General features: G+C 34.4%; 9 protein-coding genes across 23 annotated transcripts; 3 read left to right on the top strand and 6 right to left on the bottom strand.

Moving 5' to 3' along the window:
- Positions 1–19360: 19360 nt before the first annotated feature.
- Positions 19361–21573, bottom strand: LOC128244016 (putative nuclease HARBI1). Its single transcript, XM_052962034.1, has 5 exons — positions 21150–21573; positions 20480–20499; positions 20110–20221; positions 19738–19907; positions 19361–19579 (listed from the first exon to the last, which is right to left on the bottom strand). The coding sequence occupies exons 1-5, from the start codon at positions 21571–21573 to the stop codon at positions 19361–19363; spliced, it is 945 nt and encodes a 314-aa protein (XP_052817994.1).
- A 31080-nt stretch (positions 21574–52653) lies between these two features.
- On the bottom strand, positions 52654–98125 carry LOC128243078 (heat shock 70 kDa protein 12A-like). Of its 4 annotated transcripts, XM_052960589.1 has the most exons (12): positions 98070–98125; positions 97848–97925; positions 91669–91847; positions 70891–70927; positions 67744–69000; positions 66285–66347; positions 62805–62867; positions 61730–61792; positions 55966–56274; positions 55514–55732; positions 55161–55296; positions 52654–54883 (listed from the first exon to the last, which is right to left on the bottom strand). In XM_052960589.1, exons 5-12 carry the CDS (start codon positions 68629–68631, stop codon positions 54255–54257), a joined length of 2370 nt encoding a protein of 789 aa, XP_052816549.1. In that variant the 5' UTR covers positions 68632–69000; positions 70891–70927; positions 91669–91847; positions 97848–97925; positions 98070–98125; the 3' UTR covers positions 52654–54254. The 4 variants fall into 4 exon arrangements, with proteins under 4 accessions (XP_052816549.1, XP_052816548.1, XP_052816550.1 ...); XM_052960588.1 differs by lacking the exon at positions 70891–70927; XM_052960590.1 differs by lacking the exons at positions 61730–61792; positions 62805–62867; positions 70891–70927.
- A 7895-nt stretch (positions 98126–106020) lies between these two features.
- Positions 106021–114017, bottom strand: LOC128243082 (heat shock 70 kDa protein 12B-like). Of its 11 annotated transcripts, none has more exons than XM_052960595.1 (6): positions 113929–114017; positions 113671–113771; positions 109119–109445; positions 108000–108218; positions 107534–107669; positions 106021–107326 (listed from the first exon to the last, which is right to left on the bottom strand). In XM_052960595.1, the coding sequence occupies exons 2-6, from the start codon at positions 113689–113691 to the stop codon at positions 106263–106265; spliced, it is 1767 nt and encodes a 588-aa protein (XP_052816555.1). In that variant the 5' UTR covers positions 113692–113771; positions 113929–114017; the 3' UTR covers positions 106021–106262. The 11 variants fall into 11 exon arrangements, with proteins under 11 accessions (XP_052816555.1, XP_052816556.1, XP_052816558.1 ...); XM_052960596.1 differs by having other exon boundaries at positions 109119–109433; XM_052960598.1 differs by lacking the exon at positions 113929–114017 and adding an exon at positions 109921–110049 and having other exon boundaries at positions 109119–109433; positions 113671–113739.
- An 8120-nt stretch (positions 114018–122137) lies between these two features.
- On the top strand, positions 122138–123619 carry LOC128244015 (uncharacterized). The gene is made up of 2 exons (XM_052962033.1): positions 122138–122230; positions 122411–123619. The coding sequence occupies exon 2, from the start codon at positions 122420–122422 to the stop codon at positions 123617–123619; it is 1200 nt and encodes a 399-aa protein (XP_052817993.1). The 5' UTR covers positions 122138–122230; positions 122411–122419.
- Positions 123620–127350: 3731 nt separating this feature from the next.
- Positions 127351–134463, top strand: LOC128243094 (heat shock factor-binding protein 1-like). Its single transcript, XM_052960619.1, has 3 exons — positions 127351–127486; positions 130462–130528; positions 132231–134463. Exons 1-3 carry the CDS (start codon positions 127415–127417, stop codon positions 132314–132316), a joined length of 225 nt encoding a protein of 74 aa, XP_052816579.1. The 5' UTR covers positions 127351–127414; the 3' UTR covers positions 132317–134463.
- Positions 134464–136830: 2367 nt separating this feature from the next.
- Positions 136831–160915, bottom strand: LOC128243077 (G patch domain-containing protein 1-like). The gene is made up of 19 exons (XM_052960587.1): positions 160840–160915; positions 158967–159098; positions 157097–157188; positions 155742–155902; positions 155344–155432; positions 152861–152989; positions 150250–150386; positions 149695–149824; positions 149259–149379; positions 148508–148758; positions 147527–147838; positions 146545–146720; positions 144797–144924; positions 143643–144153; positions 142266–142422; positions 140641–140850; positions 139895–140121; positions 138535–138680; positions 136831–137871 (listed from the first exon to the last, which is right to left on the bottom strand). The coding sequence occupies exons 1-19, from the start codon at positions 160913–160915 to the stop codon at positions 137820–137822; spliced, it is 3237 nt and encodes a 1078-aa protein (XP_052816547.1). The 3' UTR covers positions 136831–137819.
- A 5598-nt stretch (positions 160916–166513) lies between these two features.
- LOC128244014 (uncharacterized) lies at positions 166514–168432 on the bottom strand. Its single transcript, XM_052962032.1, has 2 exons — positions 168200–168432; positions 166514–167972 (listed from the first exon to the last, which is right to left on the bottom strand). The coding sequence occupies exons 1-2, from the start codon at positions 168430–168432 to the stop codon at positions 166514–166516; spliced, it is 1692 nt and encodes a 563-aa protein (XP_052817992.1).
- Positions 168433–169409: 977 nt separating this feature from the next.
- LOC128243854 (transmembrane protein with metallophosphoesterase domain-like) lies at positions 169410–174993 on the top strand. Its single transcript, XM_052961836.1, has 5 exons — positions 169410–170167; positions 170652–170762; positions 171571–171733; positions 172768–172907; positions 173466–174993. Exons 1-5 carry the CDS (start codon positions 169489–169491, stop codon positions 173654–173656), a joined length of 1284 nt encoding a protein of 427 aa, XP_052817796.1. The 5' UTR covers positions 169410–169488; the 3' UTR covers positions 173657–174993.
- Positions 174994–196068: 21075 nt separating this feature from the next.
- LOC128243295 (tyrosine aminotransferase-like) lies at positions 196069–214804 on the bottom strand. Of its 2 annotated transcripts, none has more exons than XM_052960977.1 (10): positions 214694–214804; positions 211471–211656; positions 210717–210821; positions 208220–208287; positions 205508–205666; positions 204333–204524; positions 201207–201359; positions 200828–201040; positions 199825–199923; positions 196069–199158 (listed from the first exon to the last, which is right to left on the bottom strand). In XM_052960977.1, exons 2-10 carry the CDS (start codon positions 211625–211627, stop codon positions 198988–198990), a joined length of 1317 nt encoding a protein of 438 aa, XP_052816937.1. In that variant the 5' UTR covers positions 211628–211656; positions 214694–214804; the 3' UTR covers positions 196069–198987. The 2 variants fall into 2 exon arrangements, with proteins under 2 accessions (XP_052816937.1, XP_052816936.1); XM_052960976.1 differs by lacking the exon at positions 214694–214804 and adding an exon at positions 212406–212595.
- Between the last annotated feature and the right edge of the window lie 7262 nt (positions 214805–222066).

Below are 222066 nucleotides of genomic sequence, written 5' to 3'. Positions count from 1 at the left end.
AGATGGTTAAAAACAAACAATACAATAAATTGAAGTTATAATATAAAATACCTTTCAGTGGATCGCGCCCTGGGCCCGTATTCACGTACATTTTTTATTGACTCAAACTCAGACTCAGTCTCAGTCTCAGACTCAGGCTATGCTGAGACTGTTTTGATTTTGGTATTCACTAACGATTTTAGACTCAGACTCAGCTGAGAATACTTTATGTTGATGATGCAAGCGGTATTTTTCCATGATTACGTCAGCAGGTGCTCGCACGCGCCGTTACATCAAGTGAGCACAAACTAGCGACCGAGAGTAACGACCACCAACTTCATCGACCGATATGAAAAGAGTTGTCCCGCTTGATATGTTTTGAACGGTGCGTATATAGAAAAAATCCTGTCGAAACAGCTTTATGTCAACAATATTTTTCTGCTCATAATATTTTAAATTAGTATGATGGTTAGTCACACAATTGGCTTGAAGTCTCTTATAGGGGTAAATATATCTTAAAATAGAGCAGTTCAAAATAGTGAGATGATCTGAATCCTGTTTAATGAGACTTGAAAACTTCGGTTCGAGTCTTAGCCAAACGTGAACAGATGATGAATCATGAATGTGGTGCATTTTCAGAAGGCTGTTTAGTGCTCATATGAGGATGACTTCAACACGTTGATGTAAACGTTAGCTCAACAACATGATTACATCAGTTGATTGTAAGTATTAGAAGTCAGTACTATCTACATGTATATATAAATCATTCTTGTTTTTTTTTGAAAAAAAAGTAGATCTACTGTACATAGCTTGAAAAAAGTCTTAAATAAATTCTTTAATTTACAAATCATATTCCCTTGTGCTTCAAAAGTTCACAATATTCATACAAGAGGTGTATGAAAGTATGTATTCTCCCTTCCAGTCCCGTCGTTCATCGCCTTCATGAAAGAGGTAGAGTCTCCATACCAGGTGCACTACTACATCTGCCTGTACCTTGGTGAAAACAAGGCCTCCGGTGTATTTGGCAATGGGATTCCCCCAGAAGCATAGCCAGTACCAGAACAAGACCACACATGAACAGCAAGTGGTAAGGAATTGCGATAGTTTTTCTGCATAAATATGTCAAAGTCAAACAATAGTAATGGCAAAGTAAGTGTTCTTGTTGTTTTTTTATTAAAGCCTGTGCCTTTTTAGTTTGGACATGAATGTAATAAGCAGCAAAAAAAACAAATTAAGAACACTGTCATTTAACATTCAAATGACTTGGTTATTCTACATGTAGAATGCTCTTTTTATTACACCTGGTAAATTGGTAAAGGAGCGAATGTGACCCCATAAGACTAGGTATAGGTAAGTACTGTATAATAATACGAGCATAATGAGACCAATTTTGAGGCTCTACCTCGGCCGTGATGGAAAAAACACATAGTTGAAATATGGATATACAATGAAAATTTGAAAAAAAATGGCCCTGGAAGTAAAAAAGTTTAAATAAGTTGGTAAAGGAGCGAATGTGACCCCATAACACTAGGTATAGGTAAGTACCGTACTGTATAATAATATGAGCATAATGAGACCAATTTTGAGGCTCTACCTCGGCCGTGATGGAAAAAACACACAGTTGAAATTAGGATGTGCATTGAAAATTTGAAAAAATGACCATGTAAGTAAAAAAGTTATAAAAAAGTTGGTAAAGGAGCGAATGTGACCCCATAAAACTGGTATAGGTAAGTACGGTATAATAATACGAGCATAATGAGACCAATTTTGAGGCTCTACCTCGGCCGTAAAAGAAAAAAACACATAGTTGAAATATGGATATGCATTGAAATTTGAAAAAAAATGACCCTATAAGTAAAAAGGTTAGAAAAGGTTGGTAAAGGAGCGAATGTGACCCAACAAAACTAGGTATAGGTAAATACTATATAATAATACGAGCATAATGAGACCAATTTTGAGGCTCTACCTCGGCGAGATGGAAATTACACACAGTTGAAATTAGGAAGTGGCCCCATAAAACTTGAAATACAGGCACCATTGATGGTTTTTTTTCTGTTTATCCCTAGAAGAACATGCATTTAGAGAAAGTAACTTTTAAGTGATATGTATTTCTTATCGTGACTTACTTGTTGGTATGTATGCATTAAATAAAACAAGCCACATGGGACTACAAGTCAAATGGATGTATTGATGACATATATTCCTTTTGAGTGTGGTAGTATTCACTAATTATGAGTGCTTATTGTAACAATGTAATTTAATTTAGAGAACAAAAAACTAACTCATCTGTACAGTTGTACAGATATTAAAAAGACCCACAGGGTAAATTTGTTTTTTTTATTTCAAGTGTTCTTTGTACACACATATTGTTACCATATTTCTGAAAACACACAACACTGTCTTCATTTACTTAACATGATGCAGACACTTCACTAGCAATTATGGATAATGACTGGCAAAATAATGTTCAAAGAAATAACAACAGGAAAACATAATAAATGGTATCAACTGCTTTTTCAAGATTTTAAGAATGTCCATTCCTTGATAAAGTGTCTTGTCGTTTTACCCTTTTCTAAACATTCATTCATTTTTGAGACAAGATAACTTTAAAAATATGGTAACACAGTTATTTACATTTTTTCAACTGTTTCAAATGATTATTTTAGTTTATACAAATGTATTTTAGTTTGATTATGACATCATCATTAAAATCATCTATTTAAAAATTCAGCGAGTTGCTTTTCCGCTGTCATCTTTCATCTGATTATTTTTGCTTAATTAATTTTCTACTTTGAGTTAACTCAACATTTGAGGTGTTAAGCTTTTATTGTTAACAATATGGCCGAAAACAACAACAATACTAAATAACTTCAAACATACACATAACATATGCATAATTAAGAATAACCAGGTTTTTTTACATGAATAAAATGACAATTAAGTTATTGTAAAAAGAGATTGAAGTATGAGTTGTCGGTTTTTTGATTGGAACCAATTATTGATAGTCAAATATGTTAATTTATAACTCATTTCATTATGGCATTTCAAAATGGAAGAAAATCGATTTGCAATGTATCTTTTTGAGTTCTGAATAATATTGGTTTTAACTTTTGCTTTCAGAGATTTTTCCAAGTGCCTGTCTGAGACTGATCCTTTAGCATCTGCTGAACTGACGCAATCTTTGTGATGGAATTCATCTGGATAGCAAAAAATAATTGTATTTGAGAAAAAACACTTATTGTTGTGATGGTTTTTACAAAGAGATTTACAGTATCAATATATCCAAAATGAAAGAGTTGAAGAGCAGAACAAAAAACTGTATAGTTACTGTAAAATGTCAACCTGTTTAGAGACAAATAGCCTATTATATGTGTGTTCACATATACTTATTGATGTTACGTGCATTTGCAATGTCAATTTTTTAGTACTTAAGTTAAAAAGGAACTTCAAGAAACTGATCATTTAAATATAATGTTATTAAGTGCTGATAGTAAAACATTTTTTTCACATAATTGAACATGGTATTTTTGAAACATTGAACTTACAAATTCCATTGTTAATTCAGCTTACATTACCAAGATAGAGCTATCAAATTAATTTCAATGTGCTTATCATTTATATTTTTTAAGTTTATACCTTGATTGAGTGCCTTTTATGTTTTAACAATTTTCAATGTGTACCAGTATCCTAATTTTAACAGTGTAACTTCCATCATGGTCAGGTTTTATCTTTTAATTGTATCCCAAGACTTTTATGCAGGAGCCTATTCCTCAAGATTCCAAGGTCTCATAGGATTGAACTTATTTTACTTTTTGTACTGCTAAACTTATTATTGTTATTTTACTTCTGTAAGAATTTTAAGTCTTCATAAAAATGGCTTTTATTATAATGGAAAAAATACATACTTATATTCGTAAAGATAAGATGCTTAATAGTCATTCATGAAAAAAGGAGATGGGCCTGATTTATTGAAAAAGACTTGAGCTAAACAGTCTTAAAATTAAAAGGCTTGTAACATATAGCAAAATAAAATTTAAAAAAAAATAAGGATTACTATGGACATATCCATTCCAAACCTAAAATTTGCAAAAAAGATAGCATTTCATAAATGCTATTATACGTGATTGAAACTTGTTTAATTCTGAAAGAAATCGACCACAACAAATTCCAATGATTTGTTTCTCCTGTGGGATGTGCCCATGATTGATTTCAGGGATCAGCTGTAATGTAGTAATTCATGGTTTGATATTCTTTAACATATGTGGTCATTTATGACTATTCGAAGAGTAAGGAGGCTAAACTACTGGCATTAGTGCCAGCCTCCTTTTAAGTTTAAAGCCAAGTTGGCATTTTCATCTATACCTTAACTAATATGTTATAGAAGAAGACAATACTATTTAAATAAACCAAATATGACCAATTGTGTTGAACATTTACAAATACCAATTAGACTATTCAAAGGAAATTGGCAATGTTTATCCACAAATCTTTTTAATTGAGAGTCCCTGTTGTATTTATAATGATTGCTTAATAACTCATTTAAATGATATTTGTAACCACTGTCACCTCACTAGGGTAATATTATATTTTATGTGTACTGTCTATGTTTAATTTGTGTTTCGAATGTACCTTGTTAGTTAAGATAAGTATACGTGTATTAATAAATATCATGACCTATGATCGATTGATAGAAGTGCATTTAATTATATATATCTTATGAATTAATTATACATATCTTAGGAATTCCATTGATATATGTAATGTTCATGGGCATATCGCCTTTATGCATTTGAATAAACTATGAAAATTTATTATCACATCTTGAGGCTTGTGATTCCACTTAAAGTGTCTTGTTGGTGATATGTTCTTCTATAGCGTTAAAGCTATCAATTTCAATTCCCCGCCCCTCAACAGATAAGTAGATTCAAAAATTGTTGAAGACCGTTGTCTGCAGCACAATGGAAACATTGTCATATGGTAATATTTGCAAAGTGAAAACTGTGTAACCTTGTGTCCGCATAACACGCTAGGCTCGGGTAGGGATGAACCTTTTTATATGAAATGCCATGCAAGATACAAATAATCACCTTACGAGGGAAGGTCATTTTCATGGTAGTCAATTTCGTTGTCAGTGCTTATTATTTCCTGATTTCTTTCGGATTAAGATATTTTGACCATTTTCGAAGCATGTGATTTAACTGGAGCATGGGCAGTTTTATGATTAACATTTAGGAATGGCGATTTTGTTATTGAATTATTATTATTATTTGTCGTTACTTGGCTGTTGAATTTTTTTCACTTTGGGACGTACATGAGACGGGTTTAGCTGAAGTGAATTTTGCCGTCCATTTTACTGTATCTTTTATGAGGAGAGTTCTCTGTCAGAAGAGGTTGTTCCCTCAAAGGTCTCTGTGGGAGTCTTTGACACTAATAATAATTCAAGGAAGTCCTTGTTCACCGTTTTTCAAGTTTTATTCACTAGCTGGATTTATTTACGACACAAAATGGAAAGCCCACAAATATTACGTAAAAATGGTTCTCTTAGGAGGTCCTTACCATACGGCTGTCAATTCAAGACTGATAAAAACAAGTAACAAGTAAAAGATGAAAACTATAAACAAACAAGGGATTACCAAAGTGCATATTTCTGTAACAACATATTTAAAGACATTTTCAAGACGTATGCATAGGAGTAATTGGTGTCAATTAAAAAGAAATTCAACATTGAATTTCGTAAAGGATTAAAGAAAGATTAAGCAGGAAGGCTTCAATAATATATGTAACAAAGGGGGTTGGGATCAAATGAAGCCATATATGAAGCAACAAGATTATCACAAACCGTTATAAATTATTCAAGAAACATCTTAATGAAAACATTCTAGAAACAGATTATTATATAATCAATAATAAAATTTACATTTTGCATTTTATTCATATGTCAAAGATAAAACAATATTTTGTTAATCAATTCTTTATAGAGTTTTGTATAAGTTACATCATTATATATCTATTAATTCATCCATTTAATTTATCCATCTTTGTAAACATTTGGTGAAACTGCAGAGGGATACTGAGTATTTGGAAGTTTCCTTGTGATGGCCTTAAGGCAACATAAATTGAACATTTTCAAATCGATTAAATTGGTGTGAATTTATACCATGAACAGGAGTTTCAGGACTAAGGTTTTTACATTCTCATCACAAATGAGAAGACAAAACCATAAAATAAAATAAACTGAGCATGTTATGATAAGTTGGTTAAGCATACCGACTTAACATAGTCAGCTGTATTTAGTAGAGAATAAGTTTACGATAACGACAGCACATATCACATTCACGTTTACAACAGCACTTCAGGAAAATTCGATATTTATTGCAAACACTAAAACAACATTTAACAAACAATTCGTGTTATGAAAGTAATGAGCAAAACTATCTTTTTAACGCATTTCTGACTTCTTAACTATTACAAATGACTAAGAAATATGTTCAAAACAAAGAATCACGGCGCACACAGCGTAGCATCGTTCCACAAAACTCCACCTAGTTTAATTTTTGGCCAAGGATTGCATCGTTATAATACAAGCAAATCTAAAATGTTTTATACGTGTAGAAGCAGAAAACATCATAATCTTTTATAGGCTTAGACATACTTTCCTATCTTTTCTCTCAAAAAAAGGAATTACTGTCACTTTCTTGCTTGTTTACATCGGTTTTCAAGCCTGGTGACACATGTGAGAACCCCGTTGAAGTCAAGTGATTCTTCGCCTTGTTTGCTATACATAATTGTTCTTTGACATTATATTTCTAAGTAACATTACTCTATTTCATCCTAAATAAATTGGACCCTGATTTACTTTGGGACTTATGTTTAAGTTTAAGGGCATATTGTGTCAGGTCAAAGTGTTTACATGCAAGTTGGATGTTTTAGTTGTATGTCCATCAATTATTATTTAATAAACTTACATATCATAGACAAAGTGCTAAAAAGTTAAGTGTACTTATGTGTGATAGCTCTTATAAAACACCCAGCAGCATTAAGAAATACTGAAAGCTGTTATATCAGATGTATGAGTTTCATTATTGACTATGCGAAGAATAAGGAGGGCTATACTAATCGACCCAGCGTCGGCATCGACGTCCGATTTAAGTTTAAGGGCAAGTTGGGATTTTCACGTTTAATAGTATTATGAACCGAATTGAATGAAGGGTATTGGTATGAGATTAATACCAATACACTTCATTCAATTCGCTTCACACTTCACACAGTTGTTCATGACCATCACATAATGAGGTTAGATAACTACATATTATCTTTTATACAAATTATCGCCCCTGATTGACGTTGGAACTTAGGTTAAAGTTTTAGGACAGATTGGGGTATTTCTTGATAACTTTTATACCCTTTATTTAATTAACTTAATTCATCACATAATTGTTCAGGACCATCACACAATAAGGTTACATAACCCCATATTATCCTTAATACAAGTTATGACCCCTGATTGACTTTTGAACTTAGGTGCAAGATTTAGGACATGTTGGAGTATTTATTAATAACTTCTATACGCTTTATTCAATTGGCTAAATACTTAACAGTGTTGTTCAGGATAATCACACAATGAAGTTACATAACTCCATATTATCCTTAATACAAGTAATGGCCCCTGATTAACTTAGGTTAAAGTTTCAGGGCAGGTTGAAGATGAAGGGCAAGTTTGGATTTTAATAAAAACAACTTTTTATACCCTTCATTCAATTGCCTCAATACTTCGCAAAATCAATGACGCAATCTTACAATAAGGTTACATTTACATGACTCCATTTAACCCTAAATACATATTATGGCCGTTCGTTTACTTTTATATTAGTTATATAGACAGTTTCTTTATGTGTATAATTTTATTTTATTGTTGCTGTTTTGCTTATTTGTTGCTAATTAATTACAAATTATTAATCTCATATTGTCAATGTGAATCCTTAGTTCAACTTTGTGTAGCTTCCAATGCGGCCGTGGTAGAGCCTTATAATGTTTCTCATTAAACTGATGTTACCATACAGTACTGAATGGGGTCACATTGGTTCCTTTTTCAACTAAATAACTTAAATGTGTATTTTCCACAATTTATCCTAATATAAACCAAAATAACTTCAATCATGGCCGAGGCAGAGCCTCAAAATTGATGTTGGTCTCGTTATGATCATCTTATTATACAGTAAGCACTTACCTATACCTAGTTTTATGGGTTCACATTCGTTCCTTTTACCAACTTTTTCTAATTTTTTTTTACTTTCAGGGTCATTTTTATTCAAATTTTCAATGCACTACCCCATATCATCTATGTGTTGTTTTTCCATTGAGGCCGAGGTAGAGCCCCAAAATTGGTCTCATTATGCTTGCATCATAATATAGTACTTACCTATACCCAGGTTTATGGGGTCACATTCGCTCCTTTACCAACTTTTTCTAAGCTTTTTACTTACAGCCTACAGGGTCATTTCTTTCAAATTTTCAAAGCACATCTATATTTCAACTATGTGTTACTTTCAATACTGCCGAGGTAGAGCCTCAAAATTGGTCTCATTAGGATCGAATTAATATACAACACTTACCTACACCTAGTTTTATGGGGTCTCATTCGCTCCTTTACCAACCTTTTCAAACTGTTTGTACTTACAGGGTCATTTTTATTCAATTTTTCAATGCACATCATCACATCAACTAAGTGTTTTTTCCATCACGGCCGCGGTTGAGCCTCAAAATTGGTCTCATTATGTTCGTATTATTATAAAGTACTTACCTGTACTTAGTTTTATGGGGTCACATTCGCACCTTTACCAACTTCTTCAAACTTTTTATACTTACAGGGTCATTTTTTTCAAGTTTTCAATGCACATCATCACATCAACTATGTGTAACTTCCAACATGGTCGAGGTAGAGCCTCATAATTGGTCTCACTATACTCGTATTATTATACAGTACTTACCTATACCTAGTTTTATGGGGTCACATTTGCTCCTTTACCAACTTTTTCTAGCTTTTTTACTTACAGGATCATTTTTACAAATTTGTTATTTCCATCACGGCCGAGGTAGAGCCTCAAAATTGGTCTCATTATGCTCGTATTATTATACAGTATTTACCTATACCTAGTTTTATGGGGTCACATTCGCTCCTTTATTAACCTTTTCTAACCTTTTTACTTAGATGGTCATTCTTTTCAAATTTTCAATGCACATCCATATTTCAACTATGTGTTATTTCCATCACGGCCGAGGAAGAGCCTCATAATTGGTCTCATTATGCTTGTATTATCATATATTATTTACCTATACCTAGTTTTATGGGGTCACCTTTACTCCTGTACCAACCTTTTCTAACCTTTTTACTTATAGGGTCATTTTTTCAAATTTTCAATGCTCATCCATATTTCAACTAAGTGTTATTTCCATCACCGCCGAGGTAGAGCCTCACAATTGGTCTCATTATGCACAAATTATTATACAGTACTTACCTATACCTAGTTTTATGGGGTCACATTCGCTCCTTTACCAACTTTTTCTAACCTTTTTACTTAGATGGTCATTCTGTTCAAATTTTCAATGCACATCCATATTTCAACTATGTGTTATTTCAATCACGGCCGAGGAAGAGCCTCATAATTGGTCTCATTATGCTCGTATTATCATATATTATTTACCTATACCTAGTTTTATGGGGTCACATTTACTCCTTTACCAACTTTTTCTAACCTTTTTACTTATAGGGTCATTTTTTCAAATTTTCAATGCTCATCCATATTTCAACTAAGTGTTATTTCCATCACGGCCGAGGTAGAGCCTCAAAATTGGTCTCATTATGCTCGTATTATTATATAGTATATACCTATACCTAGTTTTATGGGGTCACATTCGCTCCTTTACTAACCTTTTCTAACCTTTTTACTTAGATGGTCATTCTTTTCAAATTTCAATGCACATCCATATTTCAACTATGTGTTATTTCCATCACGGCCGAGGTAGAGCCTCAAAATTGGTCTCATTATGCTCGTATTATCATATATTATTTACCTATACCTAGTTTTATGGGGGTCACATTCGCTCCTTTACCAACTTTTTCTAACCTTTTTACTTATAGGGTCATTTTTTTCAAATTTTAATGCTCATCCATATTTCAACTAAGTGTTATTTCCATCACGGCCGAGGTAGAGCCTCAAAATTGGTCTCATTGTGCTCGTATTATTTAATAGTATTTACCTATACCTAGTTTTATGGGGTCACATTCGCTCCTTTACCAACTTTTTCTAACCTTTTTACTTACAGGGTCATTTTTTTCAAATTTTCAATGCACATCCATATTTCAACTATGTGTTATTTCCATCAGGGCCGAGGTAGAGCCTCAAAATTGGTCTCATTATGCTCGTATTATTATACAGTACTTAGCTATACCTAGTTTTATGGGGTCACATTCGCTGCTTTACCAAGTTTCTCTAACCTTTTTACTTACTGGGTCATTTTTTTCTTCAAATTTTCAGAGCACACCCTCATATCAACTATGTGTTGCTTACAACACAGCCGAGGTAGAGCCTCAAAATTGGTCTCATTATGCTCGTATTATTATACAGTACTTACCTATACCTAGTTTCATGGGGTCACATTCGCTCCTTTACCAACTTTTTCTAACCTTTTTACTTACTGGGTCATTTGTTTTTCAAATTTTCAGAGCACACCCTCATATCAACTATGTGTTACTTACAACACGGCCAAGGTAGGGCCTCAAAATTGGTTTCATTATGCTCGTATTATTATTTAGTATTTACCTATACCTAGTTTTATGGGGTCACATTCGCTCCTTTACCAACCTTTTCTAAAAAATTTACTTATATGGTCAATTTTTTTCAAATTTTCAATGCACATCCATATTTTAACTATGTTTAATTTTCATCTGGGCCGAGGTAGAGCCTCATAATTGGTCTCATTATGCTCGTATTATTATACAGTACTTACCTATACCTAGTTTTATGGGGTCACATTCGCTCCTTTACCAACCTTTTCTAACCTTTTTTACTAAATGGTCATTTTTTTCAAATTTTCAATGCACATCCATATTTCAACTAAGTATTATTTCCATCACGGCCAAGGTAGAGCCTCAAAATTAGTCTCATTATGCTCGTATTATGATATAGTATTTACTTGTACATAGTTTTATGGGGTCACATTCGCTCCTTTACTAACCTTTTCTAACCTTTTTACTTACATGGTCAATTTTTTTCAAATTTTCAATGCACATCCATATTTCAAATATGTGTTATTTCCATCAGGGCCGAGGTAGAGCCTCAAAATTGGTCTCATAATGCTAGTATTATCATATATTATTTACCTATACCTAGTTTTATGGGGACACATTTGCTCCTTTACCAATTTTTTTTAACTTTTTTAATAAAATGGTCATTTTTTTGCAAATTTCCAATGCACATCCATGTTTCAACTATGTGTAACTTCCAACACGACCAAGGTAGAGCCTCATAATATGTCTCATTATGCACGTATTATTATACAGTACTTACCTATACCTAGTGTTATGGGGTCACATTCGCTCCTTTACCAACTTCTTTTAAACTTTTTTACTTACAGGGTCAGTTTTTTTTTTTAAATTTTAAAAGTACATCCATATTTCAACTATGTGTTTTTCCTATCACGGCCGAGGTAGAGCCTCAAATTTGGTCTCATTATGCTCGTATCATTACACCGTACTTACCTATACTTAGTTTTATGGTGTCACATTCGCTCCTTTACCAACATTTTCTAGCCTTTTTACTTTCTGGGTTATTTTTTTCTCAAATTTTCAATGCACACCCTCATAATTATCAACTATGTGTTTCTTACAACACGGCCGAGGTAGAGCCTCAAAATTGGTCTCATTATGATCGTATTATCATACAGTACTTACCTATACCTAGTTTAATGGGGTCACATATGCTCCTTTACCATTTTTTAAACTTTTTTACTTACAGGGTCATTTTTTATCAAATTTTCAAAGCATATCCATATTTCAACTATGTGTATTTTCTATCATGGCCGAGGTAGAGCCTCAAAATTGGTCTCATCATGCTCGTATTATTATACAGTATTTACCTATACCTAGTTTTATGGGGTCACATTCGCTCCTTTACCAACCTTTTCTAACCTTTTTACCTTCATGGTCATTTTTGTTCAAATTTTCAATGCACATCCATAGTTCAACTATGTATAACTTCCAACACGGTCGAGGTATAGCCTCATAATTGGTCTCATTATGCTCGTATTGCTATACAGTACTGACCTTTACCTAGTCTTATGGGGTCACATTCGCTTTTTTCAACTTTTTCTAACTCTATTAATTACAGGGTCAGTTATTGCATAGTCTCATGTATTAACTATGTGTTACTTTCATCACGGCCGAGGACTCGTTATATTCAACTTTTATTTAGTTCTCACTTATACCTAGTTTGATGGGGTCACATCCGCTCCTATTCCTAAAGTTATAACTAAAGATTTAGTCGTTATTTTTTTTGATATTTTTGCATGCATCCTCTTATTGGCTTTGTTTTAACACTTTTTGCATTTTGATACATCTAGGTTTGTATGTTTAAATGTATATTTATGTCAAATGTATGTGCACTGTTAAGTGTCCAGAAATAAATTTTAAAACATTTATATCTAAAAAGAGTTAATACCATACTTAAAGTCAATCTCTGTCTTGACAATCAAACCATAAATATAAAGAAATAGGGGTGGGCAGTATTTTGACAGAAATAGCAGTTACTCACAGAAGATGTCTACGAATAATGAGACCGAATTGTGACCAAAAATGTGTGGTAATGGTTATTATTCATGGTTTAATCAGCAAAAATGGTGTTCAAGAAAAGCATTAAAGAACGGGGGATATTGCAGAGTATGTTAACGTGAATTAGTGGTCTGTAGCCTTTTCTTATTGGTCGCTGGCATTGTAAATCAAACGTATTTGAAAATAAAGCAAGGAAAGATAATTATCGGTCGATACTATTGGTCGTTACACTATTGGTCGCCAGCTTGTGCTTATTGTTACATCACTGACAGACGGATAATGGACTCGACAGGTATATTGTTTACATGTTTTTCATCAAATTATTGATACTGATATCGTGCATTTCGTTAAAAAATAATTTACATGCTGATCATATACTGAATAATTTCTCATTGAGAACTCTTTTTTACGTAGATACCTTAGCAATGGCCTAGAAAGTTTAGATATTATAACGTTGTTATTCTTTTAGGGTTTCTTAACAAAAAAAAAGTCCCCCATGGACAGAGGCTGCCTCGTACGTGAAAATTGGGATCTTCTTTTCGGAGAGATAAGAGGGTGTGGTGTTGACAAAATTTCAACTAAACGCCGGGCAAAGTGGCAAGAGATTGCCACTGTTGTAAGCCAGTACGTTTGATAGTTGAAACAGACTTTATACCTTATTTGTACATGTGTTTTTGTTGTTATTTCTTGTTGAGACAACATGGCACGAAGGATAAGTGTTCATAAGGTTTATATTTTGCATGCGGTATTAAACACAGCTTTCAACAATTTTATTATAAATAACAGTTACGCAACATGGCCATGCATAGCTGTATTACTGCCTCATTATTGTTCCACTGAAACATACTGTACTAATTTATAATATACATGTATCAACATTGTATTGATGTGATACACCTGTTATTGAATGGGCAAATGAATGAAAATTATTCATACAAAAAATATTTAAATTTTTATAAGAATGCAATATACATTGAAACAATTACCAGTGGACATTCAACTTATAGGTAAGAATTACTGAAGTTAAAATAATTAAAAGTAAAACACCTCATGTTGTTATATTTCAGTGAATTTACAGCTCCACGTTCTTCGGAACAATGCCAGAAAAAATTTCAAAATGTAAAAGGACGCTGTAAGTAAAATATGTTTACCATGCTACTAGTTCATAGAGGCAGAAACAATCTAAAAGATTTGCAATGAAAAATTGCAGAAGTTACTGAAAGTATACATGTATATGATTATATGCATCTCATTGTGTCAAGTCTCATTGTGTCAGTACATCATTAACTAAAACAAAATATTTCTAGATGTTTGGTTGCTTTAATTGTTAATTCAGTCAGGTGTGATAATATGACAGAAAAGTACATTTTCTTGCATATTATCTTTGTTTCGTTTAGCCATCAACAAAGTCAGTGGGCTGCGGCATCCACCAACAGGAGGGGGCCCATCAGCTGTATTGTCCGTGGCAGAGTCGTGTGTGGCAGACCATCTTGCCACACACGAAGTTGTCACGGGCATTGGCGGAGGATTTGATTCAGATGGTATTTATCCTTCATTCACATATGTTTTATCCTTCATTCACATATGTTTTGTAAAAGCTTCATCATTCTAGTGTTTGATATGCACTGTATAGTCATGTCAAATTGATCGACAGTAAACAGCAGTGGTCGAAATTAGCACAAGCCCGCAAGCCCTGCTCTGGTAAAATGTCTTACGGGCTTGCTCAAATTCTGAATTTTAATTAGCAGGGCTTGTTCATAAAGATGATTCCATTCAATAAAACAAGAGTTAGGGCTTGTTCATCCAAAAGTCTAATTTTGATGACTGAAACAAGTTCTTATTTTAAAGGTGTTCATATTTTGGTTGAAATTGTTATGACTTTGAATAATAAATAAAAAATAAAATCACATTATGTATACTGGTAGAAGTTGTACGAGTTTTCCATTGATAAAATAACAATCCAGCGTGCCATGCCAAACTTTTGAGATGATTTTTATTATTGCAGACCTTGAACAAATTTTTCGGGCATCGAAACCGGCCTCAATGATCATGGCAGATGAGCCAACGTCTGGGGCCACTATCCCAGAATCATCAGGAGGTGAAATGTTTCATTCTTTTTCTTATCCCCACATGAAATCAATAGAAGCAATTCAATTCCGTAAACCCTTTCACTTTCATTAATGTGTTATGTCTTGCAGGAAGTCTGAATGTATGCGTGCAATGTTGTCTGGTACTGAAAAAAAATGTCGTCATACATTATCACATGAGCTACTTTGATAGAATCACACAATTTTGTCTGATGGCATTCATTTTTAGCTCGGCTATTTGAGTGATATGGAGAGCTATACTACTCACCCAATCGCCGGTTTTCCAACACACCTTGTTTAATTTCCCAGCAATTTCTTGAAGTATTGCATTGAGACTTCTTACAATTGTACTCAACAATTCAACCTATTTAATTAACCAATTAAGATAACTCTTGTTTGCATTTAATTTAAATAGTTTATTGTACGACTTAGAAATTCTGGTTTAGGTTTTGTGTGCAAGCACACATAATATGGGTGCTTTTCAAAATAATGAGGCAAAAGTGTGACATAGTGGTTGAAAATTCAAACCCAGTTTTCATGATTGTCAATTATTTTACATGAAAGTAAATACTTCAAATTACACGGAAATAACTTCGGGAAATTATCAGGAAATACAAATAAAAAAATATTTTGACCTTAAATCCAAATATTGCAAACATTTCTAACAATATGGGTGATCTATAAAAGTTTATTATGACAAGAACCTAGCATAAATCAGATGCTTTTTCTAAATTTTATAATCAGTAATTGGTACCTGTATGTAGTCATGTGCATAATAATTCAATTGTTTAAGAAAAATAAAAAAAAATCAACACATTTTTGTCTAAATTTGAAACCGAAAATAAATTGTTATCTCACAAAGTTTTTGCAACTACGTGATGTATTGCATTGAGACTTAATACAATTGTATACAGCCATCCAACATAATTGTTAACTTTTTCAATGTAACCAAATGAAATCCAATATTACAGTGATCCATTTCTAAAACTTTTCAAACCTTTCACTGAAAAGCGGCATAATAGACGAGCATGCTGTCCCTGTAACAGCTCTTGTTTTTACTATTATACTTGAGGATTCAGACTGGTTGTATTTTTCCTAAACTGTTAGTAACAGTTTTAGCAATTATTTTTCGAACAGAAATATGAAAATCTGCAAGATAATATTTTGTATGCAATCTTTTTTTACTTGTTTGCAGATATTTCACGCCAAATTTTTCTCTTTCTGAGACAAGAAATATAAAAGTTTTTAAAACAGTCAGTATATGAGTGAGAGTGCAGCTTTAATATAGCCGACGTAACAAATTAACTTTTTCATATCTTTCAGGTCCAATGAAGTCGTGCAGGCAAAAGACCGGGAAAGGTAATTTCATTTAAGTAAAGATTAAATGAGATTTTTTTTGTGTCGTAGTTAAGGACAGATCTTTTTATGCATACACTTCCTTTGCTTGTACCATCTGCTGTGGTAGCTCTTAAATTAACTCACATTAGAAAAGGTCTTATCTGATATTATTTTTAGCTGTAACATATAAGGTTTTTCATGCAAAGGCTGTATTGATATGCAGTGTTCTTATTTTACCAATATATTCCCTTGTGAAGAATCTCGTGTTCATGAATACTGTTAAGTTCAACTTATTGTTACTCTTTGATATCATAATTGTAAAAAAAGCAGATATAACATCTTTTCTATAATTTATGAAGCAGCATATATAGTGATTTTGTTTTAAAATATTGTATGATGGAAGTAAATGATAAATGTGATAGCTATACTAACATTATATATATTAAGTTGAGTATAAAATAAAAATATGTTTTTGTTGTTTTTCAGCCAAAAGAAAAAGTGTCACCACGGAGCAGTCCACAATAAATGAATTGAACTGCAGAAAACCTTTCGCTTGACAATGTCAGGATTAGGGAGGAGACCAAAAAAATCAAGCTCCAGATGGAGCTATTATTAGAACAAAAAAAATGCTCTTATTTCAGTTAAGGAAATGGCTGATGCTGCCAAAAGCTATTATTTACAAAGGTCTTCCATAGAGTTTCATTCAGGAAATCCTTTTATAGATTCCTTAACTTTTAATAAATAATTCTGCTCAACCAATTCATTGGATATTTGAAAGTAACAAGCACACTGTTAGATTGCCTTTGAAACATTTTAGGCTTGTCCCTGAATTTTTCATTGTATATTTGAAGGTGATGTACTTGTTTAACCTAATTGTTCTTCAAAATTACTTTCGAGATCCTACATCAATCATCTCATATATGAGAAGCGTTGTACAGTGTTGAATTGCAGGTATGATTGGCTTAGGTGACTTTATTTTTGATCAAGTCAAACTGTACTTGTTGTAGTAAGTAATGCCCTGAAATTCATGTGCTATTAAAGTTTTTAAACCATATATGTTATTCTGCTACTGCATAAATTTTCATGTTGTAAATACAGGAAAAAAGGGTTACCATAGTTGCATTAAACACAAACCTACTATACATTGTTGATTAAACTTAAGGTTTGATGATGACATTTCATATATATGTTACACATCATTGTTTATCCATGTCCGATGAAATATTCTTTGTAAAGTTTGCTTAAGTAATTATTTATTAAGGACATAAGGTATGTAGTTTGCTATATAGTATATACATATCAAATTTACAAACTGTATGGTGCCATAAAGTGATCAGACAATTAAGTTAAGGGTATTGCTTGTTACTTTTCAAATATCCAATTATTACACAGTTCACATTTATTTATACTTCACAAGGTTCATCTGGAGTTTGAGAAAGTCTTCTCTTTATGATTGACACTGTTAATTTATACTAATGATTATTTTCACAATTATCACTTTATTGCTGCAAATGTGTATACTTTTTACTGATAGCTTTCCCGGTGTTTTGTATGCATGACTTAATATATATATATATATATATATATATATATATATATATATATATATATATATATATATATATATATATATATATGTACAACACTGACTTTATGTAGTTTTTTTTTTTAATTTATATATATCAAATTCAACTCATAGCATTAATATGTTATAATCATTATATCTCAGTTATATGAAAAATACAGCTGTCTCTGTTTAATTGGAACTGATTTTGATAGTTTGTCATTTTATGCAAAGTATAAAATGTTAACGGAATTTACAAACACATTTCATCTGAATTTATGGTGATTTTATCCAATATTTGGACAGTCAATAAGTGATTTTGTTCTTTTTGTCAACAATGGCATGGTGAATTAATAAGCAGTAAGGTACTGACTTACGTTCTTGTCGAAATTTACTTAACATTGAACAATAGATAGTATCATTTATAAAGTCTGAAAGTCTGTCCATGGAAGTTTGGCTGTACAATTTTCATGAGCGTCACTTATCTGTGTTGTTTATATTATCATTACAAATGATATAGTCAAAATAAAACACTAATGTTAGGTTTCAGAGAATACAGATCGTTGTCAACTATTATAGAAGTGTACATTAGATATGATATCGGTCCTAACTAAAACTGTATGTCATGTTTGCATATGTATTGTACTTTCATTGCTTAATTGTAACTAGTTGTCACACTAAGCCCTATGGTTGATTTGAATTACAATACTTTGTTAAAACTGTGGTGTATATATGAGTGTTATTCCTCATCGTTTTTAACTCGACTATTCGAAGAATAAGGAGAGCTATCCTATTCACCTGAGCGTCGGCGTAACCACTTATGTTAAAAAAAATTTGTAAGAGTTTGTGTACCACCTCAAATATGTGTACACAAGAGAAGGTAACTCTATCAAGCATTTTGACAAAATTATGGCCCTTTTTCTACTTAGAATTTACATTAAAGTTTTCGTACTATCTCAAATATTTTCAAAGTACATTGACATCTAGCTTTGAAACTTTGCATGCTTGTTCACCATCATGCCCGTAACATGTACACTGGAGGAGATAACTGTATCAATCATTTTGACAGAATTAAGCCCCTGTTTCGACTTAGAATTTATGTTAAAATTTGCGTACTACCTCAGATAGTTTCAATCCTTATACCGAAAAGTGGCCGAATAGTCGAGCGCGCTGTCTCTGTGACAGCTCTTGTTTATACTATAATGGTGTATTAAACTTAACACTTTACATGCATGTGCCACTAACTAGTGCTTGATCGTCCTGTATGAAAACCATGCGTTCCTAACCCGAACCCCAAGGTCCTTTTGTGCTAAAGTTGCCTTGCTAATAACTTAAACGGTGTACAACACATTCACCGTCCATCTTGATGCTATGTTACAAGCAGGTTAGCATGCATCAGAGGATGATTAAAAGCTAATGGGTACATAGACGCCAGGATCTCAGCACCTGAAATGAAAAAAGAGGTTATGATTGCCATCTATGATGTTCTGCCTGAAAAGCTCATCACATTTAACAATACATGTGTATGTATTGATAAAAAGAATGTTGTATTACAAGTTATTTTACCTATCGCTCAAAGTACATTCTGGTCACGTACTCCCTTTCGGCCCTCCCATCCATGTTGTCCCCAACATCAACTCCATGATAATGGGAGTTATCAATAGGGTCGATTGGGTCCACAGCAACGATATCCCTGCGATCGATCCCCAGATTGTGCAATGTGATGCAGTTTCTAATATGCATACATGCCCTTTCTGGAGAACAATTCAACTTCCTCCGAAGTACCTGACAACAAGAAAATGCATTGTTTTGGGGAAAAACACACATTGCAAGAACAAATTTCTTTATATAACTATATTTTATATAATTAATACATTGCCATACATCTGTATAATGTTCCTTAAGCAGAGGGAAATTTTAAAATAGTGTTAATGTTATTCTACCTGAAATCGTTGCTTCAAAATTCCAAAGGTTTGCTCAACAGTGACCCTTGTGCGACACAGTGCTCCATTGTAACGTGCCTGTGCCTCTCCCACAGGATTCATGTAGGGGGTTAACATATACCTTGTACAGGCATAACCACTGTCAGCAAGTAAAAACCCTTGCACATCACCTGTGGGTAAAATGTGTCATTATATTACAACTACACAACAGATCAATTAAAAAATAGCCAGATTGTCACAGTATTTTTAACTGCTTTATCTAGGAAGCCTATATTTATCCGTATGAATGCATGCTATAACTAGATAGGAAGCATATGGTTTCATTTAACAGTACTAATGTATCCATTCATTAAGTCATATAAATGTTCATACCATCTTCAAACCTCCTTCGGAGTGCACATTGGCGCCAGATACGTGCCTCGTGTGTCCTCCCTGGCCACATCACTACTGCTGATGTGATCCTATATGAGGCATCACATACAGCCTGAAATATACACAGTTTAATATTTGTGATTTCAATAATGCTAAATTACATATAATTCAAATCAGTTCAATAAATGTTATGTTAAGTATAACTTTATAATTGAGTAGAAACTCAAGGATTAAGATGGTTATGGTAAATGAATTCAACATCTTGGAAAATGGATAACATTCAATTCAATACAATTTACCTGAACATTTATTGTAGGAACTCATTTCCTCCCAATGGCTTCTTTATCAGAACATGGGTGCAATCCATTACCCCGACAACGTTGGGAAAGCCTGAAACATGATCATGTATAATTTTAGACTTATTAAGATTTTCTTGTTATTGGTCCCAGTCTTAGGTGTTCAGAAAACAGGTACTGTATATCATCGGTTACTCTCAATGGTTCCTGTGAAAACATCGAAATGTATTGAAATTCATACTCATACTTTTAAATGGAATATTTAATCACATCAAATGAGGAATTGGATCATTCATCAAGATTTCATATATTAGTTACTTCTTTCAATACTGTTAAAATACATGTACAACTCCTTGTACATGCAATTCTAACTTATTTCACTAAAACATTTATATCAACAGTAATATTTGCATTGAAATGAAGGAATATGTCAAACAGGCACAACTTCATTTACCTCCAGTTATTGTCATGCTTAAAAATCACTTGTCAAGCCTTTTTTATTATTACTTACTTCATACATGTATACATAAATCCAGGTAAACATAAATATACATGTATTCATGACAGAAATAGTGAAAAAGACTATAGGTGAGCTATTTTTAGGTTAACCTACATAACAGGGTGCAAGGTTTGCGTCCCACTAAGAATACTCTCCTTCAATGGAGGTGAAATAAACAATATTTTGCTGAGTAATTCCTTTAAAGTTTAAGCTTAAGAAGTGAATTTATAGTGGATATTACATACCAGCCATGGCACCGAACTGCTGCTTCACTTGGCGGACACGATCACCGGAGGGGAAGCAGATATACCGGTCTGCAAGAGCAGAAAGCACCTGTCCAACCTGGCGGCAAACTCTGCTTACTGTGGGCTGGCTCAGGTTGACAGTGTCACCGACAGTCAACTGGAAAGATCCTGTTGCCAAAAACCGCAAGTAGCTTAAAACGCATAACACTAAAGGTATTGCGAAACATCTGCCTGTGTCCCGGGCAGCTGCCTGGCATAAATCAACAATGAAGTAGATCGTATCCGGCCGGAAACGATAGCGAGCAAATATCTCCTCTTCCCTTAGGTCCTCCAGAGGGTTACTCCTATCGCGAAAAACACGAGGACGTGGCACTTGCCTCAGATACATATGATCTCTAACGATAGCTCTATGTCCAGCCGCCATCTTTGAAGGTTGCAAAGTTTCTAAATTATAGACTCAACGTTTGAGACTCAGGCTCAGACTTTGGACTCAAACTTTGATCTCAGAAACATTAGTGAATACCGTTTTACAGCCCAAAGTCTGAGTTTTGAGTCCTTAGTCTACATTTGAGGCTAAGACACGTACGTGATTACGTGCCCTGCTCTAACAATGACTATTTATGCAGAGTACCTGCACCTCAAGATATAATCGTAATTTGGAAGATACTCGTCTTAGTTAGGCAATGGAAAAGCTATTATTAAATTCCGGGGCGTATACCGTACTGTACTCATTATTCACTTAAATGCGAGTCTTATTGAAACTTTTTTCTTTGGTCAATAACGTATTTCGTGAAAGATCAAAACCTAAATACAATTACTTTTAACAAATGAACTTAGCATTGCAGGGTTTTGAGGCATTAAATGATAGTGGCTTTCGCTCCGCCCAAAACTACCTAGCGAATTTGGAATAAAGGACAACATGGCACGTCAATCGACTTTACTGGTCTGGTGTCTTCCGGTTTGTTGAAAAGTAATGGCGCGCATTTTTGGCGGAGCAAAATTTATGTGATTTTTAACAATCAGCGGATTATTTATGGGTAACATTAGCCTGACATTCAGTCTTCTGACATACTAGTCATACGGCGGCGTTAATTTAACTGCCTTTGTGGGTAAATATAGTAACTATAGTGTTTGAGAAGTCCGTTCCATTATCCCGATACCCCACCCTCTGCTAATGCAGTATCCCAAGCCGAATGCCACCAAAGGTTAAAGCTAGAAGAAAACGTCATCGGTCATCTCCAAACCAGAAACTCCTGCATAGTAAATTCTACAAACGCTACAGGTCAAACAACGCCTCAGACTCGGAGCCTACGAGCGACACTAGCTTTTTTAGTGGTGGTTCGGACACTGATTCGGATCCGGACATGTGTTCAAAACAAGATCTCGAAGCCATTGCGGCCAAGATGACACAGTCATTGAAGGTAGAACTAGTACGTGAGTTAAAGGGGCAGTTTGAGTCTATAATCGAAGATAAATTCAAAAAGATTCACGACGAAGTCTTAGCTCTCCGAAAGGAAAATAGCGAGCTGAAAGCCAGTATAAAGGCGGCCAACGATGCCAATGACGAACTTGAGCAGTATGGTCGGCGAATGATGCTGGATATATCAGGAATCTCAGGTGATACAGGCGATAACACTGAGAATGTCGAACAGAAAATTATCAACCATGCTCAAAAGTTGAAATTAGACATCAGCCCATCGGACATAGACAAAGCGCATAGACGTGGCAAGTTTCCCGCAGGATCTACGAAATGTAGAAGAGTGATAATTAAATTTACCAACTGCCCGTGATAGCGATAACAACAGAATTTTCCAATAAAGAACGCCCATCTGTCATAATGCAAAAAAGATCGTGTAAAAATGAAATACAAGTAGAATAATATGATTTGTTACTAAAAAAAAGATACCTATACACTAAATAAACTTTTTCTGCTTAGATATTCGTTAAAATTTTAAACTTCAGCAACATTTCATGACGCGGGCGGCCATCTTAAGGTAATGTCTAAGCATCCAACAAATGAAAAGTGTCGTCGTTGTCGTCTCGATTACGCCAATACGGGAGTTATAAAACCGCTTATTAAAAGCATTTTCTTTTATCAATATTCGAAAAAATTATATCACATACACAAATTTATACAATATTCTAGTGTACAAATCCAAATTTTCTTAGAAACAATGCCAAAAACACAACAAAATTCGTGTTAGAATATATGCATTTTTTAATGCTAATTTTCGATATTAATCCAGGCTAAATAAGCCAAAAAGCATCCTCAGATGGCAGTATGATTGCGTGCAGAATAGAGAAAAAGAAAAATGTTGATAAAAATGGCAAGCGCTAAACAGCGACGAGGCTTTAAAGGGGTCAGGGTACTTCGGGAATATCCGCCAGTTTCCGTAAATCGCGAAGTCATTACGGAAACATCCGAAGTGTGATCGGAGTTTGTGAGGAATTAGCTCCCCCTGATTGAATCTTCAAAAAGGAGAAACGAGACCATCCGAGATTTCAACACATATTGGATGATTTTACCAAATATTTTGGACGAAATAGAATGTAAGTCATCTTTGAAATGAGTGACAACTGATATAACAAGTGTCCATGCGTTTATTTTAACTATTTCTTGAATATATATACGTTTTGAAGCGGTGACATTTATTATTTTTCTAAAAATAACGTATGAAGTACTTGGCAAAATGCCACGCCCACTATAATTTGAGTTACTCGAGACACAAATTGTACATCAGACGTAAGTGGGAATGAATTGGCAATGGAGGATACAAGACATTCTTTGAAAAGACTCTTAACTAATCATTTTCTAGGACAGTTTACTTGTCAATAATTGGAATCACATTCATAAAATTTGCCTTTACATTATTTTGTATGGCCGGGTTACTGACATTATGACCCGAGTTGGTGTTTTAAAGATTTAAAGATATTTGTAAGGGTTATACTTTAAATTGAAACTATTTGTAAAAAGAAAATACATGTCATTCTAACCATTTGCTTTTAGAAATGATGTAATCAGAATAATTGTTTTCTTTAACATTATATTTATATTGTAATGAATATTTCAGGAGCATTGAAGAGGACATTATAGTTATTAGCAGTGACACTGATGTTGATGAAGCAGAAGTAGTTGTTATTGGAAGTGACTCTAACAGTGAGGACAACAAAGAATTAGCAATGCCAGTTCTACATGTATGTAATACACATAGGTTTAATCAAGATTCTGTTTCAGTTGTGCATCGAAATAACCCTAAAACTTTGACCACTATGATAACTATAATTTAAAAGACTTTGATTATCACTGATGTAAAACATTTCCCAATTTAATCGTTTCGATATAAACTATTGGTATAAAGCACCGAAATAGTAACAAAACAAGAATAAAAATAGAATTATTATTTTTAACAGGCTGACATTGGTATGTACTATCACAGTGGTAATGGGTTAAATATTTTCTTCTGATATATTGGTTGCTATAAATAATTTCAGTTAAAACTACCATCACCAGACTCAGAGACGGAGACTGAAAGTGAAACGATAAGTGAGCCTCTTTTCAACAGACCTGTGGTTGACAAAGATGATGAGGAATGGGTTGCCACAGTCTGCCCAAATTGTAACTGTCAACGCTTTTTGCCAAGACAACTAGCAGAGAGAATCCATCCACAGCTATTTTCATCTGTGAGTGCCTTAATTTATTTGCATTGTGCTATAGATAATAAGTTTAGATTGCCATAGAAATAATCTCATTTGTGAAATAACTTATAACTTACATTTATTGCTCTAAAGACTCATTCAAAATTGAACCTACTTATAAGAAGAGAGAGAGGCAGTGCTGATATGAAGTGCCTTATATGACACTGCCGCCTTCACCCTAATGTCTACCTCTGGGTCATGATGTGTTGGGTTCATTAATGTGTCAAGCTTTTAGCTTATCTATTCCGTAAAGAATATGTGGCTTTAGTAGGTTGTTAAAGCTTTGTACTAGTTAGCAATAAATATTTTTGCCTTGGTCTATGATTTTTGAACTTGATATGCACATACCTTATAGCAGTTTATGTGACACACACATGGCCCGGTCTGTACTGTTAACATCAAGGTCACAATTATTTGTCCCATTTAAAGAATGCCAGATCTGTTATTGTGTCAGATATTTTCAATGGGGGTCCCATGATGCTATGGGCATATGTTGCCCTGCCTGGCGAACATTTTATTTTTTATTCAGGACTACTCAACTTCTTCACAGCAAAGTAATTCACAGGAACCAGGGAACTTGGCTGGATAAGAGAATTTAAGGTTAGAACTTTATAAGACAATTAAAAATGGCTACAACATTTGGTGAAATTATTGAACAGTTTGAAAAAAATGGAAAAAAATATACATTGGAATGGCTTATTAAAAAAGCACCGTCTGAAACTAACAAAATTTCATTAAAAAAGAAATATGAAAAAGTGCTAAATCAGTATAAAGATTTGAAAAAGTCTAAAAGTCACAGCCTATTTGAAACCAAATTTGAAAGTTTCACTAAGGAAGTTTTTTCTTTTCCACATCCAAAAGTATTTCAAAGAAGGAAATCAGGAACTGAATTAGAAGTCCAGAATGTCCAAGATATGAACATGGCTAAGAATGTGATAGGTGGTCTTGCTGCTGACTTTAGTCGGGTTTCTAAAGTGAATGAAGAACTAAAAACAGAAAATAAAACTATGGGTGCAAAATTAAAATTAAGGCAGGCCACAAAATATCGTCTTGTCAAACAAATTGAACTGAAAAAGTATTTTAAAAGGCAAGTTAAACATTTGCAGACAGTTCTAAATAAAAAAAACCAACAAATGAAACAAATTCGAGTTGATTCAATGGTAATTTTTACATTTACAACTTTTAAAAACATGGAAGTTGAGTATTACACATTTTTTATGGTCATCTTGTCATTACATCATAACATTTGTTCACCATCAAGTCAACACCAATGATCAAGAGTACCAGTAGGTAACTGTATAAAGCAAATTGACAGATATTCAACAAGTAATTTGTCACTTCATCTTGTGCCTGTACATACATTGTGTGTCAGTTTTTTGTCCATTATTTCCATGGTTTGGAAACACTGTACACATACTTGTTATCATCTCCACATTATGTTGAAAGGAAATGTGACTATACAATATTATGACAGTATCATGCCAATTTTGGACAACTTAAATAATAGTTGTGCATATTTTGTAATTACACCTTGTTTTCTTGCAGGATAAAATGGATGCAGGTTGACAAGACAAGGACAGGACAATTTCAGAAGCTTGGATAACTCATTCAATCCTGTGTATGTACATATTGTCCTGGTTGTTTTAATGTAAATTCATGAAAACTAAGAACTGATTTACAATCCAGCATGCTACTGCTGCGGCATGATGGCTTGCTAAGTGTGCTTAAGAACTATAGTATAGTCATGTTAGAATAAATACCTAATTATATTTAACAGTCAATAGGGAACAGTGGCAAATCTGTGTAGACTGCTTAAAAAGTTGAGTTTTTGCAGTTTAAAAACTTGCTCATCTTACAAATATCTTATAAAATATTAACAATTTTGGAAAGTTATTAAGTACATCTTTATTCCTCCTGATTTTAATAATTACATCTATGCCAACATCACATGTCATATTTGTTAAAATTCCGGTTGCTTTAAAAGTAAAATTCACGCAAAAATGATCGCACAAATGTGTTGACAGAATTTTTTTTTAGAAATTCAGACTTTAAAATGCAACTAAAATTTTACTATGACATCAACTGTGTTTTGGTTTGTTGAAATATCATTCTATATATGTATTGGTAACTGCTGTATGAAAATTATATATTTTTTTTGATTTTTCAAAAATTCTTTGTTATCGCTACTTGTGACCGTGTCTTTAATGCAAGAAAGTCCTTTGGTGCTGGAATATTCATCCAGGAATCACTTACAAAACTCAGCGAGCATCTATCATACGAGGCCCGCATACTTAAACGGGAGAATAAACTCATTAACACTTGGGTTATTGGTGGTAAAGTTTGGGGTCTCATGTCCATCCGCAACGACCAGCTTAAAGTACATATTCGTGACATGGAGGCAATCCAGTCCGTGAGAGATGGAAAAGTCCCTTCAAACTAATCCCAACATCATGATCAAAATAACTGTCTGATGTTTATATAACTGTCTGATGTTTATATTTAGTGCATTATTTTTTGCAACTATAAGTTTGGACTCACATTTTCTCGTTAACCTAATATAAAGCGTTCAATTAAGTTAAACTCTTACCTGAACATGAGATAATCCAGAGCCTGTGTGCAATTTTATTAACCTTTCGGTATATAATCCGATCTAAATATCATTTGAATTTCTAAATGGATATGCAGATCTAAATAACTCACATCACTTTGTTCACACTCGTTTTAGTTTGTTTATTTACAAAATGAAATAAATAACATTTTTTTCTGTCACAAAGTAATTCCTTTTAATATCCACTGCAATATATCCAACTTCTTTAACAGTTAAACAGTTTTGTGCTTTTTAATACATGTTTTTTTCTGAAATGTGTGTATACCTTATAACAGGTCGAATCTGTCAAATTATTTTTAACTTTCACGCAAAGCTCGTGAGTCATATTATCTAGCTACAATACTGTCGGGGTGCGATTACAATAGGGATAAACGGGCACTGTTTTGCCAACATTCTTATGTCGATATTTTCAAATTACTGAATTTGAGTTATTCTGGGCGTCACACGCTTTACTTTGTAGTAATTTGGTTTGATGCTTTTACATGCAAATACATTAGTAGAAAACAATTATTGTTAATCATAAATCTAATCGATATGTTAAGCCTCAACTCTACCCCGACAGTATTTTTCACTCGGCATACAGCACGCACGTTTTTGCCATAAGATCTCATTTCTCTGTCGTAAAACCAAATTTCTATAATATGTTTAAACATAACACTTTTTCATATTTGTTTATGCCACTGAATGATTGTATAACACAGTTTGAACCCACAACCTTTTATCTGTTTATCGGGTTTATCATGTTATTTCTTGCTTTGTGTTTCATTTTTGTGTTTTTGCTATTCTTGATAGCTCTTGTTGAAGTGTACAATTTATGTTTACACTCTTTTTTCATTGTCATATTTTTCTTCGTTCTCTCTATGTTTTTAATCTGTTTGTCGCTTGGTCCACTTTGCATTTATACCCCATTACCGTTCGTCACACTTTTGTTGATTATTGTGTTGCCTAATAGGTAATGAGCTAATGGCGTGGCGGGCAGCAGTGGGGTTATATAATAGCTGTAGGCAGCAAAAGTCTTTCAAATCTACTATTTCATTTAATCCAATTCGACAATTCATTGACCTTGCATTTTCTATGATACTGTTACTTAAAATGTCCTTACACTACATAGTCAAGTACGAATTGGCCCACGGAAGAAATGAACTTTTGAAACTCGCAACAATACTGATCATTGATCAGTATCACAGTTCATTGAATTCACACCCTCATAATAGATCAGTATTACTAACGGATTTATTCACGCCTCTCGATCTGATGTATTTATTAACGAGTCGTATATTACTTATTCGTTTGGGTGATATTGAAACTAATCCTGGTCCACAAAAAGATAAAGATGGGTGTCTTTCCATTTTTCACCAAAATATTAGAGGCGTTAGAAATAAATTAGAATATATTAAGCACAATTTCTTAGATCACGATATTTTATGCTTTACAGAGACAAAGTTAGATAATAATATCACAGACGATTTTTTAAAAATAGAAGGTTATACATATATGTTAAGAAAAGACTTTACCAACCATTCTAGTGGCTTCCTAGTTTATGTTGCACCGCACATGCGCCCTAAGAGAGTACTTGATTTAGAGAGATTATTACCGGAATCTCTATGGATTGAGATTAATGACCTGAACACTTGCTACTTACTTTGCACTATTTATAGACCACCTCATTATGCAATAGATTTCTGGGACAAACTCAATGTCTGTTTAGAAAAGGCATTAGAATATAAAGATAACATGATCATAGTTGGAGACATTAATGAAGATCAATTAAACATAAATAATCACAAATTTCGAGATGTTTTATCGTTAAATAACATGACAAACTGCATTTACGAACCGACCAGAGTCAACGAACGTACTCAAACATTAATCGATCCAATCGGCATTACAAACAATATATCAGTTCTTCATTCAGGTGTCTTTAAAACAAATCCAGACGTAAGTGACCATTATGGCACTTACATATTTAGTAAAATCACAGTTCCAAACTCATTGCCTTACAAGCGGAAAATATGGAGGTATAATAGAGCGGATTTCGATCAATTGAATGAATTAATCAGAACAACGGATTGGTCATTTATTAACAACGAGAATATTGACAACTCGTGTTTAATATTTTCACATAAACTTATTGAACTTTGTACAAAATGTATACCATTCGAATTTGTAACTATACGACCAAACGATAAACCATGGTACAACACAGATATTCGACGTACAAGTCGCCAACGTGATAGACATAAACAAAAGGCAATACATTCGGGTAAACAATCTGATTGGCTAACGTATAAGCACTTAAGGAACAAAGTTAATAATATGAAAAAATATGCTAAACAAGCGTTTTATTGTAGCCTTGAAACATCTTTAAATGACTTAAGCACAATAGATCCTAAGAAGTATTGGAAAACTGTAAAACTTTTAGTTAAAAATAACTCGCAACAAACTGATGTCATTCCTCCTTTGAAAACAGCGAATTGTAATGTTGCTACTACTGACGAGGAAAAGGCAAATTCGCTTAATGATTTCTTCGTGTCAATATCTAAAGTCGACGACTCAAATGTAACTCTCCCCTTGTTTACTTATAAATCACACTCGCGATTATCTAGCTTCGTAATCACAGAACGGGATGTAACTGATGTTTTAGAAAACCTTAATGTTAACAAAGCTATAGGCCCAGACGGAATAAGTCCCAAAATTATGAAAGCTACATCAAAAACGCTATGCCTTCCCTTGTGTTTATTATTTAACAAGTCTTTGGTAGAAAGAAAATATCCCGAGTATTGGAAAACTGCTAATGTAATGCCTCTTTTTAAAAAGGGTGCACCGGACGAACCTTCTAACTATAGACCGATCTCCTTAATAAGCTGTGTTGGTAAAGTCATGGAAAGAATTATGTTTAGAAATATTTATAACCATCTTAATGGTAATGACTTAATATTTAAAAAGCAATCTGGCTTTTTACCAGGTCATTCGACTCAATATCAGCTAGTTGACATTTATAACCAAATTTGTAAAGCGTTTGACGACAAAGATTCCACTTGTATTGTATTTTGTGACATATCTAAGGCCTTTGACAGAGTGTGGCACACAGGTCTCATTTTCAAACTAAAGCAATACGGTATAAATGGAAATTTATTGGATTGGCTAACTGATTACTTAAAAGACCGAAACCAAAAGGTCTTCGTAAAATCATCCTTTTCAGAATCAAGAGTATTAGGAGGTGGTGTCCCTCAAGGATCCGTGTTAGGGCCTCTACTTTTTATTATCTATGTAAATGACATAGCAGATTCTCTACTAAGCATAACTCGTCTTTTCGCAGACGACAGTTCTTTAGCTGTTTCCTCCCGTGACGTAAATATGATAGAAGACACAATAAACCACGATTTAAATTCAATCTTAGCATGGTCTAAACAATGGTTGGTTAACTTTAATTCCGCTAAAACAGAAGCTATGTTTCTGACATACTGTCAAAGAAATAGTCCAAAACTTCTTTTCGATAACACCGTTGTTCAGTTTGTTGATCACCACAAGCATCTCGGCTTAACACTCAGTAACGATGGGTCTTGGCACCAACATATCACTAATATCATCGCAACAGCATCAAAAATTCTTGGAACAATGAAAATGATGAAATTCAAACTACACAGAAAAACACTTAACCACATATACCTATCATATCTCCGTCCGCATCTAGAATACGGATCACTTCTATGGGATAATTGTGCCCAATTCGAAAAAGATACACTAGACAAAATTCAATATGACGCTGCTCGCGTAGTTACCGGTCTTACACGATCCGTATCAATAATCAATCTACTAAAAGAAATTGGCTGGGTGTCCCTTACGGATAGAAGTACAATTCAAAAGCTGACATTAGTATATAAATACAAACACAACATGTTACCACCATATCTCGAACAATTATTTCCTCCAAGTGTGCAAGCTTTTAGTAACAACACGTACTATTTACGAAACTCTGATAACTTTCAAACATTACCTAGAAGAACTCAAATTTATGTACAGTCTATACTTCCATCCGCATTGAGGATGTGGAACGATCTTGACAACTCAATTAAAAATGCAGTATCTTTGCCCGCGTTTAAAGGTAAAATGAAATCTATGTATACTGTTCCCAAAGTCCCTACATTTTATATCGAAGGCGAAAGATCCGCTTCAGTCCATCATGCTCGAATGCGTAACAATTGCAGCAACTTAAATTCTGATCTTTACAATAATCACATCGCAACGTCTCCTAACTGTGTTTGTGGTACTGAACTCGAAGATGCTGAACACTTTCTTTTCAAATGTAGTCGTTTTACTACACAAAGGCGTCAGTTATTCCTTCAGACTAGGCAATATCACCCACTGAGTGCCTATAAATTACTACACGGCTACAGTAATTTAAGTGACGAACAGAATTCATATATTTTTCAAAGAGTGCATACATATATTGTTGCATCTAAAAGATTTAAGACAACTGAAGTTCAATAGGATGCCTGTCTACTAGACACTTGTAGGTTTAGCCAAAGTGGACTTGGCGACAACGGATTCGTTTCAGATACCATTTCTCTTCCTATCTTTCTCCCTCTTTCTCTCTCTCTCTCTCTCTTCCGCCTACCTATTTCTTAAACCAATCTCGTACTTATTCGAACTTTAAATATAGAACCATTATAAGTTACTTATGTATTCACATGCATATAGACATTGTCATAACTTTTCAATTCTAACAATAGTCTGACACATTTCGGGGAGGGCCAATTTCTTGTCATAACTTGTGGCCCAACTCAATTGTACAATAATATTGTTTGTCGAATATATGTATACCACGTGTGTTTATTATTTACAATAAAATACGATTAAACTAAACTGGTCAAAGCAAAACCGACTGCAGCCGTCAATCATTTGGCAAATTATTTTACATAACACGTGGACCTTACTACTGAAGAAAGAAAGGGGCCGATTTCTTTGAAATATATTAGGGATGCAAACGAATGGCAAACTTGATTTTCGAATATTCGGTAATTCTTTCGATCGAATATTCGATTACCGAAATACATATTTTTAAAGATGAAGTAAACTACTGTTATTATTCGCTAAAGTAATAGTCGGGATATTTTTATCCCGTAATTTGTTGTAGCCAGTACACGCGGCGGACCCTGTTTTTCCCCAAATGAGTTTTTGAAATTTTCCATTTTCAGGAAGAAATAAACAATACATAATTAACAAACAAAAAACAATGTCAAATAATTACAATTCCGCTGCCTTTATATTTGTAAACAATGTGAAATTAGATGGATTTCTAGTCAAATAGCGTTATGCGCCAATGGAGGTTCTTTCCGTTGGACGTGCAGCCTCGTTCTAAGATTGGCCTCTAAATTGACTAAATATTACTATGGAAAACCCTAACCAACTCGATTTAAGTGGCATCAAACTAAACTACACATGTTTATATTGAATTTATACATGTGCAGTTTATTTTGATGCCACTTCAATCGGCCAATTTAATCGTATCGATTACAAACGAAATTCGATAAAGAGTCCCTAAGCCATTGAGGCGGTATAAATTTACTTTTCTTCGGTGCAAAAATGCATTGCGATTATTTAACTGAAGAACGATCAGCATCATGCCAACAAACTTAGCATAAGTTAATTTAACTTCCTTCATAAGCGTTGTAACATAAATGAAAATTTAAGCAAATGTAAACTAATGCTTTATACAATACGTAATGTATATTTGTAACATGTATATGTCTTATGACACAGAAGTGTCACAAATATTACAAGTATCATGATATTGTTAAGGTTGGAAAGACTCCTCTCTTTGGTAGCGATTTAGGCGCTATTGAAAGAACAGCAATGTATGCACCTACGAAAAAAACACAATATGATGATACTTGATGTACAGGCAAACTTGTACGTAGGACTATAATTTACATTTGAAATAGTATTTGGTACTAAATATTAGAGACAAAAAAAGTCATTTAATAAAATTGGAATAAAACATTCCTACACACTGTGTCATTTTTAGGTATGAATTTCCTACATAAGATAATTAATGTTTTCAATAATTATGTATTGATTGAAATTGTGTGTTCTGTTAGATTTTGACTCTTCTACTTCCTTCATTGAAAATGTATTGCACATTTCTGTAATCACATTCAATTCAATGAACTCTTAATACATGTACTGCTAGTAATGGTTTTGTTGGTATGTTGTGAACTATTCAAAATGCTTCTTTCTCATATTCCACTTGTATTAAGTACGAGACATATTTTGGAGACTGAGATACACACTAGATTTGACTAGATTTAAAATTCCTATCTGCTTTAATATCATGAAAGATGGGTGTAAAAACGAAAACGATGAGTGTGGATTTATTTGCATTCTACTTTTTCTTGTATTTCACTCAGTGTTTATTCCGTTTTATGGATGTACTAATAAATTGCTCGTTAAAGCTTTATAAGTATAGATTCCTAGACAAATCACGTTACTTACCCAATACCCTCGTGATATTAAAGTGACACTCTTATTCCAATTGATACATAAACATGTATAACAAACATAAATTTGGAGTTATAAACCTTTAACTCCTGAGTAAATAAATAGTATCTTGTATCTATGACAGACTTTATAACTGTTGACGTTAAAGCCTATGTTTAAATACAGAAAAGAATGGCTGCACGAAAAATTAAAATCCCACCTACATTGGTCAGGAATGTGAAAGATGGCACCGCGTCTTTTAACTGTTTGCCACAGCAAACAAATGTTAAGCAGAAGGGTACATTACTGTAACAAAGCGCTCAAATAGAGTCACAACACTTTTCGTAACGGGAAGTTGATGCTTACAAGAAATACGTCAAAACTACGCTCAAAGTAAACATTACATATAAACGTTACGAGTTTCGTAATTATTAGACAGGAACCGTCAGAAACTGTTGATTAAGTGATCAAGTTACAAGTGAAGGAGTTGGTAATATAGCAGATGATATTAATGTTTATTGACTGGACCGAGAAGATCATAATTCTAAGCTCAGAAAATGTATGGACAATCAAGAGGGCATATATCTTGAAAAGTCTCAGTTTAACATGAACATAGTAACACTTTCGTGGCATATGTTGTGCCAGGAAAATGCGTATGCCCAACTGAAGAGCGTGTGACAGATCTGATTAATGCTTCAGAACCGAAGATTGCATCAGAAGTTGTTTAGGTCTGGTTAACTTCAGTGCTAGACGCCTGAAGGATGGATCAACCGAAACGAACCGCTGAGACAATTAACCGAAAAGGACTTACCATTGGTTTGGGAAAAAGATCACAAGAAAATCTTATAATAAACTCAAAAGAAGAATGGCAATTATAGAGACATTAGAATTTTACAAACTTGGTGAGAAAACAAAGTTAGTGAAGGATGTTAGTAATATGGGACTTGAGCAGTTTTGATTCAAAAGTATGACGGCAAAGACAGAGTTATTAGCTATGCAAGTCGTTCATTGACAGACACAGAGAAACGGTATTCTACTACTGAGAAAGAGGTATAAGCTATTGTTTGGGTTTTGGAAAGGTACCATGTGTGTATGTATGGAACAAGCTATAAACTAGTAATAGATCACAGACGTCAACAAAAGTCAAACATCAGCTAGAATACAAAGATAGGCATTGCGTGAATTGTCATATTCTAGAAGTAAAGTACAGGCCAGGAAATAAAAATATGGCATTCTTTTTTGTCAAGACATACTGTAGTACGTACACAGATTGTACAAAAATGTGAAAGTGAAGAAAATGGTGACGAACATTCAACGCCAAGTATTATATCTTCACAGGAAGTGGAAAAAGCTTCCGCGATTTACAAAACATGAAAGAACGCGATACATATGGATAGGTTTTGCACAATTGGACGTCATGCTTTAAGAGGAACTCGAATTATTTACCAAAAGGTTACAGGAATAAATGCATTGAAGTAGCTCGTGAGGGTCATTTGGGTATTGTGAGGATTACCACATTATACGGAAATGCATATTGACGAATTTAGTACAAAACCCTGTTAATTGTACTTGTATTTCATATTATTTGGCCAGCGCGCAGGGGCAAAATCGATGTTCATCCACATGGAGAACGCTCCGTTTGCCGTCCCCTACTGCACATAGGACGCGACCCGCCTCCTTGCCACCAGGGTTCGCGAAATATTAAAGTGTCCAGAAGGCACAGATTTTCATCAATAAAACGGTTGAGGTGGAAGAATAAATGGGTATTTCGAACTAATTGCTCCGGTCGCTGACGGAGCAGATGTTCAAATGCAGTCGATGTAAGCGGCACGACTCAGTAAATAACGTAAATTCCGCTCGGAACCGTTACAAAAAATGGAGGCTGATCGAGTACGGAGATTTGAAACTTAGAACGGACAAAACAGAGATCGAGACAGCATTGGCAGCATTACATACGGGACACTTTGAGGAAGAAGAGGCCGAGTATCCTCCATTGGTCGTAACTGATCTTAGAGATGAGCTAAGTAAAATCGTCACGGACTATTTGTTACCATGTGCCATTCGAAACGATTCGCAGAACCCACTTGAGGGAGGAAACAACAACACTTGTCTGTACGTATTTGATCACGCTTCGAACGGAAAAGGTGGGTGGGGCAAAAACACGTTCAGGGAGGTCTAGTTTGCTATGCGGCGGAATTGGCGTAGATAATTTTTCAGAACGGCAGCGTTAAAGCAACTATGAACGAAGTAACAAAATTATACCTGATGGTATTATACTCGAGCAACTGCCCACTCTATGAGTCCGAATTTTGGCCCCATGTCGACCCTACTAAGATTGTTTCCCTACAGCCCGAGGAAAGAATATCCGATGAATTTCAAGACACCAAGCTCTGGAGTCATTTACTGGTTTGGATAGTGTCAACCTTACAATTAACATGTAGATTAACAAAAAAGGAGATGTTGTAAAATACCTCTTGTGCGTGCACGTGTAGTTACCCGTTTTCACATGTATCGGTTGGCTCACTAATTTCTTCGTGATTTTGTAGAAGCATGTTGCTCGTCAAATGGGTTATAACTATACATTTTGTAAGTTCAACACTTAACCCAACAATCAACACTTTAAAAATGTCATTATCGTTTATTTGTGTACGAGTCCATACCAGTATTTTCTTTATGTCGTGCAGCTCTATTGCAGCTGGAAAGTTATTCCGGCTACAAGTGTTCTAACCCATCTTGCGGCCCGTATCTTCTAGCCCACCTTCCGCCCGGTATTTACTCGGCAATATTGGAATATTTCTGAAGCGTTCATGCCATTGTGAACTAACCGCTATCTATCGGTCAACGGAAAATTAACTTTCGAATAGTTATCATTAACTCGCTCATCACGGCCTATGTCGTTTTTCATTATCGGTCTTATACTGTTGTGCTCGGCTAAAAGTGTCAGAGCGTCCAAGATACTGACAATGTTAACGTCAGATGTACATTTTTTTAGCAATAGTTTATGGGTTAAACCTAACATAAATAAAGTTGTTGCGGACCTGTCGTATGCATATGTAAAACTTGTATGAATGTTTCACGTATTGTTTAACTTATTCCAATACCGAAAGAACGGCATATTACGCATATGAACAAACATGATGTCTTCCTTTCTTTAGCTTTCATGTTTGTACGTGTGACTTTGATATGGGTAACATGTTACACATACTTTGATGACGTAACACTTAAATAGTATTAATACACATGTTACTATATATAGTAACATTTTAACGTTGTCAGAATAGTCATTATCGGCGCGGCGGGACCATAATCATCAAAATTGATAATAGCCCTGGGGCTATTATTAGTCACGTGACCGATAATGGCCCTGCGATCGACCGCACGTGCAACGTGACGCAATGTCACGTTGTTGAAGATGGCTGGCAGAGTAGACATGGGTGAACGTACGCTTGAAAATTTAGCCAACAGGCTACTTCAACCAGATTCTGCCATCGAAAGAAATGAACATTTCACTGAGGCAATTCATCGAAGCAAAGATAAACAAGTCTACGGTAACAAAAACAAGGAGTGACATGAAAAAGCTGAACGACTGGCTGAAGGAAGACGGTGAGACCCGCCAGATCAAAGACATTCCACCAAAGGAGCTAGATATTCTTCTGTCCAGATTCCTGCTCAGTGTCAAGAAGACCAAGCTTTCGGCAGAGGCGAATGGCACTGCTGCAACCAACTTCGAACCATCTATCTACCCTGCGTGGCATCTTGTCAAGTGTAAAGAGACACTTGTCCGAGAATGGTAGGCGTTTTCCTGTTTGTTATTCTTATTTAAAACAACTGAAGATAATATATAAACACCTTAATAGTTATATCTTTTATAGTTGCTTATAATTTTATGCACAGACTTTGATTATTTTAATCATGATCAACTCATTTTGCAGAGTACGAAGGCGATGCCATGGGCCGAAAAGAGTTCAAACTCACACGGGACACGCTGAAAGCAAAATGCGTGGACTTGAAAGAAATGGGACTTGGCAACAAAAAACAGAGAGCCGATCCCTTCACTTCCTCAGAGCGTCAACAACTCTACGAAAAAGCAACTTCTTGGAGCCGGTAAGTTTGACAGTTTATTGATTGTTTACATATCACTAAGCAACAAAGACAAGGGAGACAACTAAAATATAACGAGAACGATATAAGCCGGTCCCCGGTATTCAAAAAAGCCTACCTTTATAATATGTATTGCGTGGTAATAATGAATAATGGGTAATGTATGACGCAATTCATGGATTTCATGTCTGTTATTTTTATATTTCTTTAACCTAATATATGTTTTATAAACATTTATTACTATAATTAAGGTAGAAAAACACCTATATGCATTGAGAGTGAGTTTACAGTACATTGCATTGTTAAACAGTAGAGTACATTATACAAGATAATAATCAAGCACATTTTAACTGTGTAATTGTTTCAAATGGTATAAATTTCGAATTAATTACAGCCTCTCCGATTCCCCTCACAAACACCATTTGGCTTAACAACACCATGCACCTTGGATTGCGAAGAAGACAGGAGCACTTGACCATGTTGTGGGGGGACTTGGAATTAAGCCAGACCTCCGATGGTGTGAGTTACTTGGCCTTCACGGAGAGAGCGACAAAAACAAGAAACGGAGTTGCTGGTGACCACAGGCAATATGTGCCTAAGCTCTTTGAACAGCCAGGTAACCAAGTAAAAATAGCATTGTTATAAAAAGGTTATTTTTGTCTATTGTTAACAGATGATGTACATTGCTGTAAATTTGTTAAACTTTTTAAACTAATATCCATTTAAAATAAAAATTCAAATGTTGATTTTGTATAATATGTTTTAATATGTGATTGAGTACTCTAAATGTGTTTTTAAATTATTTGCAGGAGACCCATACTGTCCTGTCAGGTTGTATCAGCTTTACAAGGAAAAGAGACCACCTCAGGTATCAGCCCCAGATTCAAGGTTTTATGTGGCCCTGAATCCAAATTTTGGAAAGAGAACATAATCAAATGATCTCTGGTTCATCAACCAGAACCTGGGAAAAATAAATTGTGACAACTGGCCAAAACCATGAGTGAGCAGGCTAGATTTCAGGCTAGGCATGTTAATCACTCTGCAAGAAAAACATGCATTACAAATTTGCTGGATGCCGGTTGTTTCCCCACTGAGGTGGCACAGCTGACTGGTCACACAAATCTGATGTCTCTAAATCATTACCATACAAACAATATAGAAAAGCAGCACAACATGTCTAATATTCTTCACATGTGTAAGAGAAAAGAATCAGTGACAAATCCAGAACCAGAACCAGGTACTAGCATGGAGGAATTTGATGATGATGACAATCAGGAACTTGTAGCAGCATCCCAGGAAATTGAGCAAGTGCTATCCTCCATCCAAACATATGAAGATATTCCTGTAAGAAAACCAACACATGATGAAGCTGAACAAGGTTTAGACCTTCCCATTAAACAAAGCCCAGGTGGAACACTGACCCTGCAAAAAATTATGAAGGACACTCAGTCACTGTTTAATGGCTGCACTTTTAATGGGCCTATCAACATTAATTTGAGAAATTGAGGAACCATACAGTATGCATGCATAACTGGTACTGTCTCCTTAAGTTGTAGGCACTGGAATAAGTGAACTAAGTGATTCTGACTGTACATTCATGTACATGTGTGCTTTTATTCCATTCATCTGCTGTTATTATTATATTGTTTTTATTTCACATGTTTCTGTGTTGAAAAATGCGCTATTATCTTCACTTCCTGTGAAATAAATGTGTGCTTCATGTATTTTATTGCAATTTGCTTTTCCAGTCCCATTGTCTAATAAGTCTTACCAAAAAACCTATAAAGTAGTTTCGAACAGCATTGACATCAACGATTTATTCCATTTCTTAAAAGCTGTGGACACAGTTTCTCGAAATATCTAAATTAATTCTGTAATATTTATTTTTTAAGTTCCTTTGTATATTTCCTGTTTTAATTTCAAGCAATGAAGTGTGTAACAAGTTTCGAAAAATATTGCCCTTGCTCTCGAGATGAAGCAATGTTCTTGAGCAAAAAGACTAAACAGTACTGAACAATGACAAATGTACCTAGTTCTGTTTACCAAATATTGTATTTTATTTTAACAGGTAAATGTACATCAGTGTACTGTACATGCATTCAAACATGAAACTAAAAAAACCTTCCTCTGTCTCCCGGTAACAGTAGTACGATTATGTGAATAAAGCTCACATAAGTTGTATAAAAAGGTATAAAAATGTCACAACTAAAGTGGCTAGAACTTGTAGTCTAGAGTTCCTGGTTTCAACAGTTCAAGTGCAAGAATCTCAAAAGATTCAAAGTTCGACATCTGGATAAAATGTCCATTCAACTGTACACTTCATTAACCATTTAAATCTGAAATTTATTCATAACAAACGCGGGCCATTATCAACATGCAGGGGCTATTATCACCCATTGGCCCCGCGCGGCCATATATTTAATCTCTAATTGCATAACCTGTCTATTACTTAGTTTTGCACCTTTACGTGTATATATGGAGTGCTATATACGTGTTATTCCATAAAGGTTTGTACATAAACTTCAAAATTTTAAAGTTGCCTCGTAAGAATGCAAATAGCATGCACATAAGGATATCTTAGTATTAACCTGCTATAATCACCTAACAAACTTATTTTGTTAGAGCGTCATAGTTTACGCTCAGAGATATTTAAGAAAATGTTGGTTTTTTTTTAATGAACTGCAGCCTATATGCAGAGGTGTAGCTAAACTTTTAAGTACAGGTTGTCGCAACGTTTTAATACGAATTTCAGTTTGCTAGTTTTCAGCCTAATTTTTAAACACGAAGAGAATTTAGCAAACGACTTTCGAAAATTAACTGAAATCTTTACGAAGAGTTGAAGCAGAAGTACTCGTACAAGTAGGTTTTCGCGATATTTCTAATGCGAATATCAATTCATGACACAAATGTTTAATGTAAGAAATGTAACTCATTTTTACAAACGTTCCTCATTATACGTATATGGCATTAAATCTGTACACCACATATGTGCTGGCACTCTTCCAAGGTGTGGAAGTTGTTTGCGTTTCCTTGGCAACCACAGGGCGGTGAAAATGTTGTAAAAGTATCGCTCGAAGTACGCCAAGCACATTCCAGGTGTCACGGCGAGAGTACAGTCTACAACAAAACGTATGTAAGGAAAGTGAATTATAATGTACACATTGTGTCTGTTGTGAAAATTCATAGTGTCTGAATGCCTGTATGAAATTAATTTTAATTCATGGATGTTAAATTAACGCAGTGCGAACGTACTAACGGTATTGAACCCACATATATCGTTATTGTTGAAAATAATATGGCTAACTCATGAGTTAAAACAAATTAATTTCAAAACACATCGAGCCAGTATGGTCTGATATTTGAATTTTGTGAATGAATGTAGAGTATATGTAGATCATACTTGGATGTACCGCATCTGTCCGCAAAACCTGAATGAAACATACGAACAAAAATATCCCCAATATGTTCATAATGCTCTTCTCTTTTGTGACACTGATGGCACCGTTTGTATGTCCAAATGTAATTGACCTAGAATGCCGTATCTTCAACCACAAATTTTGACGTTTTTAAAAATAATTTGATTTGATTTTATAAATTTAGAGTAGGTTAACAAACTGATTAAACAAACTCTTGCTTTAAGGGGCACTCTTATAGCTACACCATAACTTCTTTTCTTGTGTATGCAATTTTCGTAATTTAAACACCGTTGACTCGAGTATATAAAAGCATTTTATTACGAAAAATATTCCATGACATTTACATTATCAATGGATCATGATAACTATTAAAATACAATAACTGTACAAAAACAATAAAATTATATAATATAATCACTAAGTGTAAATTAAAAAATAACAGGCAAGACCCTTAAATGAAGCGTAATGAGGCAGTAGTCTATTCGCAGTTTGTCCAAGTTTCTCGGTAAACCACGACATGGACAGGGCTAATATAATAATCACCTTTAGTCGGTTTACTTTCGAAATATTACTATTCTCGATGTAAAATGCCCGGGGATGAGACCAGATCTGACTGCTTACGATTCTTCCTTCTTGTGGTATTATCATATTCATTTTTTTTTATGTTATTTTGTTTATTTAATTGTGTACAAGCCTGCATTCACCACAGCCTCATACCGAAACAATGCTAGTGCATTCATCATTTGACTGTCGGAAAGAAGTTCAGTCTCATCTCGAATTCTTTGTAGTGCTATTGGTAGCTGAAATGCTACAAGTCCATCTGTATCTGGGGTAAGCGTTCGCAGGATGTTTGTCTCAAGCTCGCGAACATGACAAAACTGTATTTATTTGTCTTTTTTGTGTCAATTAATCAAACCTAATTCAGTGTTCAACAAGACGCCAATGCAACAACGCCGCATTAAAGCCGGAGACGATGCAAGTTTGCAAACCTAAGATTTGAGCTTGTGGCCTAGTTTTTTAGCCAAGAATAGTCATATTTTTACTTAAGTGATATCGCTTTTCAGCTTTTCTTAAAATATAAGTCCCAGATACCTAGGTTTGTCCCCGATGACATACCTAAGAAGCAAAATATATAGTAAAAATAGATCATGATATATAATCATTGATTGTGGTGCTGACTGGTCAATGGTATGCGGCCAGTGTGAAAGCATGTGTGTGTTTATCTATGTATATAAACTAATCAAATGTCATGAAAATTTGAGATTTTTTTAGATATCCCACAGAAAAATTTCCTTTTAGCAAATATAGATCCTGAAATATAATTATTGACTGTGGTGCTGACTGGTCAATGATGTGCGAGATTTTATTTAAATATATCGCAAAAAAAGATGTATTGCATGCTAAAATTCCATTTTACTTTAATGTGACTAAGATATACCGCAGAAGAAACTGTAAAAGTTTCATGAACACAAAAAAAAATTCATGACATGGGGAACATATTTCCTAAGACTTAATCTAGTGACCTAGTTTTTGACCTGAGGTGACCAATATCCACAAAATATGTTCAAGACAACATGTAACCAAGAATTCTAAACAGGTTTCATAACAATTGGATAAGAACTATTGACTTTATGACATTGGAAAATATTTCCATAGATTTTACCTAGTGACTAAGTTTTTGATCTGTCATATATACAAAAGTTCAAGACAACATGTGGACAATATGTAGACAAGTAATCTGACAAAGTAAATAACAATTGGAAAAAAATGAATTTATGACATGGGTATAAAAGTTTCTAAGATTTCGCCATTCTTTAAGTCGTAATTTTTCAATTAAAATCTGGCTAATAAAATGGAAAAATAAAACCCAAGTAAACATATATAGCTTAAACACATTCCCGCAATTATAAGGAAGTTTGTTCACGAGCCATTACGCAATCCCCTGGTGATGATGCAGAGCTACCTCCATGATAAACGGATTTGTTTTATTTTATGGGTAGACATGACATTCTTATTTGTCTGGCAAGTATTTGGTACACATTTTATACAATTGTTTCACCTGCTTTAAAAAATAACAACTTCCTCCATTTGAAATTCATAAAATTAAGGGAAAATTAAGCCAAGCAAGAAGTTAATGCTAGTCAATATGGTAATATATGAGTGGTTATGTGTTGCGATCTACAAAATTTCACCTCAGTTTCAAACGAAATCCCCTATTAAGCTCCCTCACGAAACAGATAGAGCATTACTTCCAGTATATAAATATAGAAAATATTTCACATTTCAGGGCAAACATTTCATGAGGTGAATATTAATCCTATTTGGTAATAAATGGGGTAATAACTATATAAATTGGTTTATCATTAAGTTTAATATAGAAACGGGACGTAATTAAGCCTCGGGCTTATAACGATGCGGGCCATTATGAGACACTTGAGCAAGGATTCACGCAACGACCCAAGTGTGGCATTTATTAACTACTAAATACACATACAATTATAAACACAACATTGAGCTTTATAACGCATTTTGACGACATGTTAAAAGATATATTGGTTTTGTAAAACATGCAGCCAAATGATTTAAGTAAGTTTGAATATATAAATAGCATGTCCTTAGACAGACAGAAAGGCAGGCAAGGCAGGCAGGCAGGCAGACAGTGCATATATGTATGTTCAAGTATTTATGACGCAACAATACAAGGGTAAGGGAAAGTAATTGCGCGTGTTAACTCGTGCTGATATGAGAATGCAATTAGTGTTTAATATAGAAAAACAAAAGTACATAATGCAATCAGTACATAGGACTATAATTAATTTCAACGCCAATCTAATGCCTAATTAAGCCGAAAGCGAAAGCAATTTGACGAGGATGTTGACATAATAATATGATTTTAATAAACTATTAAGTTATCCTTTTCTGATTTGATCAGCATAAAAGTGTTTGGTGTCTATTACATGTTGTCCTATTTAGACGAAAGGAAAAGCAATAAGACAAAGGTTTGGCTATCACATTGTTCAAAGTTAATGAGATTGTATCGATGGATGATAATATTCTAAATACTGGGCTTAAAATTGTCACAGTTGAATGCAACGTGATTTTGTAAGGTCATAAATCTGTTTTAGGAACACAATTGGTTTAACAAGTAAATGGGAATATCTTCGGGTTGTACTCTCTGAGCGTTGAAAGACGTATTGAACCGGGTCCACCGGATGTTCGTCCTGCGTTGGTATCGCGAAGTATTACTAATTGGTTGACTCTTGATTGAACTCCCGCAATTGGAGACAATTAATGGTCTCATTAATGGTTTACTTTAACAATTCTGTTTTGAATCTTGTTCTTTCACCATTTATGGAGCTGTTGAATTCATTAGCACATTGATCTAGCGAGGTCCGCTAAGTCCCCCCCCCCGGCCGAAAAACTGTGTCAAGTTCCTGCCAAAGGCCAGCTGCCATAAAACTGTATGACTGTATGTCCTTGTGAATTAATATCCACTTTTAAATACAATTTTTACGATAGAATAAACAAAATAAGTTTTAGGTTTGAAAAGAAATAGTTTTTCGCTATAAGACCTACAGTAAATGGAAATTAAGGATCATCAGAACTGTTGTTTTTTACATGACATGTTAAAAGAAAATATGCGTAGAGGTTAAAAAATGGGACGTATTGTATTATGCGGTTTTAAATAGTGCGACCCTGTCGCACCTAACTATTTCAAATAGTCAGGGCGTACATTTCATATCGGGCATTATTTCATTACATTAGCACTACACTTGGGAGATGACTGCAATGTTCATATTTCCAAGTATTATGAAACTAGCTTATTGTATTAAAATCATCAATTTACATTACCTTTTCGAGATCTTAGGTAATGATAGGCACTTTTCGGCAACAGTATATATAACGTTTCATCTGAGCGTATAGCCAAGCGAATTTTGTTAAGCATTCTAAACATGTACACACTGAAGTCATCTCTTGTAATCATATATGATCTCAGTATTCCGTCTCCTACATACGTCGGAAGATTGTCTCTACCTGTACGTATGAATGGCGCTGGATGATTATGTCAATTCAACGACGGCGACAACCTTACAAAGGACAGTCACGTGATTGTTATAGACATCGAGTACAGGATCAGCGAGGCCCGTTTAGATCACATATTTGAAAGAGTGATCCCGAAATAATGTCGTTTAGGCTGTAATCATGGCAAGGTTGAATCCTTCGTTAGGCGACTTAAATTTTTATTAATAGATTTTCATTCACATCAAGCCTCTCTTTTTTCTTTGAATCAAATAAAAATGTTGAGCTGGGCTCTGTTTTTGCGTATCGGTTCAGTACTGTCCGGGAACGGCGTATATTAATACCAGTCGATGTAAACATTCACATTTAAAAAAGGAGACTTGTTGCGATGGATCTAAAACACATGTTTATGGTTCCTCATCCCCGCCCCCATTTAAAAAAAGAATTGTACTAAAATCTCGCATTTTTACCTTAGTGTTAATATCTTTTGCAAAAGAAAATTAAATAATCTTTCTTCTCTATCATGAAAACATCGAACACATCCGAAGTATCGATTCAAACCTCGAATATCATCATTACCACTGATAATGTTTTTTTCATATCAATGCTCATGATGAATTCGAGGGTTGTTATTTTTAATCGCAAGGTATTTTACTATCACTGTTTTGCCATGAAAGATAATGAAAGTTGATGATATCTGCCATTTCGCATTTTGGCCCCGCACATTTTTTAACAAACGACTTGACGCATTTTAACATTTTCTGTCTGCCAATTAGGGCATTTTCGTCACGCAACTTGTAACAAGTTTTCATTTTGGCTTTTTTCTCTTTCGCCGCAAAAATATGAAAACATAAAATTAAAAATTAAATCAGTATATAAATGCATCTTTAGGTATGTAATACTAATCTTATCCGCCAAATATTGTATAATTATATTGTACTTAAAGGTCACATTTGTTGGCCAATACAAAGGAGCATAGTCAGTGTTAGTGCTTTGTAGATGTCATTATCGTTCGCCTTGCAGGAACCTATGAATCCATAACCGTAGGCCGGAATCTTCTGCCAAAGAGTATCCTGCTACCCCGTTGTTTACTCGGCATTGAGGGAATATTTCTTAAGCTTTCGTGCCATTTAAACCGCTATTTACAAATCAACGAAAAATTTACTTTTTAATAATTTACCATACAGCCGCTCATCATGCCCAATGTCGTTTTCGAATATCGATACTGTAATGCTGTTCAAGGCTAAAGAGAAATTAGCGTTACAGAAACTGACCTTGTTTTTAAGAATAGAGTTATAGGTAAAACTTGAATTAACTTGTTGTGGCCCTGATATGTGCATATATATAACTTTCACATGAATGAATAAAAGAAGGGCAAATTGCGAAAAAAAAAAACATAAATCAGTGACGGAGAGCGACTCGATTGATCCCGAGTAATACAATTATTTACCGAAATTTATTTTTATTCGACCATTTTGTATTCTTTTGCAACCTTTCTAATGCAAATTTCAGTCCACAACTTTTCATATAAGAAATGTATGTTGTTTAATAAAAACGGTCATATTTACAAGATTATCAATTTAAGTTTGTACACCACATGTGTGGTGGCACTCTTTCAAGTTGTTAAAGTTGTTGGCGTTTCCATGGTAACCAACATACAAAGGGCGGTGAATATGTTGTAGTAATACCATACTTGCACGGCCTCGAAAGAATTGTAAATTACTTTTAATTCGACTTTACTTTTATAAATCTTAAATGGTTGAACATTTTTGGCCTGAGCTAAACCCGATTTCAGTGTTATAGATACATCTTTCGTAATAAACACTCATACGCAATCTGATATAAAATACAATACAAAAGCATATCATAATGTCCAAATAAAACAAAGTATGTACATTATGGATATATGGAAAATACATGACAATTAAAATTAATTATGATATTGTAACGACATACGAAATTAAGGGCAAACTAGCCAGGGACATGTTGAAACGCAATGCACAAGAGTTGAACGATTAACGGTTTGAGTATGCTTCTTTTATTATAAAATGACTCAATGCTCAGTTACAGTATATGCTCACTATACCTACTCATGAAGATAATAATTTCTTCGCAATACTACATTTCATATCATTGATCGTGTTGAAAACAACTTTGAACGCCTTAACTTATGTTTTTAAAACAGTGTTAAAATTAGGTATTTTTCTGCATTTTAGAAGAATGTCACCCATTGACGAATCTCGTAACTTGCAGAAAGGATCACTCGATGTCACTAGGATAATTGACAGCAAGTTGTGATAAATTGGAAAGTATACAGGGTCCGCATTGCTGTTAACATTTTCTTCAAGAAAAAGTATAGTTCCATTAGGGTTGTTCGAGTACTGACTTGCTCACCACGAGCCTTGGCCATTCGCATTGTTGTGTATTCGCCTTAAGTGCACGGGTATCTTCCTCGATTATTCTCAAATCATTGTTGGCCAATAAAATTCTGCACAACCTACACGAAGCAGAACAGATCAAACCAACCAGTCCCTCTTTGCACATGGAAAAAAGAAAAGTCTCCCTTCTCTACAAGGCAGGCGGCTTGATGAGCTTGAAAGAAAAAGACCGGTTGTGATAGCATGTCTGACAGAGGAAACTGACAAAAGGATGAAATTGCCATTGGCTTGGCCTTGTAAAGAGTTCGTGAGATTATCATATAGGAAACTTTATTGGAAGGGTATTATTCTCAGGTGATTGGTGTCGAAGTGTACATAGAAGCTAAAGCTATAGGTTCAGGAAGATATAATATTCAGTTGGGGTTAGAAATGATACTCCAGTAGGGAAGGAAGGTATCTCGAAAGCGACAGGAGGTTTTCGTTCTGGCATTGATTGGCCACAAGAGCAGCTACTTTAAACCCAGGGATGAATTCAACTACAATGGATCGAACACCTAATGGAATTAGCGTTATTGGCCACGCAGTGTTTCTTAAGTGTTGGTCTAGCAAAATCGTTCTGTCGACACAATCATCGGCGATTTCTCGGACCCAGGGATGCCTATAACAACCCGAACCCGGAAGTTTAACCTCAGGTCAAAACACCATTTGGTTTGGTGTTATGCAAATTGAACTTCTGGCAGACGAAAGATAAGCTAGTTGAAGTTGTGGCACATACTCATCCCAATGATTCTGTTCGTCATCAGAGAAAATTGCATTTTACCATGTCATTGGTTTGCGAAAGAAATGATGATTTTGTTCCATTTGTAATGAAACACATACATTGTTTAGCAATTCCAAAATATGTTCCCTAGGTCAGTTTAAATTAATGAAGGAACGCCAAATCTACAAACAAACTCATTTACAAATACGTCCACTATGTTTTGAACTGCATGATTTGGTAATTGATAGGCCATTGTTGTAAAGTTATCTACAACGACCAATATAAGTTCCCTTTATTTTTGTACCTTTGTCACAGACTTTTATGTATTTTAAAGCGGCTGGCTACTCGAATGACTGTTTGAGTTTGTTTACCTTAAGCATTTACTGTACTTAGATGGTCTTCAGTAAGCAGATTATGAAAATATTCAATGATTATATTTTGCAAACTCTTAAGAACAACAAAGCAAACAATTTAGCAATTATCAAACGTATCGATAAATGAACAATTTAATAGTCCGCTTATTACAGACAAACGATCCCATTGCCTTCATTATGTTGTAACGAAGAAGCTGAGACCGGAAATGAAACCAGAATCTTTCATCGGATTGTCACTAGACTTTGCATTCAACAAATAAATAATCTCGCAATATTTTGTTTTGTCCTTTAACTCGTCCGGTGAAATAACATCGAGGTAGGGCCTGACGATGACCGTCAAGCAAAAGGTCAAACATCGTCGACATAGGCGTCTTTGTCATACATAGGGTGATTTGGCGACTTTTGTCTAATACAAACTCAGATAGCTCTTTCCGGGTAGTGCAGAAGGACTGTTCATGGCAGCTAAGTGCCATTTCTCATACAGACCACCGCGCGCTCGTGGTCTCACTGTTTCTGGAAAAGTATGGTCCCAAAAGCATGGTCGCTTTCGTCGCTGTCAATGATTTAAGGTTTGTCAAGGACAAGGTATGCTAGAACTGGAGTAGAGATAAGGCTTGCTTTAGTTGCTAAGCCTCATCATTTTTTTTTTAAATTGCACACCGACTTATTTGAAGCGGACGAGTTATCAATGTAAAGTCTTGAACAAAACGTCTGTTATATAAAACTGAACCGACAAAACTCCACACATGCTTAACAGACCTGCTCACTTGCCAAAACGAACAGCTGAAATCTTATCATTATCAATGGAAACACCATTCTCTGATTCTACGTGACTCAAAAACTGGACACTCTTTTGAAAGGTTTAAGGTTTAAATTTAAGTAAGCAGTTAAAAGACGAATAAACATAATGTTCTCTAGACGTTGAAGACCTTCATCAAAGTACGTGCCTGAGATATAGTGTCATCAATGTAGAGAACGTGCTCTTCCCACGCAAAGTATTTTCCATGCAGTGTTTAAATGTGCTCGGACACTTTGCAACGCCGAAAGGAATGACAGTCCATTGATTAAGTCTAATGCTCGTGACGAAAGCCGTCTTCTCTCGATTCTCCGTTGCCATGCCGACTAGAATGGAGCCGGAAGAAAGGTCCATTTGACTTAACCATTGAGCTCCAGCGAGAGTGACCAGACATGCGTCTGTTCTCAGCAAGGGTTATACGTCTTTTGTTACAGTGTTGAGGGCGCGATAGTTTACACAAAACCAAATGGAACCATTGTTTTAGTAACAATGGCAATTGGTAAGCTCGAGTGACTGTTTGGAGGTTCAATAACCCCATGTTCGACCATATAATGAACCTCTTGTCATCCCTTCTCTCTGTTTTTCTTTCGGAAGGTGGCGCAAACAAGTACTTGTAGGAGAAAATTTTTCACATATGGAAATTTGTAATATTGTTGAACCTTGAGTATTAATTTCATTGGAACTCGCGTCATTTACAGGAATTTGAAATGGTTTAAGCATATTTTAATGTTAATAGCTTTTAATGAGCAGGTTACACCGGAGTCAATCCACACCTCAACGTCTATCTTTCCAATTTAACCTTCAGCATAAAACTGTTGTTCCATTTCTTGTCAATTTGGATCTCGGAACGAACATTCATGTACGGTATTATGACTTGACCGTCGGTCGTTTATCTGTGGGGCGGCGCTTACACGTTCACGTAGGTCCATGATGTGGCCTCCGGGCCGGGCATTTGGTTAACCTGTTTCGGCGAATTACAGTGGTAACAGCGGATATTGTGCGGCTTATTGTCAGAAGCAACTGCATTAACCAGGGCTAAGCTCTACAATATCTCTAACGAGAGTCATTCGGTTTGAACAGGCGTTCCATTTAAGTATAAAGGTATTTAGAGCTCAAAACCCGGACTACCTTTCGAAACGGCTTCGGAAGGAATTTCCCTACTATCGCCTCATACTTTTTGATAATTCGGGCTGCATCCGATACTATCGCGCAGTTATAGAATGTAACAGTGACACCGAACCTCTACCGGAAGTAGCTTGTTAATTTCGTTTCACGCTATTACATCTTGAGCTCGTGAAACAAACTCTTTATAAGTTTACTAGCTAAGTGCCTCAGGTCATCGCACAAAGCGACGATACTCTAGATGATCTTTGAATTCGAGAATATGTTAATATTTCTATACATGGACGCTTTCTCAAAAGTTTTTGCACATGCGCTTTACCAAGCGGCTTTACTCCCAGCGGTAGATCGTATTCAAGCTCATGTAATACGTGCGATGCTGAGAGCGTAGACTCGAAGTCATTTACAATATGTATGCGAAAAGCTACAGAAACAAGCTCAGTAGCAAAACGTTTAAACATAAACCCGGTTTAATGGCACTGGGTAAACGCCAAAGACATAGAACATAAAATTACAAACAAGAAACATGGAAGAACAGCACAAAACTCCACAAACAGCACAGTGCATACATACTATAAAAAAAACTAGGCCTGTATGTCTATCAAGAATTGTTAGGTACCGCCTTGGAACGGTCAGTAAAATGTAAATTTGCTGGGGGTTTAAACCAGTTTATGTGCACAAACCTCATTTTTATCTCAACAATCCTTAATAAAAATAAAACCCAAGATTTCTGCGATTTCGTAATGGAAAAAAAAAGTTCTATAGATTTTTCTTTAATAAAACGCATTCCATACCGTAGCCGGTGTGAATCAGAGCGGATATTGTTTACATTATTATTTAGATGATTGTTGCCTTAACGGAAAGGGAACGGGAAGTAGGAACACGGGGCTGCGGTTCATCATATCAGATGAGGAAACAGAAGTGTGCTCGTCGTTTTTGTGATGAAAGAGAAGAAGACGAACATATTTCATTAATGGTGTCCATATCAGACTCTTATTCGGACTTATGTTAGTTAAAGAAAACTTCATCATCTGATGAATAAGCCATTTTGTACTAAGCTGTGTTCCATCGGTAAGTATAGCATCTAGTTTTTGAACATTGCCCCATTACATCACCTTGCATATCAGTTACTGCTCAACTAAAGTGCATATTGTATATAAATCTGTAATTAAACGTCTATCCGCAATACATTCATAATCGATGATTTTTTCTGAAATGATGCTAAAGTTTTGTTTTACAAACACGTATCAATTATTTGTTTAAGGCAATGTTTAAGTTTATTAAACAGTGATGACTATACTACCGATATTGACTGATCTGTATATAAAATATTGCGTCATACGTAAAATATCTCGCGAAATATTTGAAACATTCGAATATACCATAGCGGTTTACATCGAATTTGATTTAAATGTGTATGTATTTAATGCGAGTTGTTTATTCGAATCGAATTTGATTCAAATGTGTATGTATTTAATGCGAGTTGTTTATTCAAAGCTTGGATTAAGGCACTATATATCCGGCAATTCTGACACCATTGTAACGAACTGCTTAGCCAAGGGCTTACTTGGTAGGGATATGTAGAAACACTATGCACACAGAATTGAACTATTGACGGTATATGTATAATTGTATTGTCGAATCATATACATCAAACACATGTATTATAATGTTATGACAGGTAAGGTTAGATGGGCTCTCATGTTTTCCAAAGTATATATATATATATATATATATATATATATATATATATATATTGAACAATTACTTTCCTTCATTTGTACAACTTATACAACGAGAAATAAATCGAAATTAATGTGTAAGGTCAAACTACTAGACCAGTCGTATTTAAGTTAGGTCAAAATACTAGATCCCTATAAGATTCACGGGTGCTTTCTGACCAAAACGAGCTTTCCGCCATCAAAAGCACAAAAGCTACTTATCCAGAAAGGAACGCTATTCATAAGCTAAACGGGAGATGCTAACGTGATCCAAACTGACCGATGTCGGCAGGACCTGCAACTCGCTCGACAAGTCTAAGGAGAGCCCGTGAAACGCTAACAAATCAGTGAAGGACCGGAGGGCAAACCTGACAGAACAGAAGGACCAGTAGAATGGTACTACCGGGCGGTCCGGCAGCCATAACAGTTTATAGACAGCAATAAAACATACATCAAGACATAAAATAAAGCAATAACGAAATCACTCAAAACATGAATGATTATAATTGGTAAATTAAAAAAAAATAATGTTTATCTTATAATAAAGATAATGAATCAATTATACTTATCTTTTCAAATATATGACACGTATATGTAAGGTTGGTGAAGGACCCCGTTCCAGAACAGAAATACATGAATTTGAATCGCCATGACCGAAGGTCGATAGATGAATTATATTGAATTTAAAATTTAATGATTTCTTTTTAGGGTATCTTACTAATGTAGGGTAGTTCCACAGATGGATGTCAAGTAAATGTTTCATTTGACTTACCTGTATAATGACGATGTCATTACAATATGACATAAATCAGGCATAATCATATCAAATCAAACTATCGGATACTTTCTATCTTTTGATGTTTTGAAACTAAAAGGTCTGAACATTCTGGATTTACTTAATTTCCTCGTTTGATTACGTGTTCACTGCATTGCTTGTACTCATACACCGGGTTAGCGTCACATTATCGAACACACAGTGCTTATGTTTAGCCTTTTTTATACCTATGACAAATATTCTTCTTATATATGTGTTTGGGGACGTAAACATCTCGAATTATTTGTGTAATTATGCGCGAACATAATAAATAGTAAATTTGCTATAACATCAATAGAAAATGTATTAATTGGTATTAAACCTCAACTGCAAGGGAATTGTTAAATTGTTTTAAACACGATACACATTAAGATCATTACCATACTGCACTCAGTTGTTTGCATCCTTAGCGGTTAAAGAATCAACGACCTTTATTTCACAGCAATCTTTAAGTATTTGCACCCTTTTCAACTTCCATTTTTGGTTCACTGAAGAGGAAGCTAATTTCTGTTTCAATTTTATATCTGGATTTTCCTTATGCATATCCAAATGAAACTTCTAATATTATGCATTTGGCATCGGGCTTTTGCTCTGACGATGTGTAAATTGTCGACATTATCTAAGGTAAGAACTTGCTTTCCTGGCGACTTGTATAATTTCCAAATGTTCGCCTCAGTGTCTACACCGACAACCGTGATAAACCCATCATTCACTTTTCAATCTCCATAACATTCAAAACTCTTTTTCTTAATGGGGTGTATATTTGCATCAAAGTTTATTCCGGAAGCAAAAATACATATGCTTATTTCACTATTTTAGATGTTAGGAAAGCCAATAAAAATGTCCAAACAAGACTGCGCCTTTTAGCACCGCTAGCCCAGCGTCTTGTGGTATGATGATTTTCTTGTTTCTTATTTTCTTGTTAACTGCATCTTGTACAAGCATGCATTCACCATAGCCTCCAACCAACAGTATGGTAGAAACATTCATCATGTTACTATCGGAAAGCAGTTTAATCATATGCTGTGTCGTTTTCTCAATAGACTCCGAAAACCACGACCTTACAAAATCAGCTGAAACTCTCAGTTTTTCGTGTTCCAAAGCAACATCATCTGCAATCTTCATCTTTTCAAGCTTTTCTTTAATAGTCAGCTGTTCAGTCTCATCGTAAATGCTTATGAGGGCGTTAGGCAGACTAAATCTCACTAATCCATCCATTTCTGGGTTGATAATGCGCTTTTTCGTCTCGAAAACACGAAGAAGATCATAATAATCGTCCATGTGTTTCTCTTTAAATTTGGACATCGTTGTTTCTCCAAATATGTTGGTCAAGCAGCTGATAAAATTCTGGTCAACGCATGTACCACCCCACGGACCACCACTGGCTTTGTGAATTTCTTTCAGTGTGCCGTCAAAGTTCTTTTCATGAACAGATATGTCCGCTGTTTCACCTGAAATTGCAAATCATAAACATGTAATACTCGTAAAATAATGTTATATGTCAGGGTTTTATACACAGTTATAACGCTTCCGTTGCTGACAGATTGAGCTATAAATCGATGTAAATACCAATTTGGGTTAAGTCTGTTCATCGAAAGAAAAAAGGACTGGTGTCCGCAATTGGACGCCACTACGTATTGTCCCTGCTGGGTTGTGTGTTCATTACAAGTACAGGAGCCAACAACTATATCAATTATAAAATAGTCAGATTTTTACAGACATGCTTACCTCCAAGGTCTACGACCATGTACTGACTGCCAGTCTTGCTAAGGTCTGTCTTGAGACTTATGTCGATATGTTGGCACCAGATTGAGGCTGCCTCTGGCTCAAGTGCAAGTTTGATCCGATCATTGTCCAGACCAGCCTTACAATGATATCAAAAACAACAACAGTAACACTCTAATCAAAGTTAGGGGACTTAAAACCATCTGATTTTAATGCTATGATTTCAATAGACTGTTACCAGGAAACATACTTATTTAACTTCTACCTCTTGGTATAACGACATAAAACAATCCGATTTCAAAACACCAGCAAAACATTCAAATAAATTCAATAATAAAAATTGTATAGAAACTTACCCTCAAAGCAGCTTTTCGCATGAACTCTTTTGCAGCATCGTTCCAGATGGCAGGAACGGTAATCACGTATAAGATATCTGACTCCTTGATTTCGCCCACATGCCTCGTAAGGGCATTTATGAGATGATCACGTAGGTAGCGAATGGACATTTCAAATATTGTCATCGCCGACATCTTCTTGCCCGTTATATCTTTTACTCTCGCATATCGGCTTATCCCCTTTTAATATAAAAAAGAGAAGTGATTTGAAATGGATGAAACAAAATCGATATCGATTCAAATGCTTTTGTTTCATAAATGGGTTTTATAAACAAGAGCATCGCATGTGGATGACAAAGTCCGTCTTGAACGGATTTATTGGTTACTGCATTTAACGAGGCCAATGACGACGAAACAAAGCTCTCACAATACTTCGCCTTTGTCTTAAACACAGATGAGCTTATAACACTTACATCATTGTTATGAAACAGCATCCTGAATCTTCTGAACAACATCCAAGGTTTGTGCTTCCCTTCTTCAACAAGATTCATGTATTTATATTCAGCATCAGACCCAAATGCATCAAATTCTTTTTGCGGGTTAAGTAAAACGCATGTTGGTACTTTTGCTGATATTACTGGTTCAGTACAGAACGCTCCGTTAGTACGTATCTGTGTTGTTTCATAGCGGAAAGAGAAAGCGTAGCCACTAAAAGTCGTGCCAAATTCAAATGCTGCCACAAGCAAAGGTTTTTCAAGTGTGTCCTTAGGTGCCTTTCGATTCTGGAATGTAAAACAGAATACACCTTCAACAGACATTTAAGAAATGATATGTAAGACATTTACCTGAATATTTTAAATAATAAAAGTTAGCACCTTACCTTTCAAACAATGCTTTATATAATATTATGCCTTATATTATTTAAATTGTTCCTTACTTATATAAATGACATCGGGCCTTTAGACTATTTCTTTTAGATATATAGTTTAAAGAGCATTGTAGAACAATCGTGACCGATCACTTTTGTTTTAATGGGCCCGCTGAAAACGAGTTGTGAGTAACAGTTCAGTAGACAAATACTTTAAGTGTATCGGTCTAAACAAGACTGTAGTCTGAATTAATATTTGCTGGTTTTACAGCATACGATGTCTTTTGAATGCTAACAGAACTTCCTTTTTTAAGTGCCAAGCTATAAAGTGTGGTATAAAATAAAAAGTACAGACAACGTCGGACCTTCTGAAATAATAGTAACCCTTAAGTCAGCCCACGAACATTGAATGATCATCAGCCTTTAGTGTTGGTACGTACAATGATCGAGGGCTGACTGTGCAAGGGGGACCCCTCAGTCGCCTGTTCTCTTTTTAACTAGGTGGAAGGAAAGAATATCAAAGGGCTGAAGGTCCCGAGAAGTGCAGCGCATTGTGCATACTATGCATAATATCGGGGTGAACTATATACTTTGTATGAAAGATATGAGCGCGTATGACTGTGTTTATGTTTATTTGTCTCGTCAGCCTGAAGATAGGACAATATATGATATAGATGGAAATTTCGTAGGAAATTTTAATTTTTTGCATTAAAAACCGCATGTTATGGTGTTGTTTCATAAAAGAAGAACTCAGTAAAAGTATGCTTTTAACTGTTTTATTGTTAGGTAAAGAATGAAAAGGTTGTTTACTTATCATATGTTCGAGCCACATCACAGCTAGGTGACAATGCACCATAATTGCTAGGTAAACAATCCTAATAATATTTCACATATTTCTATAATGTTTTAGGCTTATGCAAAAGAACATTTTTGGTATAGTTTGATAAAAGGTAGGGGTGAAAATGTGGTGTAGAAAGTATGGCATGTTATTTGGTTTATAAATGAATAGGAAATGTGCTGAAATATTGTCGGCCTAGTTACCATTTCGGCACAGTGAAAAAGACGGGCTGGCTCTTTAATCCTACTTTTTAGGCAAAAGTTGTATATATGGTAGGTTATTTGCTTCAAAAAGCAAACAAACGTAATGCCAAAATATGACAAACATTGACTAAATTTGCATTAATATGATAAAAAAGTGACTATTTACATCAAAAGTTTGTTAGTACGTTGTACACGCTGTCAGGTCAATTCATGTGACTACAAATTGTTATAACAATTAGGGTTGATTTTTGAGATTTGTAAATTTAAATGATTTGGACTAATAAAATTGACGTCGGAAGAAAAATATGACATTCATTTGGCATGTCCAAGCTATAGAGGCTCTTTCTGATAGGTGCGTTAAGGCAACACTGACATAGGTTAAGACCAGTCAATTGATTTTTATTTCGTTGACTAGTAGTGTGTGATTATAGGAGGGTTATGAAGAGCACAAAACAATTACTTAAAACAGTGCGGCTAACAATTTTCATATAAAGTCAAGAGGATATCATGTCCCGGATTAACTTAACCTGGACGCCGAAATGATATATGAAGTTGTTTTCTTCTGTATCTTAAAGTCGAAGAAGGTTTGCTGGCGCTTAATGTCTGCATTATGGCCTGACCCTGCCGTGATGCCATCGCAACTTAAAAAGTGTTTTATAGAACATTTGTTTTCAAAAATCGAATTTAATTCGTGTCATTAATTTCTTGATTGTGCTGTTTAAGTAGTTTATAAACTTTATAAGCTTCGGGATATTATTCTGATTTTTACAGCTTTCAAAGACTACATGCGATACAAAATTTAACATGAAATTGCATTCATGAATGACAAGTTAACAGTCCACGAGCAAAGATGGCATGTATGAAAAAAAAAAAACATTTAAGCAACACACTCTAGTAGAGTCTTTTTTCTTTCTACATTTTCGTAGTTTATAAATGCTTTATTTACTTGTTTATATTTGTTTTAGTTAAAAAAAATGTTCTCTCCTTTTTGTTTCGTCTTTTGTCTTCTTTTTTATGAGTTTGTGTTTATAGAAACTGTCTTAAAAGGTATACAGAAACTGTCTAAAACGGTAATATTGTATATGACAACGTTGTTAACAGGTTGAATTGTGATTTTAGTGAAAGTGAAGTTATAAAAGCTTAAAACGTCAAAAGAGTCCTGGGAAAGATATGCTAATTCCTGAATTATTTATAGATAGTAAAGATTCTTAAGCTGCATTGTTGTGTGAACTGTTTAATTATATTAACACTAAAGGGGTATACCCTATATCCTGGACTAAAGGAATTATTATACATGTGCCCAAAAAGGGGGGCTGAAATAATGATGATAACTATAGAGGAATTATGTTGACAAGTATGTTGACTTTGTAAATTTGGAAGAAATACAAATGATAACCGAGTGTCTAGATGTTTTAGACATTGTAGTTCACTAAATATAAACAGCTCGAAGTTTCCTGATGTTAAAAAAATGTTAAATAATTTAGGATTTAACTACCCATGGGATAATATGTCAATCACTAACTTACAGTTGTCAAAAGTTATTGAAAGATTACATGATCAGCACATGCAGAAATGGTATGCGACTTTAAATGATTCGTCCAAACTTTGTACTTATAAAGATATAAAAACAAGATTTTGTTATGAAAAATATCTCGAAAGTGTCACTAAAGATACTCTTTTAGTAGAGTGCGATGTTCAGCACACAAGTTAGCTATAGAAGAAGGCAGATTTAGAAATATACCTAGACAAGATAGAAAATGTATATATTGCAATATGAATATGATTGCAGATGAATATCATTTTATTCTTGTATGTCCATTTTATAAAGATATTAGGCAAATGTGCTTATCACGATATTATTTTCATTGGCCCACCAAGAAAAAACTATGTGTCATGGTGATAACATGTTAAATGGGACAAAATTTACAATAATATAAATTACCGTTTAATATTCAACATACATGTATGTCTATTTCGAACCTTTATACAATTTGCTAAAAGTGAGAGAAGAATTTGATAAGAAATTATTGAGCAAACTTAAGTTAACAATGAGTTTGATCCATGCTCTCCTAAATGAACGTATATATGCAAGCTGCTTAAATATACGAGTTTGTCACATTACATACTTTCTCAATGAATTGAACGAGCAGAGATCATTATTCTGTTTGCAAAAACGTACCTACTTGATTTACAAAGCAATACTTTATATATGAATAGCAAACACCACATAAATTCTACAGCCATATGTTTTGTGTTCCTCAATAAATCTGATACCGGCGTATTTCAAATATTTAGATATTTGCGACTCGAACGTTGATGCTTGTGAAAATCATATCATGGTTAAATAATATATATGAATGAAACAGTTTTAAGAACATACAAAAAATCAACAACGGTTTTTTGCTCTCATCCCTCGATATGAACAACATCGAACAATTTCCTTCGAGCTCGCGTAAAGGTAAATGACCGTAATCATTATCACAGTCTCGTTATTCTAAATACATCGTAACTATCTTCAGTCCACGTGATAGCTATCCCCTGTGCAGTTATTTATTTTGTTCACCTATCCCTAGTACACCGCCAGGGCATCAAAAGGTATGTATATCTCCGTAACAACAAAACATATCGTATTGATATCTTACACATTACTAGACAATGTTATTACAATGAAATCGCTCGATTCAGTTTTTATTCTTATTTTAAATTTGTTGATTTATGTTTGAAATCGTACCACGTAAATAAACATTTGTGAGCGATCATGCAACTTTCGGACAGAATTGGGATATAATACAAAAGAGGAGACACATTTCCATCATAGTCCTATTTTGCACAGGATCAAGTTTTTCGAAACTCTTCGATATTGAGAAATATATAACCATAAAATACAAAAAAATGATAGAAAAACTTTCCATGTGTCAAAATCAAACGCTTATCGATTTATCACTTTTTGGGCTATTCCCATACAGTGATTTATAGATGTTGTTAATATCCAACGGGCGCAATTATAACTTTAAATAAGTCTTGAAAAATGGTAAACTTGTAAGAGCATCTACTACTTGTGATACGCATGTGCTGAAAATAAATTCATGTGCTATACATTATACTTTCGATTTGACTAACACACGTCTTAAAATCATCCCAAGTTAAATTTCATAAACTATGTCAATATATATTACTATGTTGCAGGACGGTGCCCGGTGAATCAGTTTCCAAATGTTGTTTCGTTAGTTCTAATACAGATTCAACATATTCACGTTTACACAAAGTGGTGGGTTCTCCACTTACATTGTCAAAAGTTCACAAACAAATTGTTTGTTTCCATATTCATCAGTTTCTGTCATAGGAGGTGTTTATGTTGTTGTTGTTTTCGAAAAATATCTAATACTACTTCTTTCATAAATAATAGGACTTTTAATTGTTCGGCAACCGAAAACAATTGTATAAACTTATTGTACTTATCAATATTATTTATGTAAATGATATTATGTTATGTAGTTTTGACGCGTTAATAATTGTGGTATACGATATGTAGGACAAATAGGACGGTCAGTTAATTTTGGTAAGGGAAGCATATTTTACAAGATCAAAAATAACATTACGTCCCTTATATCTGGGATATGCTGTATGGGACGTCATGGGATCCACATGTCTTTCAATTCTTTGCTCTCTTAACGCAAAACACTAAAAGTGCATCATTTATGGCCCAGTCAGAATTTGATCAAAACTCGTTTTATACCTTATATGTAGATGATACCTGACCAAACGGGATCGTTATGAAAGTATGTTTATAAACTTTCTTTTAGCACCTGATATGTGGTTGCATTCCTATAATATAATTGAAAATGTCGAAACAATATAATATAATTAAGAGTTTAAGTGATATTGAACAAATAATTCAAATTTTAGAATAGCGTTCATAAAGCGACAACCTAAAACATCGGGATCAGGCCTTAAATAACGTGTTTGTAAAAGGTCTTACCCTTTTCCGATTGCAGCTTTTGGCAAGGACACTTTTTTCAAATTAAATGCTACTTAACATAACTATTCATGCATTAAAATCTTCTATTACACATTAAAGTACATCTGATTTTGCCAGAACTGTAAGCATTTTACTACAAGTACTATCCCTGTTTATCTGTAAGATATATGTATGTAAAAGTCTAATATTTTCCAAAATATTAAGGTCCTATGTCATTAAATAGTTCGTTCCACTTTCATGAATACATTTAAGAAATTGTAATAGTCGTTCTTGTATGAACCATATCACAGCTCTCCTCTATTTGTCAAATTACGTATATATAAATAAAGTATAGCATTGTTTCGCTCACCCTTTTTAAATACTCTTTGCTCTGTTTCACGTTCAATAACTCTTCTTCCAACCTGTTTCTTGACTAAAAGTATAAAGGCAACACACAAGGTTAAATGATTATGTTATCAGCACATTTATACTTATAGCAATGCTTTATCGAAAAAAGTAGACTATATGCAATGTGCCCCAATACAGAATTATCAAATTGGAGGAGAGTTCGGTTATATAACGATGCAAATAACGATCTAACTTAATAATGAAACTAATGATTATAAATAATCATTAATTGATCAAAATTATGAATTATAATCTCCGAAGCAAAAGCAATTTCTTAACTACTCCCACGAAGAGAAGTGTTATTTTCAATGTATTTTATTTTATCTACAATATATTGACAGCAACATAAAACATATCACAAAACAACATTTTCTCCTACATGTTTCAATATCTAAAGAAAATGTAGGTAAAACCAACAGGTAAAGTTGTTCAGAAGTACTTTCTATTAGGAGAAAGTGTATACTCCGTAAGATGCTTGGCATTATTTTTTATACGTACTTTTTATTCTCAGGAACGTAAAGTATGGTTCGTGCAACACGTGCTTTTCACAAACCTAGCATTACGTCGTTATTACTTGGTATACCCTACCTCTCCAACGATGAAAATAATTTATTATTCCATTATGTACAATTATTTATAAATTATTTAACACGGTAAACGGTTAACAGATTAGCCCCACCTTTTATGATTGAACCAGGTTGTTTTAATAAACAATGAATCGGAATTTTCTTTTAGTCTTTTTACTTCTTGTAATTAACTAAATTTCCTAAAGTTATCAAATTCCTAACTCATCTTATTGATGATTATCGCCAAGTTCTTATCAAATGTATGTGTTCATATGAAAGACTATTCAACTGTTGTACGAACTTGTGTCTAACCCATTTGCTTTTTGTATAATCTATAGCGTTGTAAACTGATCATGTTGAAACAAAAAGTCAGACCATTATAGCAGGTAATAATGTAAAGGTTTTCCTACACGTGTTTGCCATGTGAATCTGTACTATTATATTCAAACACAAGTTTGTATAACATCCCACCTTTTCTGAATCATCTAGGTCTTCTTTCACTTCTTTTAGCTCATCAGACAGATCCTGCATCGTCTGTAAGCGTGTTAATATTTTGACAAAGTGTTTATGTGTATGAAAGTCGATTTATGTAATATTCTAAACAATTTCATAAAGACACCAAAATAACTAATGAAAATATTAAATTAAATCTATTAAAGATGATGATAAATATTAGTTAGGCCACACCAAATTGATATTTCGTTCCGCGGATTAACCGCTCCTATTTTTTTGAAAATGTAAAAAGATTTTTTGTGCGCCCGCACTTCCATTTTGATCGCCAAGCAGATTTTTTTCAGGTAATAATTTACTAAAAGGCTAAAAATAATCAAGTATAATTTTTCTACGCTAGTTTTCGTGTTTTTGTAAAGTGAAGTAACCGATGCGTAGTGTTTTTATACTGTATATTGATCGGTTTAGCATGGGTTTCAATAAATTCAATCAAAATGGCGGCTTCCGGTATAAACAATGTGGCTCGAAGTTTGGAAGTTAAATCTTATTTTTGACAATAAATATGTTTTGAGCATGCTTGAAGTCATTGTTGATCGTCTCATGCACTAAAGGATCATTAGCAATCATTATGCAATTAGCATGTGTATCTAAGACTGGTAGCAATTATATTGCGTAATTAGTGACTCGTTTTGAATGGAAATCGGACAGGTCAACTTAAATGGATCAAATTCTGACAAAACAACAGTTTTGAACAAATATCTTTTCACAAATAGCAATATAAACACTGGTCTGGATATACCTCAACATAAGTAAGCCTAAGTTTATCACCTTATATTTTGTTTTTATTTGCAGCATAATCCGGGATTGTAATGCACTTGTCAATTGTAACCACTGCCCAGCCCACCCCTCGCCCTTGTTACAGGGTTATACCGGGGACAGAGGCAATGGGCTGTGTTTTTACCTTTCAGGTGGCCCCGCAGTGCCTAGTGAATGTGGTTTTGTCTTCATATTGAAAATAGTCAGGAATGGGCCTCACATAGGTATTCGGGGTTGCGGGGCCATTTGGCAGGGATTTTACCCGCAGTGTGTCCCTGCAGGTCGGGTATTTTACCCGGGTTTTGAGATACCGGAAGTCAAGGTCCCCGCTATTCCGGACTTGGGGGGGGGGGGGGGGGCGGGCATATACAATTGGCTGATGCATAAAAACATCTAAATAACCAAAAAAAGTACTCTGAAAAATACCCTTGTTCGTTTTGTTTTAATAAACACATGTCATTGCATTTCCTGTGATAATAAAAACAAAATTTAGTCGTATGTTATATGGAGTCTGATGTTTGATGATGCCTGTGTAAGTGATCATTTTTTACAAATCCCAAATCAATCCTAAGTTATGTCAAAATACAGTTGCATATGATGTTAAACTGATTCAGGTAGGTTTATATAAGTCATTTCAAACTTTTAACTTAAAGCAGGATTATTTATTATTATGAATGATCGACATATTAAAGTACAATTTATTTATATAAGAAATTAGATTTATTCATATAATGTTTGTACTAAACACGGATGAATAAACAGTATGTATTCCGACATTTTCCCAATGTCCATTAGAGGTTCAGTTCAAGATGGCATTAAAATGGGTTAAAGGGCAAATATTTTGAACAATCTTTCTTATTTATATTGAATATAAGGAAAAATATATTTTTCGCTTCGTTTTTTATGAAAACTGACAAAATTCGCTCCAATTTTTTGTTGGCAAAAATCCGAGGAACTAAACATTAATTTGGTGTGGCCTTAAGTGTAAGATATTATTAATTATCTCTTAAATGGTTTTAAAGCTATTTGATGTTGATGTCACTCTAGCCAAATAGACTTAAGTGCACTTAAATTAAAAAAGAGCCGTCGTAAGACAGCGCGCTCGACTACGCCGCTTTGACTGGGAAGTGAATACAATAACTATGTAATATGTGCCTGCCAAAAGCAATAAAACAATCAAATTGAACAGTGAACAAGAATCGCAATGTGACAAAAGATTTTTAATGATTGGCAGAAGAGGTTCAGTTTCAACTGTTTCTTCTATCTTTTTGTAACAGTGCCCTTGATCCTAATGGCCACAAACACAATCCCATGGAAGACCTCCATAAACTCTTCCTACATATCATGTTTGGTCACAGTATGTCAACCATAGTGACTTTGACGCTGCCCTTACACCAGCCTGCCCAACCAAAGACGCACGTCATTCAAATAACTTGTTTACCCTTTATGAAAATGTGGTTAGGAATCTTGAAATGTGCCTTTCAAAAGAAATGAAAACATAAAAAATATAACATTCAAGGGCAATAATTTGTATTTATGTCTAAAAAGGAGTTATGTTCCTTGTTGTAAAATGGTCGTCAATAATTCTGCAAAGTATTAAGTGTATTGAATGAAGGGTATAGAAGTTTTTTTTTAAAAATCCCAACTTGCCCTAAAACTTTAACCTGCCCTTAAACTTTACCCTAAATCAATCATGGGCCATAACTTGTATTAAGGTTAATATGGAGTTATGTAACCTCATTTGGTGATGGTCCTGAACAATTGTGTGAAGTATTAAGTCAATTGAATGAAGGGTATATATGTTATTAAAAAACACACCAAACTGTCCAAACACTTTAACCTAAGTTCCATAGTCAATCAGGGGCCATAATTTGTATAAAATATAACCTGGGGTTATCTAACCTCATTATGTGATAGCTCTGAACATCTGTGTGAAGTATTACGTCAATTGAATGAATGGTGTTTGAGTTTTAAGTAATAATCCCAACTTGCCCTCAAACTTTAACCTGCCCTAAAACTTTAACCTAAGTCACTCAGGGGCCAAAACTTGTATAAAGGATACTATGGAGTTATTCACCTCATTGTGTGATGGTCCTGAACAATTGTGTGAAATATTGCATCAATTGAACAAAAGGTATAGAAGTTATTAATAAATATCTCAAACTGCCCTAAAACTTTAACTTTAAGTTCCATAGTCAATCAGGGGCCATAATCTGTGTAAGAATAATATGGAGTTATCTAACTTCATCATATGATGACCCTGAACAACTGTGTGAAGTATTAAGTCAATTGAATGAAGGGTATTGGACTTATAAGTGAAAATCACAACTTGCCCTTAAACTTTAACCAGACACCGACGCTAACGCCGGGGCGTGTACTATAGCCCACCTATTCTTCGAATAGTCGAGCTAAAAAATAAATTATTTCAAAAGTTCATTTTTAATTTAGTTTTGGGTAACGATATTTTTGTGGAGTAAAACATTCATTTTTGGTGACATGTTTAGGGGTAGTAAGGAGTTTTTTTTAAAAGAAGGAATTTTGAGATTTTGTATCAAAATATGGTGTAATGTGAAGCACATATAAAACGAACTGATTATTAACCTCGTGTGTTAAATATGTTTCTTTGAACAAATATGACCGTACGCCTTCGTTTGCTATTCAAAAAGAAAACAAATTTAAACTTACCGTTTTTGCTTTATCTGCGTCAAATTTGGCTTTCCTTAGTGCTTCAATGAGTTCCTCACGGCCCTGGAAATATATAATGAGGCATTTCCAATGCCTAAATCTAAATGATAGGTATCATAAATCAAGTAAAAACTATAAATTGGCTTTTGTGTTTAAAACCTTCTACTGCTCTTGCAGACAAAAATGCGAAATGTCATAAGGAAGCATGCATTAACTCGAGGATAACTCCTTTCATTGCTCACACACAAATATTTAAAGCGTCGTGTATAGAACCACGACCTGTTTAACTTTATTTCTCGTATCAATCTACATGTGTATATGCGTTCAACCAATCGGCAATTTAAACAAAATCCATGTTAGTTCTTACATGAAGTGTAATTTGTATATATGTAAACAAGTATATGAGCCCTGTTTGATCATCAAATGTACAATTCATATGCTTTACACTTTGTGAAGTTTCAGAAGAGATTTCAAGGCTTTTAATATAGAATAGTGCGTTCTGATGTATAAATTATTTCATGACGTTGAAGTATACTTGGACAATCGGCATGAAGTGAGGTCGAAATGGGTGCATCAACCCCTCGATCCGTGTGTGCAAGTGTTGTGACGCACTCAATACCGATGCATATCCTTTCAATCACACACATAAATGTTTCGACTAACCGTCTATGTATATTTTATTTTGACTAAAATCATCAGCAACAAAGGCAAAAAGAAGTCGATAGGAATGTTTATATTAAATTTGTGAAATTGTGCCTATTGACAGAAACAGACGAGAATATTTCAGAAAAATGTGCACGTTGACAAATAAGATATAACACATATATTGTGAAAAGGCATTGTTCGATACATGTGGAAATAGTTCATTCGACCACAAAATTCGATCGAAATTGTAATAAATGTGATTTGTAAATCTTATGGTTTTACAGAGCCAAATCTATGAAAAGTCTAGGGCTGAAACAGCTATGATACACATGCATATATGTTTTAAAGAATTGGAAGACGACCCCTCTTTGGGTACATGTACATAAATGTCCATGTAGTGGAAGAGAAGAATTTCATTGATGTGAATCATGCATCAAATACTCAGGCTGTGTAATCAGGCTATGGAGTCGAGGAGAGTATGCAATGGATGACGGATTATGATAATAAGACGATGGCAATAATTCAAATTTAGCACATCGATCCTTAACAACGTGTACGACATATTACTATTTGATTTTTAGGGCTAGAAAATAAATTTAACAAAGTCGTCCTCGGGTATTGTGTTTATTCTATTATTGTTACATTATCTAAGTAAGTATATATGGTGGACATTTTTTATTATGATAAAATAGTAAACGGGCCTTTGAAACAATATTTTTTTGCTTTAACATTACATGTGTCAGTTACAAACCAATCGCCGTTATAAGTTGAGGCCTGTATATGGTAAGAACGAGTAATCAGTAAAACGGCATACCATTTGTGTTTCTTGACGCGGACTCCCAAGTGAGTTTGTGATTCCTTCGTCGCTGCCATCAACTTCCTCCTGAACTTCACAAATATCCCTCAGGTCTTCTATCAAGCATTTTAAAGCAACATTGTTTTCCTTAAGACAAACATTTTTAAATGTATGCTTATATTCGACTTCCTTCATCTGCCTTTTGACCTCCGAAATGTTCTTATTAAATTTCCGGCCCAAAACGTATAAGTATCCAGGCAACGAATTGCTAACAAAGTCATCAATTTGACTCTCCTCTTTTTCAACCCAACGCAATTTCTCTTCACAAATGGAAGAAATGTATGAAAATGCGTCATTGTTTTCGTCGTTAATTTTACAAGTTTCCTTTCTGAAAGCTTTTATCGAATCATCTACGTTCCCTTTTAGTTTGTTTTCCAAATCATTCAGTTCCTTATTGCATTTACTCGTATGGGTATTACTTGATGCGATTTTTTGATCTACTTCATCCTTTATGCGCTTAAGTTCATCCTTAATCTCACTTAAAGCTTGGTTCATATCATTAGCTTGATCGTAATCAATATGTTTTGCCTCCTTACACAAATCAACGTTCTCACATGAGAGATGATCCGAATGAAGACATCGCCCACAGATCATAGTATCATGGGTTTTGCAAAACAAAGGCGTTCTTTCAGCAGGATGGTCTTTACATATGTCCTCAGTGATATCAGACATAATGCGCCTTGGATTGTATCCACCTTTTCCATACATCTTCAGGATGTGCGTTTTAAATGCCCTTCCTGTCTTATGAATTTCGACACACGAGTCACCAATGTTTCCACATGTATTGCAGAATCCAACTGCATGTTCCTTACAACACATTTCACACTGCACTTGTTTGGATGCCATTTTAAACGTTAATATGAATTTTAATCTAAAATCCGAAATCGAAATATTTCACACAATTCATATTTATAAAACGGCTAGATGAGGATTTCAAAATCGTATATATAATGTTACCATTGGTTGAACGGCGGGTACATCCCAGCCGACATAAATTGTTTTCAGAAACAAAGGATTTCCTGGTTTAAATTAAATCGTGTTCAATAACTAAACATTTTTGTTTCATCGTCCAGAAACAGATTAATTAAAAATTTTAACAACTCAACGTATTTTCTTTTTCTGCAATTATCATATCAAACACTCGACAGTAGTGTAACACACGCAAACGCTAATGGAGTAGTCAGCATTTGGTAAGATATGTTATTCAGTGTCGACCTGGAAAAAATAATGTTTTAAGAATATAATTTCGAATACAATATGCCTTAATAAAATTATTTAACTATAGCACTGTTACGTATTTATTCAAGTACAATGAAAACTACAGGGAAAAGACCATTCGTCAAAACAATAACCAGGATCCTGTTTAGAGGCACAAGGCTAAGAACTAACGGACACGGAACAAGAGGCACAAACCGTCAACATTACAACAAAGAGCATGCACCAAATACATTTTATATTACATTTTGGTTTAACGCCTTTAAAAGGTCTGCGAACCACATAGATCACTGGAGACTTAACATTACAAAATTCAGGAGACCCACTTTTGTTTCAGTATTTATCAAATGCATGTAACCGTCTCACGCTAATTACATTTCAATAAGTAGTGTCAACTGTTTTAATTGTTTATTGATTGTGTGTATATATATATATATCTACTTAGGGCATTAAGGAGACCGTATGTATTTTACGGCATTAAGGAGACAATTTATTTGTATATTTTTTGTTTTATACTTTATTTTACTTTTTTGTTGATAATTTAGTATTGAAATGATCATTTATTATGTGTACAAGATTTAGGCTTCTTAAGTTAATTAACAAAAAATATACGTAATTTGCGGTCTCCTTAATAATTTGTAAGTATGTTGCAGGTTTTAAGGGGACCGGTATATATGTCGAAGGGTTTATGGAGACCAGTGTATATATAAAAAAAAATTTGAGGCATTAAGGGGACCATCCATATTTTATGGCATTAGGGGGACAAATTATATATATCTTACTTTTGACAGTGAAGGCTCCCGTAACCTTAAGAGACAACTTTGTAATAGTATTTTTTATATAATTGTGTGTAATAAATCCACAAACATTGACCGGTCGAAACGGGAGGACTGCAAATTTCATAGGATATTCATCAGAAATCTTTTACAGACCATCTCATTCATTAAATGAAATTCAGCTTCAGTCACTTGGTATGTGTACCGTTTGATCAACAAAAAATATAATGGCCAGGGGCGGATCCAGGAATTGACGTTAGAAGGGGGCGTTACTAAGGGGCGTTTGCAGGAGGATTGAGGGTTACTCAATCAAGAAATTTTTAACAATTTGTAGTCGGAAATGATGCATTATGTGCGTATTTATTTTCTTCTCATATATTGACACAAAAAGTAAACTTGGACGATTTTAAAGGCAGAGCACGCCGATTCCGCCCCATTCTCAATCCGCTAGTGAATGGTGACTTAATATTTGATATATTATGGTTAAATAGAACTTTCAGTTGAATTATATAGAAACTGTAAATTCTAAATACAAGTTCTGTGCTTGTAAAAACAATAAAAGTTTTGTCTGCACAGGAATGTGTCTGTTAACGCTTGAACAGTTAGCTCATGATTAAAGAACATTGTTCATTGGGTTCATTGTGACCCATGGAAGTTTTTTTTATTAAATTCCAACTTCCCCTTAAATTTTACTTGCCTAAAACTTTAACCTAAGTCAATCAGGGGCCATAACTTGTATTATGGAGTTATGTAACCTCATTGGCTGATGGTCCTGAACAATTGTGTGAAGTATTAAGTCAATTGAATAAAGGGTATAGAACGCCTTAACCAATAGGCTACGGAGACGGTTTTAATGCATGTACTCAATTGCAGATTCAGGGGGGGGGGGGTCGGTCCCAGCGCGCGCGCCGTCCCCCACCCCTTTGAATCGTCCGTTTATAATACGTTCTCAGTCAATATCGGGAAAAATACAATATTAAGATAAAAATGCACTATTTCGGATTATAAATTAGGGGAGTCTAACCCCCACCCCGGTCCAACATTTTAAGCCATTCAATTTCTGTTCTGAGGGAGGGGCGGATGTGGAAAGATTAAGCCCATGAGTTTCACGTACCCCTTCTTAAGTCAATTCCTGGATCTGCCACTGATATCTGTAATCAGATTTGTTGTTTCATAATGTTGTAGTTCCTTTAAACAGTTTAAACCTTTTATGGCATCAAAATAAACAGACGCATGTTCAGTAAAAACATACTCTGTATACAACGTTCTCGTACTCTAGAGCGATGATGCTATGCATTATATTTATCATCATCTGACTGACTGAGTAACTGCCAAAACTTTTCCGTTTAAAGAGACTCTCTCATGTTTTAGCACCAAACATATTTTTCCTCGTAATGCATCTGAAAACACTTACATGTATATTTATTTTACTCCTTGGTACTGAAATTGCAGAAATAATAGTAACCAGGTTGATTTTCTTTTATACTTCAATTGCATTTTCAAAAAACCGATTAAAGTATTAAAAATTAATCTTGTTCAAGTTGGGAGCAAGCACATGGGGGTGCCGATAACACATAGAATAAAAAACGGATCGCTTATCCATTCGCCCACAGGGACTCATACTAAGGTGTTGAATATTTTAACCTTAATGGAAGTTATTGATTTATCACGTGATTATGTCAATCAACTGATTGTGCAACAGCCTTTTGTTGAATCGGGTTAGTAACGCATGTCAAAATTTTGGACTTCAAAGACTATATTTTAGCACATATCAACATTTATTGAAGGGTTTCAGCCATCAATAGCTTGGCTTTAACACTTCGTTTGATTCGCCATACTTTATTTCGTAATAACAATCTATAAAATCCAAGTAAAAGATGTATTTTCAAAACACTTAACGCTTCGCTTATATTCACTCAAAAACTCATGTTCGAAAGATTTAAAAAAAGTATGTCATAATCATATGCTCTTTAGCGGCTGAGCTTCTTATTTAAATCTCTTATAAATTTGCCAAATAAAATTCAACATGGGTAAACAATTATAACAAATAACGTATTTTATGTATTGAAACATATTTATAAAAAGATAAAGTCAATTAAATCAAATGACCATTTTCAATGTACTTTCTTTCTCGCGGAAAGTGGACATTTCATCTTACTCCAACAAGTGTCGGGTATGGTTGATTCTCTTCGTGACTGAAATCAACTTTTTTAAACACTTGGTGCATTTCAAATCTAGTCCATATAAACAGCATATAAACAGCCCCTTCAGATTCTTTGACGATTGCATTTCCATGGGAGATCACTGCGTATGATAAACGTACAAGTGTTGTTTAGCCACACTGTGGTTTCAATTATGTCAGGGGCGTAGCTACCCCTCTATTCATGTGAATTCATGTGCTGGGGGGTTCAGGGGCGTGCCCCCTCAGAAAAAATTGAAAACCATGGTGCAATCTAGTGCATTATTTAGTACTGGAAAATAACCAGTTTTAGATTCATGTAGTCAAGTTCGCATACTGCAACTTTGGTTGATTTTTTTTGTCAGAATCATGTGGATTCAGCCGCGTATTCACGTATAGGCGGCTACACGCCTGTATGATGTGCATATGAATGTATAATTTGGTTTAAATGATGCATAATTAATGTAACACCTCCTTGCTGCTACACCAATAGAAACTTTATGGGATGTTAATAGTAAAAGAACTAGCACTGACGTTCCCATTTTTGTCTGAGTCATTTAAATAACAGATAACAAATTACAAGGTAAACAAATTTGTTTTGACTTCTTTAATGAATTATATAAACACATTGTACAAAGATATCATGACATATTTTAAACAATAAGTATGGTTGTCAATTAAACAGTATGCTAGCTTTAAAGATTTAGGCAAACCATTGGAATTTTACGGCGGTCTTAAAAGGTGTATTTAAAGCTGCAATCTCACCGATTGATCGTTTTGACTACCGGTACTCTTTTATTGTTTGTCAATAAATGGAGTATTTTTTGCAGAAATGTCTAGACCCAATTTTAAGTGATATAAGACTGCTGAAAAAAGATCAGATTGCAGTTCATCATATTTATGTTAAAAAAATGATGTTTTATGACTAAAAGCATTACGAACAATGACTAAAAGCATTACAAACAATTTAATGTAAATTACTTTTTCGGCAGTTTTACCAAACATTTTTGATTGGTTCTATTGTGAATTATCTAATATGACTGAATTAAAGGAATGATAACCAAATCAGCCGATTTTGAGACAATTTTGTGTCTAAACTGACAATCTGTAAGAGTGCAGCTTTAAGTTTTGATCTAAAGCTTCATATACACATTGTTATATTGTCAATAACTGTTTAAAAGGTCTCATGTACTAAATAAGATAATAATTTTCATAATATCTAAAATTGATTAAAATAAATAAAGTACCATTATACCTATTTCTTAATAGTGCCGTTTCTCATCTGACAATATCATTCAAAGCCATCATTTCAACTACGAATTTATTTTTAACTTTCAACTTTTCTATAGCATATGCAACAAAATATACCAAAAATACAAGCCATGAACAATATGATTGTCCAACTTGCATTATCTTTGACCTTTTGATATGACCATTTTCCAGTTTTGTTTATTTGTAAGTTGTGCCCTGAAGAATAAAGTATGACTGTATGAATCAAAAACAAGCAATAAAAACACTTAAAATATGCCCCAATCCCTGTAATTTCTAATACAGTAGTAAAATCAAGCAATTAAACATTTAGAGCTGCACTCTCACAGATATACCGTTTCCACAACTTTTTTTGTCTTCGAATGAGCAAGTTTTTGCATAATTATCTGCAAACCAATGATAAAAGATTGCTGACAAAAGATCAGATCGCAGATTTCATATTTTCGTTCGAAAATTAATGTTACTAACGGTTTAAGAAAAGTGCATAAAAAATATCAATGTTTTAACTTAAATAGAAAAATCTTGGGTTTAATTTTTCGCAAAAATTGGATGGTTCCAATCCAAGACATAAAATGAAAAAAGTTGTCAAAACATCCAAAGTGTGAGAGTGCAGCTTTAACGTTTGAAAGTAACACTGTTTGCCTCGTGCCCCTAAACAGGGTTTAATTATATTATATGCCCAGTGGGCTTGTCCCTGTATATTTGATTGTATGATTGCAGTAATGGATACTGGTCTAATTATCTTCTGACAATTTTTCACCAATTTTAAAGAATGAGAAAACATATTAACCTCATATAACGCTGTACAATTTAATCTCATTCATTAGGTTGAGAAAAATTCCCTAAAAATATTAATTGTGGAAACATATCTTATTTAAATACATACAGGAAATGGCGACATCATTTACCCTTTAGTATGAAAAAGGCAGTTTCCTGATATTTGAATAGCGTTTTTTTATTTAAGCATCTCAATTCATAGTATGTATGAAGTTTCAAAGGAAACCAAATCATTGTAACGATTGTTTTCAAAATAGATTCACACTCTTGATAAACTTCTTTTCCTAGTTTCAACTTTTGAGACTTTTTGATGAGCCTGCACCTTCCCCCTCTTATGCAGTGGCTTCAAGCAATAAAGCTACCAGCTCAAGTTGCACAGCTGGTGAACAAGACTGCTGATAGTCGGCAAACTGCACACTTGATGCCATAATAAATCATGTCCATCGACTTCCAGAATGAAGAAATGACAGCAGCACAGAATTGATTTCAATTGGACCTCTGTACTTTCATCACCTTGTTGTAGTCAAAGACTATGTCTTAGTGTGCAGTGCGGGATCTTGAGAAGCTTTCTGCTCATCTGATGAAGTAAGTTTGGCAGAGTGTGACACTCCTATCTACTCATATGGCTAGACACCTGTGATCTATGTCTTCTTGTGTGTGCCCAACCATCACCTGAAGAGAATTTAGAGGAAGTTAGTGCTTGATTACAAGTCAATGTGACAAAACAAGGTCTTTCATTTATGCCACCAAGAACTAGTATTCCAAGTTTCATAACTTGTATGTTAACTCAAAGCAATTGAGCAGAAACTGTTTGGTAATTAATTTTAAGTCACTGCTTCCACTTATACTGCAAGTAATATTGAACGTGAACCGACTGACCCAAATGCAATTCTAAATAATTTTTATGTGCAGAAACCTTAATCCTATTGACACAAAAGTAATCCAATTGTATGTCTTCACAAAACATTCTACAACAATATTTGTCAATTTAACTCAAAGATTGATTATTGTTTTTTAGTCAGACAAACACAGATATGGCCCTATATCGCTCACTTGATTTGAGAAAGGATTCTAACTTACTGGTAGTTATTGTTTGGACACTTACTGAACACTTTTGGTCTGACTTTATTATGCAGCTGGTGAAAATATTAAAAGTCCCTTAATAATGGGCTTACAAAAACATAAAAAAAATGTATTTGTTTAAAAAATTACAAAGGGCCATAACTCTTACAATATTTAAGTTTGTATTGAGCAGAATAAAAGGCTTTGCCTAAAATACAACCTTAAAACTATATTTACAAGTAAAACAAAAAAATCTACAAATATGTTTTTAGTATCTGGTTTTTGAGAGTGAATGATCACAAGAAAACATCACACATTCACAATCATATTAAATAATAATTTAGTTTTTTTAAAATTATATTATATTTCAAAAACACTGCAAAAGACAAGACACTTACGTTTCAATTTCTTGATTTAATACAGTGATGATTATCAATTCTTATGAAGGGAGATGGGTCTTACACTCTAACCAGTGCAACTTGCATGTTCTTAGTCGCTCAGTTATTACCTTTCTTAAAATTCTCCTCTTGATCTGAGCCACGCCAAAATGATGGGAGATGCTTTTGTTTTTCCATCAGAATGTATAGCACCTCTGTGTTTCTGTTTGTCTCCTGAAATAGTAAAAGTTTATTAATAATAATAACAATAATAATAATCAGTGACTTTTATTGAAATTATTTCCACCGTTTGTGCCTTGCACATTGGGGAACAAAGTTGACTTCTGAGGAGAAGATTTTTCCATATAGACATATAGCAAAAAATAGCTCCACACCCTGGAGCAATGTTTTTTATAAATCAATATCCAGTGAAGAAAATTCATACAGGGTATTGAAACATATTTTGCTTCAAATGAAGACTTTTAACAAAGATAACTTAACTAGCTCTTCATCATATTAAATAAAAATTAACACAGTCTATGCCGCACACGGAGCCCCGCATTTGATCTTTTACCAAAGTTTGATTGAGAGTTTAGTTTCACATCGACAAGTCTTTACAGGTCTATTAAAGCTGCACTCTCACAGATTAAACATTTTGAAAAAGGTTATATTTTTTATCTTAGAATGAACCAATGTATGCGAAAATGATGACAAAAAAATGTCTTTGAATTCCCGTCAAACATGTCCGAACCAAATTCAAACTATGGATAATCACTGTCATTCACGATGAAATTCAGCACTTCTTGCCCAGTATATATACCCTTACTTTAAGCAGAAGGCTAATTAAAACAAACACATTTGTCCGAAATTTAATCAAACTTTAAATGGTAGTAGGATTGTCATTTGTTCATGTAATTGTCAAGAATCAGGAAGTGGGGAACATTATAAAGCCATTTAACAATACAAACAAGACGATTTTCTATTGAATGTACAATAGTAGTACCGGGGTAAAATGCAAATAGTTATTATCTCAAGAAAAGGACATCAAGACCAGTTCATTTACCAGTAGCATCTGACAGTCAATAATGGTTCTGAGTTTAAAGAGCATAATTTCCATTTTATTGTTTGTTTAATCATTATATATTTAACACCAGTTGTGAAGAAGGAGTTATCATTATATAAGATTATATTATCTGGCAGTGGTTGAAAATGTAAAGTGAGACCAGTTTTTTACCTGTTATTGAACAAACTGTTATGTTGGCAGGACTGTCCTCCTCAGCAATGCAAGAACAGCAATGACTGGCTGGCACTCTGTAAAATGGCGATTAAAACATTTTGTCCAATTAAAACTGTCCCTTTCTAAACAATCCATCAGCAATATATATAAATGAGCTGCGCCATGTGGAAATGTATCTTGGGAAGTTTCCATTCCATGTAATGATGTCATAAAGATGAGCAGAAGACATTACTTACTATGCAGTAAAAGTTCTTACTTTAACAGTAAAGATATCTTTTTTTGAGAAAATTTATCAAAGTGAGCTCTTTTATGTCAAGTTTCTAAGTCTTGTACACATCTATGTTACATATATAAATAATAAACAGGAATAAAATGAGGAGTTGTGTACACACTTATTCCTCCTTATGTACTGTGTAACTCAAGAAAAACAATCCATAATTCTAGTAAATCTCTAGAATTCCCTTACTTTTCTCGCTGTACAAAAATGAATGAGGAGTTGCAAACAAGCAGGGCCATAAAACTTTTGCTATTTAAACTGTACCGCAACAGCAATTTAAAGACAGTGATACTCATTGATGGAATAGGCACTTAGACAGCTACATTTTCTGAGAAATGGAGATCAGACTAAATTCTCCAGAGATAATTTATAGATTTATTTGAAATAAAGAACATGTTACAGTGTTTGTGTTAAACTTGTTACTTAACCCTGATTTAACAAAATTATTACCTTCAAACTGGTGATAAAATAAAAACAAATATACCTTATTAAACACTGTTTACTATCACATCTGTACCCCCCCCCCCCTTCTTACATACTTAAGCGGCTGTTACCAAAGTAAAGAATGAAAGGTCCACAAGACCAATTATAAACCATGAACCATGAGAATCCTGTTTACTAATTTGATTTTAAATCACCCAAAAGGCTTTCTACACATAATGGTTCCTTAATTTAAATCTAGTCTCCAAAGGTGTCACTGTTGTGATTTCATTGAAAGACTTGAGATACGTTATTTAAAAAAATGACGACAGGAAAGCTTAAACGCAGAAGTCTGGCCGGGTATATGAGCCTGGAAATAAATACGCAAAAGCTCACCATGCTGCTAAGGAGTCTTATATAATATCCGGCCCCAGTTCAGCTGGAGATTCCACACGGCTGGAAAACCGGCCCGGTGCACCCAAGCTTCACCATGGGCAGTATCTGCAAGAGGAGGGTGTAAATCTGGGAAAACGCATTTATAATCAATTTGCGAAAGTTCTTATCCGTCATAAGTAGTGAACATGTATGTGGCTTATAGAACATCTGAAATTAAGTTTAATGAAGGAGACAAAGTTCGGTCTGGGATCTAAACCTGGATTTTGATGCTGAAATTGTAAGGGCCGAATTCAGAACATCCACTCTCACTCACACTCCAACCACATTCCTGTAAGGGACACTCAAATGATCACTTGAGTGGAATATGGGGAGTGACACTCAAGTGATCTGTTCGTATTCACACGCCTCGCTAACACTCCACTTCATCAAGTGAGCAATACAGTATATAATTATACACGTATGTTTACATGATCATATCGGATTATCTGTTTGACTATGGTGATGTTTACATTATACATTGTAAACATATGTTTATTTGAGATTTTAGTACCTTATTGTTAGTTATGGCAACAAACAAATGATAATAAGTGTTATTCTAAAACTGATATTTTCATTTTAAAACAATTGGTTAATAAAAATAAACGTTTTGGGTTGCAAATAACTGTTGCAAAATATGTTTAAATGCATGTTTTTTGTTGTCATTGTTGTTGCTGTTTTAAATATGTAGCCGTTTTCCATTGTATCACGTAATTTAAATATGTATTCATATATAATCTTGCTTTTGTATTCTACATAAAGCGGTCTTGGGCGTTTGAAAATAATATATGGAAGTTGAAAAAATAGCAGATGGATAGAATTAGCGAATGAATCTACTTCTTATGGGGAAATAACACCTCGGAGTGAAAAACAACTCAAGAAATGTAGGGGAAAATGGATGAAGATGACGATAATAATAATAATAATGATGATGTTGATGATGATATGGTGGTGTTGGTGTTGGTGGTGCTGCTGCCGGTGTTGGTGGTGCTGCTGCTGATGATGATGAAAATTATAATAATAATAATAATAATAATAATAATAATAATAATAATAATAGCAATAATAGTAATAATAATCAACTGAATGTAGGCTGGAAAATACATATCAATTCCCTTACCACGCTATGAAATGGCCTAGCGGCGTCAAGTTAGCGGCCTGGCGGCCTAGCCGCCTCATGTGACTAGCGGCCTAAAATTGTTTCCTGTTCCAAAGCATTTTATATGCGTTCTTTTCTAAAACAATGATAAATTAAATGTCCTTTTCATAAATCAACATCCTTTAGCGAATATCAGCATTTCCCCCTTTTCATGGGCTGCTGGATGAGTTTTGGGGATTTTTAGGTCGCTAGGCCACCAGGCCGCCAAGTTCATGCCGCAAGACCGCTCAAACGTGATGTATTTTGCATAGGAAAACAATTATTTTAGCATTGTTTTAGAAGAAAACTCATATAAAAATGCGCTGAAATAGAAAACAATTTAAGGCCGCTAATGTACGACTAAAAACATTGATTTATCTTATTTTCCATTTAAACCATTGAACCTTGAAATAGATAACAAATTTAGGCCGCTAGTCCGTCAACCTCATGCCGCTAGGATGCTAACTTCACGTACCTTTAGCTGCCTGTCTTTGCAGCCATTGATGAATTGCAAACATCAACATTGCTGGGGGTTCAAGATCATTGCGAGACAAAACAAATATATGATAGGCGCATCCTTTTGAATTTGTTTTGTTTATAGATGGCCACATTATTGAATGAACATGTACTTCAATGGATTATACCGGTCTCTTAAATATTGTCTGGGAACGAGCATGTCCCTTATTTGTTCCAAATATTTGATATATTTCATCTTTTCTACTTGCCATGTACTTTTTTCACATACACTCATTCAATTCCTATTCACAACCAATCCTCGAGGGCGGTTCATGTGGCCTAGCCGAGCACTCACAAATGTCCCACTCACGCAAAACACTTGAGTCTCACTCACACCTGTGAATACGGATATACCTTTCACTCGAAAATATCTCGACCGTTATGTGATTACAGAGGATTAACTCATTGAGTGTGAGTGAGAGTGATTGTTCTGAATTCGGCCCTATGTTTTGTTCAAATGAAGTATAAATTTACAGTGAGTACAGAGATATCTTGAAGTCCAGATTTATCGCTTACCTTAAGTTCGTAGGGCTACAATTGAGAGCTTTTCTGTAAATTGCAGGAACTGTCCCCATGAGCTTATTGTCTGTTAGGGGAATGGTGGCTTAGGTGATTGGTGGTACCACTCTGCATTTCTTATCCACACAAAACACAGTGTATCTGAAAATGACAGAGAATGGCCATGCACTTATGAAAGCTATGCTAGAAATACGCCGTTATGAGTGTATCAGTTGACATTTCCACACAGAAATTGTGAGGCCTCCAATACAGCAGTACTGACATCAATGACGAAAACATATATATCTGTCATGGAGCTATGCTGGTTCTGTGGCGTCAAAACCACTGCAACTGGGCAATTCACTAGAAACATCTTTTCAGAAAAAAGAAACAACCAATACTGTGTAGCCTTTGTCACCCAGTGAACACCCAGAGCATCTATTTACTTAGAAGTAGCCACATTAAGATCTCAAATTAACAAAAAAGTGTATCCGTAAGCTTTCAAATACTGAACGAAGTGCAACTTTAAGGGGGGCTGCGAGCAAATATTGTCAAGGGCAGAAATCTCGCAGAAGTTTGAAAAAGATTATGCAAAGCTCTAGCTTGATGATTTTGGCCCAATTCAAATTGTTACTCAGTAACACGGCGGCGTAAATTTAATCTAACATCAATATAGTTACACAGGAAAATAAGAAATAGCTTTAAACTCTCTAACATTCATGGCAGAGTGTCTGATGACGGTCCAGTATGCCAAAAGGATGGAGAATATGTGAAGCATGCACATACACACCTTTACAGCCCAACATTTGGTTATGGTTTCACAGTTATTCATTTACACAAACTCACAATCAATCAATCAATGCACACCCACCTGGAAAGGTACGACATCCTTTGGAAGAGATGAATCTTGCAGTCTGGTAGACGGTTGCTGACTTAACTTTATTGTCCCACGCAGCAACTGCAATTAGATAAACATGTTGATGTTCGCACTAAAACAAAGCTTAGTATTGAGTTAAATTAAACATGCAGCCTGTTGGCTGGGGTAACATATCTAAATCCCCAAATGGATGATCTGATCCCAGCCAACAGATCAGCGAAACACGAATTGTATTGCGTGTCGGGGGGGGGGGGGGGCAACTTACCATAGCCGCCTTGCGTATTTGTTCACAAAGCCGGCACACACAGTTCATTCTCAGTTTGCATGTTGTGTACTGAAAAGTTCCAGCTTTCCATGACACTCGCAATAAACCTATCCATGAATTAAAACAAATTAACAAATAACTACCAGGTAATTATGGAAAAATAAATGTCATTTTTTACTTGATTGATAAATACAACTTATATTGCAGTCAAACTGGATAAAATATCAGAAAAATGTGTCCTGTTCCAAAAAGTGTGTTTTGAAGTTGCAGACAATAGTCCAAAGACCAAGAATTGAAGTGTTTAGACAGGGGCAGGCAAATCTTAAAAAAAATGTCAAAATTTTAAAATTTAAATAAAACTAAAATTGTACAAACCTTATATAAATCATGTGTACACTTGAAAATACATACAAGGATACAATGTACACATAATCAAACGCTACCTGAGAGAATCATTTTTTTTCAAGAACTACTTGAAGGGGTACTGTGACCCGCAAGCATTTCGTTGTGGGCGGACACCTTTAAACCTCTTTCCCGCACATTAATTAAACACATCTTATGTTTTGTCAGTGCCGGTTTTGATGACCAGTATAAATCTAAAAGCAGTTTTTCTGCCAATATTTACCCAAATGATTTGGATGAATGCTTAACAAGAAAGTGCAGTGTACACAATCAAATAAAGTATTTAGTGTTCCAGAAATAATGAGCAATCTGAAATCTGACCCCTTACATTCCTTAAATATTCACAAAGAGTTAAGTTCAAATTTAAGCAACATAAATCACATTCAAGCAGAATAATTTTAAGCAAAAATGAGCATGAAAATAGAAACCAACTGAATTGTATTTTCAAATGTTCCATCCGTGTTTGTTTGTTATCTTTTTATGATTCAAATGGTAAAAAAATGGTGCAAATGTGAGAAGCTCTGAAGAAGAAAACTGATATTTTAATAGAAATAGTGATGAAATCACTGACATTATGTTTACTTAGCATCTAAAGCAACAGACCAACCAGACCTACCAGTATGCTAATCTATATTTAACTGCTAAATTTTAAAAACCCAAAACATACAGATAAGATCTGTGGCGCAGTTGTTTACATTGTGTGATTAAAATTAAATTTTTGGTGGTGATTAATATAAATCCAAGATTTGTTTTCAGAAGATCAGCAATAATGTTTTTTCTTTGTCTCAATGAAAAATGTAATGTTCAAGTTCATAAGCGCTGTTTAATCTGAGAATTTCCCTTGGTGTGAACCGCTTACTGTGTCCAAGTTATCCAAGCTGGATCTAAGACATTACTACAATATGGGCAATTCGCTCTGCCATTTTTATAGATAATTGTGTATTCCAAAAGTATTCTTTTGGTACATTGAACTCACAACAATATTTGAACTCCTGACGTCCAGCACCGCTGTCAGATTATCTAATCCAACCACTATGCCATTGCATGCTCTTTACTGAATGAAAGATAAATGAATACTCACAATTTTGAACAGTATTTTTTTGGTCACAGATAGCAACCTTTTAACCCCACTTTAACCTGTCTTCCCTATTTGGCAAACAGAGAATTTTTAGAAAATTTGTTATCTGATGATCCTGTAAATTTTGTGTGGATAGACTAAATACTGTTCGAATTTAGCAAATCAAAACTAACATTTTGGGTTTATTCAGTGTAGACCCTAAAATATCAATTTTGATTTATAAGTATGTAGGTTTGTTCAAAAGCTCAGTACAGTTTACTTTACTTGTTAAGTTATCCAATTTCTGTAAATAAATGTTACTAAACTTGACTATAAAATACTGTAGGGGGGCGTGTCGTAAGGTTAAGAAAAAATCCAAATAATGCAACAGTCAATTGCAGCATGGGCCCCCAAGGTCCTGCTAATAGCGGGGACTTTGACTTTCCGTCCAGCCAATCCCAGGTAAAATTCCCGCTCTGCACAGACAAACAGCTGGTAAAAGCCCTGTCAAATGAATTATGGTCATTTCGTAACCGCTCATTGTTGGTCATTTCGTAACCATTGTGTTAGTCAATACGAACCGTTAAGAAATCGAATGGTCATATCTTAACCGTTGACTCCTATAATTATGAGGAATTAGTTTAATACCATTTGAATTTACAAAATAAGTTTACTGTAAGTATAAAACATAAAAATAACAACATAAACAAAGTTAAATCTAGTAGTTGTATTCCTTCTTTATTCCTAATAGTGTAGTGCGATTTGCCAATAAACTCTGAAACTATGACAAATAGAAACATTCACACTAGCTATTTTTTATAATATGAATATTAAATGTAATAATTTTTTAATTCATAGATGTTCTACCATTGAGAGGAATTATGACCTTAAGCCAATATTTTTTAAATATATAGACCATATAACTTTAGAATTTCATTTTTTTTAAATTGCATAGAAGTATTGTAAAATGTAGTAAGTTTGCCGAATGTGAGTATGCGCTTTTTATATGCTTATTGCATTAAAAATGTGCCCATATGTTTAATTTTGTATCTTGTTATTGGAAATTAATACATTGGAAACTCACTAAACCGGACAAGGTCCGGACTGGGCAAAATTTCCGGTTTAGTGGGGATTCGATGTACGGAGTAAGTTTACTCAATATATTAACTGAGTTAACCTTTAAAGGCTTTTGTCCTCTAGGGACAGTTCAATTGTCCGATGTTTAGACGGAGGTTGAGACATGATTAAAGCACTTGCAAAAGTGATAAGCATAATTAAACATTTCTGCGTTTTTATAACCATCTTTTTTCCATGTCTTGAAATAAAACAACTCTCGTAATTAAATGCTTGTTTAGTATGTTTGATAGTTTAATTAAAGCACCGCTCTAATTTGATTCAATCATAGAAGTCTTTAGATAAAACAACACTTCAAAATGATCACTAAAACACCGTTTCTAGTTCTTTATTTTCTGCAACAAACAAATAAATGTTTTAATCAATTTTCTTTTCACAAGTTTGATTATCGTTTGATTATCGCGCGACAGTCAATCCACAGCGCAATCATCATTATCGATTATCGTGTTAACACAACATCACAGGTGTAATATTTAACGACGTACCGGCTGTCAAAACAAAATGACACGTGATTCGCGAATTCCTAATTCACAGAATTATTTTGACATGTTTGAACAAAACGTCTGGTTTTGTAAGGTAAAATTACGTTGACAACTAACAATTTTTCTCGATTTTTTGTCCGGTATCCGGAATTCCGGGGTTCAGGTTTTGTAGGGATTTTTTTACATTGAAAATAGAAGGGGAAAACCGGGACTCTGATAAAATTCCAGTATCCCGAGGATTCCGGTTTTGTGGAGATCCGGTTTAGTGAGTTTCCACTGTACCATAACTAATAATTTTAGGCTGTTTTTTGTCGGTTTCGGATATAAAGTATGCAGAATATGGATCAATTGAGAAAAGAACAGAACAAAATTTTGTTCGTTTTAAACAATTCAAACAAATATAGTCAATGAAATAGGTCAAGAATGATCATTTATGTAAACGTAATTTTACTCAAAAATACGTCGCGATCAGTCTTAAATTATTGTTTATAAGTAAGCAAAATGTAAGAAAATAATTAACATATATTGGTAGTATAACAAATCATTTCTAATTTACCATGATATATATCTAATAACTATTGAGTAACATAAATTATTGGCTTGTTACTAGTGAGAATTTGAGTAATGTCTCCCAATTGGTGTCTTGGTTGCTGTGCCATATACATCCAGGTTCGAACAATACACTTAACGAGGTGCTAAGTGTACTATTTATCACCTTGTTAATTGATTTATTGATGGTTACGAATTGACTAACAAAATGGTTACAAAATAACCAAGATTCAGCAGTTACGAAATGGTAAGGTTACGAAATGACCAGATCCCCGTCAAATGCCCCTGGGGGCATCGTAGGTTAGGCCCATTCCCTGTTTTCAGCGCAAAAACAATAACACTGCATTCACTCAGCACTGTCGGTCCACCTGGAACGTAAAAACATGGCCCATTTCCCCTGCTATCCCTGGTACAGTATAAACAAGACCTGCCTGGGGGCCTAGTCTAAAATATTAGACGTGTTATACGGGATTCTTCCAATCCCTAACGTCTAAACGGGAATGTGCAAAAAACGGGGGGGGGGGGGTTAAAAATATTGAAATTGTTTTAAGTGAAGTATTTTATGGTTGAAATTGATCATAAAGAGTTATATTCATATGTTACCATGTAAATGAAATGCTATTTTGCACTAAAAAGCATTTAATGCATTAAAACAAGTTGTTTACCTTTCCAATAAAACGAAAGTTGACTGACACAGAAAACAATTATGCAAAGGGGAACAACTCGATACAATCGTAATAACTCGGCCTCCTCCGACAAAGCTTCGAGATAGACCTCGTTATACAATCGTAACAACTCGGCCATGGCCGAAATGTTCCGAGCGATTTAAAACTGTGCCCTGAAGCATTGCAGGTGCCCTTCATGTATATATCGTTATGTTTTGACAGAATGAAATGAAGAAAAGCCGTCAAACTCATAATTATAAGTTGGATATTTATTTTTTGTGTACGGAACTAATATAAAATAACATTATCTGGTAATATTTCTTGTTTTTATGGTATTTTATAGACGCTATATGCTTTAACCCGGAATCCTGATCGGAACAACTATCCTCTTTTGATACTAAACAATTTGTACGTGAAGGATTTGCCATATCAAAAATCTAAAAAAAATCCGTCAACGTACAATTATTTGGACTACCTGGGGGCCATGGTTACAATTGACTGGTGCATAACTGTGGCAGAATAAGGGAAATATTTTATTGTTTCTTTTATTATAAAATATGGAAATTTAAGACACATGCAAAAAGCCACAATACGAATTGGTGATAGTGTTCGTTCTGTTCTGCTATTCAAAGGTGATGAGAATGACTAATGACATGACATTGACAAACAAAATGTAAGGCATTTGTATCATTTCGTCTTTTATTTATTAAAATCTGAGATGTTAAGGGAGCAAATCCCTTTTTAGATTGGAACATACCAAATAATAATAAGCGACGATGTAGTGGTAAACCAAGTTTGCAAGAAATCAATCGAGTTTCTCCAAAATACAAGCAAAAATTACACCGGATGTTGATACTAGTGATTTAGTTTCAAAATCCGGATAAATCATTTGCTTTTCATCCAGAGGGAGGACGATTTATACTACTGTACAAAAGTCATAAAAATAAACGAAAAAAACGTTAAATATGTATTTTACACACTTACCAAGTTACCATTCTCTTTCCGTAAGAGATGAACGCCATACTGCATAATTGCACGGAGATGGTACCACGGAGATACCCGAAAATTTCCGTTATATTCCGGAAAGTTAAATTTCTGTATACTTGAAAATTTGGATGCTGATGGTACACGAAATATCGAATTTCCTTATTTCTGTTTTTTATGGAATGAAACTTCGGGATAATATACAATAGGCTTTAAATAAAGTAAAACAAATAAAAAATGCTTAGTATATAGCTATTTTGACCAAAATTATGATTTTTTCCCCTGGTCGCCTTAATAGCTATTTTTATGGATACACAAATATACACACACAAAAGTTTAAGAATATTTTTTTTGATATTAAAAGATAATAAGATTTAAAACAATGAAATGATCTCGTAAATAAACATTCAAGCTTATCAACTTACTATCAATGGACATATTTATTGACATTTGATACATCAAATCTGGACTGAAAATATTAAGGAGACCAATTTTTGTCGCCTTAATCCAGCGGTCCCCATAATGCCTAGATTAATATATATATGGTCACCTTAATATCTGTAGTATATATATATATATATATATATATATATATATATATATATTGCAACAAGGAACTGGTTTCGTTCGAGTTATAGATTTGGTACAATGATGCTTTTTGTTATGAAACTCTATGATCACACAGTCTTAAACCTTTTATTTTCTAAGGCAGACTGTGCGTGATGCTCATAGTGTCAAACAATAACTGCATCGTATCTTTGAAAAGTTTTGCATTAGTACGTACTCTGAATGGGTTTCCTCCGTCTGCAGATAGGGTTGGGATATCTAATAATTGTAATTTGGGTTAACCTATTAGTTTATAATTATCTGTTATATTATTAAGTTTCCTCAAGTTATTGCATACTTTGAAAAGATTTACCTTTACGTTTATTTTTTATTCAGTTTTGTGCACTTAAACTGGTTTAAACTCCAGTAAATTTACATTTTACTTAACGTTCCAAAACGGTACCTTACAATCCTTGATAAACATATCCAGTTTTTATATAGAATATATGCACTGTGTTGTTTGTGGAGTTTTGTGCTGTTGTTCGATTTTTCTTGTTGTGATTTTATGTGTTTGTGTTCTATGTCTTTGGCGTTTACCATGTGTCGTTGAACGGGGTTTATGTTTAAACTTTTGACTACTGAGCTTGTTTCTGTAGGTTTTCACATTAGTATCATCATGCATTCAGTGTTTACTTTAAATAAAACGAATAATTAAAGGAATATTATTTACTGCTTTCAATGATAAAGAAATAAAAAAAGTTAATACGAGAGATTAAGAAAAAACAAAAGTTACACAGAAGCTGAAATAGTGTTTCTATAACAGCTAACCAGAAACGAAAGAACTGTTTAAAACAATGTAATGAAAGCTGAGTTTTGGTTTTAAATGCATTTTAGGGCAGAAATTTTGAATAAATCTTGCTGCAGTAAACCACTGGAAAAAAAACGTGTCATGGCAGAACAAATTTCTACTTCTATAGACAATGATTGTCAATGATTGCCTAATGTCTGAGGCATTTCGTAAAAACGAATATGATATAATGACTTACAAACTGCATATTTAATCAATACATTTAACGGATGGGCAAAAACATATGATCAGAAAAGTTCAATAACCATTAGATTAAAGCATGAACAGTTAATCTGACTATTTCACTTATGCTAACAGCAACATAAATGAATAACAAACAAGAAACGCCGCAATGCGACGAAACCAGGTTTTTAAAGATTGACAGAAGAACTTCAGTCTGTGTCTGTTTTTCTATTTTTAGTAACAGTGACCTTGAACCTAGTGACCCCAAATGCAATCCATTGAAAGGTATCCATAAACTCTTCCTTTATACCAAGTTGTGTCAGAATATGTCAACCCTAACTCAAATTATTCAGTTTCAACCATTTTTCTATTTTTAGTAACAGTGACCTTGACCTTGAATCTAGGGACCCCAAACGCAATCCCATGAAAAGTATCCATAAACTCTTCCTTTATTCCTGGTTTGGTCAAGATATGTAGACCCTGACTAAAATTATTCAGTTTCAACTGTTTTTCTTCAACTGTTTTTCTATTTTTAGTAACAGTGACCTTGACCTTGAATCTAGGGACCCCAAAACGCAATCCCATGAAAGTATCCATAAACTCTTTTTATAGACCCAAGTTTGGTCAAGAAATGTGAACCCTAACTAAAGATATTCAGTTTAAATCATTTTTATATTTTTAGTGTCAGTGACCTTGACCTTGACCCGAGGGACCCCAAATGCAATCCTATGAATGGTCTCCGCAAACTCTTCCTGTACACCAAGTTTAGTCAAGATATGTCATCCCTAACTAAAGATATTTAATTCCAACCGTTTTTCTATTTTTAGTAACAGTGACCTTGACCATGACTCTAGGGATCCTAAACATAATACCATGAAAAGTATTCATGAACTCTTCCTAATGGCCAAGTTTTGTCAAGATATGTCATCCCTAACTAAAGTTATTCAGTTTCAACCGTTTTTCTATTTTTAGTAACAGTGACCTTGACCTTGAACCTAGGGACCCAAATCACAATCCCATGAAAGGTCTCCATAAACTCTTCCTAAAGACCAAGTTTATTCAAGATATGTCATCCCTAACTAAAGTTATTCAGTTTCAACCGTTTTTCTATTTTTAGTAACAGTGACCTTGACCTTGACCCTAGGAACCCCAAACGCAATCCCATGAAAGGTATCCATAAACTCTTCCTATTGACCAAGTTTAGTCAAGATATGTCATCCCTAACTAAAGTTATTCAGTTTCAACCGTTTTTCTACTTTAGTAACAGTAACCTTAACCTTGATCCTAGGGACCCCAAACGCAATCCCATGAAAGGTCTCCATAAACTCTTCCTATAGACCAAGTTTAGTCAAGATATGTCATCCCTAACTAAAGCTATTCAGTTTCAACCGTTTTTCTATTTTAGTAACAGTAAACTTAACCTTGACCCTAGGGACCCCAAACGCAATCCCATGAAAGGTCTCCATAAACTCTTCCTATAGACCAAGTTTAGTCAAGATATGTCATCCCTAACTAAAGTTATTCAGTTTCAACCGTTTTTCTACTTTTAGTAACAGTAACCTTGACCTTGACTCTAGGGACTCCAAACGCAATTCCATGAAAGGTACCCATAAAATCTTCCTATAGACCAAGTTTGGTCAAGATATGTCAACCCTTACTAAAGTTATTCAGTTTCATAGGTGAGTTTGACGCCGCCCGGCCGCCCGCCCGCCCGAACAACGATGTTCACCATTCTAATAACCAGGTTTCACTATGTGAAAACCTGGTTAAAAATACATGCAAGAGGAATCGGACTGGGGTAGACTTAAAAATATAATGTAATGGGGCTATTGCAGGTCTTTTAGCAAAAACAGTACTTCCAATGGCAGCAAAATTTTCATAAAAAATATTGGCTCCATTAGTTATAGGTACATAACATGGATTGGCAAGTACTGGGATATGTAAAATACTTGGTAATTGAATGGTAACTATTGGTAAAAACAAACATTTTATAAGAAATGCTGCTCCAAAAGGACAACTTAGTGTGCTTATTAAATGAAAAGGTAACATTCCACTTAGATTAAGACAATCTCAACAGCAAAATGAAGGGGTTTTAACATTAATTTTGGGGGGCACTAGCAGCACCAATACTTGGAAGTATATTTAGTCAAGGTCTACAAGTCGATCGTGTTCGAGGATTACAACTCGATTTACAAATAAGACCATGAAATTAAAAATAAACTAATTTTATTTTAAAAGTTCCCATCATTTACTTTGACACTGTTTTACGGGTAAAACAGTTAGAAATGTTGTTTTCAGTAAAGATAAATCTTGATAACAATACTCGAAATGGAACACACTGAGTATGTAAAAGGATTGATTAAGACAAATGAATTTATAAAGAAATGTTAAATGCTTAAGGAATTCCATTATTGTCAAACTTATAGAATGAAGCTAAAGAAGAATGGGTAAAATCTGAACAGGAATTTACTAATAGTTTGAAGAGTTTACTCAGATAGAACCTTAACTATTCCAAGTGTCATCCAACGAAAGACGTTGATATCAAAAAATGGAAAATTAGAAAATCTCAAACGTACAACGATCGTCTAAACGATTTAATAGATAATTCATCATTACTTGTTCACTAGAAGCATGCACAAATTTCGAATTTGGACAATATGAAGGTTTATTATTTACATTCCCTGATTAGTTAAAGATGCATTTTACTGCCAAATACAATTTAATACAATTAATACAAATCTTTTAAGATAACAAAATGGTTGATCAAATATGGAAAATAATTTTTGGAAGAAAGGCGAAGAAAACACGGTAATTCTACCTTATGAGACGATTGTAAATCACAGTAAATCTTTTAGCACTCACCAATCATTTAAAAAAATGCATTTTCAGATATTTAATACAGAATTACAAATGTGTTGATAAATATTTTCCATGAATGCATTATTTAGTAAGTAGGTAAAGGTTTATCACTCAAAAATCATGTTAACCATACATGTGTATGTATTGATTTTGAGTAAGAGTGTCACTTTAACCGTTATAAATTAATTGCTAAAACATGACACTGATGTACTTCATGAAGAAGTTGATTTTGATTTGATTTATATATTAACAGAAATATTTGATAAAAGAAGATAAACTCTAATATATCCAAAGATATGTTTAAAAGGTTAACACAGCTCTCAGGGATCGAACATCAAAAAAGAAGTAAAGAGTATTCTTATATTATCGAAGGTGGATGTGGAAAGAAATTTAACAATAATTAACTTCTTGACTCTCTATAATTAATTTTAGGATTACTGCAGGAAATAATTGTTAACATATAATAAACAAGGGAAATTCAATTATTGGAGATTACTAAAGTTAGGGGCAATCACGGGGTATGAACATTTCAATGATATATAATGGCATCATATTGCATAAAAAGGAGAGTTACATAACAATTAAAGCCTCAGTATGCATTTTCTAAAAATAACAAATAAATGCCAATGTCAACATGTGCTTCCTGTGGAATAACTAAAATTTGTTAAAGAGGATCAAAAATATATGGACCCATTAATATGCTTATTATCATATAATTTATTTTCTGTTAATGACTACTAAAATTTAATAGTTTTAAGTTGGTTAATAATATGCACATGGAATGAACCGATATTCGCAGCGGAAGGTTTTTTTTATAGGAATGAAGGTATATGCATTTACTAGGTAATTATTTCATTTACCTGAACCTTGACTTCAATAGTCCAAATGCTCGTTCCGCAACGACCATCCCCCTTGCATGAGCATTGTAGGTTGTCTGCTGTCTCCCTTGTGGCCGCAGAACTGGGGTCATGAGGTAGTGGCGTAATGGGTAGCCACAATCACTCAACAACAACCCGACATTGTTAAGCTCTAGGTGTCTCTTTAAAATAAAATTATTTATCAAATCAAAGTGCTTGTACTTTGCTTCTATCATATTAATATTATCAAATATAAACATTGGAGTATTGCCTTCGGTTAAGACAGAAATGTTATACATTTCTTTGCTTTTTAACATTAAAATTTGTCTACAAATATATTTCATTGAGCAAAAATATGCAGGTAACATGTTCAGTAATTTGTTCTGTTGTATAATATAGAAGATATTTCACAACTTTACGTATGGCAAAATAAATATAAAGTGTTTACATCACACTTTTATGTATAACTCAGAAAATAAAATACTTTTAACAACACACAGTCAAACTCATTTGCTACATTTCCAAATCTGACTCCATGTTCATCATTTATAAAGTAAGAACTATCAGTTGAAATTTATTCGTTTTTTCAAAGGATGTTTCATGATACAAATTTTGGCATTTAGAAGACAGTGGGTAACTTTAAATGATAAAAGGTTTAACTATTCATAGTGAAAAGTTAAAATGTACGCTTTTCATATAATTCAAAACTGGCATATGAAGAGAATACCTGGTGGATAATTGTTTGTTTCGGTGTATGATCGTAATGTATTTCACCGAACGCCCACCAAAATTTATATTGAAGTATTTACATTTGGTGTTCACAAGGTGAAATTTATTGCTTAATAATAGTACACTGAGACAAACATTTTTCATAATATATGCCATGAATTGGAATTATAATTCACTTAATAACACTTTCTTAGAAATGGCGACAATTCGTATGCAATGACAGTTGATTTGGAACAGACAGCGGTCAAAAATTTCAAATCGGTGAAAAACAGCAAATTGATATTTTCACTGTTTGAAACAATTATTTTCACTGATGAATGGAGGATATTTGTTTATTCAGTGTACTATCGTATTTTATTCCATGAGTGTCATAGAAAATATAGTTCTTCTATGATCAATGATAAATATCATTGTTTTCACTGTTGTTATTTCACTGATAAACTCTATGTTTCATCGAAAAGCATGAACAAAATCTCTTCAAACCACAAGAAAATATGTAATAAAATACCATTAAACAAGAGCTGTCACAGAGACAGCGCGCTCGACTATTCTGCCGTTTTTCAGTGTAAGGATAGAAAAGTTTTGGCGAAACATGCAAGGATCAGTGTTAGATTAGATTTCAATGCAATACATGATGTGCTGAGATATTAACATAAATGTGGTTACATGGACTATTTTAACCAGATTTTTTAAGTCTAATAATAATGGGCCATTATTTACAAAATACAGTATCTAACTTGGTTATTCAATGACGTTGGGTGGTTGAATACTATTGTATAAAGTCTCAATGCAAAACATCAAGTAGTTGCTGAGATATTATCCTATGTGTGCTAACATGCAAGACCTTAAACAGAATTTCTAAGTCACATAATAAAGGGGCAAAAATTATATAATATGAAAGAAAGAGTTATCTTACTTGATTAAAGAAGAAGGTTAAATGGTTGGGAGTATGTGTGTACAGTTTCACTGCAATACATGATGTATTCGCTGATGTATCAAACAAAACCTTAACCAGAATTTCTATGTTTATAAAAGGGGCTATTATTTGAATTTAAATGCAAACTAGAGTTCTCTAACTTGGTTAATTAAGTAGGCTGGATGATTGAGTACCACTGTATTAAGTCTCAATGCAATACCTCAAGTAGTTGCTGAGATTCAGCCTATGTTTGCTTGCACGCAAAACCTTAACCAGATTTTTAAGTCAAATATAAAAGAGCAATTATTTGCATTAAATGCAAACAAGAGTTATCTAACTTGATTAATTAAGTAGGTTGGATGGTTGAGTACCATTGTATGAAGTCTCAATGCAATTCCTCAGGAAGTTGCTGAGATATCAACCTATGTGTGCTTGCACGCAAAACCTTAACCAGAATTTCTAAGTCGAATAATAAAGGCATATTATTCGCATTAAATGCAAACTAGAGTTATCTTACTTGATTAATTAAGTAGGCTGGATGATTGAGTACCATTGTATTAAGTCTCAATGCAATACCTCGAGTAGTTGCTGAGATTCAACCTATGTTTGCTTGCACGCAAAACCTTAACCTGATTTTTTAAGTCAAATAATAAAGAGCAATTATTTGCATTAAATGCTAACAAGAGTTATCTAACTTGGTTAATTAAGTAGGTTGGATGGTTGAGTAGAACTGTATAAAGTCTCAATGCAATATAGCACGCAAAACCTTAACCAAGGTGTAACGCCGACGCCGACGCTTGGGTGAGTAGTATAGCTCTCCATATTCTTCGAATAGTCGAGCTAATAAATATGTAAATAAAAGGATGCATTTAGATAACACTTATTGAAATAAATAAGGCAAGTTGTAGCACCGAATCATTACAAACAGCTACAATGTCAACTATTTTGTATGTACGAACTCAGATTGTAAATATAATCACACAACAAGTAAACATTACAATCTAATATTAAAGATGTGTATTGGAATAGATGGTTGCATGACAAGCATCTTAAGACATTTCCTCAGTTAAGGCTACATGTACTTCTTAATAGTCAACTGAAAAAAGTTGTGACTGTTTTTAACATAAATGGGGGTTTTCAATAAGGTCAATGAAAATAATTCATTTGATATGATATGATTAATGATTTTTGAAGCCATATTATGAGAAACATACAATTGCTTTTAACACATAAGTTTGTATATTAAATAAAATGAATGAAAATTAAGTATAACAGATATTTTTAGGTTATTTTATAATATGACCAGTGAAATGCTTAACTTAAGTTATTGACTTGAGTAAGGAAATGATATCAGATGTTTTATGGATACGTAAAGGCCCTGATTAATCTTCATATCAATGTTTGTGTATCTTTGTAAGGTCTTTGTGATTCAATTCAGTCATTGTGCCTTTGAGATATTGCACAAGTTGCCATTTACTGCAGAATGTTATGAAACGGGTTACTGATAAGTAACTTCCTTCTTCCAAACACAATAAAACTACAAGACCCTATAGTGGTTTCTGTCAACACTATACTCCCGGATACATATGTATCATGCTTACACTTTAAAAAAAGATTGCACCTCGAAGATTTATTTTTCAAAAGTCGAGGTGTTTGGCATTCCACACCTTCGTCAGGTGCTGTGGGAGATCGAGCCTTAATAGTAAATGTTTTATGATTATTTCGAATTGATAAAAAATAATAACTACTGTGAAATCATAAATATTCGTTGGACATAAAGTTTCGTGGATATCGGTGGTTGGCTTATCCACGAAATCATGATCCCAACGAAAATTTGACCTTTAATTCTGAAATCATAGTGTCTATGTAAAAGAGTATACATGTATTCACAGAATATACATGGTTATGGTATACAACTTGCAAGTATCTAAATCACTGTTTATTGTATTGTTAATATGGTTTATCTTATTTAACCTCAACGATAATAAATTAAAGTCAATAATTAGTAATTGCATTCAGTTATTTTGTATGACATTGCAGGAACATTAAAACAAGCTGATTAACAACCTCCTGTGTTGACCTGACTTGAAACGTGCTCATGTTTAACCTCGTGTGCTTTTGTTTCTCTTTATATATTTAAGATATTATTCAATTAAACACCCTTACTATGTTTTCACAGTTTGCAGAAACACTGACATTCCCTAATGGCTTCTCTATTCTATTTCCTTGATATCATTTATGACCTTCAAGCCTCTCAAAAAGGACACAGTGCTGGTTTCTTCTGCGTAGGAAACGGACTCGAGAGTGATCTTATAAGCTATTAGCTTTCTTCACAATCGAGCTTAAATAAACAAGAGATGTTTGTCAAACATTATGCCCCCCTGAGTGCCATGTTGTCAGGATTATATGAACAATTGAAGGAAATATGCATGGACCGAAATGACAGCTGATTTGTCACTGATACTGGATGTCATTGAGGCAGCTTTAAGATTATCACCATTCAAAGTGTGAGAATAGACTGTGTTATGACCATAACCTTTGACCTCAAAATCGATAGGAGTCATCAGCTGGTCACAAACAATCTAAATGTCAAGTTTGAGAGCCATGGATGCAGGCATTGACAAGTTATCACACAGACAAGCTTTTTTTGTTCAAGGTCACTGTGACCTTGACCTTTGACCCGATGACCCCTAAAATCATAAGGGGTCATCTACAGATCAGACGCAACATCAAGTCAAGTTTGAGAGCCATGGGTGCAGGCATTGTCGAGTTATCACTCGAAACATTTTTGCATTCAATGTCACTGTAAACTTGACCTTTGACTCAATGACTCCTAAAATCAATAAGGGTCATCTTATCGTCAGGCCCAACTTCCATGTCAAGGTTAAGAATCATAGGTTCTGGCATTGTTTAGATATCACTGGGAGAAGACTTAACTTTTTTGCGTAAAATGTTACTGTGACCTTGACCTTGGCCCGATGACCCGTAAAGTCAAGAGGGGTCATCTACTGGTCAGGCCCAACCTTCGTGTCAAGTTTGATGACCATAAGTCCAGTAATTGTCGAGTTTGCTTTCAAGTTCACTGTGACCTTGACCTCTGACCCCTAAAATCAATAGGGGTCATCTACTGGTCAGGCTCAACTTCTAAGTCAAGTTTAAGGGCCATGGGTGCAGGCATTGTTGAGTTTTCACTCAGACAACCTTTTATAATTCAAGGTCACTGTGACCTTGATCTTTTGCTCAATGACCCCTTAAATCAAAAGGGGTCATCTACTGGTTAGGCCCAACCCCCAAGTCAATTTTGAGGGCCATGGGTGCAGGTATTGTTGAGTTATCACACTGACAACCTTTAACCATTCACGGTCACTGTGGCCTTGACCTTTGGCCCGATGACCCCCAAAAACAATAGGGGTCATCTACTGGTCAGGCCCAACCTCCATGTCAAGTATGGGGGCATAGGTGCAGGCATTGTTGAGTTATCACTCGGACAACCTTTTACCATTCAAGGTCACTGTGACCATGACCTTTGGCCCAATGACCCCCAAAAACAAAATGGGTCATCTATTGGTCAGGCCCAACCTCCATGTCGAGTATGAGGGCCATGGGTGCAGGCATTGTCGAGTTATCACGCGGACAAACTTTTACCATTCAAGATCACTGTGACCATGACATTTTGCCTGATGACTCACAGAAACAATAGAGTTCATCTACTGGTCTGGCCCAACCTCCATGTCAAGTATAAGGGCCTTGGGTGCAGGCATTGTCGAGTTATCACACGGACAACCATTTACCATTCAAGGTCACTGTGACCTTGACCTTCGGTCCGATGACCCTCAAAAATAATAGGGGTCATCTACTTGTCAGGCCCAACCTCCATGTTAAGTATGAGTGCCATTGGTGCAGGCATTGTCGAGTTATCTCTCTGACAACCTTTTATAATTCAAAGTCACTGTGACCTTTACCTTTGGCCCGATGGCCCCCAAAAACAATAGGGGTCATCTACTGGTCAGGCCCAACTTCCATATTAAGTTTGATGACCATAGGTCTAGGCATTGTTGAGTTATCACCCGGACAAGCTTTAAAATTGTTTTACCATTAAAGGTCACTGTGACCTTGACTTTTGACCCGATGAGCCCTAAAATCAATAGGGATCATCCACTGATTAGGCCCTACCTTCAGGTCAAGTTTGATGACCATACATCCAGGAATTGTTGAGTTATCACTCCGACAAGCCTTGGTCTACCGACGGACCGACCGACCGACCGACCGACATGTGCAAAGCAATATACCCCTCTTCTTCGAAGGGGGGCATAATTAGTATTGACCAAACCAAATTGTCCTTAACGAACAACCACGAAATTTCAAGCCCACGAATATAAATGTTTACACAGTATTATACTTATGGGTCAGACCATATGAATCAATGCATATTGTTGATATATAATACAAATAACATACTAAGGCCTTGTAGAATTGTTACTGTTAAATAAAAATGCATGTACTATTCAAACAAATAAACTAAAAGGCACCTGCTTACCTTTTAATTGAACATAAACATTCAACCCAGATCTCACATATCGTCTCTCTGCTTGGACAAGGAAGTTATATCTGTGCACTGAAAAGGTCAAATTAACCGTATACATGTATTCAATAAGTATAGTACAACAAGCATTACAGTTGATTTCGATTGCAAATAAATACAAAAGTTAAATAAAACAAATAAAAACAATGAATATAAGTGATTAAGTAAACTAAATACCTCTTAGTGGATCGCGCATTGCACTCACAATGAATATTAATCCAACGTAGCCGCACTTCAATATACAACCACGTGATTTGGACGATAACCGTCTTAGTAAGGCAATGGTAAAGTTATGATTAAATTCCGGGACGTTTACAGTACCATACACATTATTCATTTTAATGTTTATTTTATTGTTGTTTTCATTGTTTTGTTCTTTTGTTTATAATGTATAATGGCATGATGTTATTTGTTTAATGAAACTTATACAAAATATTTTCATAGTATGTATTGTCTGCTGTACATCAGCTGTACAATAAATCGTGAAAGATTAAACTTTAATAAATTGGCAACTGTTGTTTATGAATGAATTAAATACTATTTTGCCTACATTGTATATCAACTTGTTGGCATTTTTGCAAATAAAGTTAGCATTTTAGGGTTTCGAGGCATTGTATGATCGTGGCTTTCTCTTTGCATAAAAAACTACCAAACAAATTTAGTATCAAGGTCAAGACTTTATACAATACGTTATGTATATTTGCAACATGTATATATATCTCCTAATTATGAGATAGTTTCTCGTAATTAGGACTTAGTAAGTCATAATTATGAGTTAATAAGTCGTAATTAGGAGATAGTGTCTTCTAATTATGAGATAGTATCTCGTAATTAGGACTTAGTAAGTCATAATTATGAGATAGTATCTCATAATTAGGACCTAGTAAGTCATAATTATGAGTTAGTATCTCCTAATTAGGACTTAATAAGTCGTAATTATGAGATAGTATCTCCTAATTATGAAATAGTATCTCCTTATTAGGACTTAGTTAGTCATAATTATGAGTTAGTATCTCCTAATTATGAGATAGTATCTCGTAATTAGGACTTAGTAAGTCATAATTATGAGATAGTATCTCATAATTAGGACTTAGTAAGTCATAATTATGAGTTAGTATCTCCTAATTAGAAGATAGTATACTGGAAAATATTTTTCACTTTGGCACCTGGACGCTTCCATAGGAAGAAGAGACAGAGCATCCACCATTGGTCGTAACTGATCTTAGAGATGAGCTTAGTAAAATCGTCACGGATTATTTGGTAACATGTGCCATTCGAAACGATTTACAAAATCCAATAGAGAGAGGAAACTACAACACTTTTCTGTACGTATTTGATCACGCTTCGAACGAAACAGGGTGGGCTAAAGACACGTTCTTTGAGGTCGATGTTGCCATGCGGCGGAATTAACGTAGATATTTTTTCAGAACGGCGGTGTTAAAGCTACTATGAACGAAGTTACCACAACATACCTGATTCAATTATACTTTGTCCCACTCTATGAACTCGAATGTTGGAATAGTTGGATAGTTGGATGAAGTTAATTGACAATACCTCTTGTGCGTGTACGTGTAGTTACCCGTTTTCACATGTAACGGTTGGCTTACTAGCTTCTCCGTGGTTTTGTAGACGCATGTTGCTCGTTTAATAGGTTATAACTATACATTGTGTAAGCTCAACACTTAACCCAACACACAACACTTTAAATATGTCATTATCTTTTACTCGTACTCGAGTCTAAAGGTCCATATCAGTATTTGTTACCGTGCAGCTATATTGCAGCACGGAGGCTATTCTGGACACAAGTGTTCTAATCTATAGTGGGGCCGTATCTTCTAACCGACCTTCCGGTCGGTATTTACTCGGCAACATTTATTGGAACATTTTTGAAGCGTTCATTCCATGCCATTGTGAACTAACCGCTATATATTGGTCAACAGAGAATTAAATTTCGAATAGTTATTCTCAACTCTCTCATCGCGTCCTATGCCGTTTTCCATTTTCGATCGAATACTCTTATACTGATGTTCTCGGCTTAACTTGTCAGAGCGTCCCAGATACTGACCTTGTTCACGTCGGAAGTACATTTTTTAATAATAAGTTATGGATAAAACCTAACGTTAATTAAGTTGTTGCGGACCTGACGTATGCACATGTTAAACGTGTATGAATGTTTCACGTATTGTTAAACTTATGACTAAACGAATATAACGCATACCAACAAACATGATGTATTCCTTGACTTTCATGTTTTTATGTGTAAACTTGATATTGGTAACATGTTACACATACTGTGATAACACCTGTCTAATTTTTGAACCTGTACGTGTAGATAGTGAGTGCTATATATGTGTTTTCCATAAATGATTGTACATAAACTTCAAAATGTTTAAGTAACCTCGGAAAAATGCAAATGGCTCATATAAGGACATCTTAATATTAACCTGCTATAATCCCTAACAAAATATATTTTGTAAGAGAGTCATAGTTTACGCGCAAAGATATATAAGAAAAAGTTGATGTTGTGTTTCTTGTTAAACGAACTGCAGCCTTTATGCAGAGGTATAGCTACACTTTTACGTACAGGTTGTCGCAACTTTTTAATACGATTTTCAGTTTGCGAGTTTTCATCCTAACACAAAGAGATTTTAGCAAACGACTTTCGAAAATTATCTGAAATCTTTACGAATAGTTAAAGAAGAAGTACACGTTCAAGTAGGTTTTCGCGATAGTTCTATTGCGAATATCAGTTTAGGACACAAATGTTTAATGTAAGAAATGTAACTTATTGTTTACAAACGTCCATCATAATACGCTTATTGCATTAAATCTGTACACTGCATATGTGCTGATATTCTTCCAATATGTGGAAGTTGTTTGCATTCCCTTGGCAACCACCGTAGATGAACTGTTCACACAGGTCGGTGAATATGTTGTAGAAGTACCGCTCGAAGTACGTCAAGCACATTCCAGGTGTCACGGTGAGAGTACAGTCTACAACAGGAACGGTACTAAGAATAATGATTTATAATGTGCACATTGTGTTTGTTGTGGAAATTCATAGTGTCTGTAGGCTTGTATAAAATCAATTTTAATTCATGGATGTAAAATTAACGCAGTGCGAACGTTCTAGCGGTATTGAACCCACATTTATCGTTCTTGCTAAAAATAATATGGCTAACTCAGTAATGATTTAAAACAAATATATTTCATAACACCTTGAGCCAGGATGGTCTGATATTTGAATTTTGTGAATGAATGTAGATTATTTTTAATTTAACGGAAAAGAAAGGTTGTTTTAATTAATACTTAAACGTTTGTAAACAAGATCATACTTGGATGTACTGCATCTGTCTGCCAAACCTAAACGAAAATACGAACAAAAATATCGCCAATATTTTCATAATGCTCTTCTCTTTCGTGACACTGATGCAACAGTTTGTAAGTCCAAATGAAATTGACCTAAAACGCCATGTCCAAATTTCTAGAAAATTCTTAAGCGTTACTCACTTAAGTATCTTGATTAATTTAGCAATATTACATACATTAATATGATTTTAGGAAACAAAAGTAATTTATCTTATCTTAAATATTTGTTTCCTTTAAAAGCCTCAAAACTCTTTAAAAACAGAATATAACACAATTTATACCATATCAAAAATAGCGTGCTTAGCTTGATTCTGTTAAAAGGGACTTAAGATGTTTCGAGAAATTTGGGCCTTTATCTTTAACCACGCATGCATTGACATTATGATTAATAATTTACTTTTATGTTATAAATCTAGAGTAGACTAACAAACTGATTAAACCATATTTTGTTTAAAGGGGCACTCTTATAGCTACACCATAACTCCTTTTCTTGTGTATGCAATTATCGTAATTTAAACACCGTTGACTCGAGTATATATGTATGTGTTAGTCGTAGAAGTGAAAAATACGAATTTCTATCTCATGTAAGGATGAGACAAGAAGACAAGTGCAAGAATAAACTATTTGACTTGTAAAATTTCCGATGAAATCGAGTGTTAATCAGCGTAATAATAGACACACAAAATACACTTACGTTTCAAATAAGACAGGTTACTGATTGTTTACAAACTTTTATTATAAGAGTTTGATTGCATTAATACTGTAAACCACTTATATGTCGGCACATTTGCAAGCTGTGGAAGTTGTTGGCGTTCAATTGGCAACCACAGCAGTTGAACACTCATAAACCTCGTACTGTCCGGGTGTCACAGTGAGCGTTTAGTCTGCAACATTTACAGTATGCAGAATAAATAATTTGTTTGAATTATGTGTTGCAACGATAATTTTTCTTGGTAACAAATTTAATTAATGCCTGTAAAAAGTACGCGGTACGAACATCGTAACTGAACACAGTTAGCTAATGAAGTTGTGACAAAAAGTATTGCGAAATACACTGATCCAAAAAGTCCTTTAACTAAATGTTATTATGTATACGGAAATGTTCCATTCTTGATTATACTTTTTGGGGGTATTCTAAAATGCTTGTAAACGAGAAAATAGTTGAAACTAATTCCTTTATCCAGAAAATCTGGACCAAAAATATGAATAAAAATACCAATTATCATGATTTTCTTACAGTGGGAACAGTGTATAATGACGTTTAATTGAACGTCAGCGGAAGGACAATTCATTGGCCGTCATGTGCTAGATATAAAAGGGGCATAGCACCATCCAATCCAACTGTTTTCCTTCTATTGAATACTTTTATATCGTTATCAATGAACAGAAATGCATTAAAATTCGGTAATATAGAAGCACAGAAGCGAAATAAGGTCCAAAAAAATTACACAAGTGGTATCAGATACATTTTAAACAATAAAACAAAACTATAACGTTCATTATAGTTTGAATAATTTTGAATCATGAAAAAAACGTATGAAATATATAATATAATATTTTAAAAATGTTTCACCAGAGCATTTTATTTCGATATTGATGGAAAATGGATTGTTCGAGTGTTCCGAATACGATCAACGTCGCAATAATTTCCATGTTGGCTTTAAATTTTTATCTCTGTTATTTGCACCTTAAGCAGCTAAACAATCAATGACCATTTTTCAACATATTTACTCTTTATTTCTATTTCATTTTTGTCTTTTGATTTTTCTTTTCCTAGTGACATTTGCCCGAAAAAAAGCATTTAGCATCAATAACAAATATTGGCTGTTGTTTCTTCAAACTAATATGTTGATATAAACTCATAACATGTGGTATCCCGTGGCCTTGATCAGATTTCCGATATTGACCTAGGTGTCTACACAGACAAAAAGGAACCTTGAGCTTTTTTAAACTCGTAGCAGTTTAATACATTTTTTATCAATAGGGTGTATTTTGTCACTAAAGTGGACATTGACTTTTAAGCCATATGTACATTTTACTATTCTTGATGTAACGAGCTCAAGCATGTGTCCAAACCTCATTGGTCCCTTTAGCACAGCCCAGCCTCTTGTGGAATAGATATACTTTTGTCCAATCTTTCCCAACATGAATCTGACAGCCCCTTTAAAGGCCGATGGACCAGCTTCTTGGCGTATGATATACTTGTGTCTCATCTTCTTGGTCACTAAGTCGTGTACAAGCTTGCAATCACCATAGCCTCCTATCAGCTGTATGGTAGAAACTTTTATATTCTCTGAGACAGAAGTGCAATCATTTGCAGTGTTATTTTCACGATGGTTACCGAATTTTCCGAATAATTGTTATGAAGAAGCGTCTTAAGTCTGCTTAACAGCATCCAAGGTTTCTGCTACCCTTGTTCAACAAGACTGAAATTTATTTTCAGCTCGAAATCCAAATGCAACAAACACTTTTTGTGGTATTAGTTAAAATATGTTGGGTGTTTTCAGAGATAATAATGATTCGGAACCAGCATTCCACGCTTGATTTGTTTGAATCTTCGTCAGATCATTGCGGACAGAGAAAGCGTAGCTACTCAAGGTCGTGCCAAAGTCAAATGCTGCAACAAGAAAATGATTTCCAAAAGTTTCTGCAAACGAAATCAACCTTTTGATTTCAAACAATGCTAAAGAAGGCAACTTACTTGTTAAGATATTCTAAAATATCATCGATCAAATAGGCTGGTAAGCCAGAACAAGAAAAAATAATGAAAAACAGCGCCATTTATTTGATTTTGCAAGAATAATTTAACAATTAAGGTGACTTGTTACCTGATACTATATTTGAAATATTGAACCAAACCTTCTACCCAAAGCTCACAGAATCTATCTATCTATCTACAATAGCTTTTACTAATAGTATTTGCTCATGTGCCGAACTAATATGCGTATCATAAAATTTCGTATGAGCTAAATAAATATTGTTCCATGTTGAAGAGATATTACTTTGTTTAAGTCTATATATTAACAGCAATATCGTGACTGGAACAAAATGGTGGAGCGTAGAGTATCTGACCCACAAATATGTGCATTCTAGATGTCAAATGAACCCCTATTATTTTGGTATCATTTGAAAGGGTTTTGTGTTTAAAAACAATTACCGCAAATAATTAACAAACAAGTTAATTTTGCCTTCAAAGATTGCCAAATGTTTTATTTACGTCAACTGTGCTATAAATATTGTGCGGATTAATAACAACACTGCTCAATTATATGCATGTTATAGATATTGATCTTTGTCCTTTGCAGCATAGTACAACACTGTTGCCGTTACGTTGAAATTGTTGACTCTCGCTAAATTTCAGTAATCCGGGGTTTGGATGCAGTATTTATTAACTAATCCGCGTTCAAAAGAATGCTGTATTCGACATAAATGTTTTTTTTTTACTTATCGCTTCAATTAAGCAAATCTAATGTATCGTTCAGTTAACTAAAGAAAAAAAAAAGATCAATATTGATACTTTCAACAAGCGGCCTGCACCAAGGAAGCCTTAAATATTCTCGTGAGAGTCATAATAAATGTGCTGGAAATGAAAAGATAAGACCTTTTCACGTTAACGAGAGAGAAGTAGTTGTCGAACAAATAAAAATATAACTCATAAATAAATTCCTTATATCCGCTATTAATCGGTTGCTCAATGTTATCAGATAAAAACACAGAAACGGGTTTCTAGTACTATATACAAAACGAGCCAATTAAGACTAAATATCCGCATTTATTATGACTTTTCGGACACATTAGCATTCAAGCGTGCGGATCGAATGGACTCCAAAACTTGAACCCCAACATAGGAAATCAGTAGGGCTTGGTATATATTTTGAAATACTTGTAATTGTTCAGAAGACATGCGTCCAGAATATCAAGTTTTTCAATTTGTTACAGAGTAGCGAATCAATCGTATCTAGAGCAAATCTATGAACGACCGGTAACGTGTTGCAAGTCGCTTGTCAATCCCCCGCTTATTATAATAAGCTCAAACCGAGGTCACATTGGTATTATATGTACGGGAACCAGTGGTGTCTATAAAAAAGGGATGCATTTTGTAAATCCGTGGTCGGGGGTTTATATTCATTCAAAACTGGACTAGAAAGTTGAAGGTTCGATCTCGGGCTTGGTATTACGTGTAAAAAAGCTTGCCAGTAAAAGTGCAAAAGTCTCTGGTTCTTTCCACAGACACATAGGTGTTTTTCTTTCTACAAACAGTCAATCTCCTACGTTAATTTGAAGTTTTATTAACTGTTAAAAATTATCAAAAAATAATAAGTATATTTAAATATATTAATGTATACGGAACAAATATATTTGAGTTGAAAAGCAAGGCCATTTCTAAAACAATACTAAAACGTTTGTAAACGAGAACATACTTGGATACTCTGCCCTGGACGACATATACGAACAAAAATACCGCGAAATTTTCCACCATGCTCTTGTTACCGTTAAAGTGACAAACTCAATACATACACATGAATAACAAACATCAGTTTTGACTGATAAACCTTTACTACTTACTAAATAAGGCATTTATGGAAAATATTTATTACTGATAAAGAGTGTGGCCGTGTATGTGATAGCAGACAGCGCAAAAATATTAAATGATTGGTGAATGGTAAAGGATTTACTGTTGTGTACAATAGTATCATAAGGTAGAAACACCGTGTTGTATGCTCATTTCTTTCAAATTAAACTCGGTATCCTTCATAAGAACCACTTCGACATTTATTCATCATTTTTGGTATTTTAAAACAATATTATTAATTGCGGTAAATCGTTTTTGGGAGTAAGAGTGCATCTTTAAGATGGCACAGTTTGTAAATCCGACTGTAATTGTCCCTTAATAGAATTATCCTTTAAACTGCACAGAAATTTAAAGATCGTTCTGAATTCGACACACGTCCCGATCATAACCATGTTGGCTTTTACTTTGTCTCTCGGTTGTTTTGCGTCCTAGGCAGCTAAACAATCAATAACTTTCTTTATTTCGGAGCCATCGTTCAGCATTTTCACCCTTACTTCCAATTCCGTCTCGCCGAATAGGAAATTGATTTCAATTTCATTTTCTTCTTTTGAATTACCTTTAGCATTTCCTAATGCAACTTCTCCTAACTTTTTGCATTTGGCATCAGTAACGAATACGGGTTTGGGCATTGGTGATGTATAAATTCTCAAAACACTCCCAGCGCGTGCGCTAAGGTAAAATTTCATAGGGACTTTGATCGGTATTCCAATATGCACCTCTGTGTTTACACAGACAACTTTGCAAAACGCATCAGCAACCTTTTCTTCTCCATAACTGCCTGTTATCTTTTTTTGAATGGGGTGTATGTTCTTATCAAAATTGACCTTGGCTGCGAAGCCATATGTGAATTTAACTATTCTAGATGTAACGAGACCTGGCATGTGTCCAAAGCGGACAGCTCCTTTTAAGACCGCTAGTCCAGCCTCTTGGGGTATGATGATATTCTTGTTTCTTATCTTCTTGGTAACTGAATCATGTACAAGCTTGCATTCACCGTAGCCTCCTACCAACAAAATAGTAGAAACCCCCTTCATTTTTGCATCAGACAGAAGTGAAATCATATGATGTGTTGTTTGATCGATGGAATCCGAAAACCAAGACCGAACTGTATCTGCTGAAACTCTCAATTTGTCTCCTTGAAAAGCAATACCATCAGTAATTTTCATCCGCTCAAGCTTTTGATCGATAGATTGGTGTTCAGCCGTGTCGTGAATGGTTCTAATTGCTATTGGCAGGCGAAATGTCACACGTCCTTTAGATTCTGGGGTAATCATGCGCTTTTTCGTCTCAAACTCACGCAACAAACCAAAGTAGTCTTCCATTTCTTTCTCTCTTAACCTTGACATCGTGGTCTCTCCAAATACTTTGGTCAACCAGCTGATGAAATTGTGGTCAACACAGGTACCACCCCATGGTCCACCGCTTGCTTTGTGTATTTCTTTTAAAGTGCCATCAACGTTCTTTTCATGAACAGAAATATCTGCTGTTCCGCCTAAATTTAGAAAGCGTATTTATTTTAGGTCGATTATTTTATGAGCGCTATCATTGTTGACAAATCAATACACAGATTTAGATTACAATGTAATCTGTGTCCCAATTCTGTTTTTCGAGACAGACAATAATACTAGAACAGCATAAAACAAAATCAGAAAATGTAAAAAGAACAGTACTAAGCCCTAGATATCATGGGCATGCTTACCTCCAAGGTCTACGACCATGTACTGACTGCCAGTCTTGCTCAGATCTGTCTCGAGGCTCGTGTTGATCTGCTGACACCAGACTGAAGCCGCCTCTGGCTCAAGTGCAAGCTTGATTCGATCACTATCCAGACCAGCCTGAAGTTCATTAAAAAGAATCAGCAATGCTCTCATGAATGTTATACAAACCAAGGATCATGTTTCTAGGGTGGTTCCGACAGACTCGCTGTGACCACCACATGCAATGGCATATTTTGCTGTTTTGTTTTCTTCACAAAATCGTTGCTGCCTGAAGCAGGGATTTCGACAAACGCCCCATACCTCAGGGGCGCGAATGTCAGTTTGTTTTACTCCCTTCGGTCTACTGCCTTCTCGGGGACTGAATACTGCATAACGTCAATTGACAACAAATTTAACTTTCACACATATAACTAAAATAAATACGCGAAACAAAAGAAGCAAGCTTACCTTTACAGCCGCTTCTCGCATGAACTGTTTTGCACCGTCGTTCCAAATTGCAGGAACGGTGATCACGTACAAAATGTCGGATTCCTTGATTCCATTCACTTGCTTCTTAAGTGCATTAACTAGATGGTCACGTAGGAAACGAATGGACATTTCAAATAATTTCATCGCTGGCATCTTCTTGCCTGTAATGTCCTTCACTGTCGCATTACGGTTCAATCCCTTTTTCAAGTAACAGAGCGAGTGGTTTAAAATGGACGACAAAATGCTAGGACATACATTCAGAATCTTATAAATGCACTTTATAAAAAATGTTCTATGTTGAAGAAATTATTGCATGTTTCTGCCACAGAAACACACTTTAATATGCACAACTCATAGCAGAATCCTTCCGTCTCAGTTTAAATGTGTTAAATTTTTGAATGCATGGTAGGTGTATGGAAATCATTTTTTCTTAAAGTTATGCACGTCTTAGAAAAAGTGCATGTCATGAGTAACAAATTTCTATTGTTTCTACAACCTGCCGTTAATTTGTTCCAAAACCATAGCATAAACTCGCTGACATCATAAGAGTAATACTATATGTTTAAATCAAGATTATGGTGGCGAAAATCAGCATCTGAGCGTATGAACGTTAAGATGTCCGTCCATTGAAATGTCACATTTGTGTTTACCTCGCAAAACATAGAATTTTATATATAGAGTTCAGAAAGATAATGGGTAAAGTGTAATCTGAATAGTTAAGCTAGATGTCCTGCTACTTCAGATGATGTTAAAGAAAATCAACTTTACATATCCGGAGTGTCTCACGCTTAGAACTTTTTTCCTCAGACAAGAGCCTTAAATGTTAGCATCCAAAAACAATATACAAATACTTATTCAGAAAAGTATATTTAGTAAATAAACAATTAACGCATCTTTCTTTCTTTTTAAGTAGAAAAGGGGCAGAAGTGTGCGCATTGTCTCTTGCAAAAAGTGCACTAAGTTTCACGTGTATATTTTGAACGGTCAAAATAGTTACGGTCTGTGTAAGTCTTCTTTTGCCCAACGGCGCTGACGTCGACGATAACAAGGCTATCAAAAATCTGACTTGTTCGAAAATCATACGAGCTAAACACTTACATCATTGTTGTGAAGAAGCATCTTGAATCTTCTAAACAGCATCCAAGGCTTATGCTCCCCTTGTTCAATGAGAGATAGGTATTCATTTTCAGCCTCAAATCCAAATGCAACAAACTCTTTTTGTGGGTTAAGCAAAATACACGTTGGTGTTTTCAGAGATAATAGTGCATCGGAACCCGCATTCCAAGCTTGGTTGGTTTGAATCTTTGTCGGATCATTCCGGAAAGAGAAAGCGTAGCCACTGAAAGTCGTGCCAAAGTCAAATGCTGCCACAAGCAAATGATTTCCGAAAGTGTTCGCAGACGCCATTTGATTCTGCAAGATAACCTATTCAACCTTAAACAGAGTTTTAAACAATAATAAAGAAGGTAGCGCCTTAATATTTTTGATATTCAAAGGAAGCAAAATCAAAGGACTGAGGACGATTAAGAGGCGCTGCGTTTTGTGTATAATACCATGTCTAACTTACTATGTACCGTGTAAAAATATGATTGTGTTTATTTTTTGTTTACTCATCAACACAAAAAAATGACAAAGAAAGAAATTTTGGATGGAATTATTATTTTTTGCGTAATCAACTACTTGCTATAAAGTGCTTTCATTAAAAAAGAACTCAGTAAATGTGTGCTTTAAACTGTTTTATTGTCACTTTAGATGGGAAATACAAAATGTAGTCATGCAGCATAATGATTTACTAGATATATAGTGATAATACTACTTCCGACCACATTTCACACATTTCCAATTCGAAGCTAATAAGTGGGTTAAAATTTACGTAACTAAATCGTGGTTATCAGCATACCTAACCAATGATAAGGCGGCAAGAAGTCAATCATTCCGCTGTATCCATTCTCATAATCAAAGCACTTGAGGTGCTGAGAGACTGTAATAATGGTAAAATTGTTGACGAGGCTGTCTTTAATGACGCAAACTGTAAGTGAAATGCACTAAAATCTGATCTATGCAGATGAAGGAGTGTCTAACCATGATTCAGGTTATGCCAAATAATTGTAAAAGGACGGATTTGGTTACCATTTTAAATCACCTACAAATTGCTTCGGGGTCAATTTTGGCCATTTGTTCCGATTATGATTCCGGATTAAGCATATTATGTCTATAAAATATCAGTAAAACAAGCTATATAACCATTATCAGTGCACGAACAGTCAATATCAAACGAAAAACAAATGAGTTAAAGGCTGGTTATTTCATTCCTTACTGTCAAAACATAACGGTATATGCATGAAGAGCACCTGCAGTTCACATTTGCAAAAGTGATGCCTGTGTCATTAAAAGCTTTTTTAACCAGACTTTGATAAAATAGATAAAGCCTGTTATTTAAATGCATTTAATGCTTTTTCGTGCTAAATGCTTTTGGAGTTTCCTTTTATAATCTATTTCAAGCACCAAATGCTTCTCTACAAACGTTTTCATAATATTTTTTTTAAAACACCCCCTATTTTGTCACCAATCCGTTAAGAAGATTAGGGATCCAAAGAACCCCTTTGTGAACGACTATTTTTTGAAACTAGGTTGGATGTGTGTACGAGTGGGTGATGTACATATTATTTAAGTCAATTAATGTTTCAACAGCCTCTTCCATATTGTTATATTGCTTTCATGTCGTGCATCATTCATGGTTTACTACTTGAACATTTATTGACTTAAAATATCAATACATCATCCAGCCGCCTATCTACAGTTTCTACACAGATTTATAGTCATTGTTTCAATTGTTTATGTTATTTCCGAATTATAAAAAATCCATTCGGTAAATGGACTGTTTGAATTCAACAATCCAAGAAAGCCGTCTACATCTGGATCTCAGTTATTTTTAGATGATTTTATCCAGACAAATCAGGCACTATACACATGTTCCCAAGAATAACATCAGAAAACTGTATGCATGTACTATTTTTGAGTACACTGAATACACCTTCCGTCTGAAAACGAAACTAAACAGACGCTAAAGCGCCTCAAAAATATTTAATAAAGATATAAAAAAGCGCCTATACCTATACCCATTTGTCAGTTGAAACACTGAAAAAGATCCTCCACAAATCTCACAGAGAAATAAGGTTAATTCTTATCGATATTTAAGGAATCGTGCTCCATTGCCTCCTGTATTGAATTTTGTATGCACAATGGCAAATTTTATAGCCTCAATAACAATCATGTGTCTTCATAAGGTTTAACTACCTAAGACACATGTACTTCAATAAACAAATATATGTCAAGTTTTCTTTTAATTAAGTAAACTTAATATCACGTTAAAATAAAGAATAAGACATACATTTCAAATATAAGTCATTATAGATTTACCACCTTTCGACGTTTAAGTCCAGCACTAACAAGGAAGTTTTATTTTTCCCTATTTTCTAAGTGTCTGCACAATACACCCACGTTATGTCCCACAATTTTGATAAGCGGAATCTCATGTCTATCTATTCTGTCGATTCCCTCACAGTTCCGACTGCTCCAACGGAGAAGGTGGACAGTGTTGCATTACATGGTGAGATGCAGAAGTATAACATTCATGGTCTAATGAACGTATACGTTTTTAAATTTATTTCTAAAACTTATGGCAACTTTTCAAAATTCAGATAATACATGTAGATCTAGTACAAGTTCAATGAGGTGACATTGTTGTTACCTATGCTTTTCAATAATTTCTTCAGGGCCAAATTTCAAACGATTCCCATGTCACTTGATCGTCAGAGATCCAAACATCGCCCAGATAAGGCATGTATTATGGAGGATGAACACACTAACCAAGTTTGTTTGAAATGATCACTAAATTAGGCTACGTTAAAAATTATAATAATGTAAAAAGGTACCATCGATGGTAATTTAAATGGGGGGTAATTCTTATAAAGCAAAATAGAAATGAATAAAATCATGTCAATATATAAAGGCATGAAGATAAATTATATTCAGAAGTAATACTAATACCGGTTATTGCTAATGGCGATCCGCACTAACAAGGAAGTAGTAATACCTAGAAACCCACATGCTGAGTGAAGCAAGATAAGCAAATATTTTTTTAAATCAAAGTACTGGAAGTACAGATAGCCGGCCCTACTGAACATCGCTTCTTAATATAAGCGTTTACGGCCATAACTAAGGTTTATTCCTAGTTTAATATATGCCATGATTTCAGAAGAAAACCGCTCACTGGCAATACATGATCAAAAGAACTTAAAATCTTAAAAATGCTAAGGGAAGGAGCCATACAGACAACAAAGGCACTTATGATATAAACCATTCATGATCCATCAGTATTTATTCACGTCTAGAATTTGCACTTCGACAGTGCAATGAACCTATATTTTAATATTTGACATTTAAGATGACACTGATTTAAAGCATTCTGACCAAGACAACGTCATATCCTATGAAACATACCATAGTACATTGATCAGTTTAGGAAAAATGCATGAGGATTGAAGTTCATTTATGGCTAGTTTTAATTTTGCATTAACGCGAGTATATGATTGTTTGGATTACTTGACTAATGTGTCTTTTAGGGTCCCGATTTGGGCATTGTATCCAGGAACTATTCGGTACCTTTACCAAGACCTCTTGTGCAATTAGTGGACTACCTGTATTGTTAGATGACTAGCATGTCCCTATCACAGAAAATGTTAAAGGAAATTTCAGTAATGAGATCATGATTTTCGTCAAAAGGTAGTGACAGGTTTACTTGCAATAGCTTGTTCTTACTGGTCTCGAGTTCGAGCGAATCAATTGTTGAAAACGGATTTATTCGATTATTCAGAACCGGTGAATTAAACGGAGCAGTGTGTTGGGTAAAACAAACTATGTGTGCATGTTACATAAATTGTTGTGCAAAGTAGTTAAGAATGTGATTTCTCAAAGAGATTGAATCTGGCTGTTCAAGGTAACAATGAATAGGAATCTCGATATCGTTCAAAGGATGATGTACTAGACGGGACAAAGTCTAGCCAAAATACATATCAGTCTTAATACATGTGCTCAGAATAAAGTGGTGTTCTGAAGAGTTGAATCAGTGTAAGGTATTATATTATGTGAGTGATTTGAACGTAGCATTGCCTACCAAATACATGATTCGTTTATTTGTTTTACGTTTTCTTATCAGCATTTTTATGTTATTTACAATATTGTAATCGTGTTATAAGATTATTCTTTTTTATGGTCATGCAATTTAAATGCTATTTTATGTACTCAGTGTGATTATGGTTTTACAATCGGTGCTAATATACTAGCTATGTATTATGTTTACCCTTTAAGATGATTGCACCTGGAAAGTAAACGAAAAAAAAAAAAAAAAAAAGATTGTTTCGCATCCCACACCTACTTTTGGTGCCGTTGAAGATTGAGTCGTAATAGTTTTTGTCTTAAAATTATTTTGACAAAGAAAAACACTATATGGTATTATGCTAATAGGTCAGATCATATGAATCAATATTTTATATATATATAATATTGATTCATATGATAGTATTGTTACTGTTAACTAACAATGCATGTACTAAACACATGCAAATAATATAAAGGACACCTTGCTTACCTTTTTATTGAACATAAACATTCAACCCAGATCTCACATATCGTCTCTCCGCTTGGATAAGGAAGTTAATTCTGTTCGCTTTTCAAGGAACTCAGTGTGCACTGAAAAGGATAGGGTCAACCGTATACGTTGGATTGAACACGTATTTGATCTGTATTTTTAAACAATTGTTACTGTCGATTTCGATTAAACAAAATTAGAGACAATTAACAATAAACAAACAAAAACAATAAATTTAAGTGATAGTAAATTTAATACCTCTCAGTGGATCGCGCCCTGCTCTAACAATGAACATTGATGCAAAGTTCCTGCATGTCAAGATATAACCGTGGTTTGGAAGATAATCGTTTTGGTTAGGCAATGGTAAAGCTATTATTAAATTCAGGGGCGTATACCGTACTGTACACATTATTCACTTTAATGTGAGTCTTATTGAAGCTTTTTTCTTTAGTCAGTAATGTTTTATGGCATGAAGTTATTTGTTTAATGAGACATATGCATTTGCATAGTGTGTATTGTCTGCTTACAAGAATTTCGTGAAAGATCAAAACCTGAATATAATTACTTTTTAGAAATGAACTTAGCATTTCAGGGTTTCGAGGCATTGAACGATCGTGGCTTTCGTTCTGCCTAAAACTACCGAGCGAATTTGGAATGAGGGACAACACGGCCCGTCAATTGACTTCACTTGTCAAAGAAAAACCGACTGCCGCCGTCAGCGATTTGGCAAATTATTTACATAACACGGACCTTACTACTGAAGAGAGGGGCTTATTTCTGTGCAAGGTATCTATACATGTGCAGTTTAGTTTGGTATCACTTCAATCGGCAAATTTAATCGTAGCGGTTACAAACGGTTAAAGAGTCTCTAAGCCGTTGAGGCGGTATAAATTGATGGCAATGGCATTGTGATCTTACTTTATTTACTGATTGACGACCAGCATCGTGCCAACTAACCTAGTATAAGTTAATTTAACTTTTTTAATAATCGTTGTAAAATAAATGAAGTTTTAACTAAATGTATACTAATACTTTATACAATACGTTATGTATATTTGTAACATGTATATATCTTATGTCACTGACGTGTTACAAATATTTCACGTTCCGTGATATTGTTAAGGTTGGAACGACACCTCTCTTTGGTAGCGATTTAGGCGCTATTGAAAGTACAGTATGCAACTAAAGAACAAAACACAGTAATTATTACAATAGTATTTGATGCGCAGGTAAGCTCGTACGTAGGACTTTGATTAACATTTGAAAATAGTATTTAGTACTAAATATTAGAGGCATTGGTTTGGTTTATACTAATTTATTTTAGCTCGATTGAGACGAAAGCTGATAGCTTATAAGATCACTCTCGAGTCCGTTTCCTGGGCAGAAACCAGTACTGTGTCCTTTTTGAGAGGCCATGAGAAAGTACCCCTAGTGGGGATCGAACCCACAACCTCCATTAGAACCATTGATACCTCCTGTAATTAAATTTGAATAAAACGTTTGTACGTAGTTATTTTTACCATTCATATCAAGTTTTCAACTGTACAATAGTTTGCTAATGTTAACCATTTTAGGTATGAATGTCCTACATAAGATAAGAAGGTATTAAATATGTATCTGTTTTTTTATTTGGACTATTCTACTTCCTTCATTGAAAGTTTACTTCCTTCATTGAAAATATATTGCACATTTCTGTGATCACATTCAATACAATAAACTCTTAATACATGTAGTACTAGTAAAGGTTTTGTTGACATGTTGTAAAAGTCTTTTTCGAGTGCTTCTTTTTTATATTTCGATGTGTATTAAGTACGAGTTATATTTTGTAGACTGAGATGCATACAGATTTTAAATTTCTAGCTGCTCTAATATCATGAAGGATGGGTTAATAAAACGAAAATGGTGTGTGTGAAGTAATTTGTATTCTACTTTTTCTCGTGGTTTACTCAGGGTTTATTGCGTTTATGGATGTACTAACAAATTGCTCGTTAAAGCTTTATATGTATAGATTCTTAGACAGTTATTTTACCCAATACCCTCGTGATATTAATAAATCGGGTAAAAGGTGTAGTAATTGAAATTGCGTTACAACTATTATACGGTATTTTAAGGAATACCACGTCTCCTATAGGTTATACCTTAATAGTTTACACATTATTTCACAACACTAAAAAGCACATCATGCACGATAGAAAAATTATAGCTGATGAAATATTTTAAAGATTTTTCAGTTATTTTTATCATTTTTAATTGTATCAAGAAACCAAAAACCAGCTAGAGAAACTAAATACGCATGTAGTTTGGAAAGAAGCATATACAACGGGGTCATATTTAAATGTTGGATATTATGGTGCAAACATACTTCATATGTAAAACACTTTTCATTGAAATAGGTTGATATTATATGCCACATTATGTTAAAAATGCGCAGGTAGTGATGGATCATATTATTTCAGTGAAACAGTTAAATAAATACAGGGTTTTCATGCAGACGACGGACGCAGAATAAATATTAAAGTGAATGAAAATAGACTCTCTGTTCAATATGTCAGAAGTATGGGGATTTTTGAGATAAATTACATAAAAAGAATACTGGAAAAGTGGTTATGTTCGCTGGTCAAAAACTTCGCGAATTGAAGATTTCCGACATTTCGCTGGCAGAAATGTTCCCGAATCCCAAAATATGACTGTGCGTAATATTTAGTCCGTTAGAGAAATTCTAACAATTGAAAGTTATGTTGTAATTTTTAGGTATGGTTACTCAGGTATCATGAATGATAATAAATCATCTAAATATAAAGTTATAGCATTCTCAGTTTGATAACAATTATTTTTGTGCAGTTCAAAACAATACATTACAATACACATTTCATTTGAAGCCGATACGTGGTAACAAAGAAACAGTCGCTATACCATACCTTATCACAATAGAGGTGTGAAAACTAATCTGTAGCTTTTGTTTGTTTGTACATTGTCAATTCGCTAAATTCGTAAAAATTTCCACGTCGCGAACTTAACCACTTATACAGTATATATGCGATTCATCAAATATATCATGTACAGTCTTGTTTATATATAACAAGACAAGTTATTCATGACGAGAGTTTAAATTGTGTATTAGAGTTATCTGTCTCTGCATATGCCTATACAGCATGTTCTGATTTCGAGACTGTAAGAATCATGCTACGATTAAAATGTAAATCGTCTTGTATCTATGACCAGACTTTATAACTGTCGCCGTTAAAGCCTATGTTTAAATACAGAAAAGAATGGCTGCGGGAAATTCAAAACCCACCTACATTGGTCAGGAATGTGAAAGATGGCACCGCGTCTTTTAACTGTTTGCCACAGAAAACAAATGTTGAGCAGAAGCGTACATTACTGTAACAAAGCGCTCGAATAGAAGCACAATGCTTTTCGTTACGGGAAGTTGGTGCTTACAAGAAATACGTCAAAACTACGCCCAAAGTAAACATTACATAAACCTTACGAGTTTCGTAATTATTAGACAGGAACCGTCAGAAACTGTTGATCAATTTAAAACACGATTGAGTAGAAAGGTTGTCTATTGTAGTTTTTAAAAATGCAAATGAGGCTTTACGCGATCAAGTTTCAAGTGAATGAGTTGGTAATATAGCATATGATATTAATGTTCATTGACTGGACCGAGAAGATCATGATTATAAGCTCAGAAAATGTATGGACACTCAAGAGGACATATATCTTGAAAAGTCTCAGTTTAACATGATTATAGTAACATTTACATGGCATATGTTGTGCCAGGAAAACGCGTATGCCCAACTGAAGAGCGTGTAACAGATCTGATTAATGCTTCAGATCCGGAGATTGCATCAGAAGTTAGGAGTTGTTTAGGTATGATTAACTTCAGTGCTAGACGCCTGAAGGATGGATCAACCGTAACAAACCGCTGAGACAATTAACCGAAAAGGATTTAACATTTGTTTGGGGAAAAGATCACAAGAAAATCTTATAATGAACTCAACAGAAGAATGGCAATTATCGAGACATTAAAATTTTACAAACTTGGTGAGAAAACAAAGTTAGTGAAGAATGTTAGCAATATGGGACTTGAGCAGATTTGATTCAAACGTATGACGGCAAAGACAGAGTTATCAGCTATGCAAGTCGTTCATTGACAGACACAGAGAAACGGCATTCTACTACGAAGACAGGGGCATTAGCTATTATTTGGGCTTGTGAAAGGTACCAAATGTGTTTTGTATGGAAGAAACTATAAACTAGAAGCAGATCACTCACAGCTGGAGGTCATTATATTCGACGAAATCCAGCCAGCAGCTAGAATACAGGCATTGCTTCCATTGTAATATCCCTTTAGAGTTTAGAGTAAAGTACAGGCCAGGAAATGGAAATATGGCTTTTTTGTCAAGAGATACTGTTGTACGTACACAAATTGTACACAAATGTTATAGTGGAGAAAATGATGACGAACATTCAACACCAAATGTTATATCTACACAGGAAGTGGAAAGAACTACCGCGATTGACGAAATATGAAAAAACGCGATACATAATTTATGGACAGGTTTTGCACAATTGGACGTCATGCTTCAAGAGGACCTCGACTTATTGTACCAAAAGGTTACAGGAACAAATGCATCGACAAGGCTCCTGATGTTCATTTGGGTAATGTTAGAATTGTGGCCCAAAATGGTAGGGTAGTTGAAAACTATATTAAGTCGTGCTGTAGATACCAACTTGTTTAGTCAACCACTGAGGCCACCGACTCTACATATCGACCAGCAGGACCTAACTAAGCCCACTACCTTCTTGAGACTATACAATTGCTTGTGTGTACTATTATAGACGGTTCTTTGAAATTGACACTCTGTAAATAGAGAAATCAAAAAAGATCGTTGAAAGTCCTTAACGCTTATTCATAACCCATGTATTACCATTGAGTATTACAAGTGACAATGGACGTCAGTTTGTCTCTCAGAAACTTTCGAAGATTACTTGAAACAAAACGCGATTGATTACAGATGTACATCAACACTCTAGTACTAAATTGGGAGGCGAAAGACGGAATAGAACGAGAAATCCGAAAATACTTGTTGACTTATCGAACGACCTTACATAGTACAACAGGAATTCTTTTTAGAGTTTGAGTAATATTTTAAGTTCCTTAACCGGACACAAACTGGGTTTATCATATGCTTTAAACACATGTATGTCCCGGTTAAGACATATCGCCACAATTAAAAAGCAAAACGTTATTGATAATACACAAACTGATCAACACTTGCTGTTGTATATAAAGATATACCAACGACACGTTTAAGTGTTTATAACTTTAATGAAAGAGATTCAACAGGCATCCGTCTTGATATATAACCTTCAAATTTTTCCTACATTCAATGTTGTCGTATACCTAGGTTTTGGAGGCAATTCGCTATTCAAGCCTTTCACTACTCCATTTAGAATCAGGATTCAAAACTTTAACAGTTTCTAGAATTACTGACTTATGTGAACTAATAACACAATGCGATTTAATTCGAGTATTTTTAAAACACTTAACATGAAATTATTTCACTTTCAGGTTGTCTAATTGAATCTCAAATCATGAGACTACACCACATGTGCCATCGAGTCCATGCGGCAGAATACTGTTTTCGGGTCCCTTGACGCTTACTTTCGACAATTAGGTTGATAGCGTTGTATGGAATTCCACGGTTCTGCATTACGTCCAGATAAGATTCCTTCAATATGTTGCTGATATTTTCCCATTGGGTGTATTTTGTTGTTGTGAGGTAAACTCAACAATTTTTATTTTCATGGCAATCTGGCAGGAATAGATATAAGAGATTCTAAAAATAGTGGAAATCAGCAGGTCTGATTTGTCCAAACTTGACACATTAATAAAGCTTGATCTACCTCATCTACCCTTATCTTGTTGGAGTACATACCAAGTAGTCGCAAAGATGGGGAAAATATATGCTTTCCATTCTAACCAATCCAGAGGAAAATCATTTGTACACACAGCATCAGGATCAGGATTCCATGCAACATATTTATTCAATTGCTTATTCAAACGAGAAGCACATAAATCAATATTCGGCATCATCAATTGTGAGAAAAAACTTTCAACAACTGAAAGTTTCAGTTTCATTTCAGTAGAATCAGATAAAAAAAACATCTTGACAAAAAAATCGGCCTGCACATAAATCAGGCTCGTTATCTGAGATATTTGACATAAAATCGTGAATGAAAGTCCTGTTTCTGCAGACCCAAATCATATTTCAATTTCTGAATACACGCTGGTGTAAGATGATTTAAATCAACTAAATATCTTGGTTGTAAAACTTCACACTGATCGCCATTATTGTTATGAACACGTGGTTTATCACGTGACTTAGATTTGAGACTCCTCGGACTTTATCATTAACTTTTAACATTATCTATCAGAGCAAGACATGACATCGTCTTGTTCAACACTTCTCTTTTTATCACGCCTTGTAATCGTCAAAGCTGGTGGGGAAGCAAAAAGCTCCAATATACAAGTCTAAAAATGACGTACAATAGAGCTAAAGGTAAAGTATGTTCAGAGAAATTCAGCGAAGAATCGTTCAAAAACGCAAATTATATTGCGGAAATAAATTCAGAAAGTTCAAAGTAAAACCACGCGGTCACTTACCAACAATCTTTTTACACGACGTATCATATATGCAAGCGACTGGGTCTCTTAAAAAGCTATGAGAATGCGCACATGAATCTCGTGCTTAAATGAGTTACGGTCTCGTGATATCAGGTTATTATTTTACCTGTAAAGAGCGACAATTCATGGGTCAATGAAATGATATGCTTACTAGTATATATGAGAGCCGCAGGCCATCCAAATACGGGCATATGTTATAAGCTACATATGTAGGAGTCAACATGAAAAATTTACAATATAGTCTTGAAAAGGCTCATTAAAATAATGTTACATTCAGAAGTAATTGTTCATTTAGAAAATTGGAGAAGTTGCAGTGTCTTTTTTTAATAGATCAGGAGAAGTAATTCATGAAAAAAGTTTACATTATGTAACGGAGTTATCTTTCCCACAAAATGAATAAAGATCTAATTCCAAAATCGAGGCAGTATGAATCGCCGTTATCAAAATGTAAATAAATGTGATATTGTCTTGTACCTATGACCAGACGTTAAATATCTGTAAAACCTCGTACCCAAAATAAATTGCTCTATGAGGGACTGAAAGACTAGATGTTAAGACGTTAAATACATTAAATATGATTAAGTACTGGTTTAAAGTAGTTTGTTCTCCCGAACACAAGTACATTAATCTTAGTTAAATGATATTGAATTTCGTCCTTCGAAAAAAACTAAGCTAGACAATAAAATATGTTCGAAGTACCTTGGGATTTTATCACAAAGTGTTGGAAAGCTCAATTCACAAATGTACCCTTGTTTGTTACTTTTTAGACAATGATCAACAGGAAACTGTTGTTGTTGTTTTTCAAAATATTCATCGTAGACACTACGAATCGTCTATGGCATTGTTTTATAGAAATGTTTTTTTTTTTAAATTTATTTGGTCTAAAATGTATTAATATTGAGAAGTAAATTTGAGATTTTCATCGCATAGACCAAATATTGAAACTAGCAGATTGAATAAAAGCCCTTGTACATCATGTTACATTTAAGAAGATGAGCTTTTCTAGAATAGAGATGATATTTTTATTTTGTTGAATCTTCTGAAAACGTAATAACAATTGACATGTCAATGTCTATTTTACATTTGTTTTCTTTAGAATCTAATTGTTGTTTCCATTACAATATATGCTCTTGTTAGCTCAAATACTAAATTTTCTTTCATTTTGCCATATATTGACTTGCCGATCGCCATGTATATATGAGCACGAATTATTTCTTGTCAACTATCAAGGTTCGTTTTGTCCAATTTCATTGTATGTAGTTATGTTGAATGTTTGAACTGAAATATATGTGTGCTCTGTTCTGTAATTAACGGTTAGTAGTTGAATTTTGATCCACTGTGCGTTATCTTTACACATAGCATCATGGCATACACGATAGTTCAAAATGACAAACTATTAGTAGACAAGGATATTGAACAGAACAGGGATTTTCCATTAACTGTTCCTCACAATCAGAATAAAACAAATTTGTAGATATTTTTCTCTCTCCAAGCATAAATCACTTCGGCTAAAAAGCAATAAACAAGAATTAAGATTTAAAATTCAAAACATGTAACTAAGTTATTTAAATGTGTTCCTCATTGCATGATATAAACTGTTAAACATTTGTATAAATAGCATAAATACAACGATAAACAATGACGCTATAAATAGCAATGCGTTTTTATTTTATTCTAAACATGTAACATAAATATATATCGATTTCCTAGGGCTTGATATTGTTCTCCCAATGAGTGGGCTTGATAAAGGAAGTTAAATTGAAAACAGATATTGAACTTGATCAAATGATAAACGATTTATAGGCAAGTAAACATTTGCCAATCGACTGCCTTTGTCACAATCTCGCATTCATTTGGATACATAAGGTAGGTGTGTTTTTTATTGACCTACCTTTTCTGTGATCCACTTATGTAGTTTTTTCCACATGTTTCTTAACAGTAATATTGAAATTTTGTTACGTATTTATGTAAATTAGTTTATAAAAATGGTGGAAACATTGTTTACTTCTCAAATATGCCAATTCCATGTGTCTGATAATTTTACAGACAGCAGAAATGGCGACAGGGCTAGAAATAGACCATGAACCAAGAAAAACATCTGGAGGTGTCGGAAAACTGCTGTGTCTTCATTGTATGCAAGTGGTACCTCGATACTTTTGCTTAGAATGTGAAGTGTACTTATGTGATACATGCAAGACACAACATGACAAAGACCGACTTAAATGCAAACACACGTATGTGACAACATATTCTCAGAATAGGATCATTGGTAGTGACATGAGAGCTCCAAAGCAAGGGGATATTGACAATCCAAAATCAGTTAAAATGGACGAATCTATAGCAGATGGTCCCGTCAGCTCAAAGAAAAGAAACTTATCTTCGACAGAAGAGGAAATACTGGCCAGTTCCTGCGATGCGCCAGAGACAAGTAGGACTTCTGTAGTCATGTCCAGTGTAAGAATATTAACTACAAAGACTGAAAACGACGTCAAAAACACCACGGAAATAGGCTGCCTCAAGCTGCTAAGAGACGACTTAGTAGTAGTTACTGATATTGAAAACAAACGACTCAAGTGTTTCGTATACTCGTTGGATGACCTATTTCTGGTAGAGTCCTTAGTGTTCAAAACTGCTCCTTGGTGTGTATCAAGTGTGGATGATAGTAAGCTCATTGTGACTCTGCCTGATGCGAAATGTTACCAAGAACTACATAGAGACAGGTCCTGTTTGAGACGTGGTAATATAATAAAACTTGGTGGTCACTATCCCGTGTGTGCAGTGACTAAATCTGGAATTGTGTTTGCGGACACAGACAATGCTCATTTTATTATGACTGATTTATCTGGACAACATGTTACAGATTTGTTTGATAATGATATTGAAAAACGGTTCGAAACTCCCAATTTTCTTCTCTATAATGACCGCAACGATATGTTGCTTATAAACGACCCGGTTAAAGGAGTGTTTGGGTTTGATATGACCTATAAAAGTTGGATATTTCGTTTCTCTAATCCATCACTAGTTTGCCCTCTTGAATTTATTGTAGCTGAAAATGAGGACATATTCATACTTGGGAACGAAAGTAAAAATATTCATGTTATTTCCTTGAACGGTGAATTTAAGTATGAAATAAGTTTGCGTGATGTGAACACTCAACAAGGGCCGTGTTGTATATGCTACCATCCAAAGTTGCATGCGTATTTAATTTCTTTATCTGGTTCCTATGATTTGTTACAGTTCAAATTAAATATCTGAAACTTCAGGACATCTGTTTTTTATTCTTAAACTTCAAACTTATCTTAAATAGGCCGATAAACACAAAACTGTTGAAACTAACATCTTCGGGTGCATCGCTATATCAGGATAGTCACTGAATAGTAAAATTGTGTAAAATTGATGAATTTATAAAGCAACCAGTTGGCATTTTAAATATGCCTGTATACATTCAATGGAATAAGTGTTCCTTAAATAACAGACACACACGCACGCACGCATGCACGCACGCACGCACGCACCCACACACACACACACACACAGAGAGACACACACACACACAGACACACACACACACACACACAGACACGCACGCACGCACGCACGCACGCACGCACCGAGGTTGTTTTCGATAAAAATGGCCGAGGAGCTCCGAATGAGATATAAGCTTACCGTACTACTATTGGTTGCAAGGGCACATACTTCCATGACCAATTGAATTCAATTTAATGTCTTTAATTGGTTCCTCCTATTTCAGAAGATAAAATGAGATCATATATGTTTTTATGTTAAGGGAATTATTATTCGCATAATATACTAGTTCGTGTTGCTGTGATTAATGTATACACGTTGGAAAATAGGTTTGAATGTAAACGGATTTAAAAGCATTTCGAGTGACTGCCTTTGAATATATTTTTTTTATTTTATTTTTTCATTTATGGTGCTTTCTTTATGCCGTAACAATTTACTTTTCACTACAATAGTAAGTAATTTATTAAACTTTTCTCATTGAATACGTTTGGGATAAATCGGGTAACCTAGGGAACGGGGACTAAGAAAGCAAGTCCACTAGATTCAAATGTCAGCTCATCAATTGCCGTCATTTGTATTTAGTTTACTTATTTACACTCAATCCCTTCTCTGTACTGATAACCCGTTAAACCCCGCTGCTTAAGGAAGCACTTGTCTTTAATAACTTCAACAAAATATTATACCGTTCACCACTGCAAATCTTTGAGACGTATAAAGACATAGATATTAGAACGTAGCCACAGAATGAGGGAGACAAAACGTTAAAATGTGTTGATTATCTGCTGAATATGTTCTACCTGAATGCACCTTATTTATCAAAAAACAAAAAAAAAAAAAAAAAAAACGCGGATTAAACAAAAACGAAATTGACATTTAACAAAATGCCGTGTCTAAGTTATGCTTAAAATCATTCGTGTATTTTGCCTGACGTTTCGCTTCTCCGCAGACGTATGAAGCATTCACGATGAGGCTTAAGGCCACTTTTTTATTGAAAGCTCGAACAAATGAAAATTACAGGTCATGTTGCTTTAAAAAGAGCCAAATTTAAAAAATTCTGCCGAAATGGTGAAGTCTTTCTTTTCGGAACCCATCAAAAAAACTCATTATAGAATCTTTGCGATAGAAAAAAAAGACGGTTTTCAGTATTGTATTGGTATGAGGCTACGTCGAATGAATGCATGTACACACGAATATAATAAATAAGAAAATAATTATATCCAAAGATGCTGACAGAGGCGGATCCAGGAATTGACGATAAAGGGGCTGTAACGTAAGGGCGCAACCTTTCGACATGCTACCCTCTCTCCTAATCGATTTTTGTTTTGTTTTGTTCGGGGGTACTTTACAAGAATATCATCATTCCCCAAGAAACTGAACTAGCGGTCTTAAAAGGAGACTAGGACATCCAGAATAGTGAACTCCACATATGGTTTTGCTGGCAAGTTCTACTTTGATGGTAAGGTACACCCCGCTGTGAAAAGGATTGTGGACAGTTATGAATTATTGGCTGGTGGGCTGTTACAATTGTATGTGTAGACACCATGGTATATTATGAAAAAACAAGACAGTTTTCTCAGACACCGCTTTAAGCGTCAACCCATCCCCAGAGTAGGCACCAATTGAGTAACTGATGCTAAATGCAAAATGTTCGGAGACATTTCATTTGGATATGCGAAAAAAATGAAATGGAAATCAAATCAATTTCCTATTTTCTAAGAAAGAATTTGAAGAAAGAGTGAAAATGGTGAATGCTTGCTCTAAAATAAAGGGCATTGGTTGTCAAGATGTCCTGGTGCAAATTGTATAAACCTGGTTTACTCTTCGGTTTGGTCAAAGTTGGCAAAATTATTTATTGATTGGCCAATGTTTATCCAATAATTAGTCTCTTACATGTGCAAACTGGCCAATTAGTTAACCTTAGATAATGGACAACTTATCCAAGTTTTATACAATCGGCTGCTGCAGGACGCTAAAATAAATAAATAAGAAAGTTAAGTGAATGTTGCAATGGACTAATTGTTTCGATGTCTAACCCAATAAAACACGAACAAGTCCCTTTAAGATGTAGGGTCATATCATGATATATTCACACCGACTCCCAAGTGCATGTTAATTGTATATTGTTTTCTGGTTCCCCATAAACGTACGCAGTTACTTAATTCATACATTTACTCAAAAGCTTCATTTATATGATAATACATGGAGGTTTATAGGTCCGTGATATGAATACATAAAATATAATTCTGTCCAGGTAAAAGTTAAGTGTGGGTGTGGTCTTTTCATGGCGACAAGACGGAACAGAATTAAATGGTTATTTAATTGATAACTTGTCTCCTAGATGTTCTTTAATCTTTAAGGGGTATTATAAAACTGTCTTACATTTTACTTAACGGAGAATCTGGCGCAGATTGACCCTGAGTGATAAACCTCTTCTGAATAGTATTAGCATTTACAACTACAAATAAACGAAACGAAAAATACAACTTAAGTTAATATTTGACACGTACACACACCCCTCCCAAGCAAAAACAAAACAGCAACAATTAAAACATCGTCGGGTAATAGTGACTCACGCACTCCATTCCTCTACAGCCATCTGCTGAATGCAGAATGCAGAGAAACGGGATGCGGTGGCCATGGGTATATGAGGATGCAATAAAAACTATGAAACAACAAAAATATTAATCTGTTTGTGTCAAATATGCAGTAAAATTCGTATATATAATGCACCAAATTGCACCACTTTGGCTATTGAAACATTGCTATATCTTTTTTATATTTCACTTAGTTATATCGTTTCATTTTAAAGAAAATTATCTTATTTTTTCACCGCCGAAACATGCAGTCGTTAAACCCGTACAGCGTTAAGGACTTTCATCTGTTTCGATTTGACATTGGCAAGATACATGTCCTCCAATCCATGATCACCAATTCCTTGGTCAGCTGCCGATATTTAAAAATAATAATCCTGGACTCATATTCACTGGCGTCATTACATTATAGGCTGAATTTGCGACTTTGCTCAGAAAAGAGAATTCTTAAAGGTTTTAAAATATCTTCAATATTACTAAATTTGACAAAATATGTGTGTCTGAAGATAAGTTATTTGTAACGGATACAGCAGATGTTGCCATTGTTGGTCTTGAAAAAGCGAGTATACATTCAAAATAAAAATATGCAGTTTCGAGTTTTGCATCGTGAACTCGGAATGAAGATGTCAGCGAATATATCACCTTGCCCGTTTTGAAACGAGTATGAGCTCGTTTTAAAAAAAACTTCTTTACTGTTTCATCGTATGATGACCAATACAAATAAATCATGGAGTAACATTCCTAACAACATCATTACGAACAGGGGAAAGTACCGCTACGTGGATTTTCACTATTTGTGTTATTTACTGCAAGTTGACCGTTTCTTTCCATCAATTTATTTTTCTTTGGGTCATTTAGTATATTCGGCTTACCTCGGATTTTTAGCTTATCCGTCGCAGTTGCCATTGAAAAGTGAAACAAGACAGTTGTCAGGATGGCAGATACAGGAAAAGATTACATTTCAAACAGTGCTGATCCTAAAAATATCCAGGATCTCACAGGCTTTGTAAGTACCTTTGTTTTGGCGTTGATGCCATTGTATTTGACTCTTCAATTTCTCTAAAAATTCATGAAGTTTAAAGCCTGTCACAACTTGACTTTTATTTTTTGTAAGGAATTAATACAGTATAAGGCACAGGCGCAAGTCACATAATAAAAAAATCGGCCTATATATGTTTATTAAGATATCTTATTATAGTATATAGCCCATATAGAACATTAAAAAAAGTTTGTGTCAAGTACCTGTGGTATAAGGAGTATATATTTTTTCAGAATTTCGTGAACATCTATTGAATTTTTTTACCAAAGATAAACATAACATTTTTATGCTTCAGAACGTTTAATTCCCAAAACATGAGAATGCTGAATGTTTTTATATGAAATAATTTTATAAAAACATCTCTGCAACGAGTCTTTCAGATGAACATACCCAAATCATTTCCATTTACCATATTGTAGTGTGTGTGCGGATAAGAACCAACCGCCAGGTGAGCTCAGTTGGTTAGAGCTCCGTGCTAGTGTTTCGGCTGTAGTGGGTTTAAGCCCCACACTTTTCTTCCCAAGTAAACTTTAATTGTGGCATCGGTAATCGGTAGTGCCTCCGTCGGCCTATTTAATAGGTTTATGGGGGAAGGAGTGTAGTATATATATGTGTTAAAACCAGTTGTCCGTTGACCTCAGTTGGTCAGAGCTCCATGCTAGTGTATTGCCGGTCAAGGGTTCAAGCCCACACCAGGCGCACTTATCTTCCCAAGTTTACTTTACTTTTTTACATACATATTCGTATGTATCCAAAGCATTCTAATGATGTTGTGCTTTACTATAGATATCATCACTAATACGGAATGTAACAAGCGCCATTATATGCAGTTCAGAATTTTGAATATTGTATATAGACTTATTAAAGCTGCATTCCATCAGACTGGCAACTGCCTTTGTGCTACATTTATCGAAAGAATTAATTCTTAATTTGTATGGCATTACAATGTGTCAAGATTTTTTGACAAATGTTGTTTCTTCAAATTAAAATTCATTTCACCATTTTTTACAGGATTTGTAGACTCAAATTCCTTACTTTAAAAAATATATGTTTTAAGTATTGTTCTATGCATGAATTTATCCTGTTAAAATGTATAGATAAGAAGTCCTGGCCTTCATTTGACAGCAACTCATTCAACCTTTTTAGATCAAATATTGGAGGATGAGAGTAGTCTTGTCAGTAGTGGTACATGTAATTTAAACAAGTTCATAAGCAATGGCCCGGTAAAAGGACTCCCAGTCTTGCTCCAAAATCAGGATTTTAATAAAGGAATGCAAATCATGTAAAGCATTTATGTGGTTAATTTAATTGAGATTTGATTTAGGCGTTTTCTTGATATATGAGTATGGGGTTTGTTCTCACAATATCTTCAAAAAAGTAAATCATTAAAAGTGAATAACGTTTTACAGTATATTGTAACATCGTCTAAACGTATGTGTATAATTATATACTATTAAAGTATTTTTTGTCAATATATAAAATACTTTGTATGAATTAAAAGACCAAAAGTTACAGAATTTGCTTTAACAAGATCTATATACACAAGGGTTTTAGCTGAAGAGTTATGGAACGGCCTTACACCCTGTCCTTTTTTGATAGCACCCTTTCCCTCTTAGAGACCAGCATGTGCAACTTCCTGCTTTCATACTGATAGAATTAAATGCTTTCTTTTGTTTTGATTAAAACTTCAAAAGTGATTATAAATTCATACAAACTCGATATAATTGCCAGTTAAAACCTAATATCACTTAATAACTGTACCCTTTTCTCCCCTAACACCCTGTCTTTATTCTACAGCAGTTCTGTCATATTAAAATCTGGCTAAATCCCAAAAACATATACATGACTGTTATAGTATAGTAGTTTGCACTAATTGTCATTGAACCATTGTCATTGAGTTCTTTACAATTTTTCATTGCGGAAACCTAATTTTTTTGCATTTTAATTTAAAATGGAATCATTTCAATTAATGGAATTACCTTCCATTGAAAGTATATTGTATCAGTGATTTCAGGCAGACTAATTGTTTCATGGTTTACGACAGGAATTTCAATGTACGGTAATATAAAGGATATGTTAAACCTTTAATGTTAGTTTGTTTCACAAAGGCATTATTGAAATCAATAAAATCAATATTGACCCGACCGTGAGAGAGTTAAACTTAACAACCCACAATGGGCTGGTTTTACCTGCTTATCTGTGCAAGTTTAGATCAACAATGAATTCGCTGAGTGGCCACAAGAGCATTTAATACAATGAACGACTGCCATATTTGTTTAATGTACTCATTCTGTCTTAACTGACTACAAAGCTGTAACCTTATGTTTATCTTTGGCTGAAAATGGTACATTTTAAGTAACGATTCACTTTAAGAAATGGTACATTTTAAGAAATAGTGCATTTTAAGTAATGGTGCATTTAACAAACAGTGATGAAGACACATTGTTGAGCCTAAGCATACATATACATGCATGTATCTTTTAAGTTCCAAAGTTAAGGTTCAATGTAAATGAAGTAATGTTTCGACCAAACTAATTGATTTCTTGACTTAACTTAATTAAATTAAGCCCATAGCTCTTAATTGAGATAAATGATAATTACTGATACACTATAAAAGTTTTAAAATAATTGATGCGGTTAGTACATTGCACTTAGTGCCCTGTAATGTTTTTTTGCATGCTCGTACACAGTGCCAGACAGGTTGTTTACCTGTTGTTTTTTCTCATCAGTGGCCCTCTACTGTGGAATGAGAACCTTAGTTTAAAAAAATGATATTTTTATGTGTTTTTACTGTTTTGATTTGTTTTTATCATCAGCCGGCGTCTTGTTGATTGTAGCAAATAAGTTGTGGTGATGTCCTCAAAAAACCCTCAACTATAGTCCTCTTATGAAATTCATACATTATTTACATTATGTGTACGGTAATGTTTGTGTGATTTCAGGTTCAGAACCTGCTTCAACAGATGCAGGACAAGTTCCAGAACATGTCTGACCAGATCATCACAAGGAATATCCTTTATATAAGTTTTCTGGGGAAACAAATAAGAAAAGATTTAAGAAGGCTAAATGGTCCCATTAGCCTGCAACTTATAGAAATCCAAATTGTAGGTACATGTACTGGTAACAGGGCTTGCGCCAATTGGGTTTGCTAAGCACCGCTTTTGTTTTTACAAAGCAGAAATGTAAGAATTTCAGCTTATTGATCTATTTTCAATGATAATTTTGAACAGTATTTTTGAACACGTAAATTACAGTAACTCACAGTAAAATATAAGCACAATCTAGAATATGCAAAAACTTTCGTATGCAACAAACCAAGATTTTTATATGTTCATATAATTATCCTTACAAAGGCTTCAGTTTAAAGAAAAAGAGATCTTTTAAAAAAATAATTCATTGAGGTCAGCTTACTATTTGCTTGTGTTATACAGTTTTTATAATGTATTTACTTGCACATCATTGTGTATAAAGGTAAATCTGCCACTCTTTACATTACAATGATGAAGAGTTCTGAACAAAATGAGGATTTGCTTGAGCTAAATTGGTCAAATATGGCTTAATCTATATGTTTTTCTATGTAATTTATTGAAGGCAATGTCTTCCTTATAATCAACATTTCAATTTTTCTGTTATAAAATATGGAGATACAAAACAATCATGGGCTCTTTCTTATGATCAAGTTGTTTTATTTATTACAAGGTAATGCTTTCCAGCGATTTTATCAATATTTCCAATTTTCCCAGCCCTGTTTCATTAAGTATTCACAATAAAACTGTTGCAAGCGTTGAAAGGTCACTCTGATTTAATAACCAGTGGTTTACTCTATATTGGCACTTCACAGAGTGTATTGAAGTTTATTGCAAACAGTATTTCAGTATTGATCATTTGCTTTATTGAAACCTGATAATTCAATGAGTGTATTGGCTCAACTTGATTACAATGTACTACCAAGAGGATTATGCAATGTGCAACATTACTGCTATCAGTTATAAACAAAGATTATGGCATTTGTAATGTTTGCTACTGACTTCACATGTCAATATTTTATTCAGGCAAATACAGTTAGGTGTGCAATTTAGAAAATGATGCAATAAACAATACAAACCCCTTTACATTTTTACATGTGCCTTTAAGTTTGATTTTCTGATTTGTATGGTAGTTATTGATATTTTTGCATACCTAACATGTGTTTCTGGTCATGTGACCAGTGCTGGAAAACCCGTCTCACACCATCATGTAAGATGAGTCAAGCACAACAACGCGCCACTTCTTATCTCTTTTATTGTATGGTTTATAAAAGTATATTATGCCATTTCAATAAAGCGCAATCAAATAAGTATGCAATACTTTTAATTAAAATTGAAAATAAATGATTTTAAGAGGAACTATTTGACGTCAAAAGTGATTTAAAATTACTGCGCTCTATGACGTTGTTCACTTTTTGGTGAAATGTTCAAAAATGTGATTTCTAAGTCAATTTTTCCACAAATTGGTAATTTTAGTTATGCAAGAAAAATATCGATCATGTCTTTCCGGTTTGAATAGAAAAATCCAACCCTTGAGCATGTTGCATGGCCGGTAACACAGCAAGCCTCATTACTGGCTTACACACATGTCCTCTTGTCAGATTTTTCTATCCATACCGGAAACACATGTAGATACTTGTATTCTTAAAGCATTCTCCTAGAACTTTTTCCTTAACCTTGGTCACTAGATGAAATGGGAAACAGAATCGACGACCTTGAGAAGAATATCGCTGACCTTATGACTCAGGCTGGCGTTGACGACCGGGCGTAAAAGTCGTAATCATGGAAACCAGGTCATGTCATTGTCATGGCAACCAAATATCTACAGTGTGATATCATCTTTAGTGGTCCAACCGTTTCTCACATACTTTGTGTGTGGTTTTCTCAGTAATGCGTGTAGCTGCTACATTTTATACTGTGTGGCTGGAAAAATTTCAACAAGTTCTTGAGCACCTTCGATGAAAGACCCAATTTGTAATTGAGAAAACAGCTAAAATGGAAAATGCGGGAAAATTATTGTAATAAAACTTTAGATTTAGTGCAAATAAGATTGTTATGGAAGTCATGTATATATATATGTTAATGAAATAGTGTGTGTGTATACATGTTCATTCCTCAAGTTTGTTATTCAACCAGGGAATATTTAATTAACACCGTCACAAAATGAATTAAGAGTTTATTTATACTAATATTTATTTTTTGTTAAAAGAGTGGGTTGGTCATTCATTCATGTATCATGTTTTATGTGTATTGATCAAAATGTTGTCACAATATTTGCATGGTGTAAGATTTCATTATTTATTCATATTAACTGTAACACAAAACAAATGAATTTGTCATGTGCAAATGATTCTGTGTTGGATATCTCACAATTGTTGTTAATTCATTTATCAGGTGAAGTTATGATGCTGTATGTATCTGAAACTTAATTACTTTCCAACCATTCAAAGATTTTCCCATGGTTTTTGTGTGCACTTAAAGTATTTGTATTACAATCAAAGAAATTCAAATGATCATATTATATATGTAATAATAACATTAATGTCTATCAGAAAGTGATATATTATGATATTATTAATTTTGACAACATTTTAAAATCTCCATTTCATGTCATCTCAACTTCATCTGATTGTTAAATGAATGTTTTGTTACAAACCCAACCAGCCAGTGACTTTATGCGTCACAGGTGCCTTGATGTAGATTTTAGTTTGTGAACACTGTGTCTATGTTTCCAGTCTTGTTTTAGTCCAGTTTCCCACAATAACCAGTATTGAATAATTAAACCATCCAATCAAATTAAAGAACACTGTTAACATTTTAACTTTATGACTAAGTAAGATCTTGAAAAATAAATACAACTTGAAATACTGGTGTTTACTTAATCAAGAACTTAATTTCATGCAGATGCCAAATGCAGTACTGCTCAAGATATCTTGTTTTTCTCTCAGTTACAAAACTATGCAATAAGAACTACATCGGATGTTGTGTGAGGATAGTGAACAGAATGATCTTCTGCGATTGGTTAAGACACGATTATTACGAGACTTGTTCATTGGTACAGAACTGTTAAGAGCAAATCGAAGTTGTCATAGAGATATTTGGCAATCATCACATCACATTCCTCAATGCTCTAAATATGCTGAGCTTGTCCAAGTTCTGAAAATACACATGGCCCCAATTTCTCGAAACTTCTGAAGCTTAACAGGCTTAAGTAGCTTATTTCAATTCAGCAAAGAATATTCTTAAATTGGAATTTAATTAATAAAAAAGGTTTATTGTGATTATCATAATGATAATCTCCATCTAAAGCATAAAAACACTTAAAGAAGTAAATATTACGCAAATTGTTGAAAGACAAAAATAGTGATCTTAGCTTAATCATGTTATATGGGAACTTTCGAGAAATTGGTGCCATTCTTATAACAACCGATTGAGACAAGAAGTCTGTAAAAGGATCCGCCATATATCGAGGACTGTTAAATCATTACATCCCAATACATGTACATGCATGTAGTTCTGTTCCTATGCCTTACAACACGTTGTTTCAGGTTTACAACAGCCAATATTAAATGTCGTTAAGTATCACACTGTTACATTACTTCTTGTTAACTTTCTGTGAATGTTTGTGACAGTCTTAGTAGAATAGTTAATAGTTTTGATTTCGTGTGTCAAGCAGCAATTATTTTTATAAAATTTCTCTTTTCTTAACAGTTACAAACAGAACAGTTTAACCGGTAAACCGTTATTAACAGTTACATAATGTTGTTTATAGGTGGTCAGTTGACTGTTTGTTTGTCTCTAGAAAACTGCAATATTTACTACTATTTGTTTTTAGACATGGTTTTTAGTCCCTTTAGTGATGTCAAAGTGATATAAATTATATACCCCTTTTGTTGTGAATAAAAAGTAGAATTTGAATGAAGGTATTGCTTATAGATTTTCTTTTCACCCAAATCAGCAGAGTGAGTGATGTTTACTAATAGTTTAGCAGTCTGTTTTTTCAAAGGGACCCGGTATTGTATAAGCCTTGTTGTTGATGGCTTCGTAATCGTGCCAAAACTTTTACCTAGGCTATTACTAAATACATTATAAAATATTGCAATAAAACTTGGTGCACATGTTTCAGAGACGTAATAAACACATGTTGATCTGTATAATTAATGCCCCTTGAATGAGAAGAGTTTGACATCAGCTTCAGTACTATTCTTTCATATAGACTTACCATTTCAAGATTTCGAAGCATGTTATAGTGTTTGATATTTTTGCCAAAATTAACTTAATAAAGGTAAAATCACATACCTTGGATCTTTGTAAAATCAAGTGCAATACTGCATGATGCCATTTTTGGTGAACATCAAACAAATGGCCTGCCACCCTCATTAATTGACATACATGTGTGATTCACGACAACAATTTTAAAAGCAAACAATATCTAAAAATTGAAGTCATGAAACTAAAACCAGGCTTTGGTTATAATTTTCTTGATTTGTAAGGGCAAAAAACAGTAAGCAATGATCTTGTTTGATGCTTGACAAAAATGGCTTTGCAATCTGAATACATCTGACTTGGCCTAATCTTATTAATTTTGGCTCATTTGTAAAGACAGCTAAAGAACTATATGAAACACTTGTCTGTGGCCTTGGCAGAAACCAGTACTGTGACCTTTTTGAGAAAGTTCTAGTGGCAGGGATCAAACCCATGTCCTCTGAGATAAGATGCGCACACCTATTCTACTATAACTTATTGATAAACTGTTTAGCCAAATATCTTAGAGACTGTTCTGCTACAAGTTAATCAGGAATTTGAAAAAGCTTGGAACAAAATGATATTATCACCCTAGTGACACATACTGTTATGCCTTAATCCATGGAAAGTTGTTCAAAGGTCAAGGTTACACTCCATCAGGTTGATCTTGTACAATGCTGCTTGCATGCACGTATTTCCTTTTTCAACCTTAAATATATTTTTCTATAATCAATGGTTCTCCATAATGTGGTCAGAAGGTTTTGCTGGTCCCTAACTGAAAGGTCAAGGTCACACCGATCCTAAATAGATCCCTACATAACCAAGTGTTTCAAAGAACATCTATCTTTGTTTTCAAATACAAATCTATGGTGGTCCAATATGCCTCTAAAAAGAATAGTGTAATTCTGATTACAGATTGGTTTGTCTAGATGTATCAACTTTTCTGATCATAAAGTCTCTAGTCTGTCAGATTTAAAGGGACTACACACCAGATGGTCAAAAAAACGGCAAATACAGTATTTCCTCAAAACCAGCCTAGAATTGTCAATGCGAGCTAATGGGAGGCAAACAATATATCATTTTACATAATTGAAATGATAAACGCAACTATCATGTTGGTGAGTTTTTCCGTTTAAAAATAAAGCACATAATGGTTTCACAGTTTAAATCATATCTGTTGATGAGTACAGATAAATATATTGATGCTATTTTTAACCTAACTGGGATTTACATGGTAGACAACCCCAGTAAATTTTGAATTGGAAAAATTGGCAAAACCTGTGAAAGATGCATGTGTTGTAAGAGATGTGATATATCAGATAGTAAAATTCAATGCAGTGTACACAATAATATCAATTTTAAGTTAGTTTTTGACAATTTTCTTCTTTTTTTCTTGCTAATGTATCATCTGGAGTCTAGTCTTTTTGAATGTACATGCAACCATCCTTTTCCGTAAGTGATTTTCACACATTCTTCCAAGATGTATAACCTCTCTGATCACATAAGTGTTGCATTATTGAACAATTTTCAGCCTCTGATAGACATGCTATGTTATTAACTTTTTAAAGTTGGTAACTGTACTACAAAGTTTAAAGTTATTAACAGGTACCGTATTTCCTTTTGATGCTAACGTCTGGAGATATATAGTGATAGTTTAATTGAATAATAAAAGTACACAAAGCAACCAGCCAATTATACAATGAATAATAAATAAGTATTTCATTTGTGATCATTTAAGCTTATAATTGTACTGATAGATTTACTGGTTTATAGTTGTCCCTTCACACACACATGTAAATATTAAATGAAAGGTACGATTTTTTTAATCATCAATATTTCAGTCAAGTTTTCTGCTCCTAAAACATTTTTATTCACACTGCTTTTGCACTGTCAGAAGGGGTAAGTAATGTGAAGGCTCATTTTTGGCCTGGCAAATTTTCCATAAAATTAAAAAGCCATAAATGTGACATTTTAAACACATATGTTTGTTTTCTCTTTCTCAGTTGAGAAATATTTGAAAAAAATAAGTAACAGATAAGATGGCTTTTTATTTTTATTTGAGCATTTAATATTTTCCTTTTTTCCAGAGTGGCTGCATCCTTCAACATTCATATTTTGCCTAGTATACACATACACAAAGTGTTTGGTTTTAATATTTTTTATGTTACAATATCGAGCAACTCATTGTATTTGATCAAATACATGAAAAAGGGGAAAAATTCACATTTTTAACTCTGTGAAGTTCTAAAACAATTTTTAATAAAGTATTAGAAATATAGTTTGATGAAATTTAAATTAAAAAATAATAATTGCGGGGCTAAAAATGTGACTTGTAAACCTAACCCTTTTATGAATGATTAGGCTTAAATATTACAAGAGCGCCAGAAAAAAGGAATATCAAGGAAATAAATTTTAAACATTTATGAAGAAAATAGAACAACTGAATCAACAATCAAGTTAAAATTTCCTTTATCTGATTAAGCCAGGACCTGGTTACAGTCTACTTTAAATCACAGATTATTCCTGAAGATACATTCACATTGACAGTTTATCGTCTGTGAAAGGGCAACCAAGTTCCCTGGAAGTTAATGGGAGATTGGATTTTTATTTTTTTCATAATTAAATATCATATATATATCTTAATAAACTAATGGAATAAAGAAACTGAGCATGCATAACCATAGCGGTTCTCGAAGAAAAAGCAATTTTTAATGATGATCTAAGTGTGACAATTGTCACTAACTTTGAGAAGTACCATGTAGTTTGTATCGCTGTATCACAGTAACATTTATGTGTAAAATAACTGTGATAAAAAACATGTAATCATTAAACAACTGGACATCATTTAAGACAATTTTTGTTATTAATAACAATTTCTTTATTCCGCTTAAAAAGTATAGTTGTCTGTTGTAATGAAAATTGTTTTAAATCTGTAATGCATCAAGGAGAAAACACAAATTATCACAGTTAACAGCACTAGATAAGGAAAAGTCCATCAAATGTGTAAGACCAACAGCTTGAGAATCTGTTTACATGAAGTCTACCGCCCTCTGTCTCTGTGCTGATTTCAATGACTTCAGCCTATAAGACAAAACCAGAAACATATTAAATAACTGTATTTTAATATTTCAAAAATACTTAATAATAACTGTATTTTAATATTTCAAAAATACTTAATAATAACTGTATTTTAATATTTCAAAAATAGCAAATAACTGTATTTCAATATTTCAAAAATACCAAATAACTGTATTTTAATAATTCAAAAATACCAAATAACTGTATTTTAATAATTAAAAACTACCAAATAACTGTATTTTAATAATTAAAAACTACCAAATAACTGTATTTTAATATTTCAAAAATACCAAATAACTATATTTTAATATTTCAAAGTGACAGCTCTATTTTGTTTATCATAACATACATTAGACAGTCATCAAATTAGACTTCTGAATGATCAAGCCTGAATTATTACCGTATATAAGTGCAAAAACCAATACTTTATGCAATCCAGAATTTGACCCAAGCCGGAAAGCAATTTACCTGTGCAGGGCTTGTACTGTAATAGTATTAAATTTCAACCACTGCATTTGCAACATTAAATCTCTCTCTCTATATATACTGGTATATATCTATCCCAAGAGATTGAAATCAGATGTACAATCTTTGTGAAACTAATGTCACTGGTCTGCGGAATGTCTTAAACCATTCACTATCAAGTATTAAAACTTATAATTGTACCTATTGATTATTTCCTTGTCTGTTTCCCTATCATCCTCGTCACTGCTCTCCTCCCGTTCAGAAGAGTCAGAACTTTCATTGATATGTCTGGAACGTTTCTCCTTTTTGCGGCCTTTCTTCTTGTGCTTACTTTTCTTTCGCTTCTCCTGGAAAATACATTGTAGGTTTTAGAAATCCTTTGTAATTAAAACTTGTCTTCAAAAATAAAGGCCAAATTTTAAGGACAGTCATGAAATATTCTCACACTTGAGTGGTTATTTTAGCTTAACAGGCTTAAGTAGCTTAATTCAATAAGGCAAAGTACATTTTTAAATTGGAATTTGATTTATAAAAAAGGTTTAGTGTGATCATCATAATGATAATTTCTATCTAAAGCATAAAAACACTTAAAGAAGTTAATATTACGTAAATGATTGAAAGACAAAAATAGTGAGCTTAGCTTAATGCTGTTACAAGGGAAGTTTCGAGAAATTGGGGCCATTCTTGTAACAACCGATAGAGACAAGAAGTCCAAAAAAGGATCCGGCATATATCAAGGACTGTTAAATCATTACATCCCAATACATGTACATACATGTAGTTCTGTTCCTATGCCTTACAACACGTTGTTTCAGGTTTACAACAGCCAATATTAGATGTCGTTAAGTATCACACTGTTACATTACTTCTTGTTAACTTTCTGTGAATGTTTGTGACAGTCTTAGTAGAATAGTAAATAGTTTTGATTTCGTGTGTCAAGCAGCAATTATTTTTGTAAAATTTCTCTTTACCTAACAGTTACAAACAGAACAGTTTAAACTGTAAACCGTTATTAACAGTTACATAATGTTGTTTATAGGTGGTCAGTTGACTGTTTGTTTGTCTCTAGAAAACTGCAATATATACTACTATATGTTTTTAGACATGGTTTTTAGTCCCTTTAGTGATGACGAACAGTGATATAAAGTATATACCCCTTTTGTTGTGAATAAAAAGTAGAATTGGAATGAAGGAATTGCTTATAGATTTTCTTTTTACCCAATACCAACAGGATGAGTGATGTTTCAAAAATTAAGCCTTAATTTTAAGGACAGTCATGAAATATTCTCACACTTGAGTGGTTATTTTAAAAATTCTTAACCTTTCAAGAAAGATTTCAATTCTTCAAACAATCTTTTTCATAACGATAGCAGAAAACAGAATTATTACATTTTTATGTACATGCTCACACATGCCCGTTACTCCACATAACAATCATCAATTAATAACCACTTTCAGCAGTTACAGAACACTTAAAATTATCACTTCATTTAATGACTTTTCACCAGTTTTCTAGAAACGCATTTAATACCATCTTCACCATAGACTATTACCAATCTACCTTTTTCTCTTTCTTGTGTTTATGTTTGTCTCTGTGTCTGTGTTTGTGTTTTTTGGTTGACTCTTTTGTAAGGTCTACGTAGTCATCAGGTGGTCGGTCTCTCGATTTATCATTAGTGAGATCAATGATATCACCAGCTGGCCGGTTTCTCGATTTATCATTAGTGAGATCAATGAAGTCACCAGCTGGCGGGTCTCTCCATTTATCATTTGATGCTGATGCAGCACCTTTAATGTTAAAATAATCAATATTAGAAAAGACATTGAACATGAATTTTACACTTATTTGGTCAAGTGATTGTTTGTTAAAAAAGAAGAACATAATTTGCAGCAAATTGTATGAAAGTGATTAACTTCTTGGTTTTATCAAAGATGGCCAAAATGTTCATGAACCAGTCAATAGTTATCCACTAATTACTTTTAACCAATGAAATCAACTAGCCTTAAAAGATAACCTGCAATGATTTTAATAACATAATCATAACATTAACTTTATATCCAGTTACTAACTTTGCAAACATCATGTAAACATATGGAGTCTGAAACTTGTATTGGAGCAATGGGAAAATGGCGCATCTGTATACCTTCACTGTTAACATGTGAATATCTTGTATCATCAGAATGGTTTAAGAGTTATAGCCAAGGCTTAAAGTTGTTGCATGACACTACCAAACATACCACAAGCGCTGTAACAATACCATAAAACTGACAAGCTAAAAACTGTAAACACTACATATTCAGTCAAACCTTGTGGTAGGGAAGGAGGTAAAGCAGGTCCATATGCATCTGATTCATCCCCACTGGAATCCTGGGGCTGACCAGCTGACCCCTTTCCAGTCTCCATGGGTCTGACCTCTGGGGGCAGGGCTACGGAGGATCCAGAGGCTGCTAATGTGGACTGTTGGTGTGGGGCAGTAAAGCCTGGTAGTGATGTGGCAGGAGTGGCCTCAACTGAGTCTGTGAAAAATAATATTTTTATAGCTTAAAAAGTTTAAACTGAAAAAGTGGTCTTCGCATAAAATCTTTTGTGATTTGAATGCAATTATTAAAGTCACAAAATACTGTTTAGTTTGGGCAATGCAATATTAAGATGAATTTACAAAATGATCACACATTTAATAAGACAAGAGCTCATCAATTTTACTAATTTGGTCAATGGGCATATCTCAACAGTATTTAATGACAAAGTTATTTACTTTGCTATACATTTCGTTGCATAATATCACTAGTAACATGTGTTCTAAGTTTCATGTGAATATCTAGAAAATATTTTTAATATTGGTTTAAGATTTTGCCTGCTGCTACGGCCACTGCCTAAGACACAATGACAATACCTTGCTCAACTTCAGATAAAAACAGCAGTCTGTATACAGGTGTTAGTCACATTTAAAATATTTATACTAATCCTGTGTCATTATCAATGAGCTATTGTGCAGCTGGCTGTGACCTTGACCTACTAACCACAAAAACAAAGAAGCCAACTTAATGTCAAGAGCAACCTACCAGTGAATTGTCATGATCCTAGGTCAAACCATTCTTAAGTAATTGGTAGGAAAAAGGGTTTTTAATATAGGCCCTTGTGGCTTACACTCTTATAGCATGACTATTTGGGTATTTTTATCCAAAGCATGAACATACCACATTCAAAGGGAAAAAAATCAGTGAACTACATATTTTACAGAGGTTGAAGGGAGATAACCCCCAGAATAATACACAACTCTGTACAAGTTGTCCCCCTTAAAAAATATTTTTGCTTGTGCTGAAACAATTTAAATCTGGCTGGTCTTAAAAAGGAACCAGGCTCTCACCCACAGCTAACTACTGTATAAGTCTTATTGAGATACAATCAAAACTGAAGACTGTATCACATTTAAAAGTAATTGTTTACGTATGCTTGGGCAATGAGCACCACGCAATGGCATAAACTTTTCTGGCCTCTGGCCAATAGAGCTGAAAACCATTGCCGTGCCTTTTGACCAAAGATAACACGGGTCAAGAACTGGTCAAGAGCAAATGGACCAATGGAGTTACATGGTCCTACATCTATCTGCTCTTAAAATCTTGGATAACAAACTTTTCAGAAGACTAGAAAGTGACCTTTATTTCTGATCTACTCACCCCCTGAACAACAGGAGTGAACAACTAGTCATGGGTAACCTACCACTAAAGTTTCATGGTTCCCAGTCAAACTGATCTTAATTCATTTGCAGCAGAGACATGGTTTACCAACAGACTTACTGACTTGCAACCTGACCCACTTACCATCCAACATTTGCAAAACTGTTTGCCCCCTCTAACTTATATGCCCTCATTTTAGAGGGCATACAAAGGGATCTATAAATTACTTTCAGACAAAGCTTGTTTCTACTTACCGGAGATTGAAAAAGCTGGTTGAAAGGAACTATCCTGTGCATCTGGTAGTTTTGAGGAACTATCCTCTCCATCCTCCTCCTCAGAACTGGAGCTATCCTCGGAGTCAGTGTTTCTAAATATAGCTCTGAACAGGTCCATAGCTGGAGCACCATCAGTCTGTGTGAAAATAAACATTGAAAGATTTGCTGAGCACAAATAATCATATAACAATGAATTATTAGTAAATCTTAAAAGAAGCCCTGAATAAAAAATCTATCACCCATTAAACAAAATATCAATGAGTAACAATGAAACACCACCAATCAAATACAAATGGTCACTGCATTTGCCCTGCTACTTTCAAAAAGTGACAAACTTGAAACCTTGTGAAAATACCTTATATACGAGTTTTCAAATGTATGATAATACTTCCACATAACTTTTTTTAATCATGTTTTCAATATAACTTTTGGCATATACATTGTTACATGTACATGTATCATAATTCCTGGTATACTGGCAATATCAGACTAATAATAACTAGAAATGTGTCCATAGGACACGGATGCCCCCACTTCGATTTTTTGTCACAGAAAATAAGCCATAATGATTATTCAGGATAATCTGCACATATAGGATAAGTTGAGTTGAGTTGGGTTTTACGGCATCGCAAGACTGTATAGGTTATATGGCGCCATTCAGGCAGGAAAAAACTTGTTGGATCCACATTGGACACATACTTTTCAAGAATTAGATTGGAAACATATATTTTTGAAGTATTTTTGGCAAAAAAGGGCCGTAACTCCTAAATGACTAAAGCGATTTCCATGACTATCAAACTTGATCAAGATATTATGGTCACAAACATGTGTTTAAAGTTTGGTGAGGATTGGACAAACAGTTTTCAAGAATTAGATTGGAAACATATATTTTTGAAGTATTTTTGGCAAAAAAGGGCCGTAACTCCTAAATGACTAAAGCGATTTCCATGACTATCGAACTTGATCAAGATATTATGGTCACAAACATGTGTTTAAAGTTTGGTGAGGATTGGACAAACGGTTTTCAAGAATTAGATCGGAAACAATCTTCGGGACGTACGTACGTACAGACAGACAGACGTACGTACGGACAAGGGCAACCCTATATGCCGCCACTTTGTGGGGGCATAAAAATCGTGAAAATTGGGCTCCAGTAGGAGGGATTAAGTCTCAAAGCAGAGTTAAGAGACTAATGATTCCTGCTGAAAAAGACACTTTATATCATCTATACTGGTACAAAAATATGAAAGTGAAAGCCCTCAATCTGGAGTTCAGGATTAATGCTCAATTTTATCTTCCCTGTATTTTGTTTATAAAAAAACTTAAATTCACGTTCTTGCCTAACCGGGGACATACCTCTGATTTTTCAACAAGTTCAGCAAACTTGTCTGTTTTACTGACAGACTTCCCAGCTGCTGTTTTACCAGCATCCGCAGCATTTTCATCGTTATCTGTTTCCATGGCAACAGGTGCAGGTTTCACAGTATTCTCCCCTTTCTCAAGATGGCTAAATATAGACTTAAACTCTTTAGGTTTGTTTGATTGTACAGATTTAACACTAAATGAAACCGGTTTATCACTTTTCAGGTTAGATGCCTTTTGTGCCCCTTTTTCAGCATCAATAAGATGGCTGAATATTGATTTCATGGCTTTTCCCTTGTTCAATTCTTTATCAACCTTACTAGTAGTATCAGTCTTATCTGTATCAGTTTTAGCATTGTCTTTTTTCGTTTCTTCTGGAGGTGGTATTTCCTGGGGTTGGGACCCCCTCCTATCATAGGCCATCTCTGTTGGGTTAGCGAAGTTAAGGAAATTGAACACAGAGTACTTGTCCCTCTTTGCTGAAATTAGGCCAACTATTGTAGACCTGAAAATAATCAAAATATACAGAATTTTAAAAAGGTTTGTTTGTATTCTTTAATACAGCTGTATAAATGAGAAACAATTGTTTTATTTAATCTTAGTCTAAATCACCCTCTTTTTATGTAAATAAAAGAGAGAAAAAAAGAAAAAAGGGAAAAACAATGTGTGCATAATTAGTCTTTGATCCAACCAAACATCAGAATTATAATTTTGCACACAAGATTCAAATAATTACTTCATTTCTACATTGCTTGACCGCATAATTGCTTTATATGTATATGCAATGCATGAGCATAATTACTTCATATCTACAACACATGACGTGGCATAATTACCCTATATTTACCATGCATGATGCCAATATAAATTCATTTCTACATTTCATAAAAACATAATTTCTTCAAATCCAAAATGCATTACAACATAATTTCTTCAAATCCAAAATGCATAACAATGCATTACCACATAATTAATTCAATTATAAAAATGCATGACAGCATCATAACTTCATTTGTATCATACATGACAGCATGTTAACTTCATTTGTACCATGTATGACAGTCTCTTAACTTCACATATCCTAATTCATAATGAATAATGAATATGAATAATATTGTCTACATATTTTCAATAAAAAGTTCACATACCCTGGGTATGGGTTTGGCACATTAAATCGTTTACAGACTAGATTGTCAGGGTGCCACTCTTCGTCCTCCCTAGTCAGCTTCCCGTACATCTTCATGGAAGCTGCTTTCTCTGCGTCTGTCTGGTCAATCTGTCAACACATTATAAATCACAAAATATTGCAGAATACTTGTTTCACAACGCAGAAGCGCTTTCAACTTAATGACTTCGTTAAACCAAAATATTTGTAATACCCGGTACCTATGCTTTGACAAATCCTGAATTGGACTCAAATCAACAAATCCTATGGCAGACACATCTAGCAAGGAAATGATGTCTATCTTACAGACAGAGCTGGCTTAAACGGAATGTACACCAGATTGGCACCAATTTTTTTTTCTGTAACGAATCTCAGGACAATTATTTAATTAAATGTTCTACTCTTTGTTATCATAAATGTAAAAAAAATACCAAAATGTAAACAAAAAATTGACTCGGAGACTGGGTTAGCGTGTGTCGCCAAAATTGCAGTCTAGCGTTGTATCCACTGTGCTACGAAGACTTAGCCTAAACAGTTGGGAGTATATAAGCTATATACCTAACTTGGTTATATCACGTGATAACATCGACTAGCCAATCATTAATGAGGAATGAATTCTACTAGGTAGACATACCTAGTAATCTTTTTTAATGGTAAAATACGAAAAAAATGCGAAAAATTAATTAAATGTGACTTATGTGGTACTTCAGTAAGTAAGTTTTAACGCATTGTACACATCGATACCAAGTTTATGTCAGTTTTCGACAATTTTCTTCTTTTTTTTTCGCTTTTTCATCATATGGAGTACAGTCCCTTTAATTGTGGTTGGTATCATCAAAGAGGGTAGGGGTAACTTTGTAAACTCTTAACATTTAATTAATGCCATTCGCTGTATGTTCTCTTTTAACATTCTCAATCATCCTCAGTAGTTTTTGTACGGTAAAAGCCACCATCATGGATGCTAATGGATGTTACAGGTGGATGGTCTAGATAGCTTAAATCTGTATATTTCATTAATGCCCCTTACTTTATGTTCAATTTTAACATCTCATCTGCAATAGTTTCTGCACATGTAAATCATGCAGCCATCATGGATGCAAGGGTCAGTTCAGGAGGACAGTCTTGCAAGACCCCTTACCTCACACCAAAGCCACTTACTATTTGTTCCACCTAGACATCAAATCCAACCATCCTCAATAGGTCCTGCATGAGTAAATTGTGTGGGCGTCATTGAAGCCAGTAGTCGGTACAGGTGAGCGGCCTTGCAGGACACATTTAATTATACCAAAGCCACTTACTGTTTGTTCCGCCTTTACATCCTCCCCACCATCCTCAATAGTTCCTGCACGTGTAAATCGTGCAACCTTCCTGGACGCAAGCGTCAGTACAGGAGGATGACCTTGCTATACCCCCTTACATAACATCAATGCCACTTACTGTTTGTTCTGCCTTTACATCAACCCCATTATCCTCAATAGGTCCTGCACTGTGCCTGCACATGTACATTGTGCAGCTATCATGGATGCTAGTGGTTGGTACAGGTGGACAACCCTGCTTAACCCCTTTCATGACACTGATGCCACTTACTGTTTGTTCAGCCTTGACATCCTCCCCACCATCCTCAATTGTTCCTGCTCATGTAAATTTTGCAGCTATTATGGACGCTAGTGGTCCGTACAGGCGGGAGGGGAGGGGGGGGGGCTTGCAGGACAATACAGCAATGCCACTTACTTTTTGTTCAGCCTTTACATCTTCCTCACCATCCTCAATTGTTCCTGCACGTGTAAATCGTGCGGCCATCATTGATGCTAGAGGTCGGTACAGGTGGGCGGCCTTGCTAAATTCCTCCCGCTCTCTCTCTTTCTCCCAATCTGTTTTTCCGGGCATACCAACTAACAGGTATGGGTCTGTAGAGATAATATTTCAGGATATTGGTTACTTGTTGACATAAAAGAGTAAGGGCTATTACATTTAAACATATAACCCCCGGGCGAAAGCCTCTTTTAAATTATGCCACCCCCCTACAGAAGCAAATTTACCCTTCTCGGGTCCAAATTAGCGAAAAAAGACACCCACTTATATACTATTTAAATTATTGCCTTTCCCCCGGGCGTTATATGTTTTACTGGAATAGCCCTAAATGTTGATCGAATAGCTGAAAGAGGTTTATTTACAGAAGAAAGTACTGATTTTTTGATCAATCAAAATCAAATCAATACGCTTGCGATCGCAGTTGATTCATGTAAACAAGTAAAACCAAATTGAAAGGTAAAACATAACATAGTATATCATAAAGTGCTGGAAATCAGTTCCAGTTGGACTGTCGATAATCGGTTCAAACACTCAAGAAACCAGAACAATTGGTTTTTGACAATACCTTATTTGTAATTTATACTTGTACAAATACTCGTAAACCTTAACTATGCTTAATTAGCCTTATGTTATGTCTATTTTTGCGGATATTCAGTGTTGTTGTTGCTTTTGGCCATATAGTTAACAATAACAACTGAACATTGACAAATGTATAAATAAACTCAAAGGAGAACATAGGCAGAAATAAACTGAACGCAAATAACAAGAGGAAAGAAGCTAGTTGAATTGATGTTCACTATAACCAAATACAATCGATTGTCAAAGATTTCAGGCCAAACCAATCATAATCATTTTTCGATTATAATCAATCATCGCAGCATCACTAATATTATATATGTACCTTTGTGCCCATGTTTGACTGCTTCTAGATATTTATCATATCGCAACTGTTTAGCTGGATCTTTGCTGAATGGTTTGAAAATGGCTGCTCCCTGGAATAAAGGGACACCACTCTTTCTATGCTCTTCAACATTGGAGGTAGATTCAGTAGTAGTGGAATTATCTCCCTTAGGTTGATCTTCACTACCTTCAAGTGTCTCAGAACTGACAAATGTTCTTAAAGGGAAGTTCACGATTGCTGTGGTATCAGTATTTTGCTTGGCTTGATTTATTCTCTCCTTTTCTTCCTTGGGTATAAGATCAAACACAGATCCTGCAATAAAACTTTTCTTTAAGTACACAATACAAGAATCTTTATTTAAAGTCAGGTATGTGTTAACAAGAAACATTAGCTCAATGAGCTATTTTCAGACATGAGCAATTAATAAAAAGCATTGACAGGACAATTTCAATACTTATAATTACATTTACATTAATTCAGGGGATAACAAGTTGGTTGCAAGGAGCAACACATTACAAAGTATCTTAATGTATTTGGTTTACGCATTTTATAAAAGAAATAATAAATTGATTATAGCCAATTATGAAATCATTATCTATAACAATATAATATTGTACATTTGTTATAAACTGATGCAAATTCAATGCTATATACTTATATTGTGTATATTTGTGTATTGCTTAAGAGATCAGAAGCCTTTTAGCATATCTATATTTGTCAAATGTCAATACGAATTGAGGCGTAGCTAAGTCATTTGTCCAAAGGAATAACTGTCAATTCTAACAAGGAAAATATCTGAGTGAACTGTTTCATAGATTCTAAAGCAAGAGATATTTTTACACTCGAGTTCCAAGAAAAATAACTAGTCAATCAAGTCATCACTTATAACATTCTATTTCTGAAAAAACACACACTACTTTACCACTTCTTAAGCTGAAATGATCTTATATAACAATCTTTTATAACAAAAGAACAACCTACCAACAAATGCCTGCTCCCCGAGAGCGACACCTCTACTTGTAGCATCATGGCGCTTCTCCCTAGCTGATGAACCTTGACCCACACTGACAGGTGCTGAGCCTGGAACCAAACCAGAGCTGCTGGTTCCAGGCACAGGGCTGGGCCCAGCATCAGAAGGTTTTAGGAACTGCCTGTAGTCCACACCTGTACTGGACTGGTTTCTAGTCATTACTATTGACTGGTCATCTGACTTTTTGAATCTGTGCACTGGTCTACAATGAAAACAGAGTGTGAATTTTCATTGTTCAGAGATAATATTTCGTAGAGATTATTTTTATATATATTTCATTGCACTTGTAAACAGAAATAAACTAGACTTAACAGGAACTTCAAAAACTTTACAGGTATCTAATACAATACATTAACGCAAAAAAATGTGACATTTATTCCATCAAAAAAAAGTCTCTTCACAAACAATCCAATATCGGTACTTGCTATCTAAAGAGTGAAATAAATAGGCCATGAGAGATATCAACCCTTGTAAGTTTTTCTGAGTTGGTCAAGGGCCATCCCTTACGATCTGCATTATGGGAACTTGTTAATCTTATACAAACTGTCCATGCAAACATTTGAATACGTTTCATTGTTTATATCTTAAACAGTTACTATAAGTTACAGAATACATTAAATTTTGCACAATAACAACAAGGCTATAACAACACATCAACTGTTTTTAATGAATAAAAATACACACAAAAACGATCATAATTACCTAAAGTCCCTGGGGAGGGAAGGGGGTGGGAAGTCTTTCTTCTGGACCAGTTTCTTGGAGGAGAGAGAAAACCCATCTAGCAGTTGCCCCACATAGCCCACTGGTGTCTGCTGCTTCTGACCTGCCATAACATATAACTTCTCATTATCTAGCCCACCTTAAGTCCTTAAGGAGGGTTGGTGAGGGAAGTCTTTCATACAAACCAGTTCCTTTAGTGTGACAGAAAACTAATAGTGGCCGATACAATACTTTAAGCAGAATAAGTTCAAGAATCAGACACTATACCAACAACAACAAAAGTTGTCATGTCTATCAGAGAAGTATATCTTCAAGAATCTTATACCTTTAGGAATCCTTGGCAGTGATTATCATTTTTTACTTGATTTGCAGAAAAACAAGCTGATTGCCAGATAAAGTTGATGCTATGAAACCCTACCCCTATGAGTTGGTGCAGTCCATCCAAACTTGTCATCTCCCTCATCGCCCATCGTCATGTCATATTTGGACATGTCATCCATACCGTAGACATCATCATCCTCATCCTCCAGAGCACCGACACCAAACCCCTGTATCAAATGGAAGTTATTGAGGGTGATATGTTTAAGTTTGAATGTCCCCTTCTTTTGCTAAACTGAGAGGTCCACAGAGCATGTCGTCATTTCTCATCCTCCAACGCAAAAAGCCACAACTAGATTGAATTACCTATCAACTTATTTTATAAGAATAGTTGGTAAAATGTGAGTTTAACTCATAATAAATATGTGGTATTCAAAATGTTTGTTGGGCCTGTTCAAATTCGGAATGTCATAAAGCAGGCCTTTTTAATTTCTTTTACACCAAGTAAGATTTTCAAGAATTTGGGCTAATTCATCCCAAAGTCTGTTTTTAAAACTGCTGAAAATGGCAATATAATACTGGCCAATGACAAAAACAGGACAGAAAGAGACAAAACACACAATAAGTCTTAAACTGTCATGCTGCTCTAGAATACCTGTCCTCGTATTCCTCTTCTACTGGCGCCAGATTTCCGTACAGTTGGGGCCTCAAACAGGTTGATGTGTGTAGAGGGCAGGGCTTTCCTGGGGTCCAACCCGCTGTAGCCTAGACCATGGGTGTTGTCCTTGGCACCTGTCATTACACAAAGGTAATCAGATTTGAGTACAGGCGGGAAGGCGGGAACTCGAAAAATTAAATATTTGTAGAGAGTAGGGCCTTCCTTGACTCCAACCCACTGTTGCACAGTGATGTTGACAAAGATGATGGTGACAATAATGATGACAACGATGATGATGATGATGATTGCCTCACAGGCCAAATTTGTAACAAGGCTTCTTCCCCTTTTTTTCAGAATAAACTGAATGTTTATATACATATCAAGCAGAATGTGGATTGTGTCGGTCAGAGCAAATGTGACATCAGACATGACTTTTCGTAGTGTTGGGAATCAGACAGAAAAATAACTATCGATAATCGGTTTATGAAACCGATCAATGATCTATTATTAATTGATGTAAACATTATTTAATAATATTTCGTCATCATATTTAAGGCATACAGATACAGCATCAGTTTTAAGCACCAATGTTCCCTCACAATATTGTTTGTACATTTCTTCGATAATTTACATTATTTATTCAGAACGCAACTGTCTTTTCGTGTTTACAAGTTACTTACCGTAAATGACTGGGTATTAGACGCACTTTTTTCCCTCAGATTTTGATGCAAAAAAATGCCTGCGTATAATACCCAGTAACAATTTTTTGAACTTTTTTTCTGAGGTCAATTTCAAGCCGAGAGTTTGTTTAGATTTATGTAGAAAGGGATGTTACTCGCGTCATATTGATCGAGTATATACGGGTTAAAACGGCAGTTGAAGATCGGGATACGGTATATCGTAAGACGTTTATAATTTCAACAAAAATATTTTTCGATTAAAGTTACCGTAATTCACCTAAGAGTTCGGACACTCTAAATATTTGGACACCCATAATTATTTCCCAAAATAATTTATTTTGCGTACCTAATTTTCGGACACCCAAAGGACATCAATCATAACTTTCATAGTTACCAAGTTTCACAGACGAAGATTATTGATTTTTATCTTTTCAATGCCTCCCTAACCGTATACACCACTGTGACAATTTAATTAGTTACTACACATCCTAAACATTTATTGCCTGTTAAAAAGGAAGTGTGATATATTTATTTGAGGATTAAACAAACAACAAGGGCAATCAAGGGATTAAGAAAACATCGACATGACATGTTTGTAAAACAATCTGCCAATAAACTTTCAAACTTGTACCCTACTTATAGACTATATGAAGCAATAATCGTACAATTATACATTAATCCTGCATAGCAATGTCCATGCTCTCCACGAGATCCTCGTGGGTATAACTGTAAGTTATGTGATGTCACACAGTGTGACTCTTTGATCTGAAGCCGATAGAATGTGTTTATTCAGTTCAGTGCATGTATAAAATGGTGTTTTAATTAACTTGATGAAGGATTTACACTTATAGGCGTAATAAATAAGTTTATGACCATTGATTACTACGGATAAATTAATAAGTGGTAAAAAGCAAACATGAAGAAAAAAGGCAGGTTAAACAAACATGTAAATAAAATGTAAAAATGATACTTTTCTATGTATTCGGAGAGCGAAAAAAATAATTAATTTATGGTGTCCGAACTCTTGTAAATTACGGTATTCAATATTATTTTGAATAATAAATTGAATTAAACAATAATCAAACTTACATATAAAAAAGCAAAGTTGGGCACTGTCAAAATATTTTTTGCATAACATAACTTTTCATTCTCGACAGTATGGTTGTATGGTTTTAAAGATAACCATCGCCATTTTCACAAAAAATTATTTTTTTGTCACTGTCAACAAACATGGTGGCTGAAAATGCCGGACGATTTTGACATTTTTTCTATGCGTCTTTTAACCAAAAACATAGATTTAAAGTTTTTTTCTTGGACTTTTCACAGATTTTTTTCCCTGCGTCTAATACCCCCTATCGTCTTATACCCAGTCATTTACGGTATACATAACATGAGACCACAGGCTCTAATTTTTGTCTTACATTTAGTATTATATTCATGTGTTAAATAAACACAGAAAGATATCGTTATCTTTTTAATAATCAGTCAGTAACAAGACAGTACAACAAGCAGTTGAATATATTTTTATTTTACAAGAACATATCCTTTCAGAAAACTGAGAAAACTTTATTCTTACATGGTAAGAAGTAAACGGTAATATGTTTTAAAATTCACTTTAAGACCATAACATGATAAGTTGAAACTAATCCTTTAGCAGTTAAATTGCGAAGAAAATTTGTAATATGGTACTGTAGTGACATTCTGACTTGATAAGAATATGACTTGATAACTTAAGATAGTAACACCTTAACACTTAAGCATTAAACAGAAAAAAAAATTAGTCGGTAGCATTTACATCCCTTGTATGTATAATCAATTGTTCAAATTTCACTATCGATTGTCGCCAACATAGGCCTTTCAGATAAATTGTCGATTATAATAGATCATCGGCACAACACTAACTTTTCATCATCAAGATAAGTACATACCAAGCAGTATATGCGCTGTGTCAGTCGGAGCAAATGTGACGTCAGACAAGACTGTTTCATCATCAAGACCGTCGTCTCCACTGTCGGGGCTTGGTGGCCCAGTGCAGCCATAGATCCTTCTGCCTTCAGCTACAGATATAGTAACACTTATATAAATTACAATACTTAGTCAGACAAAAAAAACATCAAACCTGTTTTCATGTAATCAATCAACCAATCATAGTAAACCACCCAATTTGGTATAATGTCTTGGGTTTACTAGTTAACTTAATACTAACTTCTTAAGCTTCATTGTGGCAAAAGCTGATAGCTTATAGAATCACTCTTCAAGTCGGTTTCCTGGATTTATTTATGTCCATTCAGTGCTCCAGCCAGGATTTGAAAAGGGCAGGGTGCTTGGTCCAAAAAGGCACTTTTAATGCGCTTTTAATGAGCCTAAATGGGGCACTTGCAAAGTTCAATATTTTGATATTTTGGTACTAGAGCTCTACTTTTAATACTAATTGTTATGATATCCAAAGATGTAGTTATTAAGTCATACTTCTGTATATTTATTATTTTCATACTAATTTCTGAAACATAACCTGACTATATGTGCAGTAATATCAAAATTGGTAACAAACTGTGATTTAAATAGAAGTAACAAATCATGCTTTATTCGCAGTTTAATCTATGGCATATCAATGCGCAACTCTTTCAACAACAGTGTTATGAATGGGAGAAGTCACTTCTCCCAGTTTTCAGCCTACTCTCACTAGGCTGAAAACTTTGGGAGAAGTGACTTCTCCCTTCAGTCAATTTAGGGAGAAGTGGGGAGACTTTAAGGAGAAGTGATACTTTCGTAACACCTGATACAAAAACTATGCCATAACACACACCTCAGTTTATATAGTTTATATTCACATTCAAACTGATTGCTATAACTATATAAAATGTTCATAAAAAATGTATCATTTTTGGCTCAGCAAAAGTGTATTTGTCAATGTCACATAGTTTATCTCCAAATAGCATCTAAAAATGAAACAAAAACCAAGACAGCTAAGGATTTGAAACAATCAAAATGACTAATAAATGACCTGTCAATATAGTAGGGGGACGAATCTTATTTTGGTACGTTCGGGATAGGGTACGAATGTCACATTCAGCTATGCTGTTATTTACTTGTCTCTGGCTAAATAATTTTAAATATGCTGACATTTAAGAACCAAATGACATTTAAATCACTGTCCTTGATGAAAACTTTACCAATACATAATGGGAGGTTGAGAAATTAACTCGGAAAATTGTTCTGACAAAATGGCGATCTCGCCGATATTTTTGACATCGTAAACAGGAGAAAAATACTGTAAGTATTAAAACTCTACATAAAGCAAAAAAAATAATATGTTTTTGTGTTTACAAATCAATTTTTTATCATGAACATTTCACGAAAACCAATTAAATATTTGGTGATACGTCATGTTATTGATTTTCTTAGCGCCACCTTGCCGATGGCCCGAGATGGCTATGACCGTCTGCTTCAAAAACATCAATGTTTAAAATGTCTGGCATTGTTTGTTCAATACATATAACAATTACTTTTTAACTTCATCAATGCTTGACACGATTTTTCATAATTATGTCGCCTTTTCTATCTCATTTTAATGAACGTATATCATATTATCAGGTTCTTCTCAATGTACATTCTGATTGGTTAACTTTCAATAGCTCCGCCTAGCGGCGATGTTTTGGTAATTGGATGACACGGCCCAATTATCGGATTAGGGGACTACCCTATGGCTAATTGCGATGTTTTGACTAATGGGACAGTGGCCAAATACTCGCTGATTGACAGATTTACAATGTGTTAAAATTTCGGCGAGGTCAATGTCGCTTTGATGACACAAATGGGCGATTTATTTGTTTTATTTATCATCAAAGGCGGCTCTGTCAATGAAAAGGGCACAGCAGGGCGTTTGAAAAGGCAGCAGGGCGCCATAAAAGGGCAGCGGGGCGCCCCGCCACGCTAATTATGCTTAGCTGGAGCACTGTCCATTGTATTTCATAATTTGTAAGAGGCAAAAAGAGAAAGTAACCCTGTTGGGGATTGAACCCACATCCTCTTGGTCGAGAGTCGAACACCTATACCACTTTCACTTTCATAAATATGAAAATCATATTGTCTCATTGGCATTGTTCTTTGTAATTGGTGTAAACTTGATTGCTTTGCATGACAGTGATTTCAAACAAGCACAACTATGCAACCTATGAACTACTGACGTTGGTCTTGTGCCTGATCATGTCTTGTCATACGGTACATTATTGCAGGGAGGGTATTTTAAAATCCCCAAATACATGGTCCAGTTACAGCCCGGAAAAGACAAAATACAAGCAAATTTTGACCTAACCTTGCTTGACATAAGACAATTCATCACTAAGTTGTATTTGTTATCATGTGAAATTTAAGGAAACAATAATTTTTAGAATAACAATTATGATCAAACCTTGTTTCTGTTTCCTTGACAACCTGGGTCCCACTCCCTGCCCTTCCTTCCAGCCCATCTTTCTCAATAGTCGCACTCCTACAGTAATTCTGTAAAAAAGGAAATCAAATGGCTCCATTTTGCCTTTAACATAAAATTCATGAAGACTTTTATCTTGCAAATGCATAATTTCTTTTAACCAGAGAATCTGTATCAGTAATCACAGTAACAGGACAGTATTAGGACAAGCAAGGCACAAATAAAAGTGGTGAAGGGCTTTTATTATATAAAATTTATAACTTACATCTCCCTTATGTTTGGTACAGTTCTCACAACCGGTATTATAAATAATGAGGCAAGTGCTAATTTTGATGGCTATTGATGTAAAACATGTAATTAAAAAAAAAGTAACAAAATACCTTTCAGGGACAATTAGGTTTAACAGTGTTGTGTCCCCTCCCAAAATGGAATCTGCTGTTGCAAGTTTGGCCTCATCAAATGTCCGCTTCTTCCTCTCTTCCGAGGTAAACTGGGCACTCGTTACAAACTTCCTGGGGGCTATTCCATGCTCACTAATATCCTTAAAAAAAAGAAATAATTGATTGTTGGTAATCAATAAATTTTATAAAACTTGTTCTTGCTATCTACAAACTTGGCATATCCACGCACATATTACTGCCAAGTTAGTATCATGCACCCTTCATTCACACGTCTCAGAAAATTTTGACACTGCCAAATCTATCCAATATGGTATATAAGTAGATCACTGCCTTTATAGAATTGTTCGTATATGTTCATCTTGTGTGCATATTCGTTTGTTTCAGTTCATTTTGACATTTATTTTGTCTGTCAGAAATGACACATTTTCTCCCCAGGGAGCCCTGGTGAGTTAGCACCAAGCAGGAAAGTATCCAGCCAATGCAAATGATCGTTTTATTGTGATTGTCTTATTGACTGTGATGTTCGTGTGTTTTTATTTTTTCATACGAGTGTTAGATTGGTTACTTATTAGTCTGTCTGTCCCCGTTTTTATGCGAGAGTGGAAGCGTCATTTTCATTGTCTGTTAAATTCCTAAAGGAGCAGTTTATGAAAAATGTGTTGCTTTTTAATGAAAATTTTGTTGCTTTTTAAACTGGATATCAAATACTTTCTACAGTAATTCTATTTCCTGTATTCAGTGGTAAATTGTATTTTAATATTACTAAGTTATTACATTTATCTTCATTTACATGCAAGATATTACAGATACAGAAATAGCAAAATCTACAGTGACTTATTTACCAGTACTGTTTTATGATACTCATCATGTAATTAAGTAATACATGTTTATGTTAATTATTATTTAAAGTTCATGTAATTTTGGTTCAGACCTTTTTTTGCAGAACCTTTGTACAAACATTAAATTTTGTTTGTACGCCTTAGTTTGAAACCATTCTGAACAACCACATTGTGTGAATTTAAATAAAAGTTGGAACCCACCCAAGAGACTTTATAATTGTGTTTGAATATACTCAATACTGAATTATATATTTAAGGTAAGCTGGTCTTGCATGTTTTAGAAAAATAGTCTGTGTTTACACATAAAATATACACTAATATCAACAGAAAGTAAAAATTTGTTAATTGGTAAGTAATAAAACTGTGTTCTTAATGTTCCCAAATAAGGTCTTATCGCTAAAAGGCGCAGAAAGCATTAAAAATAATACTCAAAAATCACTGGAATATATTCAATATGGGATATGAATACTGCACCCTGTGACAAACTCATCAAACCTCTTCATCCATAAAATCCTCTGGTCTTTGTCCCGAGCCTGAGCCATCTGTCCGCTTCTCTCTTGATGAAACAAATGTGGAAGGGGTGAATCCTGGGCATAAAAAAACATATGGGACATTAAAACAAAACATTATTGTTAATAGTATCTTTATCAATTTCAGATAACAAATAACTTGTATTCTAAGCTAATATCGGAACATTCTGATGCATGTATCACAATTTTAATACTTAAAAAGTATAATAAGTATATTACTCAAGATAATCCAATAATGATAAAACTGTATTGTAATTAATGATGTATATATAATAGTGTGTATTTTGGGCTGGAGGCCTTTATGTTCTGAATAAAGTTGAGTTGAGTTAAATATGCTTAAGATGTCTAATGCTGATAAAAAAAATGTGTTCTGTTGAGACCCATATTGTCATTGAGCTTTCTCATAATAAACAACTTGAAACAAATTTAAACTGCTTCATCTTAACATCTTACATTTAATTTTTAATTTTTACTAAACTTCAATAACAGGCTTTCATTAATTACAAAAATTTATAATTTCATCTTGCTTTCTAGGGCTGTGTATCACCGGACAAAAGGCGATCCGATTCGAATCGCGGTCTTTGATTAGCGATCCACGAATCGATTCACAATTTACTTGGTTATAAAGCAATACATATTTTGAAAATAAATGAATAATTAAAGTATAACAAAAGCTTCATTTTTGTTTAGTTTTCATTTTTTTGTCATTCTTTACATCAAACCCGAAATATTTCCAGAATTTAGAAGAAAAGGATGCTGGGTCATTTCTATATAGCGCTGAATTTGATGTTTAAGTTAATGGGGATGCCATGTTGGCATTGAATTGCAGACGAAAATAAACGACAGCTGCACTTAAGTTTCGCATTTTATTTTATTATTGTAGATCTTCTCTTTATAATTTCTTTAATGCCTTTTGACTTTTCATTTCTTATTTCTAAATTTGCATTCATTTTAAAACATTATATTCCCTTAAAACCTTGACAAGAAGCATTCTCCATTCCAACACCGCACACTGCATTGAATGCTAGCGCTGTATGAATTAACTTGCGGTTGCGTCAGTGCAACGTATTTCGGACATTTCGGATAAACAATTCATTATATTTTTTAAAACAACCACAATATTTGCTGGAATTGAATTATCTCATTTTGTTTTATTCTTTTATTAACTTTTGCACTTGAATCACGATCCAGCGATCACTGGCAAATATTTGTGTTGAATATTTTGCTTTGACTAACGATTACTCGGGTACTCGTTACAGCCCTATTGCTTTCCTTCTCACCCAAATGTTCACTATTGCCTTTTCTGACCAATTTAGAGCCAGCATCAAGCCCTATTTCAAATGCTTAAACATGTACTTTTCTTAAATGTGAAAATAAAATTCACCAATTTAGGTTTTTAAGTTTTTATTTGATTTATTAATAAAAAAAAAAATGGACTCCTCAACCATTTCTGTATGGAAGAGTTGGAGTATTTTGAAAAAAAACAACCTAAATCACCTTCTTTGTATTTTTAAAAGCATTCTTGTTCATTCGCAAGCAAAATTTGAGTTCCCAAATTCAGTCAAAATAGTGATTTTTTTTGCAATTAGAAAGGCTCTGACCCCATTTCCAAAATGGTGAGTTTAAAATTTGCTGTATTTAAATAACTTCCTTAAATACTCTTAACTTCAATTTAATTAAGTGTTCCAGAAGAAATTTGGATGCTTTCTCACCTTGATGGAAACCCTAACATGTAAAAACAAAAAAGAGTATAGACAATTAGAAATATATCTATTTTTGATCATTGAATATTCTATATATTGATGAGTTTTATATTTTTTTTCCTGTCTGCCCACCTTCTCTGGATCCCACTGTGTTGAAGTACCCAGCAGAGAAGCCACCTGTGAAGGCTCCATGGAACCGAACTCGTCCTTTACTGTCCTTGACAGACATGTCTTGAACAGTGATAGGCTTTTTAACTGGCTCATCTGTAAAAATTATTATTTTTTTTAATTACATGTTTAATCGTGTTGCATAAAAAAATCCTGAAATAATTACAGAGATTTCAGAATAATTCTTCAGACAGTGGATGCCCATGATGGCTTATCATCTAAGAAAACAGCAGCTACATGGGCAACTTATTTATATATCTGATTTTCCCAAATAATCATTTAGGTTCATTTATGCTCATTTGCCTTTTACTCTTGACAACATTTAAATACACCTTAGGAAAAAGAGGCTAGGTGCAAGGTTTGAATCTGCAACTACTGGAACATTAGCACCGGTCTCTAATTGAGTTAACCAGATGGCTTGATCATAAGCAGTTATGTAGTGTGTGTGCGTGTGTGTGTGTGTGCGTGCATGCGTGTGTGTGTGTATAAAAACCGAGCAGTAATGTAGGGTTTGTGTGCGTATATTAGAGAACCAGCCGCCAGGTTAGATCAGTTAGTTAGAGCACTGTGTTAGTATTCCGGTAGTTGTGCGTTTGAGCCCCACACCAGACTCACTTTTCCACTAAGGCTTACTATATTGGTGTCAGAAGTAGAAGGCAACAGTGCCTGGATCAGCCTTAAAGGTAAATGGGGGAGGAGTGGTTTGTGTGGGTAAGAACGAGCGGCCTGGTAAGCTAATTTAGTCTGACCTCCATGCTGGTGTTCTGGCAGTTGTATGTTTGAGACCCACATCAGGCGCACTTTTCCTCCAAGGAATACATTAGTAACACACACACATTATAGTCCAAATAATTGTACGTTGACAGATTTTTTATAGATTTTTGATATGGCAAATCCTTCACGTACAAATTGTTTAGTATCAAAAGTGGGTAGTTGTTCTGATAAGGATTCTGGGTTAAAGCATATAGAGTCTATAAAATATCATAAAAACAAGAAATATTACCAGATAATGTTATTTTATATTAGTTTCGTACACAAAAAATAAATATCCAACTTATAATTATGAGTTTGACGGCTTTTTTTCATTTCATTCTGTCAAAACATAACGATATATACATGAAGGGCACCTGCAAGGCTTCAGGGCACAGTTTTAAAGCGCTCGGAACATTTCGGCCATGGCCGAGTTGTTACGATTGTATAACGAGGTCTATCTCGAAGCTTTGTCTGAGGAGGCGGAGTTATTACGATTGTATCGAGTTGTTCCCCTTCGCATAATTGTTTTCTGTGTCAGTCAACTTTTGTTTTATTGGAAAGGTAAACAACTTGTTTTAATGCATTGAATGCTTGTTTAGTGCAAAATAACATTTCAGTTACATGTTAAAATATGAATATAACTCTTTATGATCAATATCAACCATAAAATACTTCACTTAAACAATTTCAATAATTTTAAACACCCCCGTTTTTTGCACATTCCCGTTTAGACGTTAGGAATTGGAAGAATCCCGTATAACACGTCTAATATTTTAGACTAACACACATTACAGAAAAAAATTCACTTTTGAAAAGTTTTCTATAAATTCACTTTTCTATTTATAAACACTGATGGTAGCAGATCGAATGTTAAACGATCAATTGAAACCGTCGTTGAAATGGTTTTGAAATGAGATGCAAGTCTGCTTTGGAACCTTCCCAGATTCAGTGATAGCTGAATGAAAAACAATAGCCTCGAAAATACATGAAAAATCTAAATTTAAAATTTTATCAAATGTGTCATAGTATGAAAGAAAGAAAAAGAAAATAACGAAAAAGTGCTTGACTTCAACAGTAATAAGACCTTTATCAGGAACATCCAAAGCCGTTCCAATTGAAACAAACGTTTCATCTTCGTCAGAATCACTGTGCGCCGCCATGTTTGCTTTATTTTGAATACAGTCATAACGGTATCCGGTGGTTCGGTCCTCTTGGTAAATTTAAAGACTGCCTCCGAAGTTAATCGCCGCCGAGTTCAGATCACTATTAAATTTTATAGATGTTATGTACATGACATCTCATGATATTTTCGCTTAATAGAGGGATGCAGTTATTTGAAGACACTGTAGGGCAAGACGCCTAAAACTAACTAATGAAAAAAGGTTTTAGCCAGAGCTGTGTATACTTCCCGATCTACTGCATGCGCCCTTAATAAATTCATTTAAGGCTACATTGAATTGGGTCTCGTGGGTAAATCCCAACAAACTCGATGCAAGTACCAAAATTCCTAGTCAATATGTAACAACCTGATCATTTCATAAATTCATTATATTTATTAATAAAGCGCGATCATGTTCTGCCCGTAGTGAATGTTCTGTCAGTATCTTGTTATGTATGTTACATGTATGTAAATGTTTAAGTTTGTGACGTATGAAAGTAGTTGGTTCAGTATGAGTGATTTACCTATTTATAGAGGGCGCTTTTACTAATCAATTTACCCGTGCTAACTTTCCCGGTCACTCATTTCTGTACTGAACACCGCAACCAACGGACCACTATTCATTGTTTACGTAAAGTGTTTAATATTCTTGAAAAAGTTTATTTTGCTGCCGGTAGGTTAGATTGTTATTTCATATTAGATCGAGTGTATTGTTTTACTTTTATTCATTATATATATGTATATATTGTGTAATTATTATTAATTATTGTGTTATTATTAAATACTACTGCAAAAAGGTGATGAATCATCTTTTATATTGCAGGCTTCATCTTCAACATCTACAATAAATATATATTCAAGACCTACAAAGGCGTTATATTATACCCCCAGTTACATATATGTAATTATTGTTTTTAATTCTAATAAATTAAAAACAATATACTGTGAAGGGAATATTCAAAATTGACGACATACAGAGTTTATTAAACCTGTGGTTTTAAATACATGTTTTGTGATACTTGTGAAACATATCATAGAAATATTTGAATGCGGCATCTCAAATAAAGAAATATACATATAAAGATAATAAATGCAAGTGATCTCTACCTTGCACAAAAACAAAGGAAAATAAAGAAATACGAAGCAACTACACCAAAAATGCCAAAATCTTTATGCTTTAATCACACAACGATGATTTATGTCTCATCAACTTCTTCAGGTTTTTGACAAAGTATAATAATATTGATTGTTTATAGAGACAAAACGCGGGTAAGCACTCTAGTTAGTGTGTCGAAGACATCATAAGGACTGTGATTGGATATGTTGTCTATCGCATCTTACATTAAGGCGGAATCCTCTCAACTACAATACCATCTCAATGGATGTTAAGTTGTTAACACACCCACACGCGCGCACGCGCGAACACACACACACACACACACACACACACACACACACACTTCCATTGAAAAGTCAATATATGTGAACTATTCTAGGAAATGGGGGTCCATCGCAGCAGTGTGAGAGCAATAGATCTTTACTGTTGGAGCGAAACGACTCTGTCGTGGCACGCCTTCGATATTTGAAGGAAAAAGAAATCTATGCGAACCTAGAATGTTGGAACATCTAGTCTTCACTGACGAAACATACCTACATTGCATGACACCCTGTTTGCAGAGCGCTGACGCCAGACTTGTACTTACCTTTTTCTTACGGCCTTATTGTTGTGCATGCGGGTTGTAATGGTGTTTTATTCTAGGTGCCGGCTTATTGTTCAAGCAAAATTGGTACTTTGATATGAATGCTCCTATCCAAATTATCGCCAATGATCTTCTTTATCCGTAACGTCCAAAAAACAGCGCATACGATGGTAAAAGGCAAGAATCAATACTGGATGGATAGACGAAGTATTGTCTATAAGATGAGCTTTTGCCTGAATGCCACAATTGCCTTAATACAATAAATCTCACTTGGGTTCATGTAGAAAGAGAGAGCAATTGCTTTCAGAATTCTCTAACTTTAACCGAAGACAGCGTACGTTGTTGTTGAGGATGTCTATTGCTAAATGTCAAGCCAAGATCATTTAAAAATAGCTAAGTGAAAAGAAATGCTTTTCAAAATACATGCATATATACATATTTCTCGTATAAGTAACAGCGTTAAACCTCAGATGGTTAGAAGCTGACATAGGTTACATCAAGTGTGTTATTCGATGTATTTTTTACCTGCAGCGAGTAAGTTAACATAACTGTATTAAATGTGAAAGGGAATTGCTCATGTTTTTTTGTAAAATGCCCCATTTTTGTATGACGAGTGTGGCAACTCATTAGGAGTGTACAAACTAAGATACTGACAGCTGTAACCCTTTAACAATTGTTGCTATATGCTAAACTATTGTCTTTGAAGTCCACAACTTTAAGCTTGAGGCTTAAAGGTTAATTAAGTAACCTCATGTTTTTGCATGAGTCTTTGTGGGAATGAGGTTTTGTTGTTAGTTATCAAATTTTTGCCGTGACTGTATCGGCATGGGTTCACACCCCACTAAAAGCAGATTGTTTTTAAACTTTAAGTGTATTTTTTTCTGAAATGTGTGTATCTAAGAGTAAATAAAGCTATGTAGAGGTGTTTTCAGATGCATTAAAGGTAAAAACAAATTTGGTGCCACTTGAGCGAGTCCCTTAAAAGGCGACCCTAAGGCCTAAAAAAAAATACATTTGGTTCGGGTTACCCGACCCTACCTACGGAATAGGCGCCGACCCTAACGTTTTTATAGTCAGTTTGAAAAAAAAATGAAAAACTAAAAAAAAAAAAAAAAAAAAAATTCTTTTTGTTTTTTTTTTGCTTTTCAATATGTAGTTTAAAACCTTAATTGCTTATATAGAAGATAACTTTAACACCATTCTCCAATGATGAAAATGACATTCTTATATAAAGCCTAATAAAAAACAATAAAAAAAGCCTACCTACCCTACCTATTTTTGAAAAGGATGTAACCCTAACCAAACATTTTTTTTAGGCCTAAGCAGATAAGCTTTACAAATTATAACAGCAACATTCAGACAAGTCTAAGATGTTAATTAGATGACGTTGTATAAAATAAGAAAGATTACGAAAGAACAATCTAATATTTTATTGACTTTTAAATGTTGATCATTCTCTTGCAAATAAATATCAAACTTTAAAGTACCAACATTCAAACTTATTTAGAGGATGCAACATAAACTTCATTTAAAGCTTAAATGATGCAACATAAACTTCAGGTCAAGGTTAAATGTGCAATAAAACTAAACGTCAAGCTTTAATGATGTACTAAAAACAATAAAACAAGCTTAATGGATGCAATAACTAAAATATCAACTTAAATGATGCCAATGAAACTAAATATCCGTGTCAAATAATGCAATAAAACTACATGCTTAGCTTAAACGATACAATTAAAACTACACAACCACCTTAATGATTCAATACAAACTACACGACCAGCTTGAATGGTGCAGTATAAACTACATGTCCAGCTTGAATGGTGCAGTATAAACTACATGACCAGCTTGAATGGTGCAGTATAAACTACATGACCAGCTTGAATGGTGCAGTATAAACTACATGACCAGCTTGAATGGTGCAGTATAAACTACATGTCCAGCTTGAATGGTGCAGTATAAACTACATGACCAGCTTGAATGGTGCAGTATAAACTACATGACCAGCTTGAATGGTGCAGTATAAACTACATGTCCAGCTTGAATGGTGCAGTATAAACTACATGTCCAGCTTGAATGGTGCAGTATAAACTACATGTCCAGCTTGAATGGTGCAGTATAAACTACATGTCCAGCTTGAATGGTGCAGTATAAACTACATGTCCAGCTTGAATGGTGCAGTATAAACTACATGTCCAGCTTGAATGGTGCAGTATAAACTACATGACCAGCTTGAATGGTGCAGTATAAACTACATGACCAGCTTGAATGGTGCAGTATAAACTACATGTCCAGCTTGAATGGTGCAGTATAAACTACATGACCAGCTTGAATGGTTCAGTATAAACTACATGACCAGCTTGAATGGTGCAGTATAAACTACATGACCAGCTTGAATGGTGCAGTATAAACTACATGACCAGCTTGAATGGTGCAGTATAAACTACATGTCCAGCTTGAATGGTGCAGTATAAACTACATGACCAGCTTGAATGGTGCAGTATAAACTACATGTCCAGCTTGAATGGTGCAGTATAAACTACATGACCAGCTTGAATGGTGCAGTATAAACTACATGTCCAGCTTGAATGGTGCAGTATAAACTACATGTCCAGCTTGAATGGTGCAGTATAAACTACATGTCCAGCTTGAATGGTGCAGTATAAACACCATTCAGTATAAACTACATGACCAGCTTGAATGGTGCAGTATAAACTACATGTCCAGCTTGAATGGTGCAGTATAAACTACATGTCCAGCTTGAATGGTGCAGTATAAACTACATGTCCAGCTTGAATGGTGCAGTATAAACTACATGTCCAGCTAAAATGGTTCAATATAAACTACATGACCAGCTTGAATGGTGCAGTATAAACTACATGTCCAGCTAAAATGAGTCAATACAAGCTACATGTCCAGCTTGAATGGTGCAGTATAAACTATATGTCCAGCTTGAATGGTGCAGTATAAAGTACATGTCCAGCTAAAATGATTCAATATAAACTACATGTCCAGCTTGAATTGTGCAGTATAAACTACATGTCCAGCTAAAATGGTTCAATATAAACTACATGTCCAGCTAAAATGAGTCAATACAAGCTACATGACCAGCTTGAATGGTGCAGTATAAACACATGTCCAGTTTAAATGATTCAATACAGACTACATGATCAGCCTGAATGGTGCAGTATAAACTACATGATTCAATAAAAAATACAGATCTAGATTAAATGATGCAGTCAAAATTACAGGTCAAGCTGAAATGATACAATCTAAAGTACATATCCATCTTAAAGTGACCAGCGCGCAAACACCTTAACTCGTGGTACTGCACAAGGTTGTTTATTGGTCCATTTTTTATTGACCTAAATGTGAATTCTGCAGAACTGCGATTGCAATACCAAAATTTATGTGAAAACTACAGAAACAAGCTCAGTAGCCAAAAGTTTAAACATAAACCCCATTTAATGACACAGGGTAAACGCTAAAGACATAGAACACACACAAAAATCACAAATAAGAAACATAGAACAACAGCACAAAACTCCACAAACAACACAGTGCACATATATTATATAAATAACTTTGTTTGTTTATCAAGGATTGTTAGGAACCGTCTTGGAACGGTCAGTAAAATGTAAATTTACTGGGGGTTTAAATCAGTTCACGTGCACAAACCTCGGTCTTAACCCAACAATCCCGAATAAAGTAAAATCGCAAATAGATAAACAATCATTCTTAAACTAGTCTTTTCCAGGACGCAATAAAAACTACAAGGAATGATAGTAGCTTTAAACACACACTGCAGAATATAACAATGATGAATTACATTCTATATATTGAAATGCATTTCCACTTCTGTATATGAACACGCGCTTGTTGTTTATATGATCAACATCTCATTTCATCTGAAACACGTTTATATAGTCCGAGTTGTTGGCCGAGAGCAGCAACAGTCCTTTGTGTTCGTCGTAAGCAAGACTCTGTGGATGCTTTATGGCGTCCACTTTGGCAAGAATCGTTCGGCGGTCACGTGGGAATTTAAGAGAAATTATCTCAATTTCATCCGTCATGTAGTGGCATATAAACATATTACCTACGCCATCTACCGCACATCCACGTGGTCCTTTTCCACTTACGTCACGCACATCCAGTACCGTTCCAGTTTTATCTAAAGTAGTAACTGTGTTTTTTCGTCGGTCCGAGACATACACCTTTTCGACTTCCTCATTCGTGGTGACGTACCATGGCCATTCAAAGAGGGGCTCCCCAAGATCGTCTGTAACTGCCGTCCACAAAACAATTCCTTTTTTGTTAATCAACCGTACACATTTTTCTGCTATGCTCGTCAGTATAATGTTTCCTTTTAAGACAGTTATACCATTACAATCAAAATCAAGCTGTAGGGTTTCGCCATATTTTATGTCTGAACGCCCAACGATTCTTATCAACTGAACCTGTTTCTTGTCTGGCAAAGTGAACGCAGCTTCCACTTGGTTCAGGAGAGAAATGTCAAACGGAGGAGTGGCAAGCAGCACGGAGTTCACGACATTGTCCCGACGATCAATGACCTTGATTCTGTTGTTATTGTTGTCAGCCACTATTATAGTGCTGTCTTTTAAAACGCACATTCCAGTAATCCAACAAGTTTTAACGTCTTCTCTATCTCGACTGAAGATTTCGCCAGCTGGAGTTAAACGTCTGTCGTCTACGTGTTTTCTGATTTTGAATTCGTCGGGTTTCTTAGTTTTCAATGGCGTAAGTTGAAGCTTCGGTTCCTCTGATTGATAAAGTTTCGGAATCACTGCATACTGCATGGTGTTCAAGTTTAATTCTCCAAGACTACTCAATGATTTCATCGCAGCGTCCACTGCCTTACTAACTTCAAACTTTAAGAACACCTTATGAGCCTCGTTGTGAATTTTCATCAAAGCTGATGTCGTTTTCTTATGTCCGTCCATAGCATTTTGTACAGCAACAAACATTTCTAAGTCAGAATCAACTTTTCGTTTTGTTTCTATTAGCTTTACCTTTGTATCAAGCTCTTGTGCCATTTCCTTCAAAGACAAAAGATGATTGCTAATTTCAGTTCTTTCAATCGTATAACGCCTTTCGATATCCCCCATCACGCGTTCCACGAGTTTCTCGACCTTTGCCAGAACCTTCTGTTTCTCATGCTGGACAGCGTTAATGACGTCATCGCGTTTTCGTTCAAGGTCGTTCAAGTCCCACTCTCGTTCTCGCGCAACAGCCTGACACTTTCCAAAAAGCTCCCTCATTTGTTTATGGCACTTTTGTGGCGCACTTCCTTTGGTAAAATTAATGCTAGCTTCTCCAATCCGTAAAATTTCTTGGCATCTGTTAAAATACAAACTATTTAAACTCATACTTTAGACCCAAGATGCCGATGGCTCATATTTTTGTCATAGCTTTTGATTTTTATTAAATACATGATCGTATATTACGTATGTCATTCCATTATTAAACAGCATACACACACACACAGTGCAGTGTCATTCCTTGAATATAACTTTTATTTCTTAAAAATTCAAGGAAATAATATCTTAATACTAAGAAATACTTACTTCCCGTGGTACATTCGTCTGCAGACGATGCAAACCATACATGAATGTTCCAGGCAAAACATCTCTTCAGGTTCACCGTTGTGTTTCTTACATTGGTTGTACGGCAACGTTACCGGTACGGTGCTCGCAGTGCGCACGTCTGAGCCCTTCGGATCACGGGGCTTATCCCGCTTAGTGGTACTGCTTTTACGTCCAGTAGTAATGTCTACCGAATTGTTAAGAATTTTTGACATGATTGTGTGTAATACCTTAATAACGGATGATTTATTTCGTTTTGACCGAAAAGTGTTCAGAAATGATCAAGTTGATTCGACTTTCCGCTCTTTTATTAAGTAAGTATTGGTCTACTTATTTTGAAACCTGGTAAAATTAATACGTACCATCTGTGTTAACCTTCAATTTGAAATACGATATGTTGGTGAAAAGTGTTTAATTGTGAAAACAATAGAATGTCTTCACGCGTAATCGGTTCAGAACATTAGACATTGACATTTTATGTTTGTCAGTTTAATCAGATGTACTGTCATGAAGTGTAGAGGTCGCCAATGCGGACGAAAGTAATATAGCATTTAAATCACTGTTCAGCAATATTACTGATAACCTCTTGCGTTTCAGTCCAATGCAATTCATGATAGTACAAACAACTTATCCATGGAAAAGACGAACATGTATCATTTTAGACTAATTTAGGCCTGATTAGTTTTGGAGGAGCCCCCCCCCCCCCGCAACTTTCACCCATTGTCTCATTTAAAGCCTATATGGGTCGGTTAATGGGGGGGGGAGGGGGTGCACGGCTACAGTTGGAGTTATTGTTACGCACGTTCTTACTGCCGTAATCGTATAATGGCATTGATATTTTAAATGAATTTGTTTCTAAGGTACTTATCACAGAAGGCACGAGAGCAAATCGACTTTTCGATTTATTTTACAATTTGAAGTTATATGCCGTTAATGAATGTACAAATTTAAGTATATACAAGTATTTGAATATGCAATAACCATTTGAATTTTTTGACATGGGTGGTATTACCTGGGAGTAGAATTGTTATTGATCCCGGGTATTACTAGACTAGTACCCTCGGTTCCTTTTTGTGAAAAGAGAATAAGGGTACCAGTCTTGATATTATTACTACTAGGGGAAATTCAATCATTGCCGCAATTTAACAGTTTTGTCGTGGCCGTTTTGACTAAATTACAGGCGGGCAAAGATGGCGACGTTCACTAGAGGGAAAGTCTTTGGCGTGGTTTTTGTGTTGATTTTGCTGTATATACTGAACAAATCAATTGTTATGAATATGGAGAACTCAACATTAAGAGCAAAACTATTAAGGTTTCAGTTTTCATGTATAATTATGTCTGGAATGACGCTTATCTGTTGCTATTTATGGAGAAACTTATCCACCGTGCTAGATTCGACGCAGGACAAAGTCCATAGTGAAACAGAGTCAAATGAATGGAGATTATTTATTGACTTTAAAGATATCAGAGAATGGAGATCATATACAATAAATGCTGCGATATCTCGTCTATTATTAGCAGCTGTACTGATATCGTCACTATTTTCATACTCCTCATTTTCTTTCCTGATTGCAATAAATCCTTACAAACTGGCTATTTGGCTGTTCCTTGCATTAGCTGTAACGATACAACTTTTCACCGCAGTTGTTTTCTTGAAAATTGTGAATTTAATCTTACGCCTAGGAGGGCGGAAAAAGACGAGGACATTTAGCAAACTTTCCAAAATACAACAGATATCCGCCTTCGTGTATGCAATGTTAATTGTCATGTTTGGATATATCAATGCTCAACAACCGCCCACTATCAAAGAAGTAACAATACCTGTCAAGGGCCTTCCAGAAAATTTAGAAAGGCTCTCAATAACATTTGTGTCAGACATTCATCTGGGTCCAACTAATGGAATGGACAGGTTGAAGAAAATTATTAATATGATCAACTACTTAAATTCAGGTTTGTACAAATAAAAATGTTTGTTTTATTAGTCTACACATACAAAATACTTGCAATCTGAAATATGACTTGGAGTATTTTTAAATAAGAGGCACAGAGGTGAAACTTGATGTACATTGTGTGGTTTGGTGTACTTCTTTTGCCAATAAATAAATGGTTGGTAAAACCAGTCCTACCTTGGGTCAGGCTTTGACATGTATAATAACTCTTATAACTTATAAAGTTGTGCAGTAAACCACACCCGTCATAGATGGATTATAATGCATACAGTATTTGCATTTAATAAATTTTATTGTATTTAGTATTCAGAGGAACACTCTTAAGGATTCCAAAGTGTCTATAAAGGAATTGCTTAGTCTTAGATTTGATATTTTAACATGATATCTATTTAATTCCTATTACTGACTTACATACGCATTTTGTACACTTCAGTCCTTGAAGAAAAAAGAAAAAAATGTGCCATGTAGGAGGGCTTCTTTTTCAGATATGGTGATAATTGGAGGTGATCTGGTTGATGGACGTGTTGATCAGTTACATGATGCTGCAGTACCAATCAGCTGGATCAATTCTAAATATGGAACCTACTTTGTTACAGGTGCAAACTGTGTGATAATTCTGTTGAAACAGTGTGATACTGATAGTATTAATTTTGTTATTAAATTGTTTCTGTAATGATCATGCAGTTCATTGAAGTTCTTGATCTAATGGATTGAACTGTATTTTTCTGGGATAACTTAAAATATAAATGTCTTTATTTTAATTATTATAAATACTATTTAGCATTTAAAGTAATTAAGTCAACAAAATATAAACTATGAAGTAACTTTCATATTTTAAATCCATTTCAACAATTTTAAACAAACATTTCAGCCCTTTTTCTGCCCATTTCACCGGTCAGAATATCTGACTGATTCGAAATGCCAAATATGTATATATTTTTTCCAAGTTCAAGAAAAAAATAACAAATGAGATTGCTGTCATGACAAGCCAGGGTTCTCAACTTACACACCTTGTCTCTTAGCTGGGGTTTTAGTGCTGGAACATTACAATTATTCATTAACAATTATAAATGAATTTATAAGTACTTCAGGGTGACATCTTTGTTATATACACTAATATCATGGAGAAATGTTGCCCAAAAAGATGATTTTGCTAATGATTTTTTTATTCCCAATATGGCCAATAATTACAGGATTCGAAAAAAACATACACAATTTTTGCAAGTACTGTATCCCAAATTGTCAAAAAAAATCTGAAATTTATTCCCAAATCAGTAAATTTGGTGTCTCAAATTTCCCAATTTGTCCAGGGTCTTTTTCGCAAAATGGACAGAAAAGGCCCTGTATTTGTCATAGTTCAGAGAATCACCACCAGATGATAGTTTAAAAGTTATGAAATTTCAGGTAATCATGAGTACTACACAACTGATGCCGAGAACTGGTTGGTGAAGTTAAAATCACTTGGTGTAATCCCACTACACAACATCAATGTGAAAATATCTGCTGACAAGGGACAAACTGGCATATGTCTGGCTGGTGTAGATGATCCTACGGCAGATCAGTACAAGTAAGAATCTAACTATTAAAGGGATCTTAAGTTGCTTCTCTTTTAAAATCTTGTTTACTTTATCTTTAATTTAGTGTTAAATTGTTAATGTTAATAGTTACAACTTGCTACTCATATAATGTGTAGAACCACCTCTACTTATCAGAAGCGCTGGTGATATGCCTTTTGACTTAGTCTCTCCATGTGTTACGATGTTTTAAAGATTTTTTTTACTTATTGTTTTTACATAATCTCACTACTAGTTATGCCCCCACAAAGTGGCGGCATATAGGGTTGCCCTTGTCCGTACGTACGTCTGTCTGTCTGTCCGTACGTACGTACGTTCGTCCCGAAGATTGTTTCCGATCTAATTCTTGAAAACCGTTTGTCCAATCCTCACCAAACTTTAAACACATGTTTGTGACCATAATATCTTGATCAAGTTCGATAGTCATGGAAATCGCTTTAGTCATTTAGGAGTTACGGCCCTTTTTTGCCAAAAATACTTCAAAAATATATGTTTCCAATCTAATTCTTGAAAAGTATGTGTCCAATCCTCACCAAACTTTACATACATGATTGTGACCATAATATCTTGATCAAGTTCGATAGCCATGGAAATCGCTTTTGTCATTTAGGAGTTACGGCCCTTTATTTGCAAAAAAAGACTTGAAAAATACGTCCCGAAGATTGTTTCCGATCTAATTCTTGAAAACTGTTTGTCCAATCCTCACCAAACTTTAAACACATGTTTGTGACCATAATATCTTGATCAATTTCGATAGTCATGGAAATCGCTTTAGTCATTTAGGAGTTACGGCCCTTTTTTGCCAAAAATACTTTAAAAATCATTATGGCTTATTTTCTGTGACAAAAAACCGAAGTGGGGGCATCCGTGTCCTATGGACACATTTCTAGTTTTATCTCAGTCATATTGGGTAGCTCAGTTTAATTTCTGGTCATTGTCCTAAAAAATTTGTCTTAGCACTTGACAACAACCTATTTCGAAATTTATTTGTATACATATTAGTGAATTTACCAACTATGTATTTTAGGTTTGGGGATCACACTATGGACCTCGATGGGGCTCTGGGTTCATGTGACGTTGAGAGCCCTGTAATTCTAGTGGCTCACCAGCCCAAGGCTGCTCAAGCTGCACTTCAATCTAAGCACAGAGTGGATCTAGTCCTGTCAGGTATGTTAGCACGATTATGCAATGAATTAGGACTCACTAGTTGAAATAGCTGAAGACATGAGTATTAATTTAAAGTTGACCTTTGACAACCAAATGGACCGAATGTTAAAAACTTTGTTTCAATTAACAACTGTTAAGGGTTAACGTCATCATTGTTAACTTTCAAATTGTTACTGCTCTGGCATTTAATGGATAAACATGTGCTCTGCTGTATTTCTAACAAGATTTGAGAAAATTATTTCATCAGTTTGTTTGTATTTATATATGTGAGCACATCCACAAACTATTTATGTTTAAAAGTTAACAACAATATTGTTAATCACATTGTTTTCTTTAACAATTATTCAAAAAATTGGCCCAATGTTATGCAGGACTGGTGTTAGGCCAAATATTTTTGGAACCCTCTTGTCTATGTTTATGACCATAAACTAGACTCAAATGCTTGGAAGCAATTCCTGGATGCCTTTGTGAGAGGAGCTTCAACTTCACAAAACAGACAAAATAATGCAATACTTAATGAATATTCATGTTATATTAGCTACTCTTGTTTGGTTTCAGGTCACACACATGGCGGCCAGTTCTTCCCATTAATCATTCCTGCGTACCTGATGAACCCATTCTATGCGGGCCTGTATCGCCATGGTGACCATTCCCACGTTTACGTCTCCCAAGGAACACTGTTTGCCTCAATACCCATACGGTTTGGAACTACCATGGAGATTACTAGAATATTTTTAACCCAAGCTTAGGCATTTTGTTTAGAGATGTGTCTCTGTGAATATATTTGTTTGTCTATCTTTTACATAAGCTTTAAAAGACAATTATTGAGTGGTTATAAAAGTTGCATTCCAAATGTTGCATTCAATTTACGTTTCAAACAGCTATGGAGATTTTTACTAACACTTTAGCCACATAATTCTCATTCGAACTTCGTTGCCATATCCCAGATTATCACTTTTATGTGGCAAATTTTTGTCCTGTAAAAAGCTTACGTGAACAAGTGATGAACAACGATGAATACTATTTCTTCTCTGTGCTCAAGAATTTGTTCTGTGATTTTATGTTTCTGTGATTTAAAGGCGCACAAACATAATTGTTCATTTTGATGCATAGTCATGTTTAACTCACTTTGGTTTAATGATCAAAACAAAAAAAGCATTTGATTTAGGTAGAGATGAAAAAATATTAGCAAAATTTTGGCGCTTTTTTAACTGGGAAATTTGTGGCATGTAGCTATTGATTAAAAGATAACATTTATACGGTTAATATTTTATATCTGTACCAAAATTTTTAAAACTACCTATATTGTGCGCCTTTTATTGTTTTTGTCAGTCATAAGCATAACCCTAAAGACAATACCGGGTAGTTATAACACTTGAATCCTTGTTTATTGGTTGTGCAATTTCTGAAGTATGGGCCTGTTTTATCAATGATTGCTAATTCTGAGTACTCAGTGGTAACGCATACATGTTTTTATTTTGGAACAAGTTTCTTCACTCATAAAAAAACACTAGGCACATTTGAATCTTTAAGTAGAACTTTTCATTTGATTTTTAACACAAAGATATGTTTAAGTGAAAATGGTCATCGCTATTATATAATTTTTTGGTTATAAATTCATTGATGAGGCAGCCCAGTGTATTCTAGTCCAATAGATGTAGTTAATAATTTATTACTATAAGTATTATTTTATATAGTATTCATGAAAAACAAACGCATTATTGCATGTTTGATGAATTTGTTGGAATTGCATTTATTTGTTAAGGCATAAAATGCTTTTGAAACTGAAAGTAACTGTCTCAGTCTGTAAGTTGCATCCTTTTGTACATTTTAGTTGAATAATTCAAGCAATGATCATTGAATGATAATTTAATTTCAGACATGGTTACATGTCTAATAGAAGGTTACTAATATGCAGTCACGTCAAGTTTAAGCTGTGGTGTTAAGCCAAATGTCTCTCTTTAAAGTCTTTCCTCTTTTCCATTTATAACTGTACTCTTATAACAATAAATTAAGTATGTAAGTATTTACCAAATTAAATTTAAGTAAATAACTGTTTTCTAATAGTAATAGATTGAGTATTACAATGTATCATAATTGAATAATAAGCTTCAAATGGAATAATTCAATAAAATGGATAGTTTGCATAATTTGTGACAGTTTACCAAGGTTTTTCTTTGTTAATTCTGTTTTGCCGAGGTTGGTGTTGATTCGGTTGTTTAAGGGATAGCTGTAAAAAGTACAAGATGTCCAGTTGTTGAAGTTTATTTGAGAAGTAAAGGTAGCAGTATGATCTATATACAATACAATATATATGTTTCAATATCTAAAACATGAAAACTTACAATTCATTATTAACATAAAGCGATAACTTCATGGGGAAAACTCGCTTGATATATGAGAGTACCAAATGAGGAAAACATGCTAAGTAATTACAATATACTTGAATTAAATGAAAAAGGTATCTTTGACATAATTATATATTCAAGTTATTTACAAATCAAATAATCACTAAAAAGCATTAAATAAAATATTACATAGAAAATAAGTCAACGATCTTTATGAAATCAAATAAGAAATGTTTAAAAGAAAAATACAACAAAATAGTTCTTACCTGTAAAAAGTACAAGATGTCCAGTTGTTGAAGTTTATTTGAGAAGTTAAAGTAGCAGTATGATAAGGGACAAGGTTGTTGTTCCCTTATATACTGCTTTGTTGCCATAAAACAGTATCCATGGCACTTCAACAACTGACCCATCTTGATGGTACATGTTCTGTTGCTTATGTAGTTAACATAGCAAGTTGAAACGAAAATGTCATAAAAATCTCTTTTAAATTGTATTTCAAAGGTTACTAGCCGTGATTTTCTTATTAGGTTTTATTGTAAAAACTTTGATATTGGTTTATTACTTTACAGTGACAAAGGTAGTCTAATGTTGCTTATTGTCAACTGTTTTATAATTGTTTACCATGTATGCAAATAGCTAAAGAAGATATACAACAATGAAAGTCAATTACATTGTCAAATATGGTAAACATAAAATGTGCAAATTTGGTTAAAATAAAATGTGCATTTAATAGTAATATATACAGATATTATTGATAATCAAAGAACATATCAGCTATTCTAAAACATAGAGACATAAAACTGAAACAAAACAAACTCTAAAATAAAGTAAACACACACATACATAAAACAAATATTATGTGACAAAACCTTGTCACAACAGTAGCCATAACTGAATCAAAGTGCTGCAGGCACTGGTGGAATCACTGTGTGTTGGTTTTTGAGGCATTGAAAGTTTCAGTTGCAAGAGTTGTATTAAGGAATTTGGTGCGCAATGCTTAATGTTAAAGTTTGATTAAGGATTACAACATGCAGTTGTTGTTTTTTTTCGGCTATTTTTTTGGGCTGAAATTTGGCCTTATTTCCGTCCTGAAAAAGGATTTTCCCCCTACACAGTGCAAAAATCCCCTTAAAAAAAAAAAAATAATAATAATTTGGGAGCTTTGAACTCTTATCATTAAGCAAGTGTAGCATATTAGTGACATTTATTGATATGTTGTAAGGTTTTTTTTATTTAAAGGTTAGACAACAAGTTGAACATTAAATAAATCATTTCCCCCCTTTTTGTCAAAACGACTCCATTTCATCCCCTATCACAGGGCCCCTTCACCATTCCAAGTGTAATTGGGAAAAAAAAAGATTATGTTCTGCTGACAAACACCGACTCTTCTGGTCCCACACAGACGCCTCTCGGTTCCAGTATCCGGTCACCTTTCACGTCTCTGCTTTTGCCAGTCAGATGCCTACTGTGTTAGCAAAGCTATCAGTAAAAATAAGAGTATCTAGGAAAGGTATATAGTGGTGATCTTGCTTTAAGCATCCTCTAGCTCTTCCCAACTTTCACACAGATTTGGGAAGTTGAGATGCAGGATGCCAATTTTAACAATCTTACTAAAGGAGGACAAGATGTTGTTATAAAACAAATATTTTAGTCCATTATACACGTTTTTTTATAGAATATGTTTTTTGAAAGGGGTTGCTTTTCAGATAGGTTGTAGAATACGTTTCATTATACATTTTCAGAAAGGTCGTCCCTGAAATAGGTTCCCATTGAACTTGTTTCGAAATTAGGTTACTGAGACTGTGTCCTAGTCTACAGTTTCTCTGTTTTTTTCTGCAGACAAACACTGACTCATCTGGTCCTACACATACGCCTCTTTGTTCCCATATCCAGTCTTCTTTCACCTCGCTGCTGTTGCTAGGCACATGCCTACTGCGTTAGCAAATCTGTCAGTAAAAATAAGAGTATCCCGGGATGGTATATTATGGTGATCTTGCTTTTAGCTTCCTTTAGCTCTTTCCAACTTTCACACAAATGTGTGAAGTTGAGATACAGGGAGCCAATTTTAACAATCTTAGTATTAAAGGAGGACAAGATGTTGTTATAAAACAAATATCTTAGTCTGTTATACACATTTTTTTTATAGAAAATATGTTTTTTGAAAAGGGTTGCTTTCAGATAGGTTGTAGAATACATTTCATTATACATTTTCAGAAAGGTCGCCCCTGAAATAGGTTCCAATTGAACTTATTTCGAAATTAGCTTACTGAGACTGCGTCCTAGTTTACAGTAACCGGTACTCTGTTTTCTCTGGAGACAAACACCGATTCTTCTGGGCCTACACAGACGCCTCTCGGTTTCCATATCCGGTCGTCTTTCACCTCGCTGCTTTTGCTAGGCACATGCCTACTGCGTTAGCAAATCTGTCAGTAAAAATAAGAGTATCCCGGGATGGTATATTGTGGTGATCTTGCTTTTAGCCTCCTCTAGTGCTTTCCAACTTTCACACAAATGTGGAAAGTTGAGATACAAGGTGCCAATTTTAACAATCTTAGTATTAAAGGAGGACAAGACATTGTTTTAAAACAACTATCTTAGTCTGTTATACACATTTTTTTATAGAATATGTTTTCTGAAAGGGGTTCCCATTGACCTTATTTAGAAATAAGGTTACAGAGACTGCATCCTAGTTTACAGTTACTCTGCCCTTTCTGCAGACAAACACTGATTCTGGTCCAACACAGACGCCTCTTGGTTCCTGTATCCGGTCGTCTTTTACCTTGCTACTGTGTCCTAGTTTACAATTACCGGTACTCTGTTTTCTCGACAAACACTGACTCCTCGGATCCTACACAGACACCTCTAGGTTCCTGTAGCCTGTTGTCTTTCAACTCGCTGCTTTTACCGGTCAGATACCTACTGCGTTAGCAAATCAGTTAGTACAAATAAGAGTATCCGGGATGGTATTTAGGTGATCTTGCTTTTAGCATCCTCTAGCTCTTCCTATTTTTAATTTTAACACAAACAATGGACTGCTCTGTTGTAAATTAAGCTCAAAAGTACACATCATTGGTACTTCATGCTTGGGTGAGCAGGCAATGTTATTTTTGTTAACTCAAATGTTATGGAAATTATTGCTATAATTTTGTTTATTTTTATGTTTGGCATATAAAGTGTTTCTGTCAAAGCCAATATAAGGCCTTATAATGACAACAAAACACAATATTTACAAATATATATATATATATATGTAATATTTTCCATATTTTTTTTGACACAAGGTCAAAATACTTGTTTAAATACTAACAAAGAATAAATTCATTTAGGTAAATAACTGTATTCTTATTACAATAAATTAAGTATTTCAATGTAACATGATTGAATAATAAACTTCAAAAGGAATTATAATTCAATAATATTCCAAAAGTTTGCGTAATTCGTGACACGGTCCTCTTTCACCTCGGTGCTCTTGCTGGTCACTATATTGTACATGAAAACTGTGTAAGCATGCCTGTCTGTAAGGACTAAAGTACCAGGGGATGGTTTAATTATCTTAGTCCTAGATGTTTTGGTTAGAAATGATTTTAAAATTTCTTCCTTTGAACACCAATCGATGCTTGGAGTCAAACTTACAATTGTTCCAATTGCACGATCCAGCATTGTAAAAATTACAAGTTGGCATTGAATGATTGGCGGTTCTTTCTCCGCCACCTACAGGTCATAATTGTATGCAGCGCCACCAAAGATCATATTAATGGTGGCCCAGGATGACGGAGCAATAGCTAGCCTAAGCCTAAATTGCTCGTAGTTAGTGTGCCATGCGGTTCCGCCTTGACGCAACAGTTCCTGCGTTTTGTCCTTGTTTTGTTCCGCGGTTATGTAAACAGAAATGTAAACTATAATGGCATCGGTCCACTTTTCTACCGTCTGGACTTTTTCACTACAGTATTTTGCCCTTGTTTCAAGACGACCGTCCGCCAAAAAAAAAGGGACGAGCCACTTACGAATTCCGACAACTCAATTGAACCTTTGAGTAGCTGTGTAAGCATGCCTGTCTGTAAGGACTAAAGTATCACGGGATGGTATAAATATCTGAGTCCTAGATGTTTTGGTTTGAAATGATTTTCAAATTTCTTCCTTTGAACACCAATCGATGCTTGGAGTCTCTTTATAATACAAGGTAGTTATAAATCATATAAATGTCCTTTTCCTCTGCAGAAGAAAACAGATCAAAGGCGGATAGCATTGGAACATCCTTGCCACATGGGAGAATAAATCGTTCAGTCGCTCTTCTCTCTTTCTTTCCAATCCCTCCCGTCTTGCACATGTTTGTCGGTGATAGAAAGTCTGTATGCATCTTTTGTCCTTTCAGTCAGATCACATTTAAGACGTGATGTATTAAGTTTCCTGTTCGCAAGGTATCTTTTCAAATAAACGTTGTTGATGTACTGTTTATTACTTTATATATATGGTAACATCATATACACATATTAACCGTGAATATTAATTTCGACATAATAAAGTCCACCTTGTAATTATACAGCTAGACTACATTCATTCTCAGACTTAATAAAAAAATTATAACCTTCATGAGGCATGATCAATAAACATGGCACTGAACAGCCCTGGTTTTGAAAGGCCGTATGACTTGTTATGCGAAGACCAGGGTGTGTTACTGATAATTTGTAGGCAGTATTCGGACAAACATCAACTAAGTAGTAGTGGCTTTATTACACTTTGGACCTCTCTCTTCCTTACAGCAGGTGTGCTGGTCTTTGGAACTTCAGTCTCTGTGATGTCAGTTCTAACATGCCTCCCAAACTATTGAAGGCACTGCACTGTCAAGACGTGCAGGTTTATACGTAAGCCTAAGTCTCTGGATACTGGAACTGGATACTCTTGAACCACTTTCTCCTCAAATCATTGTCTTTAGGAAAGCGATGGAGGCTTACATTGTCCCTTGCGTGTTACTGCATCCTCCTGCGCAGCAACATGGGTCATACATTACCAGAACAGTGTATTATTTCTTTACTTTCTATGTTTAGAGAACCTTTCTTTCTATTCTTTGCCTGAAAAAAATAAAGATATAAATTAAAAGCATCCCCATTTATTAAAGATCAGCAGTTTAATAGCAATTTTTTTAGCAATCTTGGGCATTTGAAGTAGGTTTGTGGGTCTTACACTTGACTAAGTACCATTATGAACCAAACATACATAAAAATAACATTTAAATATTCGTCTTTGATATTTAAAACGTCAAAGTAAAATCATCTTAGTCCATTATACACGTTTTTTTATAGAATATGTTTTTTGAAAGAGGTTGCTTTTCAGATAGGTTGTAGAATACGTTTCATTATACATTTTCAGAAAGGTCGCCCCTGAAATAGGTTCCCATTGAACTTGTTTCGAAATTAGGTTACTGAGACTGTGTCCTAGTCTACAGTTTCTCTGGTTTTTTTCTGCAGACAAACACTGACTCATCTGGTCCTACACATACGCCTCTTGGTTCCCATATCCAGTCTTCTTTCACCTCGCTGCTGTTGCTAGGCACATGCCTACTGCGTTAGCAAATCTGTCAGTAAAAATAAGAGTATCCCGGAAAGGTATATAGGTGATCTTGCTTTTAGCTTCCTTTAGCTCTTTCCAACTTTCACACAAATGTGGGAAGTTGAGATACAGGGAGCCAATTTTAACAATCTTAGTATTAAAGGAGGACAAGATGTTGTTATAAAACAAATATTTTAGTCTGTTATACACATTTTTTTATAGAAAATATGTTTTTTGAAAGGGGTTGCTTTTCAGATAGGTTGTAGAATACGTTTCATTATACATTTTCAGAAAGGTCGCCCCTGAAATAGGTTCCAATTGAACTTATTTCTAAATTTGCTTACTGAGACTGCGTCCTAGTTTACAGTAACCGGTACTCTGTTTTCTCTGGAGACAAACACCGATTCTTCTGGGCCCACACAGACGCCTCTTGGTTTCCATATCCGGTCGTCTTTCACCTCGCTGCTTTTGCTAGGCACATGCCTACTGCGTTAGCAAATCTGTCAGTAAAAATAAGAGTATCCCGGGATGGTATATTGTGGTGATCTTGCTTTTATCTTCCTTTAGCTCTTTCCAACTTTCACACAAATGTGGGAAGTTGAGATACAGGGTGCCAATTTTAACAATCTTAGTATTAAAGGAGGACAAGACATTGTTTTAAAACAACTATCTTAGTCACATTTTTTTATAGAATATGTTTTCTGAAAGGGGTTCCCATTGAACTTATTTAGAAATAAGGTTACAGAGACTGCATCCTAGTTTACAGTTACTCTGCCTTTTCTGCAGACAAACAGCGATTCTTCTGGTCCAACACAGACGCCTCTTGGTTCCTATATCCGGTCGTCTTTTACCTTGCTACTGTGTCCTAGTTTACAATTACCGGTACTCTGTTTTCTCGACAAACACTGACTCTTCGGGTCCTACACAGACACCTCTAGGTTCCTGTAGCCTGTTGTCTTTCAACTCGCTGCTTTTACCGGTCAGATACCTACTGCGTTAGCAAATCAGTTAGTACAAATAAGAGTATCCGGGATGGTATTTAGGTGATCTTGCTTTTAGCATCCTCTAGCTCTTCCTATTTTTAATTTTAACACAATTAATGGACTGCTCTGTTGTAAATTAAGCTCAAAAGTACACATCATTGGTACTTCATGCTTGGGTGAGCAGGCAATGTTATTTTTGTTAACTCAAATGTTATGGAAATCATTGCTATAATTTTGTTTATTTTTATGTTTGGCATATAAAGTGTTTCTGTCTAAGCCAATATAAGGCCTAATAATGACAACAAAACACAATATTTACAAATATATATATATATATATATATATATATATATATATATATATATATATATATATATATATATATATGTAATATTTTCCATATTTTTTTTGACACAAGGTCAAAATACTTGTTTAAATACTAACAAAGAATAAATTCATTTAGGTAAATAACTGTATTCTTATTACAATAAATTAAGTATTTCAATGTAACATGATTGAATAATAAACTTCAAAAGGAATTATAATTCAATAATATTCCAAAAGTTTGCGTAATTCGTGACACGGTCCTCTTTCACCTCGGTGCTCTTGCTGGTCACTATATTGTACATGAAAACTGTGTAAGCATGCCTGTCTGTAAGGACTAAAGTAAAAGGATGGTTTAATTATCTTAGTCCTAGATGTTTTGGTTAGAAATGATTTTAAAATTTCTTCCTTTGAACACCAATCGATGCTTGGAGTCAAACTTACAATTGTTCCAATTGCACGATCCAGCATTGTAAAAATTACGAGTTGGCATTGAATGATTCGTGGTTCTTTCTCCGCCACCTACAGGTCTTAATTGTATGCTGCGCCACCAAAGATCATATTAATGGTGGCCCAGGATGACGGAGCAATAGCTTGCCTAAGCCTAAATTGCTCGTTGTTAGTGTCTATGCGGTTCCGCCTTGACGCAACAGTTCCTGCGATTTGCCCTTGTTTTGTTCCGCGGTTATGTAAACAGAAATGAAAACTATAAAGGCATCGGTCCACTTTTCTACCGTCTGGACTTTTTCACTACAGTCTTTTGCCCTTGTTTCAAGACGACCGTCCGCCAAAAAAAAGGGACGAGCCACTTACAAATTCCGACAACTCAATTGAACCTTTGAGTAGCTGTGTAAGCATGCCTGTCTGTAAGGACTAAAGTATCACAGGATTGTATAAATATCTGAGTCCTAGATGTTTTGGTTTGAAATGATTTTCAAATTTCTTCCTTTGAACACCAATCGATGCTTCGAGTCTCTATATAATACAAGGTAGTTATAAATCATATAAATGTCCTTTTCCTCTGCAGAACTTCAGTCTCTGTGATGTCAGTTCTAACATGCCTCCCAAACTGTTAAAGGCACTGCACTGTCAAGACGTGCAGGTTTATACGTAAGCCTAAGTCTCTGGATACTGGAACTGGATACTCTTGACCCACTTTCTCCTCAGATCATTGCCTTTAGGAAAGCGATGTAGGCTTACATTGTTCCCTTGCGTGTTACTGCATCCTCCTGCGCAGCAACAAGGGCCATACATTACCAGTGTATTATTTCTTTACTTTCTATGTTTAGAGAACCTTTCTTTCTATTCTTTGCCTGAAAAAAATAAAGATATAAATTAAAAGCATCCCCCTTTTTATCAAAGATCAGCAGTTTAATAGCAATTTTTTAGCAATCTTGGGCATTTGAAGTAGGTTTGTGGGTCTTACACTTGACTAAGTACCATTATGAACCAAACATACATAAAAATAACATTTAAATATTCGTCTTTGATATTTAAAACGTCAAAGTAAAATCATGTATCTTTTACTGTTAGCATACTTGATCCTAATCCTTTCGTACCACATTGACACATGAAAGTTGACTTGAGGCAGTTTACCCATGTCGACATATTGGAAGTCCAAGTTATAATCCCTTAAAATAGTTATTATACTAAAACGGGAGCTTGAAGTGCTATCCGGAAACAGAAATAGTTGAAATTGTCGCAGTCAACAGTTTCATGGTTTACTTTACGGAAAAAATTAAGGCTGTATAGATTCCAATGGTCAGACCATAAGCGTGTATAGAATAAATGTTAACCACAAGGTTTACGTCCCACGAGGAATACTCTTCTTCAATGGAGGTGACATAAACAATATTTGTAGCTGACTTATTCCTTTAAAGTTTAAGCTTAAGAAGTGAATATTTAGTGGATATTACATACCAGCCATGGCACTGAACTGCTGCTTCACTTGGCAGACACGATCACCGGAGGGGAAGCAGATATACCGGTCTGCAAGAGCAGAAAGCACCTGTCCAACCTGGTGGCAAACTCTGCTTACTGTGGGCTGGCTCAGGTTGACAGTGTCACCGACAGTCAACAGTCAAAGCTCCTGTTGCTAATAACCGCAGGTAGCTTTAAACACACAACACCAAAGGTATTGCGAAACATCTGCCTGTGTCCCGGGCATAAATTAACAATAAAGTAGATCGTATCCGGTTGGAAATGATAGCGAGCAAAGATCTCCTCTTCCCTTAGGTCCTCCAGAAGGTTACTCCTATCGCAAAAAACATGAGGACGTGGCACTTGCCTCAGATACATGCAATCTCTAACGATAGCAACCCAACCAATTGTAGTGATGTTCTTCATTGAAAGAAATGATCTCGGTAGATAACATCAGCATATTTAAATCATATCTGTAAAGAAAGGAATGGAACATTAAAAGTATATTTTTTATAAAAAAAATAAGTTACTCTCAGACTTATTTATGGATGGGTTTTAAGACAATCTGGACCCCGATTTAATTCCAGGCCTGGGTGTATGTGACTAGTCTGGTGGCCATTAACAATACACAGGTGACAGCATGACATAATTACTCCTAAGTAAAAATTTTATTACATAATAATAAAACACACACAGCAGTATAAATATCATAATTTATATTGATGATGATTTATATATCTTTATTCATAAGACTATAACATAGTTATACTGTACCTGGTAATGTACGTACAGATTCTTCATTATAGATTATGACTGTCCGATAGTAAAACAGACTTATGTACTATTTGTGTTAATTTTCAAAACAAATGTTTTAGAATAGATGAGAATTATTTGTTGTTAATAATACTCCAATAAGAATAGTAACCGCAGTCTTTTCTAAACCATCTACCGCACCCACCAGAACTAACTGTCCAGGTAAACAGTCATTGATTTATAGCTCATGACATTCAAATTATATCACAATTATGTAATATAAACTCATTAAAATGACAAATCTAATAAAAATAAATAAATAATAACAAACCTGGAACGATAATAAGTCAATATTTATCGCTGTCATTATACTTCGTTATAACCCGGAAATAAACCAAAAGTCACCCTGCCGCAAAGGATTATCCGGGTGAGCTAAAACCCGGTACCAGGTATCGATATCGAGAAAAGCCGTTATCACAGTTTATGATACTGGATTATGTTGATACCGTGTTATTTAAAGTATACATTGGTTGTCAAAAAGCAATTAATAACGGACTGTGTATACTTGATTTATCATCTGATAATAACCCTGATATCAACATAATCCGGTATCGGTTAAGTGATATCGGATACCGGGGGATACCAGGTACCGGATACCAGGTTTTTAGCACCAGCCTGCAAATCCGATGAATGTTTTTCATTGGCCTAAACTTTTTCAGAGATGTTTACACCAACATTTTTACAGCTAATGCGATGTCCTCTGCTTTTAATGATTTGCCGTGATAAAGTTTCTAGGCGGAAATAAAAAAAAAAATGAAATCACAATTTTATTTTTATTTCAAAAATGAGTTTTTTTGAGCGGCGGTGTTCGTAAAACATAGAATCAAATAAAAATGGCCTAAGAACGATTTTATTTCTTCGAAATTTTAAAAGTTATGGTGTTGCAGTTTTTTTGTGATGGCTTTTTATGAGCTGGCCTTTATATATAACTATTTGAGAGAGTGGATACTTTATAGAGCTCAAATAGTTTGTTTGTTTAATTTTTATGGGCGTTTAGGATGGAAGCATTTTTAAAGCACATGAATTTGTGTAACAGCCCATGCAGTTTTGTGTTTTGATTTAATAAGGGTGCTTACTGCGTATACATTTTGAAATGCATGACATACTTTATATAATCTTGTTGAAGAATAAAGCAGAGGCGTTAGTTTCATTTTTATTCAAATGTGAACTTTAAAAGTGTAACTCTTTTAAAATGACGATGACACATATGGTATATAACAAAATACATTCATTGATTTCACAATAGCCATTATGTCATAAAGGTAAACAAAGATTAACTATTTTTGAAAAGGGTATACTTTTTATATAGGTCGTAGAATACATTTTATTATACATTTTCAGAATGGCCGCCCTAAAAATAGGATCACATTAGATTTATTTTGAAATAAGATTACTGAGACTGCGTCCTAGTTTACAGTTACTCTGTTCTTTTTGCGAACAAACACTGACTCTTTAGGGCCCACACAGACGCCTCTTGGTTCCCATATCCGGTCATCTTTCACCTCACTGCTTTTGCCAGTCAGAAGCCAACTCTATTAGCAAATCTGTCAGTAAAAATAAGAGTATCCCGGGATTGTATATAGTGGTGATCTTGTTTTAAGCATCCTCTAGCGCTTCCCAACTTTCACACAATTGAGGGAAGTTGAGATACAGGATGCCAATTTTAACAATCTTAGTAAAGGAGGACAAGACATTGTTATAAACCCAACTATCTTAGTCCTGGATGTTTTGGTTTATACATGATTTTCCAATTTCTTCCTGCAAACATTTGATCTGTGAGGTATAGTTGTGGTTTTTGGACTGCATACGACGCAGCCCAGTTTGAATTTGGTATCCTTGTACTGTGTACTGACAGATGAAGTGTTCAGCTGTGTTTTGGGAATCTTAATTAGCACTATTATTTGTCATTGTCCTGTGTAGTAAGGCCAAAAAAAAATTGTTTAGGGTAACCTTCCCAAAATTTCTAGGTAGGGTAGGTTGGGATTTTTTTTTTGATTTTTTCAAAATCTGTCGTAAGTTCAGAGTGTTTTCTTGCACATGGCAGTCTTTCCTACATTACTGTCATTGCCTGACTTTGATTTATCATATAAACAATAATTCTAATTAAAATCTGCATTTATCCGCCCTTCGTAACTCTCTTTTCGCTAACAAATATTTTTTTTGCTCAGAAACGGAAAAAAAATAGTTAGGGTCGGCGCATTTTTATAGGTAGGTACAGGTTACCTGAAACAAGACATTTATTTAGTTTTAGGCCTAAATGAAAAGTTTGATCATAATACAAGATGCAGGAATATCGGTGGTTCTCGTTTCTGGGCTGTACATTTCTTTACCAGAATGTTTAAATATAATAGTGGTATATTGTCCACTGGTTGATGGATATTTGTTTCGTAATACTGATCCGTAACATGCTGGCACAACTCCTGCCATAAAGCTGCAAGTATCCATATACCCAAAGCACATACTGACTGTAGGCAGCATGCTGCAAAGACCTGTTGATAATCTCTTCTGAAGAGGCATGTTCCGCAAAGACGTCTACACGAAATGTCTGCTGAAGTCTCCAAGCAAAGGCATCTGTCACAACTAAGCTTATCTCCTGTTAAAGATATAAACTATTTTCCAGTTGTATAATTTCATCGAAATACGGTACATGAAATGGCTTCTTTAAGTTTTGGGGATTGTTGAGCAATAACGCCAGCCACTCCGACTGTTTTTGATGGTCATCGACTCTTTTGATGAGATGACTGGTAAATTGAAGGCAAAAATAGTTTTTGACAAATCTTGATACACCTAACTCAAGAGACATTGATGTAATTCATTTTCCATTGCTTGGTAAACAAAACAATAATATTGCATTTTCAATAAACTGCCTTCAAATGAAAAGAATGTAATGTATTGTACAAGTGATGGTAATTCTGATTTCAATGAGTGATAACAAAGTGATTACATTGTGACATGGTTTGCAGGAGTGCATTTATGATTATTTCAAATTCTGTTCACCTCGCATAAGTCTCCATGACTTGGCCAAAATGACTCGCTGAATGAAATTTACTGTACAGAAAGATCTACACATGTCCAAACTACAAAATTACACCCTGTCTGTAGATTCCCATCTGCCCTTGGACCTGATAGAAATACTTGTGCTTTTCCTTGAGTACCACCTTGCCATTTTCACTGATATAAACAATCCTTTCCTATACAGCATTCTTCACAGGTTTGCATTCTCCATTTCTTAGAGGCAGGGCACTTAATTTCCACCAGACCAACACTTTTTGTACAATGCAAACAAAACACAAGTTGATCTGGACTGGTTCCAAGGTAAGGTCTGTCAGCACATGCAACAAGACCACTGTCTTTAACTGAAAGTCCCCTGTGGTCTTTGCATTGCCTTTGTGTACATTATCTTAGCAGCCTTTTCATGTTTTATTCCATACTCTGTGTATTTACTGGTGAAAATAGCATAAAACATCTGGCGAAGAAGTCCATCAGGTTCGGTTGTTTCTTTCCTACGACAGATGCTGCCAAAGTTTTAAACTGTAGTGCATTCTTTTCTGGCCCATTGCCATTTTCCATTTTTCTGACCTCTTGTTAGAATTTCAGTTTATTGAATATGTTCATCGCTTTGTGTTAAAGTGTTAAAATGATCTGAAAACACTTTCTTACAGGTTCTGTCTCTCAAGTTTACACTATTATGGTAATTGAAGGGCACTGACTGTAATACAGGGTGATGTGGTTCATTTTCTGTTGTTTTGTTTTTTAACCAGCCTACATTCAACTTTGAATCAACCAGTTTCTGCTTAAACCTGACTGTGTTGACAGTACATCCATTGATGAGTTAAGTTGAGCCAAGTAACCCATGCCGTGAAAATTGAACTGTATGTTGAAGCTGCTATTCCAAAACGAAGGGCACAGTCAACAGTTTGTACATAAAGTTTCAGCTTTACTAGGGTGAAGAACATCTCTTCTTCTAGAATTTTTGACCGGGGTTTTCCTGTTTTCTTTTGTTTGTCTCTGCGTAATGCTTAAACAAACTTGGGTTAACCCAAACCATATGATTTTTTTAGGTCTTTGCTTGCATTCTGATATCTTATGCCTTCCACAATGCCAAAATGTTGATAATGACCATCGCTTTGCCTTAAAGTGTTAAAATGATCTGAAAACACTTTCTTACAGGTTCTGTCTCTCAAGTTTACACTATTATGGTGATTGAAGGGCACTGACTGTAATACAGGGTGATGTGGTTCATTTTCTGTTGTTTTGTTTTTTAACCAGCCTACATTCAACTTTGAATCAACCAGTTTCTGCTTAAACCTGACAGTGTTAACAGTACATCCATTGATGAGTTAAGTTGAGCCAAGTAACCCTGACAGTGTTAACAGTACATCCATTGATGAGTTAAGTTGAGCCAAGTAACCCATGCCGTGAAAATTGAACTGTATGTTGAAGCTGCTATTCCAAAACGGAAGGCACAGTCAACAGTTTGTATATAAAGATTCAGCTTTACTAGGGTGAAGAACATCTCTTCTTCTAGAGTTGTTGACCGGGGTTTTCCTGTTTTCTTTTGTTTGTCTCTGCGAAATGCTTAAACAAACAAGTTCTTTCACCAGTGGGATACTTCATGTATTGAGCTTTAGGTTCTAGATATGTAAAAAGAGCCTCAAAAACATCAACTTTGAGTCCAGTATAACACTGGAATAATTTTTCATTTTTTACAGTTCATATACTTTCAGTACATGACCTGAACATTTCGATTTGTCCAATTCATCTCTATCTTCCTGAAGATTTTCGTTCTCCTTAAGAATATGAAAGAGGTCTGTATTTGCTTGAAAAATTTCAAGTGAAGAGGTATCAGTCATAGTTGTAACATATTCATGTCCAGCCAGGTATACTGCCTGATTATACACAAATATACAACAGTTTAATATTACGAATAAATCAAGTTGTAAACACAAAACTGACCCTAAGGTCTTGTTTATCGCTAAAACACCAATGTAAACAATGCAGAAGAATGGCTTAATATTCCCTGACCACCAAATCTCACCGTATCATGTTATTTGATAATTAGGAAATCATGAATAAGAACGTCATTGTGTCATCACTGGAGAACGGTATAAAAGTATCCATTAATTGAGTTAAGTACATGAATTTTGTTCACAGACACTTTACGAACTGAAACATTGTAGAGTTTCTTTTTTGAGAATATGAGATCCTAAGACTTTCTAGGTGACAACTTGCATTTCCGTGGTGCAGTTAGCATGCTGAAGTTGTTCCAGGCACAGGGTTTGGATGTAGGAGCATGCGTTTTCGTTCTGGTTAGGTCTTCTAGTCCATATAGCAAGGCCCCAATGTGGTTGCAGCATTCATCTTTACTTGTAGCACCCTCACTCCTATTCCCTTCCTATACACTATGCCGTTCAATCGTATATTTACAAAGTCAAAACTACCACGTCTGATGAAACAAAAGTTATTGTTAGCAATTATTTGTTTATTGTCAATTATTTTGTTCTGTTACAGAGAGCAAAGCTGACTCTCAGATCTTAACCTGGCAGACTACCTAAACTTGGACGTAGACCTGAAGATTTAAACCAAATTACATTATATCAGATTTTAACTACTTTGCATAATATAACCCACACTCATAACCAAAAACAGACTCAGACTCTGGCTGTAAACTTACTTACTATCAAGCTCCGGATAAGTGTTTTATTCTTCCCAATTGACTCCAATTGCCATTGACCATTCAGAACTGTTTCATCATCCCCCTAAATAGTTTACCCCTCTACAGGCAGAAAACAGATCAATGGTGGATTTCCACGCTTACAATGTTGATAGCGTTGGTTCATCCACATGGGAGAAATCTAAACGATCGGGCGCTCTTCTCTCCCCTTCTTTGCATTTGTTGGTGATAGAAAGTCTTTATGCACCTTTTATCATTTCAGTCAGATAACATTTAAAATCGAAAGTATCCCGTTCGCAAGCTATCTAATCAAATCAACAACCTTTAACAGTGTCAAATCAGTATTATTCATACTCATCCCTGTGATTTCATTGTCTATGTCAGCCATCTTGCAAAAATGTATTCCCAGGACGTAGAAAATGGAGTAGCCGCCTTTAGAAATCAGTGGAAGTAAACGAGTTATTGAAAAGGACAATAAAATTTAATGTTGAATACTTGCTGGCTAAATAATATTACGGACTAACACAGACTTACTTTCAGTTTTAAAAGCGTTTTATTGTTGTTCATTAATACATGTAAGTATCATATAATTTATTTCATGCTTGTGAATGTATAGTTGACATGTTGTTTTTCAAATTCAACTTGTATTTGTTATTGTTATTGAATACATTGAATTGTTGAATACTGTATGGATTGTTCAGAACTGTTAAATTTAACAACATCATTGACATCATTGTTGTTTATTTCAATATCTTTACTGCTCAGGAAGTTTAATGAATACACAGTCAAGTTTTGTGACACCTGTTTCAGTAGTATGTTTTATTTAAATATATTATATATATCAGTGTTCGACACTATCGGTGTCCAGGGATGCCGAGGGCACCAAATTTCATAGAGGGACACCAGAACCTTCAAGTCAGGTGTCCCGGCAGGACACCATGATTTTAAGACAGAAAATTAGACAGGAACCAATATAATATGTTAATTTCAAGGAGACGTTTTCAGAACTGTAAGACAAAAAGCTAAACTAAAGAATTGAAGAGCTTTTGTTCACCACTCTATATGTGAAATTCTTGGTAAAACAGGCAAAGACTACTTAAACACATTATAAATGAAACCAGGCAATCTGACAATTTTTTAAGGGTCACCTGACTTCAGGAAGGGACACTTGATTTCAAGTCTTGGTGTCCATTCAGGATCCATGGGAAATAAAGTGTCAACCACTGTATATACATCATCTTATATATATAGTTCATGTTTCATAACGATGTTGTTTAACACTTTGTTAACTTTACCCAAGTTCTGAACAATCAGCCAAATGTTTGCCATAATTATTAGAGGGCTCAGCACGGGACAGACATAATTATTAGAGGGCTCAGCACGGGACAGACATAATTATTAGAGGGCTCAGCACGGGACAGACATAATTATTAGAGGGCTCAGCACGGGACAGACATGATTATTAGAGGGCTCAGCACGGGACAGACATAATTATTAGAGGGCTCAGCACGGGACAGACATATTTCCTTTTTATTTACAAACAGAGGTTTGTTCCTTGAAGTGCTGACCCCTCATTTCGTTGTTGTTGTTGTTCTAATTAATTATGTTTATATTATGTTGAATAAATATTTGATGTGAATGATATTTGTTGTTCAAAACCAAAAGGGCATGGAAATAATAAGGGCTGTATAAAGAACTCCACAGCGTTTAAGCTTTGTTATTATGGGAATATTTTTCAGTTGTGTTAGGATAAACCCTTGGAAGGGACACCACCAGTTGAAATGAAGTCAGTCCCTTCCTGAAGTCAGGAGTTGCATCAATAAATTGTCCATAGCAGAAGCGGGATCATGCTTTGCACTTTTCGGTTTGTTTAGCATACCTTATTTGATTGGTAATTCAAGGACGCTTGGGCCTAAGGTTCTCAATCTTGTGTGGGAGGTTGATCGTGACCAGCTGATGACCTCTATTGATTTTAAAGTCAAAGGTCACACAAAAAACTTTTCCAATTGAAAGCTAGAGTATGCTTGGTCTTACGATCCTAAAACTTGGTAGGGAGGTTAGTCATGACCAGATGATCCCTATTTAGTGGTTGAGGTGACCTCAAAAAGCTTGTCCCATTGAAAATTAGAGTATGCTTAGGTCTACCATCTTAAAGGGGCTGTACTCTGTATGATGAAATAGCGAAAAAAAAAAAAAAAAGAAAAAAAAATTGTCGAAAACTGACATAAACTTGGTATTGATGTGCACAATGCATTGAAACTTATACACCAGTCAATTGCAACCACGTCTGGGGGTATAGCCGGGGAAATGGGCCAAGTTTTTACCTTTCAGGTGGCCCCGCAGTGCCAGGTGCATGCGGTGGTTTTGTCTTCACGTCAAAAATAGCGGGGAATGGGCCTTATCTAGGGTTCCTGGGGTGCGTGGGCATTTGGCGGGGATTTTACCAGCAGTTCGTCCCCGCAGGGCAGGGATTTTACCCGGGCTTTGCTGGACCAAGTCAAAGACCGCACTATTCCCCGGACCTGGGGGGGCCGTGGTTACAATGTATTGGTGCATTACTAACTGAAGTACCACATAGTTTACAATTAATTTATTTTGACAGTTTTTTCATATTTTTCCATTAAAAAAGATTACTAGGTATGTCTACCTAGTAAAATTCATTCCTTATGCATGATTGGCTAGTCGATGTTATCACGTGATATTACCAAGTTAGGTATTATAGCTTAAATATTCCAACCGTTTAAGGTAAGCCTTTGTAGCCCAGTGGATACAACACTGGACTGCAATTTTGGTGACACCGGTTGGAACCCGGTGTCCGACTCGATTTTTTTTACATTTTAGTGTTTTTTTTACAATTATGATATCAAAAAATAAAACATTTTATTAAATAATTGTCCTGAGATTCGTTACAGAAAAAACTTTTTTTGGTGCCAATCTGGTGTAGAGTCCCTTTAAAACTTGCTGCAGTCCAATGTTAGTGTTATTGGATGATTTCAATTTTGACGCTTAGAATCCGACTATGAGACATTCAAATCTTTCATAAACTAGATGCCAAATGACAACATGTGGCGCCCTTTAAAACAGCCTTTGACACAAACATAAAACTTTTTCATGGAATTGTAGCACAGAATAACATGGTGTTGGAAGTTTTTTTGTAAAATCCTATGATGCATGGTAAAGATACAGCCCTGACAAGGATCATTTCAACCTTTGAATTCTTACCTTGACATTTGAGGTACAAACCTGGGTATTGTGTGCGAAACACCGCCTCATCTTGGTCAACCTTCATGGAAAGTTTTTTTGATAATCCTATTATCCCTGGCCAAGATACAGCCTCAACAAGGATCATTTTGACCTCCAACCTTGACCCGACGTTGAGGTGCACACAAACTGCAGCCTAATCATAATGAACTTTAATGGCAAGTTTCCTTAAAATCCTTGCGTGCATTGTCAAGATACATGAGCCCAGATAAGGATAATTTCAATCTTTGACCTATTACCTACACTTTTGATCCTTTAATGCAAGGTCAAGATACAGCCTGGACAAGATCATTTCAACCTTTGACCTCTTACCTTGAACTTGACCTTTGAGTTACAGACCTTGGTCTTGATCATGGTGAAACTTCATTACAAGTTTTTTTCAAAAACCCTCTTATGCGTAGTCAAGATACGGCCCGGACAATTTCAGTTCGGACGGACCCACTTAACGCATGCACACATACAGAACTGCCATTGTGAAATTTGCTCACTGCAAGCAGACATGCCAACAAAATTAATACCAGATATAGCAGCCAAAGACAGCTTGTTGTTAACTTGGATCCTGTTTAGACCATGAGTACCAACCAAGAGACATTTGAAATCAGTACAGCAACTGTTTGTTCCACCTCATCTACTTTTCCCACCATTATATTGTGTTTATGAAGATACAAAAGCCACAATAAATGCAAGAAGAAAAGATCACAGTCATGGTAATCTATCAAAACAGGTTTTTAAAGAAAAAGGATTAATGAAAAATCACAAACATCTCTTTTGCTCCAATAATGACTATTTGTTGAACATGCACTCTAGGCCCAATCGTGGGAATCTATCACATTCTAAATGAACTTTACATGTATTCTTTCCATCTTGCGCAAAATAATAACCATTTTGACACCTAACTTGGAGGTTCTAGTGAGCCATCATGTAATATAGTCTGGATCCAGGAACTCTGGTAGTGTCAAATGTTGGCTACTTGTGGTAATTTTAATGGTGACCAACCAAATTTAAGATAACTAGATACAAAATGTTCACCACAGGAAGATGATGTGTTGGTACAAAAGACCAAGGTCAATGTTATGAATGGCATAATTATGCTTCAGACTATCCATTTGGATACTACAATAGTGATAAACCGAATTCAATACAACTTTGCACAAATGTTCACCAGAGGAAGGGGATGATTGTGTAGTTGGAAAACCAGGCACAAGTTTCACAAAAAAACAAAGAAAATATTTAAATTGCACTTATATTTTAAGTCTAAGGTCAAGGTCACAAACTTATCAGGTTTGTATTTCTAAGGTCAAGAACACAAATTTTGGATTATAGTGGCATGTGTTACCCATTGTGTGTCCTCTATGACTTGGCTGCTCCTTGGCTTAAGTCTTTAGTCTTAGGTCAAGGTCACAAATTTGGGTGTTTAAGTGGCATGTATTAACCAATTTGTCCACCGTGTTTAACTTGGCTATTAGTTACATATAGCTGCAAGTCAAAACCGATGATGTCTTGGTGGGATGAAAAAATTAATATAACTAATTTACGCAACTTAAATAGATCCTTGCTTGATGCCTGGTCACTTGTCAGATTGTCAGAGGTGGTCGAAGAAAACCATTAAATTGTTCTATTATTCATTGACAAAATCAGTAATTGGAATGGTTGAATGAAAACCACCAGAATAATTAATAAAGAAAGATTCAAGATATTGAATTGATGGATTACATGCAAAATCACACCATCGAAGTTGCATTACAATAAAGCCATATTCTGAGAAAAAGAAAGCAAGCATGTTTCTTCACAAATTTATTAAATAAACATAAATAACTGGATTATGTATACATGAGAGTTGATCATTCTAAAGCTAAACTCTGTCTTATATCCAGAAATGTCTATACATAAAATATAAAGATTTCTATCTCAATATTTATACATGAAATAAATTATGACTCATTATTGTTCCTTATATGTAAACTTTTAATCCTAAAGCAAACATTTTTAACCCTTAGGCTGCTGATGGCGATTTTAAAGGCTTTGCAAACAGCTTGGAACCAGACCAGACGCCGAGTAACTCGGCGCCTGGTCAGGTTCCAAGCTGTTTGCCACTCAGTCAATATATGCCCAAAGTTTTAAGTAAATTGAAAGAAATTTAGAATAAACCAGACAACATTTTTGAGCAGACGACAATTTACCCAGCATGCAAAGGGTTAAAGATATCAGAAAGGGTCACTAATAAAGTTGTTTTAGGTGAGAAAAAACAGCTACACACTGTCAATCCTATTAAAATCACAACCAGTATTGAGTTTACCAAAAAAAAAATGATATTGTACATGAAAACGGTATTTTATACAATTTTAAGAAAAACTTAGTATGACCTTTTGAAAAGTTTCTTTGACATGCAAATTATTGTCATGTTTTTGTACAAGTAATGAACTTAAATATTGTTGAACATAATATACCAGTAATGTTAAACAATTTTTTGTCTGAAAATTTGTTTGAATATATAATTTTGTAAGTTTTAAATGGAACAAAACGGGATGTTGTTAATCAATTATGTAACCAAAGCACCAGCTGTCGCAAAGTATGCCTGTCCTTTTTTTAGGACACCAAGTTTGGTGTTAAATAGTTGTCCACTAGCCAAATGGAGAAAGTTGACACTGTAAATACAGTTTTTATCAATTCAAGAGTCATAACTCCAGCGATATGGCTGTTGATCCAATATGTCCAAGATTTTATGCCCCTACAGATTCTGACCAAATTTGGTGATGATGGCTATTTGGCATCTCTAAAGTAATTGATCGGACAAGACTGATTTCAAGTAATTTCTATAATTGACGGAGGATATCTCTTGTGTGACTCGAGTGATATAGCTGGTTATCAAATCTGTACATGACATTATGTCAAGGTTATATTATACACATTCTGACCAAGTTTGGTGATGATTGGACAAAAGCTTCTAAAGTTATTGATCGGACAACATACTGGACAACTTCCATCATAGTAACAAGTAAAAGTATAATAATACATCCCATTGTATGAACAGGCATATAAAAACATAAATAATACAAAAAGTACAAAATTCAATAAAAATTAGAATGACCACTAAAATAAAAGTTTATTATATTATTCTCCATATTACAAATGACTAGCTTAGGAATATTACTAATGGAGCTCAGACCATGCCAAATTAATAATATGTTTAGCATCATTTGTTGGGTAGGTTTTAGGCTTCGTTTCATTTAAAGCAAAAATTACGAACTCAAAATTGAGCCAACGTAAATGGATCTTCGGGGTTGATAATGAATATTTAGAAAATAAAAAATTTAAAAAATAAAATAGAACAAGAAAAAAGGGCTAGAATGTGAAAAGTTAATATTCTTGTTCACGAATTACCTAAATGTATGCATGTGTGACCTACTTGATAAGTTTTTTGGTAAAATCTGTTATAGTGTAAGTTAAACTTAAATATGATTGGGCGAATTCAAGCCCTTTGTTTTTTTCCAGTGGTGTAGATAGGTTTTTATATTGGAACCTGATGTTAATCATAGAATCGATTTGGTGTGGCCTTAAACTAACAATATTAGTCAGAACTGTGAGACTCAAAATATTTTGATTGTACTTTGGTCCTTTTTATGACTGAATTTTTTTTTATAAATATATATTGTAAAATAAGACATGATGATATCTAATACGTAAAACAAAATTTAATAACTAATGAAACATTAATATATTAAGTATCAGTGAGCAAATCTTCATATAATATTCAACAATAAAATATTAATACAATACAGCAAGGCAAATATTTCTCAGACCTAATTAGGGCCTAAGCATTACAAGCTTAAAAAGCTATTTCATTAAGCCAAAGTTCTTACTTGAGCCTTATTTTCATCATGCTTATCATAAAAAACGTTTTCTTTAAGTCCAAAAAATTGTAAAGAATTCAAAATTACACATATTATTCTTTTTTTTTTATTAAGCTTGTTATGGACTTAAAAAGTTTCAAGGAGTTGGGGACAGATCATCTCAAGAAAATGGTGAAATATAAGCTTAGTTTTTTGCAAGTGTAATCTAAGTCCAAGAAATTAATTGAATTCATTGTTTTTTCAACGTCTTTGTTATAAAGTGTATGTGAATCAACATTGTACATGATGGTTTCTAACATTCTTAATAACATTTTTCTTGTAACTATACACAAAATACAATTATAAAATTCAAGCTGTCTGCAAAATCACACGGTCTACTGAAACAGTACATGCATAGTACATGAAGATTGAATAAGTTTTGTGATCTGAGATTCTCTTGTTGAGATTCTTAAAAAATTGAGGCGGGAACCCTCAATATTAGTATGCATTTTAGAGGCTTTTTGGGTCTCAAGAGTGTGGTACTCAGAATGCAAAAACGCAATTTTGTTTATTTGGTACACTAACTATCAAAGCTTTTAATAGGATTCTGGTAAAAAAATAATGAGTATATTCAGTACTCAAAGGGGGTGGGGATACATCCTCATTAAAGATACAAGATTATTAAATTGTACAATATCCTTTTGAAGGCATTTACATTTATCACCATGACAATAATAATAGAAGAAAAATGAATAATAAGAGCATTTGACATGGACTAGGGATATCACAGACACTGACTTTAATATCATTGGAATAAAATAGAAATTTGGACGATTTTTACTTTTAAAGTGCTTAAAACCGTTTTATTTTTTTTTATCACAAAAATAATGTTTTAAAAAAAAAGGCCCCATTCGGGCCCCATTCGTACATGAACATGAGTAAATGCTGTTAACTTTCATATACAGTTAAAAAATAAAACATCACGCATGAATTATATAAGCATAAAAATATCAGATCTCTTGCTTTAAACCTCCATCTATTATTTCAACTTTGTGTATGATTTAAATATACAATTTGCCAAAACCAATATTTAAATAAATAATTTAAATACAAGTTTTATTCATAACAGGAAGTTTTGTACACATTAAATCACATTAGATAGTAAATATAGAAGGTGATCCCTTCTCAAAAAACTCCATCAATAACAATTAAAGTCTTAGACAACCAACAATCAAAACAATAAACAGTTCATTCATAAACATGAACCTCTAAAAATAAGGCCCGGATAGGGCAACGCTATTGTCTTGCAGTCATGTTAAATCATCTTCGTACATAGCCATATTAATATTAAACTCAGATTCCTGCCTTAGTTCAAAACAATCACTCGGTCCAGTTTTCTTCGAAGCCCTCATTGTGAACTTGGTGCCCGTTGCTCTCCATAGTCTCCTGGTAGTGCCGCTCACAGAATTCCGCAATCCTCTCGCACGCTTCGTTCAACTTTTCCTGGGGAACGGTCAACACTACACGGAAAAAGTTCGGGTAGTCGAAGCACTGCAATACAGTAAATATTTCTATAAGGTATGCTTTAGGAAACAAGGAAATGCAAATGTATTAAAAGTTGAGTGGATGGCAAAAGTAGTACATTTCAAGCTAAATTAAAGACCATTTCAGCAAATTGCCAATACACTGATAGCCCAAAAATAACAGGTGGAAACCGATTTTAAGCTAGGTATGTGCTCCTTTTTGCAGGTTGTATGTTTATAGGGGAAAAGTAAAAGCTGCTGACCAATATCCACATTGGTCTGACCTACTTTTTGACCCAAGATGACCAATATTCACATTGGTCTGACCTACTTTTTGACCCAAGATGACCAATATTCACACTAAATATCATGCTGAGAAATATTCTAACACAGTTTGTTGAAGATTGGATGTACACTGATGAATGTGTGAAAGGAATAAGAAACTACACAAAATTGTTCACAACACCAGAACACCTGTCTGCCCTTTTTATGCCAATTAATAACTGAGGGATTTTAATGAGATCAGCCTAATAATATGAAACAAATAAGAATTAAGCTACATGTTCACAGTATAAAATTAGATGGATTGAACTGACGGATACAAGTTGGAAACAAAATGAGACTGAAATCTTAATTCAGGTAATAACAAATCTACAGCAAAATTCGACAACTAAATTAAACATTAGCAACGTACAGTAGCTGGCAGACAGAAGACGCTCTGTTCTGTAACAAGCGATTCCGTGAAGACCACATCATTCTTGTACTCCGGGAAATGCTCCATCTCAATACCAATCTGAAAATGAAGGATTTAAGATTTATTAAATCATAGCTCAAAAGTGCAAACAGCTATAACCTACTATGAATACATCTGCATCCATTTCCTGGCCAGAAACCAGCTCTAGAGTCTTCTTTGAGAGGACATGAATGTACCCCTTCACATCTACTGTGTCTTGGCCGAGAGATGGACACCTATACCACTAGATCCACCTAAGGGATGATAACAGACTGACAATCTCAAACCTAGAATTTAGTTTTAGTATGAAGAAATCAGGCCTAAAGGTAAGAGGGTCTTGCTCATATTTTTTTAAAATGCACTCTTTTTTGTGACTAAATTTAGTGTGGCGAATCATTAGGATTGTTAAAACTAAGCTACTGACTGCTGGAACTGTTCAACAAATGTTAATACATGCTCAAATATTGTCTTTGAAGTAGATTTTGAACAGTATTAGGCAAAGGTTAAATTATCCCTCACTTTGTGTAAGAGTCTTGTAAGAGATTTGTTCTTGACTGTACCAGCGGGCTTTGCTCCCAACTAAAAGCAGGCTGTTGTTTTATATTCTTTTACTTTTATTGTATTTTTTTAATGTAATTTTGGTATCAGAGAGTAAAATAATAATAATTAATATATTAGTGTTTTCAGATGCATAACTGTGTCAAAAAATATGTTTCATAAACATAAAAGAGTCCCTTTAAAACAATTTAAGCAGGTTTAAGAGCCGTGATGTTCTAATGTTTCTGAGGCCATCTATATCCTTTAAAGCAATTTAAGCAGGTTTAAGAGCCGTGATGTTCTTGTTTCTGAGGCCATCTATATCCATTTCAAGTTTTAGTTTGATACAAAATGTCCAGTAAAAAAAATCAAATTTTACTCCAAGGCGCTTTCTTCCTATAAAGGACCAGCTAAAAATGACCCTCACCATCATATACATGGCCCCCTGCGGCATGACGGGCTTTAGTCCGGGAATGGCGGATATCTTCTTGAAGAACAGTTTGGCGTTCGCCTCAATGAACTGAAGCGTGTCCGTGTAGAAGGACGGAGAGGTGTGTGCGAGAATTTCGGGGACGGCGGCTTGCACCAGCGTGTTTGGGCCCAGGATCTTCTGAGAGAGACACTGCAGACCATGGCGAACCTGCAAAGAGTTATTATTGTAAAGTACAGTCGGAACCTGTTGGCTTGATATCACTTGGCTCGATTTCCTGGAGTGTAGCTGTTATATGTAAAAGTAGCGTGTCAACTGAATGATTATCTTGATAACATGGAAATTATGTCTAAAATCAATTTATTATCTTGTATACCTCCTCCTGGAAGATGTTATTCCTGTCATTGATAACAATCCAGCCAAGCCTCCATCCCGGCACGAGGAATCGCTTGGTTAGGCCGCTGCATGAGAGAACAGGGACAGTGTCAGTTAACGAGGCCAATGAGTGGTACTCCGTCCCGCTGAATACCTGGAAAAACGGTTCAAATGAGATTTTACGCTAATAAACATGGGGTAAAGGCAAAAAGGCTCCCAGAAACATTACATGTTAAATTGAGCAAGTCAATGAATTTTGATTTCTTTCCAAATTCATTTTTATTCAATTCAGACTATGACGGACACAAAAATCTTTCTATCTGAGTAGTCTAAATAACTCATAATAAATGCTTAGTGACATTTATTTAGTCTGCTTTTTACATCTTTTTTTTTTTAATTCTAAAAACAGCTTTTCTAAAGATCTATATTTTGTTTCATGCATGATGAAATACAGGTTGTGCTTGATTCAAGACATACACAGGCCAAGAATGTTAGTTGTTTTGAAAATACTCTTATTGGTTTAAATAAAACTTTCATAGCACAATACATAATGCTTTCTACCGATCTTTGAACATATCGATATAACATACTGAAGCCATGATGTCATCTAAAAAAAATAAGCATAGGAAATTTCAGTTATGATTGAGATACAAAATGGAATGCGACTACACAACATAGGGGCAACGCTTTTATGATATAGGGAAAAATGATATTTGAAGCCAAATAAGGGCCACAAAGCTGATATAATTTATAAACAGAATGTTAAGTCTTCTTCAAACCTTGACAACTCATCACTATCAATCCGCCCTGCAAGACTTTTAATACGTCTGAAACAAAACTCTGCATTACACATGCGCTCATACATACATATGTACGGCATGAACACAGTGATATAATTATATAGAGAAGCCTGTCATGACATTGAAACACTTGAATCAACCATCCAAACAAGTATCTTTTAGAAGGCAGTTGTTCTTTAATAATCGTATAAAAATTATATAGGTGACCGTTGATAAATTTTGATGCGTATATAAAAGTAAAATGTACTGTATCTTTACATGATCTTGTTTAATTTAAATTGCAGTAACTCTTCATATTTTATTCATTTGTTTTGCACTCAGAAGACTATAATCTGTGCACCATCACAGAGAAGGTTTATATACATATCAAACAATGAAGTTGACAGGTTTTGATGTAAGTGACTTTTAAGTTCTACCAGATGCAATTCATAGCTTTACAGTGTAGACTCACGTATGGCAGCTTGTTTGCCATTCGTTTATTAAATGCAATGATTTATACATTTTTTTTTTAAATTAAGGTCACAGAGATATAATTGATCATGTAGTAGGAACCATATTATCATGAATTTACATTGTCTAAAATTATATGAAAAATTGCCAAAACTTATTCAATCTTTTTTGTGTTCATTTAAAAAAAAATGTATGTAGCATGATAATGCTGCTATTTATTAAATGTCATGTCCTATAATTTACATACAGTTCTGTCTTAAGGTATTCAATGAAGCAATGATTCAGGACCTTTTCCAAAATCTAGCACACCTAAAAACTTTATGCTAACAAATACATTTCACACAGACACATTGACCTTCAAACAATACATTTCTGCACAGACAAACGAGGAGTATTTATAAAACTTGTCACAAATATAGATCATACAAAATATATGAAAATGTTAGATCACAGCAAATTGCTTATGCTTATCAAATACTAGAATCAATTCATTAAAACTAATTTAATAGTTGCTATTGTATAATAAACTGTTTAATCATATCGTTTTGTAAATGGTTTTAAATGTAAATCTGATTGCAACTAAAATTAACTCTATCATAAGGATTGTTAAGTTCAAAAAGTTTCATCAAATAAATAAAACCCTAAGCCTTGAATTTTTTCTTTACACTGAATGAAAAATTAAAAACTGGAAAGACATGATATATTAAGCATTGGAGGTTGGAACACCACGCTCAATTAACATGAAATTAATGGGAGCCTAACTCCATATGGTCTGTTGTTGGTGGTTGGTTAATTGTCAGTGATACCATATTGAGGAAATACTATCCCTTTACTGATCTTTTGACATGACCCCCGAACCACCCTGATTTAAATATTCATAACTATTCCTTTTGAAATGACCCCCTGAACCATCCTGATAAAAATATTCATGACTATTCCTTTTGACATGACCCCTGAACCATCCTGATATAAATATTCACAACTAATTCCTTTTGGCATGACCTCTGAACCATCCTGATATAAATATTCATGACTATTCCTTTTGACATGACCCCAGAACCATCCTGATATAAATTTTCATGATTTTTCCTTTTGACATAACCCCCGAACCATCCTGATATTAAGTAAATAATCAGAACTATTCCTTTTGACATGACCCCAGCACCATCCAGATATAACTTTTAAACCCATGGAGAGATTAACAGGTCACATTATAACCCTGGACAAGCAAATATAGTGGTTTTGAATTCATTTTATTCTCTTGGTAGACAACGACAGTAATTATCGAGGGCAGTCATAGTCATTTTAGCATCATATAAATTGAGCAGACAATGGCAACTTGCGTCATGTTACTTTTGTTTGCATTGAACTTAGCTAGCTAGTGCTATAGGTCAATGAATTGACAGTCAATTTGTGCTAGTCCCAAAGCATTTTAGAACAGTAAGTTTTTTTGAACTTCAAAGAGCATAATTTAAGGCTTGCAAACTGTACAAGAGCATTTAGGAGAGGATGAGCTCGCCTCTGAGAAGTAAGTTCAAGGTTGATATGTAAAAGAATACGCTTAAAATAGCTGTTGTAGTCTGCTTTCTTTGTGTATTGACAGGCTATAGATATTGCACTTAAATAAAAATTCACTTTGTGTAATTTGCAGGAGCAAAAGCTGTCAATCATTCCCTACATGTCATATTCAATGCACCAGGAAGTTCAAATGCTAAGTTCATCTGCAAACAGTTTTCATTGTTCACTACAACAGATAGCAATTACTTTAAAAAATATTATTATTTCATCTTATGTCAAGTTAATGTAATTCTATTTTTGTTAAAAATACACACCAACATTAATGGAAAATTAAAAACAAAATAAAAACTCAAACTTACGAAGTGCTCATAAATCTCATCAGCGATGATGGGCACCTTGTGCATCTCCGCAACTCTGAGGATGTCCTGCAGGTGCTTACGTGAGTACACACTGCCACAAGGGTTTGAGGGGCTGTTCACGATGATGGCTGCGGTATTGTCATCTATCAGCGACTCAAGGTAATTCAGGTCTATTTCCCAAGATCTCTCTGGCTGAAATAGAGAGATATAATTTGTATCATTTGTAAAGAAATTTATCCTTGTATTCTGTTCAGCAATCAAAGGTAGGTTTTCAATGTACGTTATTATAATATTACAATTGAATGGTTGACAATGATTTAAATTTTTGTCATCTTTCAACATTTCATATAACTTGTACATTGTCTTAGATGCAGAGAAGCTTAAATTTACCATAACGCGTATGTTGATTACATATTTGTTTACAATCTTCAGAATATCAGTTAATGTATTTCAAATGCAGACAACATTCTCTATGAAGCAAAAATAATTTGTTCTGCTCTATAAGGTGGATATGAAGAGTATAAATAAACATTAATGACATTTTAAACATTTATTTAACATTAATTAAGGTGCAGCTGACATCCTGCAGTATTTAAAATGAAATTCAAGTTTTACAGGTTTATCTTTACACAAGTGTGAATGTGAATTTATATTTTTATTGTTATCACTGGTATAGATCCACGTAGACACTGTAAGTCCGGGCCTGCAAAGCTTTTTTAAAGTGAAATGTTGTTTCAGAATACATTCATTTTTGAGGCATTCCATAAATAAGAGAGACATTTGCTTAGAACCAATGCCCTGGACCCCACTCCCCTCCCCCTAGAAAGTATAGCTTCTTTGATCTAGTCAGTCTTGGTTGCAATGTTCAACAATTTAAAAAACATTTATAGCTCACCTGAAAGAGTAAGTTTTGAGCTTAAAGCTCAATTATTTTTAAGGGTGAAAGTGGTCTTGTGGTTACTAGTATAAGTGTTCCTCTCTCATCCAAGAGGTCCTGGGTTCAAAATCACCTGAGTACTTTTTTATGGCATCTTAAATTCGACATCAGTACTTGTTTCTATGCAGGAAATGGACACAAACATGATTTTGATAAAATTATTAGCTTTTGCTCCTATCAAGCAAGCAGAAATAAGAATAAACTTAGAACTCAAAAAGTAAATCCCGCTGAGATGTACCAGAAGACTGTAGTGTTTGACCTTCACGCCAATGGACTCAGCAAGGGTCTTGTAAATGGAGAATCCAGGGCAGGGGATTAGGATGTTCTGGCCGGGGTTTGCGAGACACGTGATGCACAGGTCAAGAGCTCCGGAACAGCCACTTGTCAACACAACATCCTGCAGAATATAATCAGATTAAAGTGCTTTATTTTTTGTTAACTGGCATACGGCAATAATCAAAAAGTATCATTTCTAAGATAAAGGTGGCATGGCATTACTTCAATTTCTACGATACAGCAAGAAGGAAGGAACATAAGGATGCAGCAACAAGGAACATTAGAACTGCAAACTGTCAATGCCAACCCTTTACTGTGCATGGTCAATGATTCTACAATCAAGGTAATCCATCCATCATTAATATTAGTGATGTTCCGATGATTGATTTTAATGAAAAATTTATTGGTTGGGCCTGATATCGGTGACAATCAATTGTATTTGGTCATAACCGATCATGGATTCAACCGGTCAGTTGTTTTTCTTCTTTTCTCTTGTTATTTGCATTGGATTAATTTCCACCAATTATCTCCTTTGAGTTCATTTATACATTTGGGAGTGTTCAGATGTTATCGTTTACAATCTGGCCGAAAGCAACAACAACACTTAATACCTTTAAACATGCACATAGAACATTAGCATTGTTAAGGATTACAAGTAATTGATTGTACAAGAATAAATCTACAATTAAGGTATTGCCAAAACCGATTGTACTACTAATAATCGGTTACTTAAGTGGAACCGATTACCAATAGTCAAATAGAAACCGATTCCCAACACTAATTTAAATACTAAAAAAGTTACAAAATGTGAAGTTTTCATGGAAAGCTTTTTTTTTTAAATAGGCGTTGTTGTTTAAGAAACAAATTCATAAAATTTCAAGGAATTCATAGTAAAATATTGTTCTATTATCTCCCTTTAATATCATATCATAAAAGTGGTGCCATTATAGTGTTGTTCAAAATTAAAATAAATGCAAAAATAATGTAATGGTTTATCAATTGAAATTAAACACAGAAATAATCTCGCAGTTAAAATGTAAAATGCTGAAAAACACCTTTGGATCCTAATGATCGATGGCTTACCTTCACGCCAGAAATATGGGCCTTGATTTACATTTGCCTAATGTATATTTACCATAACTATTCTATTACTCGCCCGGGCATTTATTAGAACCAAAGAAGGGAATGGGCGTAAATTAGAGACAATTACTTTGATCCAAGATGAAAATCGGTCTTCATTAAAATATTCGGATATAAAGACAAAAAAAGTGAAGTAAGATTATATAGAAAGCAGGAAATCAAGAAATTCGTTGTTTTAAAGGAATGCTTAAAAAAATAATAATGGGGGTTGGTCGTTTAAAAGAGGAAAAGGTTTTGCATGCTTTTGCTAAAAAAATGGTCATTTTTAGGCTGAAAACTGGGGGATGGGTGATTAATAGAATAATTATGGTAATCATTGTAAAATTTTTTTATCAAAATTGAGTACAAAATTTCATCAGAATATCTTGTTTTACATTATCATATCAAATCTGTCTGCCTTTTTCTTTAAATGTCAGACAAGCTGAATAAAGTTTGCATCATTATTTAAATGTAACTGACGCAATGTCACTACATGCTGTTAGATTGCTTTTTGTCTTTTGCAATGAAGTCACTCGACTGATGAGAAAGTACAAACTACTTTAACTGCTTGCAGTAAAAGGTTCAACAACAAGAAACAACTGGAGCAGAAATGTCAAATTTATGTTTCATCACTTTTCACCCCCATCATGTGATGTTTATTTGTTCGAGAAGATGTACAGTACACAATTGTTGTGATCCTAGAACAGGGTCAACAACAGTAAAAACATTCATCAACTGGCATAAACACACATTCCGGAGGGCAATGACATTTGACTGCCATAAACACACATTCCGGAGGGCAATGACATTTGGCATAGTGATATTAATCATCAGTGTTGGTATATAAACAAGAATAAGATCAGCAAAAGAAACCAAAATTATATCATATATATATATATTTATATTAAGCAGAGGTGTATCCAGGATTTCATGTAACGTAGGGTGTCACCTATTGACTTGCAACCCACCCTAAGAACTGAAATTCAATTCCTTTAAAATGATTGCAGGGGGGGGGGGGGGTTCCTACCTTAAGAAAAATTTAACAGTTATAAGTCCAAATAGTTCATTTAGGGCACATTTTACTTCTTTCTATAGTAAATAAGTATTTACCCTACATGTACGTCACTACTCAGATTTTATCAATAATATCAGTTGAACATCAGCTATAATCGTTGAAGGGCATCTTTCAATATTACGTTAATTTAAACTAATATCTTTCCGATCAGGACTTTGTAACCTTTTTAGGATCTGGAGCTAAATATATTTAGCAATTAGACAAAAAAGATTGCAAGAAAAATTGTATACTAGTACAAATTAGCCCTTTTATTTGCAAAAAAACCCACAATATCAAACCAAAAAAGTGAAAATAAAAATAAAGTAATTTCACAGTTTGTTATTAGTGTAAGCCAATTTTGAAAAAAAAGTATAAAACTTTCCTTGATGGAAAGGATAGGCCTTTCCCCATTTTTTTGCTAGAAAAGCCCTGCTGTTGCAATTGAGTTAAATCAGCTAAGTTTGTCATATATTAATATACTAAACCTGAAATTAGGTGTACCTTTGCGTCCACATGGGAGGTTTCTGAGGATGAATAATCTGCGACTGCCTGGCGGGCCTGTTCATATCCTGCAAGGACAAGAATAATTCACATATACAGCCACACTTAATGAATGATTTGTTTGTCCTTACCTACATTTTTATGAGGTAGCAGGTAATTATTTTTCATGTGTTTTTAATTCCTAACCACTTTTTTTCGTTATGAAAAATGGAGATAAAAGTACCGGTATTACCAGAGCAATTAAAAAAACCTTTCAGGTCGCTGGTATTTTTAGGAGTCATTGGTCAGGAATGCAAACAAATTATATTTTTTTTATTAACTGCGGGCCTAAAATCATTCTTTTTTCATCCAAATATCAAGAAGGAGAAATTCTGGAATATAAGGTCACCGTAAACATCTTTTTTGTTCATTTGAAAATATTAGACACCTACCAATACTTTGCTTCATTAGTGATGAGAATGGTACCGGTACAAAAGATACAGAAGGGATTTTAGACAGAGAAACTAGCAAGTAAGACATGACTACATGTATTTTACCGAGACTCAACGTAACTACATCTGGCGAAACAAACTACACATCCCAAGACTTTTGATTCCAAGATACATGTTATCCCCAACAATGGGAATGTTGACAAAGTTCACCCATCCAGGAGTAAAATTTTCAAAATGATATTTGCATTTGTCACAAAAACTAAGTGCCGGTACACCAACGAAAAGATATTTGCATGGTATTTCAGTTATCCTCAAACATTGTAAGGTCAGACATACCAAAATAAACCACATTATTAAAAGTCCACAATGCCATGTTTGGCAAGTGTTCAAAGGCGAAAAAAAATCAAACTACAAGAATGATGTAACTTGAAAAACCCATGGTAAATAATTATTGTAAAGTGGTCGAAATTAACACAAGCCCGCAAGCCCTGCACTGGTAAATTGTCTTCCGGGCTTGCTCAAATTCTGAATTTTATGTAGCATGGCTCTTTCAAAAAACTGATGCCAAGCAATAGTATAAGAATTCGGGTTTATTCATCCAAAAGTCTTATTTCAATGACTGATTTATATACACAACTAATCAACAATGTAAACAAAACAAATGCATGCACAAGCTTTCAAAGGCATCTTTTTGTATTAAGAAACCATCCCTTCAAAGTGCAATAGTACAAAAATGACACTATTATTTAAATCACATTTATTTTTTTAATTATTGTCATCAATTTAAAGCCAGACAAAATACATATAAATACTCCAGTACACAATGTTTGAAATCAATTTTAAGTCGTAAATGCTGTGTTTGCCTTGACCCACATAAAGGAATCAAATACAAGGAATTGGCATTCTACATAATTCTTTTAAATTCTTATCAATTCATGAATACAAAATATTTGAAAGAGGTGACAAATTACACAATAAGGGCTTTTGATGTAAACCGTAGAACAAATAAACATATATTCAAGCAAGTAATTGTTATTGTACCTTTTTGCTTAAACCATTAATTAAACCCATGGTGCGGCAGTATAAGCCAATGTTTTGCTAACTGATTTGTAAAGTAAAAATAATATATAACTGTTTCTGTGCATGTGTGCAATGTTTCTTTTCTAGCCATGCAGTCAGCATGAGTGAACTATTAACAAACACTTAATAAAACCAATTAATAATGAAATAGAATTTTTGTACTCATTTGCTAATGTGTCATTTTGTAAATGTGTGAAGCAGAAACTGTCTGGCGACACCATTGGCGGACACATTAATTAAGTCTTGTTTGTTCCTATATTTTCTAGAAGGTAATTGCTTGTATGTCAAAATTTACATTTATCATATGATATAAAATCCTCATACTTTATATTCAAAATAGTTCAAAACGGTTGTTTTCAATTTGATAGTATGCATGCATTGTTTGGATAATTATTACTGCTCCTAAGTTTTCTGAATGCATTATGAAAATTTAGTTAAAGCTGTATAACTGTTCTCTCTGTTATTAAATACTTTTTCTAATGAGATTGTAATTTCCCCATCCCCCACCTCCTGGGTATTGGATACTCCTTTATTTTCTACCCAATGCCATTTAACATTTCACAATTTTGAAAATCTGCCAACAAAATAATGCCATATTTGCATTTCCACATACAGCTTTTCACCCTCCTTCAAAAGCCCATAAATACCACTTATAAAATTAATGCCGAAAAAAGCAGACATGTGGAAAAATGTGATGAAAGGAACAAAATAATAATTACAGATCGAAACTGACCAACATCAGTGACCAATGAAATAGAAAAACACCAGAGGAAATCATTATTAGTTCAGAAATGATTAATTACTCATGATAACCAAAGAATCAATAAGCATATCTTATCTTCTAAATTGCTAACCTTCCTTTGTGATAATAACTAACAGGCAGGATTTTGATAGCCCTGGGGAAATTCCCAATCACACATAGATATTTGTACAAAGGCAATGACTATTTTGCACACATGTTTTTATTTATTTACATAATAACAAACCTGTAGAAGGTCCGTATCCATTGTATTTGCGCTGTTTGATGGATTTCACCACTGCATTCTCCACCTCCTCTGGCACAACCAGGTTACCAAACACTGTAGGGTCTCCTGTTATAATAGATAGAACAAAGTTATATTTCCCACAATATTATTTCAATTATATACTATAGATTGAGATGGTATTCATGAACTTGGATTAAGTTGTTTTAGTTATGATTTTCCCTGTGTACTAAAAATTAAAAGAATTAAGAGTTTTTACCCATTTTTTTCTCTGTTGTTCCCTTGAGTAGTATATATCCTAGTGTATTACATAATGGTTTAAGATTGTTTGGCAACTATGAATTAACTTCTAGATGTTCATCCCCGCCCGCCCCCTCTTTTCTGGTTTGTTGTGATGCAGCCACATAATCATATTTTTTGTGTAAGTACATACCAACAATCTTTAAGATTTCAGTGGTCTACATTATATTATGTATCCTACCCACTTACTGAGCCAGCCACTGTTATATCTATCGCTTCACCTGATTAAAATCAAGAACAGCTTACTGCTGACTTACTGAAATAAATGTACCGGAAAATTTTAAACTACGGTCTCATTGGACAAAATATAAAGTTGACCACCAATAATATTTAGGACGGGAGCAGGTAAGTCTTCCTAGAGCATCAGCAGGCCCCTACTTGCATTAATAATGTAATGAATTGCAAGGGTTAAATAACTTGGATGTGGTGTATGATTTTGACAGTTGACTTGACTTACCAATAGACAATGCGATCATAGGCTTGCTGGGGTTAGGGGTAAGCCTCATTCCGTCCACGATGCTCCTTATTGGATTAAACGTGTTCCGCGCAATGTCAGAGACCTTGACATTCCAGCTCCCACAGTGACGCTTGCGTTTCAATGAAGTGTCCGCCATTCTCACCTCTGTATATGGGTCGTAGTGTGCTGAAAGAATATACAATATACATCTCTGTTAGTCAGGTATTTATATTGAAATGTTCATTAGAAAAATCAGCAATCCCACAAAGAGTTTTCATGTTGGGATTAACACAAAACAAATATTGTTTTTGACAATTAGGTTATTTTTCATTACTCTGACACAACTACCAGATTTTTTTTACTTTTCATAAAAGATGGCTGTTTTCCAATTGCTGTTAATAAATTTAAAAAAAATCACTTAAGAATGAAGGAATCGAAAAGTAAATGAAAATTACTCATTCATTTACCCCCATCATGCACACAATCTTTAGAAGTATGTGTAATAAAAAAAAACTCCTGCCTAAATTTTATCTAGAGACTGCATATAACGCTTTTTGTGACAACCGATACTGCATGATGATACAAGTTTTATTGAAAGAATTATTGACTGTAATAAACACTAAAATTTCGAGGATCAAATTTATAAAGTATTACGAAACGAATGATTAAATTATACTTTACATAAAACTACCGGTAATCATTTAGCATTAAACAAGCCATAATATTTATTATTCACAGTAGTACTTTCAGACTGAAGAATCCAAAGTCTTAAGTATTCTACTGGTATTTAAATTCCATACCTTCAGAAAATCATTTGAAAAAGTCCAACAATTTTAGCTTTGAATAGTCAAGACTGTTATACATGATGAAATTTGTATTGATTGACAGCAGTGAACATCTAAATATAACTAAATAAATAAAAGAAAATATAATACCATTTTTGCAGAGGTCATGTCCATTTCTATGATTATAATCTGTCTGCATCATTTTTCCAACAATTATATATATATATATATATATATATATATTTATAAAACACTATGGTTTGACTTTCAAACTTTATAACATAAACTCTTTAACATAAACAAGTTTGGCAATGATATTATTTCAAAAGCCAAGACGTAAATAAAGATTGTTTGTGCGCGACTGTATTTATATTAGTTGGTCATAGCTTGTCCAAAAACTAGACCAGCTATATGGGCATACATCCAACAAACTGTTGAAAGTCGGTGACTTGTAACGCTAATTGCCATTATCTAGAATAAACGACATGTTAAGATCTTTGACTTAAAATGTAAATACAATGTGCCATAAAGGTATTCACAGGGTTTAAAAAGCTGATTTTGGTAGTCATTTTAATTGTTAATTTAGGAAAAAAGATAAAATAAAACAATTTGTTTTAGATACATCACTAAAGAATGACCAAGGGATTGTTATAACACCTGATTATACTGATTAGTTTTTCCACCTTTTTGTAAATGAGACCACTGGGCCCTTAGAATTAGAATTGTGAAAAGGGCGACAAAAATGCCTAAAATTGTGAATTTACCATAGTACACATGAAGATTTCAAGTGAAAAACTAAGCAAAGCCCAATATAAGGTTATGGATTTGAAGAATCTTTAAAGAGAATAAGTTTAAACATAGCTGTACTAGTTTTACTTGTTCATTATTCAGTTTTTTTAGTTCTAAGGATTGTGAATTTTCAGTCCAATTATGTGAAAAAAGTATATATTTTGGGATTGAGAGTGGGGCCGAAATTTTGATCCATTTTCAGAAAAAAAACACTGTAAACACAACCTTTTTTTAATAACATAAATTTCAAAATAAGCCAAAAAGATAACTTTCAACTTAATAATCTACAGTTTTGATCTACTAGACTAAATAGAATACAACCTACATCTTCAGCAAACTAGAACTGTAAGCCATAGGCTAACGAATACCCCCCACCCCTCCATGTCTAGGTTGTTTGCCCTGGAGTTAGGCCGGACAAAGCTAATTTTGCCTACAAGGGGAGATAACTCCAGTCAGGGTCATGTGACCTGTACCAAATTCACAGAGGCGAAAGTTTACAACATGGCCATTAATTTCTGAAAGTTTGATAAAGATTTGTTGAATAATAACAAAGATGAATCCCGGACAGGGCTTATTTTGCCTACTTTAACACATCAAGGGGAGATAACTCCAGTCAGGGTCATGTGACCTGTACCAAATTCACAGAGGCGAAAGTTTACAACATGGCCATTACTTTCTGATAGTTTGATAAAGATTTGTTGAATAATAACAAAGATGAATCCCGGACAGGGCTTATTTTGCCTACTTTAACACATCAAGGGGAGATAACTCTGGTCAGGGTCATGTGACCCGTACCAATTTCACAGAGGCGCAAGTTTACATCATGGCCATTAATATCTGAAAGTTTGAAAAAGATTTGTTCAATAACGACAAAGATGAATCCCGGACAAAAAAAAAACGGCCTACTTTAACACATCAAGGGGAGATAACTCTGGTCAGGGTCATGTGACCCGTACCAATTTCACAGAGGCGCAAGTTTACATCATGGCCATTAATATCTGAAAGTTTGAAAAAGATTTGTTCAATAACGACAAAGATGAATCCCGGACAAAAAAAAAACGGACGGACAGACAGACAGACAGACAGACAGACAGACGGACAACCCGATTCCAGTATACCCCCCCCCCAAACTTTGTTTTGGGGGGTATAATGAAAATGCAAATAGGCCATTATTAAGTACATGGCTCAATCATAAAGAACTTCAGCTTTGCAGGTGCCACTCATCCAATACACACTGACCCTGCGTGAGATTTTGTGTTAACAATGTGTCAGACAATGACGTAGTATTCTAAGACAGTTCTGAAGTTCGCTACACTCACTCTGCCCATTCTTAATCATTAACATATTACTTCAGGTATTCTAACTATTACTTAAATACAAAAGACAGGTTTAAAAAAGGTGATATGGTTATAAATATATTTGTTTAGGTCATAGTGTTTGACATCATTATAACATAAAATAACTAAGCACATCTATGTATGACACCATACTTTAGTATAATGACATAATTATTGTTGTCTACATTACCTTTATGTTACAACAACAGCATTAATCATATATATACTTTTATGTTTTAATTATTGTTATTAATCATTTGACTGTTATCGCGGGAGACATATTAGTTCAAGTCTGTGAATACATGTACTGACCGTTTTTTAAGGCAACAAAGTATTAATATTTCCAAATATTTTACTTTAAAATTTATACACAAAATTATTAAACCAGAAATACAAGTATAATAACTATAAAATGTACAGCTTTTTAAATGTCTCATACAAATATCATAATCTTAAATCACCTTAACATAAATAATAAATCTATGGAGATTTGCCAAATAGCCATGAAGATTTGTGAAATTTAGTCTGATATACTATACTCTTGGGTCCAAACAATTTAATCTATTTGAATAATCCACTGTACATTGACCTTATGACCAAGCCTGTATTTAAAATTGAATGACAGCTTTATGTTGCAATAGATCAGAAAACAATTTACTGAGTTTAGTGATTATGCCTTCGCTTGTTTTTTTTTCACTATATGGGCAATCAATCACATGTATTGCATAGATATTCTTAGTATGAAGAAAAAAATAATATTTGTAATAAAAACTCAAGTAATGATGTTGAGCCAATTAGGATATCGATTCTTTTAGACATTATTGATTTATTAGGCTTCAGTAATTTATAAAGATATTGTTCTTCGAAAAAAAAAAGTGGCTGTATTTACAAACATAAATAAAAACGTATTAAAATCAAATGAAGTATTGTAATCACACCCAAAATCAACAAGTTATGCATATCAGACAAAAATAATATTGTGAAGTTACATAAGTCGATAATATCGTGTTGACTGGTGCAATGACTAGAATGATTTTATTGACTATAAATGTCTTAATTATTGTTATCATGATCAAAGTAAATTTGTTCATCATTTCATCCAAGAAGAAATCATCAATTACGAAATATTAAAATGTGTATGCCTACCTAATTATTGCTGATACTTTACTGAAGTAGCTTTAAATGCACGACTATAGATTACATAAATAGTCAATATTGCAATGCTGGCTTTCGCTATAAAATTGACTACATTCACAAAGTATGATGCAAAAAGTTTGAAAATACCTTAAAATAGCAAGTTGTTGACTGACAAACTTACGCAATCATTGTTTACATCTGCCATGCGTCCGCGGAAAATTTGGTCATTTTATCTTCTGATTGGTCAGATTTCGGGGTGTGGTCAATATCGTAATTGGCCGAAGACCTTTGCGCGCTCGAAAATTTTCGAACTACCTGCGATACTATTTCCCGGTCTCTCCTCGTAAAATCCGGTCTCATCCGGTCTCATAATTTCCGGTTCATAACTTATGGCCCCAGGCAACGGATTGTGTTGCTGATGTTTATAACACGATTTTGACAATCTTATTTGTTTTTATATGTAACAAAATGGTATAAAATATATAAACATTATGTCTTAATTTATGCAATTTGTTATAGGTATACACTATTTATGCAATTCGTGTTTAAGGTGTAGAGAAAGATGCGATGCAGTACAAATGCTCATGTTTTTTGCATAAAAGATTGAGGACGGCTAGAGTATGAAGTAACTTAGAATTGCACCTTTTAAATTATGTTATGTCAAAGTTGTTTATTGTTTTTCCTTTTATGATTACCCCCCCCCCCCGACATTATATTTTTTAAGCATTAATGATTACAATTGAAAAATTCCATGTTTGCATATCCGACTCATATCGATATGATACGATATGTTTATTGCGTAAAACATTATATAATGTTCATCGCATGTAAACAAGTAAATCAATGAATGGAGAAAAAGTACACAAACACATTTTCTGGAGCTAAAAGTTGCAATGTTATAACATCCTATTATAGTAAGTATGCGTGTGCTTAGACATTAAAGCTACTAGATGAAGAATGTTTCTTTGAAGTTGCGCCATTCTGAAGTAATCAACACATTATGTCTCCATTTTTCGTTTATAATTTTGTGCTATTCGCTAACATTGAATACATTTGAATACCTTCGTCATTATTACACAACTTTAGCCGAATATATTTTATTTGTCAACTTGAAGTTTGCAATAAAACTCTAGCTGTTTAAGAAATCTGATGCTGATTATTTTATTTATTTTTGAATTTGGTTATATGTTATCATCGTATTATTTCTAATTAAGATTGTTAGAGCCTTTGCATAACAATCATTTATTCTATAAAATTGCCTTTATAATAAACAACAATATTTTTAGGGTATGAACCGAACAGTAGCCGTGCGTATGTAATAAAAAACACTAATCCGTTTATCATGCCCTTATCGAGGGAAATTCGCTAATCTCTGACACGCGATGCATAACACATTTACACCTTTCATGATATGACATTATTGTGTATTGTCATAAACCTGTTATGAAGATCGAGTTCCTTGACAAAATAAAATGATAATAAATAAACTTCTGAAATATTCGGAAGGCTATTTTACAAATGAAATATAACTTACAAGATACAAGAATCTTTATTTAAAGTCGTCATGATCGGTGGAACTACGATGCTCCTAATTTATAAAAAGTAACAAATCTCAGCTTATAAAAGTTCCACGACTTCTATAACAACCAAATGTACATGCCTGTGGTGTCTTTGCAACTGCTAATGCTGTGGATTTTTGTTTTAAGAATGGCTATGTAAATACAAACGTCAATTTCGTTGTAAGTGAAATGAGGGAACATCTAGTCAGCTGTCTAGAAAATAAAAAAAAATCCGTTTTATAGAGAAAATGAAAAGTCGCGATCCCTATGAATTTCAAATTAAAAACATTCTGTTCATGTGAAATGCCAGAATTCGTCGATAATTTAGTTATTTGCGAAAATAGAACATGCAGGAAAAGATTCCACATGAAATGCGTCGGCATAAAAATTAAAATTAGACGATCAGTTGGCAGAAATACATAAGGCAACTGGTCGTGGAAGCGCATCTGCTGCAACAAAATCAATAGTTAAACAAAAGAAGAATAATAGAATTCCTGAAGTACTGAGATAACTTACAAATTTGATTTACATGTAGTCAAGCATTGTTATTTTTGTATTACTATTATCAATAGTATACTTTTAACTGAATTTAATATGAAAAAAACACACACACTCAATGTGTTTGTTATTCATGACATTAATTTTAGTACATGTGCATATTTCATGTTTTTATCTTTGCCTAAATTTATTTTATGTTTTATTGATATAAAATTTGAAATAAATAGTGACATAATTATCATCAAATATCTAATGTTTTAATCAACTGTAATCTTTTGTAATCCTATTACCCCCGCGGTCATTAACACCTTTTTGATCACGCCCGATAGCTACTATAAAACTTTGAAAACAGAGACCGGGACCGGATGAGACCGGGACCGGGAAATAGTATCGCCCGAAAGGGGGCTACCTTTCCGAGCCTTGCGGAAATGAACGAGTACTTCCGATTGTTTTTTTTCAGTTTTCGTGTAGGTTACAGTCCACTTTAGTGTTTCCTGCTTCGAAGTATAGCAAACTGTATTTTTAAAAGAACTGATGGGTACACTTTGCAGCCGGAGGATACCTACGTTGCCATCGTATCCACAGGGTTTGTACACATCGGTTGGATTGAAATATGATGTTTGGCTGGACCGGAAAAACTACTGACAAATACAACAATGTGTTGTTATTGTGTCAGTATATTATATATTTTATTTTAAATGAGACACATTCCTTTGATCTTAATTACCGACTGTTTTCAGTCTAGGTCATAAACACCAAAAGCCTGAATACTTTATTCAAGCATTGTGCCTGATTAATGTTTATGAAAAGTGAATTTAAGTACATGTACGGTGATTCTTTTCCTAGAAAACGTTCAATTGTATAAATTCAATTGCTGTTGTATTTATGATTATTTCTATGTTTAAATATATACAACTTTTACTTGTTTAAGCTCTATTGGCCAACGACAAGAAGAGCATATGCCATGGTTCCGTGTACGTCGGCTATGCGTCCCGTCGTGTGTTCGTGCACCCGTAAACACTTGCTTGTGAACGCCGTGCAGTCTTCAGTGTATGACTGGACTATATTATCTTTGAAATTATAAAAATGTTGTTGTTTTGTCAGCCAAGACTAGAATTACGGTAAAGAGAGACAACTTTATTTTAGAGTGTGCAGTTGTTTTTGCTCTACTATCCCTTGTCTTTGTTAAAGATGTGAACATTACAGTTTAAGTGGTTGGTTGATGCCAGAAGAGCTTATGATATGGAGCAGTGTCCGGCGTTCTTGCGTCCGTAGAAGACAATTGTTTGTGAACATTTGTTCAAATTATGCCCATTGGTTCATTACTGACCATGCCCTATGGTTAACAAATTTCCTATATGTATATAGGAAAATCTTCGTGTCAAAAACCGCAACAAATACCCTTGATATTTTGTTTGTTACATAGTATCAGATAGTTTATGTCAAAACTAGCCCTGCCTCAGGGATCACAAGTTTTCTGCAGACTTTCAAATTCTGCTTGTTTTAAACCAAGGCCCGACCTTTGACATGTATTATGTAGCATCACAGGGTGGCCCTCTGGCAAGTGTTTCTGATGCCCCTGTGATCAAAGCTGGCCCCAAACCTTTAAACTACTTTCTTGTTTTTGAAGCTACTTCAATTTGGACCATGTGGACATTTTTTTAACAGAAATATCAGTGTTGTGCTAGGATGACTTTGACTGTGACCTTTAGACCTACATCCTTATTTTCAAGCTACAGCAATGGAAGTTGGACCTTGTGTATAATTTTGAAAACAAATATCAGTGTTGTCCTCGGATGACCTTGACTCTGTCCTTTAAACCTACATAATTATTTTTGAAGCCACAACAATGAACTTTGGAACATAGTGTAGTTTTAAAAAATAACAAGGTTTTCCACGGATTACCTTGACTGTAACCTTTGGCCTACTTTCTTATTTTTTAAGCTACAGCAATGAACTTTGGACCATGTGTACAGTTTTGAAAACAAATATCAATGTTGTGCTTAGATGAACTTGATTGTGACTTTTTTATCTACTTTCTTTTTTTCAAGCTACTGCATTTGGCCCATGTGTATAGTTTTGCAAACAAATATCAATATTGACATTTACAGGTGACCTTTTGACCTTATTTCTTCTTTTTTTGAATCTAGTTCAATGAAATTTGAACCATGTGTACAGTTTCGAGAACAAATATCAACCTTAGATATTAGTGTGTGTAGCATTTTCTAATGGTCCTCTACCAAGAGTGTTCAAGTTATGCAACTGGGTTCAAAACTGGCCCCGCCCTAAAAAAAACCTGTGTTACATCAAGATATAAAGGACGTGTAACATTTTCTAGTTGTAAACAAGGTTTAAGACTTTTACTCAGGTGAGTAATTTAGGGACATAATGTCTTTTTATTGTATCTCAATCAAACGTATAGAGCAGTATATTGCCTGTTACTGGTATATGTACATGTTTTGGATATGAACTACTATTACTACATTTTCTGTCGGCACCAATACTATGCAAACGCTGTCCTATATCGTTATTCCGATTTTCTTTACCTGGGTCCTGACGACTTCGGATTAACGGTGTTTAAACGTATGCATTTCTGTCACGATACTTATGCATCTGGAGTGCGTCTATATATATGTATATATATATTATCTTAAAACTATCTTTGAATACTCAGTACACATATACATTTTTTTTTGCTATTTTTGGCTTTGCCTTTCCCTAATCATAGAAGTACTTGGGTTTTACCTATTACTTTATTATTATTTGTTTTATATTAAGTTTCCTCAAGTTAATGCATACTTTGATAAGATTTACCATTTACGTTTTTACTTTATTCGGGATTGTTGGGATAAGAGTGAGGTCGTGCACACAAACTTAAGTCTAAACACCCCGGTAAATTTACATTTTACCGACCGTTCCTAGGCGGTACCTAACAATTCTTGATAAACACCCCTTGTTTTTATATAGTATATTGTGTGTTGTTTTTGGAGTTTTATGCTGTTGTTTCATGTTTCTGGTTGGTAATTGTTTGTTTTTATGTTCAATGCCTTTGGTGTTCACCCTGTGCCATTAAACGGGGTTTATGTTTAAACTTTCGACTTCTGTGTTTGTTTCTGTAGTTTTTTTCATATAAATATTTAATGCAGTATCATATTTCATGTTTAAGCAATAATATACTACATTATATCACAATTCTGTTGTCGATAACTATTGACTAAAATTAATATCACCCTATATAACAATTTTATACTTGTATACAAAATAGTAAGCAAGTTCAGAAAAAAACAACGTTAAAGACAATATGTCAAGAAAATTAAACAAAAAAATAACGACTATGAAGAAAAAACAACATCAAATGAAAGCTTTAGGGACAAGCCCAGTAGGCCAAGATTACACTAAAGTGTTAGATATACATGTATATCTAATCCTATCTTATGATTCTTTATTGCATCTAACGTAAGAAGGGACACAACTTGGGGCTAAGGGGTTTGTTGCAGACAGTAATGCTCCCCATACATGTCTATCTAGCCTCGTTTCGTGGTTAAGGCTAATCAGACCCACCTATTCTTATGCATGCCTTTTAACTGACACTGTTATTTAAAGAGAAAGTTCGAACCATCGTAAGATTTTCAAGCAACGACGTTCAGTGTACAAGTAAGGAGTTTTAAACTTTATTTTTTTTCTAGTTCTATAATTGATTTGAATGCTTTGGAACAACATTGAGTGTGCACAAACAGTAGAAGTCTGTATGGAAACCCTCCACCATAGGAACTACATTTCGCCATATCTCTTCCGTTGGGCATACATGTATGCAGAAAGGTCATGCAGTGAAATAAAACAGATGGAGATTGGAGGCACATTAAAAAAGAACTTTCGACGAAGAAGCCGAACGACTCCCAACTTAATGAAAAACATATCCTAAATATAAGCTCTGTATAAAGATCGGATGAACTCCATCTGGACGAAACAAACAACAACAACAATTAACAATCCACCGATATCTTTTATTTTGATGAATATATTAAAGGGTTCTTACACAGCGTAGTTTATGCTGAATAGACTCACAAAGAAAGAAGAACACAAATCAAATATGTAAAGTTGGGCGAATCCTCTTATATCTTTATACTCATATTCCAAAATATTTTACAATCAGAGATAGTTTCATCGAAACCGCAGAACCCGCGGATGTGGCAAACTTTTGATAAAAAAGTTATTGTGTGCAAATTTCATAATCTTAAAGTGTATTTGTTTGTTACTATTTCCTACAATCAAACATCCAACTTTTTAAAATAATTTAATGTTTGTATCAATGTAGGGAAATATTTTCATACCAAAAACGTGTGTATAAAAATTGTTAAACTTATATTTTGTCCAAGAGGATGACAGCATTTTTGAAACTCAGCGTACATTTTTTAGATAGTTACTTAGCAGTCAGTCGTTATTGTTCTAACCTTGTACCAATAGCAAAAAACTAAATCCAGTTCTAACAAG

Source organism: Mya arenaria, chromosome 8 (genome assembly GCF_026914265.1).
Source record: "Mya arenaria isolate MELC-2E11 chromosome 8, ASM2691426v1".
NCBI lineage: Eukaryota > Metazoa > Mollusca > Bivalvia > Myida > Myidae > Mya > Mya arenaria.
Note: the sequence above shows the minus strand (reverse complement) of the source record. Positions and strands in the feature narration are given on the sequence as shown.

Excerpts from the sequence above, each read along its gene's own strand:
- LOC128244016 (XM_052962034.1), bottom strand. The coding sequence starts at position 21,573 with ATGGCGGCTGGACATAGAGCTATCGTTAGAGATCATATGTATCTGAGG. Across the intron at positions 20,222-20,479 it reads GCTTTCCCAACGTTGTCGGG|GCTGTATGTGATGCCTCATA; the intron begins GTAATGGATTGC and ends TGTATATTTCAG. Across the intron at positions 19,908-20,109 it reads CCGAAGGAGGTTTGAAGATG|GTGATGTGCAAGGGTTTTTA; the intron begins GTATGAACATTT and ends TTTTACCCACAG.
- LOC128243078 (XM_052960589.1), bottom strand. The coding sequence starts at position 68,631 with ATGGCATCCAAACAAGTGCAGTGTGAAATGTGTTGTAAGGAACATGCA. Across the intron at positions 56,275-61,729 it reads GCAAAGAGTATTTAAAAAGG|AATCGAAAGGCACCTAAGGA; the intron begins GTGAGCGAAACA and ends TTTACATTCCAG. Across the intron at positions 55,733-55,965 it reads TGCTGTTTCATAACAATGAT|GGGATAAGCCGATATGCGAG; the intron begins GTAAGTGTTATA and ends TTATATTAAAAG.
- LOC128243082 (XM_052960595.1), bottom strand. The coding sequence starts at position 113,691 with ATGTTTATGTTCAATAAAAAG. Across the intron at positions 108,219-109,118 it reads TGCTTCTTCACAACAATGAT|GGATTGAACCGTAATGCGAC; the intron begins GTAAGTGTTTAG and ends TACTTGAAAAAG. Across the intron at positions 107,327-107,533 it reads CATGGTCGTAGACCTTGGAG|GCGGAACAGCAGATATTTCT; the intron begins GTAAGCATGCCC and ends TTCTAAATTTAG.
- LOC128244015 (XM_052962033.1), top strand. The coding sequence starts at position 122,420 with ATGGCGACAGGGCTAGAAATAGACCATGAACCAAGAAAAACATCTGGA.
- LOC128243094 (XM_052960619.1), top strand. The coding sequence starts at position 127,415 with ATGGCAGATACAGGAAAAGATTACATTTCAAACAGTGCTGATCCTAAA. Across the intron at positions 127,487-130,461 it reads TCCAGGATCTCACAGGCTTT|GTTCAGAACCTGCTTCAACA; the intron begins GTAAGTACCTTT and ends GTGTGATTTCAG. Across the intron at positions 130,529-132,230 it reads TGACCAGATCATCACAAGGA|TAGATGAAATGGGAAACAGA; the intron begins ATATCCTTTATA and ends AACCTTGGTCAC.
- LOC128243077 (XM_052960587.1), bottom strand. The coding sequence starts at position 160,915 with ATGGCGGCGCACAGTGATTCTGACGAAGATGAAACGTTTGTTTCAATT. Across the intron at positions 155,433-155,741 it reads AACCTAATTGTCCCTGAAAG|AATTACTGTAGGAGTGCGAC; the intron begins GTATTTTGTTAC and ends CCTTTTTTACAG. Across the intron at positions 137,872-138,534 it reads GACAAGGAAATAATCAATAG|GCTGAAGTCATTGAAATCAG; the intron begins GTACAATTATAA and ends TTTGTCTTATAG.
- LOC128244014 (XM_052962032.1), bottom strand. The coding sequence starts at position 168,432 with ATGTCAAAAATTCTTAACAATTCGGTAGACATTACTACTGGACGTAAA. Across the intron at positions 167,973-168,199 it reads AGACGAATGTACCACGGGAA|ATGCCAAGAAATTTTACGGA; the intron begins GTAAGTATTTCT and ends GTATTTTAACAG.
- LOC128243854 (XM_052961836.1), top strand. The coding sequence starts at position 169,489 with ATGAATATGGAGAACTCAACATTAAGAGCAAAACTATTAAGGTTTCAG. Across the intron at positions 170,168-170,651 it reads GATCAACTACTTAAATTCAG|ATATGGTGATAATTGGAGGT; the intron begins GTTTGTACAAAT and ends CTTCTTTTTCAG. Across the intron at positions 171,734-172,767 it reads CCTACGGCAGATCAGTACAA|GTTTGGGGATCACACTATGG; the intron begins GTAAGAATCTAA and ends TATGTATTTTAG.
- LOC128243295 (XM_052960976.1), bottom strand. The coding sequence starts at position 212,457 with ATGATGCAGACAGATTATAATCATAGAAATGGACATGACCTCTGCAAA. Across the intron at positions 210,822-211,470 it reads TATGATCGCATTGTCTATTG|GAGACCCTACAGTGTTTGGT; the intron begins GTAAGTCAAGTC and ends CTATTATAACAG. Across the intron at positions 204,525-205,507 it reads TCAAACACTACAGTCTTCTG|CCAGAGAGATCTTGGGAAAT; the intron begins GTACATCTCAGC and ends TCTCTATTTCAG.